This window comes from Filicampus tigris, chromosome 22 (genome assembly GCF_054856515.1).
Source record: "Filicampus tigris isolate MCC_2025a chromosome 22, RoL_Ftig_1.0, whole genome shotgun sequence".
NCBI classification, from domain to species: domain Eukaryota; kingdom Metazoa; phylum Chordata; class Actinopteri; order Syngnathiformes; family Syngnathidae; genus Filicampus; species Filicampus tigris.
Window position 1 is genome coordinate 1012183 of NC_141238.1, and position 275353 is coordinate 1287535.

The window sequence follows — 275353 nt, forward strand, 5'->3', positions numbered from 1 at the left end:
GCTAGAATTTGTTAATTTTGTCATGTGTACAGAGCAAACGTTGGGGTTTCAAGTCAGGATTGGGATTTCTAAATAGTTTTAAAAAATCGTGCAGGCCAGCATCAGGGTTTCAAAGTCGAGATAAGTTTTCAAAGGAAAGTTTTAAAACAGAATTACTGTCATGGCAATTAGACCGCAGGGTAAAGAGCAATTAAACTTTAACTTGGTACCTAAAATATATTCAATCCACATCATAAAGTAAAAAAAAAAACAAAAAAAACATGGTAATACACTTTGACCTGCAGCTCAGGATTATAAAAGGACATCGTCATTTTTGAATTGCTCATCATCAAATTTAGAAGCTTTTTACTGTTGCGTCAACGCACCGACATTCAGCACACAAATATGAATTACGTACATGGATGTAACGTGAACCTTTTCTCACCTCTTGCATGGTCGTTGCTGTTGAGAGGAGCTGATGAATTTGCACGTCTCGTCCCTCCCATGCCTGCACTGAAAAGATGAAGAGGAGAGCAGAGCAGGACGAAGGGATGAAGAGGAGTGTGCGCGCGCGCGCATGCACGCGTACACAATAAGTGACTATGACTTGTGTCAGAATAAACATTTTTATTTTATCGGAGATTTCCAAGATTTGGCGCCCACAAGTCCCGCGCTTCACCGCTTTGGGCTCCTCCAAGTGCATCTCGTGCCCGTTTGGTCCATCCAAACGTTTTCATTCTCTCAACAAGTCGTCAGGGAGCAAAGTGGATGGAGCCCCCGACATGAAATGGGGTAAGAAACGGAAATTGGGGCCATAATAGAAACAGGTCAATGGCGACACATCCGTACCGCTTTCGTCTTCTTTTTTACATTCAAGTCGCTTCCACGGCCTCAAAATGAATCGACGTACGCAAACAGGTCACAAACACATTCCAGAGCAAGTCACTAGCTTGTCTTCAAGGCACTCCATGGCGGCCACAACAAACATTCAGCTCAAAGAAATCAAGTCCGTGGAGCTGCAGAATAGGACGTGGGAAAAAAAATAAAAATTTGTGGCCACGAAATTTTACGTTTTTTTCGACGTGTCTGAGGCTCCATATAAGCCTGCAGCGACGAGCCCTAAAATACAATAAAATAAATGCATGTCAAGAGCTCCTAAACGTGTCTGAATATCAGAACCAAAGCTTCACATTTCAAAGTTTAAAAAAAAAAGAAAAAAAGCTAAAGTACCACAGAGCGGATGATTATAAAATGAGCAAATAGTGCACGTGAAAAAAAAGATCACGGTTCAGTCTTTAGTCAGCGGACATAAAAAGTTTGTTTGTGTGTTTTCCAGCCGACGGGACCTTTTTTTGACTTGAGGCGTTTTCTTTTGGCGGGTTAGTCAACTCCTTCCTGTGACGGTGCCTTGCACAGAAAGTCGCACGTGAGCAAAATTCAAATGGCCCAGCGCAGAGCTCTGATTGGTCCAAAATGCGTCAGTGGTTAAAAGAAAATGTGAAAAAAAAAAAAAAAAAGACTTCTTCATGATTTGTCCTTCGTGTTTGGTCCAATTCAAGTCGCGTTGCCGCCGTTGCCGCGCGCTTCACAGATCCGTGACTTTGTTCTCCAGGGCGGCGGCGATCTGCTGCAGCCTGAGCGTCAGCTGTCGGTTCTGCGCGGCCGGGTCTTGGTCCAGCGAGCGGATGATCTGCAAAAGGCGAGAGAAAACGGTCAACCGAGGAAAGGGACGGACGCCCCCCCCGGACATTTCCACACTCACCGCGTCGTAGTATTTGCTGGCGTACTGGTACAGTTGATGCAAGGCCAGCTGCGTGTTCAGCTCGTCCGCGTGTTGCTGCGCACATGAGCCACGTCAGGACAAAACGACATCGGCGCCCTCGCGCCTACTCTGGCACTTACCCTGGACACCTCGGCGAGGTACGTGTTCATGTCCTGGTCGCTGACCGACACCATCTGTTTGATTCCTTTGTAGTAACTGCGCGGGAGAAAGGCGTGCGCGTGAGCCGCGGCAGATTTTGTGCGCGCGGGGGCGGGGCACTCACTCGTCCACCATCTTCTTGTAGGTGGAGATCTCCTTGGCGTAGAGCAGCTTGTTGCTGGGCGACTCCTACGGGGACGCGGGGGACAAGGGTCGAACATTGATTGGCTCACGGGCTCCGAGCGGACACGCCTACCCGGCTGAGCTTGTGCTCGGTCTTGGTGCAGGCGTCCATGAAGGTCTGGGCGATGACGTGCAGCGAGGCGTCCACCACCTCGTTGACGTGCACGTCGAAGATGAAGTGGGGGTTGCGCAGGATGTTGACCCAAAAGCGCAGCGGCAAGCTGAGGGGCACGTCACGGTCAAAGGTTTCGCCCGTCGACGGGGGGCCGGCTCGGGCGCGCACCTGTTGGTCTTCCAGATGTGCAGCGTCTCCTCGTCCACGTTGTCGTGCCGCAGCGCCTGCTCGTCCAGGAAGTCGAAGAAGTACTTGACGGCGGGCGGGACGGCGGCGCCCGAGCACAGAACGCTGCGGAAGAAGTCGTCCACAAACTGCTGCAGCGTGCCCTGAAAAGACGCGGCGAGGTCACGGGAGCCCGCCAACGGCCCTTTTGCGCCGCGCGTTAGCGCTAGCGCTAGCGGAGGCGCGCACCTTCACGGAGAGCAGCCGCGTCAGGTAAATCTCCGTGATGGCTTTGGTCATAGACTTGTCCTTCACGCTGCCTCGCTTGGACTTGACCTCGTCCAGCTCGTCGGCCGCTCGCACCAGGTGGAAGGTGTTGTCGTCCTCCAGCAGGGCGTTGCCTGCCGCCGGGGGGGGGGGGGGGGGGGGGGACGCGCCGTTACTTACGATCCGGGCGGACGTCGCGCGGGCGGGTGAAAATCTTACGCTCTTCATAGTTGTCCGGGTGCTGGTGGAAGGACTGCGTGTGCAAAACTTTGGACAGGACCAGCGTGGCGTTGTCGCGCACCTGCGAGGGCCACAGAGAGACACGTGATCATGTGCCGCCGACGCCGAGTCACGCGCTCTTACGGCGTCGACGCCACTCGCATTGTAGTGAGCCAAAGTGTTGAGTCTCTTCCAGCGTCCTTCCTTCTGCGAAGTCAGGTCAAGGTCGGACAGAATCTGACCCGTGGAGCCGGGACGCCACTCTGGGGGAGAGGACAAAACGATGGATCGAGCAGCAGCGAGGAACCGTCGTCGATGGAGGCGAGCGCGCGTTTGCTACCTAGCGCCACGCTCTCCACTTTTGGCCTCTGCGAGTAGGGGAGATTCCGGTAGACCTGATCAACGATCTTCTCCTTCACCTGCACAGCCGAGCGATCCGAACGAGGCCGTCGATCGGACATCCGAAGGAACCCGAGTACATCGGATCGGAAAATCCCTCACCTGAGAAATGGTGTCGCAGTTGAGCACCTTAACGGGCGTCACGTCCGGGCCTTCCCCGTGCACCAACACCTGCAGGGTCTATTGCAAGAAAAGGGAAAAAAAAAAAGCAACAAAAAAATAAATAAATAAAAAAATCTTTCTACTGCGAGTCTGAAAACGTCTGGCAGTGAAGGAAAAATAACAGTTACAATTACGTGCCATCTACGCTAACGTAGCATTAAGCTAGCGGGCTTTCATGACGACACCGTTTGAACATTGTGCGTTTGAAGAACTGTCTTTTATGTTGCGTCAGCTTTTACGGCCAATGAAGGCGGGCGTTTTGGTGGACTGACCAGTACGGAATACTCCACGTCGTCTCCCAGCAGCCCCGTGTCGTTGAGCGTGTATTTGGCCTTCTTGACCTTGGCGTCCACCGGCCCTTTCTCCACCTGATGCTTCAGCGCCTTCAGCAGCTTGTACAGCGGCTCGCCCGCGCTGTCCTGCAACATGGGCCCAATTCGCATTTTTTTTTTTTTTTTTTTTTAAATCTTTGACTTTCAATTATTCGGGCTTCACCCTGAGGAACTGGTAGAGGCAGATGGACATCCAGTTGCACAGCATCCTCTCCACCACCGTCTCAGACCTGCAGGGGCACACGGCACCTTTTGGCATGGCACGGCGGGGAAAGGGCGGGAAAGCGCGCGGAGGCGGGGCCCACCTCCTGAGCATGAGCTTGGGGTTCTTGTTGTGCACGTGCTCGTCGATGAGCTCCAGCAGGAGCGTCCTGGTGACGTCGGTGTAGTAGACCAGCTTGCCGTGCAGCGCCACCGTCAGGAGGGAGGCGAAATCGCCGCGGGCGCGCGCGTTGAAGTCGGGCCGGCTCTCCAGCGTGTGGATGAACTGCAGGAAAAAAAAAAAAAAAAAAAAAAGAAAAAAGATTCGATTGGACTGAGCCGATGTTGGGGAGGCTTTCAGAAGAGGAAACTTGAAAGCCAAGCGTGACCGACGTTGATGAGGAAGGGCTTGCTGTTGAGCAGGTTGGAGAACTGGTTGAGGGCCTGCGTCACGATGGCCCTGCGGGACTCCGGCACGTGCACGCGGCCCGCCAGCACGGTGGCGGCGGCGGCGGCGTTGGTTCCGTCCTTGGAGGGCAGGAACAGGTTGCGGTCCGTGTACGTCTTGTAGTCCAGGAAGGGGATGCGCGCCTCGCTCGGCTCGCTCGTGTGGTCCTCCATCTCCATCATCAGGTCTGGAGCGCCAGAAAAAAAAAAAAAACCAAAAAAAAAAAAAAAAGTTCAAAACATTAGGAAGGAAGGAAAGAGGGCAGAAATGAAGGAAGACATCGTTGAGCTTGCCCACCCGTGAACTCCTTCTTGCATCGATCCCTCACGCTCTCCTCCAGATTCTCCAGCTGATGCTTGACCTTCTCGTACTCGCGCTCGGCCTGCCGACTCTTCCTCCTGCGGCCGCGCGCAAAAAGCGCAGGTGAGCGGCGGGCGAGGCGGGCGAGGCGGGGGGGGGGGCCTCACCTGTAGCAGTAGACGGACACGGCGATGAAGAGCAACATGGGCACCACCACGGCCGGGATGATGACGGCCAGGGGGATGTCGTCCTTCCACGTGTAGTACACGGAGCCCACCACCCACTCGCCGCGGCCGAACTTCACCTAGGCGAGGGCACGCGTCAAGCGGGACGCATGCGGACGGACGGGCCGGCGGGCGGGCTCGCTTACCACAAGCTCCAGAGGCTCGTTGGCGGCGTCCCTGCGCTGGCGTTTGGATCGAGCTCGGGGCTGCGACGACGGCGCGTCCAGGATCAACTTGTCGTCCTGAGCACATCCACAAGGGGGCGGACGTCACGCATCCTCATGGTGCCTCAAAAGCAGACTCGATCATAGATCATTCGGGTGCGACCTGAAGTATGCTAACGTTGCAGGACGCGTCCCCGACGAACGCCTGCGCCTCCACGGCCGTCATGGCCTTGGCGAAGCCTCGACCCTGCGCCCAGAAAGAGAAGAAGAAGAAGACGAAGCTTGTCATTCCTGCCCTGGTCAACAACTCTCGCGAGGGACGCGTCGGCGCTCACGGTGACGATGATGACGCTGGTCTCGGTGATGACCGTCTTGGAGAGGCGGTTGAAGGTGGGGTCCGGGTGGTACGTGAAGGCCTTCAGCTCCTCCTCGGCGTTGTCCAGCTGCAGGACGGCGCGCAGCGAGCGGCCGTCGCTCCAGATCACCGCCGGCGACAGGAACTCCACCACGCTGTCGTTCTTGCTCAGCGACTCCTGCGCAAACTGCCGGCAAAGGCGGGAGCTCCTCTCGCCTTTGGTGGGGGGGGGGGGGGGGGGGGGGGGGGGGGGGGAGGCGACGCGGGCGCAAAAGACGGACCGGCGCTTACCTCCACAGTGACGTTGTCCCGCGAGAAGTCGTCGGCGGTGGGCAGCACCTTCAAGCTGGCCCTCTGGATCAAATCGAAGCCGCTTCCCGTCACCACGATCCGCCGTCCGCCGCTGCGCAAGCAAGCAAAGTCAGCAAGAAAACAAACAACCCCACCCGAGGGAAATTTATTTTATTATTATTATTTTTTTTTTTGTCCGAGGCGCTGACCACACGAAGCTGGACTTGGGCCAGTAGTCGGCGATCTTGGGGTTGTCGGCGTACTGGAAGGCCGCCGCCACCTCCTTGCTGGTGTTGCGCCCGTAGTTCACCTTCACCGCCAGCAGGTCGGACGGAACCTTGGCGCCGCGGTACTTGCCCGTCTTGCACGTGATGAGCTCGCCGAAGGAAAGGCTGCGCACAAGACACACTCGGGGCTCGTTTCGGGATGGGCATTTTTCCGCGCAACGCACGACGGGCGGCTCACACTTGGCACGGGACTCCGCCCACCGAGACGCTGACGTCATCTTTGGTGGCCGTGTCCAGGTCTCGGCCGCCGATGGTGATGACGGTCCCGCCGGCCGCCGGACCTTTGCCGGGATGCACCGAGTCCGGTTTGGGGTCCTGCGCAAAATGGGCGCACACTTGCCGTGTCTTTCTTTTTCCCGTTCATCCAATTGGATTGGTGGTTATTACTAGGAACCTTTTTTTTTTTTTTTTTTCCATCAAACCCCCCCAAAAAAAATGATGAATTTGACTTTTTTTATGTACAACAATGCGATGAATTTGTAAAAATGAATCCAGAGTAGGACTCAATGTGAACGATAAGAACTAGTTCATTCATGCGACTAAAAATGTTTGATTATAAATAATGGTTTCACTCTAAAATAATAAAGTCAATTTCAAGAAAAAAGTGGAGCAGGATTGTTGCTCATGTAAATGCTAATTTCGCATAATAATCAAACAACGCGTACTTCCTTGCATTCTTCCCTTGCATTCTTTCGGCCCGAAATGTAAACGGCCCCATCGGCGTTCGGCCCCGCGGCGTTTTCAAAGCGGCATTTTCTCACCGCCACTTTGCACTTTGGCCATTTGCATTGCGCGACCCGCGTCTTGCATTCGACGAGGCCTTACCCGATAGGTGAAGAGCACCCGCGACCTCCCCGTGCGCCCGCCGTCCACTTCCACCTCCACCACGCCGCTGTTGCTGGGCTCCACCGGGAGGTCGGACGGCGGCGCGGGCTTGGCCGGCCCGATCTCGCACACCACGCTGGCGGCAAAGGCAAAAGGTGATCGAGGCCCGGCCCGGCCCGGATTCCGTTGCTGACGGGCGCCCGCTACCTGGTGGAGACGGAGTATTTGTCTCGCAGGTGCCGACACTCCACGCCGGCCACGCTGATGCGCTTGACGTCGTCCTTCTCGACGCCCATGTTGGAACCTTTGATGGTCACCGAGATGCGGCCGTTCAGCGGCCCGAAGCGAGGGACGATCTGCGCGCGGAAAGGCAAGCCACCGTCAAGGTCAAAACGCACGCGCCAAAGCAAAGCGGAGCGGAGCAAAGGCGCGGCCCGCTCACGTCGGTAATTTGCGGCGCGGGGCACGAGGCGGGCGGCGGCGCCGGGCACAGCCGCCGGTAGACGCAGGCCTGCGAGGCGGCGCACCACACGCACTGGTACTTGGCGTGGGCGTGCTTGCACAGGCTGCAGTCGTCTCGGGCCACCGAGCAGTTGTACAGAACCACTGGCACAAAGCACAAAGGCATCATTCGCATTTTTTGCTTTGGATTCAAAATCGCACATTTTTAGGAATGCTTTTAATCGGAAATCCGCCGCGCAAGATGACCTTTTTCTGCATCATCGTAATCGTTTTTTTTTTTTTGTTGTTGTTTTCCCCCCGGACACTCTTTGATGAGGTCGGCGCCGTATTTCCCCCTCACCTGTGAGCGTGCTGTCAATCTTGCGCTCGGTGTCCCGTTCGATGACATGGAAGGAAACGTTCACCTCCTGCTGCTCGGCGTACCAAAACTGCGCGCACACACGCCAGCGCAAATACAATCCATCGCTCAGCGCTTTCTCGGCACATCACACGCACACGCAAAGATGCCGTCGCGCTCAAAGTGAGTTCTGGCGTTTGAACTGCAGTCGTTGTCACGCCGCCGGTTGAAAAGTCAACACGGCAGGTTGCCGACTTTTGAAACGTCAACAAGAGCGACAACGGAAGTTGAAACGAAAGCCCGGGAAGGTCGAGAAAGGTTCTTACCTCGTAGCCTCGGAATTTGAACTTGGAGCCGCGCTCCTGCGTCACCTCCTCCTCGCTTTGCTTCATCAGCTCCGTTCCCATCACAAACCTGCGGCCCTGAACGCCGCGCAAACGCGCACAAGCGACGCAAAACGGTGCGTCAACACCTCGGCGGAAAACATAAGCGGGCGTACGTTCTTTATCCTCCGCGCTTGGCGCCGAGCGCACCGCGTCCTCACCGAGTAGATGTCGAGATTTCTTCCCTGGAAGCCGACTGGAACCTCGAAGCCGACGGGGATCAGCGGCGGCTCGGGGGACTCGAACTGAGGACAGCGCTCCGGCTTGGACGCACACAAAAGACAAGGCGCCGCCCGCGTCAAATTCACGAGCGCTTGCGTGGTCGGGAGCCCAAAAAGGAAGCGAGATTTGGAACCTGTCGAGGTTTGACCATGTGACTTCCGTCCGCCGCGCCGTCGGCGTCGCTGCATCGGTGCTCTCGCGCGTTCCACTGGCAGCCCCACGCGCTGGTCACGCACGAAATGCACCTGACACGCACAGGTTCAAAACGCACGCAACGTTTTGAAAACGCGACTCCGGGAAAACGTTTTGCGAGCCACGCACGCGCGTCTTACGGTGTGTTGGGATTCTTCCGGACCGTTGCGGCACAGTTGTAGAAGTGAAATTCTCCCGACGCCACCACGATCTTGTCGTTCACCACAACTTTGACCGGGACCGACACGTAGTCTGGACACACGGGCACACAGAAATAGTCGTAGACTATAAACTAGCTCATGTTAGCCGACTGTTGTATCTGACATTCATTGCTTGTACAGTGGTGTCCCTCAAGGTTCTTTCTTAGGGCCCCTTTCATTCTGATTGGAAATCATCGTTTTCATGCCAGCTGTCGGCTTTACCTTGTCGCATGGGCGTGGCCGGGATCTCGGCGGGGTCCGGCAGGGAGCAGGTGACGACGGCCGGGCTTCCCATCTGCACCGCGGCGTGGCTGGGGGACGTATCGAAGACGCAGCGCAGCTGGTCCGACTTCCTGAGCCGGGGTAGCGCCGGAATGCTGATGTCCACCTGGAAGAGGCAAAGCGGTGAATCGCGTGTCCCATTCCAGGCCGCCCCGTCAAAATATCGGCCGACCTGCCGCGTCTTGTGGCAGCTGAGGTTGGGCGGGTCGAAGGCCTGGATCTCCACACACCGCTGCTTGGGCGACCACAGCCACGTGTTCTCCTCCGTCCACCTGCTGCACTCCTGCTTCCTGGTGCACCTGCGACAGGCGCAACCAGTTTGAACCCTCAGGCCTGCCTGCGTCGGACGTCATTTCGCTACATTTGCAAGGCTAAAACGCCTCGCAAAAGGTGAGGCGGCGCCGCCTACCTTCCCTCTAAAACACACCAGCCGCAGTAGGGATCCTTGAGGGACATGCAGGACTGGCAGTCCGTCTTCAGGTGGCACGACTGCACGGGAACCTTGGTGATCTACACGAAAAGGAGCGTGAAAACGATTCGTCGTTTTGTTGGCCAAACTGGTCAATTCAAATCTGTATTCATGTTTAGTTTGTCAATTGTTGTAAATTGTAAAAAAAAAAAAAAAAACGTTTTATTTAGCGTATACGTATAAAATGATTCGGTTCATTAGGAACAATACATGAATGAGTATGAATCATCCATATTCAAGAAAAAAGGCGGACGGACGTTTGCTGTGGGCTTAGCAAACGATCAAGGTGACCGATTCGCAGGCGCCGTTGAGAAAACGAAAACGGCCGCACCTTTTTCTCGCTGCTGATGTACAAGTGCTGCAGTTGAGAATCCAGCAGCAGGTCCTTGTTGACTCTGTCGCCCGTCACGTCGCCCGACGCCCGCCCGTAAACCTCCGGCTGGGCCGACAGATGCAACTTCAGCACCTAGAAAACAAAAACGGAAAAATCCGCCATTCTCTTCATATCATATTCAATATTCAGCAAGTTGAAGAGCAACTGGACTGGAACGAAGAAGATGAAACTGGTGTTGACGCGCGTGTCTTTTTTGGACGGTATTTAGCGCACCTCTCCATTGGCGGTGCCCAGGAAGGCCACGGCGTGGCCCATCTCCACGGAAACGGCCACGGCCGTCATGACGCCCTTGCGGACCAGGGAGGGCTCGGCCACCAGAGCCACGTTGGCTTTGCTGGCCAACGGCGACGGCAGGAACTCGGCGCCGCACTTGTACTTCACCACCATGTTGTGCTGAGGTCCGGAAAAAAAAAAAAACGGAGTGTCACAAGGTGTCGCAAAATCACGGGAATTTGGGCATCCTTGCGGCGTAGGAGGATTTCCTTGAAGTCTCGCCTGATTGGGGCTGCTGCACACGCCGCCCGACTTGGTGGAATACGGCGAGTAGACGGCCGGCTTGTCGCCGATGAGGCCGCCGTCGCTGTAGCAGGCGCCGATGATCTGCAGCAGCCTGGTGTTTATGGCGCGCAGAGGGTACATACCTGGCAAACGGGAGGCGGACGGCGCTCGGGTTGACAATCACGCGACTTTGGAACGCGCCGTGCACGAAAGGACACCTACACATGGCCGAGGCGCTGGGGTCTTCGTCAGAGGTGAAGGTGACAAAGAGAACCTTGTCAGAAGCCAGGACGGGCCCGTACTCGCCCGACTCGGTCAGATTCTGAGCCAAAACCTCGCCTGGTGTTGTGACGTAGGCGGCCTGCAGGGGGGGAGGAAGTCGAAAGTAGAAAGTGGATCAACGTTTGGAGAAATAAAAGCTCGTTCGTGTCTGAACTCAGTGGCCACGTTTCAATGTGAAGAAAATAAGACTATTCTTCTGGAAAGTCTTCAATGTCATCGTCATGTCAAAGTCATGAATGGAAGTGGCTCCGGGAAAGAACCTTGCGGGACACCGCAAGTTAGCGAATAAAGGACATTTCAAGGATTTTTTTTTCCCCCGTTGTTGCCGTTACCTGAACTTTGTTGAACTTGTTTGCGGCGCTGCAGTTGAGCTGCAGCTCCGTGTACGAGTAGTAGCTCTGGTCGTCCTCGCACATCCGCGAGATGAAGGTGAAGTTCTTGGTGTCCTGCACGCCGAGGGTGCGCGAGAACAGAAAGTAGACAAAGGCGCCGTCCTTGAAGGCAAAGCGAAAGTCGTGCAGGTAGCGCAGCACGAAGGGGTTGGCCTGCACGGCGGAGGCATCGATGATGTTCTCGAAGATGTTCCACTCGCCGTAGTCCTGCAGGATGCGGGTGGAGATCAGCTTGGTGCTGTCATGGCTGCCGTAGCCTTTAGCGACCTAGCCGGGAGGAGGAGCCAGCAGATGGTGAGTTTCAGTACAAAAAAACAAACCGAACTAACTAGGCGGATACTTTCCGGATGCCGGAACGGATTTGCTCCTCACCAGGAAGACGGTGAAGTTGACCCTTTCCTTCGTGAAGTAGGACATGACGCCCACCACGGAGACGCTTTCCTCGGTGCTCACCACGTAGGACTTCTCGCCCTTGTTGTCGCTGAAGTAGATCACGTGCTCCACATTGCTGAGGTTCCTGAGCGAGCAGATGCCCCTGAAGATGCTGCCGCACACCACCAGCCGGTCCTTGGCGCCGTGCACCAGCAGAAGCTTGTTGTGGTTGTCCGTCTCGGCGGCGTCCTCGCAGGCGTCCGTGATGGGCGGCGTGCACTGCCGGTTGTCCCGCCGGGGCCCCGTCTCCACGCGGGCTTCGGCCACCAGGTCGGCCGACAGCTGGTAGAGGGCGTTGACCGCGCCCACGTACAGCCTGCCCGTGCGGGGGTCTTGCGCCACGTTGTTGATGAGCGTGTCGGAGGGGAACTCGGGGTTCTTGGCGCAGGAGGCGCAGAGGAGCGCGGTCGCCGAGGTGACCAGCAACGGCCACGCCCATCGGCGCTCCATCGCGGCGGCTGAGAGACAAGCCAGAAAACATTCAAGCTTGATTGCAGCGCGACACTCCGCAAATGCCAAGCGATGCGTCCCCTCGAGGGAGCCGCTGACGCTCCCCGGCGTCAGCTCGTCCTCCCGGCAAAATCGCGGGAAGACCAATCGAGTGAGGAAAGCGCCATCGCAAAAGGAGGCCGGGCGTGAAACGAAAAGCTCGCAGGCGACACAATGGTACCGCGGCGTAGCAACTGGGCACAAAGAGGCGGGACGGACGGCCGCCCAGACAAAGAGGCGACACAGGCGGCCCGGCCCGACACTGACCGCATTCACCCCCGCCGCCCCCGCACCCCCCAGTGCTGACATAGAAGCAAACAACGGACCCCAGTACAGACTTTCCCCAACTTGGAGGCAAAATTTGACATCTTTCAGCACAGCACCCAAAAACGTCTGTAAAAAGTGTCTTGCATTGCGCAACACCTCCACTCACAAAACGTCCTCATTTGGCGCGATTGCAAGTTTGCGGCAACCACCATGTCATCGGCCGCTAATTAGCACACAGGCTAATTAGCAGGCCTGCTACAAAGCTCACCGGAGATTTTGCCTCTGAGATAAAGTTAAAGGGACAACGGAAAGATGGTGGGACGTTGGGTCAAGATGAAAGGGAGGGAGGTGGAGAAGTGACTGGGAGGAATGTGAATAAAATATGAAGGGGGGGCGAGGGGCAGTGGGAAACACGCGCACACACACACACACACACACAGAGTGCAAAGTCAACCGTCTTTGTTGTCTTGGAAGATTTTTATCACGCACGCCACAGAGGAAATGACTTTTGCTCATGTCCAACTTCATCACATCCGATCAAACCAAATTGTGGTCAACCTGAACTTTTCGTACGTAAAGGAAAAAACGCGGCACAAAGTGCTCCGCGGAGATAAACACGGAGAAGAAAGCGAGCGGCAAATAAAGCAAAGCTGGGAACGGCCAAACGGGGCTTGCGCAATGGAATGCGCCCGGGACGGACGGCGGGGAGGAATGAGAGGAAGCCCACTTCCTGTGTGGATGGCCGTCAACAACTTCCTGAGGGAGCCTCCTCGGAGGGTCGTGACCTCGTCGAAGGGGGGCCGAGGGGGGGGGAGGAGCTTGCTGCAGTGAAGGACTTTCACACGCTTTCCCGAAAGCCTCCCGGTACATTTTTGGAGAGTCGAAGCAGTTTGACTCCCGAAAAACACAGATGACCTCCTTTTTGCAGGCGGTCCAGCTCGCGCTCGCGCTGGCGACATGCGGCTTCCTAATGACCAATTTACATAATTAACACGGTGAGGCATGGCAGGATGCCGGTGGCTGCGCGCAGACACGCACGCGCGCACACGCTAACACTCTGATAGCATTGTTGCGGGCGACACTAAGGCAGCCTGCTGTTCATCGGCGATAGGTTACAATAACACACACACACACACACACAAGGCCGGGGATGAATCACGAGATGAAAACGATCCAGCAGATTAAAGCGGAAAAAAAACAAAACACTTTTGATTACCGGACTCCAGCTGCAAGATGGCGTTTGATCCATAAATCAATATTACGATCAATACACAAGCGCAGTGGATGTACGTGCCTTTTTTTTTTTTTTTTTTTTTTTCGGACAAGATTGAATCCCGCACAGAAGCGGCGAATGAATCGGTTGTCAATCAAACACGACAGTCAAGGCACGGTGAATTTATTTCGCATTTTCTTTGGTTTCAGGATTTCCCTCCAAATTGGACACACAGCAGCCCATCATGACGAGTGATTTCTTGGCCATTTTTGAAAGTGCATTCTTATTACTATTGATCCAGTGTCTCAACTTCCCCCGAGTAACGTTAGCTAGCGAGCTAACGGCTTGCTCCTGCCAGCAACCTGACAGCAGCTGCTTTTAGCTTTTGTGCCTTCCGTGCCGTTTATGGAGTATTACGTAATAGGTTAGCAATAACCTAGCGGACATTTTGATATAATCTAATTTGGTTGAACGTTTCGATGCTAGTTTCCATTAGCCGGTCTATGATGTTTTGCTTTATATGTTAGCATTAAGCTAGTGGTCGAACATTTTGGTTTGAACTGAGAATTTTTTTTCATACATTTTATGCTTGTTTTTTTTTTTCCCCTCAAATACATTTACAATATGTTTACAAAATGTGGTACCACAAGTTGAAATGTTTTCCAAGTACGGATGTGTCATGTTCTCTCTTTGTTGTGTATTTTCATAATCAAAGTATGCCCCCGCGATAAAGGCGGTTGACTCCATTTCCTCAGAAATTGGAGCGCAACTTCAAATACGCTGGAGTTGCTTTATCCAAACATCGACAGATTGGCCGGCTCACTTTGCTTTCCTTGCTGGCGGCAAAGACCAAAAGTCTGTCAGATGTTCCGGCGCGCTCCAGTCGCAGCAGAGCGTGTCCGTCCGTTTGTCCGTCCGTCCTTGGCACTCGGCGAGAACTCAGTCATTTTCTACGCCCGGAGCGCGGCGATTCCCCTCGGGAGGGGATCAGAGTTCACGTCACTGTCCCAAATAAAAGTAGCTTGTCTGTATATATTAATTGCTCATCAATATTATCATATACGATGTATGAAATATTATAATGAACAAATATACTTTGGAAGGACTAGTCGTTGTACTTGAAAATAAGAATCGATTTTCATTATCGTCATTTTTAAAAAATGTTCATGTCCCATTGTGAACGGCGCTTGCTTGCCTTCTACCCGGCCGCTAGTCCATCTGTAAGTAACAACCCCCCCCCACCCCCCACCCCGAACTGACGGCAGCTGACAAGCGACGCGGAGGTCCGCAGGAGGAAGAATCTTGTGGGAACATTTTGGAAATAGCACACGCGTACAAATGCACATTAGGCGGCGCCGACACGCTTTAATGCCAGTTGACAGCCGGCGGCGGGACACACGCAGATCACAGCAATGAGTCGGTGGGATGAGACAGGCATTAAAAAAAAAAAAAACAACAACGCATTTGCACTTCTGCTGAGGCCGCACTTTCAACTTCTGAGCTGCTGAGCGACACACATTGGACTCATGAGATTTTTTGGAAATGGACTTTTTTGGTTAAAAAAAAAAAAAAATTTTCGGATATTTTCCAGCTTGTATGCGAGGGAGAACTCAATCCTTTATCTTTGCCGTCGACATTTGAACCATAACATGGCGGCAAAGCACTACTTTGTCGAAATTTTTAACATCGGTTTCAATCAAAATATTTTGGTTTTGACAATTTAGCATGAAAAGATTCAACATCTAAAACAAAAACAAAAATCCAGCTCTGTTAGCCTAGCGGTTAGCATGTCTCGCTGTGTGCATGCCTCACATGATTAGCTACACTTTGTTGTCCTTTCATGCTAATAATTCTTGTAAGGTCGCGTGACACTGACGTTTTGCTCGGAACGACAACGTTCTGAATTCAGACGGCGCGGAAACACTTCCACAGAATCTGAAATGCCCGAGATGAATTGACGTAATTAGCTGATATTTGAGGAGTTTCAGCGAGAACTCTTTCAGGAAAAAAAACAAACCAAAAACCGCCCCCCAGGCCTTCAATTAACCCTTTCACTCTCTCTACCCCACCACGCGCACGCGCTCACAAAGTGCTGAGGTTGCCAAAACAAACAGCCACTGACGTCCATGGGAACCTCGTGTGCGGGGAAAGTGAAAAGTGATCCGAGCAAGACGTGACAGGCAGGGGAAAAAAAAAACAGCAAAAAAAAAAAAGAGGTCTGGGAAAAGAAAAGCGGACCATGTATGGACGAGCTCTTGAAAATTAATCCCACTCACCTGCTCACTTTCGGGCCCGGATGAGCTCTGGTGACATGAAGCAACTCGCCCTCCTGACACAAACAAATATGAAAAACAAATGACATCCCAGTCTCATCGACAAGAGGAATGCTTACAAGCTGTCCACATTTACAAGACAAAAAATGTGCAAATGCTTCGAAAACAAATTCATACGTTAAAAAGCTGAAATGCAAATAAACGGTGAAGTGAAGTTTTGAAAACGACATTGTGAAGCCACTGTAACGGTATAGCTTAAACATTTCAGCAATTCTTTCGCATACCACTAGAGGGGGCCTGACCACACAAAGACGGTCAAGTTATATTGCTTTCATTCATGAATTTAGAATTGAAGTTGTAACCTTTACATGAGCAAAGGTGTGATTTGCCAGGATAAAGTCGGAATCTTAGGAAAATAACGATTTTAACGTCAACGTTTTACAAAGGAAGAAAGTTACATTTTTTGACACGGGAATTTCATTCCCGTCCTAATTCAGGATGGGTGAAAGGCCTCAACTCACGTCAACAGAATTCCTTGGCATCAAGCTGCCACAAGATGGCGCCCAAAAACAGTGAATACACTTTTACACCGAATCACGACAGAAATGTGGCCTGGTTCATGTACAACTACGTTTTGGATTATTTTCATAGCGCCGCGCTACTGCTCTCGAATAAAAAGGAGCATTTCATGTGAAAAGACGCCAACTCAAATCAGCACCCTGCCGTCGTTTGCCTTCACACGCACGGCAGTCAGCGGGCGCGCGCGGGAGTAAGCTTGGCAGCACTTCAAACAACCAACGTCTCGGTAGTATCTCAAAGCGCCATATGCTTGCTCGCAATTGTGCACGGGCGCAATCCGCGTCCATAAGGTACAACATCTGAGCACGTGCACGCGCACGGTTCAATTTAAGTGGCCAAAGTGCTTTGTTTTTTTTTTTCTTTCTTTCTGCCCCGAACGTCTCGAAGACATCTTGTTGGCGTTTTAATTTGCACTTGAACGCAACTTCAAGCGCGCGTTTGTGGAGTCATTTAAGCAATTAGGACAGCAAACAAAAAAGTGGTTTTCAGCAGGAATTACACACACACACGCGCGCAGTGTCATTGGAGTGAAAGGTGGAGGAGAGTGGCGGCCAACTCCAAATGTGTTCTGCATTAACTGACAAGTCAGGGTGGAATTCCAAAGGGACAGAGGGGGTTTCCCCGGCCCCCGACTCCCCCCGCCCCCACGAAAGCTGCCGGCAAGTTGGACATACATAAAGACTTGCGATTATGATTTCTTACAGATGCTTTGCCCGGCCGGCTTGGCCGTTTATCTCCGCTCGGTGCATCTGTACTCGCTTCAGCTTGACGTTTTGATTTTATTCGATTCATTTCTTTGGTGAAGGCGGCCAAAATAAATGGCCTCACAGTTTTGCTTTGTGGTTCGAAGTGCCACAAAAGAAAGAAGCCTTAGCCTCAGAGCATGAGGAAAAAAAAAAAAAAAAAGCACATTTTGTCCACTTTGGGGTCAGAAGCCAAGTTTTTAAATGAGGAACTCTGCGTAGAAAGACAGTCAAGTCACTTCCTTCCACTTTGGATTTTTTTTTTATGGGGGGGGGGTTCTAAATACAGAGTGCGCCTTCCTCAATCCCGACTTGTTATCAAGGTCAAGTGTGATTCACGCGTTCCATCCCACAATTCCACAGAGCTGCCATTCATCGCGGGCAGTGACCGGAATCCACCTTTAGCATACAAACAAACACGCGCAGACATAGCTATTTTTTTACGTGCTCTTTTTGGACGAGCCACTGCACCATTTTCGTTCAGAGATCAGTTTATATACCACAATAACGATGCTAATTTCGCTAGCCCCTCTATAACATTTGTGTTAGCATTAAGCTAGCGGACGTTTGTGGGGAAAAAAAAAAAAGTTACGTGGTTTCGATAATGAAATGCTCACGCATTTCTTGGTTTTACGTTTAGTTTTGCAGTAACTCAATGAAAATCATCCGAGTGACAGTCCTCAAGACAAAAAGTCATAAGTCAACGTACCGCCGCATTACGAAAGGAGAGGCGGGCTTTCGTTTCCATGACTAACTCAAGCGGCGCTCAGGAGTTACAACGAGGCGAGCAACTTGTGAAGAAGTGAAGACGGCAATGCGGAAAAAAAACAAAGCAATCGTTGTCAAGACAAGAAAAGTTTTCACTGATGGACGCAGCGCTTCATCAGATTTAGCGTAAACGCAACATTGACACGATGTCGGCGGCGGCGCTGTCGGAGGTTTGTCATTTCTCTTAGTTTGCGCGTTCCCACGCGGATGACGACGCCAGCCTGAGCCTGAAATAATCCCTCAATCCTGCCACAAGCCGTTCCTTGTTCAACAATGGCGCTTTTCTCAAAAGTCTGACACAAATGTTTGCTTTAATGAGCGCGGGCCTTCATGTTGTTGTCATGGTTTTTTTTTTTCCCGACAACTCGAGACTTGCGCAAAAGACAATCAGCCGGGGAAGGCTGCAAAAATTGCAATCTTTTCGTCGCTGACGGGGAACAGGTTTGCAATTCGCGTCAACTCGCTGTGGCGGCACGCGGGGGCGAGAGAGAGAGACAGCCAGGGGAATTCATTGACGAGGTTGCGCAATTACACGCGCACGATGTCTCACATCTACGCACAAATACACAAACTGTCTCAACCCGCAACCCCCACGCGTGTGCTTGTAGGTTTGTTATTTTTAGATCCACTTCCATCAACCGTCGAGCAAGATTGAAACTGGAATGAAACGGAAAGCAAATGTAAACGATGCGGAGGGAGAAGTTGCGCCGTTTCGCGTCGCCGCAGCAGTTTCTGTTCCTGACTAAAAAAAAAAGTCTACCATGTGACTGATGACATCATCACCAACTGCACCCTCAGTTACCTTTGACCCCTTTGTGTGTGTGTGTGCGTGGTTTAACCGGTAACAAACATACCAAGGATGAGAGGAAGGTGACAACAAACAGGACACTAAAAGTTGGGTGTCTCACGCACACGCAAACACACACCCACAACAGACACCACATGGGTACTCGCATACCACAAAAACCAAACACACTCACCTGTCCAGGAGACAGAAGTCTCCAAAGTGCCTCAAGTGTGTGTTTGTGTGACTATCTAGCACCTGACATAACACAATGGTTGACACCTTAAAGCACACGCACCATCACGGGGTTGAAGGTCGCAACCCAACTGCTAATGTTCTCACAAGCAAACACGACCTTCGAACGTGTGCACCAAAGCCAAATAGTGGCGACAACCCCCCCCCCCCCCCCCCCCGCTAATGTGCAAACACACAAACGAAGGCCACTCACACTTCCCTTTTTGTTTAGTAGCAACCGTGTCAAATCAAATCAAATTCAACTCATTAACATCTGGCGCTTGACCAGTAGCACGCCGATGTTAGCTCGTGCGCAGTTTGGCTTGACTAACACGCTCTTCTACTAGAAGACCAAAGTGGTCCAAATGCTGTTTCAGGAAAGTTAGACAGGCATGACTAGTCTGACATTGTGGAGTTACTCGCGCGCTCAATTGTCTGTCTTGTGAGGGCAAAGCGCACGCTAGCTAGCTAGCTAGCTAGCAGGCGCAGGACAGAAAGCTTGGCCTTGCAAGTCAAAGCGCTGCTGTGTGAAGGCAAAGCTGCTGGGTGAGCGCCCTCTGACCTTTGCCACTTTGTGGCCGGCTCACTTCCTGTGTTCCGTGGCGGCCGTGGGCGGGACTGACGCCAGCGCACAAAACGGAACCAGCAGGAACAACAACACGGACTTCTTATTCACTTTAATGTGGCCCATATACGGCATAATCCCTTGCAGTTTGACAAGCGCGAACGCATCGCCAGCGCCTGACTGACAGCTCATCAAACGTGACATTCCACCTGGACAGGTTAGCCACGCCCACCCCCGCCATGGTCCTTCGCCGCATTCCACGCGCGGCCACGCCACAGAGGGTTTTCAAACTCGCATGAGGGCCGTGTCATCGCAAAGCAACTCAAAACATTTGGCAATCTTGCATCATTTCCCTGATGTCACGTGATTTGAAAAAGGAAAAAAAAAAAAATAAGACGAATACAACTGCTGGTTGCTGGATTGTCATCGGGTGAGTCACCTCCAAAAAAAACAAAAAGTACACCGGGAGGGAGGACAGTGGTCTGCGCGACTGGCGTGCTTCCGATGAGACACCAATTGAGTTGAAACAAACAACATTGTGTCATTCTTTCAAGCTTTCGTTTCTAATTATTGACCGCAGTGAAATTGAACTCCACCGGAGCAAAACAGCTTCCAGGATGGTCCGACCTTGTGGACCAGAGAGCAAGTTCACGTCACGTTGTGACGCCCACCGCAGACTCAAGTTGCTAAAAAGCGAAACGTGTGGAGACTCTGTCACCGATTTACACGCAAGTATTCACAACAAAACTACGTTTGCAGATACAAAGTGACATCAAGCCTGCTGCCTCCAAGACATACGATACATCGTTGCGGTCCTGTGAAAAACACGCACGTCCAATTGTTATTAAAAAAATATATTTTTTTTCACATTTATGGGTTGTCCATATCATGGAAATCTCAATGGAAAAAAATAAATAAAACAGACATAGGCCTACGTGTTTTTCACAGGATGGCGACGATATACACATACGTATATGTTAGTGTTTCACCGAAAAATATACTAAACTATATTTATAATTTCATAAGTCCACATAGGTGAAAAAGTGGTAGAGAATATCAGCCACAAAAATGTATTTTGTTTCTCGCAGTTTTTCCATCGGAGGGGGTTTGTCGATATTTACTCCCCTCCCCCCACCCGCACGATTATACAGTTTCAGCTTTCATCTAGGTTGCTGTAGTTTCCGGAAGAGACGTTTAATGATTTACTGCACTTCGATGGCGCAAATAAATGACGTCATATAGATTTGAAGAAGTGGCAATGCCCTCTGCTGACCACAGGGAAGAATTACACTTTACTTCGAGAAGTGGAAGCGCCCTCTGCTGGCCGGAGAAAACCAGAAAACCTTTCAGCGCTTTCACTTCCAATACAGAAGTACATTTAATATCCTAAAATCACTTTTCATACTTAAGATTCCACAATGTCACTTTTATTTAGCCAATTGTTGTGTTTTTAATATCCCAGTATCGCTTTGAGGTACAGTACTTCAAACAAGACTTATCGTGGCCACGTGATGGATTTAAATGTGGTTCGCCGACCTTCCTTGGAGCTAACGGACAGTCGTTTATCTGGCCTAAATTCCCCTCTAATATCTTTTCAGATTACGTGACAACTTCCTGCTCATTTAAGGATTTTATTGCATTATAGACGGATGTCAAGCGATGCAATCAAGAGAGGTGTTTGCTTTCTCGAGGCTGTTTGCAGACTTGCTCAACAGGATCAGCCCACGGAGCTGTGCTGAGAGGCTCCAGATGTTCTGCGTGCTGATTGGTCCCAGATACATTCCAACTCGTCCCCTCGTGCCAAACTCGCTTGCAAAAAAACACTCACATCTAGGTCGCCTTGTTAAACAGCAGGCAAGGCGCCTGCACGTCCAGGTTGGCGTGCTGCACATAATCAGCACACCCCAAGTAAACCGATCGGCATTCGTGTCCAAGTTCAGAGCGGAGAAGATCCGCGGTAAACAGCAGCAAAACCAAAAGAAACGCAACAATTCGGCCACTCCTTCAGGTAAAAGTGGCAGCAACTGTCTTCAAAAGTGCTTCGAAAAGCTCCCCGTGCCGGCTCAGGCGATGCAGCGCAAGGGTCAAATGCGTGCCGATCATCCCAAATTTCTCACCAGTTGGTGCAACGCCGAAACTTTAGTTCGGCGAGTCGACCGTCGCTTGCTTGCGTCCAAATGGACACTAAATTGGAAGGTCCGTAATCGGAGTCCGGTGTGACGCTCGGCAAATACTGCCACAATGCTCCCAAGACGAAGGAAGAGACTATTTCCTGGACAAACCGGCCTTCAAAAGAGGAAAAAAAGGTGTTGACTTACCCTCGTACCGTCGTCCCGGGGTTTGGCTACTTCCAAAAAATGTCACAGCGGTGGAAAACCGGGGAAGTGTTTACATCCTGACGAGCGGGAACAAATTGAATACAATTCCCAGGAAAAAAAATAAAATAATTAAAAACGAGTGTCGAGAAGCTCCGCTCAACCTTCTCCACACCTCCGCGGCCGGCCGGCCGGAGTGTGTCCTGTGAGGAGCCCGGCGAGGAGCGCTCGTGTCGCGGTGTGCTCCGCCAGAAGCTGCCGCTCTTGTCAAGCTAAGTGAGCGAGGATGATGAGGGTGAGGATGATGAAGATGACGAAGAAAAGCGTCCTCCTGTTCCTCCTCCCCCCGCAGGAGCGCCCCGCGAGTCTGTCAAGTTGCCCTCAACGGTAGCGAGCCCCGGAAGTTTCATAAAGTTTGACTTTCACAATAAACGATCAAGATTTTTTTTTTTTTTTTTTTTTGCCGGTTTACATTTTTTTTTAAGACTCCTTTTTTGTGGACCATCAGATACAAGGACAAGTTGTTATGATCCGTATTACTATTATTATTAAATTACAGTTGTGATTATTTTACTCATAATCAATATGATGTTTTTCATCTTTTTCTTCTTGATTTTCTTTTCCATTTTACAATTTTTATTGTACTTTTTTAAAATTCCATTTTGCTTTGACTGTTTTCACGTTCATCTTTTATTATCCGGGCACAACTCTTTTTTTCTTAAAATTGTATTATTTTTTTGTTTTGTAATGACCATTATTTCATTGTTACTACGTTTGTCATGATTTATGATCTCGTCACAAATGGAGTCATACATTTGAAATTATAAGTAATTCTATACTTTTATTTCTATTATGTTTATTTATTCATTGATGTATTTATTCATTTTGATTTATTCATGATGTCATCCATTAATTTGTGGGTGCATGAATTCTTTTTTTTTCCCCGATTTTTTTTCATTGCCATCTTATATCATTTGCCCGCGAATGAGGTCGCATAAATGTACAATATTTATCATATGATATTCCATCTGTTGGCGCCAGTACTTTTGCTGTCTGTCATTTATTTTGAAGATCGAACCAGGAAACTACACTTTGACCGTGCCACTTGGCAGACATCTTTCGCTCACATTTTATTGTCATAAAAGGGCATTCAAAGAATATGTCAAACACGGGCAAACTTTCAGAGCGCCTGTGCAACTTGGACTTGAACTCAGTTCATTCTGATCAGGATATTCCCGACGCCTTTTCTCTCTGTGAGCGTTTCGGTGCAGTGGAGGCCTGGCCTGGCCGCTGCTGTCAAAGCCACTTAAGCGTGCAGCGGCCCCTGCTGCTAATTGGGGGCGTCCTTGGGGGGCACCCACACAATGCAGGCTTTGTTGTTGGGGATTTAGTTTGAGGAGAAATCTTGTTTCCCAACTCCTGAAAGTTGTGGGCAGGGCCAAAGAAGACTCCGTTTTGTTATCAACACACGGGCGTGTTTTGGGAACACGGAATGGAGTATTTCTTTTCTTCCTCCATGCACGTCTCAACAGACAGAGTTCAAAAGGTCAACGGGAGGACCCGAGTCGAGATATTGACCTGACCTTAATCTAAATCTAACCTGTTGAAAGTGTATGTGGTGTAAATGAGAGGCAAGGAAACTGCTGGCCTGGTTGGGGAAATGCATCACTCGCTGCTGCTTTTGTCTGAAAATGACTTCTCGGGCCTCATTAGAACACTGCCCCCAGCACAGGTGTGTGTGTGCTCGTGTGAGCAAGGCGTCACTCATGAATGATGCATGAGCATGTAAATGAGATGGACCGCTTCCTCCTCGCTAAACTCTCCATCGTTTGTCCTCTCACACATGTCGTCCTTCAGCTGGCCTGCCAAACAAAATGTGGGGAATGGTTGAATTTGAAGACTTCATGAGATGTGTGAAATGCAGCCGCAGTCCGTCCGTGTTTGAGGGGTTCTGGCTGGTTCCGGGGGGGGGGTCCTCAAGTCGCGGGCAGGCTGCTACCATGAAGACTCGGCCTCTGCATTAACATCCCAAAAGTCATCAAGTACATGTTTATCATTTGTGTTGAGAGGAATATTAACGACCATTCCGTTGTTTGACATTGGCTGGCGACCAATCCAGGGTGTAGCCTGCTACGGATAGACCCCAATGAGGATAAACACGACTAAAAATGGAGTGACGTCAACGTGTTCCTCTCAGCCGTGCACAGTTGGTGTGGTGGTTGCCATGGATACTGCAAATATGATATTCACATGACGGGACGACCAATGATGAATTTACCTTCTGACTTGATGCTGCAGATGCTCTTCCTCATCATCTTCATCATCGAAGTGACGCTGACGAGCATGTCGCACCGTCGACATCCATGACGTCATCATTAACTCCGCCGACGACTTAAACCAAATTAAATGCAGTCGAAGCTAAAATTGTTATTTTCGCTACATCGTTTGTTCGCCCACTACACTGTATAAAAATGGGTGAATTACTCAATTTTTATGCATTACAGTACAGTGGACTACTCGGGCGGGCGCATATTTACAACTTGACGGAATCCATCAGCTGGGGGAATTTCTGTAATAAATTCCGAATGAACAAATAACAGCGTAAAATCGAAACGCTCTTCACTAAATTAATACCAACAAAGAACTTTGTCGATTTATATTAACGATACTTTCACTTTGTTTCCGTCGACATTTTGTCCGTGCAGGCTCAGACTTGATTCCCTTGTCACTACTTCCGCCTTGTGGCGCAAACGCTTACTACAGGTCGACGCAGCATCTTTAAAAATACACCAAAATCATTTGGAAGTTTCAGAGATTTGCCTCAAAATTATTCACAGACAAATGCAGTCTTTCAATTCATCGAGCTTTGGGTCAGGTGAGATTGAGGGGAACAGTAAAAGACGTGTCTCACGTCGTGACTCAAGTGCAACTTTGACCTGAAGACTCAAAAGTGCCTTCAAAAAAACCTAACTGCTGCTAGGACCGCCCCTAGCTCCGCCCAAATTTCCGAATGCACCAATCACGGTGCGGCCTAAATTTGCATAACCAATCAGAATACAGCAATTTGCCTAGAGCCAGCCACCTTGCCAATCTGACCAATCAGAACGCTCTAAATTTGCATGGCCGCGCCCACCTTTTGACCAATCACAGCCTTTTATCCACATTGCTCCACCCACTTCCAGACCCACCAGCAAATCAGAAAACCTTATTCCAGCCTTGCCCCACCCGCTTTCCAGTATATTCCTCAGCTCCCCCCCCCCCAAAAAAAATTTGGTAAGTGGTCACTTACACCGCTAACATTCCACGTGGACTGACACTCAAACCTTACAAATAACCCCTCCACCCCACCGGTGTTTACTCCCGCTAAATTCATGATGTCATCCATCAGGAGAGAGTTTGCAAAGTCAACTTGGTTTGAAATTGAAGACGAACATGACAATTGCTTGAAAAAAGCACACGAGCGTCTTTTGTCTGTTTCAGTCACAAACAGCCGCAAATGTTTCGTTTCAAGATGCTTTGTCGGTAAAGGCAACTTTGCTGGGAGGTTGAGAAGCGTCTCGTCTCGTGGGTGGGGGTGGGGGTGGGGATGGGGGGGACTTCGGTGGGTCGCTACTGGTCCGACGTACAGGCCTGGAGCCTTCACCTGCATCACACAACGAAACATGATGAAATCAAATTTAATAATAACGATTAATTCTATTGGGGAGCAAAAATGGGAAGACCCCCCCCAAGAGGGGTCAACTTTTGTCTCTTGAAAATCTTTGTGATAACGTTCCAATTCTTAGGTGGCGATTTGTTTTTATTAGCTGAGAGCTATAACCATAAAAAAAAAAAAAAAAAGAGAGAAATAAAATGTTGACATATTTCACAGTTTGTAGTCAACCTACATAATATGACTTTTCCACAATAGTCAAATTTATAGCGGTTCAGCGAAACACTATCCAGGGAAAGAGCACACATTTAGTGACAATATTAGGATGTAAAAACCGGTAGTGCAATTGTAGCGTGGAGAGACGTTGGATGCGGAGTGACACCAACCTTATCTGGACTGTGACTCCCAATGTGTCTATAGTTGCATTGGAAAGTGATTTAAAGTCTTTTACCGATAGAAAGTACAGCATGAGGACCGCTCCGTTGGCCCCGAGTCATGTCCCTTAAAAGTTGACTTCCCGCATCTGCGAAGTGAGGTTACGTCACCGTGGGCCTACATCGTCTCCCTCGGGCCTTCCCAGAACCCGCAGCCTGGATTGACAAACTGATAGGGTAGCAAACAACTCATGTTTTTGTGTTTTTAGCTAACCCATTTAGAACAACAAGACGACTCGCTCTCATGGCGTGACTGATTTTGCCGAGCTCGGGTTTAAAATTCCTCTCTGCATTAATCCGCGTGTGAAATCAATGTACTTAATGTTGAACAATTAACTCGGATTTAGATAACGTGATTTTTATTTTTAACAAGTTAGAATTTTATTGGGGTTTTTTTTTTTCCCCGCCCCGCCCCCTTCCTTCCTGGAAAAGCTCCATCCATGAACAGAGGTTGCTTTTCAACAGGCTGCCCTGCTTGTTGTGCGGTCGGATTGCGAAACTGTTCGTGTCGATGAAGACGACAATGGCGACGAGTGTCACAATCGCAACTTTCCCATCAAACCCGACAGACACTTCTAATCATGTCAACTGCGTCCAAGTTTGTCAGTTTATTTGATGCTTCTTGGCAAAGACTGTGTGGAAAAATCCGTTTTTTTGTTTGGGGGGTGGGAGCGAGATTTGAGATTTGACTTGTGCGCTCAAAGGCCAGACGTCGGGTTTCATGAAGTTTCGTGTCGCACGTTAATGTGTTCGAAAGGATCACTTCAATCTTGAAGTTTGTATCAAAACGCCTCCCTTTTTCTCATGCCATTGCCACTTTTCTGCTTCACATGGTGCGGCAAAACGGAAGGGCGCATACACAAAGGTGGATGTTGACCCCTTTTCGCTCACCGTGCTATGTTTTGGGTGTGGAGCAAGAGTGTGAAAAGCAAGTCCCACGCCGGAGGCGCACCGTCCGGAACGACAAAGTGGAATCACGAAGAAGTGTCGAACAAACAAAGTCAGTGTTGCAGTCAATGGGGCAACTCTTTTGGCTTTTGCCCGTTGGGGTCAGAACAGGGATGGGCCTGCCAACCGCACTCACCACAACTTGCACTGCAATTAGAAGAGGAGGCGAGCATCCGACTCATAGTCGGGACTGGACGTGAAGATGCTCCTTCCACATGCGGAGCAAAACGAGAACAACAACATTGTCCGCTTCTCGCTGTTTGCGGCAATCCATCCTGGAAAAAACACATGGACAACTGTTTGTTATTGCCTTTTCGACGCAAAAAGTACACTCTAATGGAGGTGAGTAATAAAAAAAAGTAGCATGTGTGTATTTTATTTAGAGTGCCTAAAGTCTGAAAACAGAGGAACAATATTTTTTGACATTCACAGATTTGAAATAACACCAATAGAGTTATCATCCGTTCTTTGGATCACAAATGAAAGTGAATACGGAAATCATATTTAAGATGTTGCTAACACTGTATTCCAATCAGAATTTTTTTTTTTTTTTTAACTGCACACAGGCTGCTGAAGTGAGCGATCACGTTCACACGCATGACTAAATGTGCAGAAACTAAATGTTTTAAATGGAAATTAAAAAAAAAAGTCATGCAGGTACTGGTTGCCATTTGGAATGTGAAAAGCAGCATGCAGAGCCGGAGGGAAAGGTGCACAATTTCTGGTCATGATTGTGGAACGTGCGCAACGAACCAATCATCCACCGTGCAGTCCTCTTCCTACATGGCACAAACAAACCGGCAAACTGCAACAAAATTCAACTACATAAAACAGAGATATTTTTAAATGGTTTAAAGTGTTTTCAATCATAGTGAACGGGTAGATGTCATTTGTTTTAAGGGGAATTTCGGTTCTCTCTTTATTTTTATTATTATTTATTTCCGGTTCTGTCCCTTTAAAATTTTCTTTTATTTTAGTGTCGGCGGAAGTCCCGCCTCTTGTTTTCCGGTCAGGTGTTCCGCTTTTACAGTGTCCGCCTGACAGTTGGTTTTATGCGTGTCACGTTTGACATTAAGATCCCATTTTCGTTTGTTTTGGTTCGCTCACACGTTCGGAGCTCAAGTTTTTTGCTGCTTGATGTTGGGTGTCGAGGGCGAATAAATGTGACGATGGATTCTGTCAAGTGTGGTGAGTGAAGCACAAGCTCATTCAAGTCATCGTTTGTTTTGATGATACTTGTTTTCATATGTTAGATGGCAGTATTCTATTAATACGATTGATACAAAGTTCAAGTTTGGGGGGTGGCGGACCTAGAAAATGCGCGTTGAAATGGAGGTGCAATAAACAGAAAAATGTGCGTTTTCGAGGCGTTGCTTGTGTGAAGAAACTCTTCCAAGCGGACTTTTTTTTTTGTTCGAGTGCCGCCCTTTGAGTAAAATGTGGGCATGCCGGGCGGTTATAACGTTATTTATAACGTATCGTAAGGTTGCTACAACAGGGGAGCGGATCGGCCGGGCACAACCCACTCACGCAGAAATAAATGCGACTTGAAAGAAAAACAAGCCAAACGAGAGCAGATCCGACCAAATTAGAGCAAACCCGACCACTTAAGTGCAAGAAAAGAATCCGTCATGGTCGCTCAGAGGGGGCGTGGCTCTGACATGGACTCACAAAGCATCTCTGTGCTGTCAGAATTTGGATTGGAATTTCGAACACGGGGTTTGATTGTGTGTGATCTTACATTAAAAATCTAAAGTTAGGTGGCAAAAATACCACAAGATTGTATCTGTGTTATCTTTGTTTGATTTCGAATCGCTGACACCTTTTTGTGTACCATGAAAAAGTAGAGATGAAACTAGGTCAGGGAAAAGTCAACAAACCTTTTCACGCAAGATCTTTTTGGGGGATAAAAAGTCCCGTTAGCAAGTCAAATTTAAGCTCAATCTTGTGGTATTTTTGTGCCATCCGAGTTTGCATGTGAGTGGGAGATGTAGAACTGTGACGTCGAATTGAGGAGAAAAAAACCAACAAAAAAAACCCACCTCAGATGAGCCACTTCCAACCAAGCGCCCGTGATCAATATTTGACATCGTCGTTTTTTGTGCCTTCTGCGAATGTGGCGGCGCGCTCCCGCCCGCCTACAGCCTTTGACGCCGGAAGAGTTTTGTTTTGTTGCAGAGCACAGCGTACGAGATGAGCTTTGAGGCGGGCGGCGCTCCCATGAAGGACACCTTGAAGATGATGAGCGACATGATCCTGCTGTGCGCCGCTTTGGCGCTTTCCCTCTTCTTCTGGACGCTTTCCCTCACCCTCAGCGCATATTCCGGTCAGTCGCCAAGTTGACTGACAACGTCACGCCCAACTCACTGTCGTGCTTTCCTTTTGGTTTTTTTGCGCCCTGCGCTTTGAGAAGCGACTTTACGGATGGGTCATCGGGCCGAAAAACAATAGGCTACGATGCAAAGTTGTGCAACAGGCCTTAAAGCGATTGCTCATGCCTTGATTGGCCGGGGGCGGAGCACAAAAAGCCTTTAAGCAAATGCGAAAAGAAGGACATCGAATCAGTTGAGGCGCTTATTTTCCTGGAATACCGCTGCAGCCGTCACAGGGTCATGTGAACCTCAGAAGCGTGAGACAAACTTCAGGAAAAAAAAAAAAAAAAACACTCAAGTACACTGGGACCTTGTGCTACTTACGAGGTTTTCCACTTTGTGCTGCGAGCGAGCTGAAGATCAACCAAAAAAAAAGGGGGAATTAAGCTACTGTGATGCCCTTGCAAATGGGCAAGGAGAGCCACAGTCACCCGTTATTGAATGGGACAAACAATCCAACTCACAAATAAATCAAAACACTCACATGGAGCCACACTGAATTCATTGTAGCCCAAACGCGAAAACGGTGCGTGCAGAGTCCTCGGACAGTCAAAAATCATTTGGATTTTTGCACTTATTTGTACTTAAAAAAAAATCACTACTCACTGACCGAGTGTGCGTGTTCACGCAGGGTCTCTGCAGCCCGTGTCGCCATGGCGATGGCTCTTCTCCATCCTGGTCCCGGTGGTGCTGACCATCCGAGCCCTGAAAAGACGCAGCCTGGATACGTCGGGGGCGCTCGGGGGTAAGGCGGCGGCGGCGGCGTTGCGTCGCTCCCACTGGCCTTCTTTGCACTCTGCGACGTGACCACTTTGGATGTTGTCCCGTCAGCACTTTTTGTGGGCTTCGTGCTGACCATGGCCAACTTCAGCTTCTTCACGTCGCTGCTGGCCTTCTTTGTCACCTCGTCCAAACTGACGCGCTGGGGCGCGGCGCAGAAGAAGAAGATGGACGCCGACTACAAGGAAGGTGGGAAACGGCCGCCGTCGCGTGCGCCCGCTGGCCGCGTTCTTACGTGGCGGGCGTTTTGTCTCAGGGGGCCAGCGAAACTGGGTGCAGGTGTTCTGTAACGGCGGCGTCCCCACGCAGCTGGCGCTGCTCTACATGATCGAGGTGAGTGCCGGCCGAAAACGAGCACACAATCGCAAGTGTGCAATGGCCGTTCCTGGTGCGAGCGCGGGGGGCCAAAACCGTACAAATGGCCACTCTGACGCTCTACACCTGAGATGCCACTAGATGGCGCCAATGTATAGAAGCACATCTGCCTTTTGAGTTTGAATTCCAATTTAAAATTCGAGCGTGAGAATTGAAGCGTTGACCTTGTTGAGTGAGAGCGTGCGGCTCCTTTCGGGGTGGGCAGGTGGGCCCCGGCGAGATGCCCATCGACTTCGGCCGGCAGTACACGGCGTCGTGGATGTGCCTGTCGCTGCTGGGGGCGCTGGCGTGCAGCGCCGGCGACACCTGGGCCTCCGAGGTGGGGCCCGTCCTCAGCCCGTCGCGGCCCAGGCTCATCACCACCTGGCAGGAGGTCCCTGAAGGTGAGGCCGACGACACAACTAAAGTTCCACAGGGTCAACACGGCCAAATGAACCCGCGGGAACTTTGCTTGCGGCAGGAACCAACGGCGGCGTGACTCACGTGGGCCTGGTGTCCAGCTTCCTGGGAGGTCTGGCAGTGGGCGGGGCTTACTTGGCCTCGCAGGTGCTGTTCGTCAGCCATCTGCAGCAGTGCGCCCCCCAGTGGCCGGTGGTGCTGTACGGGGGCGCGGCCGGCCTGCTGGGCTCCCTCCTGGACTCCCTCCTGGGAGCAAGCGTGCAGTACTCGGGTACGGAAGCGCGCGTCTGAAGGAAAAAACGAAAGGCGTCACGTCACGGGTTGTGTTGCTGTGTGTGCGGGCAGGTTTCGACACCAGCGTCGGGAAGGTGGTGAGCTACGAGTCGCCCACCACGCACTGGATCAGCGGCAGACCCATCCTGGACAACAACGCCGTCAACCTCTTCTCGTCCGTCCTGGTGGCGCTGGTCCTGCCCGGCATGGCCTGGGGCGTGTGGCCGCACTAGGGAGACATTTTCTTGACCGCAACAAAAAAAACAAAAAAAAAAAAAACATCCTCCAGTCTAGGCGGAGACGGGGCAAAACAGACATCGTTACATTTTGTACTTCATTTGTGCTCTTTTGTGGAAATAAAGCAAGCGGCAAAGCGCAGATGGGCTTCGTGAATGACACCGGACGGCAAAACGTCTACAAAACAGCCATCTTGACATACATGTCCAGTTTGCTCCGTGAGCGTGCTCGCAACTCAAAAACGACGTCAACTTTGCCCACAGAAATGCCGTGTCTACAATATTGTACTTTGTGAAAACAATCAAAGAATTTAAACGTGTTGTGCATCACGATAACTTCATTCCACTTCCTTCTGGCGTACGCGACTTGGCCACCGGGGGGCGGCAGTCACGCAGAAACTGAGTAGACGGACCGGAGGCGCTATTGTTTGCTTTTTCATTTGTTTATTTCATCGTGAGAGAAAAGGCACTAAACCAAAGTGGGAGACGGGTGAGTGACGTTGACTTTGAATGACAGAGAAAGAGAGAGAGACAAAGTCACGTTCACTTGAGCAAATGGAAAGTTTACAGTCACACACACAGAAAAACAAGGTCAAGGGGGACGAAGAAAAAAAAAACACGTTGCAAACGTCCTTCAGAGTGTTTGGTGGCTTAGCGTTCGTTGTCCGTCGTTATAAATACATGAACAGATAAATGAACATTTTCCCCAAAATGACAAGGAGATGATCGCTGCACCAGCCCGAGTCAGTCTTTCAAATCAAGTTTTTTCAAAGTTGGAGTCGCAATTATGCAGCACAACCCGCGTTGCAAAATGACGGCAAGTTTCCAAGTTGGAAATTTTCAAGTGTGCAAAGTTGCTTCAAAAGCTTCAAAGCTCTTTCATTAAATTCACTGAAAGTAAATTGAATTTTTTTTCACAAAAGGTATTGAAATAGTTATTTTTATACATATTGTATCATTATAATAATGCTTATACATTATTAAAACTAATTGAAAATTTGAAGTTGACAGGAAAGGTCAAGATATTGTAGTTGTGGAAAAATTGTTGGACTAAAGCTAGCAAGCAGCTTCCCTAGCCATGCCCTCGCACGTGGGCAAGGAGCGCCATTGGTAATTGCTTCTATTTCTGCTTGATTATTGTGCCTTTGCATCAATTTAGCCTCAATTCCAATGGAAAGTTTCCAACCTGGAAAACTTTTTCCAAAATAACCGCACCCAACTCGCCAGGGAAAATGAGCGGAAATTCACGAGAAATGTTCCACTCTCTGCAACCCCGAACACAGGTGCAAGTGCTGCTGTCACTTTGAATTAAAAAAAAAAAAGATCGGAAATGCTGTCACTCGGTCATATAAACTCTTTTTTTTTTTTTTTTTTTTTTTTTAAGGGGGAGGACGAAATGAAATGTGAACGAAACGGTTGCGGAGTGTTTGGTGCGCTGACAAATATACGCCGAACACCGGACCGGGTTGATCCCGAACCACTTTGGAGGTCAGGCTGGGGTGGGGGGCGCCAATCAGTCACAGGTTGTCTTTAAAGTAGCCCAGCTTGGCCAAGGACATCTCGCGGCGCAGCTGCATCACCTCCCAGAACATCTGTTCCGCTACACACAAACACACGCACACACACACACAAGCTGGTGTGATGTCATCGCTCCTCTCGCGAGTGTCACGCAAACAGCAATCCATCAAGCCAGCATGTATCGTGTTCATATTGTCGTTATTTTGAAATAGTAGGGCCAGGCAATGATATGACGGAGATAAATTGTGCGTTGACTGCAATGATTGTCTGCATGCGCATCTACTGGATCACGTGCGCGACCCCAGTCGACCTTTTTCTGCTCCACTTTGCCTTGCGATTTTCCCGCCATTGTGTCGCTTCTTACCATCCTGCTGCTTGACGAGCCCCTGGTGGATGTAACGAATGTAGGTGAAGAAATTACACACCGCCGTGATCTGACACACAAACGAGCCAAACAGCCGGAGTCACTTTGCGTTTGGGAGGCAGGCCGAAGCGGCCTTCGCTTGGAGCGCCCGCGCGTCATCGTACTCACTCGGTATCGGCAGTACGGGGACACGAAGTAATAGTTGGACGAGTCCCCAAACTTGATTCTGTGCTTGCAGCTTTTGGTCTGGCCGCTCAGGGCGCACTTCCTGTGGCGCACAAACAAACGTCCAATTGGGCGCCAAAGTCGGACGACGAGGAAAGCCGGCTCGTGCGCGCGCGCGCGGTCTCACTTTGGTCCGCCGCACTCGACGGCCGAGGCTTTGACGACGGGCAGTGGCTGGAAGCCCACCGGCTCCACGCTGAGCGTGTTCCGCTCCACCGATTCCAAGATGGACGAACCCAGCTGGGGAGGGGAGGGGAGGGGAGGGACGAGAAGAAAGAAAAGAGAAAACCAAGTCAAGCGGGAAGAGTTGCGTTGGGCACGGCTGGATTGCCGCCATCGTTTTGTGGCCACCTCGCTCTTGCTGAAGGTGAGGCACGGGTAGATGTCCTCGCGGTAAACCCGTTCCAGGAAGCAGCAGCGACGGTCCAGCGTGGGCTCCTCCTTCCACGCCTTGAACTCGGTGAACAGCTGCGCGTCCGCCTGCGACCACAAGACGGCGTGAGGCGGAGCGGGCGAGGCGGAGCGAGCGAGGCCGGCGGCGGTGGCGCCGGCACCTCTCGGCACTCTCGCACGATGGGCTGCGTGGCCGACGGGTCGGCCTGCGTCCCCAAGATGGCCGAGGAGGTGCTCTTGTTCCTGCTGTGGCCCTTCCGGAAGGCCGCCTTCCCGCCCACGTTGGGGAGCTCGCCCACGGGCGACGTGGGCGACGACAGCACCAGCGTCTTCAGGGCCTGCACCTCCGCCTGCAGGACGTCAATCTGAGCCGCGAGAGGACAAGGTCAAAGCGGGGGGGGGGGCGGCAAGGTGGCGGCGCCATCTCGGGGGGGGGGTCCGCACCTTGCCCAGCGCTTCCTTCAGCTGCTTCTCGGCGTTGGCCTGCTTGACGTTGGCCTCCCTCACCATCTTGTGGGCCTCCTGAAACGTCACCAGCGACACACGCGTCACCACGAGCGCGGGCGTTCCGTGTGAAAGAACGCACACGGACAAAAAGGAAAAAAAAAAAAAAAAAAAAAAAAGGCGTCCGCCGAGTGCATGGCGTGAGAGCGAGAAGAAGAACACTCCAAGGGCAAAGACAAATTGCCCTCGTGTGCCAACTTGTTGTCAGAGGAGGAAGTGGGCGGGGGGAAGGCGGAGGGGGCGGGCACCGACCTGGAAGAGGCTGGCGGTCAGCTCCTCCAGCTCCTGGCCCAGCTGATCTCGCACTTTTGACAACCTCTCACACTCCTCATCCTTCAACAGCAGCTCCTTGCGCACGCGCACGCGCGAGACAACATGCGGCCCATCGGGAGCAAATCAAAACATGACAAAACATGACAACAAAGACATGAAGAAGAAACAAACCCCCCCCCCCAAAAAAAAAACTTAAATTGCAACCTCAATGACATCAAAATCAAATCAAGTATGGAAAATGGCTCGGGAGCTACGTCACGCGCATCAAACGTGACAAAGAAAATGATCAGTGACAAGCAAAAATCGGAATGTGCATCAACAAAATCAGATGGGATGTGGAAAATGGAAAATGACACACACACACACGCCTGCACACAATTCCGGCGGGCCAGCGTTCGAGCGATCTGGAGCGCGTGCGCGGTTACCCTCTGCGCTTTGGCCAGCTCGTCCTTGAGCCGCTCGTATCCTTTCTCTCGCACCTCCATGACCGACGGGCTGCGGAGTCGCGAAAAACTCTCGCTCAGGGCGCCGCACTCGTCGCCGTCGTCGCCCGACAGGAAGTTGCCCTCGGCAGCGTCCGCCTCCGGGCCCTGCGCGCTGGACGCGACAGATGGGCAATGTGACATTCTGCTCTCGTTTGAGCTCCACGCTTGTTCTTTTTTTTTTTTTTCAGCACAAGCAAAAGGCAAAAAGTGGAGAAAGCGGGCGCGGGCCGCGGGGCGCGGGGCGCGGGGCGCGGGGCACTCACCTGCCATTGCGGGCGTGCGCCGGCGTGGAGTAGACGGGCCGCGTGGGGAGCTGGTCGGCCCGCAGCGACGAGCGCAGGCCGGGGGGCGGCGCCCCCAGCGAGTGCGTGCGGTACAGCGACGTGGGCGGCGTGCCGCGGCAGGCGGGGGCGGGGCGCTGCTCCGCTTGGTTCTGCGGCCACAACAGCAGCGCGCACGCGTCAAGCCTCGGCTCCTTCTCCGACGCGTTTGCACACTTTGCAATGGTACATGTTCTACAACGCGTTAGGTTGTTTTCATCTTGGCTTTGCAGCCGTGCGCGCGCGTGTACATTCGTGCGCGGGAAAACGAGGAGGCCACAAAGGTCGGCCCGTGGCTACCTGCAGCAGGTCGGGCGTGGTGGGCGAGGCCAGGTTGACCTCGTGGAAGCCTTCCAGGGTTTCGGCGTTAGCGGGAGCGCTGCTGCGGGCCATGGCGGCTGCTGCCGCGGTTCATCCTTCACACTGAACGTTAGCACGGAAAACAAACAAGCTCAGCGGCAAATTGCAACGGCGTCCGATTAGCCAGGACACGGCGCAGGCTAGCACATGGCGCTCAAGACACACGTCGATACACGCTCAGCGGCCTTCCACGGGACATGATGCCTTTGATGGATTCTGGCTCGCTCCATCGCCATGGAGACGAGTCCTCCAGAACCCGCGGTAACCTGACACCGCAAAGGATGCTGGGTAGGGGTCCGGTTACTGGGTCACGTGACGTGGAGGGAGGCTTTCTAGCTGCCATCCAGAGGCAAAACAAAGTGCGACTGGCTACATTGATTCTACAGGCTGGGACGAAAGTAGCAACAAACGCCTTTCAAATGACTTTTTTTTTTTTTTCCCCCGAATCATTCAAGTAAAGGAGAAAGTAGATTCTCAAGCAGTATTGGACATGTACGCAAGGAAGGGACGAAAGCAGAAAATGTATTTGAAGCAAAAGAAGGAAGGAAGGTGCCCAGAAAAAGCTGTCTGACTGGAGGAAACGGCATGAAAGAAACAGAGGTTTAAGCAAAGGCGGGATGGATGTTAGGATGCAAAAATAAAAAGAAAGAAAATGCGCCAGGACGAAACTGTCAATGCAATGAAATTCGGTTTTCTTTGACAAAGTGCCTCTCGCCTCCCACTTGAGCAGCTAATCACCTGGCAAACAACACACACCCGCCAGCCACTTCACCAACACGATCGTGAGACCATTTTGCCATCTACTTGAAAGAAGGCATTGTCAAAAAATCGGTCTTTGCATCCAAATTCCCTGGCAGACAGTTAGCTGCGCGTCATATGACAGGCTGGTCGGAGTCACCTGAACGCACCAGATAAACAAGCCTTGAGCTAGATAATAGGCTACATGATTGATTTGGTATCATTGCGTTTTTATTGTTGTTTTGATCTTGCACAGTGTTCTTGAGCTCCTCCGAATGCGCATATAAAAAAAAAATGTATTCTTAGATCCGGCTTAGCTCGCGGCTAACAGTTAAGCTCCGAGCTAACATGCTAATAATTCCACACTATGACTGCTAACGTCAATTGGCGAATGTGCTCAACGCAAACAAATGAATGACGCATTCGCCTTTATTCGACGGGCGGTTTGAGGAGTTCTTATGTAGTCGGAATGAAGTGGGGGGAAAAGAAAACAACACCGACGAAAACGTCGCGCAAACACTTTAGCTATCAAACTGCAACAGACGGTTGCCTGTCCGATAATGGACGCATGCACCCCATTTAGCTCGTCAGCTAACTGTCGAAGCGGTGTCTTCTTGTCACCTCTCTTTCCTGTTGCGGTGGAAGTGGCAGTGCACTCACCGGACCCGTGCGTGGACAGAAGCCAGGCGTCGGGCCGCCTCCTCCCAGGAATTCCAAGCCGACAAACGACGCTCGCTGACGGCGGAGCGCTCGTTGACGCAGCCCGGTGCAAATAACTCCGGGAGTGGTGCGTTCAATGAGAGCTCGGACAGCAGCGACACGCCGTAAAGACGCGTTTTTTGGTCTGTTTTTTTGCTTTTCAGACGAAATATGGTGACTGATTTCGAGAAATCTAGTAATCAGGCCACTTACAGTTCCCCCATATTTATTAAATACTGTACTTATAAAATGTTATATGAGGTGTAGCCATGAAAAATATGCTGCACCTTATTTTCTTTTGCTTTGTTAATTTGTTTCTATATCATTAAAACGAGTGTTTAATGTGCGAATATTGCTTTCATGAAAAGTATCTCTGACTGCACCCTCAGTGAAGTCTCCATTTTCTCCACAGGATGGCGCTACATGCCAAGCGACCAACGATTTCAAATAGTTTTCGGGATGCTTTATGGCAGAATAAAGGAAGTCATAGGACGTATTACACACCTGAGAACAAAAAAGAAACATTTCCTCGATGTTTCCCCAAAACCACAAGTTGGCTCGACTTCCTCCACGCACGCGCACGTCGGTCACACGCATGCGCCCGGCTGCAAGGGGCGGGGCTTGTCGTATTGTTGGCCCGTCTTAAGTTGGCGCGTCATCCAGTCAAGGTGGAGTCAGCAGGCGACAACACAAGTGGGACCTTTTCGCAGAAAAAAAAATCTATTTCTGTCTGGCAAGACATTTACACGAGGATGGATCTTACACATTTGAAGGTAAATTCTCTTTCACCTCTGGACTCTGATTTGTATCCACCTTGCTTCCTTTTTCCCACAGCCATGTTGATGTAAATCAAACTTTCAAATGATTTTGTTTAAAATAGCCTGCTTTTGTCATTTCTAACTTCAGTTCTTTAAATACATCAGTTCAATAATACAGTATTTGCAACATTTTGGGTGTACCGTGTCACTTTTGACTCATTTGAATTCCTTCATATTCACTGTATTGAATCCTACAATTTGTGACTAAAATGTGTTTGATCCTAGACTCAATACTTTATTTTTTTTTTGTAATGTCTTGTAGATAACATGCATCATATTTTAGGACAAGTGAGAAATTTCATGTGGTATTCTTGACATTTGAGCGTGTTCACCTAAAAGAGTAGTAAAACTGAACAAAGCTTCAATCAAACCTATTTGGCCAGTAGTTTATCTAAAAAAAAAAAAAAAAAAAAAAAAAAAGTTTACTATTTGAAAACATTTCATTCCACTCACTCACTCCACTACCCAGCATCGATTTGCATGGAGAGATCTTAGGTAATGCCCATGACCGTTTTGTGTGTGTTGTCAACGCTAACCGAGCCATCAACATATTTACACAAGGTGAAGCGGGTCGCAGGAACATAAATGTATGCACGCCGCTGATAGATTGACTCTGACGAATGTGCCAGTCCCAGACAGCAACGTTGAAATGGAGCAGAAGCAGCACACAATGGTGATGATGACAATGAGAATAAGAATAACAGTAAGTCGCCTTTGATGACGTGATGAGTGAGCGATAAAGTCAAAGTGATGTTTTCCAGAGGAATGCGCAGCCGTGTAGTTTCGGGCTGAGGAGCCTTGTTGCGCTTCCAGATGAACAGGTCCGCCCGGCGCCGCCGCGTTGTTGCTTCACGAGTCATTCCAGCGCCACCTTGGCTTAGGAGTTTCCTTTGATCCGTGACCAAGCCCGTAACTCAATTTACTCCAATCTCATCCCTCGTATGCAACTTTGATTGGCGCGCTTGTGAAGGTGGTGACTGATCCCGCTCACAACATTCTTGCGTAATGTACAATAAAAGTGGCAAACGGGGTCACTGGTACTTCCGCGAGGACAGACCGGCAGAGATTCTTGATCCACCTCGTGAGGGAAATTGGATGATGCGAAACCACACAGTTCTCCGTCTCACTTTTGATCTTGATATCTCCTCTTCAGACCGAGGCCAAGCGATGACCCGCTGACTCGTCGGCGCAAGGAGCAGACATGATTCCTCTTCCGTCCTAGTGCCGCCCGCAGAGATGTCCAAGGCCCGGCCGAGCGCTTCCGCCCTCATCCTGGACATGGCCAGCAATCAGCGGCGCTCCCGAGTCAACGGCGCGTTGGATCGGAGCGCCAGGCTGCGGGTCAGTACGACTGACTGAAAAACTACCTTGCATCATTCCGCGACCCGAATTAAAAATAAAAAACAACAACATTCAATCAGTCGCGGTCATGGTTAAAGCTCCTCGGTCCATGTCACTGCTGTCCCTGTGTCTCCCCCCCCCCCCCTTGTAAATTCTCAATCAATCAAGTTAAGTACAGATACCTGAGAAATTGATCATGAACAAGTTTACCCGACATTTCTTCACTTGAAGATGAATTGCGAGTCTCTGGCTGGAGGAACAGGTTTGGACACAAGACTGCACTGACGCAATCATGGCAACAACAATTGTTGTTGTTCCTTCCTCTCCTGTCCGTAGCTTATCCAAACTGCAAACACGTTTACAGTAAAGCCGCACAGGGAACAGGGACCGAATGCAAGTAAACGCGAATGGGTGAATTTGTGGATCACAAACGGGGAAAGCGCACGGGTACCTCCGCTCAGGCTGTCACTCAGGTCCCTGTTCCAGAGGAGCCTTGTTCTGGTCTCCTATTGTCCAAACAATAATTGCGTCAGGCGATCTGCGGGTGATTCAGGCTGTTTACACAAAACATGCAGTTGTGCTAATCACACCTGCTCGACAACCCTCACACGCCTCAGGGACCACATCCATTAGCAACACACGAGGCCGCCCCAACCAGTTCCGCCTCACTCCTGTTCGGGTGCCGAGCCACATCTCGGTGACACCGTCGCAGACGACGGACGCGCGCGGTGCCTCGCGCGTTGATCTCCTGCCGGTTTCGGTCAAAGACGTCGCTGACGACGAGTCGCTTTTTGTTGACCTGCGCAGGATGAAGACACTCTGCGCTTTCTGAGCCCGGAGGAGAAGGAGTGCCTCCAGTTTTTTGAGGAGACCATCGGATCACTGGAGAACAGCCTCGAGGAGGACGAGCTCAGGGCCGGACTCGTCAAGTCTCCAGCAAGCGGAAGCCTTCTTGCCCACGAGATGGATGGACCGCCTGGCACGCCAGATCTCTACACCGTACACAGTTTAACAACCAGACGCCTCAGTGCTAAAGACCAGGATATTATAGACTTGGTGCGCCCGGACCCGGACATGATGCTTGCCAAATTGCCGGTCTTCAAGCCTGCCAGTCCAGGTACTGCATCATATAAATACTATGCGCAGTAAAATCAATTCAAATTGAGCCTTAGCATCTTGAATTTTGTTCTGTTCAGATTTCCAGAAAACGACAATCAACCCCGAGAGCCACTTTGAGATCAAACCGAGACTGGACCACTCTGTCGGCTATGAGCCCGCGGAAGATCAGCCCTACCACCCAGCGGGCTCCGTCCCCACCCCGGCCCTCATTGCCAAGAAGATAGCCGAGAACCAGGCAGCGGGCCCACCCAGCACTTCGGCTTTACTCCACCGCCGGCGCAGCCAGGAGGATGACAAGTCACCGGGCCTCGGCGGGGATCCCCCCACGAAGCAGGGCCCTCCGACCTTCGCCAAGCCCACCAGATACCCGGCCAACATCAGCATGATTCTTGGCAACAAAGACCTCCAGAATCAGCCAGTACCCAATGTGAACCTCCATGACAGGCGGGCGCTGATGCTCTCGAATCTAACAGGAGCACCGCAGGCTCTCTTGCAGGAGGATGTCAAGCCCAATTTGGTGCACAAGTTGCAAAATACCCCCGCCCGCAGTGTTTCCTTCAAGGACCCCACACCTGAGAAAACCAGGATGGAAGCACTGTCCAAGCTGGGCTTGGCCAGAAACCGAGCCGTGACCGGGGGGATGCTCGTCCACGATACTGTTGACAGCAGGGCAAGTCCTACCCCAAGTAGAGAGACCGGTGTCGCTAGTACTTTGGAGATCAAGGTTCGCCGAACAGAGGCCAGCGTCTATGCGCCGGACTCCAAGGTCCCACCATCGCCACAAAGCCACACGTCTGCCAAAGAGCCAGAGACTCTGCCTTTCGAGTCCCCCAGGAGCTTGGACCACGTAAGGCCTCCGGTGAGCCCAACTCAGCTGGAGAATACCTTGCCGGCTTCGCCTCAGTCAGACGTCATTTCGCCAGAACTGAACAGTTTTGGGGGTAAATCCATTGTGGTCGCTCCAGGTCCCTCGAAGAACGAACCTGTGACGCCTCCGACAAGCTCTGAAGCCAAAGTTCTTCCTCCCACGCTGGCGAACCCCAGTGAGTTCAACAGCTACGGAGGAAAGTCCAAAGTCCTGAACCCCGCAACCAGGGCCATGACCAGGAGCCACCTTCCCGACATCCTCAGCTCCCACATTGACGTGAATCAAAACTTGCCTGTCAAACCCCAGCCCCGACCTGCCAAGCTCAACAGTTACGGGGGTAAGAGCCGGACCATCAACCCCTCTATCGGGGTACAGCGCCCTGCGGACAGTCCAACCGGGGCTTTGAAAGGGACACCTCCGACGCCGGCACCGAGGAACCCTCAGACCTCGCATCACATTGCGGGCAGTGCGGGTGCGACAGATGTCAAGCAGAGAGGCCCCATGTTTCGCCCCCAAGGTATCACCGTGCAGTTTTCGGGTCGGAATGCGACCGAGGAATCTCGCAAGCAGGCACTGAAGAAACTTGGACTGCTTAAAGAGTCATGATGTACTTTGGCAACGTTCCTCCTGGCGGACCTTTCGTGGAAGGTTTTCATGCCTCTCCAAAAGGTTAAGGTGTGGCCGCAGAGTCCTAGTTACTCGGAGAAGACGGACCTGCACAGCCAGTTCTCCTTTCTTGGCAGTCGAAAAACTGCTGTCGGGACTGTTATGATGATACATTTGCTTATGTTTGCAAAGGGAACCTCTATTTTTACTGCTCTGTTTACCGACTCTTGTTCTTTTTCGCCAGCGGCTTTCGGGAAAGAGCAAAGGTCTGAGTGCTTTTTCTTTAGAGAACAGAAGAACTCGCGTTTTTGTCAAGTGATTGGGGAGCAAGTATATGTGGTTGTAGGGCTAAAAGGTTGTTTTGTTTTTTTTTAGATTATGTGACCGGAGGTTATTTTTACTCAGCGGACCAGCCTCCTACACTAACCACAAACTTTGGAATGTTTTTTTTGTTGTTGTTTTTTTTCACGCTGCAGAAGGAATATTTTCGACCGCAACTTTCTGCAGGGAGGACAAAGGCATTGTGCTGAGCAAAAGCACTTCGGGCACACAGTCTATAAATGTCTTTCCATTGCTCCGTATCCTGGCTGATTGGCAGTTCATTGCCGATTGTATGCCAATCCATATTTATGTACGCGGGTGTGTTTTTCAGACTCCGGCCCCTGTAGTTTAGCTACAGTAACTAATGAAGTATATTTTGAATGATATCACATGGTTCCACAGTCTTACTGCTGTGGGGGGAAAAAAAGAAAATCTTCATCTTGTGAATGTTGTTTACAGACTCCGGTTTTCTCTGTAGGGCACCTACAGTTCCTATGAAGTGTCTCCTCTACTGTACTGGATCAGCAAAGAGTTCAACCAACAACAAAAATCATGTCGAAACACAAGATGTTGTTGAATGTACGTGGCGATCAATAAAGCGAATCATGCCACTCCTTTGTGACTATTAGTTCTTTGGAGTGCCTGAGGAATGTAAAGAATGAGCTGGCGCTGTTCAATGATTGGCTGCGCCGGTGGAATATTTCACCAGCCCTGGATGTGAAAGATCCAGATTTCAAGGTACCCTTAAACGCTGCGTTTTGTGTTTGAGGAGCTTACACTTGGTTGTTTGCTTTGTGACTTGGCTTTTCATGAATTCAACTGCATTGAGTTGTGTGGGCTGCAAACACTTGAATCAGATCGAAGATAAGATCCACTATGTTTACGCTCACAAACTAAAGGTTGCCATGACTGCCGCAGGACAACTCCTGTGTCCTTTTGTTGTTTTTAATGATGTTACTTATTGGTCGGACTCCAAATTATTTGCAGTCACAAAGAATTCGACTTTCGGACCCTTGCGATGTCACTTGCAAAACACACAAGCAGCGGCGTCGTCGTGCGTTTGGAGGAGCACCGGGCAGGAAATGAGCAGATGCTTGTGTTAGCCGCCTTGTAATTAGACTTTGGACAAACAGGCGCACCCCGCCCTACCTCACCGACCGACCCGCTTTTTACTTGCCACGGCTAAATCAAGCCAATCAAATCAGAGGCAGACGCTTGAATGGGACACGTACAGTGTATTTAGGTTATCAATGAGAAGCTCAGGCGATTTATCTTAAAAAAAAACAAAAAAACAACAACAACAAGACATTATCCACTGCTGGACGTTATGCAAGAGGATGCAAGGATGATGTTACTGCAAGTGAAAACGCTCAGGCTCACTAGAGCGGGATGGCTACTTTGTCGATGAACTGTCTTCGCTTAATTGGCGCTCCCAAATGCGGCAATGACGTAACTGAATGTGTACGCTACTCGCAAGAAACTGGAGATATTGGATTTTGAGGTGACATTGAAGGACGAACCTAAAACGCACTAGGACAGGTGAAACGAGAATGAACAAGTCATTGAAACGTTTACACAAGGTCACCTGCAACGGTCCGAGTGCTTTTTCGACTCCTCCTGAAATTGAACCCAAACCCCAAATGGTCATCTTCTCGTAAGAGGCGTCAATTAGTCACACTACTTTTGCACATAGTGATGGCAGCACTTGGTCGTTGTCATGACCTCGCTGCCCCACCCATGTGCTCCCAAGTTCACTTCAACCAGTTCCCCCAGCAAAAAAAAAAAAAAAAAAAAAAAAAGCATCCCTTCATCTAAATTGTCTACTTGCACGTCTTCCTTTTTTCCCCCGCGTGTGATTTGGACAACTTTACGGTCCGTCTCACCGAGGTCAGCCAGCCACCGCGTCGAGTCATCTTTTAGTACTTTGTTTGTTTTTTGTTTGTCATCTCGGGCAACAGACAAAAAGAAAAACCTCTGATCCCCCACGGCCGCCGCTTTGGTCTGTCTGTCCTCCTCGGGCCCCCTCGGGTGAGGGGGGGGGGTGAGGTGTCGAGGTCAGGGCTTGGATCCGTCCCCGGCATCAGTGGGCGTCTTTGGAGGTCTGGTCGCCCCCTACCTGCCGGACGGGTTTCGCTCCGATCTTCTCCCTCCTCTCGCTCGTTCCTTCGCTCTGTTGCTGGCTCAGCTGAGGACTCGTCAGCGTCTCCTGGAGACGGACGGACGGACGGACGAGGATTCAATTCAAGAGTACCAACCCGTTTGGATTTTTTGGGACAGCAGCACAACGGAGCATCTCACCTTCCTCCGGTCTTGAAGATGAGGTCGGCGTTGGGGGCGCCTTTGGGGTGCTGGTAGCGGGGCCGCCGCTCGCGGTTGGTGTTGGCCTGCGCCGGGCGCTGGGCCAGGGACTGCAGCATCTCTGCAAGACACAAAGGCAAGCGTTGGAGCGGCGGGATCGAGCGGCGGGATCGAGCGGCGGGATCGAGCGCCGCGCCGCGCCGCGACGGGCGGGGGGCCGACGAGGGCTCCTCCTACCCTGGTAGTCCTCCTGCTCCTGGCGCTCGTTGATGTCCAGGGTGAGTTTCTTCATCCGCATGCGCTCCTCCTGCTCGGCCTGCTGCTGGTTGAAGTGGTTGGCGGCCAGGTGCGACGACAGCGGCACGTTCAGGATCTTGAACTGCCCCCCCCCACACACACACACACAGACTTCAAAATGTAATAACCAACAATCATTTTGAGAGTGGATGAATCATTTCGAGACCTTGTTCAAATTAAAATTGTCCAACTCGTCCGATTTCAGGCACCCGACAGTAGACATTCACTGAGTTCTGTCGTCCTCTATGAAAGCAGACTGATTGGCTCGCATTTTTTTTTTTTTTTTTTCAAAATAAGACTTTGCAAACATCTGCTTTTACTTTGGAAAATGTTTGCCAATTTTCATACATTACGGACCAAACCAGTAACCAAGTCGTAAGCGGTTTTGTTTGTGTAAGGTCCTGTTTTGGAATGAAGTGAACATAAATACAAATGTAAAAGTTTTCATTTATGATCATACTGTCAAATAATACATTAGTTGGGGGAAAAAAAAAAAAAAAGAATAAATGATGTCTATGTATTCTTGTCCTAATATTTTGAGAGTGGGATCCACACATATGAACTGTTTTTAATGCAACAAAACTGAACTCATATTCCAGTCAAATGTCGACATGTGTGCCGAAGGTGTGACCGGAGAAGCAGGCATACAGCAGCGTACACACACACACACACCGCATAAAGAATTGTGTGTGTTGTACATGAACAAGGATGTTCTGTGTACTTTTCCAGCAATTTTCTTGGTTTCACTTCCAAAAAGTGGACACACCCTGCACAGTATGAGAGGCAGCCTCCAACTCCAAACCACACACTCCCCCACTGGAGCTTGCCAGCACACAAACACGCACATGCAGTTTGAGAGTCAATATTATTGCTGTGTGTGCGTTTTTGACTGGGCCTCTGCTCAGGTGCGTTTATTCGCCTACTACTTAGTCTGTGGGCCATTTGGTACCAAAGGAATTGAACCAAAGATATTTTATTGATCAGAGTAGTAGCATGACAAGTGGAATTTTCTAAAAAAAAACAAAAAACCATGCAATGAGCACTTGAAATGCCTCTAACAAACCTCCCCAACAAATCCTGCCATCCATTTTCTACAGCTTATCTGGGGTCAGGTCGTGGGGCAGTTATAGAAACTTGAAAACTGCCTTTTCGAATTGGCACGTTCCTTCTTCATCATCATCATCAACGACAACAACAAACACTGATGGATTGGTTTAAGCGTGCTGACTACATTAAAGGTGACGTGAGCGTCCTTCAATTTTTCTGTAGGTGGCCCTTGGCAGAGCCCTGCGTCGAAGTGACTGGCTGCTATTTGGGGGCACTGCGGCGACGCTCACCTGCTGCTTGTTGCCCTTGCGCGTGAGCATGACGAACTGCATGGTGTCGGAGACGTCGGCGTCGGGCTCGCCCACGCACGGCCGGCCGGAGCCGCCCTTCCTCAGCTGGCTCTTCAGCTGCAGAGGGATGGCCACGTCCAGCTGGTGCACCTTCACCGTCTCGCCGCTCCGCTGCTGCGGGCGTCAAAGGGGCGGGCCGACATTTGCCGCGTCACGGGAAGCACGCGTGTGCACGAGCGGCGGTTGGAGCAGCGGGCGCACCTGCAGGTTCTCCAGCATCATCTTGTCCAACGCCTGGATGAAGTCCTCGTCCTCGGCGCAGGCCACGTGCTTCAGTCCGCCGCCACGGATGGTCACCTCCTGCAAAAGCACAGGTGACAGAGGTGCGAGGCTCAAGTCTTCACCTTCAGCTTTCAAGCCACTTCCGAGTTACTGTGGGAAAAAATTTAAAAAATCAAGGACGTCGAGTGAGAGCGCTCACGTTGTTCTCCTCATCCGTCTCGTTCTCTTTGTTGGAGTCTGTCAGGTAGTCGGTGTTCTCCTCCTCGTCTTCATCCCGCTCCTCCTCTTCATTGTCAGACGCCTCCTGTGGGGGACATGAAATAAAAGATGACGAGCATGCCGGAAAGACGGCTGAGCGGGGAGCGGAGGTGGCAGACTCACGTCCTCCTCGGGTTCGTTCATTTCGCTGTCATTGCCCGACTGCTCCTCCGTCTCGGCGCCGCCCTCCTCGTCTTCGTCGTCGTCGTCCTCGTCCAGGACTTCGCCTTCGCTCATGGTGCTGGAGCGGCCGTCCTTCTCCATGGCCAGACCTGTGGAAACGGGACACAAACACGCGCCAAAAAAGAATGTTTCCGAAACACCACGATACTTTCCTCACAAAAAAAGAAAATCTCAATACAGTAACCCGAAATTCCATGAACGTCCAGCTTGGACTATTCATTTCCAAACGAGCCCACCTTCACCCCAGTTATGAACACAGCATTTCTTTTTCTTCTCCTCCTCATCTCTCAGGCCGGCTGTGAGATTGTGATGCAAGAGAAGCAACAAGGCAGAGCAGACCGAGAGGTTCTGAACGGACCTGACGGACGAGGAATGTCTGATCACGCTTGCACAATAGCACCAGTGTTCGTTCGTCCATCACTCCACCTATGCACTTTTTTTTTTTTTTTTTGTGCAAATAGCATAAAAACACTTCCCGGACACACGGCAGCTTATGAACAAATTCCAGAGAAGAACTACACTACTCACAAAGGTTCTAGGGCCGAGACCAATGTCCCAAAGGGTTTGTGACGAGTGCCCTAGAATCATGCACCAGACGTCAGGTGTTTTTTTTTAGAATTGTGTCACGCTCTCACAGGGCGGAGAAGACCGTTGACATTTTTCTCAGTCGACACCTCGAAACCGGCAAACAAAGCCGGCGTTCTCCCGGGCTGCTGAGTGACGCGCGACTACCCAAACATCCTCAGGCATTTCCTCTTTTTGCCGCCGCAGCCTCGAGGTCCTCTGAGGGGGACCCAAAGGGGGCGGAGCCAGACCAGTGCAATGCGCTGATTGGTGGACACAGAATGCTCACTGCCAGAAGACTTTCATTCATTCTTGTATGTAATAATGAGCCACGTGTCGTCCATTGTCAGTACGCCCTATGACTTCATTCTTCATCTCAGTGGAAAATTAGGCCTAACTGCGCCCTCAAACGACATTTTAACGACTTCAGGAATGGCGCTAGGCCAAAAAGAAAAGAGCAGCTCAACCAGTGAGACAGGATGCTTTGAAAAACCGTTTGCCCTCTATGCGCTCTCACGTGTTATTTTGTGCATGTTTATGCCACACGTTTCAGATCATTGACTTGAAGATCTGAAACATTCGAGCGAGCGAAGGTAAGAACATCTGAAATCAGGACGCAGGGTCAGACTTTTCACGCCGCCTCACCCAGTTTGACGAGCACCTCTCGCTCCAGGTCCAGCACCTGCCTGCTGGCCTCCTCCAGGGAGGCGCTGATCCTCATTTTGGGCCGCAGCAGCTCCAGCGTGTCGCTGATCATGTAGTCGATGTCGATGGGGAAGGGGTGATCCTTGGTCCAGGCGTCCACGCTCTTCTTCCACCAGACGTAGCGCTGCACGCGCACAAAACAGGTCAGCCGCGAGTCCGGCCCCGAGGGCGCGAGCGCGACTTGCCTGGAAGTAGATGAGGAAACAGTCGAGCTTCTTCTTGCTGGAGCCCCGGTCGAAGTACTGGCCGCAGGTGTCGAGCAGCGTGCACACCAGACGGATGCGGAAGAGGTGCTCGGGCGGGTCCAGCGAGCTGGGGCCGCCGTCCTGGTTGACGCCGAAGGAGATGAAGGAGAAGAGCGTGCGGAAGATGACGGCCGACTCCACCATGCGGTAGTTGTACAGCTCGCCTAGGAACTTGGCGCTGCTGATGCGCCGCTGGTTGAACTTGGGCTGGTTAACCTGGTGGCCACAAATTGCACACGTTTCATACCGTCATTTTAAAACATAGTTGAAGAACTGTCGTTTCCATAGTCGAAAACTCGTTTTTTCGTTCTTTCCCCTGCTTTTACGCTTATGGATGGACAAACTGCGTGGTGGCCCTTCAATACGTTCAAAAATTCTAATTTTAAATTTGAAAAACACTCAAATGACTCTGAATGAACCAAAATACTCACTTTGGGATTGCTGCCACGTTTTCATCAGCAGGCAAAGGAAGCCACTAAGAGACGCATTTCAAGTGAAATCTGCTCAAAGTTGGATACGTTCTTCCCCTGATGTGAACAAATCCATCCTTTTGGATTTCCAATAAGTGGGTCAATTCTCCCCAATTAAACACTGCCTAGATTGTTCCACGCCAATCCTCAATAGTAGGCAGTTTTCTACAAATGGATTTTTTTTCTTTGACAATTTCTCGCGAAAATGCGTGTACCTCCATGCCCAGGCGTATGTCCTCCAGGACGCCGTCCACCACGTGTATGCCCACGTCCTCCTGGTAGGCCACCAGGCCGGCCAGCAGGTTGGCCACGCAGTGGATGCTGTTGTACTTGACGTTCCAGATGTTGACCATGCAGCAGATCAGGTAGCTCTTCACCTCGGGCTCCTGCCAGGGCAGCTTGCGCATCTGCCTGAGCACCTTCTCCGTGGTGACCTTGGACAGGTCCTTGTAGAGCAGCTTGCGGATGTACTCTTGCAGCGGCGGCCTCTTCTTCTTCACCGTCTTCTCCATGGGCGGCGGGTTGCAGTAGTAGTAGGCGTTCTCCACCATGGTCACGTAGCGCGCGTCCAGATGCTGAGCCTGCTTTTTGCGCATCATTTGCTCCTGCGAGGACCATATCATGGTCACACAGACAATCTCGCAGCAATAATATCCAACCAGAGTTCAAAGCAAGACAAAGAAAATCGTTCATATAATCGCAGCAAGAAGAATAAAAAGAGAAGGGCGGCTGACCAGCAGGACGCTAGTGCGCAGGTGAGAGTCGGGCGACCTGAAGAGGAAGCGGCCGCAGGTCTCCAGCAGGGTGCAGGCCATCTCCACGTGGTGATGCGTGAAGTCAGACAGCAGCATCTGGGGGGTGCGATTAGTCCGGACAACCGTTGACTACACGCTGCGTGGTGTCATTGTTCATTTGTCAATGGCGGCGACAGGCAGAAAATTAAGCAATTAACCTGTTGCCATTCAGACAACACAACAGCTTTGTGTCCCACTAAACAGGCTCACAGTTTAGCCCACGCGAGTAAACTGAGATCACGAGAAAACCAAACAAACAAAAAACACAATTGAACCCCCCCCACACACACATTTTGTTTCCCAATTGCCTATATAAGTAGTTTAAAGTGTTTATGCACCACAAACTCTGGTCCCATGACACTTCAATATAATTTCAACCTCATCTACATACACTAAAATATTCTTTACGTGGTCCTTCATTAAAAAAACAAAACCCCCAAAATTGTTATAATACTCAAGGTACTCATGATCTCAAGGCATTACTGTACCTCCCATTTAGACATGGCGCTGGCGCCATCTTGTGGCATCTTCAAGCATCAGAGAAAGGGCAACTAATAGAACAACCGCAGTTTCTACCTCGTGTGACGACCTCTTTGCTCGGAGGTGTGTCACTTTTTCCCTTTTTTCCAATTGTAAACTCAACACCCACGGATGGACTCAACAAAGATGTCGGGCACCTTGAGACAATGAAGCGTGTCCGTCTTGGAGAACATCTTGAACTTGGCCAGCTCCCCGATGAAGCGGACCGTTTTATTTTTGGTCTCGATGTTGATCTGGTCCTTCTTGCGAATCTGGAGCAGGACACCGACGGAACAATTTGTTCAAGGGGGCGACAGGCCTCTCTCCGCTGAATCAAGTGCAAGGCGTCTGGGTCCTTACGTGAAACCTGAAGTCTCCCTTCAGCATGGAGCAGAGGTCCTCGGCCACATCCGACATGCAGGGATGAAGAGTTGCCACCAGGCGGGAGTAAAAAGGCAGAAGATCCAACCTGCAAGCAAAGGGCGAAAGTCACTACGCCTGGTGACTGGTAGTCAATCTTAGAAGCATGCCTGTCACGTCTGTCAAAATTGATCTTGGAGGAAAACGCACTCGACTCACGTGGAAAGAAAGCCAATTTGAACACTTATTGCACATCCCATGTGCTAGTACGCTTTTTCCTCACTTGCAATACAATTCATCTAACTAGCCGGTGTCTTACGAGTGATTAAAAACATTTGTTGCAATACCAACTGTATGACATTTCTCGTACCGATAGAACGGGATTGCACTAGTAGAGCCTCTAAAATCACCAGCGGTGCTAGTAGCACGTAGTTGTCAATCCGTGGAGTTTGACCTCACTCGTCACGTAGGCAGTAGTTGTTCTACTAGTGCACAGAAAGGTCATACAGTAGTGGAAAAAGATCACCAGTAAGAGTCATTCTGCCTGTGCGCCCTTGTCTTTCTGTTAGGGTGCAGAAATGTCACACAGCAATGAAAAAAAATATATTGCGGGAAAGATACGGTTGTGCTAGTCATGCGCTGAAATGTCCCACTAGTGAGATGGTGTGAGCATCACGATCTAGCGCAAATGTTGAAATGGCTTTCCATCCGCGGGGTCTGGAGTGCGCGTCCGGGTGTCACCTCTGCCGGGGCACGGTGAAGAGCGCTCGCACCAGCTTCCTCCTGTTGGATTTGGTGTTCATGTTCATGCAGAAGTCCATGGCGGCCTGCAGGGGGCGACGCAGACCACAAGAGTTCAACGCCAAGCTGTCGTTTGCACGTGCGGTGAGCGCGTTTAAAAACGCTTGTGCAGACTCGTTTGTGCTGACCTTGTCTATGAGGTCTCGGTTAACGCAGTTTGGGAGCTGCTGGATGAAAGCGTCCACGATCAGCTTCAGGTGGGATCCCGTGTTGGCCTCCTCGTCCTCTTGCTCTACATGTCATTCAATGCAAGAAATGGATCAACCATGATAAATCCATGCATTCAAAGTAAAGGGCCGTGCTTTTCTCTCATTCACCCTGCTCATCGATGAGTTTTTTGCTCAGCTCTTCGCTCTCGGCCTCGTCGGCACCTTCCAGCTCCAGAGGCTCGTCGGTGATGTCCAGCGCCTCCAGCTCCAGCTCCAGCTCCTCCGTGGTGCCGGCGGCCTCCTTTGCCTCTCGGCCATCTGCCCAGCATATTATTATTATTATTTTTTATCTTTTTTAATTCCCAAGTCATACTTTAATTGCTTTGGCCAGGGCACAGAAGCAGTTAAGGGATGAGTTTATAACAAAGGAAACAAAACACAAGAGAGTGAAAAGGAAAACTGGTTTTACAGCATGTAATTATCGTACACACTGTCGTATTTGTGTTCAATGGGTGCGACTATACAAGTGATAGTCCATTTACCATTTTGTGTGTTTGACTGTTTGTCCTTTTCAATAAATGGCTGAAAGTGCCGTGGCGACCGTGGCTCTCCTTGGGGCATTGCAGTACCTTCGTTTCATCCTCTTTTCTTTATTTTTTTTTCAGTTCACTCGAGCATCAGCGTATCTGAAGCTTGCTTAACTCTGATTTTGGCTCCCAATACAAAGCAATAAATAATGAATAAATAAAAGACTAAGCAAAAAGTCATTGATCGGGGCACTTGGAAGAAGTTGTCGGAATTTACGGCCAATTTCTGAAAAGTTTCTTTGAAAATTCAAAAGAAAGTTAAGATTTTGGAAAGGTTCCAAGATTGGAAACTACAGGAATTATTGGAAATGTATGGGATTGTAAAATCCTGTTTTATTCCCGTTCGAAAATTCCTGGAGTGTTGCAAACAAACTTCACGGCAGGATTGTAGCTGGTGATTTCACACGGACCTTTGGCTTCATCCTTGTCTTTGCTTTGTCCGCCCTTGTCGTTGTCCTTGAAGAGGATGGCGGGGACGAACGCCTTCAGGTCCACCAGGTTCTCGTAGAAGTTGCGAGCGTCTTCGTCCTCCCACAGGCCGCCCTCCAGGTCGTACTCTCCGGGCTTGCCGGGGGTGAAAATGTCGATGCCGGGGCCGTGTTCTGCGGGACGAAGCGCGGCGGCTTTATTCGGCCGAGTTGAAGGCGAGTGAGATTGAGACGCGGGGAAAGGACGGCCCACCTTCCTGTACGGTCTTGTCCTGAGGCAACTCTGGCATGTTTTCATCCAGCAGGTCAGCCAGCGACTGCGTGTTGGCCAGCAGCTTCTGATAGGACGTGGCAAACTCCTCGTACTGCTTGTGGCGGTCCTCGCTCAGCTCCCCTTTGGAATGCAAGATGCGCCTGAAGAGCACACCGGGCGTTACAACATCAAATCAATACTTCCTAGTCAAATGAATTGAAGGGAATGAATAGATGTGTTTTTTTAGGTGCCATCTGGTGTAAAAAAAAAAGAAAGCTCGCAAAAGAAAACGTTCAAGACCACCGTGTCGATTTGATCCAAGAAAACCCCGCGCAATCTCACCTGTTCTGCCTTTCAATGTTCTGCAGCTCCCTGTGGTCCTTCTTCAGGTGCTTGGCGAGTGATGTGAAGTACTCGCGCAGCAGGTTCTGGAAAGGCTGCTGCTTCTCGGCGCTGATGATCTCGCTGGGCGGGAAGGCCAGGCCGTACTTGTCGGCGGCCATCTTGACCTTGCGGGGCAGCAGGCCGGCGATATCGTCGCCGCAGTGCTTGCAAAAGCTGATCACCACCGACACGTGGGTGTGCGTGTCGCGGTCGGCGCCGATGATGTTCTTGAGCTGCTCGTAGATGAGCGACAGGCCCTCTTTGTCGGTGAAGAAGCCCACGATGGTGAGCTCGGCCAGGAAGCGCAGGTCGGTGCGCAGCTTGCTGACGTTGGGCGCCTTGTCCTCCTTGCGCGCCTCAAAGTGCTTCTTCCAGGCCTGCATGAGCAGCGGGGCGAACTCGCCGTACCGCTGGTGGAAGAGCGAGCACAGGTGCACGGCGCAGCCCACGTCCGAGATCTTCAGCTTGGCCTCCACCACGGAACCGACCGCCTCGCCGATGTACTTGCTGAGGTTGAGCGAGGCAAAGTCGTTGGAGAGCGAGTCGCGCTGCTGCTCGGTGAGCGTGCGCAGCTTCTTGACGAAGGCCGTGTTCTTCTTCAGGCTGGAGTCCAGGCGGCTGAAGAAGGCTTCTTCCGGGCGGGCCTCGTGCGCGTTCTGGTTCCTGCCGCGCAGCTCCTTCCGGCAGTGGTGGCGCTCCCAGGCCTCCTGGTGCAGCTGGTGGCCCTCTTCCTGTTCCCTACGATAAATCATTGGGCTCAGACGGGCTCGAACAGAGGCGGAACATTAATACGACGTTCACGCGACATTTCCATGAGATGTCAAGCTGGGGAATTTTACAAGTAAGAACACAAATGTCTGATAAAACAAAAGTATTCCCAATAGGAAACTGGGAATAACTGGGAAGTGAGTGGGATTTAATTGACTTTTTTTTTTTTTTTTTTTACGTACTGTAGTGTAAAATATAAACCATGGCCAAATCGTAGGGGTTCAACAGCTTAGTCGACACGCAGTGACAGTTTTATGGTGAAGTCGATTAATCGTCGATTTTGAATTTTGGCTTTTTAAACACGGATGCCACGCTGAAAGCAACGTTTCGTGAATCTGCACAGAAATAGAAGCGGTGTCTCAAGAGTGTGGAAATATTTTTTTACGAAAAAGGACACTGGCAGCAGCACGGTCACGGGCAGAATGTGCAACTTATTCAAGGAAATGAACAAGAGGCATTCACTAGTGCCGGCTGATGAACGGCCTAAATATTGAGTTAACTTCAGAGTCCAAGAAGGTGCCTGAATGTGATCGGATGAGCAATCGGATACAAAATAATGACAACAAAAAGTCCACAAACTAGAGGTTGAGAAACATTACCTATACTGAATTTGGTTTTTAAGTGAAACATCAAGATGATCAAAAAGCCAAATAACATTGAAAAAAGATACAACAACGTCCCATTCACATACTTGAGGATAGCCGCTTCCTCCTCGCGTTGCCTTTTGGCCTCCTCCTCTTGAAGCTTCCTCTCCTGCTCCTCCTGCTGCCTCTTTACCTCCTCCTCCTTCTGCTTCTGCTCTTCCTCTGCCTTCTGTTTCTCTTCCTCTTTCTTCTTGCGCTCCTTCTCCTCTTTCTTCTTCTTCTCCTCCTCCTGGCGCTTCCTCTTCTCATCTTTGCCGCCATCCTTTTTGCCGCTCATCTTGCCCTCGTCTTTGGCTTTGTCCCGCAGCGCTGTTGCTGCCACTTTCTTCTCCGCATCTCTGTCCTTTTCTTTGTCCTTGCTGCTGGCGGAACAAACGTCTTTCTCTTCCATGTTTACTGAGCGCTTGCGTTCAGCAGGCATACTGACAAAAGAGGACAAGGAAGAGTTATTCGTCAGTTGTTATGGGAAATTATATGTGGATAGCCAGACAAATACGTTCTTCACCCTGTGACGGAAAACTAGATTGTCACAGCGGACTTATGAACACATATACTATTAATAAAACAGAAAAAAACACTCCAAACAAATACAAAGAGAAACTGAGCAGGAACGAAAATAAAAGTAAACCCAATCCAACCGAAAAAGCGAGAACAAAAACTGGAGATTACAATGTTGCATGTTGGTAACGCGGCAGGTAATAAATGACGTCTAATTACGATAGCTAAAGCAATACTTGTACAATTAGTACAAAGTGGTAAGTTATCAGGAGAGATATAATGTATCTCTTCGTTTCATATATAACAAAAATCAATGACTCATATGACCAAATATCTGCAGGTAACCCATAATCATATCTGTTGAACACATTAGCGTAGTAATTTCCTGTTCTGAACTCTAAAATGTTACATGTTGAAATCTAAGTAAATGTCCTAAAATAATCATGAAATAATGCCACGACAAATTAAAATGCGCCAGCAGTACAATTATGTGAAATAATAGGAAAATAATGACTAAACCGACCGCAAACCAAATAAATGTCAAAACACGATTCGCCGTTAGCCACTTAGCTTAGCTCCATGGTTGCCACTTTTTCCCCTCAAACGAGACAGTGTGGCCAACAAATTATTTGTCTTTGTTTTACATCTACGTGTTTAACAAAATAACAATAATTAAAAAAAGACTAACTGCCAATTTCTCAGTCGTTATGTCGTTTATCAAAAAAGTAAGCCCAGCGTTGCAAATACTTTTCGCTAGGCCACTATAATGGAGGCCGAGCAAAAGATGTAAACAAAGCATTTTGACGAGGTTAAAGTGCTCATTATTTAGTGAACTCACATATTTAAGCATGCCTAATTGCAATTAAGTGAAACTGTCAGCACGGGATATCTCAAATGTGAATATGTAATGTTGAAAATGAGAACTTTACCTATTAGCGGGAGGACAACAAACATCGGTCATCGACGTTTGATTTCCGTGTGACATGAAGGACCCCTCCGTGGCATAAAATACGCCTGACTAAAAACATTTATTCATTTATTTATTCTCTCTCCCTTTTTTTACCATATTCAACAAACAGGTGACACTTTGAATTTTTATACCACTGTTTATGTCGCGACTATTTTCATTGTATACATATGTGTGTGTGTGTGTATATATATATATATATACACACACACACACACACACACACACACACATTTACGACGTTTCACAGTTGGGATAACGTCACATAAAGGCCTAAAACACCGTTTGAAGGTGAATAGTAGCTACACCTTGGTGTTAATTTTCAATTTATGTACTGTGAAATTATTTACCAAACAGGAATGGACTCAACTGCTTCAGACATTACAGCTTGTCTATAGAGTTAATTCACGACAAAATGACACTGACGTCATACTTCATGATTTTTTAATTTTTATTAAAAGACTAGAAAGACAAACGTGACACTTTGAGCTGGCCTTTAAAATGTAAATCAGTGATTCCGAAGCAGTGAGCCTTGAAAGGTCATTGAAGTACCTTGTGTGTCCCCTAATTGGTTTCACAATGTAGATAATTACTATTTGATAATGTATCTTTGTTCAGCTATCCATGCCTGTGACATAGGGGAGAGTTGGTCATTTGTACCAAGTGGCAAGTAGTGCCACCCGTTATTTTGAAAACCATCGAAGTTGGTCATGTGACCACATATTTTTGAAGAGGCATTTATCCATTTCATTTCGCTCATCCTGCAAAGGGACACACATGGCTTAATGGGTAAGTACATTTAAGTTCAAAACACTTTTTTTTTGCCCTCCAAAGTACAATTATGTACATATTCTATTTGGAGGCATTCCTGTGATCCCCTTGCGTAAAAGGCACTTGAGGTCAAATTTGGCACTACTTACCCCACTCTCCGCTAATGACTGGCTGAACAATTACACGCGAGCCAAGGCGCATCACATTTATACCACTCAAAAGAAGGGAAAAAAAAAAAAAAAATCACAAAAAAGTTCACACAGTATAGTAACATAATGATCTGTTAACCTTCTCCCAAACCTATAACAGGTGCACTGGAAATACATGTTAATTGTATGTAATTGTTCTGCCTGTCACTATACGTCGCTGGCATGGATAAATGTACAAGGATACATTATTTGTGGCTATTAACTCGTCATTTTCAGCTCTTTTTCAATTTGACAATTTGTCTGCTCACACAGCCAATGTCGTATTGTGATTTCCTAATTTCATTCCTCTGGAGAAAAGCACCATGGGAGAAGTGCCACACATTTCATCCTGTCAGGATCCTAGTTCTTTCTTACAAAAATACTCATCATAACAAAGATCCCTATTAAAAAAAAAAACACATTTAAAAACGCCCCTCATGGTATTTCCCGCTTGCGATTGTTGACAGATGGGTGGGCCTGTGGCGTCTGGGTTAGGGTTATGCGACGCCTTTCCTCGTCTTGTTCGGCCAGCTTGAAGTGAGTGTACGACAAAATGCCCACCAAAGTGCAGAGGATCCCCAAAGCCTGAGAGCGACATGGAACCACGCAGACAGTCGGTTGCAAGCAAATACATTTGACAAGACCTTGAATTTCATGAGTTCCGTGGCTCAAATCTCTCGGATCCCAAATAAACTTTCCACATCGAAATCAATGGCGAGTCCGACTAAACTTTCACTAGCAGCCCCCCGCCCCCATTCGACCAAAACATTTGACAGCAGCGCAGGAATTCTCACCTGGTTAAGTGACAGCGGGTCCTTGAAGATTAAATATCCTCCTATCAGGGTGAAGCAGAATTTAAAATGGCCAAACATGTTGTAGCTGCAAAGTTTGGACTCAAGGCAAACAAATGTCAACATGATTCCCAATGACACTTAGAAAAAACACAAACAAAAAACAAATTGTCATCCTCACAATTTGCTGCGCAAGGAGAATCATATTTATTCATCGGCCTGTTATGAATGAAACGTTGTTACTACGTTTAGCTGTAAATCATTTCTGCGAATCTAGTATAAAACCAATGGACCAACTGTCTCTTCTCATCTCCTGCTTTACCACCCAGTGCAGAACGTACGCACAATGCCGCCATTTCAGCGGCAGGTTGAAAATATCCCCAGGCGGTGGTTTGGACAGCCCTGATGTAAGGATACGTAACAGCTGACGTGTTTCCAATGATCCAGTAGATGGAAAGATTGACCAGGAATGCCACCATTCCGGATAAAAGAACAGTCATCTGGAAAACAAGAGGACGTGTGCCACCTTCAATGAAAAGCTCCAAACTTTAGTGTGTGTGGGTGTGTGTGCGTGCGTGTGTTGAAGCCAACCAGAGCGGGCAGGGACCACGGTCCAAATATTCCTCCGTCTCCTGTGAGCGGCTCAAAGATCGGGACAATGGTCAGCAGGATGCCCGACGAGAGAGGAGCCTGGTAGTACAGAAGCTGCATGGAGTTGACTTGGAGCTCGTGTTGCTTTGAGCCGACCCACTAAAAGACACACAGCCACTCGCGGCTTCATTGGCAGACTTGGGAAAAACAATCATCGTGAAAAACGGCAGGCCGGAAGCGCTTTACAAAGACGGGGACGGACCCCGGGGATGCAGGACAATTATTTTATGAATAAGGACGGAGGGACGATGACGAAGGGTGCCCATGTCACGGACGGAGCGTCAAAATGCTCAGCCAAAGCGGTGATTTGTTTTTCCAATTGAATGCAATACATCTCCATAGAAATGTACTTAAGTACAAACGTAAAAACAAAATGAATCACCAACATAGCCGTTTGGCAACTTCACCCAATGAAAAACTTTTTGAGCGCTTGCGTGTTAGAAGCAACTGGTTTGTCGGCTTGCACAAGGCAACATAATTGAGCAGGCATCATCACGGCCTTGCAAGCACAATAACTTGCGAAGCTGAAAAAAGGTCACGAGCAGACTTGAACCAAACACGGAGTACTAAGTATCGTTTTGCAGTGGAGTGAGTACGAGTCAAAAGTTGGCGGGAAAATAAATACTTTACGGACATTTCCGAAAAGAACAAAAAGAAAAAAAGAAAACAGTCCCTCACCACTTGGTAGAGTGACGTCACCAGAACACCCAAGGTGGCAAAAATCGTCCCCAGCACATTGAAGCGCACGTCATAGTACGAGTTCAATATCACACCCATTGATATCGGGATCTGCAGAGGATAAAAAAAAACAAAAGGAGAAAGACAAATGATGTTGAGCATCATCATATAGCGCTGGCCTCGACATACGAGTGCCCCAATTGACACATTTTTCCAGCTATAAATATAACGAGAAAAATATAAATACATTTCCAGTGACATAATATCACTTGCTTGATTTTTTTTTTTTTTTTTTTTTTTGCTTGTTGCAATGAGCACTGCGAGAAGGGCAGAAAAAAAAGAGCTGACCAGCGTGAGCTTAATCTTGTTGGAGAAGCTCTTCTTGTAGTAGAAGGTCTGGATGAGGATGATGACTGGCGTGGTCATGGCCTTGGCCAGCTGGTACGTGCCCACCGAGTTGTTCTGCAGCGACAAGTTGGTGAAGACCACAAAGCCGCAGAAGCTCAGCGCCAGCAAGACGATCTTGCGCAGCGGCAGCCGCTTGGGGCAGAAGACGTCCAACATCTGGCAAATGAACAGCCCCAGCCAGGTGACCACAAAGTGCACCAGGGTGAGCGTCATGTTGGGGAAGCCGTAGCGCACGTAGATCCACTTGTTGGTGAACACGATGCTGATGGACGCTAGAAAGTTGGCCAGCATGCCGGCCATGATGCGCCAGTTGGCCGACGGGTCCGGAAGCTTCTCCACGGCCATGGCGCGCTTGAGGTTTTCCCACTGACACGTTCAAACTGCACGCAAACAACAATCGCAAGAGGAAATTCTTTGACATTTCACTTGTCTCTCTAGTCTGTGCTTTAACTTGATTTCCTTTTGTCACTCCAACTGATCGATTTAAAGATTTAACTTTCAACTACATGAACATGGTGGGAAGTGCGACAGAGAGCCTCACTTGAGATTGCGCAATCAAGCAGAAATAGCACAGTCCAACGGAACCACCTATTGGTCAAATGACCGTTTGTTTTAAGAAAAAAAAGTTGTCGTTTTTCAAGGGAAAAAAAGTCAGTAAAATGTGATATTAGCTATTGTTTTGAAAGAGAAATCTCATAACTGTTTTCGCATTTTTCTAGATTTTTTTTTCCAAGACTTATTTTCAAGAAAATACGTTGCGCTTTATTACACGTTGACAAAAGTCTTTCAGCATCATCCAATGAGCGCTTTGAAAGTCCAGTGTACAGAAAATCTGAGGCATTATCACGGTGATTTGCATATGCCTTCAACAGCAAATATGCCATTCTGTTTGGCTCATAAATATGTAAATCACACCAGCCGTGAACGTCACCGCACCGCACGGAAAGAAAATGCAAATACTGATCATTATACTTAAAACTAATAATGCTGGGCGGTGAGGTTGCCAGCAACGAAGTGGCCTCAAATCAAGTGTTTATCAGAGTGTCCTAGAATTAATCTCTCTTCTTGACAGGAGGACAAGGAAGAAAGGAATTCTGCCACGCAGCCAGTAGTTTTTTGGGTTTTTTTTTGCTTGTTTGTTTTTTTGCGGAAGAGGATTAGGGCCAGGGGGGGAAAAATGAAGTTGTTAAGATTCTCACTTTTATTTCAGAATTCTGACTTTATTCTCAGTATTGTGACTTTATTCTCAGAATTCTGACTTTGAAGTCGGAATTCCGATATAAAAGTGAGAATCTTGAGAACCTATTTTTTTACCCCACTGGCCCTAATCCTTTTCCGTAGTTTTTACTCTACCTGAGGTCGTCATCTTCAGGGGGCTGCCGTCCCACTGCTTATCCGTCCGTGGATCTGTTGGCGCGAACTTGACGAAAGTTGCTGGCCTTTTTTTCGTGACGCTCAAACCTGAAAGTCCTGATCCGGCTCCACACCACTCGGAATTTTTTGGGAACCTCTGAGGAGGCGTAGCTCGCCTCTCGAGTCAGCTGAAGTTGGCCCTCAGGGACCGTAGGTTGAATGACTGCTCTGTATTCCATTTCCGGCTTCTTCTTCTTCGCGCAGTGATTTAAGGCCGTTGGCTAATAACGTCTAGGTACATTGTCGCCATCTACCGCTTTCCTCACCACAATATCCATCGAACCCCAAGCGCAGTCCAAAGGGACGGCGCTCGATTGTCCTTCAGGGACAATCGTGCGGGCCCATAAAATCAAATATGAAAAAATGTAATTGAAATTATTTAACTGTATTTATATAATTATTTTTGTATTTATTCCCACATTTATTTTGCTTTTTTAAAAATCATTGTTAAAATGTTTGTGTTTATTTTTACTTTTATTTTGTACGATATATTTTTTGTTGTTCTCATTTCCATGTATTTTTGGGTTTTTGCTTTCATTTGTATTCATTTTTGGAACGTGACTCGTTGTCCCTCGTGTGGCACTTGGTGGAAAAAAAAAAATCGCCAATCTTGCAGTACCATGATACTCCACACGAGGTAGACAATGAGTAGCTGAGGTTCCATGTAAGTCTCTGGAGACATTTGGACACAAGGAAAACAAATCATAAACAGCATATATTGATCCGTATATTTATTTACATATGAAGATGAAGCAGGGGAAAATGACACCAATATGAACTGCAACAATAAATATTAAGTTGCATTTATGTGTGTACCGTGCATGAATGAATGAGGCCATATTGAGGTCACTTTGTTGCCTTGTAGCCCGCAGACATTCTTTCAATTCACCGACTCTTCTCCTCCACTCACCATCCCTTCATCATTAGTCACCATCATTGATGATTTTGAGTCCAATAATAGAAAATCTGTCAGTCAGAGTTTGGGGGTCTGTGTGTGAAAGATGATAGTCGACGCTTGTAACAAAGGTCAAAGGTCGTTGCATTGATCACAAAAGGCAGCTGGGATGAAACCTTTTGAAAGGATGGGAAATCCTCAGAGGTGAATCAAGACAAAGATGTTTGCCCTCTGTGTGTCAAAGTACACGCACACACACAAACGTGATTAGTGGTGTAGTCAACATTGCATTACTTAATCATGTTATTAGTAATAACAATGAGTTATTACCAATACGAATAAGCGTATACGAATAATGATCCATTTTATTTTTTTGGTGATTATATTTTTGCCAGGTCGGCATTGCAAATGACTATGATCTAATTTGTACTGCCTCACTTGATGAAACAAAGGATGACTATAGAAACGAAAATCAATAAGAACACATACGACCTAAATGGTAATACAGGGTTAATAAATGTACAATTATAAGTTATTGTTTTTTTTTTTTTTTTTAATAACCCATGTAGCTGTGGTCATGTAAAGTGTCAATAGGGTGACCACGCTGCATTGCGCACGCGCAAAAATATTGTCATTTTTTTTCCGCCCCTCCCGGCCTTCGTGACGCCATCACGTCACGTCAAGTCAGCCAACACCCCCCCTCACCCCGCGACCACCCTGAGCGCTAGACTCCATTTAGTAGGGGGTGGGGGTCGAGAGAGAGAGAGGGGGAGAGAGCGAGAGAGAGAGAGAGAGAGATAGAAAGAGAAAGAGATAGAGAGAGAGAGTTTGAGAGAGAGAGAGAGAGAGGCGGCGGGGGTCTCGCGTGCCGAAGAAGGGGCGAGGGAGAAGAGGAAGTGCACGCGGAGGTGGATCTCCTCCATGAAGCTAAAGCTAACTAGCTAACATGTTGTTGCCGCTGCTGGTGCTGTGTGTCTGCTAGCGGGCCGCCCTGGACTCCCTATCCGCCCTGAGGTGCATCATGCCCGGATGGAAGAAGAACATCCCGGCCTGTCTGCAAGCGGACCAGGAAGGAGGTAAGCAGCCAGCGGCGCCGCCGAACCGCCAACGTCTCCTCTCGCGCTCACTCGGTGCCTGCCTGCCAGCCTGCCAGCCTGCCAGCGTGCGTGTGCGTGCGTGCGTGTCTTCTAGTGCGCGTTCGCTTGGGTTTGCCGGCTTTTGGCGCCGCGCGCGTGGAAGTTGACGCGAAGCGTGCGTGTGCGTGTGCGCGTGCTCGTGTGGCGCACCGGCTGATCTTGACGTGACGTGATGTCCGTTGACGTGACGTCAGGTAAAGTGACGGCGCTTCACGTTACGTGACGTGACGTCGAGTCAGCAGGTGAAGCTAGCAGGGTACCTTAGCTAGCATAGCAGGCCCACCCACCTGCTGACCTGCCGGCCGTTGCCCTCCTGTTTGGCCGGGGCAGGAGCACTAAAAGCGGCCTGAAGGGGCCGGTTAGCCGCCCCCTCCCAGCACCCCCTTGCTCGTCCGAAATGTGTGGAAGCTGCGTTTCTTAGCACACGTCCACATCGCGAACCATCATAAATCAAACTGTTTATAAGTCAAAGTGACGTCTAATAAGTCATCGCAGTCACTAATGATTAAGTCGCTATTCATGAGAGTTATTAAATATTGATTGGTAATGTCCTCATAAATATATTGTCATGGACCTTATAGTTTCTACTCTCACCTTCCGCCAAGTCTGCTGTTTTCATCTTCACGTTTCCATGCGCATGACTGATGATTATGATTCATTTTTATCATCTTCTGTGTTTAAAAATAACACTCCGGTAAGAATGGATAAAAATAGACAATAGAGGGAATTACTAGAAAGGAAAAGTCTTGCATCCTCTCGTGTGCGCACTAAACTAGTAAATCTGAGCCGACTGCACACACTTCAGTACTACTACTGACCTCTGTGTACGTACTGACCGTACATGACTTATATGCAGCACATTGACGAACACATACTGCAGTACAGATACGAGTATTATTGTAGTTTGCACTTCATACTGCCACCGATGCTGACAACATCACTTGCACGACGTTTAAGTATGGACATGGATAGGATGATGTCAGTGATGTGAATGTTTGAAATGAGTTAAATTGACATCTTTTTTGGGGGGCAACAGACACTGCTACAGTGTGACATCACCCAACACTTTTGGCCCACGCGCTCACACGCGCACACAGTGTCCTTTAAGAGGTGCTGATGTCACAATTCTGCTCATCCTTGTCGTCCGGATTAGTCAAGCAAACCCGCGCGCGTGTGAGGCGCTGGAATCTTTTTCGTGTGCGACACACTTGACAAGAAAGCGTGCACGTCGTCACGGCTAACAATAAAATGCTGACGTGCGAGTGCGCGCGGTGTCACTTCATCATCACGTGTGATGACAGAAGGAGGATTGTGGAACATGAAAACATTTTTTGTCTTGTAGCGCAACTTTGGTCCTTAATTTGTTGCACTGGCACGCACGCGCGCGCACGCTCAGCCCTGGGCGGCATCCAGGTGGAGCGCCGAGCTGCTGGCATCAAACAAACATCATGTCATTTTCTGCTTGAATTCACCCAGCATGCGCGCACACACACACACACACACACGCACGCACGCACGCGATGAATCAGTAGGTGTGTGCGTGCACCTATTTGTCGCTTTGATGGAGAAGTCGCTGCACTTCCTCTTAGCGTGTCCATTATGAATCAAGGTCAGTTACTCCGGCATCCTGCTAATACGGGACGAGATTCCACTTGTACCAGAGCACATTTGGCATTTTTAAAATCACATCTTGGACTTTTTTTTTTCCCCACATCCTGCGTTATTTGCTAAAACCTATTGATTCAATTTGACAAAAACTGTATTCCACAGTAGATTTCTACTAGCCTACGTTGCGCAAGCCTGGATTTGTACTCGACTCGATTCCGGCGTGTTCTTTCTTGTCCGTTCGGAATGAAGGTCAGCCACTCAGACGTCCATTAAGCAAAGCACCTCAGGCTTGATCACGTGAACGCGTGGCGGGCCGGCGCCGCTCGCTCATCGGCCGACAGGCGTCTCGCGCCCGCCGGGCCGCGTGCTCGGCGAGGACAATACCGCCGCGCGTCCGGGCGGGGGAGCGGCAGGATAAGCCGGCGCGTGTGGCCAATGTGATTAAAGGCGCGCTCGCATGCGCTCAAGCCGGGCAGCCAATGGCGGCGCGGCGGCACAGAGGCCTGCAAGTGATATGCAAATGAGCGCTATGCAAATGAGGATGCCTTTGTCATTTTTAGCGGCCCGCCGGCCGGCCGGCAAGCTCGCTGCTTCTCCGCCAAACGTCCGTCAGTCCCCTGACGCTCGTCGCCTCTCATTTCAGCCGACGATGACGCGTCGCTGGTGCTTTTGTGGGCGTCGCTTGTCGCGGCAAAACGAAGCGACCTTTCGACTGCTTGCTAGCAACCGCGAGAGGGCGCAGTCGACTGGGTTGCTGCCCGGACAAGGTTGAACCGCAATCGAGTTTGTTTGCCTCGACGCTGCTCAACTGCGTACGTTCAACGAGGCCAGTTTCAAGTTTCAAGTAGACTCCATTCTACGGGACGACATGCTCGTCGCGCGTTCTAGGAAACGACGAATTTTATTCGACTTGACATGCAGTGACACCCCCCGCCCCCTTTTCACAGAGCCCCACCCGCCACAACTATCGCAAACCTGGCCGCCAGTAAAAAGGATGCCACATGCTGGTGTCAAAACACTACTTTTGTCTAAAACAAACTTCAACATAGTTCCTTTGCACCGAGAGACAGATTCGGAGACAACTTTCGCCGAGACTTGATTCAACTCCAACCGTCACGCGAGACTAGAATTTCGATGCCGTTTCCACTCAGACAAGAATCGAGGCACTGAACGAAAACTGCCCCGTTGCATTGTGGGAGTCGTAGTGCTTCTTCACCCCTCCGATATTACGCACTTGACTTCCTTCCTCCTGTCCTGTGTATTGGAACCTCTGTCATGGCTTGACTGAATGGAGCTCGCCCCTCCCCCTCGGCAAAAGCAACCCTGCGTGTGTGTGTGTGTGCGTGTGTGTGTCATAAAAAGAGGAATGAATGGTGCAAAGGATGGAGGGATAAATGAGTGGAGGATGGAAAGAAGAAAAGTCATGTCTGCTGACTCTTCAAGTGCACATTTACACGCACACACATTGTGAGGGTGTGTGTGTGTGTGCGCGCTGCGAGCGCTGTGATTGGCTAAGGCAGGACAGGAGGAAGCTGCAGAGGAGGCGAGGCTACAAAGAGTGCAAGCGGCATCCAGAGGTGCGTGTGTGCGTGCGCGCGCGCGTGGGAGAAGAAACCCGAGCCGACTTTCTTTGTGTGGAACGCCGCTTCCCGTTAGCGGCGCTCCCGCCGAGCCGTGTGCTAGCCGTGCGCGCGTGTGAGATCCCCCCCACCCCCCCCACCCACACCCGCCGAGGATGGAGCGCTTCCTGGCTCTCCTGCGCCTGCTCCAAAGGAGGCGCAGGAGGAGGTACCGCGCCGCCGACGACTACCAGGAAGGATACGACGACGTCTACTTCTACGCCAGCAAGTACCACGCGCGCCTGCTACGTGAGTGGCGCACCTGCAGCGCGTGTGGGCGCGCACACACATTCATCTCACACACGCACACACACACACACACACACGTCTCTGTCTCTCAGACACACACAGGGTCACACAGAAACACGCCCACATTCCCCTCACATCTGACTCACACATGCTCACAAACACACTATTTCAAAGACAAACACACACACGCACGCAGTTTACATGTGTAGACGATGCGTGTGCGTGCTTTGATGTATAATTTCAGAGCGTGCAGGTGAAGCTGAGCCAGCAGCTGTTTTGCGGGTGTTGAAACGCCGCAGGCATTTGGACTTCAAGCGTGACTTGGAGCTCCGAAAATCGGGCGCTCGCACGTTAGCGGGCAGCTAGCTCAGCCTGACGACAGAAGCGGTCCAACGTGACGGCAACTTTTGGGAACGCGAGCGCCGCTCGTCGGCTACCGATGAATACGAAGGGCTTCCGGTTCCGAAATTTGATGATGACGTCGACAACGCGGCGCTTGATGAAGCGTCACTTGACGTGATTGTGAAATAAGACAACGAGGCCCGAGGCCACGTGGCTGCAATCGGGTCGCATGCGTTTGCATATTAATGAGGCATAATGATATCGGGCCCGTGCCACTCGTTAGCGCCTTGCCCGATTAGCCTGTGACATGTCTTTGCCCGCGCGCGTGTCGCCAGTACTTTCAGCATTTGCGGCAGGCAGCCGCGCGCATGCAAGTCGGGTCGTGTTGTGTGCCAAGCAGCGCATCCACTTCCTGTTTGCTCCCCTGCTATTAAGGCAAACCACTCAGTGCGCGAGCGCGTGCGGCGGTCCAACATGTTGCCGCCGGTCCGCAGTCAACGCAACGTCCCGAGTGGACTTGGAACGCCACATTCCTGTTCCGCTTCGGCGTCACTTGAAAGACTTTAGCCAGGTCGTTTAGCTAACTAGCGTGCGCGCGCGCGCTAACGCTTCTAAAAATTGCTCTTTGTACTTGCAGGGTCGCTCGCTTGTTCCTTTCAATTATTCATCAGCTAGTTGCCATGGTAACGGCCGCAGCAGTGCGTCGTGGTCGTCTCATGACACGCGTGCGCTGTGACGTGGCTGTGAATTTATTTCACGCGGTGAATAAACGTCGGGATTTTTTTTTTGTTTTCGGGAACGATCACGCAAACGTGACCCCGTCCTGACCTTTGAGCGTTAGCAGGCATGTAGTCGTAACACTCACCAATGTTGTCGGATGTTGTTCTTAGTAGGGGAGAGGTGGTAATCTGCAAAACAAAATGACGCAAATGAATCATTTTTGGGGGGGTGACACAAATTAGCATGCGCGCACACACATGCACAGAGTGAAATTAATCCCGCATAATCTGCATCTGGAACACTGACCTACATGTGGCGGCCGACCACGCCCCTTTCCGCAGATGCAGCCAATCACGCGGCGGCGTCGCCGCGGCGGCGGCGCTTCCCCCCTTTGGTGATGACATCATCATCATCATCATCATCACCATCATCATGAAGCGTGTAAATGCCCCACGCGCTCCAGTCGGCTACTAAGTGGACGCAGGCCAAGTTTGATTTAAAGGGCCGGTCATCAAAACGAGCAAGTCTCGTTTTGGTCTTCAACTTGACTTGACTTTTGGCCATTTTGTTGACGATGTTGTTGCGATGGTAGCTGAGTGTACTCGAAGGCCTCGTTATTTTTGGACTTCATTTGAAGCTTCCGTTGTAAGCCTCGGCCGAGGTGCGTGAAGGTTGTTTAAAGGGCCGGCGCTCTTTTTCTGCCGGGAGACGGCGCGGTAAAGCCGAGCGTTCGAGCAGCTGCTTCGAGCACGTTGACGCCGGGAGGTCCCGGGTGTACTTGAAGGCCTCATTTGTGTTTTGCCTTCCCCGGTCCTCTGACGTTTGCTGCACTTCCTCCATCCTCCCGCTCCTCGTCGTCATCGCATCGGCCCGCCCCTCCCCCTCCCCTCCTCATTCCATGGCGACGCTCCACATCTGCAGCGCCCTCCCCCCGCTCCCCCTCCCCCCCCCCCCGTCGTCCTCATCTCGGTGATGGCGTCTGCGTGAGGAGGCGCTGGGCTCGCGGCGGCCGAACGACGGAGAAGCGGGAGGAGGATTAGGAGCCAGAGGAGGCCAGGCTTGCGGCGCTCGGGTGCGCATGGCGCTGCCGAGCCGGGGGGCTTCGTCATGATCGCCGTGTCGTTCAAATGCCGATGTCAGATCCTGCGCAGGGTGAATAAAGGTAGAGCGACATGGACGCGGGCAGAGAGAGAGAGAGAGAGAGAGAGAGAGGACAGGAATGCTGACTGCAAATTGATGACAATCGTGCGGGAGGAATGTCAAATTCACGACGTCATCTTTGTGTGTTGAGTGCAGGAGTTGTGGCGGCAGAAGCGACGATGCCTCAGCGTTTCTTTACCCCTGATCCATCGTCAACATTTGCCACGGTCTTCATCTTCCGTTTGTGCCTTGTGCTTGCAGATGAAGGTCCGTACACCAAACACGCGGCGGGCTCGCGCGCGTCAGACGGCGCGCTGGCCATCCGGAGGCAGAGCATACCAGGTCAGGCTAAGGCTAAGGCTAAGGCTAACGCTAACGCTAAGCGCCCGTCCGGAATGGCGCGGTGACGGCTTGCTCGCGACCCCCAGATGAGTTCCGGGGGTGCACGCTGGTGGAGCTGATGAAGAAGGAGGGCACCACGCTGGGGCTGACCGTGTCGGGCGGCATCGACAAGGACGGCAAGCCGCGCGTGTCCAACCTCAGGCAGGGAGGAATCGCCGCCAGGTAGGGTTGAAAACGGCAAAAAACGCCGACCGCCTCAACAGCTCGATCTGACGGCAACGTCGGTTTGCCAGGAGCGACCAGCTGAACGTGGGCGACTACATCCGCTCGGTCAACGGCATCAACTTGGCCAAGTTCCGCCACGACGAGATCATCAGCCTGCTGAAGAACGTCGGCGAGCGCGTCCTGCTGGAGGTCGAGTACGAGCTGCCGCCCGTCTGTAGGTCGCCGCCCGCCCGCTCGCCCGCGTCCTTCGCGTGACCTCCGCGCGCCCTTGACGTGCCGGCGACGTGTTGCCTTGCAGCCGTGCAGGGTTCGGGCGTCATGTTCAAGACGGTGGAGGTGACGCTGCACAAGGAGGGAAACGGCTTTGGATTCGTCATCAGAGGTGCGTGTGTGCGTGCGCGCGCGCGCCCGCCCGCCCGCGCGTGCCTGTCCTAATCGGTGACGCGACTTGGCTCACGTAGGCGGGGCCAGCGAAGATAGGAACAAGTGTCGACCCATCGTCATAGCGACCGTGCGCTCGGGAGGGCCAGCTGACAGGTGAGTGACGCTTTTCAGACCAGAAGTTGCGCGTCCACCGGGAACTTTGCGACGCGGATACTTTGGGCAGGGAGGGGAGCGTCAAGCCTGGCGACCGTCTGCTGAGTGTCGACGGCATCCGTCTCCATGGCAACACGCTGGCGGAGGCCATGAGCGTCCTGAAGCAGAGTGGACAGGAAGCAACCATGCTGCTGGAGTACGACGTCTCCGTCATGGGTCAGCGGGCGCGCGCGCTCACACACGCGCCTCAGCTAACTACGTGCCTAACCTTTGACCCTCCGCGTTCAGACTCGGTGTCTTCGGCTTCGGGTCCTCTGCTGGTGGAGGTTGCCAAGGCAACGGGCTCCAGCCTGGGCGTGGCTCTGTCCTCGTCCATGTTCTGCAGCAAGCAGGTCATCGTCATCGACAAAGTGAAACCGGCCAGCATCGCCGACAGGTGACCTCCGCGCCGCGCGCTCGCACTTGACACTCGCCTCACTGACGTGCGCACGCGCGCGCGCAGGTGCGGCGCCCTCCACGCCGGCGATCACATCCTGTCGGTGGACGGCAAATCGATGGAGTTCTGCTCTCTGGCCGAAGCCACGCAGCTGCTGTCCGCGTCCTGCCACAACGTGCGCATGGAGATCCTGCCGCAGCACCAGGCCCGACCGGCCCTGAACGCACCGCAGCAAGGTAACGCGCACGCGCGCGCGCGCACACACGCACGCGCTCACTCACTGGCCCCCGGCGCAGCGCGCGCACACATCAGTAACAAACAGCAAACTGACAAGGGTCGATTCCGGCCGGCCTCGAACGCACCGCGGCAACGCACGCAGAATGCCCGAGTGACCCTGAAGGCAACGCAGTCTTTGAGCCTCTTGTCCTAACCTCAACGCTGCCCTGCATGTGTGTGTGTGTGTGTGTGTGTGTGCGCAGTCAAGGTGCAGCGCTCCCCCCGCCCCCTCCCCTGGGAGACCGGAAACTCCGCCCCCATCCTCCCCCCTTACCACTACAACACGTACCATCCTGACCAATCAGGCGGCAAGTCGCACAACCGCCACACAAACAGCCCGTGTACGTCGTCCGCCCGCCCGCTCTCCCGCGCGCGCTGCTGCATGCGTGTGCGTGCGTGCCTGCCTGCCTGCCTGCCTGCCTGCCTGCGCGCGTGCGTGACTTGATGTGTGGCCGTGTTTCAGCGCTGGGCCACACCTTCTCGCCGGGCTCCATGTCGGCGTACAGCCTGTCGTCCCTCAACATGAGCATTCCCAGGAACGCCTATCCCACGAGTCCGCGGGGCACGCTCATCCGGAAGAAGCACAAGAAGAAGGACTTCAAGAGCTCCCGTGAGCAACGGCGGCCCGCTCGCTAACCGCTAACCGCTAACGCCACGCTAGCAACATAAGCCGCCGCTTTTGCGTTTTCCTCACGAGTGCCCTTGAAAGGCGTAACCGCAAGTTCCCGCGTCTTTGCGGCAGTGTCGCTGGCGTCCAGCACGGTGGGCCTGGCCGGCCAGGTGGTCCACACGGAGACCACCGAGGTGACGTTGCTCGGCGACGGCGTCATGGGCTTCGGCCTCCAGCTGCAAGGCGGCGTCTTCGCCACCGAGACGCTCTCCTCGCCGCCGCTCATCGCCTACATCGACCCCGACAGCCCCGCCGAGAGGTCGGAGCTCGCCGCGCCCGACCGGCCGCCGCGCGCGCGCGCCCGCGCCACATGTCAACGTGCGTTTGTACGCAGGTGCGGCATCCTGCAAATCGGCGACAGGATCTTGTCCATCAACGGAGTTCCCACCGAAGACTCCACTTTGGAAGAAACCAATCAGCTGCTCAGAGATTCCTCCATCACGGCGCAACTCACCCTGGAGATTGAGTTTGACGTGGCCGGTACGCGCGCGCGGCTGACGCACAACGTGCTGAATCTTTTTTTTGGACACGTGCGCTTTGTCTCCGCCAGAATCGGTCATCCCGTCCTCCGGAACCTTCCACGTGAAGCTCCCCAAGAAACCAGGAGTGGAACTGGGAATTACCATCAGCTGTGAGTTTATTCCACTTCCGGGGCAACTATTCTGGAATCCTGTTTGCGGAATATGAGCCGCGCAGCAAAATCCGCCCATTTTGAGGCTTCTGAGGGGGTGGCCATTTTGTTATTTTTGTCAACGACGTCACAGTTGCTCAGGTAATGACCGATCACGGCCGGCCTGTTCGCTGAAGCTTTTCAGTCGGCAGAAAGTGACAAAATGGCCGCCCCCTCGGATGGATCAAAACAGATGCATCGGCGTCGGGGCGAAACCTCACATTTGGGGGAATTTTTTTTCACAAATATCGGTCGCCCACGCGCATCTTTCACGATGCAAAGCAAACGGCTGAACAAACTCTCGGCCCGCCGATGCCGCGTTCAGGCGAGTGACGTCGTCAAGGATTCTTTGCGCTCAACTGCGTCTTTAAGCGGACAAACACACCTGTTGTTGCGTTGCCGCAGCTCCGTCCAACAGGAAAGCAGGAGACCCCCTCATCATTTCGGACATCAAGAAGGGCAGCGTTGCTCACAGGTGACACGCGCTCACAGGTGACACGCGCGCGCTGCGTCTGGATGGAGAAACGTAAGCCTAGCCGGGCGTTTGCTTCCTTTTTGGAGGACGGGCACGCTGGAGCTGGGAGACAAGCTGCTGGCCATCGACAACATCCGGGTGGAGACCTGCTCCATGGAGGAGGCGGTGCAGATCCTGCAGCAGTGCGAGGAGCTCGTCAAGCTCAAGATACGCAAAGACGAGGACAACTCCGGTAAGCCGCCGCCGCCGCCGTCCCAAGCGGCCCCGCCCACCCGTCACGTCGCGTCGCTGCCGATGCGTCCAGACGAGCAGGAGGTGTCGGGGAGCATCATCTACACGGTGGAGCTGCAGCGCTACGGAGGCCCCCTGGGCATCACCATCTCGGGCACCGAGGAGCCCTTCGACCCCATCGTCATCTCCTCGCTCACCAAGGGAGGCCTGGCGGAGAGGTCGGCAAAAAAAAAAAAAATAAAAAATATGTTTCAAAAGTCAATGTTCTTCACCCATTTCAAAGCAAAGCATTCGAAAAGTGGATTAGTCCCAAGTCATCCGGGCCGCTTGTGTGTAAACGCGCCACGAGGACCAGCTTGTGTGCTTGCAGGACGGGCGCCATCCACGTGGGCGACCGCATCCTGGCCATCAACAGCAGCAGCCTGAAGGGCAAACCCCTCAGCGAGGCCATCAGCCTGCTGCAGCAGGCGGGGGAGACGGTCACGCTCAAGATCAAGAAGCACGGCGAGCGTACGTCCTCGCCGCCCGCCCGGCCCGCGCTCGCTCGCTCGCTCGCTCGGGGCCTCAACGTGTGCTTGCGTCCGCGCAGTCTCCAGCCCCAAGTCCTGCGCGGCGGGCCCGGAGAACCACGACGGCGGGGGAGGAGACCGGCCGACGCCCGCGGCCTCGGCCCAGAGGCCGTTCGCCACGCTGCCGTCCGTCGACAGCGCCGTCGAGTCCTGGGACGGGTCCAACGTGGACGCCAGCTTCGCCGGCCCGGGTAGGCCTTCCCGCGCCGTCGCCGTCAAGCGCGGCGCCGCCTAGCGCTGACGCGGGCCGCCCGCTTTCAGCTCCTTCCTTCCAGTCGTCGCCGTTCACCTTCCACGAGTGGCGCGACGCCAAGACGGGCAACGGCCAATCGCCCGCCTCCGCTCGCCGGCGAGCCAATCCGCTGTCGGACCTGTCGGGCCTCAACGACGACTGGGAGCGCGTCGCGCTCGGCGGGTGAGCGACACCGCTACACAACGCGGCGTGCTAGCTTTCCTGGCGGGAAGCAATGACAGCTGTTAGCATGGCGCTAAGCGTAGTAAACAATGTAAACGATACAGTAGCAGTGGCAACTGTCGGTTTTCCTGCGTGTGTGTGTGCGCGCAACCTGACCTGCAGGTTCGCGGTGGGTCATGACGGGACAGAACCGGACCAGGAGGAGAACTTCTGGTCTCAGGCTCTGGAGGATCTGGAAACATGTGGACAGAGCGGAATCCTCAGAGAACTGGAGGTACACACATGCTTGAGTCGTACACCTCACGCCACGCATTCATACCACGCCAGTTGGGGCGGGACTTTTGACCAATCAAAAGCTTTTTGGAATGAAGCTAAAAAAAAAAAAAAAAAAAAAAGAACTGGTTGTTTTCCAGGAGGCGGAAACGGAGCCGGAGCTGGTCACTGGGGTATCGTCCCGCATTGGCCGTCGCTCGACCTCCGCTAATCACTCCTCTCCGTCTTGCTGTTTTTCTCGTGTGCGCTTAACATCTGACATCAAAGTGGCTTGCTGCGCTAATGTCGCTGCTTTTACTGACATGGAATTGAGTTTGCTCACACGGCATTGACCTTTTGGACATCGACGTGGATTTGAGTAACACTTAAGTGGCGTGGCAGTTATGCGCTGTGATTTTTGTTTCTCCGGCGTTTTGAGTGGCGTGGCGATCTGAAAATGAGATCTTGTTGCGAGTCTTTTTTCGTTCAATTGAAGTGACTTTGAGTGGCGCGTATGTGTCATTGGGTGACTTTGGAGTAATTGTCGGCGCCATTAGCCAGCTCGCGTTGTCAATGTGTGAGCGAGGCATGCTGGGACGTTTGCGCATGCATCCGACTGACTGCAAGAGCGAGACACCTTTTTGGGGGGTGGCGTTGACGTGTGGCGGGTGGCCTCCAGGCGACCATCATGTCGGGCTCCACCCTGAGCCTGAACCACGAGCCGGCCCCCCCCCGCACCTCGCTGGGGCGGCAGGCCAGCTTCCAGGAACGCAGCGGCAACCGGCCGCAGGTGAGCGCCCGCCCCCGACCCGGGCAGCCGGCTGCCGGGGTGGCGCTAACGCGCGGGTCGCTCTGTCGCCCCCCCCCCCCCACCCCCAGGTGACCCCGCGCTCCAACACCTTGCCCTCCGACCCCCAGCGCAGAGCCTTCGCCATGAAGAAGATGAGACAGGAAGTCAACGACATCCTCAACCAGACGCCGGTCGAACTTCACAAGGTTAGCGTGCTACACTTTTTTTTTTTCTTCTTCTTCTTTCCCCCCATTGTCGGCCTGGGCCATTATTCCATTTATGGGTAGATTCTGAATATTATTTATGGATTTTAGAATTGTCTCAAAAGTGAACAATTCAATGCCGCGCTTGCATTCCAGTAATCCGTTTTGAGTCATGTCATTGTTTGATTCTCCCGTAAGCAAAGAGGGCGAAACGATTGAGGATTTTTGTGGGACGAACGTATTTGATTTGATGTTTGGCGTGTTGACGTGCCGCAGCTGACTCTGGAAAAGTCTTCCGACTTGGAGGACTTTGGCTTCAGCGTGTCGGACGGCGTTCTGGATCGTGGCGTTTATGTCAACAACATCCGCGGCGGCGGCCCGGCGGAGAGCGGCGGCCTGCAAGCGTACGACCGCCTCCTGCAGGTAAACGTCGCCGCAAAATGATACTTTTTTTTTTTTTTTTCCGGTGGGGGGAGTCAATACTTTTACCAGAGTTTTTTTTCACATTTGTGTTCAGATCAACCACGTGCGCACTCGGGACTTCGACTGCTGCCTGGTGGTACCGCTCATTGCCGAGTCGTCAAACCGCTTGGATCTGGTCATCAGCCGAAACCCCGCCTCCTCAGCCAACCCGCTGACCAATCACACGGAAGGCACCGACAACAGCCGCGCCCCTCGGCCAATCACTAACCAGAAGGAAGGGCGCGAGGACGCGGACGGCGCGCCGATCAAGTGGAAGAAACCCGGCGACGGGCTGGGGGCCGGCCCCGGGGCGGGGCTAGTCACCAACACTTCCGTATAGGGACCGATCGGGCCACACCCCCTCGGTGCTACACACAACCTCTGAACTTTGACCTGCTAAGGCAGCCTGAAAGCACACGCACACTTCCTGGTCCTCATCCCGCTCCAGAGTCCGATCCCGCTCGTGTCCCACTGGAACCTCCGACCCCATTCCTGATTTGATCCCAATCGCAGTCCAGATTGCACTACCGAGCCTGACGACTGATCCAAATGCCAATCCCAATCTCAAAACAAATCCTGAATCAACTACTGATGCTGGTCTTCAGCCCAGTCCTTATCGCACTACTGATCCCGATCCCATTACGGATCCCACCTTGATCGCTCTACTGATCCTGAACCCACTTGAAATCCTCATCTCCGTCTCACCACCGATCCGGATTCCACTCCCGGTCCTGACCTCGGTGCCAATCCTGACCTCTCTACTGATCCTGTTCCCAAACCGGGTCTCATGATTGACACTGATCGCATTCCAAATTCTCATCTGACTACTGCTCTTAATCCCGGTCCAATCCAACTCCTGGACCCTGAAGCTCCTCTCCGGTCCTCTGGGGGCGTGGCCTACCGGGTGTGACAGGAAGCGGCATTCCAACAGAAGCACAGCAGCAGCAGCAGCAGCACAAAGACTGAGGACGGCTCGCCATTTCAGACCGATTGGCTGCACGCCGTCGCCACGGAGACGACCAAGTACCGATGGACGGATTTCTATTGATCCAAAGTGATCGGAGCATCCGTATCGGAATTGGACTTGTGTGCCATGAAAATGCTCCTGGAGGGAAGTGTTGAAAAAAAAAAAAAAAACACACAAAACATAATAATACAAACATAAGAAAAACTGTGATGATGACACTGACAGACACTGAGCAGTTTAAATATTTCTTTTTTTATGTTTACACACGTTGACTGGCCACACTGTGTGTGTGAGTGCGAGCGAGCGTGCGTGCGTTTGTGTGTGTGTTTTGTCGTCTTTGGCCAGCGAGGCTTTCTGCAAACCCTGTTAACCCCGCCCCTCACCGTCCCTCAGTCAATAGGCTGGCAGGCAGGATGACGCATTCAGCAGATTGGCTGGAACCAATCAATCAATAACGACGCCTGACTCTGATTGGTTCTCCTCCAACCACACACGCCAATGAGCATGACCCCGCCCCCTCCCTCCAGTAACTGTGAACAATTATGCTAATCAATTGTGTGTTTTGATTGACTGTTGTCACTTTTCTCTGTTTGTTTGTTTCCATGACGACTGGACCTCACAATGTCAAAAAAAAAAAGAAAAAGAAAACAAAAAAGGTTGAGTCCTCGTCGTCGACGTGGTTTCCATGACAACATTTTGACATTTTAGAACACATGTTGTGACACGTGCGTGATGTCAACATTTAGCTGCTAGCTCTCTTGCCTCATTAAGGAAGTCGACATTTTCATAAGCCTCCGAAAAAAGAAAAAAAAAAAAAAAAATGCTGCTCTGTTGCCCGGAGGGAAGAATTGTGATTGGCTGTCATTTGCTTGGGCGCGATTGTTCGGCCACCTTGACTTTAGTTAGCCGTGAAGCTGTTTGAAGCACAGCGCCCACTTGTGGCTAGCAGACAAAGCGCGCACAGCTAGCTTGTGGCTAACAAGATACTTAGCACAAGACGAACATAGGGCTAACTCATTAGCACGGCTGAGCTAACTTCAACGAACCGGAGTTAGCGTGGACAATTTCCACTAATAGAAATGAGCCTAGGGGCCTTGGGGGCGTGGCTTCAGGTATGCGCGCCATAAAGCCATACACACACACACTCACACACTGTGTTTGTACGCGTGTATCGCGCGTGGACAACGTTGCAGGATTTTGCGCGCGCACACACACACATTGCACTGCCATTGGAAAAGGAGATTTGACTTCCATGTAGCTTCACCAACCAAACACACAAACAAACAAGTCAACCAACGTCTTTTGTTTCAGGAACACTGACAATGTTGTAAAGTATTTTTGTACAAATTTCATACTTTGGTAGCATGATGTTCCTGCTGTGTGTCCTGCTGTCTCCACCTTTCTTTGTGTGGACGACTACTGAGCAACAATAAACACCCAACTACTCATGACGCCTTTACCACACACTTTTGAGACTTTCTTGTGTCAATGTTGAGAAGTCTTCACTATCCCAATTCTATTCTTCACCCAAAATCTCGTTTCGACGTTCCAGCCCTTCCACATTATACAAATTATTTATTTATTTTTTTTCAATCAAGGTCCTGACTTTTTACAGAAAAAAGAAAAAAATCACACGAATAAATATTTTACAGTTTGACCTCCTCCTTGCACATTTCCTCGTGAGGTAAGCGGGTAATGGATAATGGATGGATGGAGGACCAAAACTGCCAAAATCAAGAAAAATAAAAGTGAAAATAAAACCAAATATAAAAAATATAATCGAAATTGACTCTATTTATGTTTATTTTTGTATTTATTGCCACATTTATTTTGCTATTTATTTTTAAATCTTTTTTATTTTTACTTTGTATTATATTTTTTGTTTTTCTTATTTCCATATATATTTTTTTTAATTTATTTTTTCAATTAGATTTGAAATTTTCTCTTTTATTTATTTATTTTGGACTTTGGCAGTCTCGGTCGTGCAGTGCAGAATGAAATGTTATTCAAATGAGGGGGCGATCCTAAGTGTGTCTGTTGGATGCCGATCAACCAATAAGCGAATAGCTCGACCCAAGACACACTTTGGACCGCCCTCTCATTTGAATAACATTTCTTCACGTAGCATGAAAAGAAATGTTATTCAAACGAGGGGGCGGTCCCTTTTATTGATTTCAATTATATTTTTTATGTTTGGTTTTATTTTCACTTTTATTTTTTATTTTGACAATTTTGGTCCTCTGTAGTTTAGTAAATAATTGTAATAAAAAAATAAAATAAAGTTTTGAGCGTCCCGTTTGCTTGTGACGTTTCCGGATGTGACGTACGACGCACTCGTCTTTTATATAGTTTTATTACTACCACTCTTATTATCGTTGTTAGGGTTAGGGTTTATTGTAAATTTCGATGTATTATTTTTAAAAGTAATTCCAACGTTTCGCGTCTCGGGCGCGTGTGACGGAAGCGGATGTGACGTACTCACCGGTCCTTGCTGTTTCTGTTGCTTCGTTGCTCGCTCACTTCACTTTGTCTTGCTCCACTCCTTTTTTTTTTGGTGTTTGTTTTGCCTTTCTTTCTCGCAGAAAATCCAAAGGCTTTTCTTGAGCGGAGCGGCCGCTGGAAAAACGGCGCAGCAAGCAGCAGCATGTCCACGGCGCTGGAGAGCTACATTAACCGTACGCTACCACGAGCTAACTAGCTAGCATGCTCCTTTTCAATCAATGGTAGCATGTGGCACTTTTTGATGACTCCTTGCAATCATTTTAGGAAGTAAACACTCGAAATAGCGACAATTCATCTTTACCTATTCATGCACAGCATAGTAGTTTGCAGTTTTCTGCGCATGTGGTTGTGTTGCTGTCACACCTGCAGTCATCACCTAGCTTCGACGTCATCATCTTCCTCATGCGCGCGGGTAAATACATGACGTGTGTTTTGCCCCTCAGGTACGGTGGCCATCGTGACGTCAGACGGCAGGATGATCGTGGTGAGTTCATAGTTGGTGGCGCCATCCGCCCCAACAAACACCAAGAATTCATATTCTTATATTAATAATTTAAACCCAAGGTTTAACCCAAAAACACTTTCACGATAATTTCAAGCGTATTTTACATTACCACTAAAAATGTATGTAAAATAAAATCCAAAAGCATAAATATTCTACTGCAACAATTCTCACTTGGGAAGGCTAGCTAATGCCAAAGACTCGAGTAGACAATTTGGCAAAAGTTTGCACAATTAATAGGCAAGGACATAAGTCAACTAGGAGACAAGTTCACAAAGATAGCAGGACAAGTACATTAGGACGCATGTCCACTAGGGCACAAGTAGATGATAACAATTTGCATTAGTTGACGATTGTGAAAGTCTGATGCTCCGTACTTGACGTTTAGGGCACGCTGAAGGGCTTCGACCAGACCATCAACTTGATCCTGGATGAGAGTCACGAGCGCGTGTTCAGCTCGGGTCAGGGCGTGGAGCAAGTGGTTTTGGGACTCTACATCGTCCGGGGAGACAACGTGTACGTCAGCATTCACGCTGGGCGCGCGTGCCGCATCGTCACCATGTTCGTTTTGCGTTTGCGTTGGACAGGGCCGTGATCGGCGAGATCGACGAGGAGACCGACTCCACGCTGGACCTGGGGAACATCCGAGCCGAGCCGCTCAACTCTGTCGTCCACTGATCTTCCATGCCACCAACATGTTTTTTTTTTTTTTATTATTGTTTTATACGAATCATGTTCTGTTGTGACGTTTTATGCTTTTCAATGCTCTAATAAAGTTTGTGACTTATGGACAAGATGCTCACTGAGATTGTCATAAATGCTCTCGTATTTCTTGCCTTCATACGGCTGCCATTTTCCCTGGATCTAGATTGTTGTATCCTTTGTTTTTTTTTTTACCCTTAAGCTCATTAAATTAGCTCAAAAGTCTATTGCGGAGGATTTATTGTAAATAAATACCATATTATATTATGAATACATTATTATAATTATAATAGATATCTTAGATACACGTCAGCAACAAACATCTATTTTATGAAATAATTGCACTAATGTGCTTAAAAAAATCGTTAACATTTTTTGTTTCATTAGCAAGTTCATTTATTACTAAATACAAACGAGAACAACTTGCGGTAATTCTTATTGAATAATTGCTTAATTACAAATGAATCAAATGGAAAAACCTTACATTATTAAAAGAAACCATTTCAATTCAGCATTTTAGCCTTTTTTTTTTTTTTAAGCCGACCCATGAGTCCGTTTCAAAAATCCGTCCCTTGAACACCAAGGTTTGAAGGCCCACCCCTTGTTCTAAGTCATGTTGCCATGGTAACAGGTTGAGCCTTTGTGACGCAGGCTCCAAAATAATTCTGGTTCAACAACACGCATCAAACTGGAAGCATCACTTCTTGCACCAAACTTTGCTTTTGCCAATCGGCGTCCGATCCCAGGACGAGCGCGCTCTGCAGTCGCTCCATCTGGTCTGGACTGAGCGCCGGCTCCTCGTAGTGGACCCGCAGCCAGGCAGTGCCTGAAAGAAAAAACAAGAAGCATCAACGTAGCGCGTTCCTGACGCCGAGCGTTTCGCGCGTCAGCGAAGGCAACGGGAGGAAGCCCACCTTTGGTGATTTTCTGGCCTAGGGAGAGCAGTAGCTCCGCCCCCACACTGTGATTGACAGGCTGTCCGGCCTTACAGCGCCCCGCCCCCAATTTGTGAAGCACTTCGGCTAAAATCAGACCGTCCACGTCCATCAGCACGCCTACAACGCAATCAATAATTCGTCAATGATATCAATGCCCCCAAAATGAAATGCATCCATTTTGCAATCAGGCTGTAGCATCCAACGTGGAAAAAGCGAAGCACAGTTTCTACCGTCACGGCTGGCGGCCAAGTCGAGTTGATGCTTGGCTTTCCTCAGAATCTTGAAATAATCCGTGCGGGCGGAGCAAAGCGCCCCGGCCGTCTCCTTGGCGACGCCCTGAGCCTCCATCATGGCCTGGAATTTGAGAAGAGCGGCTCCACCCGTCACAGCCTGGGAAATCTGCCGTCTGCCTTCCCATTGGTCGGCCGCCACGCCCGTCATGGCCAGCAGGAGGCCGCCTGAGACCCAATGGGGACGCCGTCACACTCAGCCAGCGAGGGAAACAAGTCGTCCTACTAATTCGCTGAATTGTCCTCCTATCGAAGACGAAGCACACTCGGACACTTTTGGTCAGTCTAGGAAACCACTTTTTATTTTGCGAATGCCTTTGAAGGTTTTATTTTTATCTTTGCGGAGAGCAAGGGCACGTGCTAGTAGGCAAATATTCCGTGTTTACCGAGCGTGGCGACCAGCTCCATGAGGTCTGGCGGGCCGCCCCCCTTGAGCAGGTCGAGAGCCTCGATGACTTCCAGACTGTTGCCCACGCTGCGACCGATCACGGCGTCCATGCGGCTCAGCACGGCGCCCGTGCGCATGCCCAGCTCGTTACCCGCCTTCACCTGCAACACTCAAGATACGAGTACTGAGCAGAAAATGGAGTTGGACCAATCAGCTCACCAGGAGCCGCGCCAGCTCCTTGGCAGCGTGCAAGTCTTTGTAGAGAGCGGCCCGGCCGAACTTGACGTCCAGAACTAGCGCCGTCAGCGACTCGGCGCCTTTCTTGGAGATGATGGAGCCTGGTCGCAAGGCGAGCTCGGGTTATTGCGGACTTTTTGTGGCGGGCGGGCGGGCGGGCGGGCTGCGCGGGTCGCTACCCGTGATGAGCGGCGGGCTGTCCACCGTGCCGGTGATGTCGCGCGTGGCGTAGAGGATGCGGTCGGCGGGAACCAGCGTCTCCGTCTGGCCCACGATGCAACAGCCCACGCTGCTCAGGATGGCTCGTACCTGACACATTTTCAAGCGCAGACAACTCACAAAAGCTACAATTTGGGAAATATTGTCATCGTTTGGACATTTTCACATCGGGGTGTTCTCACTTTTGTTGCCATTCCCTGAAATACTGTATATTGGTGCCATCTGAAATAGAATTTCTAACACTGATTTGATTGTTTTTGTCTCTGATTTCTTTTCATTGTTTCAATGGATTCACAGATAAAATCAAAAGATGTCACTCATTTAAAAATGCAATTGCTTAAAAATAATTCAGTGTAAAAAAAAATGAAACAGTAATCGTTCCAAACGATTGTGTAAAATGGACGTTTGCAAAATATCCTGTTTTAAACCAAATGTAAAAGTACCTGAGTTTGAGTTGACATTTTCCAACGCAGGTTTTTTAGAATCAAAATCAAACTTTAAATTTGAAAGAAAAAAAAAGCTTAAAAAAAAAAACGCTAATTTGTAAAAGTATTTGATTTAGCTGAATTTGTAGCCACAATTGAAAAAAAAGTATGCGTCCTATTTAAGGGTTCAGATGTAAAAATATAATATAAAAAATACCTGCTCAGCCGACTGGTGGATGTTATAACCGGGAATGGACTCCAGTTTGTCCAGTGTTCCTCCGGTGTGGGCCAGGCCCCGCCCACTGATCATGGGAACCTGGCCAAACGTCATTCAAAAATATATTTCATTCATTTTGGAATAAGGCCGCAAAGAGGAAAAGCCAAGAGGCTTCGGTCTGGGTCGCCGGAGTCACCTTGCAGCCGCAGGCGGCGAGCGCCGGCGCCAACACCAGGCTGACCTTGTCACCCACGCCGCCTGTGGAGTGCTTGTCCACCAGAAGCCCCGCCCACTCCGGGGGCCACGACATCACTTCCCCCGACAGCATCATCTCTTTGGTCAGTGCGGCCGTCTCACGCTCGTCCATGCCTTGCTGCCAGATGGCCATCAGCATGGCGCCTACGGGAGCGCGACAAATTGCAACTCCGTTCCTTTGCCAAAGTTGTTCGACTCGTGAGGACAACAATTGCACATGTACGTGGAGGGGGCATGCGTGGCACCTGTCTGGCAGTCCTGGATGCTTCCAGTGGTCAGCGCCTCCACGAAGGCTTTAATGTCGCCATCACTCAGCTTCCGGCCGTCCCGCTTCTTCTTGATCAGGTCCGGGATGGACAACATGGCCGCCTGGCGCCGACACGCGATCAAACTCAATTGCATAGCAATCAATATAACATAACAATATAAAAAAAAAAAAAGACAGAAAAATAACTTCTAAAGTCTATGATTGCATTATAGCGTCAAATTAGCAACAACCTTCCAGTTTTTATCCCAGCAGAAATGATATGGAAAAACCTCATTTTGAGTAAATCTTCAATCAAAACAAAAACTAAATAAAAAGCATATAAAAGTGCTCACGTGAGGACGGAAACTTTTCCACTTGACAGTGACACCGGAGCAAAAAAGTTGATTTGTGAGCGGCGGACCCTGAACTTCATGTCGTCCTTCGGCCCGTCGGCCAATGGCGGCGGAGGGGGCGTGGTCAAGTGTCACTGACTCACTCTTCAGGTTCAATGACTTTGCCCTTCTCCAATTTTTTTTATTTTCAGCTCCTGCCCCCCATTTGGATTTCAGGTTTTTTTTTTAGGACCAGCCCTTTAAAGGCTCACAACGGTGTCACGTGGGAGCGTCGGCCATTAACGGGTCAGCGGATCCGAGGCGGCGGTGAGAGCTTGTGGAGCGCGGGTCTCCAATCCTGTTCCTCCAGGGCCTGCTGAATCAAAATGGCCGTATAATCAGCGAGGTCTGCAGAAGCTGGATCATGAGCCTGCTCGTTTGAATCAGGTGTGGACTGCAGCAGGGAGAGATGGAAAACAGGCAGGACACCACCGGCCCCTCGAGGAACAGGATTGGAGACCCACGTTGCAGAGACGCAGACTCACGCGCAGCCGGACTCTCTGACCGAGGAATAGCAATTCACATAACGGTCGCGGTAGCTGGTCTTGTTAGGTTGAAGACACGCAATAGAGCAACTGATTTATTTTAGCGACACGACAAGTGAATTTCTTTTTTTTTTTTTTTTTTTTTTTTTTTTACAAAATGTTGATTTTTCTCCCCATCAATCTGATGTTCAGCTTAATGTTTACAACAGTTTTTAATTTCACTTAATTCCTAATGAGTAGACTTTGTGATCAGAATCTTGTTCTGCTGTTTTTTTCTGTCTACATGCTAATTTACTGGGTTTGCCTTTTTTTTTTTTTTTTACATCCAGCACTTGTGTGTGTGTGTGTGTGTGTGTGTGTTATGAACAGGTCAGCGTATCCGAGGCGGCGGCTGGGGGCTTGTAGTAGTAAATGAGCCTTTATTAGAAACATGACAACATGTTTGGCGTGTGTGAAAAGAAAGAAAAGAGCACAAAGAAACATCAAAGCCATCCAATAATCGATCAATCAATCAATCAATGAATTAATGCGCTGACATGAGATCATTTGATGATACGTGAGGACTTCATCACCATCAGCAGTCTATTGCTTATTCGTGAATTAGGAATAACTATTCGGCTACATTTTCTATCTCAAGTCTGTTTAAATTAGCTTAGCGCCCATTAGCACGTGACAGTCAACAATCTGCGAGGATATCATGGAACCAGTGCGTCCGTGTGGAATTTTGTGTGCTAAGCTAAGCTAAGCTAGCTTGATTCATGTTGAAGGTGTGCCCTAAAAATAGCACTGTGTTCAAAATAATACGAAGGGTTGTTCAATACAGTACAGTGCATCTGGAAGGGATTCATATCGTCATTATGGGGTGTTGTGTGCATAACTATGAAGAAATGAAATGTATTTATATTTAAGGCTAGACACTCACTTTCACGCATACTAACCTAAACCAACCCCCCCCCCCCACACACAAAAACCTTTCAATATAACTTATATGTTTATGATTTACTTCACTTTTGTATTTTCTTGCGACTACGCATTGGACGCAATAGTGCATTCGAAACATATTCACAGGGTGGCATACCTTCAGCAAAAGAAAATATTCCAGAAATTTCCACGTATGGCGAGGTTCAAAAAAACAAAAAACCTCATGGCAGAGTGGAAACTCCCCGAATGACCTTGATGCCCGTATACTTGATTTTTTTTTTTTTTTTCTCCTCGATGTGATTGATTGGCTGCAATTGTTTTAAGGATGATGAAGTTACTTCCTGTACAGATGGCTTCCAACATGTAGCACCATGTCCAATCAACACGTATCGCACACGCGCGCGCACACACACACGCACACACACCGGCTGACAAGTCATCAAGAACTCCAGCACGTCGCCGTGGTGACGGGGGCATTCAACTCATTGTCAAATCAAAAGTGAAAGTAGAATAAAGTCAACACTATCACATCATTGCTCATAAAACCTAAATGAGAATAATAACCCTGATGCACGGCCAGGCGTTCTCCGATTTGTCGTTGAAAACCCTGTCAAGTGAATCACGGATTCTGTCTAAATACACGATAGGCGTTCGAGGGTCCGTGCTGGAAACGGACAAAAAATGAGGACGGTCGAGTGTCAAAAGTGTTTTTCATCATTTCAGCTTTCACATTTTTCGGGGCATCATCTTCATTTCGGATCGTTTGCTGGTGTGCCCTCTTTAGAGTGCCTCGTTGTTGCGGTGTGAAAAAGCCCCGTAACGCCCGGGGAGGCTACTTTTGAGCGAATGTATTTTCGCAGCTCAAACACGCAGTCATGTGTCAAGAGACAACGGCTTGACTTTTTTTTCAATCATTCGGCAGTTAACGCCACTCTCTTCTGTGGCGTGTCAAATTCGCCAGCCGCTCTGTTTTCACTTGACAGGGACTTTAACAAGCCACCTCACAGCCAACGGCAAAGCGCTGCGTGCATCGAGGCCATTATATTCAGAAATATTCAAAATCAAGACTAATATTTTTCAGGACTTATAATAATAATTGAAGGGAAAAAAAAGAGATCAAATCAGCCCTTTGATCGCCAACGCAGGCTCAGCTAAGCTAACTTGTGAGCTAACACGTGAGCATCGGGGAAAACAAAGATGGAGTTGATTTGTGACTTACTTGATGAACGTCTTCGAGTGAAGTAGATAAAGTAGAAACTAGTCGATGGATGACGGTGATGGACGGACATGAAGGGGTTCATCGATACGCATGACGGATGGATGAGATGGACCTGATGGATGATGGTGAGGGACGGACACGAGGGTTAGACATGACGGATGGACGTGATCAAAAAGGTTCAACACACAGGTTCAACCAGGATCAAGAGAATCGAGTGACCGTGTCTTTCGAGGGTTGCGGCGGAAAGGGTTTGACAGCCGGGCGGCGATCAAAGAGCTGAGTTGGCAGAAATAGCGAGTCGACCTATGGCGGTGGCAGTGGTCAAGTGGCGGCGTCCAACAGTTGCCTGAGGGCCCGCTCGATGTTGATGCGGTGGCCCAGCCGGGTGACGCCCAGCTCCACGTAGTCGTCCTTGGTGAGGGCGGGAAGGTGCGAGCCTTCGATCTCGTGCTCCTGGAAGCGCTGGCGATGCTCGGCCAGCCCCACGCTCTCCAGCCAGTCGCCCACGTCGTACTTGTTCCACAAGCTGAGCGGGCGCTGCCTCCAGGGCCTGAGCGCCAGCAGGGGGCCGCTGAGGACCGGCGACGGGCACGGGGAGGCGTGCGGGGAGGGCGAGGGCGAGCGGGAGCGGGTCCGAGCGCTGGCGCTGCGCATGACGAAGCGGACCTCCTTGGGTTCCGACGGCAGGCTGAGGCTGGACGACTTGAGGATGGTCAGACCGCGGCCCGAGCTCAGGTCCGGGCGCTCCGAGCAGGGCGAGGGAGAAGAGCCCAGGCCCGGCGGCCTATCGGAGGGCGAGGGCGACGGGGAGGGGGAAGGGCTGCGGCGGGTCACGGGGTAGCGACTTCCCGGTCGGACCGTGTAGGTGGCGCCGTATCCCCGCTGGGAAATGGTGTGCAGCTCGCCCAGACTGGAGAACAACCTGCGACATCACGTAACTGTTAGCATCTTAGTATCAAGCGGCTGTTAGCATCTCAGCGCGTTAGAAGGTCAGATGTTCCAGATGTTCCAGGCCCAACGACTTGAGCGTGCTTGGTGCTGGAACTGCTTAGGGCGTGTTAGCGTGCGGCGCTAATTGAGGAGACTCGGACCGTGCCTCTTAAACGGCTCAGTGCGAGAACTGATTGTTAGTTGGGGGGAGGGCCGGTTGGGACTTTTTCAGCAAAAGCAGGAAAGTCAAGTTCGACAACAACAACAACAACAACGAGAGGATCTTTAGATAAGGAGCTTTGTCATGCTGGTCGCCATCGGAAACGTTCTTACGTTTGCCGGTCAGTTAGCTTAGCGACGCTAATGTTAGCTGTCAACAAACCAGCTAGTGGTTAGCAGACGTTAGCGTCTTTGAGCGAAAACAAGGAATGTTTACCAGAGATAAAAACCTACGATTTGCTCTCTTCACTCTCCACACATCTGCAAAAACACAAACCACACTTGTGTTACGGCGCACGCACGCACGCGCGCGCACGCCTCAACCTGTACCTCTAGGCGCAATCATGCGTACACATCGCATACATACCAACACACACACACATTGGCAAGACTCACGCGCATGCAGGGAACATACCTGGCCCCGCCAACAGGGGACCTACGACCCGGGTCGAGGGGGCTGGGCTCCTCCCCCAGGGAGTGGCTATCTTTGTTGAGGAGGTGGAGTCTGTTGGCGAGGTCCAGGCCCGACTCCGCCCTGCCGCTCAGCTCCAGGGCCGAGGCGGACCCGTGGCCGCCCAGCGCCGCGGGCCGGCCCTCCTCCTCGCCGCCCCCCCACAGCTTGGAGCGGCGCTGGAAGAGGTAGCGCGGCTGGCGGGCGGCCGCCGGGGAGGCGGGCGAGGACGGGAGCAGCTCGCTGTCGGACGACTGCTTGAGCAGGGGGTCCCTGAGGGCCGAGCGGCCGCGGCCGACGGGCGAGCGGAGGCGGGGTTTGAGGGCCGAGGAGGCGTGGCCGGCCGGTGGCGAGGAGGGGGAGGGCGGAGCGGGGGGCGAGGCCAGGGTGATGGAGGGAGGAAGCGAGCCGTCTCGAGGCTCCTCGTCGTCCTCGCCCGCGTCGCCCTCGCCGCCCCGCCGCGGGGTCACGGCGAGGGGCGACGGAGGGGCGGCGAAACCGGGGGGCGGTGTCACCAGACCGATCCGCCGTAGCTCCTCCCTGGTCTCCTCGTCACTGGATGACAAGAGCGCGGGCGGGAGAGTCACCGTATAGGCCCCGCCCTCTTCCTCCGAGCTCCCAATGGTCAGGCTCCTGCGCCTGTCGATGACAGCCGAGTGGGTCTCATTGGCCAGGCTGGCCAGCGGGACGGGTCTCCAGCGTTCGGGGGACGGCCCCGCGGGCGAGGTCACTCCGCCCTCCGCCTCGGGACGCTCCGCCTGACCGTCAGGGAAGAGAGGCGGAGTCACGCGCTTGTGTCGCAGCTCGGGGCTGCTCTGCGGGGTGGTGCGCTTGGAGCGGGGTTCGGGGCTGCTCTGCGGGGTGGGGACGGGGGTGCGCTTATGCCGGCCCTCCGGGCTAGCGGCCGGGGTGGGGATCGGGGTGGTGGATGCCGAGGCGTGTTTGGGTCGCGGCTCGGGGCTGGGCGTGCGGGCGGTGAGCGCTCGTTCCCGCGCGGCCAGAGCCAGGGCGAGTGGAGACGAAGGATCTGCGGAGGGGACACGTTTTGGACTGTGCTGCACGTGACGATGACTTGATTCGATACGATATGATTGATTTGATCAGCACGATCCTTACCCAGAGGCTTGCCGGTGAGCGGGTGCAGGAAGGTGTGCGGGGTTGGCGAGGGAGAGAGGACGGGCGCGGGAGGCGGAAGCTCGCCCAGGTCGTCCATGGAGTGACTCTGCGTCAGGAGAGGAGGCGCCTGGTTGTCCGACACGGCGCCCTCTACGGACAGGAAGAGGGAGGAGCGGCGGCCGTGGACGCGAGCGCGCTCAGACAGAACCTGCTGCTGGTAGAGCTCCGCCCTGCTGGGGCTGCCCGGGGCACTGGCCTCCGACTTGGCGTCCTGGTCTTTGAGGCCTGCGCGCAAGACGGACGAGACTGTCGAGACAACAACCTTGATCTCGGGACAAGCGACTAACTTTTCTCTTTGGAGCCTTCCCTTGGGTGAAGGAGGAAGCGCTCTCTCGATGCGGAGGAGGACACACCTACCTTGCTCCTCCACAGGAAGTTGTTTGAGCAGAGGTGACTTCCTTCTCTGAGGTTTGGCCGGGGGCGCCTGCTGCCCCACGTTGGCGTAAGGATTTTCAATGGGTCGTCCCCGGCGGCGTGACAGCGGCGAGTGTCCGAGGGCGGCGGTGTGGAGGGACAGCGTGGAGGTGTGCGAGGACGACATGTGCATGGCGTGCATCTCCGGCTGCAGCTGAGGCGGCGTGTCCTGCAGGATGATCATGGAGCGCGCCTTCCTCTGGCGCTCGGCGTGGCTCCTGGACGGCGCGTCCGAGAGCTCCTGCAGCCTGGGCTCGGCTCCCGGTTTGAAGCTGGAGCGGGTCAGGCCCTCTCCTCTGGCGGGGGGAGGAGGGGGCAGGAAGGAGGGGGGGGGGCCCCGAGTCCAGGAGGAAGAGCGGGGACGGAGGCGGGGGCGGCGCCGTCTGCGGAGGCGGCGGGATGAAGCTGTCGGTCAGAGAGGAGCTGCGAGGGAAGCGACTTTCGTGGATCAGCGCAGAGATGCGGTCGTCCTCGGGGGTGCCTGGGTGGTAACCGTGGCAACATATCAGCATTCCGGACGCTAAAGGACCCACTCGCGGAAAATGGACTTTCGAACGGGACTCGAGCAACAGCCTTCCCGTGGGACTGGAGCCTGAAAAGCTTCCTGTGAAGACTCACCAAAGCTTTTGGTTCTGGACATTCCTCGGGGCAGCGCCATGGTGCTCTTCTCCGGACCGGACGGTGGGACCAGACCCTGGCGCTCAAACAACGACTACACACCACGCGCACACAAAAGATTCAACGAGCACGTGGCTGTGTGTTTTGTCACATTTGCACCGGGGGGGACGAAAGAATCTTACATTAATCTCGGCCTGAGTGATTCTCCGACTGGTGGGCCTCTGCTTCACCGTGGCCGCTCGGAAGTCATCGGAGGGCCGGGAGCGCAGAACCACTTCCTGCGTGTTCCCCGCCAACATGTCGTCCAGTTTCTCTGCAGGTCGGAGTTTGGTCAGGGCAATTGTTTTTTTTTTTTCATTCGATTTTTCCCTTTCTCATGTGACCTGCTTGCATTAGCCACACGGCACAGAGACAACCTCGGTTGCAAAAGCACAGCGAGCGACAATTTGTCCAAAAAGCGACATTAATAAGAAACAAACGACATGAACGGAATCATTTTTTTCTATCACACACGCACACAACAGAAGCACTTTGACCATCACTCAGCCCGAAGCACGCAATGTGACCTTGATGACCACATGACTCACCAAAGCGCCTCCTCCGGGCTGCACAAGGGGCAAAAAGTCAACAATTTCTCTCCCATATTGACGGTGTGCGCGCGAACGTGCGTGCGCGTGTGCGTTACCTATCTCCTCCAGGTCAGCGGTCATGGACTTGGATCGAAGAGTCAACGACGTACTGGGCGCTCGCTTGGGAGGGGGCGGGGCTAGGAGAGGAAAAACAATCGGATGCCGGCACTTCATTAGAAATGAGCAGGACAGTCAACCCTTGTGCACTTGTGTCCTTGTCTGCTTTTGGCCTAGCGTCCTTGTATCCTAGTCCGCCCTCGTCTTAGTATGCTTGTGTCCGAGTATAATTGCGCCTGAGTCTAATTAACTGTGTCTTTGTTGACCTGTGTCCCAATATTGTAGAATTCAGTGTACTTGCGTCCTACACTTGTGACCTTGCTCACTTGTGTGCTAGACTTCCTGGACTTTGCGAACGCAAACCTTTTTTCCTGATCAGGTTGGTGTCGGACTTGCGGGAAACGGATACGACCTTCATGAGCAGGCGGCTGCCGCCCTGTCGGATGAGCGCCACCACCTGCCGATGGCCGACCTTCACCACATCTGCCCCGTTCACCTGCACGCTCACCGAAAAAGGCGCGTTCACCACCTGCATTTTGCTCATTTGCACCTGTCCCCTGGCAAATCGAGCAAACAAACCTCAATGAGGAAGTCCCCAGTGCGCAGACCGGCTCTCCAGGCCACGCCGCCCTGGTCCACGGACTCCAGGTACTGCAGGGCGGGGAACGCCGGCGTGGGGGCAAACTCCTCGATGGGGGTCTCGGCTTGCAACGACATCAAATGTGAGGGGCATTCACTTGACCGAGAGTCCCCGATCCCAACGCGACTTTGCCCGGCCGCTCATCTACCTTTGGCTCCTCGCAGGACAAAGCCAAATCCTTCGCTCTCCCTCTTCTGCAGCACGGCCATCTTCTCCTCGATCACGTAGTCACTGACGACGACGACGCGATCGGGTCGTGAGCGACCATTCCACAGCGCGCATCAGCGAGTCTCGTGAGGCGCACGACTCACCTGTAAGAGGTGTAGTTGTCGTACGAGCCCACCGTGTAATGTCTGAAGAGTCGCTTGGTGCGGTCCTCCCTCGTCTCTGAAACACATTCTGGATTCATCCCAGTGTACTTTCTTTGAATGGCTCCCCCCGCTGACGTGCACTGCTTACACTAACAACACGGCCGCAAACTGCTTTGGATGCCATTCCATTTTTGTGAGAAATACAATCTGAGCTTTTACTGGATGTTGAAAATGTTTACCCAGTCTGGGGTCGTACTGTCTCATCTGAACTTCTTCAACGCAGTCGGCAGGGAACCAGCCTGTTCTTCCTTTCACGTTTCCTTCCCAGAATCCGCCTTCGCCGATCGACAGGACTGTAGATGCAAAATGAGGATTATGAGGGGGTCTTCAGGGGAGAAACGAAAAAAGTTTTGCTGGTCTAGTGACCTTTCACCCTCTCGCCGCGGTGCAGCTGGATCTCCCCGGACCCCTGGGGCACGTGGGAGCGCGTGGCGATGAAGGTGCGTCCGGGCACGGCGCTGTACAGCCTCTTCTTTCTCAATTGCGGGGTGAGGGGGGGCGATGACGGGGGGCTGCTCTCCACGTGACCTCCGCCCCCACTCGGACTGATGATAACATGTACAGTGTGTGCGTTATGTCACACATCCGATTTCTGTATATTATGCTCCAAAAAAAAAAAAAAAGTGACTGTGCAGTGGAGCATGTGAAAATTTTAGATATTGGAATATTTTCATTTATTTAATAAAATACTGATTAATTCTCATGTTTTAATACATTTAATTCGATGAAGGTATATTTGAAATTACCTGTTATTTTTCAATTGTTATTGTATTAATTCTAATTAATTGCATTATAACCAAGCGATTTTTTTTTTCATTTTGTCATTTGAAAAAAAAAAAAAAAAAAAAAAAATCAATCAAGATGTGTATGTAAAACATGTTTTCACATATTCAGTCATTCCTTTCATGGCCGCCATTTTGTGGTCCACAGGCCCGCTCACCTGAGGCGGCGCGTGTGTCGCCGTAGCGAGTGCGTGTGAGCGTCGAGGTGCGTCTCCAAGCTTTGCAGGGACGGACCGGGCGAGGAGGCGGGGCTTTCCAGGGCGTTGTCGCTGACCGAGCGAATCAGAGAGCGCGGCGACGACAGACCGTTTCCGGCCGGGGACCTGATGGTTCCCAGGCGGCGCCGCTTGGTGTACGACGGAGATTCTCGGAAGGGAACTACACACACACACACATATGGAGCCTCAGCACTATGTTGGGGTGCGTTTAACATCAATTTCCCTTGTGACTGGAGGAATAAAGTGCAGTACCTATCTAACTCTAAGGTATAATAATATAGTGACGCGTGCCACTCACCAACATCAGAACTTTTGTGGATCTTGATGATTTCCGCCAAATCAAAGTTCCCGGCGATGATGGCTACCTACGCACACAGAAATCCATCTTAGTCACACCAGCGTTCAGAAGTTTGGAGTCAATTCGAAAAGTCTTTAAAAAAAAAAAAAAAAAAAAAAATCACTAGTGCAGTGTTTCCCATCCGAAATCACTAATAGCATACTTGTATACAATGTAAATAAATCAAGCCGTTTTTGCTTCAATTTAATACGCATCGTGGTGCCCCTTCTGGCGTTTGTGCCTTGGCCACCAGTAGAACACTGATAGAAATACGGATACACATGCAGATGGCTACTACTTAGGAAGCCGCAGTAAAATGTGTCGCTCTTTGCAGAGGATAAGGATTATACTGTATGTCTGGGAGTATTTTGTGACATAGTCACAGTATCTCAAGGCACCACCGGGTTGTATCCTCAAAAGAAGTGAGGCGGTTGTAATGGTGACCTGAAAGGCAGTCTGGTTGTTGTAGTTCTTGATGTCCTTGTTGGCTCCTCGGAACAGCAACACTCTGGCACAGCTGTCCTGCGGGGGGGGCAGCAACAAATACCCGTGACTGAGACGTTTTAAACCAACACCTCCCTAAACTAAAAGCAGCACCACCGTGGCCAACATTTAAATCCAGTAGATTAGTAGGCCCAAGAATTCATCAAAAACGAGATGAAGGTTTTATTGCTGGATTAAAAGTAGAATTAAATGAAACAGCCAATCGTACTTAAATAATGATTCGATCAGAATTACCGGCTGTATCTTAATGTTTCAAAGTAAAACAGTTCTTCAAAATGAAACGTCTGACGGTGAGATGCGCTTAAAAAGGCGGCCACTAGAGGGCGCCCCGGCAGCAGACTTGCGACGCGTCGTCTTCCTACCTGGTTGTAGAGAGCGCAGAGGTGCAGCGCGGTGTTTCCCGATGCATTCTGGGAGCTCATGTCAGCCCCGTAGAACAGCAGGTGCTCCAAGTGCTGCACGTTTCCATGGCGACACGCCTAAACACATAAACGCGTGATTACCCGTACTAAATCTGTACATGTAATTGTGGCTGTGATTTAAGCAAGTGATTGAGCACGCGTGTGCGTGGGCGCGTCGAGTGTTTGTCACCTGGTGGATTTCCTGCCAACCGTTCTCGTCGGTCATGCCTGTAACCATGACGACCAGAAACCTTTGATCAGTCCAGTGTCTTTTCACAAGCAGTGAAACAATAAGCACATGCGTGCCATCCAATGACTGTTTACGGGGTCAACCCACACTCGCATTTGGGTACCAAGGAACTATGTTGAAGAAAGTTGGGGTGCTTTATGTAGACAAAAGTAGTGCTTTGCTATCATCTGCTGTGACCTGAAACTGTAACGACAAACACTAACCCTGGCTCAACACTATTTACACAAGTCTCGAGGAAAGGTTTGGGAATGCGAGAAAGTTGAAGCAGGACATTTTGAGTACCTAGTGTGGCGTGGTCCTGCAGTAGCAGCTCGCAGCAGTAGGGGGCGCCGCCCACCATGGCCGAGTGATAGAGGGGAGTCAGGCCCCTGCTGTCCTTGTAGTCCGGAGACGCTCCCAAGTCCAGCAGGGTCTGCAAAGTAGCAGAAGCGAGTCATCAGACGAGGTCGGCCGGGAGGCGGGGCCGGGGGGCGGGGCCGGGGGGCGGCGCTCGTGCCCAACGTCCTTACGGTGAGAGCGGCGCTGTTGCGGCACATGACGGCCCGATGCAGAGCGGTGATTCCATCCCTGGTGCGGAAGTCCAGGTGAGCGCCGCCGCTGCGAAGAACTTTGATGAGCTCGCAGCTCTCCTCCAACTGGACTGCCAGCGTCAGAGGACACTCTGAGGGGGGAAGCACATTGCGACGTTCTTTCAAATTAAAAGCGTGCTTTTAGTCCGCTTGACATTTTGCTAACAATAAACACAGTAAGGAAGGACCATTCATCTGATTTGACTTATTGCTCAGGATGATTTTTTTTTTAATGGATTTACAAAAAAAGTAATTTTTTGACAAATCAGTCATTGAAAACAGTTCATGGTAAATGTTTTAAATCATAAACATTCATAAAAAGAACATTTTATTGAAATTTTTTCAAATATTTCATTAACTATTAAAATCATTTAAAAACTATTTTTAAAACACGAAATCTGTTTTTAATCTAATTCCTTTTCACATTCACATTTTAAAGAAACATGTACCGGTAATCATTTTTTGTTTGAATTTTTTATTTAAAAAAAAAAAAAAGCAACTTTTTTTAAACTTACATCCTTAGAGATGTTTTTAAATATATTTTTAAATCATTTTTAATGACTTAAAACAATTTTAAATATTTAAAATCAATATGTTATCAAAATTAAAAATAAAACACAAATAATTTGGTGGCTACATTCAGCATCTTTTCCAACCACTTTTGTGACTGTTCCTAAAAGAGCGACTTTTTCATTTCCATTCCGGTTAGAAACGGACAACGAGCGGAATCATTTTCACATTGTTTGATAAGAAAATAGCAATGGCAAAAGGCAATCACAAGACATGGCGCCAATTTATCCACATAGTGGAAACTTTAGCAACAGCCAATTCTGTAACATTTTTGCCAGATTGAAAGAATGTCTACACACCGCCGCTGTCCGAGTCGTGGAAGTTTGGATCGAGGCCTTTTTCCAGCCATTTGGAAACCTTCTCCACGTTCTTCTGGTGGACATGTTCCATGAATCGCTTCAGGTTGGCCTGAGACGGACGAACAAGTGGGTCAGCGCAGCTTTTGGCTCATCCGTCGTCTTACTGTGACATTTTTGGCCTACTTTGGTGTGCAGCTTGGCCAGCTGCTTGTCGTCTACGTAACTCTGCGTGTAAATTCTGCGTTTGTAACGAAACTGGAAGACAACATTGGAACGTCAGTGCGCGGGAAAAAAAAAAATGTTAGTGCCGTGTTCGGAATCATTCCCCATCACTATTGAGGGATGTTGACCGCTCGTCAGTCAAATGAAAACGGTTTCACACATTCGTATTCGTCCAGGCAATTCTAACCGGTTTTAGGGAGCGGGGTCAATTACTCCCTATTCTCATGCAGGGCTCCGTCCCGAGCCCGCGTCGGGGAATCGTCGGGCGTCGCTAGGGAGTGATTCCGAACACAGGCCGGCTTGACCGAAATGGTGCGCGACAAGGCGCACCTCGAGGTATGGAATGGGCGTGATGGGTGGGAGAGGGTACTCTTTCAAAAGTCGCTCCTCGTCCAGAAACTTGCCAGCTCGGCCGTTGAACGCCGGCTGGAAGAGACCATAGTTCAAAACATCCGACAGAGACTGAGTCAAGGTGACCAGAACCCTCTGCTTACTGGTCCAAACGGGTAACTCTGGGTCCAGCCGCAAACACTTCTGAGAGAGCCACAGACGCATACACGGACATGTTTGATGGCACACTTGCTCACTTTGGCCTCGCCGGCACGTCCTCCTCGTCCTCCGGTCGGCCGGCGGACGGAAGCGCGCTAGCTAGCGTGTGTGTTACCGTCTGCTGCAGGTCCGGGATGCCGATGCGGACCACGATGCTGTTTCCAGGGTGCGCGTCCTCCGCGTCGTCGTCCCGGGCGACGGTAGAGCCTGACGGGTTGCCGTTAGTAACCGCCTGTTGGCGTGGGCGATCATGTTTGGTGTCAGCAGCCGGACTCAGAGGCATGTGGCTGCAAGGCAGGAAGTCACACAAAAGGTAAGGAACACATTCGCCGGCGCCCACGTCGCTCACCTGACCAGGCTACGCCTTTTGAAGCCACACACATTCCAAATCGCAGATTCTATTGCGAGGAATGTGAGGATGGCCCGGCCCATGACCGAAAACAACACCGACCTCACGTGCGTGGCATTGTTGTTGAATGAATGCAAAATCAATGTTTAAATTGATGGGACACTCGCAGAAGAATCAATTGTGAAGGCGTTAGATCGACTCAGCCCGGCTTCATTTCGACAAAAGTAGAGCTTTGACTCCATCTTGTGACAGCTATAGGAAATGACAGTAAAGCACAACCTGTTTGAGGGGGGCGTCCAACCAATTTTCATCACTGATTTCATAACTTCAATCCATTCCAACTGTCGCATATATACCGTAATACCACACGTTTTAATACCAGTTGCTGTGTTGCAAAATATAAACGCAATTTTTCACCCAGTTATTTCAGACTGGGCGTCTTATCCAAGCTCCTTATGAGTGTCCAAAACACTTCAAACTCATCTTAAAACATTGCCCCTCCAAAATGAATTGCTTACTTGCAGCTCAGTGACACATAGAAATTCTCATTTTTTGAAATTAATGCTCCAATCACAAAAGGTTCAAGATATCGGGCGTTTGTTGTAAAAAAAAATAAATACAATGAAATAAATGAACCTTTCCAGGTGAACTTAATTTGAGAAAGTCCAGCTGTTCAATGTTTCACTCATGTTGTTGACCATCATCTGACCGCCGCCGCCGCCTTCTGCATTGCTAATAATGGCTGTGGAATGTTACATCACTTCCTGTTTTTCGACTCAGAGAAAACTGCACACACTAATGAATTCCATGAAGGACCCACGGAGCGATCATTTGCGAGGAACAATTTCTCCCACGATGCATTTCATCTTCCAACGAGTTGGCCATGAGACGCTCACAAGTCGCCTTTCCGTGGCAGTCCATGTGGCGAGCAAATGAAAGCACAATACCGCCGCTTCTCCACTTCCTGTTTGCGCGACTCCACTTCCTGTTCATGAAGACCACCAGTCACTTAATGAAGCCCCAAATTGAACGGTCGCTCGCATCCCGGTGAGTCGGCGAGGGCACGAGTGGCGCGTTGTCATGGCAACTGGAATAGCAGGGAATCCTGTGCTAACCTCACTGTGTCACTCTCCGTGCGTTCGACATGCTCGCTGTTGCTATGGCAACGCGGCCGAACACATTTTCGCAGTTTGCCGTGCGGAAACTACATCCTACCTGCTGACTCTCGCTCTTTTTCCGTCCGGCTCTGACACATCTGGGACATCGTCAAATGGCGGCGAGATGTTTGCGGAGGGATTTGGGGGAGAAAAGCTTGCAGCTGCTCCACCAGACAACGTGGCGCTCACTTTTGAGATTTTTAAGCGGGGGGACCCTTGAAGGCAAAGTCAACCCGAACACATTTTTTTTCCAAGAAAATGTTCTATGCGGGCCCACGAGTTGAAACCAGACATTCTGATTAATATTGCGTTTGTGGAATTAGAGTTAATCGCCCGTTTTTAGCCATCTTCGGGGCGCGGCCGTTTTGTCACTTCTGTCGACTGAAAATGACATCGAAGTTGCTCGGGGCTCAGGTAACGACCCATCACGGCTCAGCTTCGGAGAACAGGTGAGCCGCGGTGGGTCGTTACGCAATATTAATCGGAATGTCTTGTTTCAACAGTTTGGGGCTCCGTACAATGCCGCATTATTAATTATTAGTTATGCCGTGCCATGTGAAGAAAAAATATACGACATACGTGTACCACCAATAACGATTTACAATAACAATTAATTTTTTTGCGAAGGGGAAAGGCGTATTTTTCGTGAATGTTACTTTGTTTTTTTAGAATAAAGTCGTTTTTTGAGACTACTATTACTAGACTACTATTATATTCATGATATGATTGCTTTTCAGGGGGACACATGGTCGCTCTTGTTTAATTGGAGTGGATATTATGAGGTGTCCTCGGAAAAATGTCTCCAGGTACAAGTGGTTTATTTTGGGCTGGTGACAACACTTGACTCAGACTGTTGAATAAGTGATGACGAGCCAGGCGGCCGACTTTCCCGCATTGTCTTGTACAAGGCTGACGCTCCTCAAATGAAGAACCACCAGCAAAAAGCGCTCGGCGACAAACGCCGGCACCTCGCTCGCTCGCTCGCTTCTGCTAATGCATGATGTCATCAGTCTGCCAGAGCAACAAGCCCACTAATGTGGGTACATGCCATCCCTGCACCAGCACGCCACAAATTCAACTCGGGGCCTTTTGGGACAGCAAGTCACCCTAAAGTCAACCTGTCCATTAATCAGGAAGTTGATCAGAGGGACAAGATCGAAAATAAAGCTCCTCCCCAACTTACTTCAACATAGTTTCTTGGAACCAAAAGGCCACAAGATGGCGCCAATCCATTTTTGGGGCTAACTGAAGCACCTCAACCAAGTTCAACCTCGGAACAAGGATGCTACCAGATGGCGGCAATGCACTACTTTTGTCTAAACGGGGCACTGAAACTCAAGTCAACATAGTTCCTTGGCAGCAAGATGCCACAAGATGGCGGCAAGGCAAAACTGAGGTCTAAATGATGCTCCTCAACTCACTTCAACGTAGTTCCTTGGAACCAAGATGGCGGCAAAGCAATACTTTGGTCGACACGAAGCTCCTCAACAACGTTCCTTGGCACCTGGATGCCTCGAGCCGGCGCCAAAGATATACTTTCACGTGAATAACGCTCCTCAAGTCAAGTCCGTCGAGTCCTACAACTGCCGGCGCTGCTATTGATCCCGCGTGTTGTTCTGTTGCGTTGGACGAAGCCTCCTACCTATTGGCAGCACTCCCATCCAACTTTTCCAAAGCGCAATCTGATCCCGAGCCTGACGGCGTTTTCGCTTCAGGCTTCCGATCTGCTTCCGATCCGGTTCGCTGGCGGGGGGTCGCTGGACGGTTCGGAGGTCCGGGATGCGGGCGGGACGCCTCAGGTGGACGGCGGCGGGCAGACCTTCAGACGCTATTGTGGGAGCTGGTCGGCCCATCCTGGGGAGGGGGAGGAAAAGCGAGAGGAAGATGGGGGGGCGGGCACCAGGATGTGGAAAAGGGGAGGGAGGTTGAGAGGAGAAAACAAAAGCAGCAGATTGGTGGAGGCCACATGAAGACAACAAGCCCGCAATCTCTTTTGGAAGACACAAACAGTCATTTTGTTTGCAGCGGGGAGTAGTTTTGATGCTAACTTGGTCGCTCAAAGCTAACTTGCCATGAGTGAGGGCAACCTGAATGTCATAAAGTGGAAGCGGCTAAAGTTTTTGCGTTCAGCAATTGTGCAAAAACATTTCAATACAATGGCGACACAGACCAACAAGAGGACATGTCAGGAGCAAAAAGAATCTCCACTCTCCGCAAAGATCACAACGACTTCCTGTGACTCACGCTTCCTGCTTCCTGTCTGTGTGGGCGAAGGAACGGACGTCAGGAAGGAAAAGGTGAGAAGCTGGACGACTCTGATAACACGCGCACGTAACCACACGCGCGCATTGGAGCCACATCATGTGTACGTTTGGTGAATTTGTAAGATGAGATCCAGATCTGATCTACTTCCACATCCCGGTGTGGTCACGTATCCTGCGTGTGTGCCTGCGTTCCAGCACACACGCATTTAAGCCGCCTGATATGTACATTTAGTGACATTTAAAAAGTTGGACTTCAAGGGAAACTTTTGGAAGACAAATCATGAGATCCAGATCCAGTTCTGATCCACTTTCACTTACAAATGTTGCTGTGCGGTCGCTGCGCAAACGCTTGACGTTGAGAATTTATGACCTAAACTTTAAAGACATGGAACCATGCAATCCAGATGCTGATCCAGATCTGATCGACTTGTGGTCACATATCCGTGTGTGTGCTCGAAATCTAGCTCCCCTTGCCCATTACCATGGCAACCAATGGCAGGAGCGGATAAGATCCACTGTTCTCCCTCTCTCTCTCTCACACACACACCCCCACACACGCACACGCACACACACACACGTTATCTTGTCAAGTTTCTCACTTCACAAGCAGCTGAAGCATGGAGGCTTGCTGTTGTTCTCGCAAAAACCCGCTGGACATAAGACATTAAATTGTCTCTGAAGACTCACGTGTTACCATGACAACCACGTGATGTGCCAAGGAGAGACGCTTCCTGCTTGAAGTGGTCTTTTTTCCCTCCTAGCATGAGCAGCAGATCAACTCTCAGATAGACCACGGCCTACACACTCACTGCCGCAATTACGTAACACACACACACACACACATGCACAAGATGATGAGGGGATGCTGGAGAAAAGAAAAAGTCGAAAAAAAAAAGTCAGGGCTAAGGAGACAGAAGGTGAACAGAATTAAAGCATACGAGAAAGGAGAGGACGCATGAGGAGGAGGTGAGGAAGGAGAGGAGGAGTCAAAGCAAATGAGGATGTGAGGAGGTTAGGAGTCAGGAGTGGAGTCAAGTAAAACAAGGAGGTGAGGAAGGAGGGTTAAAAGGAGGAAAATGGAGAGGTAAATAGGAGCTAGGAAGATAGCTATCTATAGATAGATGATCGATAGATAGAGGAGGTGTCACGTGAGCAAGTGGGCGAGGAAGGAGAGGAAGAATCAAGGAAATGAGGAGGTGAGCAAAAGAGGGAAGTTGAAGATGAGTCAAGGGAGTGAGACAGAGAAGAAACCAGGCCAGGAGTGTCGAAAACGAGGCTGCGAGGAAGGAGAGAAGGAGCCGGAGGAAACAAGGAGGTGACAAATAAAACGAGGAGGTGAAAAAGGAGGGGGAAATGAGGAAATTAGGGACGGAGAAGAGGAGTCAAGGACGCATGGTGAAAAATGAAAATGAGGTGAGTAAGTGTACCAAATTAGGTGGCCAAGGAGAGGAGTCGTCAAGGAAATGAGAAGGAGGAGAGGAGGTGAAGATAGGAGAGGAGCGTAGTCAAGTAAATCAGGAGGGGGAGGAGGAATGTAGGAAACGAGGCCGAAGGAAAGGACAGAATTCAAGGAAGCTCCAGGGCCAAAGCGGAGGCCTCCGAAGCAGCAGGGGGCAGCACGGAAAAGACGCAAAATCGCCTCACCAAAGTTGAACTGAAGAAACTTCAAACTGTTCCTTCAAGAAACTCCTCAGTTCACACTCATCTCACCTTGCATGATCTTATCGTAAACGCTCGCGCGTGTTCAACTATGGCGATGACAGGCCACGCCCACGAGAGCGCATGACGGAAGGAGACAAGTGAAGGAGACAAGGAAAAGACGCCCAAAAAAGTGCCCCAAAAAAGTTGCGCACGTCAACTACCAGCTGTTGTGATGCTGACATGATCATACACACAAACGCACACACGCGTACACACATGTGCAGGGACTCACCCAGCAGAGCAGCGACTTGTTCTCCATCCTGATGACTGATGGGAAAAAGAAGAGGGGGATGATGGAGGAAGAGGAGGAGGAAGAGGAGGAGGAGTATCTGGAGACGAGAAGATGAAGAGGAGAGAGGAAGAAGCAGGACGAGTGGAAGGCTGGTCGCTTCAGCCCACGCACGCACGCACATGTGCGCGCGCGCGCGCGCACACACACACACACACACACACACGTGAGCATGCGCACGCTATCTCCCACTCCAACGCGTGGGATGCAAAACACACCTCTCTCTCATTTTCTCCCTCTCTCGCTTCCACAGTGAGAGAATCGGGGTGATCGGCGTGGGTGTGGAGGAGCGGCCCCGTTGCCATGACGATGATGCACCGGAACGGCAAAGGGAGGGGGAAGCCCTCTCTGGCCTATCACAGCCCACCTGTTGCATGATGGGAAATTAATTCAATTAAAACCTGACTCCATTCAAAATCACTCCCTCGCCACTATTTCGCTTCTCAAAAACTAGCAAGTACAGAGGTGCCTTGAGATAAGAGTTTCATTTGTTTCGTGAAAACGCTCGCAACTCAAAACCAATGGAATCATCTTTCCACACTGAAATGAATGGAGCAGCTATTATTCTGGCATTTTTAAGAAGCAAAATAGCCCTCTATAATATTGTAGGTTATAAAAACATACAGTGATGACAACAAAATGAAATGGAATGTAAAGAATTCTACATTTTTAGGGGGACATGAATTGAATAGCCATTGTGCTGCTCCTTCTGCTGTGCAGACCTTAGCCACCAGGAGGCAGTATCATATAAACTCACAGATATACATGAAGACTGTCACTCCTCAGTAAACCGAAGTAATATTCGTCGCAGAGGATAGAGAATATATGCTGATGCTAGCCTGTCGATGGTGTTTTACATTGTTTGTTAGCAAAGCTAGGAGATTATTTTAGACACACGTGTAATTTTCTGTATGCTCTTATCTCAAACGTTTGCACCCAAGTCAAAGCAAAAAGATCATCCAGGCGAGGGTTTTATCTCGAAAAACACCTATGTGACATCACTTGTATCTCAAGGCCTTAAGCGTGCACATAATATGGTCCGCTATATCAAATGGCTTGACTTTTCTTGGTTGCTCAACTTGCCTGGAGCAAAATGGCCGCCAGGACATATAGTCACTTACATGACTGCTGAAGAAGAAAAAAATGGCACTTTATTGAAAACGACCACAAAAAAAAGACCACAGTGCAAGCTACTCACTGGCTACTCGTCTTTGCAGCTGAAGTGTGACAGCACCCTCAGCTGGAGGTTTTCGCCAGTCCTCTTCTGCGTTCAATGCTCAGGAAATCCGATTTTTTTTTTTTTACTTCACTCAAGTGTGATGTGCATGCGCCAGTTGCCATAACGACCGTGTCACTCGAAGGCGTCACAAAAAAATGGAGCGACTTGTTTCATTTGATTCTCACACACAACTTGACAAGCCAATCTTAATTGTACGCTATTGAAGTTGCTTCTCTTTGTTCCTATTTCTAACTTTGTTGCTTGTTTCTATGTTACTGATGTGAGTAGGAAGAAAGAATTATTGACACAAGATTTTTTTTTAATTCAAAGTGAGTGACATGGCACGGGGGCAAAATTTGTCATATCTGTAAAATTGTTTCTTTCATAATAATGTATTCTAATGTTAAACTTTAATAAATAAAATTAATGTAAAATAATGAACTCACAAAACAGTTAATTTTATTCTACCCTATTTTAAATGTTACAATTTACAATAAACTAAACAATCACTTAATGAGGAATGACTAAAAATAAATTAGGTAAATAAACAATGTTCATAAAAACAAATGATAATCATATATAATATATAGGTGAGCTCCGGAAGATGATCAGTTTTTCTGATTTTGCCCTTAATAGTTATATATTTGAGTGAAAATGAACATTTTGACAACATGAACCGCAAACTTAAACTATCAATTTCATTTTCAGCATTTATTTGCAGATAATCACAAATGGTCAAATGCCAAAAAAGCTCTAGAGTTCATGTCTCTTGTTTTTCTGGATATGTTTGTATTACAATTATTCAATGAAAAAAAAAACAAAAAAAACACTAATATTACGGAACACTAGATCATACAAATGCTCATCAATGTGCTGGATGATCGATTTTAAATTCAGCTTTCCATTGAGCACAGTTGATTTATGTTGTAACAAAAAAACAAAAAAAGGTTTGTTTCAGGCCGCTTTGCGTGTTTGATTTACGTGTCAGTGTGTCCCTCCAGAATCAAGTCCACATATGCGCCTGTCACCAGACTCTCTTTGGTCACGCCCAACTGCTCCATCAGACCCTCGGCCACCTGCCGCCACAAAAGGATGAGTCACGACAGCGGACACCCAACAAGCCGTTTCAGCATCTGGTCCATATCTGACAAGCGCCAACTAGTGAGGACAAAGAGCGGACGTGTCCCTGGGCAACTCAGCCCACGAGTACGATATGGAATAAATGCTCAAACTACCTTCCATCATCCATCTTGAACGGGTAAAAAAAAAAAAAAAAAGAATAAAAAAATACAAGCAGACCTGCTGGCCATCCTCCAGCGTCTGGTCTGGACGCATCACCACCTAGAGACACACGTTTACAAAAATGGAATCAACAGCACGAGTTGCCATGAGGACAAGATGACCAAGACGACACCTCGAGTTCCATGTAGTGTCCCAGGCCCTCCACTGCGTCCAGGTGCACCCGCGTTTGACCAATCAGGAAGAGACGCCGCTCCTTACGCACCTCGCCTTTCACACCCAGGGCGTCCGACAGCACAGCCTCAACACATGCGCATGGGAAGCATAAACGCACACAGACACACACGCCCACATGAAAAACGTTTGTACTTTGAGGCCGGTCGGGTCCGAGGTGGAGCTGATAGAATATCGGGACAGTTTGGGTCCGTCCGTGTCGGGACGCTCGTAGAAGATCAGCTGACCCGAGCCGTCCTAAACACAAACAAACAGAACAAATGCGCGTTGACGTTTCTCCGCCGTACGGACGGACGGGTGGTCGCACCATGAAGTCTCGCAGCTTGAGTCGCCCTTGGCGGCCGTGGAAGAAGGTGTCGTGCTGCCTGATGACGATGCCTTCCGATTGGCTGAGCTGGGACGCCATCTTGGCGAATTGCAGCGGCTGGCTGACTTTGGCCTTGATTTCTACGTTGGACGGCATGTCGCCACTGAACATGGGAACAACACGCATTGACGCCATCACAATTGTGTCACACATATGCAACCACTCAAAGATACATTATGGATTATTCGCCAGTCGATTGCAGGTCAAGAACGAACCAAAGAGGCCAGGAAGGAAACATACCCGGGAAAAAAAGTAAACATATGTATATTATAATAATCTAAAATGTAAACCTTCTTTTTTATAGTGCCTATTAAGACTATACACTACTAACCGCCCCTGAAGCATACTGTTGAGTTTAAAGGTCATCATTTACAACACATGTCACGTTAAGACATTATGACGTCAGACAGGTGAATAGTGGCGAGGTGGCTACCAAATTAGCCGGTGTCGCTCACGCTAAAGTTGCTAGTTCGCTAGCGGCGTCAAGCTAACTGCACTCCATCATGCTAACTTCCTGACCAGCAGCTTCTGGTTCTTTCTTATCTTACAAACACAACAAACAGTGACGTTACTCACAAGTCTGCTTTTGGGAATTATTTTTGACGCTTCCGGGTTGTTTGTCTGTGAATGAAGTCGACTGTACTCTTGAGTTTGCCGCGAAAAAAGCCGCAGTCTCAGATCAGTCCACGAACCATCTCGGAAGTGGACCAGCGCGAGAAAACTGACCCGAGATCAGCATTTGCATACAACAAACGATCGGGAAGTGTATCACTCGTTGCTCTTCCTGGCGCCGGAGAGACGACGTCTCACTCTGCTTAAAAAACAGAAAACCAAATCAAATGAATAATAAATAATGTCGTTACACATTATTTGTCGTTTATGAGAATTTAACCAGGTAATTCCTTTTACGGACAGCAGTCAACATAAAAAAACATCAATAATCCACTCACACACAAACCATATGCAAAGTATACAAGTGCTATGCCATACTATTTAAAAGGGCAATGGAAACTGGTATGAATGAGATCTTAAATCTGTTTGTCCTGCACCCGGGCATACGGTCTCTTTCGTTGAGTGGTTGTGTGTTGTGTTTTCACAAGAATGACAACATGCGATGTGTCTCCCACCCTACAGATTTTCTTTTTCATATATGCAACTGAAACCCTCACGCACACTACTGAGAAATGATTTATTCATGCGCACCAATGAAACGCTTTTACACAATTACACTTTCACACTCTACTGAAACGATCTCATGAAAACAAGTGAAATTCACTCACACAAAACGAGTGAAGCCTCCTCACTAAAAATCCTCTCAACACAACTGTAGCGCTCAGACGCAAAAAAGTGCAACGCTCTCAAGCAAATGAAACACTCCCACAAACCAGCGAAACCCTTTCAGACTAAAAAGTGAAAGGCTCCCATATGCAAGAACCTTCCACGAGTAAAGTGCAACTCTCTCATATGTACACACAACAGAATCACTGTCACAAGTAAACCCCTTTCTCACAAACAAGTGAAACTCACATTTGCGACTGAAAGGCTCTGAGAGCGCTTGAGTTTATTGCTGACAATCGGAGCTTTAAACATCACGTTAGCGCTTAGCAGGGTGGCGAGCGGGCGCCAGGCCCACGCGGTCGTTCCCCCTGTCGAAGACACTGTAGAACTCGGTGAGGAAGATGTCTCCCAGGATCCAGAGCGGGCCCTGAGGCGACAAGATGTCCACCGCCTGGAAGCCGCTCAGGCACAGCTCTTTGTCCCCCAGCATCTCCTGACGGAGGCAGAGAGCCACAAAGTGGACGGGGCCCGAGATGGCGGCTGGCGCTTAGTTGGCCAACGGGATATTCCTCACCTTCCTGACGTACTGATCGGCCGTCAGCGTGAACTCGTTGCCGCCCAGAACGAAGGTTATGCGCGGCAAACTCGACAACCTGGCGCAGTCGATGAAGAACTGACGCACGCACGCACGCAAACACACATGCAGTTGGGTGAGCTGAAATGATGATGTCACTAAAGTATGCCCGCTTCTGTGTGCCGCGCCGAACCTCGCCAATGCTGGTGGGCGTGGCTCCGATGAGCTGCTGCAGGCTGAGGATGTGATTGGTGGGCCCGGCGATGAGGGAGGTGCCCGTGTCCACGATGGCCTGGCAGCCGCGAGGACAGAACGAGTTGACGCCTTGGACAGACACACTGAAACACACACGTGGCACTGTATAGAGGCGGAGACATTCAAACCAACCACACTACACACAGACAGACACATATACCACAAGGACGCGGTTTGTTGAGGAGGCGGTTAGCGTGACACCTGTCCATGAGAATCTGCCAGTATCCTTTGGCAGTGACGGGCAGCCACGTGACGGGGCCGTCGTACAAAGCCTCGTCCGTGCCGCCCAGCAGCAGCTCGCCATCCACGTCTCGGTTGCTACCCGACTTCCTGCGCGACGCCAGTTAGCGTTGAGCTCAGTTGTCGGGCGGGCTTCGACAATAACCTGTTGTAGCGCTCGGAATAGGTTTCGACCTGCTGAGGTAGAAGGAGAAGACGGGCTGGTCGAGGGAGTTTTGCGCCATCACGCTGTCGAAGACGGGGTTCCCCAGGATCTCGGCCAACGGCGGGTACGCCATGCCCAGCACGCCGTCGAAGCGCGCCACCACGAAGGTGGAGCCCGGCTCGTACACCGCCTCCCCAAACTCCTGATTGGGCACGCTCACCTCGCCCATCTGCGCGGCAACACGCAAGCGACGTACGCCGTCACGTTAGCGAAACTCACGCGTGACAACCAAAAGGACGCGAGGGGATCGGCGTCAACCTTGAGCGTGTCTCTGGCCATGACCCCAAGCAGGTGACCCGATCCGTAATGGATGCCAAACGTCCGGCCATCGTGGTGGTAGGAGGAAGACTCGAACGCTCGGAAACGGTTGTGCACCGCTGCCAACGCATGCACACGCGCACGGGTTATCGGCCTCTTATCATCAGACACGGTCAAACCGCTCTGACTCTTCAGAGATACACGCGGAGGTCAAGCGCTTCGAGTGCGAGTCTATCGGCATGTGCGCACAGCATTTGTGCTGATTGTGCAGGCGCACATTCATACGACAGTATGTATGCGTGCTGTGTTTTGCTGTTACCACAGGCCTGGCTGACGCAGTATGACGACGGCACCCAGAGATCCGCTGATCCCGTGTCAAAAACCACAGAGAAGTTCTGTTCCGGAGTCCCGAGACTGATCTGACCAAAGTACTGTGCCTGAGCCAAAACAAACAAAAAAATATCCTTGATGTACAGTAGATGGAGAAATATTTGTTAGTTGAATTGTCTTACGACACTGTAAAAACCATCGGGCTATGAAACCCAAGAAGTTGGGTCGAATTGTCCAAGCGGCAGTTGGTTATTTATTTTTCGACCCAACACCTTTGACGAGCGCGGCAAGGACAACTAGCGAACTAGAGCTGAACGTGCATATGAAAGTTGCTCGCACATCCATGAAGTTGTAGAGCTTCTGGCTGGCGCGTCCCAGGCGCAGTGACGGCGTCCCGGCGGGAAAGCAGTGAGCGTAGCGCCGGCTGTAAGCGTCGGGCCGGTGCTCCCGCAGGAAGTCCTGCAGCACGCCGTCGGCGCGTAGCTGCGAGCGAATGGAGCGCCCCCGTCGCAGAGGAACCCTGTGTGGCACAATAGATGACTTGTCAGTTGTGCCAAAAGTGGAGGAAAAAAAAAGTTACTAGTGTGACACACTTGTTGACCGAGTGAGGACAAAGCATACTAGTATACCTTATGAGGGATATCAACTTTGGCATACTAGGACAACTATGTTACTAGTGAGGCAAAACTATGCAATAGTTGACACGGGTGTGCTACTAGTACAAAGCCATTTCAGCATTCAGCGGACTAGTAGAACGACTTGTCTTGATAGTAGTAACATTTTGAAATGTGTCTGATTTGTTACCTTAGCAGAGCCAGACAGGTGGAGGCGCTCAACAGAAAAAGTAGCAGAAGCTTGACGGCGTCCATCGTGTCCGCTGCATCCGCTCCACAATGATGAGCGGCAGACGCGCGCCGGCTTATCAGTAAGCGGTCACCAAACACTGGAGGGATTCGCAATCAATATACACGCACGACCACTCGTGTTGACTCACTGACATTTGGGATCGTTGCGACTTGTAAAGAACAACGTTACTGCGTAGGAAATTTGGGGCACAGAGACAAAAAAAAAAAAAAAAAAAAGTCAATGTCAAGCTGCGTGTAAATAAAACTGACTGGTCACCGGGCAACGAAAGGGCACATGAAGAAAAAAAAATATCAGCTGTTGATGGAACCTTAGTTTTTATTTGTCAACAAAACAAAGCAAAAACATCCAAAAAGACGGGTTGCTGCTCAGTGTCTAACGCTAGTAGCGGCAGCTAATGTTGGCCTGATACGTAGCTAGCGTTAGCCACTGAAGTGCTACCACAGAAGAGGAAGGAGGAGGAGGAGGAGCATTTCTTTTTGGAAGTAGACAGATAAATAAAGACGGTGGTCTCCCTCTAACAAGGATGGTGGTCGGGAACTCTCTTCCTGCACACAAAAAACATGGACGACACGTCAGTTTGGGAAATTCTCACTTCTGGCGCCCCGCCGACAACAATCATGCGCGCGTGCGCCTGACCTGGGCGCCGCTTTGATGATGTTGTCCACCCTCAGGATCATCTCGGCCGCCTCGGAGGCACTCAGCAGCACCTGACGCTTCACCTGGAACGACTCGGTCACACCCAGAGCCGACATGTCGCCCACCGTGCCCCCGGACATGTCTGTAAGAAAGCAAAAAGTAGTACCAAAATGCTCATTAGTAGTTTTGACTCACTAGTATCATGTAGTTGTCTTGCTAAGTATTCAGTTAGTGGTGCAGTACAGTAGTGATTCACTAGTAAGGTTTAATAATGCACTAGTAGGCCAAAAGTGGCACTAGAAGTGAAAAAAAACAAAAAACTAGTGAGACAACGGTTCTACTAGAGCTCTGAATACAATACAATGTTATTTATGGTCTTGAAGGCTCACTTACTCAAACCAAAGGTGGTCTTGTTCTCTTGGTGTGCCGCACGCAGTTGGGCCACCAGGTCGGCACTGTCGTAGCCGGCGTTGTCTGCGATGATGGTGGGCAGCTGAAAAGAAGAAGGAGGAAGTCACATGAGCGCCAGAAAAAAACAACAACTTCATTCATCCATTTTGTCCTCATTGTGGTGTTTTTTTTTCTTTTTTCTTTACCATCCTCAAAGCCTTGGCAAAGGACTCCATGGCCACTGCCTCCTTCCCTGGCGTCTTGTTGGCCAGATCGCTCACCACCTTGGCCATCAGCATCTCGGAGCAGCCTTGACACACAGCACCACAGCGTTATTCCGAAATTTAAAAAACCCTTTTGTTTTAAGTATCATGTTTACATACACAAAAGTGTTCAAAGGTTTGTGGGCCACTAGCAAAATTTTCCTTTAAAAAAAACCCCGTCAATGTTGAGAGCAGTGTTTCCCACTCTTTTAGGGGAAAAAAACAAAAAAACAAAACACCTCACGGCACTACGCCTAAACAAACAAAAAAGCCAGAGAATTCATTTATTTATTTTTTTCACCTCCCCCGTAGACGGTGCGCGGTTCCTTGACTGTCTGCGCCAGCACGCACAGGGCGTCGTGCAGCGAGCGTTCCGCCTCGTCCAGAATCTGCTGAGTGGCTCCTCGCAGCACGATGGTGCACGCTTCACCTGCAAAGTCACAACTTTGTTTTAGCTGCCATTCTTTTTCAAGTGCTCTAGATGTAACATGGAGATGAGAAATACATTTCATATCGCACTAGTGCAATTAATTATTATTACTCAAAACTAGCATGCCGCAAATAAACGTTCTAACGGCTTTCTGCGTGTGCGCGCGCGTACCCATGGCGACGCCCGAGAAGTGGATGAGCATGTCCTCGCCGATCATCACTTCCTCGATCAACTTGCAGTGGCCGAGCTGCACCAGCTCGGGATGCTCGAACGTGGATGTGATCTCGCCGCCTACGCCACACACACACACACACACACACACACACTTGTTTCAAGAAAGCGCGCACACGCATTCTGCCATGACATCGCAGCGACGTCACGAACCGGTGACGAGGGCCAGGCGCTCCACGCCGGCAAAGTCGGCGTGCTCGATGGCCATGACGCCGGCCTGAGCAAAGAGCTGCTCGGGGTAGTTGTAGATCAGCTGCCTGCCAAGTCAATGCGCACGCTTGAGTGATGACATCACTTTCACGATATCAATGTGTATCATCAACAACTTCTAGGTCCAAATTAGGTCAATGTCATATTTTCCAACAAATGGATGCCATTGCTCAGTCCCCAGGAGTCTGTGATCGTTCTAAGTCATGCACAATAGCAATATTGCCATTAACACTCATATTTCTACCACAACTCACTACCTCCAAAGCAAAATTGTTGAGTGTGCAATGTTGGTGAGCGACCCGACCTGTTGATGAAGCAGTTGATGCCGTGCTTGAGGATGCGCTCCACCTTCTCCTTCATCTTCTCCTTCTCGGCCAGCTCGATCTCAGCCACCTTGGCCGTGGAGTCCACGCGGACCCTCGAACCGAAGATCTGCGGACCAGAGTCACTAAGGTCGTCTTCGTCTTCTTAAGGCCCGCCGCCCGTCACCCACCTTGATCTTGTCCGTATCCATGCCCGTGTTGGCGATGAGGATGTTGGCGTTTTCCAGCCTCTTGGGTTGGTTCACGCCGATCTTCTTGTCCAGCAGGAAGCCTGAACAAACAAAGCAGGGACGCCTTCACACACAAGTTTTGTTCCACTACCCCAAAAACAACAACAAAAACATGCGAGTATCAGAGCGCAAGCGCTTGCGCCGCCTCCGGCACACTCGCTGACCTTCGTCCAGGTAGGAATCGGTGAGGCTGCCGCCGAGCTTCTTGATGACGTGGATGGCCTCCAGGTTGCCGGAGCCCTTCAGCCTCAAGACGGCGTCCACGGCCAGCTGGGCGAAGTGATCCTTGTGGTGGGTCAGCAGCTTGGAGGACAGCGTGGTGCGCGCAATGTTCAGGAGGTCCTCTTGGAAGCGGGACGGGTCGTTGCTATGGAAACATGCAGCCCGTGGGGCAAAAAAAAGAAAAACAAGCAACATTTTTAAGTCATATAGGCCAAATAGCAAGGCTTCGCTTTATACATTCAAGAGCCAATCAGAGCAGAGCACCTGTGGTCTACAGCCGCCTCCCTCAGCGCATCTCTGGCCACCTGCGTGGACTTCCTCCAGCCCGAGATGATGGTCTGGGGGTGGATCTTCTTGGCGATTAGAAGCTCTGCCTCCTGTCAGACAAAGAAGGTACAGGAAGTGGGTCTCGCTGGTGCAGGAAGTGTACATGCCTCATCTTGCTCTCCGCACATTTACATTGTCAAGTGTCTGTAATCTATTTCACATATGATTGGCCTGTCAAATCTGTTATTAAAGAAAATAATAAAATAAACACGGGCCTCGAGACTAAAACTTTCCAGCTTCTTACCCGCAGTAGCTCAGCCGCCAGAACGGTGACAGACGTGGTTCCATCGCCGACTTCATCGTCCTGAACCTTTGACATGTCTGCGCATGCGCACACAAACAAACGTACGTCATCTCCCTGTGGAGGCACACACTTCACCCCCGCCGAGCGTTTTCACTCACCAACCAGAACTTTGGCAGCAGGGTTGTCGACGCCGATGGCCTTGAGGATGGTGGCACCGTCGTTGGTCACAGTCACAGAGCCACTTTTGCCACCACCCAGCAGGATCTTGTCCTAAAAAAAACACAACATGCACATGAGCTCAACTTCTTTTGTACATTTTCTATGCTAAGTTCCATTATCCCATCAATGGTGTTTCACATTATATGTTAGCATCAAGCTGGAAGACAAACAAATCAACTCACCATGCCCTTGGGTCCCAGGGTGCTTTTCACCAGGTCTCCAATGGCGATGGCGCCCACAAAAGACGACTGCGGTGACAAGGTGACATCCTTGTGAGCTTGACAGCATATATATATTTTTAAATTTAGATAAAAAGTACAAACACACACACCAGACGAGCAGTTTCTGCTTTTTCTTCATCGGCTCCATGTTTGAAGATGTTAACCGGGGCCATCGAAAGGGACGCCTGTGGAAAACACATCATCATCATCTTGTTTTCAAACAGCAAGTGGTTACCAAATGTGCTACCAATCAGCTCCCCAAAAAAGAAAGCTGCAAGCAAATCAAAACAAAGACATCGACGGAACAATATAATCTACAAAGAAATAAACGAAAACAAAACCTCCAAAACGTCCTAAACGCTATAAATCCGAGCACCCCTGAACGCAGCACTATTCATCCTGGAAGCTTCGAGAAAATCTAACAAAATGAAAAAAGTTGCTACCAATGAGCACGCAAAAAATATTCCAAGCAGTACATGATCGAATCCAGTTGTTCATTATTTTCTTCACATTTAATCCACATCATACGTCATATTACTTGATGAAGCGCTGACAGCCACAAAGACAGAATGACAATCCGAGGATGCTAACGAGCTAAGCCCTAATAAAGCCACACAAAATGCACAACAAAACCATCATCTCATGCCACTTGTTATTACAAACAGATGCACATTAATAACGAAAGTTAACCGCCTTGAAGATGTAACGGTGGTTAGCATCAAATTAGCCACTAGCGCAGTAATAACGCCCATGTGCTCGCCGGTTAGCATTACCAGCTAACGGGGCGATATGAGGCAAAGAAGCTAATGCGATGTCATTTTCCAAAAGCGCGCATCAGCATGGTTGACTTTGACGTTTAACGGAAATTCAGCGTATTATTCAGTGGGTTTTTTTAAGATAGAGAAGCGAGTAAAACACATGAAAACTCACCATGATGTCTGCGTTTTAAGGTGGACACAGGAGAAAGGGTTGGGCTTCTTCGTCTTGTGTTTTCCAGAAGATTAGACAATTTGGTGCGCTTTGCTGCCCCCATTGGAGGCTTGAAGTGGAATATTTTTTTGCATTCATTCTTCATAAAATGGCTCATTAAACAATTGCCAAGTTGATAAATACAGTAATAAAAATAAATTTAAAAAAGAGAGAGAGAGAGAGAGAGAGAGAGCGAGAAGTAAAATAAATAAGTGGATATTTAACATTTCTGTATTCATTTTATTATATAGCTGGTTCAACAGAAAATTAAAAAAGGTTCTTTCATTTATTTCATATCGAGAAAATTATCCCGAAAAACAGAAAGATAACTTGAGATTTGAGTACTTTGAAATAAGAGCAGGGCCAGTGCAAAAACTCAAATCGTATCTCAAAGTGCCGCTGTGCTGTATTTGCATAATTTTAACCACTTTTTTGGTGACGTCCGACTAGTGACGAGGAGGAACTCGGGGTCACATTCCTTCCCCCCGACCTCCTCCGGGAACAGACATCCTGCCGAGGATTACGTCATCATCTCATGACTATTTCGAGAGCGCGTGCATGCGTGCGCCGAAGAGGGATAGGGCGAGTTACAAGTTCGCACTGGGCTCGCAGCACCTGTTCGTCACAAAGGACGACTGACTACACATTAGTCGGAACCGGCCCCGCACGGCCCAGCTCAGCATGCCGCCGCGCTGGTCCGACCCATTTGAGGTCCGAAGCGTCCGATGGCGAGACAGGACGCCGTGAGATGCGTGCGCCTTTTCCTCTACGCGCTCAACGTGCTCTTCTGGGTAAGTGCAACTGGACTGGACGACAACATGACGGTTCTGAGTCGACCCTGCACTCCGTGGCCTTCTGACACTCTTTCATATGATTTGACTGCTGACTATCTTGACATGCATCATGTCTTTCTTTTAAAATTTCACAAAGGCCCACTGTGGAAAACAACAACAAATATTCATTCATCTTTAAGTCCCTCTTGGAAAATGATGTATTAACTTGTGTGTGCGTGCGTGCGCGTGTCTCGTTTTGAGTGTGACGTGCGTGTTTTTGTTGTAATTGTTTGTGGTTGCTGCACGCCTGTGTATATATGGAGCGTGTGTTTTGTTGTGTGTTGTGTACGTGTGTTGTCTATCTGTGAGTGTGTGACACGTGGGTGTGTTTGCGTGTGTGTTTTTTGATTGTGGCGTGTGTATGTGTACTGTATATTACTGAGAAACAGAGAGTATGTATGTGTGTTATGTAGTGTGTGCGTGTGTGTGTGGCATGTTTCGCATTCTCAGATGTTATTTCTGGAACAGAAACTGATCTGTGTGTGCGCGTGTGTTCCAGCTGATGTCGGCGTGCATCCTGGGAGTGGCGGCGTGGATTCGAGATTCCCTGAACGCCGTCCTGACGCTGACCGCTCACACCAGGTCGGTGTGCATGCACCCACCACATCAACAACAACATCGTGCATATATATGTGTGCGTGTGTCCAAATGTGTGTGTGCGCGCACAGGCTGGAGGAGGCCGCGGCGCTGACGTTCGCCCCCGTAGTCCATCCCGTCCTGGTGGTTGTGTGCTGCTTTCTGCTGATGGTGGCCATGCTGGGCGTGTGCGGCACGCTGCGCTGTGACCTCATGATGCTGTCCTGGGTAAGGTGGTTTCACACACCAACAAATACAAACACACACACACACACACACACCCACACACACACACACTCTGGGTTTGTGTTGCAGTACTTTGGAAGTCTGCTCGTTATCTTGTGTGTGGAGTTGGCCAGTGCTCTGTGGACCTATGAGCAGGTGTCTCACCCTCACACACACACATTATTGTGCGGTGTTTGTGCATGTGTGTGCGTTTGTGTGTGGATGTTTTGTTATCAGCAGAGGGGTGACACACCTGGCTAACTGTGCGTGTGTGTGTGTGTGTGTCACCTGCTGTATTTAGCCTCCCGTACAGCGCTCTGACATGATCAGTCTAAAGTTTCGGATGTCAAATTTCGGCCTTCGCCAGCATCAGTGGCTCACGCACACCTGGAACACCTTTCAGACCGAGGTTAGTTGGCTCACGCACGCATGCGCGTGGACACGCATACATGGCAGGCGTGTGTGTGTGTGCAGTTTGAGTGCTGCGGGGTGATCTACTTTACGGACTGGCTGGAGATGACGGAGAGGGAGTGGCCTCCCGACTCCTGCTGCTCCAATCAGTATCCAGGTTGTGCTCGCCGCGCCCACCAGCACGACCTCAGCGATCTCCATCAAGAGGTGAGAAAGCGCTCCTGACGCCATGACGTCCTGACTTGAGAAGGATACAAAAATAACAAAAATGAGGCATTCCTGCTATGAGAATCACATCACGTCACGTGTCATGTTTCCCACCTCCAGGGCTGCGGTCCAAAGCTCTTGTCTTTCATCCGCTCCAGCACGCCGCTGCAGCTGCTGCGTTTCCTGGGCGTGGCCTTGGGCGTGGCCCAGATCCTGGCCATGGCCCTGACCCTCACGTTGCTCTGGACGCTTCACTACGGACGCAAGCGGCCCAAAGAACAACGAGGCTCTCCGGCGCCCCCCGCGGGAGGCGTGGCGGCGCTCGCTCACGGCCCGCCCGCTGAACACCGCTTACACGCGCCGTCCTAGCATTATTAGCCGATGACGTGAGAATACGTACAACAGCAACCATGTACAGTACATAACTTGAGACTGAGTGTGCATGCGGTGTGTGTATACAGTACAGGACATGTGTGTCGTGAATGTGTTGTATGATGGTGTATTTATGTGTACAGTATGCATATGTGGGGTGTAGGCATGTTTACGTTTCATTTGATTAAATCATTTAATGTAGACAATTTGAAACCATTTTATATTTATGTGTGGTTATGTGCATTCACGTGTCGAACATGTTTGTGTCCGCGTGCGTGTGTTGTGTGTGCATGTTTTTGTCGCAATAAATGTAATTCATTAACCATAGAATAAATGAAATATTTTTCTAAGTACTTTTAAAATTGTTTATTTTACAAAATAAAAAAGCATTCAGAAAATTAATTAAGATGGTATTTATGAAATAAAACATTTCATCAGTATGTAAAATTGTTTTTAAATTAAGTAATTGGTTTTATCTGGCATCATCATTATTATTTGACTTTCTCATGTTGTCATGGCGATGCTCCCTTTGTGTTTATTTCCTTTTGAGGAGGAATGTTTTCAGGGGTTAAAGTTCACAAAGGAAGCGAGCTGAGAGGAAACCGACTGGACGAGCTCGGCACGTTACCGGTAATAATAGTCGCGACCCACCTATTCTTCCTGAGACAAATGAGGGCATTTATTTCTATGACAACACTGCACACAATGTCCATCATCTCTCGACCCCCCCTGCACGCCACAAATCCACAAGAATAAATTATAATGTCACAATCATAAGCATCGTAATGAGCTTTGACAAAGCAACATGTTGAATCAGAAAAGTGATCCACGATGCAATGTAAACAGACATATAATAAACACCAATAATAATAGCTTAGATTCATATAGCGCCTTTCCAGAGACACAAGGAAGCTTAACATTGCATATTGACACAAAATCATCTGTATTCTTCTCACTTAAAACCACAATAGGTAATAAGAAAAATAAAGCAGCAAAGGCAGAGGTTCATGCATTGGAAAGTGTGTGGAAAGCTGGTCGAGCATTTATCCTTGACATCCTTTTTAAAAACTTGTAAATTCATTTGATGAACAATGACAAGAATGTGTCCTGGACTTGAGTTAGCAAAGCACTCTCAACGAACACTTCACAAGTGGGAATCAGTACGGACAGTGTTGCCAATGTGTTCGTTCCAAACAACGTTCGTAGGCCTTCTCGCAAATGCTTCTGTCCAACGGTGGACTCACAGTGGGGTTGTGTAACCGGGACCGTGTGGGTGTGTGTGTGTGTGTGCGCGCGCGTGAAAGCAAATACTTTCCTCTGGTGTTCCACAAAGTTCGATCTTAGGGACCATTCTTTTCTCTACATTTGCAACTTCCACTCTGAGATATCGCCAGTGTAAAATTGTACTTGAGGTTTTGTGTTTCACTTCTATCATGAGCACACAGACGTTAACTCGTGCATAGTTTTGTTCTACTTGTATGCCAGAGTTCTCCAGCTAGTGCGGGTAGAAAAAGGAGTAAAAGGCAGTCACAGAAAAAAGTAACTAGTAAGATACCGGTGGTCTCCTAGTGTGTACTACTAGTACAGGTGCTTTTGAGCTGGATGTGAAGGATATTGAATAAATGCTCAAATGGCTTCCCGCAGAGGTGTCAAACTTCATGCAAATAAAACGATAAAATGAAGTCAGGCATCTTTTAATGTGCCTCTGCTTTGAAACTTCAATCAACTTGTAATCAGACCTGAGAAGCTTCTGTCCTGAATGAGGCTAGCTTAGCATGTAAAAAAAAAGCACCTGAACTAAGAGTTGATTATTAGCTTGGTAGGTACCATAATACCATACAGGACGCGTTTGTCGGCTTTGTGCTACACTAATTAGCATGCACGCAAAAGCGACGAACTTGAGTTTTCTACTTTGTTGTTGCTGCATGGCTTACTGCACGACAGAGTTCAGAGCTCCGAAATGTGGACGTCCTTGGAGGTCTGGGAGAGGTCGCTTTGGGGCACGGTGATGGGCGGCGGCGCGCTACCCATGGCAGCCGCCACAACCCAAGGCCCTGCGTAGTTTAGGGGGACTGCTTCCTCCAATTTGGCATTCAGACTGGAGCGACTGTGGGGACAAGTTGGATGATGTCTCGATCATATGGAATAAATGCTCAAAGGGCTTTTCACACAGGTTTTACCTCTGTGGTTGTTGCGGAGCTTGAGTGGTGCCGGTGTTGGACTTGCGCAGGTCCAATCTGCTCTGTTTGGTGTGGACACAGCAGGAAGTTAAAGCAGGCGGCGAGGTAGACGAGAAAGAGGAAGACGGAGAAGGAGACTGGGTCTGCTTCAACAAGGCCTCCTCAGAGCGGCTCCACTCCATTGACATGTGGTCCACAAAGTGCAAGTTCTGATCCATTCATTCGTTTGATGTGATGACAAGAAAAGAAAGTAAAAGCAAATAGGTGTCAATTGAAAAAAAAAAACAATAGCATGAAAATAATCAAGTCTTACTACAACACCTGCCTAAACAGATGTTTACAGTCATGTTTTTTGGAAAAATATTCCAAAGAGACCTTTTTTAGAAGGGTTTTAAGAAGTTCTCTGTTACTTAAATGAAATTGAATACATGTATTCCAAACAGTCTTTTGTTTTCATTTCATAGCGTGTGTCTTGGCTCGACAGCTTCCAATCGTTTGTGGGTTAATTTAACAATTTTATTTTAGTTTTTTATTGTCCAATCAGATTTCATCTTCAACAGTATTGTTTTGCCATCTAAATTAACCCCCCACTACGCACACAACGCAGAAATCGCAGTTTTAAAAAAATTAGCCAATCAAATTTTAGAGCCATCAAAGGCTCAGAGTGATGCCGCATTTTACGTGTTGTGATTGGTTGATCAGAGCTACTCGAGTGGGATCGTAGTAATTTTACTTGTACTGTACAACCCGTCGACTGGACAGAAGAGAACAACTGTCGGACATGATTAAAATTTCTTTTCAACTTAAAGTGGACGTTGTGAGGATAAGTTGGACAACACTGTAGCAGACTTGCTGGCTTGTTTCCAACACGCTCCAGGATTTCTTCGCCACTTGTGAGCGGCAACAACTTGCTAGCTTCGACTGTAGCCAACTCAGCTAGCAAAAGACAATGGACTCTCGAGAAACAATTAGCCTCTCTGGTGAGTACGATGACTTTTATTCATTTATTGATTTTTTTCATGTTATGAGATAAATAATGACTGTAAACCACTGTATAGGCACTGTATATATCATGAATAAGGATTTTGTGTTATGTAGTAGTGTAATTTGTAATTATTATATTGTATATTGGTATTACTTGAAAGGACGTCGTCGAAAATGATGATGCTTCTCAGGGGGGGTTCAAGTTAATTAATTGAGTTGTATTTTTCAAGATAAGAAGTTTATTTTCTACCAAATGTAAATAAAGCAATGTCTTAAAAAAAGAAAATAGTTGTAAAATTACAAGATTGAACTCTCTCTCTCTCTCTCTCTCTCTCTCTCTCTCTCTCTCTCTCTCTCTCTCTCTCTCTCTCTCTCTCTCTCTCTCTCTCTCACACACACACCATCTCTCTCTGTCACACACAAGGAAAACACGATGTATATTTTTCAGAAAAGTGTTTGTATGGAAAAAAATCCCAGAATGTTTTATTTTGATAAAAATATTTTTTTTTTTCAGAAAATAAAGCCACACTTTAATGCAAAAGTGAAGTGATCTTATGTGAATAAATTCCAACATTTCAAGAATAAATTCATATCTTTATCAGAAAAGAAGTCTGGAACAATTCAGTGCACTTACTGTATCTCATCTGTCCTATCAGGGTCAAAAGGATAATCTTTATGCAAGTGAGATATATGAGAGAGATATGAGATACCTTCATCTTCACTGTTGGCATCTCTGAGTGGAAGTATGTAGTGCCCTAAAAGGATCTCATGAGGCCCTAAAGATTGAACCTTGTACATCACCGCAAGGAAGGTCTTTGCCAGTCAGCTCACCGTGGTTTTCTCAAGGCAGTGCAGCAAGTGGTGATGGTGCTCCGCCATGTTGGCATTGACATTAGCCTTGTACAACAGTGCCTGGCCTGCCTCCTTGGATGCCTTCACGACACGCACACACAAAGTCACAGTCACATGACCATATTGTGAGTCCGCCATTGCACGGGAGCACATGCGAGTAAGACAACTACATGTTACTCAACCAGACACAAGTTGACAACTGCAGTCTAGTACTAAAGACATGATAAAATTATACTATTAATGTCTAACACTTCACAAGTAGTACCAGCAGTGTACGGTTGTCAACTAGTGCACTGTTTACTTCAGTAGTAACATGTAGTTCTTCTGCTATGCTAAATTGTCCTCCAAGTTTGCAGAAATGTCACACAGTAGTAGAAGGCCCGAGTGGCAAAAGCTGTTTCTAGTAAGAGTTCTACTCGTGCACCCAAGATGTTTTACTAGTGGAAGGTTTTGAGAGTTTCCGTCGCGGGCCAGAGCCAAGTGACAGCAGAAAGTGTCGACGGAGAGGCAATCAGCATTCATCATGCATCACGCTAATAAAACATCGCGTACTAGTACCTCGGCGTCGACCAGCAGTTTGTAGCGCAAGTAAGCGCTGGCTCCTTCATTCTTTCCCGCTTGAATTCTAGCCACACGACTTTTCTGTTTGTGAACAAATGTGCACGTTCAGCCTGAAAGCGTCCGGAACATTTGACAAACTGACACGTGGGCCAGGTCACTCAGTAAAAAATGAAACGTTTAACGCGTTTGTAAAATTGTTTATTTTAATAATGAAGCAAGCAGGCCTGTTGTGTTCTAATAGGTTCTCACCTTCTGTGCCCTCCTCTTCTCAGCACGCTGGCTCTGGTGGTAAATACGGCTGAAGTTGGACACGATGACTGGCACGGGCAGGGCGATGACCAGCACGCCGCTCAGCGAACAGATGGAACCCACGATCTTGCCCATGATGGTTTTTGGAACCATGTCGCCGTACCTGAAGAACAGATCATAATTTATCAGGTCAATCAATCATTTTGTACTTCTTGACTATTTAATAAGGGAAAAAAAAACCAAAGTGATATGTTTGCAGTTCCTTCTGCGGCCACACGGAGGAGCCAAAGCTTTGCTGTAATCATGATATTCATAACAATAAGCGTCATCATAACAATCAGTATAGAAATTACAATATAAAAAATGAGCACTATTATCATAACCTGTATAATCATGATCTATTCTATATGATCATGACAATCAGTATAAAAGTAAAGTATAAACATAAGAATCAGTTCAATAAATTACAATATAAAGATCCAATATTATCACATCCTATTTATAGATCATATCATCTTTACCATCTTAGTTGATATAAACATAATCAATACAAGCATAACAATCTGTAGAATGATAAGAATCGGGATAAAAATATGAAAATAATCACATTCATAACAATCAACGTAATGAAAACCAAATATCAAAAACTGTCAATATGATCAAAATACTTATAAAAATAACATTAAATATCATAACATTATACTGTATAGATTCACAATGGTCTACAAAATCATAATCAATCTAAAAATAACTAATGTATCCATAACAATTTAAAATAATAACATAAGACAAAAAACAATGAATAATGAATATACAGGCATAACAATCTGCATAAAGAATCAGTACTAGCCATCAGTAGAGACTTACTGATATCAGACTTGACATCATAGGTACAGTAGATCTCATGCCTTTAATATGATAGAATTATTTGCCTTATGACTTGTTTAACCAGAGTAATAACTATGTATGCAATTTACTGTGACCTCTGGAAAAAGTTGCCTGAGGCCGAGTTGTGTGCACGCCGCACTGACAAAACCATTCTAGCGGAAACATGCATGACCCTGCTTTCTTATTCACCGTGGCACGCTAATGGCCATCTTTGACCATTACCCACTACGACAGTCATGTGACGCCACGTGTGCACTGTGATGTAAAATATTGCACCATGCGTGCGAGCTCACATGTTGCGGCCAGGTGACGGCGATCGGGTGCTATACCATACTGTCCGTAGGAAGGAGCACACCTGGACACACGTGACATCGGCACACCGCTCTCTACCCACGAGCCTTTGCGGTGCGAGCGTTACCTTGAGTAATGATGATGTTGCCATGGAAACATAGCTGATGATGCAACACTGCAGCCCACAAATCATTGTGCGGTTCTTCATTAAGCAACCAATTAAACAAGAGCCTCAGCTAAGGAACTAATTAGATTAGCAGCGTGAACAGCACATGAGGCTTCTTTGGCTTTTTTTCCCCGTGTGTGGATGTGCGTATGTGTGTGTGTGCGTGCGTGTGTGCGTGCGCGCACGTGCGTGCGTGCGTGTAGGGTGATCCTGTCGCAGCATGGGTCATGTGACTAAATAATACATGCGTGTGGACACCCATCTGCAGGTGTATCACTGAAACATGATCCACACACACTAAAACACACGCACGCGTATACACACAAGTCGCAGTGCAGCAAAAAGCATTGAGATGAGGTCGCTTCTTGTTGCCGTAACCATGACAACGTCCGCCCGTTGAAATCACGAACTGATTGGACTTCAGTGTCAACATGGACCACTTAACAACTTGCAGCACCTACCTGAGTGTCCAACCAAGTCATCGTCTACCTGATAACCTTACCAGAGAGTGTGCGTCCCTTCATCTACAACGATGTCCTACAACAAAGTTTGCATTTACCAACCTGGTCAAGTGTCTGAGCCCAACATGCGCCCAACAAAGTCAGTCTTACCAAGTGTCTCGGCATCACTTTCCCAAGTAAACTACCGCAAAGTCGGCATCACCTACATGAGTGTCCTACTACAACGTTACCCAGCCGAGTCTCTCAGCATCACCTACCTGAGTGTCCAAACACAAAATTGGCCTAATTTACCTGAGTTTCCTACGACAAAGTCCGCACCTACCTGTGTGACTCGGTATCGCCTATCCAACGTTTTAACGCATCACCTATCCGAAGGTCTTACCACTAGAGTAGCTAGGTAGTAGTCAAGTACCCAAGTGTGCCACTGCAAAGTCAGTGTCATTGTCTTAAGTATCACCTACCGGAGTGTTCTACCACAAAGTGTGCGTCAACTATTTGAGGATTCTATCACAAAGTCGACATCATTACCCGAGAGTCTCAGTATCACCAAGCAGAGTGTGCTACCACAAGTTTAGAAATGCATCACCTACCTAATGTCATACCAGAAAGTGTCCATCACCTACCCGAGTGTGGTCATGGTGACGATGGTGTACCAGAAGGCGGCGGGGATAGAAGTGAAGGCAGAGCCCTTGGAGCTCTTCTCTGCATAGAACATGACGGTGGCGAAGATGATGATGGCCATGGTGAGTGAGAAGAGCAGGAAGCCCAGCTCGGAGGCACAACTCTTTAGCGTGTAACCCAGGATACGAAGACCAGCCGAGTGGCGTGAGAACTTGAAAATCCGGAAGACACGGAAGACCCTGAGCGTGACAAAGGCGCCGCTCACATCTTCGTTCTCAGGCATGACCAGGCCGATGTAGTACGGCATAATGGCCACCACGTCGATGAGCGACATGACGCTCTTGATGAACTTGAAGCGGCTGGGCGCGGCCACCAGGCGGAGTACGTACTCGACCGTGAAGATCAGCACGCAGGCCGTGTCCATGCAGAAGAAGGCCAAGGCGTATCGCTCGCCGCATGACGTGGACTTTGCGTATTCGAACCTCGCCCCGCACGGGACCGTCTCAAGAACGTTGGCGAGGACGGATACAGCAATGAAGAACCCCGTGACATAATAGAACACCAGCGCCATGGTGGACGTGTGCGGGTTCTCAAAGGCTCGCCACAGGCACTCCCGGAAGTTCAAATCTGCCGTGATTGGCTCGTTGTTGGGGTCTGTCTCCTCGTCATCCTGGAGCCTCTCCTGGTTCTCTCTCCGCCGGTCCTTGTAGTCCTCGTAGCAGCAGTCTCCGATCACTTCTGGGATGATACCAAAGAAGGTGAGCTCCTCGTCAAAGGCAGCAATGCACTCATGCCGTGGGAAGTGCAGCTTCCCCGTCTGGTAGAAGTTCAGGATGTGGCGGAACAAGCTCGGGTCACGGTCAAAGAAGAACTCGTTGCTCTCCTGCTGGAAGAAGAAGTCCTTCTCGGAGCTTCCCAGAAGAGTGTCCGGATAGCGCTCTAGAGTATCCCGCCATGTCTGGAATCTACTTCCGCTCACGTTGAGGATGAGGACGTTGTCTTCCCCGCGCCGTCCTTCTGGCGGGACCGCCGGCATGGGCGCACTGGCCAAGGGCATCCACCCCACTGCCGCTGCACGGGCCAGCGGCAGCCACGCTGCCACCCCCGCGGCCATGCTGGCAGAAGTCCGTCGAGTGAAGTTGGACAGCTGAGGTTTCACACGGCCGAGGCGTACGCGCTCATCGGGAGGAAGGTTTGACACGCTCTCTCAGGAAAACTCCTCACAACATGCGCTCCTCTCTCTGCATCTTCTTTGCCGGATAAAGCTCTCATGAAGAGGTCGAGCAGCTGGCTTGTTATTACACCGGTGATGGATGCCCTGCTCCCCCTCTCAGGACCTCCCCCAAGGCATGTTATTCCGCCCCCAGACCGCCCTCCTCCTCCTCCTCCTCCTCCTCCTCTTTGTGCGTGTGCATGTGTGTGCAACATGTTTGTCGACTTTTGTGTGTGCACTCATCTGTTTGAAAACAGGTATCGTCAAACTGTAAAAATGAAGAACACACACAATTCAAATGTACAATGTAAACAATACACACAATCAACCGTATTGGCTACACACACACACATGCATAAAAACAGAGAAAAACAAACCAACATACACACATATCACATACACACATAATGCACACACACAAAGCAACACTACACAAATTTTTGATCTAACATTGAATAGTGTATCGATATAATATTTTGAAGGGTTTGAGCCCACATTGTTCAAATCAGTAAATTATTAACTTTGCGTTGTTTTTACTTATCAACATCACTCTCACTCCACACTCATGTTCCCTAACACCCCCCCCCCCCGTCCCCGCTGACAAGATGATATAAACCTCCCCCCTCCTCACTAGCATCCTCCTTTCATCCCCCTCACCCCCACTCTAAGAAGACGTTCATTGAATTCTGCATTTTCTATTTTTAGTCACATAATGGCCTCACAACGCAAAAGAAAAGACGACGAAGCACAAACAAACATTGAAAACACCATTATAGTATATAGGACGATGCTGTGTTCCTTTGGCTAAAAAGACTGCTTACTTCCTCATCATTCAAACATTCAAAGTCGGACGATGTTGTTTTAAGTGTTATTATGTTAGACGTGCTCCCCACAGCATAGCCGCCGATCTCATGTAGCAATGTCGGCACACAACTTTGGGACTTATACACGTACCTTTCCCCATCGGCGAGTTTAACAGGACAACCGCAATGTTCCCGAACAGGAGACTGCAGTGTAGGGGGGGGGGGGGACCTTCGAACTCTGGCTTGTTTGCGTATTCGTTTGCTCCTCTTTAGTGCCGCCGGCCTCCTCTCCCGCAGGCAACACTCAATAGCGCCCGTGCGTAATCTCGCGCTAATAAGTGGACCGAACCGAACATGCCATACCGAAACGTATTAATACGCCCACGTGTACCGTTACACCCCAAACACACACGCAAACAAAGAAATCCACATACACAGTGACACATGTACACTGACTACACTACACAAACAAACACGAAGACACACGTATGCACAATAACGCACGTTTCCCCATCAGGGGCAAAACAGTGAGGTAGGAAAGAGACGTCGCCATGGCAACAGCATCTTCCTAACGACACATAACGACAGACACAAGACTAAAGTTTCTTCATGAGAGAGAATCAGGAAAACAATGACAACTTAAAATCACTTTTGGGAATTTTTCTCTTTATGTGTGTATTTGTGTGTGCATGTGTGCATGAGTGGAGAACTAGTGAGATTTTCCTCCCAGTGGTGTGAGCCAATCTGCTACATAGTCAAATGAGCTCCATCGATGAGTGCACTTTCGGTAAAGCTGAGCTTTGGCCAAACACTCACCCTCACACTCACAGTTCTGACACTAGTTGCTTAATCTACACAGAACGTTATGGGGTGTTGTTGGGTCATTTCGGGGGCTTTCGTCGGCGAATAATTTGGGAAGAAGGGATAGACAATATTGTCAAATGAGGAAGTCTTTTCTTGCCGGAGGTTGCACGGGAGAATGATGACGAGAAGGAGGAGGAGGAGGAGGAAACGTCTCCAGTTTGAGAAATGTGCCGCGTTAAATGAGGAAGGTCTATTCTTAGAAATAGAGACATTCATTACTGTATATTGAATGCTAGTATGCTCGTCACCAGAGCTCGGCAACAAGCAAAATAAAGTGAACTCACAAGCTCCCAAATGAGATTAAGAAGAATAAAGAAAAATTCACAGCAAATAAAAACTGTAAATAGTCCCGCGTCACACTAGCCTAAATGCAGCTCTGTTGTTTTTTTCCACACTCAGGTCAAACCAGTTATTTACAAAATAAAAACACACGGAAAGCTGACATGACCCAAAAACTTGATGCAAGTTATGATAAACGACAAAGCGGTAGGGGGGCGGGCAAAAATTAAAAACAAATCTTGGTTTGAGAGTCGGGGGACGAGCAGACGAGAGTCCTGGAAGGAAAAAGGCGGAACGCACGTTTAACACATGCATGCGCACGCACGCACGCACACACAATGGCACTCATGCACTCACATTCCTCTGTAAACAGTACAACGTATTGACCATTGACGCACCAGTGTCAACTACTACTTTCCTTTTCCACATTCATGAGCAACATTTCCCCTTTCCACCATTGTAACTCCTTCTAAGTGCTAATATTAGGAAAAAGCTTTGACCTTGCACTTGACATTCCACATTTGTATACTTCGTAGTGATGGATAAATGTACGTCACCGGTCAAAACATTAGGTACAGCTGCACAATCAAATATTTAAAGACACGGTAAAGTGAATTCAAAATACGTACGTGAAAAGACTGCGAACAACGTAGCACTGAATTGTAGAGCTGGAGCGTGAAAACTCAAACATGTCGTCACAGATCGTCAAAGTGGAATTTGGTTGACAGATGAGCGCATTTGGCAGAGAGCGGAGAGAACGGCTTTAAAGCCACCATTTTGTCAGCCTCATTTCATAGATTTGGCAAAGACATTTGTTTTCACTTTACAGGGACTTTAAGAAATTGCAGCAGCTGTACTAAATGTCAGTTGTTGTTTTTTTTTGTTGACATTTTTATTTGGCGGTGCGTCGTGAGATTTTCTAATCTAAAATATGTGCCTTGACTAAATAAAGGTCGTGAAACTGATCTAATGAGAGCCAATTCATCCAAAAAATCTTTGTTATATTGTGCACAATGCTGTGGCTGGTGAGCGTTTCCCCCTCCCAATCCTCAAGTTTTTCATCCCTCCAAATATACAGCCTAGAACCGTTTCATACGCCAACTTTGGGCTGGCCCAACATTAACCAAACTCGGCACCTTTCCGTGACAACAAAAGCAGCATCACAACGGACTCCATGCAGTGAACGCCTGCGGGTGTGTTGGGATGCATTGAAATGTCAGCAAAGGATGGCGCACTCACACACACACACCCACACACACACACACACACACACACACACACACACACACACACACACACACACACACACACACACACACGCGCACACACACATAAAGCTCCTGATACATTCCTTTCTATATTGCTTCTCTCAAGAGTCGTTCCTTCGACACCTTCCGGGCGGCGGTGTCCGTCTTTGCCGAGTTTGCTCAGGAGGTGCGACAGTGTCGGGGGGGAAGTGGAAGGAGATGATGGGGCATCCTGGGTGACAGGTCGCCATGGTGATTAAGCACCGTGGTCAAAGTTAAAGCGTACGGGTTCAGACAAAGGAGTTCATGGCGTTGACGGGCGACGGCGCCTCGGAGCTCTCGTTGCCCTCGTGCGTGTCCTTCTCCTTCTTGCCGCTGTACTGGCCGATGAAGGAGCCGTCCTCGTTGAACTGGCCGTCCCCGCCCTCCCCGTAGTCCACCAGGCTGTCGTCGCTCTCGTCGCGCCGCACCGTGCCGTTGGACGGCGTCCGGCTGCCCTTCAGCGGTTTGTGGTCCTCCGTGTCACTGGCGGAAAAAAAACAACACGTTTTGAGGACATGTCATTTGGAAACGTCTTCAACCCTAAAACGTCACGCTAATCATCAAACGCCCTTTTCTTCTGTAAAATACTTCTTCAAATATTCACCATTGTGACAATTTTACATTTGACAACTTTACAAACTATTTGCACACTATGTAGTAATAGTCGTATTTAGTAGTGTGCGTGCGCGTGTGTATGCCCTGTTTGTACATTACATCAGTTCTACTACTTCTGAATTCAATTGATCTCCATCATCTTTTCTCTGTTTTGTGAAACTCTTCTAGTAGATTTAGTGTGTTTTTTGTAGTTTAGTAGGTCAGAACACTATAACATGTATCCACATTTAGAAATGTTTGTGTGGACAAAAACAACAAAACAGCAGGGCCTTTGCTGGAATCTTATTGGCTGACAGAAGTGGGGCATGGCAAAGTGTAGACTAAGTGCGTTAATAATTAAATCAGGAAGGACAACTGCTGCCATAAATAAAATGGATGATTTTTTTTCTACAACTAAAACTAAAAGAGTTAATAGCATTAAGTTTGTTAAAGTGGACAAATTTTGTTGATGAGATGCTTGTTAGGGTTAGTTGACATTTAGCCTTGCCTCTGTGGCGTGTTTGGTTTTGGGCTCCGGCGATGTCGCGGCAGCTTGGCATAATGTTCTACGTACAATAACCACATAAAGTGAGAAAGTACCAATGGCAATCCGTTAAAAAAAACAACCAAAAAACGTATCTGCCTTACCTGTATTCTCCAAATGTGCCATCGTCCTCTTTCATGGGCTGGATCTCTGGGTCTTGATGGGCTTCTTCTTTCTCTTTCACTATCGATTACACACAAATACAATAACATTTTATTCATATTCAGTTTGTCATTTTTATTTGAGTTCATTCACAAAAACGTTTTTTTTTCCAATTTGAGCCAGTGTTTGTTACCTAATAACCCTGCTGTGTCTGTGTGTGTGTGTGTGTATGGGATGAAGACTACCTGGATATTTGCCGCCCTTGTTCCTCTTGATGAAGCAGACGATGAGGAGCACCAGGATGAGCAGCGCGATGGCGCACATCAGCCCGATGAACCAACCCTGGGTGGCGATGTCCACATGCCGACTGGCCACGGCTACAAAACCCACAAAGAGTGAGTCATTTTTTTTGAAAAAGCGCGTTAACAGCCGATAAAACGCGATGCCAATTTGCAATGATGACCAGAAAGAAGGGAAACAAAAAAAGGGAAAGGAAATTGAGATGGGTTGCGGGTACGCAAAGTCCGAAAGTAGACTGCATGGGGGATGATGACGGCGACGAATGAGTCAAAAAGAAGTCCGCCGAGGCATGCCGCCTCACCTGGCACTGTAACCACCTCTTCGTTTGTGGTGTGGAGCGTCGGCCCGGCCGGGTCTCGAGCTACCACGCGCACCCTATACGACGTCCCCGGTTTTAAGCCTTTTAAAAGGTGCGAGTGAGAGCCGTTGACCGACTCCTTTTTCCAGTCCTCTTTACCTGAAATGCAGAGTTGCGGGTGCAGAGGACAAGACGTTGACTTCCCAGACGCTGAGTCAAGGTTGCGTTGCTGCAAACGCCAAGCGGGAGGGAGGGAGCCTTACTGTTTTCTACCGTGTATTCCACATAAATGTTCTTATGCTGTCCAAAGTACTCCCAAGTGATCAGCGCACACTCCTCCGAAACGGACGTGTTGACTATGCCAAAGACGGGGCCAACAGAGGGCGCTGCATACATAACGGAAGGGGGAGGAAATGCTTTTATTCCCAAATATTGGAATAACACACTACTCAGACAAAAAAAAAAGAGATTTTCAGCTGTTAGGCGAAGTTTCAGGATGACCTTCTCGAACTTTTAATACCAAGTAATCAGTTCAGGAACTACCGTAAGTTACTTCCAAGGGGAAGAAAAAATATGTTTGGGTTATCTGTAAGGGTTCTAGTGTACTTTAGGCTCATCATGAAAATTCCCCCCGAAACCCGATGTCACAAACTTTTTGTGTGTGGTTTAGTTTGATTATTGTATCGGGTTTAGTTGATGGCTTTCGACTTGAAAGCCAAATGCGGAATGATAGTGAAGAGCGGAACAGGCTGCATGTGTACCCTTGCGAAGCGGGGGGTGCGCAGACCGAGTGACGGGGGCGGTTGTGTGAGGAGGGGGCTCAGTGGGGCCTGAAAGAACACGGAAAAGAGTGAGACAACACAAAGAAAGTCAGCGTCCACGTGCCGAGCTTCAAGAGCATAACAAAGGTTAGACAGCATGCCAATTTGGTCATATTGTTAATTTTGGTCGATGCATTGCGTCATCCCAAAGCAGGGGGGCGGGGCAAACGTTTGAGTTGGTTCATTCGCATTTTGAACCCTTTATTTAACCGGTTGTGCAATGAGATAAGTACACAACAAAGAAAAAAAAGAAATCAGATATTGTAATTAACCAATTTGGGGGAGTGGGGGCGGGTTCAAAGGCTAAATGGATGCAACATGGACTGTTGGGCCTGGTTCAAACTTTGCCCACCTCTGCTCTAAAGCGCTGTTAGTGCAAGAGTGAAATAAGCACGTGCAGGATCCGCATGCATGTGACTTCATGTTCATTACGCAACGTAGCAAAACAACAAGAGCGCCTTGTTGTCCTTGTCAGAGAACAGGGGTCTTCAATCCTGTTCCTGGTGCTCCGTTGTCCGGGATCTCTCCCTGCCGCATGAGATTGGAATCAAACGATCGGATCATCAGCAAAGTCTGCAGTAGCTGGAGAACCATCCTGGTCACGTGAAGCAGCGGCGAGAGATCCAGAAAAACGGGCAGGACAAGCGGACCTCCAGGAACAGGATTGGAGACTCCTATCTTAGAAGTTTAGAAATGTAGTCAGAAAAAAAAAAATGGAAACACTACTCAGTTCATTATGAAACGAGAGTCTAGACGAAAAAAAAAAACGCAACACTTAACGACACGGTTTGCCACAGATCTAAAGCGGGAAGCAAATACTGAACATACTGCACGCTAGCCCCTGTTGACTTCCGATTTGAAACATGCAGGGCGACTAAAACCAACTACACGGGTTACCTTTGCCCGCCTCGGCAGTGGGACGAGTATGAGCTTGAGAGAGAAGGAAGAGAAAAGAGATAGTGGCCACAGAGGAGGTTGAATGTGGTACAACCTCACGCTAGTTTTGGCAGGAAGGATTCCCTGTGCTTTTGAGGCGAAGGTGTGATCTCACTCACTTGTTTCCGTGATGGTGGAGGCCTCTTTGGTGAAATTGGCGCCAGCGCCTTTGATGGTCTTGGCGCTCAGGTCGAATTTGTAGAGGACGCTGGAGTTGAGGTTGTCGAGCGTCACGGTGGTCTCGTTGACCAGGAAATCCACGACGGTCAGCGGCCCCACTTCCGTGCTATTCACGACTAAGAAAGACGCCAGCGTTTTAAAAAAACTTTTTTTTTGTTATTTTATCCGGCTTCACAAAGACGCAAAGTGGCTGCTGGTACCTGGCTGGTATTTCAGAGTGTATCCAATAAGGCGTCCATTTTTGTTCAGGGGTGGGCCCCATTCCAGAGTGAGCGAGTCCAAACTGGGACTCAAGACGTTTAGAAAAGAAGGTGGCCCTGGAACTAAATCAGAACACGTTCCAGTACTTTTGGAGGGGACTGCTCAGTACATTTTTTTTTTTAAAGGCCAAAAATGGTGTCCCCACCTCCCTCGGGTGTCTCAAATTGCCGGTCGTCACTCTGAGGACCTTCCCCTTTGCTGTTCAGGACCCTGATGAAGATGTTGTAGAGGCTGTAGGGTTGCAGGCCCGGCAGGCTCCCCTCGGTCTGGTTCCCGCTGAAGGTCACAACCTGGTCTTGCGACTCTCGATCCACTTCCTGCTCGGTCTCGTGCAACCCCCGCTGGCGACGGTAGTATACCTGCGTGAAATGTAGCGTGAGGCGACCACGAGCTGCAGTTTGGGGCTACTCGGGTCGAAAAACATTGGGAGTATTCAAGGATTTGGGAGTTGCATGAGTGCAATACTCAGGGAACCACTAAAGGTTCATCAGAGGTGATTTTGACCTTCCTTGAGGATAACATTCGAGGAAATATGAAAGGTTAATTCAAGGATACTTGACTATTACATTTGTGCGAAAACATTTGACACTCAAGTGTCTGGTTTGAGCATGACAGCTAGCGGTGAGCGATCCCTCACATGTGTACGCAACCTTCCTCTGCTCAAGGCCTCCCATTTTGTTTGTTTCCCGGCAAGGTCTGAAACGCACCTTGTAGCCCTTCAGCTTCCCACGGACCGAGCTGGAGGACACCGGCTCCCAGTGCACTCGTGCCACGGTGCCGTTGTGAACCGTGACCAGGACGCCATCAGGGGCGGACAAAGGCACTGAGGCGCAGCCAAAAAGGGGAACCGGTTAGCAAAGACTAATTCATTTTGTGAGCAATGAAAACAAGAAAAACATCACTCACAGGCTTCCCCGGAGTATCCCACGACGGCTTCGGCCTCGGGCCCGTTGCCGTAGTCGTTCAGCGCTTGAACTTTGATCTCGTAGGGAACATAGACGGGGACTCCGGACACGACAAAGTGTGAGGCGTTGGCCACCGTCTTGGAGGACCAATCTTGATCCACGTCCCTCTGTCGCCACAGCACCTTGTACTCCAGACCGGGCCCATTGGACTGGAATCCTGTTAGGGACTAATCAGACATTTTAGTTTGTCTCTCAATTGCTTCAAAATGTGTAGAATTAGCATAACTCAACAAGCAGACAGCCTTTTCTTTGGTTTATTGCAAACAAGAGATTGAAGTTTTGCTCATATAAGGCAGTAAATCCCAAGCACTTGATTGGTCCATAATGTATTATTTAGGACAAATGATATCTCTTAAGTCAGCGACGTATGGCAGCTGCATGTATCCACGTAATGCCATTTCTTAGCGATGGGAAAACGAAGCGTCAAATTTGCTTCATGAACCAGTTGCAGTATTTTTGGCCTCCCCTACATGGCACTCTCTGTTCACCATTGGGCTGAAAGCAAAGTGCCTTGCCATCTCGTAAAACCCGGTAACACAACTGGTTAATGAAGCAAATTTGAAGCTTCATTTTCCCATCACTACTATGCTAGGGAAACATTGTTTTGTGTTTGAATAAATAGGTGCCAATTTCACACCGTGTGAGTATATTTGCGTGTCATTTGAGACGAGATTTCAGCTGCACATAGGGTAAGGGATTTTTTTCTCCGGTCAAATACAGGAGATGCCTTGGCTCAACCAAGGCTGACGTGAAGGTATTGCGCCAGTGCTTCAGGCCTGCCTTGACTTCACATTGCCACCAGATGTCACTGTTTGTGCTCAGCTTTCGATTGGGATACTTTTTCCGCACAAATGTGGAGGCAGCGCCAAAGCGTCATGCCAGCTTCACCCGCCCCCCGCTCCCCATGCTTACTGTCCATGAGATGACCAGATTGCCAGGCTCTGTTCCTTCTCCCCGAACATTTGAAGGGTTTTCATCAGGGGCTGGAATGGCAAAGAACGCAGACAAGATGAATGGGCTACTTTGTAATATCTGCTGTAAATTAGTAGCAGTGTCCGGTACCTACCCGCCGGGTTGGTTCTGTACTGGCGCGACGGCAGGCTGGGTTGGCTGTAGCCCACCGGGTTCTTGGCCAGAACCCGGAAAGAGTAGTAGACGTACGGCGAGAGCTCCAGCTGCGCCGTGGTGCTCGTACCAGCCGCCTCTGTCATGTTGAGCCAGACGCCGGGCCGGTGCAGCAAATCCTCGTACTGGATCAAAAACTCTTGAGAGAGAAAAGGAGCGTTCACTTTCTGCGGTAAGAGTTTGATAAATCACCTTTTTAGACAAATGGCATACTTTGCGTGGGACTGTTGTGTTCATCTCCGGGGACCCAGGTGAGCTGAACACTCCGTTCGGTTTGGTCGGTGAGTTCCAGATCGGTGGGCGGGTCGGGTTTCTCTGCAAAGAGAAGATAGTCCTTAGAACTACTGCAAAAAAAAGGAGCATTTACATTTATTGCTTCATTTTATTGAGTAGTTCTTGGTGACTGCGAATGTCATTCGTAATGAGGGAATGAGAATAAATGATAAAGAAATATTGGTCTATTTTTAAAAAAACAGATCAATATTCTATTATTTTCAATATATATGCATTTTTTTGAATGCATATATATTGAAAATAATAGAATATTGATCAATAGAAGATGAACCGAATGTTAGATGAGGGTGAGGGTTCAGACAATGTCACATGACTACACTGTAGACATTATTTGTTTACCGTAGACAATAGCTGGAGTGGGAGTAGCCTCTGAGAGAGCAAGAATCAAGAGTAGAGTACACAAAGTTAGTATAAGTGACACACACGCTGGAGACAGCACAAGAAAAGCAGGGAGAAAAAAAGTGGTCCATTGTGAAAATAGAAGCTGCTGTTGGCATTACGTCTTCATTCTCAGAAATGTCTCAAAATGGACGCGGGGAAATAAAGAGCGGAAGTACCGACGACAGTAAGCGTGGCGCTGGCCGAGTCCCGGTCCAGGGTCGTGTTCATGATGCACGTGTAGGTGCCCTCGTCCTCGTCCGTCACATCTTTGATGACCAAACTGTCAGTGTCCACCTCAAACCTGACAAGTGCAAAGATGGCGCCTTGTTGGTAGGAGTGGTACCGGATTAAATGGAAGGCTGCCTTGAACGTACCTCTCGTCGTCGGGCAGCTCGCCGCTGTTTTTGAGCCAGGTCATGGTGGGGATGAGGGACGGGTCGTGCTTGACTTTACACTGGAAGACGGCGCTCATGCCTCGCTGGACCACTTTGTATTCCGGCTGCTTCAGGATGCGCGTGGGCTCTTTCACCTCCAGGAAAACGTGGTTCTCCTTGAGGCCCAGGTTGTTGGCGGCAATGCACGTGTACTTGCCGCTGTTCTTCGACTGGGCCACGTTGATCTCCAGAGTGCCGTTCTCGTGGATCACGTAGGGGTCTTCGCTCTTGATGCTGATCTGGCTGTCCTTGAACCTGCCGAGACCAGCGCCCAGTGAAGAGACGGACATTCTCGGGGGCAATTGCCAAGCAAACAGATTTTTTACCATGTGATGGTGGGTATCGGTGAGCCGAAGGTGGCACAGTGTAGGAGGGCGGGGCTGTTGGTGATGACCTGGTACACTTGGTTGGGGGGAGTCAGCACCCTCGGGGGCTCAGCTAGGCGATCAAAGTCAAAAGCGGCCGTCAGGCTTGTGAAACGCAGACGCCACGCGGGTGTTCCTCACTTACCGAGCACACTGACAAACGCGTTGGCGATCAGGTAGCCAAATTCATTGGACGCGTTGCACTGGTAAACTGCGCTGGAGCCGGACTGCACGCGGCTAAGAATCACCGTGTCGGCATCCACCTTGCGAGTGTGGTCCTCGGGAGCATCTGGCGCAGTCAACAGCAAACGGGGGTCATTTCAGGTGTGAGGCGGAAAAAAAAAGACATGTGTTCAAGCACCGTACTCACTTTCAATGGGGACTCCATTGACAAACCAACGAATATCCGGCTTGGGGTCTCCGCTGACTCGGCAAGTCAGGATGCCGGTCTCATTTGGGGCGAGGATCAGGTTCCTGGGAGCGCTGATCCAGAACGGAGCAGCTGTTGAATAGGAAGGAAAGAAGAAAGAGGAGGAAACCCGAGAGAGCCGCACAGGGGAGAAGGACGTTCGAGTCAGCAGGATTTCGAAGCTTTGATGCTTCTGTGCATCAATTGGCCAAAAGGCGTTCCCACCTTTCACAGTGACCTTGATGATGTGCTGCGCCGTGCCCAGGCGGTTGGCGGCCGCGCAGGCGTAGTCGCCGGCGTCGGCTTCGCTGACGTCCAAAATCTTCAGGGTTTTCTTGTAGTTGAGGAAGGAAACCCTGCTGGTTGGCAGCTCTCCTCCGTCTTTCTGCCAAGACATCTCCGGAGTGGGTCTGCCACGGTAACCGTTTGTCACCTCACTTTGTCGCCAACGCATTACGCCGCAATCGTACGGCTACTTACAAGCCCTCGGCGATGCATTCCAGCTCGAGCGTTTCCCCTCGCAGGACCATCTTGGTGCTGGTGACGCCCAACGGCGTCATGAAACCGGGACGGCGCTCCCCTGTCGGGTTGGCTAATGGCGAGAGGTGAGAGAGCGAATGAGATCAGAGTGAAGGCTTTTGGGGCCCGGGAAGTACTGGCAGGCCGGTGAGGGCATCAAAGTGGATCGGAGGGGCAGACAATGAGGGGAAAGGTCAACATCAGACATGAAGGAGCTATCTGTCGGCCAGTTGATAACAGAATTCAGCATTACCGCTTCTTTCCGCCCTTAACCTTCTTACAACTCTGCGGTAGTCGTCACAATTTGTGCGGGGTTGAGTTTGCGGGCACACGTCACATGGTCGGGCCAGGAGCGGATTGACACTAAAACGCCGGGCATGAGCTAGCAACACTCACCGCTAAAGTTAGTGATATTGTATAGAGCGGTCTCATTCATTGCCTCCACTGTAACAGAAACAAACCGTAAGCATGCAAAACGGACATTTTCGACCGTCTTGTCCTGCCAATAACAAAGAAAGAACATTGGGTTTCCGTCGGGGGGTGACTTCCAAGGAGTCGGCGCCGACTTACTCTCCAGCACTGTGACGGAGATGGGCTGCTTCTGCTGGATGGTTTGCGTATATGGGAAGCGGGCATAGCAGATGTAGTCGTTCCTGTTGTCCTCTGGCAGGACATTGGAAAAGTACAAGTCTCCGTTCAGGGCCTGGGACACTCGATCGTCCAGCGGCAGCTTCTGGAAAACTGATCACATTGGATTTATTTGGGGGGGGGGGCGTCCTCCGAGTAAGCTCACAAGATGGACTTACTGTTATCCATCCAAAAGATGACGGGAGGGGGCAGCCCGGCCGGGGGGCGGCACTGCAGCACCAGCGAGACCCCCGTCTGCACCGTGATGGCCTCGAGTCTTTCTTTCGACCACAAGGGGGAGCCTGGGAGTCACCGCGGTCAGATCGAGCACAGTCAACGGTCAGATCGAGCACAGTCAACCCAAAGCGCCCAAGAATGGATGCGAATTCTTACGGGACTGTCGGATGACAATGTTGTTGGAGACGGCCGTGCCGTGATCGTTGTGGGCCGTGCACTGGTACGTCCCCTCGTAGGCCTCGGCCTTTTCCCCACTGATGTCGATGACCAAAGTTCCCGAACCAGGCTTCATGACAACTTTGGAGTCTTGCTCCACATCAAAGTGGCTCCCATTCCTCGTCCAGGAAAAGCTAACAAAAAAAACAAACCAGCACAAACATTTCTATCGATTTTTAAAAAAATTTTAAATATATATTATGGCTGAGAAGGAACTGGCATGAATAATTAATTGATTTGCAGGAAGCTGTTTCCATGCTGGCTTATTCAGTCTGACAGGCGTGTGTGTGTTTCTTGGTCGATTGCTTTCCCTGGCAACCGTTGCTAAGGCATTTCTTTTTTTCAAAATCCCTGCTCAATCGAAAATCAGTGGTAAGAGATGCTGAAGTGCAGTTGTTTGCCGTTTCTCACTTGGGGTGAGGCTTCCCCTTGGCTTCGCAGTGGATGACGATGTTCTCCCGTGGGTCAAAAATGTAATCCTTCGGGGACTGTAGCGTAATAGTGGGGGGCTGGGGCACTGCAGGAGGAAGACTAGTTATTAATACACAGGCAATGACGTTTGATACACAAGAACGTCGTGCGAGGGCACATCACGGCAAGCGACACATGAAGGACAAAAGTTCGGGGACACCACTCACGTGTCCCCGAACATTTGTCATACGGTGTGAGTCCAACAACTTAGAACTAGTACAAAAAATTGTAACGGCATGCAAGATTGCAAATAAAAGAAGAAGAACAACAACAAAAAGCCCACACTAGAGGTCACAATTGGTGCAAACTTACATCCTTCCAGGACCTTAGCTTTTTGTCCAGCAGGGCAGCGCAGACACACAGCGACACAATATTAGGGAGAGGTGTTAGTTTTTGCAGTCAGCCAAGACTCGCAGCTTCAAGAGAAATCGAGCTTTTTATTGAGATGCCCGGCCGCCGGCTGCTTAAATGTACAGGAGGGGCACTCAAAAACCGCAACCCCCGATTGCAATGAAGTCGGGAGGTTGTGTCAAATGTGAACGAAAGCAGAATACAAGGATTTGCCTTTCCTTTTCATCCCATATTCAATTGAATACACTACAAAGACAATAGATTGACGAGGACTCGCATTCTGTTTTACACAACTTCATTGGAATCGGGGTTTTGCACATTAGGCACCGCTGCCAAATGAGATGGAATACAAGTGCTACGTCAAAGGTCTGCCTCCTGTATTGTCTGTATTAGACCTCATTTTGCAGGCGGGCCCGTCATGAAATTTCCTATTGACGAGAAACACCCTTACGATCGAGGGGCACCTCCAGCGCTGACGTCATGTGACTCAAGAGGACCATGAGAAAAAAGGCGCCTGAGCCCAAGGACTTCATCGTATTCCCGCCCACGTTCAGGTGGACCACGGTCAAGTCCATGTTGTCAGGCTCAACCCTGCAGTGGTGACAAAGGATTGAAAATGAGCTCCAACACGATACCAATTTTTCAATAAAGGCTCTTTTGGCCTTCCCTGCTCCAAAAGCATACAACACAATAGGACTGCAATTTTTGAGTCACTCACATGAGAGCGCTCCTGCAAAACGCAGAATGAATGTTCGGATATTATCCAGATTTTATACCTGCGTTGACTGAAGGCACAAAACGGCATCAGTCCAAACTGTCATATTAACTGACCGAAACTAGATCGTAAATGCAAGCGGCCAAAACGAGTTTCCTTTCCAGTGTGTCTTGGCTCGCTGCTTCTCCGCATCGAGTGGAACCACATGAGGTTAGCTACAATCAAATGAAAGCTACAATCCCGATGAACAACACCGGCAGGGGATGCGTTTGGCTCGGGGGCGTCTCATCGCTCATCCTCTGACTCATGGTCGAGAGCCAAAGGTCAAAAGAAGCACCCTGCGGCACTGCCACTCCATCCTTGCAACTTGTAGTTCCTGCCGTCACCGCACGACTCAACACGCAATCATGATAAATTGGAGGACGAAAACATAAAAGCGCTCTTGACACGGAATCCCAAGGGCCGGCGGCCTGACGAGGCGGAAGAGGAGGACGCGTGCAAATGGCCATCCGCTGTCACATCAGTAAAAATTCACGGGCATTTCCAAATCAGACCAATCCTCTGCCGAAAGGGCCGAAGAAAGCGGCTCGCCCACGCATTCTATAAATCGTGTCCAAAGCAGGTTTGTCTCAAACCCATCGACAAGTTGTAAGGTGAGAAAATAGCTCCACTTCTTGAGGGAAAAGCCCACACAAAATATTTAGAGATATGGGACCCTGACTCAAGGTGAGATGCTCTGTTGCAAGCTCCAGTCCGACCGCAGACATGTTGCGCTTTTCCCACACTCTCTGGGAAAAGCTTGCAAATTGTTATGCAAATACTCGGAATCTCACGGGGGCTGTCTGGATGTTTCCAGGAGGGAGGTTTTGTTGAACCTCTTCAAGGATGGGACTCGAAAAGCCGCTAGGATCTGCTGACTCCGTCAGGCGGCAAATTGGGAGTTGCCCGGGATCGCACGCAATGCCAACAAACGAGCTCACCGCCGGACCCTACCCCCCTCCCCCCCTTTGGCCATTCTGGCATCATCCGCACAATCCCCCGCCGGCTTTGTGAAGTGCTGATGGTCAGCGGGATGCGGCCCGCGTCGCTCTCACATCCGCAAGCGCCCCGACCTTTTGTCCTCTCGTGTTGTTTACCGCCGGCATAGCGCTGAAGCGGCAGGGCTACTCCGGGGCATCCAGTGACACCTCGCACAAGATATCATCACGGGAGCTACTCATCGGATGTTGATTAGACGCAATGCAAACAAAAACTCGACCCGGTTTGCAAGACTGGTTCTGGTCTTGAGCAACCCCGATCTGTTTCAAGGCCATACCGAGGAGATTAATAGCTGCCGTGTGTTTATCGATAAAAGTAACAACAGGCGGTTTATTCGTAGCTGTTGGCGATACGCTTTATTAGACAGATGGTATCAAACCATTAGAGCAAGTCTGGGTGGGGGGGGGGGCTCATCGGGATTACTCGCGGCCCAAGGCAGAGTCATCTCAATCTTTCGGGGGCATTCAAAATCCCCCACGATGACTCACGACGCAAGGTCAGCGCGACGCGATGCAGGCACGCCTCGGATATTATCAAATGTTACTTGTACAATAAGAAGTGGGCGAGAAGTCTTCCTTACCTGTGAAGGTGTGACAACGCGTAGCGCTTGCCTTCCAGGAAATGGCCCGGATCTGCAATAAAGTGATCACACGTCATGAGTTTCATGTTAATCATAAACAGAAAAAGGCTTTGGTGGCAGCCAAAGCGATTGCATGCTATCAACACCAGACAATGAACTCAGTCAAGGCTGCGGTACCCCGAAAATAATATAGCTAAGGATAACAAACTGAAGTTTGAATCATTTCTGATCTATTTCTGAGTGAAAAATGCAGCAATCTTTTTGGCTCTTATGAAGGCGATCAAATGGAGTTCCTGTGGGCCTCTCGGGAAAGGCTGAACGTCGGCCCTTTAATCAATAACCTCAATGTCCGCGGCCGTTTTTTTTTTTTTTTTATTGCTTTCCCCGACATAAGGGGCAAGGGACGGACGGACACAAAGCCAAAGGCTTCCCTCCGTGACCGCGAATATATTATCGCAATCTCCAGAGAGACTCTGCATTCGTCTCACATTAGCGACACAAACGTGACAAAAGAAACGCGGTGCCGTTCGGACACCCAGCCATTAAAAGCGCCTTCGGCTCGGCCCGAGCAACAAGGCAAATGACGCGAGAGGCCGTTAACGGGCCGGGGGCGCATTGGCTCATGCGGGAGAGGGGGGGGGGGGTTTCATTGAACCGCCCCTGCGTGACACACGGCCGAGGTACTGCCGGCGCAGAGCGACAGATTGGAAGGAGAGAGGCAAGCTGTGACGCGTTGCCATGGAAACAGAACCGTGGAGGAAGCGAGATTAAAGATGGCACCCGTTTGTTTTAGCGGCGAGGACTGTCAAAAGCACGAGGCGACAATCAAGACAATTGGAAGTCCATTGAATCACCTCGAGTGAAGTGAAACGTCGTCGATGAGGGAGAGGAACGAGGACGATGGTCCTCTGCCTGCGCGCGAACACTTGAAAACGTAAAGACAACCATGCATTATTAACAGACAAATCTAAAAGCTTTTCATCTACAGAAGAATTGAGGGGGTGACGAGAGCCATGTTGCCGTGGCAACGCAAACCTATAAATGACATGGGGTTTTTTTTGTCTGTGTGTTTGGTCAAACGCAGCAAGTAACTTGCTTATTCCTGTTACGGTGGGCAAGTAGTAGGCTTTACATGATCAGGAATTTGGACGCCATCACCGATCAGTGAGTTTGAATAAAACGATTACCGATTACAATCCGATTTTGCCGATAGGTCAATGACGTCATTGGTATTTTGGCAAATTATGACACTATATATTTTTTTTTTAAACAATTGTTCATTTTTAAAGTAAAATTGTAATTTTTTTTTCTAATGTAATGGAGCAGGACATCTAACGATCATCATGATCGTTTGTCGAATGAGAGCCGCCGCGTGGAACAAAAGCCTGGCGCGCTTGTATTGGACTGCCTGTGAATGAATCGGCTGCCTCAGTGACTTTTGATGGACCCGCCGAGACTCCACATGCGCCATGCGACGGAATATTTTAGCACTGAGCGTGTGACACGGGGCTCAGCACTTTGTGGGCGGGACTTCTCCTTCAGCTGCGTGATTAGTCCAATAACAAGACGATGGGAAACATCCAAGTGGCACAATCGTGAAAAGTGTGGCACCTGCAGCCCATCACACACACCATCTGTGTGTGTGATTTCGGGGGGGGGGGGAGCCTCGGGCCAATCAGAGAACATCTGCCTCAATGTTTCCGCTGTCCCAAAAACATGACAAATGACCTAATTAAGCTCATGTGTGTCATATTGCTAAAAAAAAAAAAAATACAATGGCCCACTTTCCCTCTAATTTTCGTATCCCTTTGAAGGCATACGCAGGAGGTGTCGCTCGGCTTCGACGGAGGTCTGCGCCCCTTCTCGTGTGCACGCGCGCCGTCAAGACACAACCAAAGCACGGGCGGCGGTAACCATGACTCTACAAGTGCTCTTTTCATTTGAGCAGTCTGAGAATGTCCTTCGGATGGCAAGCAACGCACACAGAGCGTGCACTCGGCAATAAAAGTGCAGGGAGAGCAGAGTTTAATCACAGAGATTTACTACCCCTTGGAAGACCCCCCCCCCCCCACACCATCCCTCTCACCCTAAAGAGGTTAAAAGGACAAATCTCCTCTTTCTGTAATTCACAGCCTTGACACCCATCAAAAAAGACAAAGTGATTTTGCTGCGATTGTCTACGAATGTCCGAAAGGGAGCTCTCGGAGGCTTGGAGCACATTGAAGGGGCCTCGACAAGCAAAGGCGGGCCATCATTGACGAGACGTGTCAAAGACACGTCGGCAAAGCGTCCCTTGCGTCCCTTGGAAACCGTCTTGGCAAGACAAAAGCAAACGAGAGCGAGCGTGGACGAGGGCGGGTCAACACCGGATGGCCTGGGAGACGACTAATATTGACGCACTATAGGCAAAGCCAAGCGGGGGAGACGAGGGGGGGGGGCAAGGAAAACACAACCAACCTAATATTTGTGTTGTCACTTTGACACTTGAGTAGGAAATTGTCGACAAAGTTTAGCAGTGCAACAGTTCCAAAAGCTGGTAACATATTGCGCAAAAAGTCTTTCTGCCCTGATTATGCGGGAGATTAATCGATGGGACATCCGTCCATTAGCCGTATCAGATAATCAATTGCAGTTCTGTTTATTTCTCTTGTTTTATGTGCCAGTTTTACAGCTACTTTCAACTGAGAGTGAAAAAAAAAAAAACAGTTTGAAGCAACCCTGAGCAAAATGAAAGGTGGCGCACTTTTCATCAATCTCATGTTTCTAATCTGAGAATTTACCTTCGAAGCTCACCTTGCCTCTTATTTGGAGAATTGATGCGAGTGAGAGGGGCTTCTTCTTTTCCTTTCCTTCGAGGGATGTTATGGAGGGTCTTTGCTTTATTGACCAGAGTCCAAATAGGCACTGAGTAATACTTTCAAGCATCCGCTTTAAAGCCTGCGGGAGGCGTTAAGTGGTCGGCCACACGTGTGGGGACGCAAATTCCGCTGTTGCAGCCAACAAACAAAATGAGCCGAAATCGGTCCATTTTCTCCACACTTGGCCACTTGGAAAACACGCCGGCCTCGCACCCCATCTGTGAAAACAGGCCCCGTTTTCCGCGCCGCTCTTTAAAAATGCATGCGGCCCTTTAAGGGCTATTAACACCGTGGCCTTCTGTCACGTGGACAAAGTCACGTGGACAAATTCTTCTCATTTGACCACCGGATGACTTCAAAATGGTTGCAAACACAAAGTGCAGCATCATGAACAAATGCCCCGAGGGGGATTGTGGGTAATTAAGTCACCGAGTAGCCCTCCGGAAGTGGATTTGACCCGCGTTAATGAGCCTACAAAGGATCAGCCTGTTTGCAATTAAAAGGGCCCCGATTCTGGATCAATAGCCCTCGTTGTCAATGCAAGCTCACACGTTGACATACGTGAGGGAAGACCGTCGAGGAACAAACATGCGATTCCGATTCAATGATCAACTGGCCCCCATGAAGTAATAACGGAAATAACTTTGGTGACTGCAGTCCTGGAACATTTCTGACGCACCTCAAAGCCTTTCAGGTTGCTCCCTGTTTGTTTTGATTTCTTTGCATGTAGCCAAATGTGTGGGCTGGACAAAAAGGCTTTCCACAAAAGGACAGGGGCGAACCAAGTGTGTCAGCATCACCGAAGCATCCCTGGCTGCCGTCCAAGTCATTAAAAAAAAAAAAAAAAAAAAGTTAATGATGGTCTTGTTAGATCCATGTTAAGAAGCAGCTGCTGACTTGTAATGACAAGAAAAATGTGCCGGGGTTGATGAGGAGAGCAACATTCCGAGCGGAGGTGACCACATTGGATTTTGCGATTTCTCCAATGCAACCACAAAGTGAGTGCTGTGGTTTTACGATCCAAGGCGCTTCTATTTTCAGCCGCATGATCACACAAACGGAAGAAGCCACGGGAGACTTTTTAGCATCTGTGAAGACATACGTTGGAAAGCAAAAAAAAAAAAAAAAAAAAAAAACTTAAAAGGTACCAGGACGCATCAGAGGAAAATGACATGCAAATTTTCAACAAGCATCGCCACAATTTGAGTTTGTTTTTTTTGGGTCAACATTTGTGACATGAAAAGCCTTGCCTCCGAATTGTGATTTACAGGTCAACTTTGCTTCCCAGATCTCCCTCCAGGCAAATTCCTGCATACGTGCGACGACGCCTGTTTGCTTTACCAGACGATTTATGCGTTATACAAAGTCATGGCGTGGCCTATTTTCATACACACTATTTGGACGTTTCCATAAGCCGGTGACAGCCGTCAACACACTTCTGCCGCCAAGTCCGACTTCCTGCTTGAGGCCAACCTCCAGAAAACCGAGCTGGACCACGCTGGGTATTGTCCCTCCGATTATACTTGGGGTACACCTACTGTGCAAAGCATTTGAATCAATGGCACATAATAGTCTCCCAAAATTCAACTGAAGAAAAATGGAAACAAAAATTGCGCTCTTGGCAGCATTCCTGAGAACCCCTCCAACCTGGCTGTATGATTTTTTTTTTTTTTTTTTTCCACGTCATCAATCCTTATACTGAACAGCCAGCCAAACACGGCCCAGCTGTTGAGTCAGGTGCAGGTTACATATCGAGGGTCAAGGGCACATCGGCAGGATATGAGGTTTTGCACCTCCCAATGTACACTGCCGTACTTTTTCACCATGCAAATAATTTAGCAGCAAAAGGCCCGCGTGGCTCACATCTGCAGCGTCTGCGCGCGAAATGACACGTCGAGAATCGGAGCCGACGGCTCCAGCTGGCGGCGGATGTGCACCTTGGGCCGGCTGCAACAATGAAGCGGTCGCACGGCTGCTGCCATAGCGCCACAAAAGCATCCCCTCTTCACGGAGAGTCACGCAATGCCTTGGAGGGGGCTCACGAGAATCTTACATCAATAATATATAACAATAACGCACATTTACCCCCCCCCCACCCCCACCCCTCCCTCCATATTGCAGGACTTGCTCATCGTCACGGGGGAGCACTGCACCATTATGCCCCAGCAAAACGCAAGGCGTACATCTCCTCACAAATACAAGAATGGCGTTCCAACTCACGGTGCTGCAAATCCGGTGCGGCGGCGGCGGCGGCGGCGGCGGCGTCGTCGTCGTCGTCCTCCCCCCTCGCCTTGGCCCAGATCCGCGCGCGATGCCGGTGCTGATGATGGGGGAGCGCGTCGGGCCAACCTCGGGTGTCCGTGCCTCTCGGCCACTGCAGCGGCGGCAGCAGCAGGCTGTGGTCCTCACCTCCGCCGATCCTCCGCTCCCCCTGCGCCCCGTCGTCCCCCCTCCTCCAAAAACGTGAAGAATGCTCCCTCTACAGAGGAAAACAAGGACTTGCTACTATCTCGGAGCTACCGCACCGCGCTTTAAAAATGATGCGTGCCTTACTAATCTGCTGCAAAAAGCAAACAAGCACATTGTGAGTTGTTGGGATCGTGTACTACTTTTGACGTCGCATCTCTGTTCGTTCTAACATTAGTGACGAAGCCGTTTTGGCGACTGTCGGTATTTGTAAAGCGGGCAATAGCGACCCCGTTGAAATGTGCGGCAGGAGTGGGTATTGCAGCAAGACGTTTCAACCTCCGTTTTTGAAACAAGATTTCCATTTCTCGCCCCCCCCCCTCAATATAATACATATACATAACATACAGCCCTGAAATGATTTTCTTTCCCTCACTGATTAATGGTGTCGTGTCGTGGAGAAAACATGATAACATATTGCTCACCACCTAAGTGTGAACAAGCGCCGTAAACAGCCGAGGGCCGCAGTCGTTTAAGCGTCTAATCCGGCCAACCCTGAGGAGAGGCTGATTTAAAAAAATTTTTTTTAGACATGGAGCTGTTTTTTTTTCCCAAGCGATGTACTGTGCATGCAGCGGCCGGCTGGTGAGACATAAGCAACACCTCGATGCAGTTTTGCACTGGGATGGCTGCAGACAGTGTTGACATTGATGCAAGGCCAGTGGGCAAAGAGGCGTGTTTTGATAGACTGAAGCAGTCTGTGTGTAGTACACTGGAAGGCAACTTTGACAGTGACCAGACACCTGCTCTTGAATTGTTAGTGTTAAGTTGACACTACAGGCTTCCCTTGTGAACTCCTAACAACAGCCTATGACATGCAAGATCGAAATATCAATCTTAAAAATTCCGTAGGAATAAATGCTGTTTTGAGTAAGCAGTTTTTTTTTTTAAGCTAAATAAGCAGCTTGCGCTGAAAACTGAGGAATGGAGCAGTTGCGGGGGAACGCCGTGAGACAATTCTGCCCAGATTTTAAACCGGAAGTGTCATTATTGAGGATAAATATTGAGGAAGTTGCAGTTCCTATTTTCAAACGAGGGCAAAACAAGATGCGCGGCGACTCACTTGAATCTGGTGCGCGTTTTTAAATGTTTCACTGTATGCGCACCCCTGGTGGTAAGAGCTTGGAGCAGATAACTAAAAAGATGGTCAAACGTTTGGTGAAAGTAAAAACTGTCAACAGTTTAATTAAACTCTCACACTGTGAAATGACTCCTATGATGACAAAATGTGAAATTGACTAAAAGTTCACGTTTGATTGAAATAAACATCACATGAAATATTATTTACATGTCGTGAGGTTAGGAATGAACACTTCCAAAGTCAAGGTTTTTTTTTTTTTCCACCTCGTTTGGTGTTAGAAACAGCCAACGGCATGCACTCGTGCAAAAAGCTTAATGTATTCAAGTCACTATTCAACCAATATTTACAGCTTTTTTTTTTTTTGTCACGCCAATGAGAATTGAGCCTGCGCCATGCAGGGACACAAGCCTAGGTCAACGCATGCTAGCGGCTACGTTAAAATCAAGTTATGAAAGACTGTAAACGATGAATTGCATTGCGGCCGTCTCGCCCGACCAGACGAGTCAGAGTTTGGAGGCGAAAGGAGGGCCCTCGTACATGTCCGCCTTGAGCTTGGCCCACTCGGCCAGTCTCTGGACGGCGCTTTTCTGCCGAGTCAGCGCGCCGGCCGCCGCGCGCAGCTTGGCCTCGTTGCGCCGCAGGTAGCCCTCGCCCTCGCCCATGAGGAAATTCAGCTTGTCCGCGCGGCTCTCGTTGAGCGGCACGTCCTCGCTCATGTAAGGGTTGAAGCGGAAGTAGGTGTCGGGCGGCAGGAGGGCGTCCAGCATGGTGTGCACTTCTGAGCAACGCATGACAAGGCACACTTGACTGAGCTAGGAACGAATGACTCGTCTTTGCGCTTCTTATTCCACGAAATAGGCTACCTTCGGTGTCGGTGGCACTGCTGATGACGTTGGTGAGCTTGTCTCTGAGGCTGGTGTAGGTGGCGGCGTTCTTCCCCGCCACCTCGTGTCGCCCGGTGCCCAGGGAGAGCACGCACTGCAGCGGCGTGTCGGGCCACAGGCACTTGCACTCGTGGATGGCCAACGCCGTGGGGTTGTTGATCAGCAGGCCGCCATCCTAGAAGAAGAGGGCGAGACACGTGAGAGAGCCGAAGCGATTGTCCGAGCCGCTTGTCATACCTGGTGCAGATCTTTGCCAAGGACGTATTCCTGGAAGTAGCCCGGTGCTGCAGACGACGCCCGGATGGCTTGCCACATTTTGTATTTGCAGTCTCCGAGGTAGTGCGACCTCACTCCTGGCATCAGCCGGTAGTTCCTGAACACAAAGGCCTTCAGAGGCAGGCCCCTGTTCACCAGGGTGCTTACCGCTGACACCTGGTGGACAAATAGGATATTGAGAGAAAAAAAAAAAGAAATTAAGGAAAATAACACTCTGGCGCCATCTTGTGTCATCTTGGTGCAGTGTATTGGCTACGCAATCAATGTTCATCCATCTTAAGGCACCACCGGTATTCAGTTGTTTTGTGAGGACTTACTTTGGGACAATTTGGATCTCTGGCACTTTCAATCATGCAGCCCTCACCCATGCGCTCCCTAAAAAAAAAAAAAAAAAAAAAAAAAAGACATTTATTTCGGACAAGATGGCGCTGGATGTGAGTCAAATTAAAAAAGTACAAAGCACTAACTTGAGGATGTTTTCCCAGATTTCACTGTCGTAGAAAGCGTGGCTCCAGCCCATCTTGACGGCCCCGACGATGACGTTCTGCTTGAAGACGTCCGAGCCCAACTTCCTGTACATCTGCTCGCACTCTTCCAGGGGGATCTGAAAAATCCCCAGCATGAAAGCCAGGATGGCACCTAAAAAGCAAACAAACAGAAGCCTACTGAGCCAAGAGGATATTTGACTTTATCCGTCGGGATGGTGACGGACACACGCAATTCACCTGTGCTGACTCCGCAGATGTAATCAAAGAGCTGGTGGACTCGTTTTCCGGTCAGGTTCTGCAGTTTGAGGAGGGTCTGCAGGGCCAACAGTCCTCTGTGGCCAAAAAGCAACACATGAACAAAAAAAAAAAAAAACAATCGGGGAGACATTTTACCTTGTCCCCCCTCCATCTATGGCCAGGACCCGGATCCCTCTGCCTTTCACCGGCTCGTTGTAGCCCACCAGAGCCAGCGACTCCCTCACGGCAGCCTGGAAGCGGAGGTCTGTGGCCTGACGCAAACGCAGCAAGCATGGTATAGCTTTCTCCTGTAAAATCGATACAAAAAAAAATATTATTTGAACTCTCTTTTGTATGTCTAATTTTTAGTCCGAAAATCAACAGGGGCTTTGCTGAAAACACTTTCAAAATGATTCCTGCTCACCTTGATGGCCACGCCGCGCGTCTCGGGGAACTCCAGCAGGTGACAGCCGAGCTCCTCCACACGACTGGTGAGGAGCTGCACGTCGTTAACCCTCTGTAGGCCCTTCACGAGCGCTCTGGTCCGGTTGTCAACGCTCACCCTGGCTGTTATCTGCAAAGCGATACGCACAAGCACCAGCGTGAGAATCGGCCACTAAAATCCCTTCAAAGAACTGCATGATCTTGATGACCTTCTCCCTTTGAGCCAAAAGTTGCCGCTGCTTGGCCTCGTCTGCCTTCTCGTCTTGACTCTCCACGGAAGCCTCCGCCACACTTGCGGCCGGGGGCTTGTCTTTCTCCGCGCTTTTGGCGTCCCCTCGGAACTTGGGCACCAGCGGAGCGATGTAGCTCCCCACAAAAGCTTGCACGCTTGGACGAGGGTAGGACAGATAGTGGGTGAAGCCTTTTTTGGGGGGGCTGGGCAGACCCGGAAGGGACGGAGCTGTGCTTTCTGTTGCAGGGGAGTCAGACGGGGGTTTGGCTTCCGGGTGACTGAGGTCTTGTGATGGAGGCGAGGCAGCGGGTGCATCGATGCTCTTGGACGCTGCCGCCAAAGACAAAACGGGCTCATGGTCGGCACTTTTGCGAGCACTGCGCGGCTGGCGCTTGCTTTCTCCTTCCTCCTCGTGCGTGCCCATGCCAAAATAACTGTTGATGTGCTGGGCTAAAGTCTCGTATGTCTCGTCTATGTTGGTCGGGTGGAAGAGCTGTGCTGTGTGCTTTAAGGGCGAGACGGATCCAGACGCCTCTGAAGCGGAACTGGAACTCTTGGCTGGGACAAATGGCTTTTCCGCAGCTCGCGCTTCTTTCTTGTCATCCTGCTCTACACATTTCTCACCATCTGCATCACCTACGGAGGCTTCGGGAGACAATGACACGCCCAGGTCCTCGGACGCGACCTTCTCGGCTTTGACCAGAACCTTTTCAGCATGGGCGCCGTCCACCACGGGGTTGCCGGGCTTGAGACGGGAGAACTTGGAGATGAGGTCGGTGCTTCCTACTGCCTTGGTGACGCTGTCAAGTGTGGTCCTGATCCGCGACATGCGTCTGCCGGCTCACTGAGAGCAACAGGAGGGAGGAAAACGGTTAATCATTCCCATCCCGGCAGAATACTGTCCGAAAGTTGCAAATGTGCATTACTCATTTAATAATAGAAGTTGTTGTAATACAAGAGAGGCCTATAGGGGGCTCTGTCACATTTCTAATGCTCTTGGTAGTCATGGAAACAGCACAAGCAAATGAATGCCGTCGCTTCCTTTGACTCCGGACTAAAACCTCTGATAATATGGATGATCATCGTCCTCCATCTCGTCTTAATTTACCCGCCGAGTCGAGTATACTTGTCAAAATCCTGCGCGAGAGGGAGCGTGACCCACCCGAAGAGCACATCAAGTGGGTGGCAGCCCAAGACTTCACCGTGGAAGTCGGCAAAGAGCAGATCGCAGAGTATATTCGGACGTGGGAGCTGAAACCTCCCTGGATTTACAGTCTGGACTGCCTCTGCTCGACAGAAGATGAACATCAAACCTACTACCACTACCGGGCTCGCTTCAGCAGTCCGTCGTCGCAGAGGCCCATTCAGGGGACGGCGAGCGTCTACTTCGCCGTTCAAGTAACCAAAGTTGGGCCACAAACTGAGCCTGTCGATGTCCACTTTGTGGTGGAGTCTCACAGGTTGGTACACACGCCGGGGAGGACCCGCTTCACTGACAAGTGGCTGGTGGCCATTATTGAGAGGAAGGCTGCGCTAAGAGAGGCGATTAAATTTTGACGACACGGAATCTCGGAACAGGACGAACCACTAGAGAGAGACAGAGAGAGAGACACTCATCGTGTCACGGAACGCTGAATGGAAACCCACAACTAAGCCGTCAAAAGACCGCATTGGCAAACGGTTCTCAAATTACACACAGACAAGATAGCGAAGCCCACAACAAAGTCGGAAATTACCTGATGAAACAACAACACACGACAATCATTCATTTACTCGGTGTTGTGCTGCTAGCAACGTTAGCGCTATCACGAAAACAGGAAAAAAGACAGGAAATACGTAAAAGACGGCGCTTCCGTTGTTACAAAAATAACCATTATTTTAAAAATAATGCGCGTATGATGCGTACGGCATGAATTTAAATTGAATCCACAAAAGGAAAAAAAACAACATTTCGATGTTGCACGTTGGCATTTGGTATGCGCTACAGACAGTAATATTTGCACAATACGTTTATCTGGTTTAACCAACATATCCATCTCAACATGTTGTGCCTCTTTGATTCAAATTGTTTAGATGGCATACTTCTGTGTAATCTACGAAATGCGCTTCGCTAAATTTATGGAAGAAGCCGTAAGAACAGACACGTAACAACAGGTTGATTTACCGTAATGATAGCAACAGGCTAATGTTCAGACCGACACGTCACGTGCTGACCCTTTAAAACAAAAACCAAATCATTATGTCATCGACAACGACGAGCATATGAAAACTTTTAATACCTTGACACAATGCAAATGAGTCCGTCACCGTTGTTGTTGTGTGACTTAAAAGAAAAAAAAGGGGGGGAAAAAACATGCTTTGGGTAGCTGCCAAAGACTTTACAGTGGAAGTGGGCAAAGAGCAGATTGCAGAGTTTATCCAAACATGGCAGCTGAATGCAAGATGGATATACAGCCTGGACTTTCTTTACTGGACCGAAGAGGAGGACCTGACGTCTTACCATTACTTGGCGAACTTTAGCACCCCGTCGCCGCAGATCCCCATTCCCACTGCGGCCGGCGTCTACTTCGTGATGGACGTCTCCAAAGTCGGACCGCAAACGGAGCCTATCGATGTGCACTTCGTCGTAGAGTCCAACAGGCTGATGCACACACCCGGGAGGACTGAATTCACCGAAAAGTGGCTGTTGGACATTATAGAAAGCAAGATCGCGGCGAGTCAAGCAATGCGCAACTTATGCTGATGGATCCGCTTGTCGAGAGCAATCGAATTGGACACAAAGTTAACCTCTGAAAACCAATGTTGGGAAAGTGCATGAATTGCATTTGTGCAAAGGTGCCTTATCGAGTGTCTGCGTAGTGTACAAATTATCTCAACTGTGTTGAATGTACGTATGTATATATTTCACTGAAAATATGGCTGTCAAACGAAGTTCTTGGCTTCTTCACTGTACTCACTTTCTTATTTTCGTCAGTTTCCCATAAAAAAAGGTCAAGCATCGAAACACATTCATTGTCAAAAACAAATACAACACGACCAGCAGGCTACATTGTAAAACTAGAGAAAGGTTCTATAGAGAATAAGGACGTTCTCTTGGTACCAGCCTGTGCATATCAACATGGGTAAAGTTGACCAATACTGTTAATATGGTCATGAACATGGAAGTTCACTCCATTTCCACACCCCCTAATATTTTGAACACCGACGATATATGTAATCTTCCACAATTCCATCCAAATAGGTAGGCAGATGTAATCTTCCACAATTCCATCCAAATAGGTAGGCAGGTGAGGATGTTTTGCGTTGACAGGTTATTCAATGAAACACGCACTTTTTTATACTAACGTTACACTATGCAAAAAAAACGCCAGGGGGAGACAAACTTTCCTTGACCTTGATTTGAACGTCATCGCTTTCCGTAAACATCCGGTTCAGCAAACAGCTTTTCCGGTATGTATCCATACTATCACTAGGCGAAATTTGAACTGATTTTACTGTACAGTTTTTTCAAAAATCTGAGGCAAATTCTGCGAAAAATACAGTACACAGTACAGATATATACAGTATATGTATATCTATATTTATAGCTATCTATATCTATATATGTCCATACATCATATTTATATCCATCTGTATGTAATGCCGACCAGCTGGAGGACGACACGCCTTTTCTGTAAGACGAACCAGGAAGTATTTGGAAATATACCTCTTGAGCCATTTATGTTACGTGAAGCTACGTGGACAACCTCGACCAATCAGAGGGCTAAGAGTCACGGCGTTCTCGGAACGGACCAATAGCGTTGCGAGTCGTGGTGCTCGGGCTCAGCATCGTATTTTGGTCAACAAACGGTAGCTTGCGGTTTCGTATCAGCTGGAGCTGTCAGCACTCGGCAGTGGCCCCGGCTTCTTCGGTGACCTAGGTAAGCCGCACTGAATCATTTAGATCGTAATTACTTAACAACTGTTTAAGAGCTTTATGTGGAATTTAGGATAGCCAACCGTCCTCATTTTTTCTCCAAAATGGCGAGTGAGTTGTCATTTTTTTGCAGCCTGTAAACGTCTCGATTCGGAAGGGCGTTTTAAGACTACACATAATCAGTTGGCTAGAACTCTTCTTGAATCGTATTCTTATTATGCACGTCTTTTGAATTCTTTCTAAATGTATTCGAAGTGCAAGACGCTATTAACAATGTTGTAACGTCTCCTAAAGGTGCCCAACAAAAGAAGCCCCGAAGCAGTCATGGCCACGGCGCAGTGCGTGTTGCTGCTCGCCTTTCACATCTTGCTCATCTCCGAGTTCATTTTGGCCAAGAGGGACTACTACGACATCCTGGGGGTGCCCAGAGACGCCTCGGAGCGCCAGATCAAGAAAGCCTTCCATAAGCTGGCTCTCAAGTACCACCCGGACCGAAACAAGGGCCCGAACGCCGAGGCCAGGTTCAGAGAAATAGCTGAGGGTAAGGAACTCTTTGCATTCCAATGTGGAGCAGGAATGTTGTAGTCAGTCTGAAAATTAGCCTGTTTTTTTTTTCTTTCTCGGGTGACGTCACAATTCGGCAAAATTCACAACGGGCTTGCATACAACTAGGCAAACGGCAAAAGATTTGATTTGGTTCAATTTCAATGAGACGCAACAACTTGCATACAAGCAAACAGTCAATGTCTCCTTTGTCTTACCTCAGCGTACGAGACGTTATCAGACGACAAGAGGCGGCGAGAGTACGACCAGTTCGGCCACGGCCCGTCGGCTCACGGCGGCCCAAGCGCCAACTACAACTTCCGGCAGCACCACCGCTCGTTCAACGTCGACGACATCTTCAAGGACTTTGACTTTTTCGGTCAGCAGCGACACTTCCACTCCCAGCATCAAGCACACCAGAAGAGGTTCTTCCGCGAGGCCTCGGGGAACCAACAGAGGCGGCCCTTCGGAGGAGGAGGAGGAGGAGGGGGGGGACTGTTTGATGACATGTTTGAGGACTTGGAGAAGATGTTCTCCTTTAACGCGCACACGAGCAGGAGCGACGGCAGATTCCAGCACTCAGCCAAGCAGCACTGCAGGACAGTGACGCAGAGGAGGGGCAACATGGTGACCACCTTCACCGATTGCTCCTGAGGGTATTCACACAGACTGACGGACACTTCTGGGTTTGGTTTGGAATTTGAATGCTAATTTATCACGTGGCTTTTGGTGACTCTCAGTATGAGATTTGTATTCAAGGAACAAAGTGGGCTTTCAGTCACCCCCCTATTAGGTCAGCTTGTTGACTTGCTCAGGAATCGACATCAATCTCGTGCTTTCTTTGCTTCAACTGGGGGGGTTATTCTTTGTGAACAAGCCGGGACTGAATAAGACACACGTTTGAATATCAAACAAAAAAAAAAAAAAACAAAACAAGCACTTTTTGCTGGAGATGTTTTTCAACATTTTCATGTCAAAAACAAAAACCTCAAGCTGATCATGTGCAATACTCGGCACTTTTTTGCTCTTCATGTTGCCTATTATGCATAGACAGTGCTGTTTCAATAATCATTGTCTACATGTCTGCACTTTGCGCGCGTGTGTGTGTGTGTGTGTGAGCGTTGATGATTGATTGGACGATGCTTGGAAATGGAATAAAAAAAAAAAAAAGTTGCCATAGGACATGGCTCATTACTCTTAATCCGTGTCTGATTGTTTCTACAGTAAACTTGCAAGTGGCATTACTACACAAATGTTCCGAATAATAATAAAATGATTATAATAAAGTAGTATACATTTGTAGTTCGGGGAGAAATCTTGGCCAGCTCTGATTTGCTCGCTAAGTTAAAAAAAAAAAAAACTATGGCCAGCAGATGGCAGCATTGGGTCTCTTTTGGAGGAGCTCACCTGTTTCAATAGAACGTGAAAACCCGGACACCATGAACATGGTGGATCTTTGAGAATTTGATCATTGCAAGCAGCCATGTTTAATCGATAGTCACAAAAGTGAAATGATGACGGAGATTCTTTTCAATTTAGAAGTAGAATACACATACACGCAAGGCACGCATGTACACACACTACTACAGACTACTACTACTACTAAAAAGCATGCAAATAGTTCCAAGTTTGGCGACTCATTGTAAATGCGTTATTTTGCCATCAAAAGCACATCTTCATTGTTGCGGTTGGCATTTTATAGAAGAACAGGACCTTTCAGATGTTCAGTCAGTGTTGTGCGCAAAATGTATCCTTTCGCAAAAAGCTTATTTTCTGCGTTTTGGCGGTAGAAACAAACTTTTTTGTGTGATGAAAGAAGTCAATCTAACCTTTCCTATTTGACGTAGTCATAAAACACAACATTGTGTGAGCCTTGAAAGATGCTCTTAACTGGCTGGCACTCAATCGGTTCTCTTATTTTATTTATTTGTTAAAAACGTCCAGCAGTGAAAGACGACAAAACCCAATACGTGCTACGATAATTACTTGATTGTAACATCCTCCTTCGCGGCGCTACTGACGCTCCCGACGGTGGCGTTCAGGGACCGATCCCGAGCGCGCGGCTTTGGCACGCACGGGAGAAGTGAAAACAAATGAGGCAACGCCATCACAAGTAGCACGCGTGACTCAGCGATGCCGGCAGTCACATGTGCCACATATGACTGGGAAATAAAGGGAAGTGCTATAAATGCAATCACGGGGAAAATGTATAGCGCTACATATTGATACACCGCAAACTCGCTTAGCCCCTTGCCAACGTTTACGATAAATCGAGCGGTACATATTTGACGGTCAAGAAAGCTGCCCGTCTTTTCGCAGCATCCAGCGTGCCAATTTTCCACATCAGAACTCAGCGTGGAAAGGGTAGTCCTTGTGCTTCCCGCTCCTGAAAGCCAAAGTCAAACCACTCGTGAAAAAAAAATACAAAATAAACGCCGCACAACAACGAAAGGCTTGACTTGATTTCCAGGCACTCACCAATGCATCCCGCAGACTCTCCAGTTCTGATTGAATCCCAAAATGGTCTTCATGTCCTCGTCGCTGAGTTGGAAGTCAAACACCTGCAAAGGTTTCCATCAGAGCGAGGGGCGAGGCAACGAGGGGACTGTTTGCAAATATCGGAACGGTTCCTCGCACCTGGAAATTCTCCTGGATGCGCTGAGGCGTGACCGATTTGGGAATCGCAATCACGTTCCTCTGGATGTGGAAGCGGATCAGGACCTGATTGGAGAGCCCGAGTTGAGAACAAATCGTCGAGAACGGACGCGGCTTTCACTGCGGCTGTACCTGAGCGGACGTTTTGTTGTGCTTCTTGGCTATGGCCGTGATATTGGGATGGTCCAAAAGCGAAGGGTCGTCCGGTTTTGCCCTGCAACGCACGGCCGGCGGTGTTGGTCAGGCGTGTTAGTTTTGACGAGAAGCGAACCATACCAGGGTCGGTCGGGGGAGCCGAGGGGACTGTAGGCGGTCACGGCGATGCCCTTCGAGTGGCAGTAGCTGATCAGCTTCTCCTGGCACAAGAACGGGTGGCACTCCACCTTCAGGCACAAAATGTACAAGCCAAGTCACCATGCGGGGAGGGATCGGATTCGGCGCTACTTCTTTTGGGGGCCCTCGTAAATGTCCCTCGGTTGAGTTGTGACTGCAAGACGTTTCTCAAATCTTGTTTTTTTTTTTTTGGGGAGAATAAACAGAACACAAAATGGTCGCCATTTTGGCAATTTTTGGACAAGGGCTGCAGGGCGGAGGGGAAAATGGCAGCTAAATCTAATACACGGCCAGATCAATCCAAGACGGACAGGGTAAACATCGGCCTAAGCTAATTAGCCGAGCCTTCGGGGTGAACTGCATCAAATTCAGGGGAATGAGAAAATCTTTTATTCTTCCTCCTCCGGCTGGGTAAAAGCATGACAGACTACTACCCTTTCAGAACAGCACCATTTTGATAAGGAAGACTCTGCCATTTTTATAGAAAAGAAACATTATTACGGTTTCACATTGTGTGTGTTGGTGTACCTGGTTATTGGCAGGCTTGTACTTGAGGCCCGGCTTATTGAGGAGACGCTCAATCTGAGCCCGGTTGAAATTGGACACGCCGATGGCTTTGACCAGACCGGCATCGACCAGCTCCTCCATCCCCTAAAAAACAAAACATTTACTTTTCTAGTTTTTTTTCACCCCCAAAATAATCTTCCATTTGTGTGCTCTGAGGCGCTCCACAGGGCTCTGTTCCGGATGCTTTTTTTTTTTGGGCAAACTTAACTCACCTCCCATGTTTGCAGGTAGTCTGAATCATCAGCAATGGTTTCGTCGTTGCTGTCCAAAGGAAATGGGTCGTCCCCAGCCTACATAATTACAAAGAGATGATTTTACAAACCTATATCGAGAACAATAACACTTGCGTCATCTACCTTGAATCCCATCGGCCAGTGCACCAGATAAAGGTCGAGGTAGGCAAGTTTGAGATCGCGCAGGGTCTTCTCACAAGCTTTCCGAACCATGGACTTTTCATGGAAAGTGCACCACAGCTAAGGGACAAAAAATATGTGGTGTCGGAACATGAAGCGGCATCCCAAACGGCACCGTTTGCCGGACTTGAACTTCCGTTTGGCGGCTTCGTTGCTGACCGGGACCGGGAATTAGGACTGCGATTCGACAAAGCAACTTACCTTGCTGACAACGAAAAGGTCCTCTCGCTTGACGACTCCGTCCTTGATCATGGCCTGGATTCCTTCGCCCACCTCCACCTCGTTCCGGTAGATGAAAGCGCCGTCGATGTGCCGGTAGCCCGCTGAGATGGCTGCTTTCACCGCCTCAGTCACTTTGCCAGCTTCAGACTAGAAAACAAATGATTGCTTCTTGCGTCTTTTCTGTACCTCGTGAGGCGAAAACCTTCAAACATGTTAACTTTTTGCCTCGAGGCTCCATGAAACAAAAGTCATTCACACGACGAGCACCCGGCACGGCAGCGTGTGGCGGGCTTGAAGCGCCGCCGCGCTGTCTTCCCTCTTCTCCCATTGGCCAGCTTTTGCGGTGAGAAAATAAGAATGCCCCCCGTAATATTGTATTTTACAAAAATATACAGTCATGACATCATGAAAAAGAAATGATTTTTTTTTTTTTCCTAACACAGCATAAAGAATATATCACTGAGTCGTTTTATTGACTGTCCAAATGCGATGCTGCATTGTTTCGGTTGAAATATCAGTTGCTTTATAGGTTTTGTTTGCATTTCCCATAATGCATTCGGATTGACCTAGAAAGCCGAGGGATGAGCTACATGATAGTTTCAACAATTCTAGTTTGACATTTGCTTTGACTGGGTGTGGCATTAAACAGCGTGAAGGCTCTTTTAATTGTGTGCCAAAGTCTTGCTCATAGTCAAGTCGAGTTCACGGTAACATTTTTACTTTAAGTTCGCCCTCTCAAACGAAGACCCAAATAATTAATCGAAAAAAAAAACAAAGAGCAGGAATTGCTTGGTTGCATTGAAAAAACTGCACACATACACATTCCAAACTCAATTGTGCCGCAAACATGAAAATAAAACATGTAGTTATTTATTTAACCTCAACGCCAAAATATGAACGTTTTCTGTATCGCTAGCTAGCTCAATACGCGCATCAAACCATGCGTTCAAAACAGAAAGTCAAGAATACGCGATTACATGGCGATGCGATGCTGATCGTTTTGTGAATTATATGCGCCCATGTCTGCATGTTAGCGCTGTAAGGTGTCCAAAAAAAAAAAAAAAAAAAAAAAAATCACATGACATGGCGAATCCCGAACGAATCCGCTCGCATCTTTCAACTGTTATCTCCGAACGAGACGTATTGGATTAGCATCAGACACGGTTAGCTTTAAGAATCACAACGATTTATCCACACGCACTATTATAATGTCACGCAGCCAGTTGATTTCGGACGCGTTACGCAACTCCCTAAATTTAACTTTGGACGGCACGCCTGTCTTTTATCGTGCATTTCCACCCTTCAGTTGCAGCCACAGATGTAAACGACTCACTTTCCACGTCCCCAGCCCGACGATGGGCATGAGAGCACCGGAGTAGAGCTTCAGGGATGTTGCCATTGCTTCCGAAGGACGAACAAAGCTTTCAGCTTGGCTGGAGTGTGCAACAAGTGGACTGGTTTTGTGTGTGTGCGTGAGTGCGTGCGTGTTTGTTCGTGAGTCGCAGAGGGCAGGCATCGTCGATCGATTGGTGATGCCTTGCAGACTGCTCCAGGCGTGAAATCAAACAGTGCCGTGATTCTGCGATTTCACACACACAGAGAACAAGTTACACACACACACACACATATTTCACACACATGGACTATTATGTTTTAAATGATATTATCATTAATAATAATACACCCGAATGATATGAAATACAGTACTGCTAGATGACGCTGGTGATTTATCACGCCTGAAACATCCTTTCTGACGTTCATGCTTTCGCCACAAGAGGGAGACATTGCACCAGCCTTGCTTTTGGGTCCTTTTATGGCAATAGATTGTGACTTAACACGGAATATAATCATAAATATCACTCCCTTTGACATTTGGACGTGTCTACTTTGTTGCGTGATCAAAGGAGAAGTTTTTTTTGGGTGCAGAAAATGCTCATAAAGGAGAAATATAACAAAGGAGAATGAAATGTTGACAGATGCAAAAACTAAACAAAAACAAACAAAAAAACATCTCAGCATCCTGCAGTTTAACATGGCATGTGGGGAAATTCAGTAAAGGAGAATTATTCATAATTATGATGACACCACTACCTCTACAACTACTACTTCATCTAGTAGTTTTTCAAAACAGATGTCTGGGAAATATATAGATGCCCAAAAATGTGCAATCAATATAAAAAGTTCTAAAACAATCTTCTACGACTGTCAGTCCGTTTTTTGTGGACAGCAAGTAGCAATACAAGGCAAAATGGACGCCCTCGAGATGGATAAAAACGGTGGATTTTTCTGCTTAATTCACATTCCACAAACACAATATTATGCCATGTTTAGACTAGTGGAGACACATTTTTCACTTCCTCTTTAAGTACTGTCACTATTTTCTGATTTTAGATTAATTTGTTTGAAAACAAAACAAAACAATATAACAACAATCAGGTCCAATCGTGTACGTGTAATAATACAATGAGGTGATTATACAGTCAAGATTTTTTCTTAGCAGCATAACAGCCTACTGGAAGAAACCAGAACAAATTGTAGTGATGAAAACGAGTTCGACAACTTAATTGTGCTTCTTTGTTGGTATGCACACATCAAACAAGTCATTTCTTGTACTACTTGAACTCCTCCTGGCATGCGGCTGAATCAGAAGAATACAACTGGCACAGGTAAAACGGGTTTGTTTTAGCGCGGGAGTGATGAAAATGAGAAATGCGAACCAACTTTCTCCCCTGGCACGCACACACACATACACACTCAGCCAGGAAAGGGTGGGTTCAAATCTGATAAAACCTTTTGTTACCGTTTGTTAACTGAGCCAGGGGAGTGCTATACGTATATTTTTTGGGGAGTGAAAAAAAAAAAAAAAAAAAAAACATACAAAGGGAAAAGTTGCAGGAGCCGGCCGGCGGTAGTGCCGCGTACCTCACAATGTCTCCTCTGATCTTCTCGCCCGGCTGGACGTCTGCTTCTCCGGGCCCTCTTGCGCCTCTGATCTGACTTCAGACAGCCTCCAAACTGTCAAAGTGGCTCCGGAATCAAACGCGGTCACACGGTGGCTTCATCAAAAGACCAAGACGCCACTGACACTGTTTTGTGCAGGGCAAGCATCTATTAGAAGAAAAGGAAAGGAGGGGGGGGGGGGGGGTGACCATCTATTTGAACATGTGAAGTGGCTCTCCAGAAGAGTTTGAACACAAGTCAGCTCACCTTTCCAACAGGAGCCTTAATGACACAAAGTGCCATTCGACAGACGCCAGGGGTCGACAAAACACAAGGCAGGCCCTTTGTTGGGTTGTGCAACTTTCTGTCGACTGTTTTTTTTTGACAGGGCACCGGAGACGGGAATTCACACAAAGGTTATTCCCACTAAATATCAGTCGAATTTGACTGACTGGGTATGTAGCCAAAACGCATTTGTTTAATATTCAATTCAACCGCCATGACTATTTTCGTCGCAGTTAATTTGAATGTACTTTTTTGCTCTGCGGGATGTCCGTATTTCAAATTTAGCACAGGAAATCCCATTGAGCATGTTTGCGTGCGTGCCTTTTGTCATCTCGATTTGAAATTCCCTTGATGCTATCAAATGTCCTGTCACCCATCATAAAAACCCAACTGAAAAGGGAGGCGTCCTTTGTCAGGCCCTTCACATCAGTTTGGGTCTTGATTGAGCACTTGGCTCTCAGGCGTCGCCCGGAGGGAAACAACTCATTGAGAGCTTTTGAATTTGCATGCCGACACACGCATGCCTGTTGCTTTGGCCAGAGCGGCGGGTGCCAAGTGTCCATCCGGCCTCCTCCATTTTGTACCTCATCAACCTTTAACTGGTGTGAACAAACACCGCTGCGGTCATTATGCAGATTGCGGCGCCCCTTTTGCGCAAATCGGCCAAAAACACAAAGTTGAACAGGCCTAATCAGCTATGCGACGAATTCGAAAGCCAAGCCTTTATTTTTAGCTTCAAGCGGCAATAATAATGCCGGGGAGGTGCTAAATGATCACAAAAATGAGATGAAATGATTCCAAAACTTTTTTTTTTTTCACCACAGTGGTAAATTGATGAAAAGATGAGAAGAAACCAGGTCAGGGAGGCCCATAGCAACATTAAAAGCTGCTGCGGGAATTTCCGGCTGCTTAGTACACGGGAGAGGGAAAATGGGCCCACGTTTTCACGCAGTGGTCTTCTCACTTTTGTTGCACACCGTGTATGACTCTTAATCCGTCAATTGGCAGCGAGCGATCAATGCGCATCGTCGCGCTCGTCCTCGTCTGCATCGGGGCCGTGGCGCGCCCATCGCGACTCGCCGGAATGAAAGCGATTCGGTCTGGAATATGGGTCAGTTGACGCAATCGCTCGCCTTTGCAGCCAGCTCCAAAATGATGCCCGGCAAAAAAGAGGAAACTGGCCTCGCTTTAAATCCCCGGGCCCTTTCACTTGCCCATACTTCGAGGAATCGCCAAACGTAAACAGTAGCTCATCGAGACGCGCAACAGAGAATCCTGCCCAACCACAGGTAGCTAACTTTTCTTTTCCCCAAACTGAAATAACGCTTCTCTTACATCAACTGCCTTTGTTATGTGTATCACACCTTGAAAATGCCGCGCAGTAGCTTTACCACGGAGCCGCCTGTAATATTGCACCTATGAAAAGCAACCTAATTTCCTGTTTGCTCAATCAGCCCAATTAAAAAAGGTGCGCCGTAGAAAAAAAACATGCAGGCCGGTACGTGAAACATAAAGGGAATTTCTGCACATTAATTAAAAAAAAAAAAAAAATCTTAAAACTGGAGATGGATGTCTACGATTATGACTTGCATTTGAACGTCACATTTGTTTGGTGAATGGATGTCCCGATGAAAGCCTCCAACTTAAAAACGACAAATTCCATCTCGGCCTTCGCGCGCCCGCTCGTTTGTGTTTGCTTGTCGCGGAAGGTCAGAATGACACAGCAGGAAAACTTCCTCTTGTGCCACTTCTGCATATTGAGTCAGCTGATTTGATTGACAATATGGCCCGTGAACTTCTCCATTGGGGACATGTGCAACGTATAGGCAGATTGGAGGCGGGGGGGGGGGGGGGGGGGGGGATGATTCAGCACAATCAATTTTCAAATACACTTGACAGTAAGTGTGCACCGCAATTGATTTCCGTCACTGGAAAGGTGAAGCGCAAGCGAAATGGCCGTACAAGAGGAGCGGCGTATCATTTGTGCTCATTGTGGCGTGCGTGTGACTTTGCGTGCCATCGCATTTGCACGGGGCACACACACACACACACACACACACACGTTTTGCAATCCGGGCTGATCATTCGTGTCTGAGTCACGGCTTATTTGCCAAGTCACACAGGGAAGCGTTTCATGTCACGCCCTCCAGCGGCAAGAGGGAAGGAAACGTCGGCGCAAACAAACGGCTTGCGGTTGTTGTCAAATATGTGATGTGGGATGTTGCAGCATCTAGTGGCCAATCGGGGGATTGCATCCAGCGCTGCCTTGACATGTGAAGGGGTTTCCATTTTGTACTGTTAAAAAAAAACCACACAAATAAAATAACATTTAAATAACAGCTTTTTAAATCTAAATGAAATACATTTTGTCCACTTGTATTTATAAAAATGGCATCCAAAGGAAGGCTTGGCTGGCTTGACAGCGGTAGACACAGGAGTGTATTGACGCGGGGGGCGCGGGGGCGTTGAGGAGCAAAGCGATGTGCGGAAGAATGTCAACATTGTGTGCTCGGAGGCACCACTTCAAAGCGGCGGTGCGCTAACCTCCTCTCAGCGGCGGCGCGCACCTTTGACCGACGAAAAGTGAAAGTGAATGCTCATCCACGGTCTGCAGCCTCTTCCCGGGACGGCTCTTTGAAGTCCCAGAATGGAGCCGATTGACTGGCCGAACGTCGACGCGAAAACAAGATTTTTGTTGGGGGACCCCAAGAAAAACGAAACCGCAAAAATATTCCCTCGAAGCAACAGAAAACCCGTTTTCACCTTTGATGCGATTGGCCCGCTGTCGCTAGGCAGGCTTCAAACGCGCTGCCGACTGCCTCACCGGCCAAGAAAAAACACCGACACGGCCATGAAACCATCACCTAATCTCTCCTCTGTAATAAATTCAACCCTAAATCTCCACTGAAGTTTTTCCTGATGATTTTTCGGAACCCGTGGCTCATTATGTGCCGAAGCGAATCGGGGGACATAAACCAAACTGAACATCGTGTATGTGCTTGAGTGGAGTGGAGGTGATGATGAGTGGAGAGCTGTGTTTAAAAAAAAAAAAAAAAAAAAAAAAAAAAAGCACATCAAGGTTGAAGGCTTCTAATGAGGCGGTGTGTGTGTGTGTGTGTGTGTGTGTGTTGTTATGATCCTCCAACCTTCCTGCCTCCACATGGGTGGCTGAGAATTTGGAAGATTGAGCTGAAGAAATCAAGTGAATGCAAAGTGCAAAGCGCCGGTCAGTCCTGTACCACGGCCAGTTTCGACCTAAAGTGCCGCCTTCAGGCTTTCTGTACCTTTCTACCTAATCTGCACCCCAGGAGACCTTCAGTTTCACAGCTGGATAAAAAAACAGGGTCACAAGAGAATGACGGCGTCATCATTGCGCTCGTGTCGTAAAAGCATTCGGCCGCCGGTCGGGAATAGGTTACGCTAGCTAATGAACCAAAATGGAGGGAGGAACACCTCAGGCTTCCCGCTCTGCTATACAACCGCAGATGTGCATTTAGTTTTTCCTCAAGGCTTGGATGTGACCGGGTGCAAATTTGCGGCCCAAATTCAGCCGACCTGCGGGGGGGAAAAACTCTTCAAGTGGCTGGAACGGTGCCTTGCTCAGGGGCGAACAGAGAGGCTCACAAAAAGGCCAGACAAAGACGGCGCCTCAACCCCCGCACAAGCGCGGCCGTTGTCCCGACGTCAACGCCGCCGCGGGAATGCGGCGAGGTCGGCAGTTTGCAGAAAAAGGTCCGCTTTATCCCGGACGGACACGTTTTCACACGCGCGTGCCCGCCGCTGGCATCCCGGCAATGTCGGCGCCAGATGAAAGGTTGGCAACTTTGCCGATTAACCTCGAAGGGGGAGGGGGGGAATTAATCGAGACTCCCTTCCACAATGACGTGTAATCAGGTACTTTTAGAAATGGTGCCCGTTGCTCTCACTGGGGACAAAAGACGGCCTCCATCCAACTATGCAGAGGATAGTGCACCATTTCAAAAATAAACGACAATTTCGGGAGGAAAAAAAAAAAAAAAAAAAAAACAGACAAGCATCCATTTGTACTATTTGAATGGCACAATTGAGCACAATCTCGACTCGGAATAATTGTTTCCGGCGTGGACCTAAATTTGTCATTTTGAATCACTGACAAATGAATATTTGCAAAAATAGAATCTCCGGCTCGACTTTCCCCGGAACACAACTTTCCCCTTCAACCGATGAACGGATGCGGATGGACGATACGGCCTCGGCCGAGTTGATTTAAGGTGACGCCAAAACCGCTTTGTATTTGCAGACAAATTAGCCATATTAGCCGCTCATGAGTCCCGGCAACCTGTTGTTTCGTGTCCATTCAAAGACAATAAAGGGCTTCTGTCACGTTTCGTTTCATGTCCGTTTTCAGAGATGTTCCCATCAGGCCCGGACGACCAGTGGACGATCAGCCGGCAAGACGCCCGACACACTTGGTGGAACGCCGGAGCGCAGCCACGGAGCTTGCTGCAGCTCTGCACCGCATGGCCCGGCGGCAGCGGCCACGGCTTCCGGGCTCGCTGTCCCTACAATGGCGCCTACAGCGCCGTACAATCGTCTGCTTTGTACCACTCCCAAAACGCATGGAAGGTAGGCCAAAAAAACGAAAAAAAAATAACAAGGGTCATTTCATGTTTTCCATGAAAAAACGGGTGGAAAATCCTGGAAACCCCCCCCCAGTAAAAAATTGTAAAAAAAAACTGAGCCTGTGCAGGGCTGAACTGTGTTTGTTTTAAGTTGTAATATCATCAATCACCACTGGATGGCAGACATGTCTTAGTTGCGCTCACACTGGGTCTTATATTGCCTTATAATACAACGGGATTAGGCCTAATATATATATATACATATATACATACAAACATCTGGTTAGGAAGTGTGTGCCCCCCCCCCCCCTGCACCCAGTAGCACTGTGGCCCCCTCCAGCATCGAAGTTGCCCATCCCTGATCTGGCTGGCAAGGCTGCAATTTTATGCACGCATTCAGCCCGGATTTAGGCAAATGTGCCGGTGGGAATGCAAAGCAAGAAATGGGCTCCACTTTCCTGCTTTGATGCAAAAGTGAGCCAGACTCGTGCAAGAGCGGGACAGGGGAGCGCCGGCGGTAAAGCGCCAAATGACTCCCCGACTGACCACGGCGAGGAGGGAATAGAAGATGAAGATCCAGACGGCCGATATGAATCAGACTTGTAAAGGAGGAGGAAGAGAAAACATCCCGACGTGAGACGGCTGACTGATGGACTTCAAAGCATTGTTACGTGAGGCGTTTCGCTTCTGTGGGAGGTCTTTCATGTGCTAAAGTCGCGGCGGCGGCGCGCGTGTTTGTATGAGCCTGGAGGAACAGGCCGGCCCCCCTTTCAAGAGGAGGAGACGATGGGCGGGACTCGTGAGAAGATGCTCAGGTGCAAACGTCCTGCTGGAGCGTGGAAATCAAGCCCGGAGGATGCCTTGAAGAATTCATTTGACATTTTCTCGTCTCGGGAAAAGGCGGCTCGGGTGCGATGGGGAGAAATGCTGCCACTCAGCAAATTGCCAAGCAAACAAACAGAATGCCCCCCCCACCCCCACCCATCTATGCGCGAGTAAAGTTTCTGTCTTTGAGCAGAATAAAAACGACTTTTGAGTCTTCACCCAACCCTCCAAAAATCACGAAATGAATTCAACTCGTGACAATGTCGTTTAAATGCTAGAATTAGCGCAAGCGCAATTTTATGACGCGGCAACATGTAACGTAGTCGGCGTGCCGCTTTTTAAATAGTAAGTAATCCAGCACTGACTTGGGCCCTTTTGGACCCGGTGCCGGCTTAACCATTTCACCCAATTTGCGTTACTTTCGACCCAGCAGTTTTAAGAGTGTAAAAATATTTCTACGCTTGTAAACTACTCATGAGAACCATCCCTGTCATATTCTCGCAAGAAACAGCTCTAAAAAAAACACGGCCCCGCAGTCTAAACTTTTCCAGCCAGGCATGCTGGGCTGTCACTTTGAGGTATACAAATCACAGGTAAACTTGTCCGCTACGCCTGGGACAAGTAGCAGTTTGTTGCGTTAAGATGTGTGGTCGAGCGCGTCAGTCACAGTGGGAAGCCGGCGTGTCATCGGGCGCCGTGGGACAAACCGAGGTTTCTGCACAAATTCAACCGTGTCCGCGCCGCGAGAGGTGCGGTGAGCGAGCGATCCGGCGCAAAGAGGTGCATGTATGCGCTGGCGAGGAAGAAAAGTCATTTGGAAAGCACATCGAGTGTGCTGGAGGCCACCATGCGGGAAACAATGCGGATGAGCTCAGTGTGAGGACGTTTGAGCACTTTTAGGCCCAAGCGTCGTCGGGCTGCGGCGTCCAGTTCGGACCACCCATCTGGACCGGCTGAACCGGAACGGATGAGTGCAAGGGGCTGGAGGCGCACGGGACTCCTGCACACTGACTCACATACATGGAGGAATGCGGAGGAAACATTTTGCCACTTGGAAAAAAACAAAAAAAAAAAAATAGAGAAAGAGAACATTTTGTTCCATACGGTGAGCTCGTTTGGAACAACCGACTGCAGCGGCAACAACAACAACAACAACGTTGAGCCATGGCAACCATACAGTCGACTGAAACGGCACAAAAAAGGCCCTACAGTCGGATTGTTGTCGAAAATCAAATCAAACTGGTCTCAGAACAAATCCTTCCCGTCATTTCTGAAGCTCAAATATCTGGCAAGCACCGCAGACTGCCAATTGAATTAGCTAACGAAATCAAGCTTCCATCTGAAATTGTCTTGTGCGCTGCTGACCTGAGTTAGTGCGGGCACAAACGGCCATTCTGCGCTTGAAGCGCACCTCTATAAAAAGAAACGTCTAAATAAAGCAACGCGGCTACAATCACAAACCGATGAGAGCCTGTGAAACAAATGCTTGACTCTCCCCGAACGCAATCGGCGACCGCAAGGTCCGATTCATTCTTGAGATCCGTCTTTTCCCAAAGCGCCGGGAAAATCCGAAGGCTGGCCAAAAACACTAATTGGACGGGTTCGAATGCTGTTCTTTTTGCTAGCCTGCGTCTCACGCACGCATCACAGCCCCCCGGTTCACCCTTCACCCTCGCTAAAGCGCCGGCTTCTTGCACACTGGCGCAGAAGAGGAAGGGGAAAACGAAACGTATCATAATCCCTCGTCGTGGCTGCGGCGCTAGCGCTCGGAAGGGGGCGCCGGCTACATGTGGGGGCGACCCAAGGCCACCAAGATAGCTATTCACGGTGTCCAGACCTCCGGGGAGGGAAACGGTTGTGAGGTGTTGGTATGAGACTCCGCAAGACGATTGGCGATTAGCAACGGGTTGGACGGACGAAGACGAAGCGTGCCCTCTGCCACCACCATCGCAAATGTTATCAGATTGAACGCGAGCCCCGCGGAAGTGTTGTTGCCCACAGTCCTCGGCCGCTTTTACACGCCTTTCAGTAAAAAAAAAAAAAAAAAAACATGGCTGGAGATTGGCATTCCACTCTTTTGGCCCAGGCCTCGCAAATCATATCATATTAGAAAAAAAAAAAAAGTCAATAAACTAACATGCATCTTCAGTGAAATTAAGTTACACAATCGCAGCTGTTTTTGTCGGAGCGGTTATTAAGGCTGGAATGTAAGATTTGAAACGGACGGAGATTATATCAGATGGGGGGGGGAAACACACTCGTGAAATAACAATCATCACGATCCGACCTTAGAGCCGATGCAGCAGATCGCCGAAAGTAAAGGGACGCCATCAGGTCAAGGATTTCCAAACAATCTGTTGAGCCAAGTCCAGGGTGGGTGTGGCCAAGACCTTTGCATCCTCCATAGCTTTGGGGAGATTACCGCCACGGACGGAGCAGGTGTCTGCAGAGAAATTCCACCGCCATTTGAAAACTCCCGGCCCATACCGGCATCCTTTAATCCTATTAGGCCTAATTGAGTGAAGTCGACAGTCTTTTTTCAGTCAAACTATGTTCACAGACTAATAGGATTCAAAAGGAGTGGGGAGGGAGGGACGCAAAGGTACAATGCATGGAGGGTAATAAATGGCGGCGGCGGCGAAGCGGACCATGCGCGTCCGGGACCAGCTCGAGGCTCCGAGCTGGTTTGGGGGTTGTGTGTCACATAATTGGTATCCGGGAACCCCCGGTGTGTTTGTGTGCGTTTATGCGCGATACGCAGTGATGTGCCATAAAATGGGGCAACGTCTCCACTGAAAACGATAGAGATGAAGTGCATGATTAAGTTGGCGTACTTTTGCACGGATACGGTCACGCAACTGGAGCCATAGCTCACTTACGTGTGACAGCCACAAAAGAAGAAAAAAAAAAAAAAAAAACAGGAAATGGAAACAATGATGTGGGTTCAACGCACCAGGAAGTGGAACAATGTTTTAGCTGTTAAATGTTTTAGTGGGTCACGGATGAAAGATGCGCAACGCAAAACAAATTGTTGCCGTTTTGTGGTCAGCAACCATCCAAGATCAGAAGAACAACAAGCCTGGAATTGCTCTGCTCCTCAATGGATCTAGGCTCGGACCCCCATGGACGCTCCACACCACAGGCTTGGGATGCCATTCCACCTTTGGGGTGGAGACGAGTGGCAGCCATTAAAGGGGGGCCGGAACGCTGCCGGTTCTTGCCCGGTAGCGTCCGGGGATGCAAACCTCACCTTGCGCGGTTGCCCGTGGCCAGAGGTTTTGAAGAAAACCCTTCCAAAAGGTTTGGAGGGTCATAGGGGGGAGGCTAGCAAGGGCTTGCGACCTTATTTGGCCTTCCTAGGTCACGTGATAGCAGCAAATGACGGTCAGCCAGGCCGGCACAGATGGCGCTACACTCCAATTTTTTGTCCGAGTGACTGATGCCTTCCTGTTGGTAATTTGTAAGGCCAATCTCATTTTCTGGTTTTAATCAGAAGGCAGGCAGGCCACATTCCAATTAATCACCACAAAATACATAAATAAATAAATAAATCGAGAGCATGAAGGAAGTCCTCCGATTGGACAGTCCTAATTCCTACAAACCCAGACCGTGCATAAATAAAAGACCACAACTGTCTGCCATCCGTGGACGAGATGAAGGGACTCAAAGAGGCTAATTAAACCGTGATACGCTGTCTATCTTATGATCGCGTTAAAGGGGAATTGACATCACAGACAACATCTTTTCCTAACGCGATTACTCTGTTATCGCTTGTCCAAATTGAATTTCCTTTTGTTTCCTGCTCGTCCTGTTTGAATGTCAGACTTTATGAACTACACCATCGCCGTTAAAAAGGTCACCGTCGCTGTCCTCTTCCTGCGTGAGACAATGTGACTCACAGTCACCCACGTTTACCCTAAACTCAGCAATGCGTTGCCAATGGCCCGTTCAAACCGGCTCAGACTGTGAAAAATCCGCAGGCACAAACTCGCCTCTGTAGTTCTGGGAACCTGAGGAGCTTGATGTGGACGGACGTGCGAAACCGGCGACCAAACAAGCCGCTACCAGTCAGAAAATCAGCCCCAAATTCACCCAAAGGTTCTTTTGGGTTGTCTGGGAAAACGGCCCTCCTCCTTTGTCATATGAAGTCATCGGAAGACGAAAACGAAAGCTGGACTCCCATATTTATCTTTTGATCTGAAACCCAGATGTCTTCAGTGTACAACAAAACCAACGGGATTGACCTTGTACAGTCTTGTCGTCATTTTGGAGTTAAATGTGCAATGGTGTCGTTACATGATAAGGCCTCATTGAAACGTACGGTACGTGCGCGCAATTGATCCGAGGTCGGCAAAGATCTTACTTAACCCGGCGAGGCCTTCGCTGTCCCCAAACGTTTGCGCGGTTAAACGTGACGTCGGTACGACATCTAGGTGGCTTTTTTCCCCATTCGTGGCGGCACGATTCAAGGAGGAGGCTCCCGTTCTCGCCGAAGAGAGACGGAGACGCCTCGCGCAATTAGTCACGTGAAGCCCCCCAACCACCACCCACCGCCACCACCACCCCCGACCCTGCTCGGAATAATTAATGAATAACAGAGGGGATCAAGACAAAAGGCGCAAAGTGGTCTGCCTGAGCGGCGGGCTGGGCGTAATACATCCAAGAATGCCGTTAATTGGCCCTGCGGCTTTCATTCCTTGCCCTATTTCTTTCAATTCATTGACTCAAAATAATGGGTTCAGGTTCATTATCAACAGGTCAGAAGCTCTGGGAGTGCCCAAACTCCACGGCCGAGGCTTGCCAATCAGAGCTGGCCGGCGCATGTGGACATGTGTGAGCCCGCCAAGCTCTCGCCCCACAACAATTGGCCCGCTTGACCGCGTTGACTGCCGTGGCCGTTTGCAGCGCTAGCAAGCGGCGGTGCACGTTTGCGGCCGGAGCGCCGTCCCGACAGCCGCCATGCTGGAATATAACTGGTACGGGCAGGTACGTGGCCAGCGCGCACCTACGCACCTCATGACTGAGCCGTGCTGAAAGCTGTCAGCACGCCGCACAAACGCAGAACAGAGAAGCGGTCACGCGGGCGATGTTTTAGCCCATCGTTTCCATCTTAATGTCAAACTTTATGTCGGGGCCAGATAAAGAGCAGCTTTGTGTCGTATACTACCACATTTTGCTTTGAATGGAAATTCTAATCCATTCAATCCATCCGTCTGATTGCATACCTGTCAACTTATACGTTTTCCCCGTATTTGATAGGTTTTTTGATCATTTCAAATTGCGTACGCCGTGTAACAATTTTTGTACGGGGAAAAAAAAAAATGTGAAAAATTCGTTTTTTGTTTGATCTCGTCAGCTCTAATCCGGAGCGTCCGTTAGCGATTGCGACTGCAAACTTCGGCCGACTTTCACGAAATTGACCGATTTGTGGATTGACCCCAAATTGTGTTCCTTTTAACCCAACTGAGTGTGGGCAATATCGAAATTGTCACATTTGATATTTTGGTTGATTTGGCGTTCACGCTCCGAAAAAAAATCAGACGTTACTCACCAGTTATTCAGGACTTCAAACATGTTTTTTTCAACTTCATCCTTTCACTCCGGTCATCATTTGGAGGATTAGGTCCGACAAGTATTCCGACTCGAGTCTTTGGCTACTCTTGCCGCCCTTGTTAACTTGGCACAACTTTGTGTGCCGGCGACACGTGATTGGTTCCGACGTCAAAGTATTTCAGTCTGTTTAATTGCCGCACATGCGAGCTTTCCCATACCTGGGTGAGCCATGTCAAGCAATTAATGCGGCGAAACAGGCCTTTTAAGTGAGCCTTTCGGTCTCTCGGGCTCCCCATTGCGATGAAAAAGCTCGACGTCGTCTCGCGTTAGCCCGGCGCAGGTGTAAGCGCAGATGAAGAGATAGGACGGCGGCAAAGCCCATCAAGAGGCGCGGAGACAAACATCAAGGCAGAGCACATGAGAAGGAGACGGAGTGAAGTGCGCCAAATCATGTTTGGAAGACAGGACTGATGAGCGGGAGAAGTTGGAGGTTACCCCAGGTTGTTTTCGCAAGCTTCATGGGCGCGCAGGCCCGCGCGTTGACTTCACTTACAGGGGGACTCAATGTGCTGCATAAAACGGAATAGACCTTTGCAATCAATCAATAATAAAATGATTTCAAGTTCAAGAATGGCTGACGGCGTTGGAGTATGCATGCCAGGCCACCGGATGGCGGTGTCCCCGTTATCATTTCACGATTAGTGTATTTTAGTTTTTGTTCAGTGTGACTATCATTTTAAACTTGTTGGCCGTTCCCTCCAACGTGGATTTTCACGTTGGTTTTTCATCCCCCCCCCCCAAAAAAAATCTGCTCACAAGATCACAATCACTTTTGATTTCAGCAAGGACGAGAATATAAATAGTTCAAACGCGAAGTGCTGAACACATTCATTAGACCGGCTGTCAGATCCGCCACACAGTCAATCCAGCATCAAGAAGTGCTTTGATGCCGACTCTCTCAAGTACACTTCACGTTGGAGCGTTTGAAACAGCAATGAGGGATTTCATTGTGTTTTTTTTTTAATTTGACTTACAAGTAGAAAACAAATAATTAGCTAAACATCTAGCCTAATACTGGATGGTGGTTTGCGCGTTATTTTTGGTTTTGACTTGCTAATGGACACGACCGAGTGTACTGATTGGCTGTGAGAGAGAGTGATGCCTCGCCAACGCGTTCCTATTAAATTCTTCATCACCAAACTCATTAAGCAGTGAGTGAAATGTGTGAAAAGAGAGAATTGTCCACAACGTATTGCTTTACTTGTTTTCAATCAACCTTTGCTCCCTGAAACATTTCGTTTGGCTGCATATTGTCGTGATCATATTATGTACCGGGCACTCAACCGGGTCAGGCGGGAGGGTGCTACAATTTTTGCAACTTTTGTCAACGACAATTTCAATGGTGACGGCGCTCGGGATTCTGAGGGCGTTGGGCAGATTACGAGATTTACGTGGCAACACACAGGGGCTGAAATCTGATTGGACCGCAGTGCCTATTTCTTGTGGAGTGCCCCAAGGGTCGATTCTTCGCCCATGACTTTTTTTCATTGTATCTTTGACCGCTTTGGTTCATCCTACGTAAATATGTCAGGTCCTTTTCAGCGGGCGCAGCGACATTATGCAAGTGTGCAGTTCAACAGTTCTATCCAATGACGGTTCAGGTGGCTCTGAAGTCTTTTGGAGCTCTGCGGCTCATTGTGCCTCCAAGGAGCACCAAGAGAGCCGAGCAGTGCAAAACACAAGCCGCTCTTTGTATCCACAGAACAAACCGTACAATTTTAGTTCGGGTAAGGTCAAAGCTTGATCCAATTTTCGGCTTAGTTCTCATTAAAAAGCGATTGCATTATTTCATTTCCCACAATCGAGTTAAAAGCGGAGTGAGGGGGGAGGTGTAATCAACATATGCCCAGCAAAAAGCTTTTGAACAGTGCTTCACAAATGCGGTTAGGGTGAGTCGGATGCCCTTTTTGATGCCACATTAAGCTTCAAAGTTCAAACGTTGGAAAATTCAGTGACGGGAATTTTCACTCTTTTTGGGTGTTTCCAATTATTCAAAGATGGCCCAGCCTAGAAATGAAAGAGCATTGATGCCCTCCAACTGCAGTTTTGGCAATTTCCCCCCCAACGTCTTCCTTTGCTCTCGCTGCTTTTTGGCACATTTGACGACAGGCGTCAGTGGGCACTTCCGGGTGGTAACACAGGTCCCCTGCTCGCTCGCTTATCTAATCCGTGGTCTCCTTTCAACTTTCTCACACGGGCTGCTTGCAAATGGGACTGTTGCCCTCCTCAAACCTTTCCAGACAGAAGTCGTTGGCAAACTCCATCGTTCCCGCCTCCATTGATCAACATTGTCGCGTCACCAGTCACGTGCGCGCTTTTATGACGACGGGGACGACTTGACTTGCTTGACTGTCGGCCAAAGAAAAGAGACTCCGCTTTCATTCATTATTTCTGAAACTGCAATCATGTCGCGAACAATCGGGCAGGTTACTCACAGCATCACAGCTTTGGCCTTCAATTTTAGGTCCGGTTCTTCTGAGGCCGCCCTACCTCGGATGCAGTCGATTATACATGAAGAAACCAAAAACCAATGCAACTTTCCACATACGCTTTAGAAAAAAAAAAAAAAAGTGCTGCCATCATTACATAGAATTAAAAAATACGATGCTCATCATTGACTCTGTTAGCATTAGCTTGAAGCTAGTGGACTTAAGATATGCGGTTGCTTTAAATACACACGTATACACATGGAATTCTCTTTACTTTGAGTCAACCTAAACTGAGAGCGGCAATAAGCAGCTAGAAGCTTCTTTGTTTTGAAGAACATTCTTCCCCAAAATATTTTCAAGAATATTTTCTGCCACTGCCACCATACAGCGCTTGAACACCGAACAAGCACCTGCTTTCGGTGATTACTACACTGCAAAAAAAAGTCTTGGACTAGATGCACTACACTATAATCATCTTTCACAGTTAGTGGTTGTCGGGATAAATTGGCAATAAACATAAAAATAAAACAGTGCTAGCTTGATGACAAAAAACCTCACTGGAATGCGAACCACGACCTACGTAAGGCAACTCTAAGCATACCAGAAACGGATCTCGTTTGTAAAACGAATTCATCGGTGCAGCTGACTGACTGGAGACTGCAGGTGTGGTCCACTTCATGTGCACGTGCACGCAGCGCAGCGCAGCGGAGGCACGTGCGCGCCCTCCGCAATTGCAACACAGACCTCTTGTGAGAATGGCCGCCTAATCCATTTAGCTGCAAAAATTCTATTATTCCATTTGACTAATCACATCTACTTGGTGCTAACAGGGGACTGGCCGCACGCATCTTCAAGAAACCCCCCCCCCCCTCCCCCTCCTTGTTTATTTTTGGTTGCTTGAGTTGTTCAATTGGAGGTGCAAGTCGTTTCTTTCTCGGCTCGCTCACTCGCGCTTCCCATCGGCAAAATCATTCAAATTGAGGTCCTGGCTGCAAACCCCGAAAAAAAACCCAACTCGGTTCTTGCAACCTTGACACAACATCGCCCCTGTCACATCCTTCGTTATGGTCCGATTTGCGATGAGGAAATGACATTAACCGGCAGACAAAGACATTTTTGTACCCTCGTCGAGCAGTCTGGCTTTGAGTTTATTTCAAACATCAATGGCCTGTCTTCAATCCCACCCAGCGGGCTCCAATGTATAATGAGAAAGAGCGTTTACGTAGATTGATGGCAAAACTTGGAATAACGGCGTTATTTGGTTGTCACAGGACATCACCCGTAATGAAGAATGAATGCAATCAAAATGTGACTATTATACACCACGTACGGTTTTACGTAATTCGCTAGACAATGGATTAGTTAAGGCATCTCTTTTTTTATTGCTGAAAAATGCCATCTAAATCCCCATTATTATTGTTATTACACACTCACGCACATGTTTGTGTATATATAGATATGCATTAGGGCTGCGACTGATTATTTTAATGGAGTCATCAAGTGGTTATTTTGTGCATTAATCGATTCCGCCACTGCTTTGGTTTGTAGCATGTCAGAAAATGGGCAAAAATGTCGATGTTCCTCAAAGTCAAAGCAAACGTTTGCTTTGGATTCAACACAAAGATAAATCAGTCCGCGTTCAAATTCCGAGCATTTGGAAACATTTAAATGAAATTAATCAGCAGTTATCAAAAATAATTCTCGATACGTTGATTGGTTAGCTGTCGATTCATCGTTGCACCTCTAATATAGAGTGTGTATATATAAACACACACACGCGCACAATAATAAAAGTAGTAGTGATTTCTATAAAACACATTCCTTTAGGTGTCCTGGTGCATATTTTCTGTCCAAACTGGTATAAGACGATAAAATTACGCGGGAAACAGTGAGGCCGAACTTGAAACCTTGACGAAAAAGCTGTCTGCGTTCTCTTGATTGGGATATTAACAATAAGCAAACAGTTTTGCCACGCAATCCGCTTAAAAGGGCCGCGATATTTAATTCATATGAGGATCATTAAAAGTGCAGCGCTGCCGCGTGTCCATTATGCATTCCTTTTCTAGCAGGATAAAACAGTCCTCAGATGTGCGAGCCGCACTTTGATGCGCGGCCTCAGAAGCCGGGCCCGGCTGTTACAACAAGTCGCTGATGTTTAAAACATGCCGCGTGCGCCGGGCCACTAACAAAGGTGAGCACTTGTGGCTCCCCGCCAAACGCCAAAAGTGGAATTTTCATTCGACGCGATGCGACTTGTGATGCAACGGCAGACCTCAAAATGCGCAGCGTGGGGAGAAGAAAATAAATAAATAAAAACCAACGATCATTTACCGGTTGATTTGAAACCGACCTCTTTCAAAATCATTGAACTAATAATATTAGTGAAAAGAAACTTCCTGTGAAACTTCTGTTTCAATTCCAATGGCAGTTGTAGCGGTGAAATGTACACAAAGTGTACTCACAACAGGCCTCCACCACCTTAAATGCTAACATGCAATGGGAAACTCCATTGACACGCGGGCTAACAGTTAGCAACCACGCGAGTGTTGTTTCCCTCTAATCGACAAATATTTGAACACAGTGAAACGACACATGTAGACGGAGAAATAGAAAAACACGCACAGGCTGTCGACAGCATAGCGTGTGCTACAAATATTTTTTGGGACGTACGTACAGTGATATCTAATGTCCGTTTTCATTCCGGCGGTAGCCGTCGGCATGATCTACTAATGACCAAAATTCGCACGTGCCTCCTGTTGAAGTGGCGACCAATAAAACTAAATACATAAAAATCACCCTTCTACAAGTAATCGTGCAAGCGACAGAACGACCGGCCAAACGTGATTTGGAGTCAGGAGGCGAGCGGCGGTCACGTGGACGGACGCGCGAGTCCAACATGAGCCTCGGACGGCGGCGAAACATTCCTTTGGTCGCGGCGGCTAAAATAATGGCCAGATGGATGCGCGTGGAGCCTTTAATGAGCTCCTCCGTCAGCGGAACGCGCGGAATGCAAATGCGACCGTACCGGATCCGCTCCGTGCGTCGCAAGAGCTTTCAAAAGCATCAACTGTCCGCATTGGACTTCACCGCATTAGTCAGATTTCATTCGCTTGATCCGAATTGCTGTACTCAGTATCGAGAAATGAGGAAAAGAGTCATAGCCTGTGTGCGGACGAGTTTTGGTCAATGAGAGAACATTTTTGATGGGGGCGAGCGTGTAGCATTTCCAATGGCTGTTGTTTGGGCCGGCAAGGGAAGCGGCTGTCATGGAGATAACCTGGCAGAATGTGCTGAATTTTCTCTAGGAAGGAAAAGTCTGGCCATGCGCGTGCAGAAGCAACTTATTAGCATGGCGCACGCACACGCGGGCTCAAGCGCCGTCGGCGTTTCTGCTTCCGTCAGGTTTTTCCTCGAACATACACAAACGTGCGCACACGCACAGAGGAAGCGGCGAGTGTCGCTCCCCAAATAAGCTGATGTGTCATGGCTTCCTGAGCTTGTGCAGAAATCTCAGCGAGGAGGCCGCGGGACCTCGCCGCCGTCTTCCTCTTCTCTCGTCTCCTACGGCGAGACGGCAAGCCCCCGAGAGATCGGCTGGCAAACTTGCCATGGGAGAGGCCGCGGGCGCCAGGAGCCGACGTTGCGTGGTCAAAGTGGTCACTCTGACGGAGATACAGCTGCTGCAGGTAGGGGGGAGGGCGCGGGGGAGGGACGGAGGAAAAGTGCCGCTCGCCGGTGCGGGAGCTTGCGCGCAACTCGCACCTTTCAGCAGGAACTAGAGCAGGGTGTCCACTTTCCAGGTAAAGACAACGGCGCTTCGCTAGCTAGCTTGTCAAAAAAGTCTTTGTACGTAAATGACTCCCAACCGCCTGCAGCTCGGGTGTCAAACTCAAGGCTCAGGGGCCCAATCCGGCCCTTCGCATCGCATCATGTGGCCTGTGAAAGTTTGCAGTTTTGTTTTGCATTTTGTTCCCTTTCCGGACCAACTGCGAAGCGTCATTTTTTTGCATACCGCTACATGTACACGACAGAGACACGTTGGCCCCTCTGTCCTAACGGGTTTATCGGCGGCGCGTTGACATCGGCCGGTCTTTCATAAGCGGCTGGGATTTTTCTGAAGTGAAAGGAGAACTTGAGCAAGAGTGAAACTTTGTTGCGCAAGAACCTTTCTCGTTTAAGGAGACGACGATGAGCGCTGGCCTTTAAGAGCAGCGGTTACTCGGATTCATTGACTTCTTTTTATGAGAGCAACAAGTCAAAAGGCAGAAGGCACCACATTCGAGAAGAATGCGTCACAAGTGGACCTTGAGACGGACGCAGGGACAAACAGGAAAAAACAGAAACTTCATTGATCCGCAATGCACGGTGCGACCTCGCTTAGGATGCGACAGTCTGGATATTTTTTGTGCGCTACATTTACTGTCGATTAAATTAGTACGATTAGCTGATCCAAATTAAATGTCTCCTGCTTTTTTGCACTATGCCAAATTGATCTGACGTTCATACTGTACGGAAGTGTTGAGCTACTAATGTGGAGTACACATTTTTGACTGACGTTCAGACGTGATTAAATGCGTTCCAATGTACTTGCAAGTACGTTCAAATGTATTTTTTTCTCCACACGGGCCACTCCACGCTTCCGTAATACTAAATTAAAAATTTTTTAAAAATCGCATTGCTTGGCCGGACCAACACTTTGGTCGCATTTCCTGATGCCGAAACGAAAACAAGAAAAAAAATCCAATGCACTCTGCTGACGTCATTGTTTTTGTTCCTGAGGCGCGACTTCAAGTCGGCATGTCAGGCAAAGTGAGCAAATGCGTGCAAGTGAGCCAGTGAACTCAAACACTGGCTGGATTGTTGCAGCAGGTGCCAGCACAGCACGCAGCTCAGCATCCCCAAAGAGAAACACTCAAGTGTCTCAAACCAAACAATTGGGAGGGGGAAAAAAAAAAAAAAAAAAAATTCCCAAACTTGGGCCCGGATTGATTGGATTCTTCTCCCATTGCCGTGCCTGTGAGTGTGCGTGCATGCGTGCTAGTGTGTGTAAGGCCGTTGATAATCCTCTGGCATGTCCTCTTCACACTTGCACAGACGCACCATTGTGGGGTTGAGCTTCGCTGACTGAAGCACCGTAACCTCTGCAATCTAATCAGATTCCTTTAAGTGGATAACAAGCGCGTCTCCGTCATTTACAGTAGCCAAAATGGCAAAGTCAAACCAGAACAGGGAGCTCACACACACATGTATACAAGACGGCGTGAGTGCGTGCGTGTGTGTGTGCAGCAGCTTTGGCTTTTGGCTTGCCCATCGGAAAAAGAAAATAGATTGACTAACAACCGGCATCTTGTTGCGAGAGATAAGAGTTCTCAGTGGCGGCTGACAAGATGAGTATTGTGGCGAGGACGCTCTCAGGCCTCAAGGAGGGGCGCTGACTTTGCCGCGTCCCCAAACGTTGCGCTCTTTTGCGCTGTCGTGGAAGTTGTTGGTCTATCGCTACGTTTTTTTTTTTTTTTTTTTACGTGTTCAAAACAAAAATCAATCAAGCGCTTTCATTTTCACAGTTCTGGAAACTGAAACTTCTCGTCTGTGTAACAATTTCAGGAACTCAGCTGGCGGCCCACTGAGGAACTAAATGGAATGAAGAGATCCAAAGCGTTTCATATTACACTTTGTGTTCTGACGATTTGAAGTTCTGCAAAGCTGCATTAGCCTCATCCGGAGTAAAAGCAATCATGAGTCTTTTCTCAAGAGAGTCAAAAGGTGCAGAGCGGGGCTAGCTAAAACTGTTAAAACTGAGGTAATCCGCCCCCCCCAAAAAAGACCCGCAGAGGTATATATTTGTGGCTGATTTTGAGCAGCGTGTCGTAGGCTAACGCTACGTAGCTATGTATTAGCTCTCTGTGGCGTCGCACGGGCTTGGAACAAAAGGCGCCTTCATTATTCCCGAGAGCGGACATCCTGAATGTGGCGTCATCGACGTGGCGGATAGCAAACATTTCATTCTTCTGAAATATCATATTGGTGCTTGACCAGTCAAAAGTTCAAGCCAACACTGAATGATTCCTGTAATTGATTAGCTGGGTTCCGTCATGGAAAATGATCCGGGCTGAGACAAAGAAGTTCAAGCAAGTCCACGTCATGTGATAACCCCCCGCCCACCCCTCGCCGCCTTTTACCTTTGATCGGACGACCGTAGACATTCGTGCCATCTTTTCAAACCCTCGCTTACAATTCACACGCTATTTGATGGTCTCAAAGAAAAATGACTTCTGGAAACGGTCGTCAACACATTACAGCTTAAGGCCTCAAAAATGCTTTTATCGACGCCATTGTTGGCGGAACTGATGGTCCTTTGCGCTCCGCATTGACGGCGGCCAGCGAATGAGACGGACGGGCCGGTTAAAAACGGCATTAGGCGAGTTATTTAAAACCCCGGTTGGAGAACAAGGGTCATCTGTGCTGCCGCAACCCCTGGAGCAGGCAGAAGAGGACCTCGGGAGGCCGGCGCCCATTGGCCGCTCAGCCAGAAAAGGGCGGTCCCAGTGAATTAGTGATAGACGGTAAAGGCAGACGTCCTGCAGTGATCAAACCCCGGGTGATCTGACAGCCGGCCGTTTGAAGTCATTGTCATGCTATGCGACATGAAGGCTTACCCACAGCTTTGGGCCTAATTAGTTCACTTAGGGCCCTTTTTAAAGACACCGCTGGGCCAGCGCAAGGGACACCAAGTCAACAAGGAGCCAGAAGATCAACGGCAGCGGCAGCGGCAGACTTGGATCCCTAAACCCGTCCTGCTGCTCCGAGCAAACAAATCCAAGCTGAAGATTTTTGAGAATGCCACACTTATCCGACTGCGGCTACTACACGATGCGGGATGCAACAAGAGCTTCAAACGTAAGACCGTCGAAACTCAGGCCGGCGACCGCTGTCGCTATCCCGTTTGTTCAATCCGCGTACATGCCGACAGGCAGCTCGGAAACAAAGAGAGCGGTCCGTATCGATCGTCCACTTCACTTCTGTCGGGGGCGAAGGCTTTTCGTTTTCTCCCGAGAGGACGCAATGCGTGGAAAACGTCGAGTCATTTTTCCAGAAAGCGCAGCCCAGCTGTTAGGATGCGAAAGCAAATTAAAAAAAAAAAAAATGACAAAGCCGTGACTCACGACTAGTTCCGCATCCCGAGTGAGATCATCTTCTCGCAACAGCCGCGACACCTGCGCGACGCGTTACTTAGTCAGAACGCGTCCGCACTCCCAACTTGTGCTTTGCTTGTCCCCGTTTGCAGGTTCAGAGCCAACTGGAGAACACCAAGTTCCACCTCCATCAGAGCCAGAGCCAGCAGGTCAAGCAGTACCTGACGCTGGGCTCCAAGTTGGCCTCGTCGGCGGCGGCGCAGGGCCACGCCGCGCCCCACCCCCACGCCCCCGGCCAGCCGCTGGCCACCATCATGAGGAACGGACACATGGCCCCCGTCAACGACGGCGGCGACCCCGGCAGCCCCGTCGCCCTGATGACCATGGGCAACCACGACAGCGAGGTGAGAGCCTTTGGCAGAAACGAAAGCTCGTCTCGGCTTTGCTTCGCTGTGCTGGCTGGAAGGAAGTGAAATTGCCGCGCTGGGGAAAAAGGCTGAAGCCAGCAAGTGTCCGGGGGACGGGCTGGGTGACACGTTTTCCCGTCACCGCCATTGAAAGCGGTTCTGATCCGCGGTTGTTTCCGTTATTGCTGTGAGCCATCGCTCTCGGTCCTCCCACATTCTTTCATGCAGATAACGCTTCTTTTAGACCGCAATCAGGGAAATACTGCCCAGGAAGTGCTTCTCAACATTTCTCCTCTCTGGTGTGCTCATCAATAACTTTAGACTTTGTCATCTCTGACGGGAGAGTCTCCCGCAGGAGCAAGTTTGATAAGAGACGATGTTTTTCCCACAACAAACGCCGCATGCTAACAAAGGCTTTTCTGTTATTGGATTAGTCGGCGGGAAGTCCCTCCCCCAGAGGTGGACAGCGGCGACTTTCGGGCCTCGGCATCGCCAGTCTGTCCTCGATCCACTCAAATGACTTTCTTTCTTTCAGTTCCCGATGGATGAAGTGATCGATGACCTTATCAATCTCGAATCGGGCTTCAAAGATGGAGGCCTGGATTGCATGGAGTCCAACATCCTGATGCAAAACAACGTAAGTATGTCTTCTCTTTCACTTCCGTTTGGCCCATTTCCATTACCGGCTTCTTTTTTACATTTTTTTTAAAGGTGAACAGGGACGTCATAAATCCAAGGTGGCGGCTTGGGAAAAAGTAGTGTGGGTGAGAAAGGTGGTCTTGGAAGGGGGGGGGGGGGCGCTATCTTTGAGGTCAGCTTAAGTCGGGAGATGAGTCAAAGTTCATCAGGGCTTAGCAGCAGTTCTCACATCAGTCAAGAAGATCACCGGAGCTGGTCAAGTAAAGCTTCCAAAGTTGATTCCAACGAGACGGGATCACAACGGCTTTCCGCCAAGATGGCGGCCGGTTGTACCGATGCGACGGCGCTCCGGCCGAACTCAATAAATCCCAGACGGGAGTCACCGCAGCCGGCAAAAGAATCATAGCGATTGATAAAGTGACATGGAGCTTAACCCAAAAGATACCGCCGCAGCGGAATGGGAATGAGAGGCGGGGCTGGCGGAGATAAGGCCGAGTTAGTCGGCTTCAAATGAAGACCTTTTTTTTCTTTTGGGTTCTTGGCGCGCTAATGCGATTGTTCAGGAACGACACCGCGCCTAAACACATTAGTCGGACCCGTTTAAGCAGAGATGTCTCTCTTTGTCAACACATTGGGGAATGCGTACGCGAGTCACCCGACTGAATCGTTGGAATCTTTTTGATAAGCTCCCCCCCCGCCCCCCACCTCCTCCCCTGCTTCCATCTCGGACGAGATAATGAGGGGGAACACGCACTCCTGTTTTGTTTCTTCCTGAGCCAAACGCTCCCGTCAAGCAGTCCCCACTCATACGTAGGACGCTGCGGATCAAATCGGCTTGGAATCCTCAGGGCGGGACTTGGGCCGTACGCAAATGCGAATTAGACACACATGTGCTCCATCTCGACGTCCGGCCCCATCCATGAAAAGGCGCCGTTATCGCAGGGCGGGCGTACGCTTTCTCCGACAAAAACGACAGCCGTAGAAAAACAGTTTTGCCTCTGTTTCGTGCGGCTGACCCAGCTCGGCCTTTTCATCTAACGCGATTCTATTTTCAACACAGAGCCCGTCTCTGTGCGGGGTCCAAGGGTTTTGAAAATGGGGGCATTAGCCGAGGTCAGAGGGAGCTGGAGCCTGAATAGGGGTCACGGTTACAAACTTCGTCTGAGTTCCCTAAACTTGGTGTTAAGTTGTTCGGACTTGCAATGAGCAGCGGCTGGCTGCCACATTTTTCCTGAAAACGTCCCGTCACTCCGCTCGTTTTCATCCACTATGTTTATATATTGGGGCTCTCATCAACAAATCGTTTGAGAATCGATTAGCCTACCGATTGTCCCATCGAGTACTTGGTTGCGGGAAAATAGCTTCCACGGCGAGAATTGTTTGCGCAGAAACACAAAGGTGGACGCAAATCTGGTTTTGAAATGATTCCGGGCAGCGACTTTCGATTGTTTTGTCCACCAATTTTTGTCAGTCATTTTTGTATTTTTTTTGCATCGATTTCCTCCAAGCGACCCATTCGTCTCCCTTTGTCGCCGACAGGTGTCCCTCAGTAGCAGCATGCTGGACGTGTATGGGGGTGAACAAGGTATGAACCCCCCTAATAGTGGACTGAGTCCCACATCGAACCCCCCAAAGCTCACAGTAAAAAGGGAATACACGGGTATGAACCCATACCATAGCCTTATCGGGTCATTTCAGTCGCAATTTGACAGAGATGATAAAGCCAATCATGTCCCGGCACCAATACAAGACCGCCACAAGAAAACAAAAAGATTTTGTATCTCAAGTGTACCTAATGATGTGGCCATTACCCCTCAGAATTTCTCCTCTTTGTAGCATCCTTTTTGGGTGGATGTGAACTGATTCGAAACAAACAAAGCGCCACTGCGGCCCCGCGAGAGGCGTTTGATGAATGCGCCGCATCGAGCAAAGAGGCCTAAACGATTCAGGAAATCCAACGTCGAATCGCCTCCCGTCCTCAGTGGCGTGCGGGCGCGGGGAGGACAATGCGCACCTACACACACTCCAAATTGTCTTGATTGAATCAACAGAGGCAAATTGGCAAATCCAATTTCGGCTGCCTAACGACATAATTTGCAAGAATGCGAATACAAATATAAATGCGGTGGCATTTTCTTGCCCCTCTCCAAGGCCGCTTTGCAAATTTGCCTAATGACGGACTACGGCCTTCTAAAAAAGTGCTCACTTTTTGCCCGCAATGATTCTGCAGACACTGGGCTCTCATTCATTCTGTGTGTGTGTGTGTGTGAGAGAGGTCAAGCTTGCGGCGGCACATTGAGCACCCTCAGTGTCTCCCTTGACTGAAGCTTTTTGTCTGGACTGCGTCGCCAATCCATTTGTAAAATCATTTTGCTTTGTCCCGACAGAACACGACACGCGGGTCATGGCCAAGGAGAGGCAGAAAAAAGACAACCACAATTTGAGTGAGCGTCCACACAAACCCGTCTCGATTTTGGGTTTCTGGCAACGTGCGGCGTAACTTACTGTGAACTTTTTTTTTTTTTTTTTTTTCAGTTGAAAGACGACGACGATACAACATCAACTACAGGATTAAAGAGCTGGGCACGCTTATACCAAAGTCAAACGACCCGTAAGTTTCATAATAATCATGACCCGGAGATATTTTCATTTCTTGGTCTAGAAATACGGATTTTCCCATGCGTTGTAATTTTTAGCTATGAAAGGAATTCATTCGGATGACATATTCTGTTGTTTTTATGAAAGCCTGATGTGCTCGAGAAAAAAAGAAAACAGGGCCGATTCAGAATCAGCACGAAAAGTTGTCTCAAAAAGTTGACTTGCATCTCAAATCAAACAAGGTCTCAAAACGATAAATCATCCAAATCATTCGTGATGACTTTGATAAGTGATTACACGTCGATTACTCGATTAATTGTTGCATCCGTACATCTGTATGCATTATGTAGAGAGGAATGGGTTAGCGAATCTCCGGGTGTGCCTAATATTGTGGCTTGCATGCATTCCCCCCAGAAAATGTAAAAATGATGTAAAAAGCACAAAACCATGGATGACGGGTGTGGGGGTCATAAGCGGGGGGCCGCTTGGAATCAGTCGGAAGGACGGGCCTCGCATTTGAATCCGGCGGCCATCTCAAGCAATTGAACTCTCGGCCTTGTCACGGCGGCGCCATTAGCGCAGGATAAAAGAGATTACGAGTTTTGATCCAAGTGGGCTACCGCACCTGCGGAAAAGGGACAATTGCACTACCTCGCCTTTAAAAAAGGTGGTCATCTCGCACCTTTTGAGTTCCCAATTCAGCTCATTTCCCCTCACCCCCCCCTAGGATTAATTTTAGACACGAGGAAGTACCGGAATGGACTTTCCACATAGCGACTTAATTATTCTATTAAAATCTCCTTTCAGAATCCCAGGTAAGGTCCGAGGATGAATAATTGCCACGTGTAAATCATCATTTCTCATAAAAGGATGGCGGTGGGTGGGGGGCGGGGTGAGGTGGGACGGGCATGTTAAAAACAGCTCTGATCGAGGATATTCTGGCGGCGCAATAAAAAAAAAAAAAAAAAAAAAAAAGGTTATGTTGAAGACTTTCCTTCATGTGTGCAGCGACATGCGCTGGAACAAAGGCACCATCCTGAAGGCCTCGGTGGAGTACATCAGGTGGCTGCAGAAGGAGCAGCAGCACGCTCGCGAGCTGGAGAGTCGCCAGAAGAAGCTGGAGCAGGCCAACAGGAGGCTCATACTCAGGATTCAGGTTTGGATGATTTTTACAAAAATTTATCCGCACTCAAAAATCATTCTTTGCTTTTTTTTTCGTTTCAAATCTGGAAGTGACTTTGCTCACATTCCTGCCTGCGTTGAGGCACAACAGCGCCCCCTGTTGCTTTGACACCCTCATTCAAACATTTCGCCTTCGCCTGGAGTTTGAGGAACAACACCGTGCAGCTTTTCATTCAGGCAACACTGAATTCATGTCAAGACCGCGCTTGAGCGCTCATCTGCGACTCCAAAAGCTCTTCACGGCCCTCAAATAAATGCAAGCTCATTTCCCGCGCAAACGTGTTAGGACCCTTAAAGCAATCCGGCGGACATTACGTCGCCATCTCTGATCTCGCCGACAACATTGTGGCGTTCCCCTCCGTGTCGGGAAGGCGAGATGATGCGTTCCAACTCGAATGATGAGCAAACAATGGCGGCAATATTTTGCGAGCGTCATGCGGCGACGCCCTAACTCCCATGGTGACACTCGCATCGGCCAATCCTCACTGCGTTGACAAAAACGCTTCACGAATAAAAACTATTCTGGGAGCCCTGTTGCAAGCAGGGGAAAAAAATGCGAATGATTCACCCACCCCAAAATGTTAGAATTGCCTATAATGCGCCTTTCTCGGGTTCCCCGTACGGCAGTGATACGAGTCAGTCTTTGCGGATGATAAAGAATACATGCCTGAACATATTATCTGGTCTGTCTGCACGTGTATTGCTCGTTAAAATGAGATGTATTTGGTTATCACAGGATAGAGGGTTATGGTGTAGAATTCTGTGTACTAAATGATGAGACGATTACTTTGTCCGGTGTTTTACGGGCCATAATCGGCCGATTAATCGGTCGGGCCCTAGTCTCCCTGTTGTGGATTTTCACCAACCCTGTGTACCGCCTGGCTCAAGTTCGGTGGCTAAGGTTTTTGTTTTTCCGCAGGAACTTGAGATCCAGGCCCGGGCGCACGGTCTCCCCAACATGGCGACCTCTTTGGGCACAACGGAGCTCAACTCGCACCTCCTGAAACAACAGCAGTCGCCCCCTCAGCCCCAGCAGCCCCCTCTCTACCAGGAAGACCCCGACGCCGATTACCTTCAGCGGATCGGCGCGGTGGCCGGCGCGGCGTCCGTGCCGGTGCCGTGCGGGCCGCAGGAGCACGTGTCGGGCGCCGACGGCTGCAGCACCTTCTCCGACCCGCTGTCCCACTTCACCGAGATTTTCAGCGCCACGCTCAAGGGCGAGCACCGGCTGGACGAGATCCTGATGGACGAGGGGCTGTCCCCGTTCGGCGCCGACCCGCTGCTGTCGTCCGGCTCGCCCCGAGCCGCGTCCAAGGGCAGCAGCAGCCGCCGCAGCAGCTTCAGCTCAGGGGAGGGCGACGACCTATAATGGAAAAACGGCGCCGGTTTAGGAAAAGGGCAAATCGGACAGACTTTTCACGATCCCTGTATATAACGCATCTCTGCCTCCCGCAAAGAGCACAAACTCGGACGAAAAAAAGGGAGGAACTGAATTTTTTGGTCGAATTCTATTCCAAAGAACTGCTGAGATCCGCTCGAGACTGATTTTTTTTTTACATTTTTTTTTTTTTTTTTTGGGGGGGGGGACGGTGATTCCAACGTGCCTTAATCGGTCCAAGCCAGGGATGGGCAACTTAAATGCTGGATGGGGCCACAATTTTTCATCAGTGCTCCTGTGATTCGCCACCCACAGATTCACGTATTCTCCAAATCCCCCCCCCCCAGCCAAATCCCCCCCGAAAAATATTGAATATTCATCAGTGTTTTTTGTGGTCCCGAGGGGCTCCGGTTTCCCATCCCAGGTGTAAGCTACGTCTTCACTGTCGTGCCGAACGCTGTGCCTTTACAGTTTTTGTTTTTTATATTTATACATGCTTAATCTGTGTAATCATAAACTATTTACAATACACTGTATATTCGCTAACATGTTACTTTTTTATTCACAGTAGGGGTGGGGAAGACTATAATAAACCCCTTTTTTTTTTGATACAATCGGCTTCTTGTTCTTACCCGAAGATCGCCATGACAGTAACGAAACAGCAATCTGCGCTCTTCCCTGGAATCTTAATTTAGAGTACAAAAATATATATATTTAAAAAAAAAATTGAAAAAGCTTGGCGCACAAATCAGTGTGCAAAATTGGACGGGAAGTTTGACGGTGAAAGCGAAGGTGGATGATTGGGAATGCGAGAGGGGGAAGTGGACAATAAAGACAAGTAGTACTACAGCTGACGAGTACTGCGAGCTGATGAGCCCTTGAGGGCGCATAATGACGGCAAAAATGAAGAGCGACGACCACCGGGAAGTTTACTGTGAGGTGAGACGCGAATGAAGTTGGCGGAAGTACCTTTGAGAGAAAAGGCAAAATGCTGTCCGGCCGATGTTTGTACAGCAGAAAAAAAAAAAATGAGGAAAACTGATTTCATTTCAAATGTTTTTACCGCAATCAAAACTTGTTGAAAATTCTCAATCTATTTGAAATCTCACAAATTAATTAGTATTATATGAATAAAAAAACAGACACAGACACAAACAAACACACAAATGCTGCTGTTTGCCACAGCTCACACTCACACGCAAGCTCCTGATGTCACTCATTAGGCCTCTTAAAGGCACACAAATACTACAGTGTGTACATCAATTACGCTCTATAAAGCCAGTTTTCAGTTCTTGACATTTTCTTTCTTTTATCTTGAACCGCTTAGCGCATTCGCCTCCCGGTTTTGAGGTTTTCAAACGAAGGCTTCGGCCCCCCCAGCGTGGACTTTGTATCCGATAACACGTCGACGCCAGGGACCTTCGCTCACGCCTGAGCCTTTTTTCAAACACTTTTGGGGGACTTCCTCCTCTCTTCTTTACGAGAAAGCCATTCGACTGTCAGGTTTGGGAAGGAGCAGCAAAAAAAAAAACGCTTTTAATAACATCTGCCAAGTCACTTTCAGGCAAGCCAAGGTTAACTAGTGTCAATAAAATCCTACATTTGTGCACAGCTTAACAGCTGCTACATCAAGTCCGACAGGAGGTGGCAGCAATGCACTGTGGAAAAGAGAGCAGCAGTGTGCACCGTTTCGATTCTTTTTCTCCCATGATGCTTTTTTTTTTTTTTTTTTTTTTTAACATACAAAAGTTAAGGAGCATATTAACCATATTAATTCTCTTGTGAGAATTTAGTCGGATATAAAAAGCAAGATGCAAACTTAAATGTGCATCAACACCCAATAGTGGAAGATTATCTCGGGGAATTCCGATTAATTAGCGAAGAGCTTGCTTATTCTGCCAGAAAATGCAGAAAATGTACTTCCTTCATTATAATAAAATATCAATGGAAAAATTCAATTCATTTTTTCGTGGGTTTAGTTTGATTTCATATTAAAGACACCAAAATAAATGCCCGTGGTGTATTATTTTGCTTTCTTAATCGTCACTAGAGTGGGTAGGATATTCAACATTCAAAATAAATAATCTTTTACATGCCAACTACTTTTCTTTTTCCTCATCCCGCCCTCAAGCGCGTTATTTTCCACTCACAATCGCCTCCTAAATTCCATCCGGCACCGTGACACGCGCGCTGCCGCGTAAGGGCTGACAAATCGAAAGCGGGGAAGGGATGTCGCCAACCTCCCTCCCCCCCCCCGGCCGAGGGGCGCCCTGTCACCAAAACCACGTTGTCGGAGCGTCCCCGCGACGCTCTCACCTGTCGAGCCTGCCATCGCTTACGCTTAATCACCTCCCGCATATGCACGTCAACACACGAAAGCAACCTTCAAGGCCCTCGTCCCGATTTGGAATGACACATCTTATGCGCAAATTAGGCGCGGCGCCGCTGGAAATAATGACATCCAGAGCCACTCCGCATCATGTGTCCTATCTATTTCCGGCCGTGAGTCACACGTGTGACAAACAACAATATCCTGCCTTTCGGCCGGACCATTAACTGGGGAAATGTGCAAAACTATGACACAAAGGTTAAGGTCGTTAAGTCATCCCATGATCCCATGATGCTAAAAAAAAAAAATAATAATAATAATGTGGCTAGCATGGCCCCCTGTGCATTCACAGAGCTACAGTAAAAAACAAAAAAAACAAAGGGGTGACTGGGCCTTTCCGAAATGCTATAAAATGAATACGATTTCCAGAGGTTTTTTTTTTTTTTTTTTTTTTTTCTTTTTTAATGAATGGCGCCAGATGCCAAATACATAACTTCAAACAAATTGACTTGCAATTATTGGTTGTGGTGCACCACTTCCAGATGTGCAACAGATGGGGCCGGGGCGACCCAAGGTGTCTCGGCCCGCGCTTTGTCTTATTGTGCCGTAAAACAGCTGCACGTGTGTGCGTTTTAAATCGCAGTGTGGGCTGGGGGTGAAGCGAAGGACAGCGGACACAGAAACGGGAAAAAAAAAAAAAAAAATCTGAAATCTCCATCATGACGTAAATCGACACAACCGAGTCAATGTAAGAATGGAAGCAGGACTACAGGCAGAAATTATGTAAAGATGAGAAATGGAAATGTGATCGATTTACAGTGTTGGGATTAAATTGGGGGCGTAATTATGGTGCTTTTTTTTGGGGGGGGGTGCCTGTTAAAATCTTACAATATCCCTGCATGCATAAAGCACATTAGATGAGATTTGAAGAAGAGTTTTGTAAACCAGAATTAGCACTCTCAATTGCTGTGATGAATTGTTACACTTTTTCTTTTAATGGGCAAATGGGATTCCATAAAAAAAAAACAAACATTTCAGACAAAATTATTGCAGTGGACCAATGGCTGCTTTCGTGACAATTTAGTAAGATTTGGTACAAAACGCATTACAGGGCTTTGTGCACTGCACAATTTTGAAGCATTTTACACAACAACAACAAAAAAGACATTTTGGTGGTCACTTTTGAGAACAAGATCCTCCCTGACCCCGCCGGCGACACGCACGCACGCACACACGCACGCGAGTGAGTGAGTATCTTTGACTTGCATGTAGTATCTGCATGCTAATCCACTGGTGCCAAGCGTGCCCCCGGCTGGTGTCACACACACACACACACACACACACGTCCACCTTGCGTTATCGGCTTGACCTTGGACTTGCAGCTAAGCAGCTAAGGAGACGACCCTGATGGAATGATGTCGCCGTGTTTTGTTTTATCCCTCCATATTGGACGGCGGGCGCATGATGAGGTTCATTAGCAGAGGATAGCGATAGCGATAGCGATCCCCCCCCCCCTCCGTCCCCCCCGCTCGTTCCACGCCACCTTGCTGCTGCATTTAGGTTTTCTGACGGCCGTCTCGTCTGCATTATTCATTCGCCCCCCGCCAACCCTCCCCGCTGCCGTGTTTGAGTCCCGCGACCCGGCCCAGACGCTGGGCCTTTGGAGCTGCCGTTCATCTATTATAGATGGCTAATTGTTTATGAAATGCAGGCCTGACCCTATTACGCCTATTAGCCTAGCGCAACGTACTCCTACACAGAAAAAAAAAAAAAAAAAAATCAAATAAAATACGATGGAGGCCAAGACAAAAAAGATTTGCCTCTCATTAGCCTTGCTCGTAATCGACCTCTGCCCTTTGCGGGGCCGATCTTCGCTCCAGGTTAAACCTCCCCAACTCTGGAAGCGGATTTCCTGCCTTACTAAGCAGTCAAAGGGGACTTTTCGAAACTCGGCTGACACTAGAGGTCAGTGTCGTAACAGAGTTGTGACTCGGGCTGCTCTTACATGTCAGCTGCAGGCTACAAAAGGAAAGGAACTCAGCTTTAAAAAAAAAAAAAAAAAAAAAAAAGGGGAAATGAATTGAAATGGAATGATTAAGTTGACTTAATTAGACGCTGGCTTAGGCAAATCAGCTTACCTTGTATCAAAACGATTCTTCCAGACAGCGACGCTGATTGTGTGGGATGACAGTTGGCCAACACAAGGAGTGCAGCTAAAGCAGAGCATGGGGGGGCAAAAAAAAAAAAAAAAAAAAATCAACCCTAGCACTCATTTCTTTATGTCATTGACTCACTTTATGGACCCAATACACAAACTTCCTGTCAATACATTAAATGGCAACAAGCCAAAATAACCACAAGATGTTTTTTTTTTTTTTTTTTTTTTTTAAGGCTGTGGTAAGAGTGAGAAACGCGCAGTGCATGCTGGGATAGGACGTCTGTGGTGATCTGCATGATGGCCTGTCATCGGTTATTGGCTGGGTGGCGAGTGATTAACATAGGGTGTTAATTAGTTCATTACTGCGTGTGTGCGTGTGTGTGTGTGTGTGTGCGCGCGAGGGCGAGTGGGTGGCACAGCATTACACACACATTTCCTTTTATTTGAAAAGGACAATTAGCGCACAGGAAAAATTGCGAGTTAAAAAAACTGTCTTGAATTAAGGTCAATATATATAAAATACAATAACATAAATACTGTATATACATATACACACGTATATATATACCTATACACACACACACACACACACACATATATATATATATATACATACATATACATAGGGCTGTGCAATTAATTGAAATAAATTTGTCATAATCATAAAAAAAAAACGATGATTAATATGCATTTATAGCCAACGCACCATGTTTGTTTACACAAGGAAATCATACATGAATTTATACACTCGCACCTTTTTTTTTTAAATGTTATAACTAATTTTAGCAATTTTGTTTGGTCCAAAAAAGAACTTACATAATTCTAGTGTTTCAAAGACATTTCTCTCTCTCTTTTTTTAGGTTTAAATAGTTTCTTGTTTCGTACCCAAAAATAAATGATCGTTTGAATAATCGTGATTCCAATTATTACCGACATAATCCTAATGACTTTTCCCCATAATCGAGTACATATATACATATCGTCGCTTTCCTGTGAAAAACACTTGTGTCCATTTTTTCCAATTTTCTTATTTTTACGTGAATGGGCGTTTCCACGTTACAGGCATTGCATTAACGTGAAAATGTTTTTTTTTTTTGCCTTCATTTATTCCCCAAGCACTCTGATTAGGCTCACGCACGTTCTCCTAATGCCTGGCGACGATGCAGATTCGACAGGTTTACGAGTAAATATCAGCCGGGCCTTGCGAGCATCATCCACGCTACTAATGCTAAGCGGAGATGAGCCCATTAGCTCTCGTTAGCGAGCTTAATTACAAATGAAGGAGAGCACGGGCGAGGTGTGGTTCAGGCGTGTCGACAAACACGCAAAGCAAACGCAAACATCTCCTGGGCGGTGGCCTCCGAGAGCCAAATACCGTCTTTTTCCTGCACATTATGGAATTTGTCATGTTCAGTCGGAGCTGTCATTGCTAGAACAGTGTGCGCTAATGTGTGTAATCTGCTTTGCAACACATCAATTATGATGGATATTGCTCCAGCGCCACGCTTCCAAGCTTTTTTTTTCTTTTTTTTTTTTTTCCCTGTGCCAGCCTGCAGGGGAATCAGTCTTCTCTTGTTAGGCAACCTGTTTAGTAAATAATGATCCACTTTGAGCCTGGCTGACGCCGTATAATGGGATGTGTGTGTGTGTGTGTGGTGGTGGTGGTGGTGGCGCTCTGGTGCGCAAGGATCAAGCCGACTCCATCGAAAAAAAAAAAAAAAAAAGGGGGGGAAAAAAAAAAAAAAAAAAAACACTTAATGCGAAAGCTGGAATTCAATCACGCCACACCGCTGCGAACGCGGCGACACCTTCAGTGACGCGGCCATATGTAAAAAAGTATAAATATTATCAGTAACTTGTTCAAGTATTTCCAGAGCTGTCTGAGCTAACAGAGACATTGCAAGTTAAATATTTAGATCTTGCACTCTGTCAAGCAAAATTGATTTTTGTTCGCCGTCCCCTTGCCTGCCAAACTTAAGACTTCACAGGATGTACGCGAGCGTCTTTTTAGTGTTGCTCACGTCACGTGATCTTTAGTTCTGCTCTATGTCGGGCAAATTTAATTTCGCTCAACGTTAAAGACGACGTTTTGGAGCTGCTCCCAACCACGCCGGGACCAGTTTGACGATGAGGGTTGATCGAGGCCTTGTTGCACGGGCTTGGCGCAGAAGAACTCTGGACGAATGGGCAGTTCCCGTTCCGACACATTCCAACATAATCGAGACAGTCTTCCTGGATGTATGGAAACCGTTATAGCTGCTAAAGACGGACCGACCCACTCCATAGTTTCACTTCCTAAGGGTTGACAAACCACAGGCTTGAAAAAGTCCAGGGTACCTTTTTTGGTCACTCGTATTCTACTTTAAGCTCTCTCTTCCTTTCATGAAATTCCATTGAGAATCCTTCGTCAAACTCGACTCATTTCTCTCCGAAATGACGGACGCAAAACAACGGAGACAAAACGGCATGTAAAGATGCTTAAAGCTTCATTTCTTCTCTTCCTAAAGACCTTTTGGACAATTCCAGGCTAGAGATACACGCCCAGGAGAGTAGAAGCCGTAAAAGTGGAAGCACCTCCATCCTTGCTATAGGTGTCCCGATACTTTTTTTTTAAAAAAAACATAGATTTTTTTTAAACCATACCACAGGTTTGAAGAAGCCCAGGCCTCTCAAACAATCCCAACATTTAGTTTGGCTGCGATTCCTCCACGGTTTGCGCACATGCCCAGAATAAAAGACAGGCGTTCAATTAACATATCCATAGCGACCGCCGATAAAGCCAACGTACACACTGCAGCAGGCCCTAAAGTTTGACAAAACACGCAAGTTCTTTGGCGTATTCTCTCCAGAAAACAAGCCTTCCTCGGCCTCACAGCTCCACCAAGTAAGCCGGGGGGAGGCTTTGGCGGCGGGCCCCTCCGGGAGCCCATCGCACGGAGATCCCTGTCAGATCTCCACCGCGCTGCGCTTCAGTCACCAAGTCCGTCGCTAAGTCGCTCCATCAGCACAGCAGCCGGGCAGGTAACACACGCAGGCGAGAGCGAGGGAGGCAGGGAGGGAGGCGGCTTTAGTCCAAACATTTTGGAGTGTCAGCATAAAACCCCCCGAGCTGCATTGAGACCGGCACTCTTCCAAACGCGAGCGCGCGTGTGTGTGTGTGTGTTTCTTGTTTGCCTGTCAGACACACGGAAACGGAGATTTTGCCGGCTTTATGTCAGATTGGGACAGACAGCGATGGGTATTCTATTTACTCCTCGCGAGCCGCTCCCCAATGTCCCATAAAGCCCCCTTGCCTCGCGACTAAGCCAGGCAGGGTTAAAGCTCCCCAGCAGACGGCAAGACCGAGTACCTACAACCTGCGTGTGTGCGTGCGCGTCTGTGTACTGCCCCCCCCCCCGGCCCCGCCTCCCCCCGGTGTAATGGCTTTATTTATGAAGCGGCGGTAGCGCTAACAGGCAGGCTGTAAACACTCAAGTTCCCCCTCCTTGCGTTGGCCGACCCGTTGGCTTCATGCTAACGTAACGTGAAGCGCCATTGACAGGCTAAAGGAAACTAGCATGTTACATAATTGCAAACCCTCAACCAACTTCGACTTCAACCCACGGGGAGAAGAAACAGAAAACAATGTGCAATAAAAGAAAAACTCAATATCTCGGCTCCACTTGGGGTTGCAGAGAAGGTGAACACTCCCCCCCGAGTATAAATAGTGTCTGGTTTTTTTTGGCCTCCGCAAGATCCCATATTTCAGTCTGACCCTGATCCCCAACGGCCTGAATTTACAGCTAAAACAACAGAACCATTCCGACGCATCATCGGCGCAAAGTGGCCATTTGTCAGCCGGCTTGTTACAATCACCATCACGATGACGCTCCCGTCATGTTTTGCCAGGTGGACAGGCGGGCCCCGATCGGGCCGCTCCGGCCGACGGCTCTGATCCGAAGCAGCTGCCGTATTAGTCCGAGAAATCGGCCTTGGCAAACAAACAGCCTTGCCTGCCCGGCATCCCTGCGCATCTGCCGGCCATTAGAACCTCGTATCTGTCTTGAATCAATCTCAAATAAGCCGGATCGTGATCCCGGGCCAGCCAATAAACAAAACAGGCTCAGGGCATCGTTATTCATTATGACATAAAAAAAAAAAGGAGGTTGTTTGTCAAGCACATCCCGCGGGTCACGCTAAGGTGACGCTTCAACTTACGAGGACGTTCATATGTCATCGGCACATATTTCCGGTCCGTTTCTCAACCCGGCCCGAAACCCGAACGGAAAACAGCGCGGCGCAAAAAACTCAGGAGTGACTTGACGCCTCGAGTGGTGGACCAACTCCAGGGGACATTTTGAGAGCGGCGGGAAGGAAACGGCAAAAAGTTGAAGAACACCGCGCTCACTTTGCCGCGCCACACCAGAGCCTCGGGATGGGCTTTCGTCAAGCTTCCGTTATCGCCCAACCTCGAGCATCTCTGGACCGCGAGACCACCGCCGATAGCTACGCTACCATCGGCAGCGCTGATGCAAAACTACCAATGAAGAGCCACGGTTCCGTATCCGTTACGGTATTGCTTTTATCACCGCCGCCTGATGGATGACGCCAAAATGACGAGGGATATTTGTCATTTCGACGAAAATCGGGATCAGCCTTTTGTTCAAAATGTATTTAAAACTGTGTCAACCTCAAGGAACTATTTATGTGCATTTTCGGCTAACTTTATAAGAGGGTTAGGCTACATGACAACGCCTTTAGTACTCCTCCATGTTCAAGCGTGTAGAAGCGCGCTGGGGAGACGTTATCACGAGCCACTTTGCACGAGTGCTGCCTTCCATCAGCTCCCAAATTAATCTTCATCCCTCCGACACGCGCGCACGCACGCGCGCGCGGGCACGACACGACTGATGATAAATAATGATGTGGGCGCAAGCAGTAAATAATGTATTTACAGGCCGGCGTGGATGCGTGTCCACCGCACCTTTCTGTCCCGGTGGCTTTACAGTTCAAAGCATCATTCAAGGCTTAATTGTACCCAATCACCACTGAAGGTCACTCTGCAAAACACCCCCTATACTTTATCTACCCTGACCAGTGATAGATGCCCCCCCCCCCCCCTTTAACACTCCTCCGTGCTCATCACCGGTGATTAATAACAAAAAAAAAAAAAAAAAAAAAGCGAATAAGTGAACAGAGCGCTTGTTATTCTAAGGGGAGCTGCCGCCTCCCGCATAAGAGAGACGGACGGAGGGAAAGAGATACCGGGGGGTGGGGGGACGGGGGGGGGGTGACCCCAGAAATCAGAAGTGATAATCCAGAGCGCGCGCGTGAGCCAGTGTTCAAGACGGCTGAAGGTCAGGGAGACATTGAGGCAATCACGCTAATGAAAACAAACGAGGGATCGAGTCCGAGGGAAGGAGGCGAGGAAGCGACACAGGAAGAGGGAAGAGAGACGAGGCACTCTGCCCTGCCTCAAAAATAATCAAACGCAACAATGCTGTAAAAGACGGCAGAGAAAGTACAGACGCATAAGCAAATCCCCGACATCCTGCTTGAACTGCTTTTTTATTTACACGGCCTCCTAACCTGATGTCTGGCTGTGGTAGGCGCGCGCACACACACACACACACACACACACGGGCACGCGGACCTTGTACACAAGCAAACACGCTTGGCAGTGGCAATATGTGAAGGTTATTCCTGCAGAGGGATGACAGTGTTTATTCAGAGCGAGCAGGCACACTCTGTGACATTCAGCACGGGGCGCATGATTAATGCCGCCATATACATACTGTAGAAGAAGAAGAAGAAGAGGAAGAAGAAGCTCGCCAGGTTACGTTTTTGTGCCTCCAAGAACAGTGCTCTGATAGCTGAAGAAAAAAAACAAAACAAAAGATACACAGCTAGGCACTTAAGACCAGATAGAATTGACTCGATACAGCGGGTCAGTTTCGATTTTTTTTTTTTTTTCCAAATCGGATCCTCTTTGGACGTGAATGAGAAATGTATCTGAAAGGGCAGAAAGCAGTCGGTGACAAAAAGAAGATGACGGGAAATGACAGCGCCGGGATTCAAAGGCTGTTGTGAAAAGTCGGCCCTGCCAACAGAGCAGACACGTTGATGATTTATTTTAGCCTGCTCTAAATCTGCTTATCAATGACTTATGATGTCTTTTAACGTGCCATAGTCAGACATTTTGTTTTTTTTCCCCTCCCGATTTCCTCCGACTACAAAAATAAATTTCCCCGACCCGCTGTATCTGGAACCGAGTGCGGGCAAAGTACAGAAGGTTCCTCACGTTTGCATTTCTTGGAGCGCATCCTTTCGGCGGTTCTGTTCGAATGACCTTTCACGCAACTTCAAAAATCAACAGCCAAAAACAAGGCTAACGAGGCACATTTTACAAACAGCTTTCCACGCGGCTCCTCAAACGGATCCCTCGAAATCATCGAACGCGAGACTCGACGCGGCCGATGAGCCAAGGCAAGCAAACAAACCGGGCGGGCGGCAAAAAGAAAGCGAGTCGGCGCCTCGCTCCGACGGCATCCTGGCTGAGCCGAGGCGCTTCAGAGGGAAGCCCCCCCCGAGTTGATTTTTTTCATATGGAGGGGATTTGGCGGCTATCAAGTGGTGGCAGGCCAGTATCAAACACGCGTCTGGCTTGTAAACAGGCTGCTGGCGCCTCTCCAAGCTCCCCGCGGCGGCTCCAGCCAAGTTGTGACACTGATCCCGCCCCGAGAGTAAGGGGGCTAATGGAGCCTTTAAACATCGAAATTGTATTTAAGACGTGCCATGTCGTGTTTGTGTTGGCGTGCCTGAGCGTCCCTTGCTTGTTGTTGACATGGAGCCTTTCAGCCCCGAACAGGAGGCGGCGGGCGGGGGGGGGAGCTAAGCCGCGACGCACACGTACGCAACCGCGCCAGTCAAAAAGCATTATTCAGCAGGTCAACAGCCACTTTCACTGCTTCTACGCGCGTGTGTGTGCGCGTGTGTGCGCGCGGATGCGCGGTGAGCGCTTCAGGCTACGGTACTCCCGGAGAAATGATGTTCTCAGACTCGCTCCGTGTTGCCCTCTTTATCCTGACAGGCCGCAAATAAATAAGAGGCTCCCTCTTTCCCACCCCCCCCCGCCCCCCCGGACGTGACCGCCATGCCGTACGAGAAGCGGGAAGAAAACACAATTGCATTTTATTGTGGCGGTGGAGGCAGCGCAGGCGCCAGGCCGATAAGCACGGTGTGTTTGTTATATTTGTGCCACCGTGGGAAACGGAGAAAGGGCACGTGAGGACACAACAGGCATTCTTTAAATACAAGAAATGTGTATAAAGGCATGTACATATAACCAGTATATGAATATATATACATGTACACATAGATACATATACATACATAGAGTGGCTGAGACCTATATATCATTTTTGTTACAATTCTGTAAATATTGCACAACAAAGCAATTTGTTTATGATCTCAAGGTCCTTTAATTTAACAGATTATAGGCACAAAAAAAAGAAATAATGTGTGAGACAGGCTAGCCCCTCAAAAGTGTCAACTTCCCAGGATGAACTGTCATTTTTGATCCTTGGATATCTTAACCGGACTAAACTGAAGCGAAAATGCGATGACATCTTATTTTCCACGTCTTGCGTCCCTAACAGGTTGGTCCGCCGCACCGAGGGGATTTCCGTTATTAATAGAAGTTAATAACGCCCCCGGACCGTTACCAAGGGTTGGGATGGGCAATGTGTGTGTGGGGGGGGGGGGGCTGGGCGCATGCCCGCTTTCACTTTTATCGTGCTCAAATCAAATGACAAACATCCGAGGCCAACGTTGGCTGGAGGAAATTTCCACAAGATTAATTAGGCCAAAGACAGACGGAGTGGGCCTGGCAAATAATAAATAGTGGAGGAGGCGGTGACGGTGACAGCGATGGCGGGAAGGGCGGGGGGGGTGGGGGTCGAGTCATCAGAGGAGGAGGGCGGTGGTGGCGGGGGGTCTTGGGATGAAACATGAAGTCAATTGGACAATGGGTAATTAGCGCAAGCAGCAGCAGCAGCATTCTCAAAGGCACGGGGAGGACAGCAGCAGCCAGGCGAGGGGCTCTCACTTGGCCCCGCTGATGCCGAGGCCCGGACGCTGGGGCCCGCATTTAATTAGCACCACTTTGATACCCGCAGGAGTGCCAGCGGCCCCGAGGGGCAACTGAAAGGGTGACTGACAAGCGCACACCTCCGGACAGCTCCCTCCTCTCCAATTAGAGATGCGCCAAGCTGAGAGGATGCTGGCTGAAATCAAAATCCATCTTTCAAATGAAACATCTTACAGATGCATGAATGTGTGCGCCGGTGGCTGCCAAACAAGGCGCCGACTGGCAGCAGCTTCTTCCTATTTGTGCGCTACAAATTGCCATTTGGATTAAATGGTGCTCGAGATGCCCCGAAGGCGGCCAGCGACGGCAATTTCTCACCTGGGCAGCAAAAATGAGCAGGGAGGATGACAGAAAAAAAAAAAATAATAATAATCATGGCATAGTTTGTTCAAGCGTTTGCAATTTGCTTGAAAATCATACGTTCTTATAATTTATTTATTTATTTGGGTTCTTGAAAGTGCTTGTTTAGGGAAAGTCATTCAAACGGGATCAAGTGCATCAACAGTACTTTGGAGTCACTCATATTAATTACATACATTTGCTCGGGTATTTTAAACATCCGATTTACTAACGCTGAACGCATCGGTCATTGTTTACTTCAAAAAAACAACTCATTCTTAACTGTTTGAACGGTGAAAATGCAGCACGTCAAGTTTATTGGCCTGTTTATGACAGATCAAGAAATCCAAACGGGTGAACATTTTATACGCAGTTGAAATACACAAAATCTTTTGGTATAAGACACAAAAGGAACACGTTAAAAGTCCCCCCCCCCCAAAAATACACCCAGAAAGTCACGCTAGAACACAATGTGCAATATTGATGACTTTGTTGCAGCCTCGCACCAGTTTTATTTTGAATGTATTTTGATGTAACGCCCGCACCGACACGTTTTTACGGCACTTGACTTGCGCGAGCAAACAAACGCAAGCGGCCCATGAATTATGCAAGCGCTGCGTTTTCATCCGGGCCCAAACACATATTTAGTAAACAAACTGCTTACTCTACAGCCGACACCCCGTTTGTGTAAATAATAGATATTCGGAACGTGTTGGGCTTGGCACGCGGGAGGCACGTGGTGTCATTTGTTGTATTATTTAGCACGTTGTCTTTGCCGCTCGCTTCTCTGATGCCTTGCGAACAAACAAATGAAAACGTCAACAACCGCCTCGTCGCTCTCCGCGCTCAACAATCTTTTGTTTCCGGCGCCATAAATGAATTAGCGCGCCGTGAAATATTAATCCGTACGACACGCAGCCGTCACAAAGGAGCGCGCCCGTTGTCTCAGCTTGGATGGTTCGAATCAAACGGAATCAACGGGGATAAATATCAGCCGAAACAATATGGCAACTAATCATATGACTTTGTTTGTGCTGTCAGGGGATAATCCCCGTCCCCCTCCTTGACAATCCGGGGACGATCGGGCGCGCGCGCGGTTGCGTTGTTTGCATCGTTAACGTCTGTTTGACCGCGGCTCGCCGCGCGATCGATAGCGGAGGCGATGAGACGAGCGCAGACTGCTAATGGCTGCTAATCTGCGACAAGGAGCTCAAACAGCAAAACGCTTGATCCACTGCGGTTGAGAGACACGCACCGATATGTCTGGCGCAAGACACAAAAGTGAATTCCCTCAAGCAGTATTAAAAATGAGCATCCGGCATCGAGGGCGACGTGGCGGGGAAAGACGGCAATCCTTGTCACTGCAGGGCCACCCAACTCGACCACAAGCGCGTTAGCTTACTCGTCGCGCATTGCGCAGCCCCGCAGGTGGAGGAGAAACCTCATGACCCCGACGCTGCGCGGCCGGAGGTGGCCCCCCCCGCACGACCACGCCGACCACTTCGCGCTAGGCCCCGAGAACGGAAAGCGGCGCCAGATGGGCCCACCGACTCTCCGGCTCTTTTTTTTCCCCCCCATCGCAACGGTGCGTTTATTCGCCTTCCCTCCCGCCGCCTTGCACGTATACATATCGACGCGCACAAACTTTTTGCCCCCGAAAACGCGCATGCGCTCCCCGACAGCTGTCAGACATTAAATCCAATCAGTTCGGCGACGTGCCCGGACCGCTGAGCGTCGATGGCCTTTATTGGAGATGACAAATTGGAGCCTCTCAAAATACTCGGCCATTTGCGGCGTAATGCAATTTGTCAGAGCCGCGCTCGCATTCCGCCGAGCGGATCACCTTTCCTCGAGCGCATTGGAGAGCTGTCAAAGTTCGCCTTTTTACCCCAAATCACGTCAGCGGACTCCTTTCAAACACCGCTCCCATCCTAACTCGCGTCCCCGTCGAGAACAATACGTCACCTCCAGAGCGACGGGGCTCTCGCTTTGATGAGCCACGTTTGACGGAGAGCGACTCGCGACTTTGACCAGGGACCCGTGTCGATATGCGCACGTTGAACCGGGTATTAGTCAAACTCGAGAGTCGTCTTGGTCCCGCGTTGGGAATTATCCCCGGAAACTGAAGGTCGGTGAGAATCTTTAATGATCACGGCACACAAGTGCAACTGCAACGCAATGAAGGCGAATGCTCCGCTTTGGGAATGAAGAGTTCAAAATTGGACCGGGGCCATCGAATCGCCCGCTAACAGACACCTTATTTATCCCGCAGCTGCGAGACATTATCATTCGCTACAGATTCTGTATATCAACCAGGAAAACATGACATAAAAGCTTCCATATGCTTTTCCGAAATTCCACTGCGAGTGTTGGACACTAAACGCTTTGGAGTCATTTAGCGTGAGGCGTTTTTGGAGAGCCCTTCCCGCAAACCCCCCGCCGAGCGCACACCGCCGTCAGTCCCAACAAAAGCCAGAGGAGCATGTGCTGCTGAGACGGGCCAGCGGGATAACGTTTACTCTGCAAATCACAACCACATTGGCCTGCCTTGAAGCAGGTACGCTCCCGCCCGTGCAGACGGTCCGCCGACAAATTCGAGCCCAATAACGCACACGTGCCGGAGTGCAACTGATAAATAGTTAGCAGGGGCAAGCTGTTGCGCTCTTGCGATGCGACGTTAAAGCTTTAACGGCTTTCTGCTCGTCACTTAGCGGCTGTAAACACCGTGTTGGGGAACTGTGAGCTGCCTGCAGCATTGTGTTGGTGAATTAACGAGGACGAGGAGAGGGAAGTGGTTGCCCGCCCTCCTACCCACCCAGCGTTGGCTCTCGGCCAGGCTCGCAGCTTGCCGACCGCAAAGTGGAATTTCAGAGGACTTTGTCCACAAATGAGGCCGTAGAAACGCTATTCGTGGATTTTCCGGGTTGCGGTGTTCATCCGGTACGTCAGGATTCGCTTTCAAGTTGTAATAACAGTGTTCACCACTAGATGGCTGCCGTCCCTCCGGAGCGCCAAACAAGACTGTACAAGAAGCGAGAGCTGTGCTTTAAAATCAGATAAGAAGCAGATCACATGCTCACTGAATTTGAACACACGCGCCTATCCGTCATCATCCGCAAACGACTTCGGCCTTCGTCGCCACTACAACGCCAAAGTCAAAAGTAAACAAACCACGGCAATTCGGTCTTCCACAAGAACCGGTGACAGTTCGTTTGAGGAGATGTGTGTGTGTTACAAACACGTACGGTGGATTGAGCGAGCCAGCGTCATAATTTGGGGATTTTGAATGACGAATGGTGAACCCCTCCAATGATGCCCGTCCCCGATTTCACTATTTTTTCCCATCGCTATTAGCTCCTCAACCGAAATTTAGGGTAAGCAGCCAACCTGCTGCACTGCTGCCTCAACGCGGATGCACGAGGGCGCTAAAGACGGCACTTTGACGACGACGACGACGTCGGCGCTCGCTTCCTCAATCGTCTGTGTGAACAACCCCTGGCCCCTCTCCAAAGTAACTTTATTAGGGTGCCAGAGTGGAGCCCACTTAACCCCTAATGACGCCTTTTATTCGATCGCTTCAATATGAAGAGGAGGGAGGTGGAAGGATGACAGCACCGGCTGCGTCAAGCACCCCCCCCCCCCCCCCCCCCGTCCTCCTCTCCCTGGATGAGGTACAGCTGTTTCCTCTCCATCGTTTCTCTTTTGTCCCCGCCATGCTCTCTTCTTCTCCTCCGGTCTGTTCAATGGAAAAAAAATAGGCCAAGGTAACCGCCCCCTCCCCTTTCAACCACCTCCATCCCTCCGCCTCCTCCTCCCCAGGGTCTTGCGTGATATTTAACTACGGCTACAGTGGCATTTACTAATTTTATATGTGCAGAATTTATGTCAGATTCTTATTCGGGGAGAAGAGGGGAGAGGAGCAAAGGTGGCTGCCTGCGTGTCCGCTGTGTATACACTGGTATTATGTGAACTATTCAGCGCACGTCGGCTGACACGGGCGCCGCTGTTTTGTCTGGCGTCGCAAGCCCCGCGCCACAATTAAAGCCTAACCTCAGCATTTGGAGAGGCCGACAGGATGGGGCCAATTTGTTGTCCGCAGCGCAAGTAAGAGCGGGCGGGTAAAGGTGGCCGTCTTCATCCGACGGAGCTGCTTAGGCTGGTTGGCAGGAGTGCGAGGTCGCGCCGGAGGTTCGGGAGGAAGACGCACGCGGCCATGCAAGGTGACGTCGAGTCATTATCAGCCATGATGGAATATTTGCAATCGTTTGCAGCTTCGCATGAAGTAATTCATATTCAATTCACATTTTTTTATTTGATCCAATTCATCAATTAAATCGATTATTAAAAGAATTGTTAGTTGCAGCCCTAGTGTGCACACTGCCGCCGTTTTTCTTTACATCCCCTCTCAAAAAGATGCATTCTTTTTTCTCAGTTGAGACATATAGGTCGTAGGTCATTTCTGGTGCAAAACATTTAGAAATGATTCATCTTGGTCTCATTTTTTACAGTGCAAAAACCTGGCATTTGAACAGGGGGGTGCAGGGGGTTTTTTGTTTTGAAGTTTGATTGAAAACAGATTGCGTAATACTATGCACTGTAATTTATAGCTATCATGACGTATCGGAAAAAAATGTCACCTGTTGCCGAACCCAAGTCTTAATTCATAAATATCACTAAATGGTGTTGATTGAAACTATGTTACAATTTATATTGTTATGATATCATGAAAACCTGATGTGCCAGAGAAAACAACGCCAAAGTTAGAAATCTAAAACTAGAAAAGTTTACTTTCATCACTGATTTACAAAAATAAATACATAAATATTTTTTTTTTAAAAAGACTTGACCAGTGTAAGAAAGCTAAAGCTTCCAAAGAGGAAGTATTTCAAATTAAAAAAAATGTGCATGAATCTAGTCATAGTAGGTGTCAAGTGAAAAGGAAAAAGACAGAGAGAGAAAAAAAAAGCAGTGAGTTGAAGGTTGAAGGAGAAGTGGGGAGGGGGGGGGGGTGATAATAGGAAGAGCCTAAATAAGGCGTTGGAACAGATTGACCTGTGGGGGCTTAAAAACCAAGAAAAAAAAAAATCAAATTTCAACAGCATTGTATTCCCTCCCATTTCCAGTATTAAGCTGCTTATTGATAGATGGGAGATGAGACCACCCATACCTGGGGCTCATCTTGCCGTAGCCCAGTGGGACGGGCAGCGGGGGTGGGGGGGGCGGCGCACATCACACACGCGTCGGGGGACCCTTTTACTATTTTGCAGCCAAAGCCAAATCCCCGCGGGTGGGATCCCGCCTCGTCGCCCTGCTCAATAAAATAATTAGCTTCTGCTTGGCCCGGCCGTTAATCAAGTTGCTCAACATATGCAAAGGCGAAAGAAAGAGGCGGGGCGACTTGAGAGGATATATTCCTTTTTTTTTTTTTTTTTATCCGCCTTTCCACACGCAGAGCTGTGCCACTTTTATCTGCAAAAGTCGCTGATGCCAGTTCTTTTTTTTTTTCTCTCTTTTCTTTGCCAGATTACTATAAAACATACGGCACAGCCCTTTTTAATTTTATGTTTAGTCTACAGGAAGCCAGATTAGACGGGGGGAGGGAGCACAAACGGTTTAAATAAATCTGCGAGGTGACGGAGAAAGCACTCATCACATTGAGATTACTTTAAATAAACTTTCACGGCATGTAGTTGGGAGGTCAAGCAGCTGTTGTGTGCAGTCATGGACAAAAAAAAAAAAAAAAAAAAAAAAAAACAACTTTCCCAGAGTATATTGAGTCGAAATGCACGAGAGGAGTAGCAAAGGTGAGATGCCGCTTGAGAGGCCTCGCCTTGGCAAAGCAGCGGTGGTGGAAATAGCACTAAAATATGGAGCGCTAATTTAAGGGCTGACAAACATTCGGTGTGTCATTTTCATATCGCTACGTGTCACGGTGTTTTGTTGTCGCCCCTTTTGGGGGTTAATCAGTATGTTCGCACCTGGCGTGTACAGAGGGCAAACGGGGATGAGATGGTAGATAGATAATAGGCAAAATAAATGTCAAAGATGAGTCAAAATACGAGCTAGCCGAGCACAAGTCAAACTACGGTCGAGTGAGCTGTTGTTTGGTTCAGGCCACGTTGGACAAAGGAACCCACTTGAGCTTGTGCGTGGGACGTTGAGACAATAAGATGGAGCGCAGTGGCCGTTGTGGCCAACGTCTTACAGCTCATCATGTCTCACAATTACCCTGAACAGAAATTAGGACTAAAGGAGGGGTGGGCGGGGGTGATGGAATTTCCATCATGCTTGTTTTTCTTTTGGACCGCGCACACCTAATCACCTCCAAACGGAACACGCCTGTCAATCATCCGGCAACTCCTGTCGCGGATCCATAATTCCGGCGCTCCCCGGACGCGCGCGGACAACAAGCACACAACCGCCATGCACAATTAAAGCCGCAGCGGGCGGCAGGTTGAGGCAAGCGGCTGAACGCCAGCAAATGAAGTCAAGAAATGGATAAATAAAAGAAATAAGGCGCTCTCATCCATTTTAGATGAAAGGGCTCCATTGATTGGGGTGTGTTTGAAACTAAACAAGCTATATCCACGGCCCACAGCGCTGAACATGAGCTTGCTAATAATTATTTATGATCGATTTGGAGAGGCGCTGTTTTGGCATAACAAGATACCTTCGGACTCCCGAAGACCGAAAAAAAAAAAAAAAAATCCTTGAACTTTTCTTGATGATGAATTTGCGAGCTCCTCGTAGGAATCCTAAGCAGAAAATCCTCGGCTGCCGTGGACCAATCAATTGAAAATAAACCCAAGCGCTGTTGACGTGGAAGACAATCAGCCTATTTAGCCGGGCGCCGTATCGCCCGCCGACGTCGTGTTCAAACGCTAACGGCCATCATCACTTCACCAAGGACGCTCACAAAAGTGGGGCCAAGAAGCCGACAGGTGACGCGCGTCGCATTTAACAAGCTAACACCTCAGTGTGTCCGTACATACAAACAGGCCCTAAGTAGCTTGGAAATCAATGGCCAGGTACACACACCCCCCCCCCCCCCCCCGTGCACCCACCACCTCCTTTAAAACCAAAACAGAGGTGCCACTAATCTATGTTTCATATCATGGGAGGGCCACTGTCAGATTTCCAATCAGAATCAAATGAAAAATTGAAGAGTAATGTAAGACTAATCAGGAGCCGTTGTTTACATGGCCCCGAACTATGACCCCCACCCCGAAGAGTGGGGAGGATGTTTTCCCAAGAGGCAAGAGCAAGAGCGTACAGGCGTGTACCATAAATGTGTGACTCGATGACACTCACGCTTCCATGATGCAATTGCTCAATTCAAATGAATGAAACGTACTTTACTCTGGGTTTGGAACGGCTTAGGAATAGTTTTAAGTTAAAAAAAAAAAAAATCATAAAGGAGGTGGGAATGGTTTATAATAATGGATCGTAGCAAACCAGCTCGAGTTACGGGGATTGTCGCAGCAGTTTTACAAGATCCGACTGTCATCGCGACCCTGAAGGTACCTGTGCGTCACGGGGTGCGGCCAAGCAGGAAAATGCCGCATGGATATTCTCTTTCGTACGTGAAGTGTATATTTCTACAACAAAGGGGTTATTCAGGCTTATCTCAAGTTCCATGTGTAAGCTGACGCTATTTTAGAGTCCCTGATTTTTAGCGACATTTCACAACTCACCACCAAACAAAAAGAGAGGAGAAGAGGCACTAAAACAGGCCAAAAATCCAGATCTGAGGCAGGGAAAAAGACTCATTGCATATCATTTGTGCTTTAATCCGTTCTAATTTCTGTGGTGAGCCTGAATAGAGAACGCTCTAGTCTAGAACCAAGCGTCATTCTTGGGCTCATCTGTGCAGATTCATCGGGTTAAGGTATCAAATTCAACGTCGGGCACCTCAACAGAAAGGTTATGGAGTTGACACCGGAACCAGGGAGAGAGTGAAGTCGCAGCCGGGTGTTATCTGCACTCCACTCCAGCGACAACACAAGCGCTGTCTCTAATGCGGCTTTGAGACGTTTTTACTAGGCCATCAATATTAGGCAGACAAAAGGCACAAAGGCCCGACCAAGACAAATGAAAGCGCTACAACAAACGTGCCCTTTTCGGCGCCACCGGCAAGACGGTTGTGACAGTCGACAGGAAGGAAGGACGACCGGGGGGGAGGCGGCGGTGCGAGCAGATGCACTAGGAAAACTCAACCCTGGGATCTTATACTTCATTCTATCTTCGGCAACGCAATCAATAACCAGAGACGCCGGCCCCGCCTCGTCCTTCGGAATCATCCGCTACGACTCTCCGGGAATAAATGAATAATGCAAACACGTCACAGAGTAATTTTGGGAGCAGATCGTAAACCTGCGAGGGCCATTCGAGTGCAGGTACTACTTCCTGTTGGCCTTTGTCACCCTCGCCGGCATCCTTGAGTGAGGAGCGTCCGACGGCAGCCGTAATTGCTCCTCGGCGTCTGCCTCATCTTTACCAAAGAGGGGAGGTGGGGAAGACGCCTTTGCCCCTTGCCGCGCCGGCAACCTATGACTCACGAAACGTCCGAGCGTCGCCATGGCCGAGTGGTCATTTAGCTCTCCTTAACACGCAATGCGGATGCTGTCGGGGTTGCGGCAAAAGGTCACGCGCGGCGCAACCTGCGGAGGCCGCCTGCGGCCAACTCATTGCGTATTTAAAACCGAAGAGGCAGGAAATAATCGCTTCATTGCAAGGCCTCACCTCCCTCTCCTCCCAGCGTGCGGGGAGAATATTCGCTGAGACTGGCGGCGACCTTGGCTACATCTCAACCCGGCGCTGTTAAAATACAAGCACAGCTCCTACTTTGCCGATGCCTTTGTATTATTAATACGGGGAGAAATGAGAGGCAAGAGGTGATACCGGAGCGCCCGGCAGTGGAAGGTCCGGCCATAGGAGAGGGACCCGGCGGAATTGTGGAATAATTTGGGAGCCACATAAATATGAGTGAATAGCGACTAGTGCAGGGACACTCAAGAGCAACTGGGCCACAAGGCAACGTTATCATCGGCGCAGGTTCCTTTCTAATATGTTTTATTGCTCCTTTGGACGGGAGATGAGAACGCAGCATTCTTTGAAGACTTTGACCGTGGACCTTTATTCGGAAGTGTCCTGTGCTCCCAGATTCGGCACTAGCTTGTTAGCGTTAAAACGCACCCGGGGTGGTCAGAAGGAAATCGCGTACACGGTTCATCGAGAAAAACTGCATCCAAACGCGTTTCTGGTTCCGCGGGTTGCGCTGAACAGCCCGCGGGAGCTATTTGTCGAGACATCGCGACAGCTAATGCTAATACAGCAAACGAATTCGACGCGGCATTTTCTTCTCAAATTCGTCAGGCTCGGGAGTCATTCTGGCAACTGTCCGTGAAGAATGCTTGAAAATGTCAGCTTGTCTTCATTTTGTGTGTTGATGTTGCAAGCTGCGGTATTTTGCACCGGAAGCAATGACGCGGGCCAAAATGCTCATCACGGGTGGATCTGGAACATCCCCCACGACGAATGGGGCTTCGCTGTACTCTACATATTGAGCGAGGCAAAGACAATTGATTTTTGCAGATTATGACCTCTCCCTCCCTTCGAAGCCTTGAAAAAAGGCTATTTATAGACGGGCTTTGGAGATTTCCTTTGCAAATGCAAATAACATACTCGAGTAATGAAGGAGCCTTGCCACAATGAACCAGTAGGACATGTTCACCGTGATCTGGTGGAACAATGGCTTTGGTTCATGGACAATTAAAACAAAGACCAATGAGGGGCCTTCGGGGGTTCAGCGGCGTAAATGTCCTTTATGGCGCGTGCAAATTGTCCCGCTTTTACTGCGCTCGGGCACCCTCGACCTTAAGGATGACAGACGCCCCTCCATTGTGCTCATTAGCGACGTACGTCCACGTGCATTACACGTGGTGCTTTTACCCGCTTTGCCGTGACAATCGCGCTTGACAGCGGGGTTGAAAATCACCCAAACACGAACACTCTGGCCTCTAATTACGTTGAATTCAATCGGAATAGCGACATTGGGGATATCACCTCTGCCGACCGAAGTAACTCATTTACCATAGGAAGAGAACCCAGTTGATTCTCGGCTAATCCTGATTTGGTGCGTTATACACAAAGCCACGGTTTACCGTAATTTCCAGAGTATAGAGTGTGACACCCGACGCATGTTTGTGCCCGCCTTCCTACGCACATCTTCGCATTGAGAAGCAAGAGGGGGAGACAAATGCATTTACTGTAAGTAGGGTGACGCTCCTTTTTCAAACCTCTGCGCGCACTTTCCGTCATTTTCATCCGAAAGCTTGTGACCTGAGAAGGCCCCCTCGCAGTCACTCATCCCTCTTGAAAGCCGCTTAATTAAGGACGGCGCCGTTTAAGGCCCCGCCAAAGAGCCTCGGTGCTGGAAATCAAACCGGGGGAATCTGACAGGCCGCGATACAAGCGACTAAGCAGAAGCCGTTAGCGGAGGAGAAATAATTGCGTCGGGGTCACATGAAGAGGAACACTTTTCAGATCCGCTCACGCGCTCGCCGCTACGTGACTTGGTAGGACGTACGTAGAAAAATCACAAAGACCGGTAGGGTGGCAAAAAAAAAGCCATTGTCGCACACCTCACAGTGCCGCCCGGTGGAATTGCGGCTTTGGGCTTCGCAAACGTAAAAAGAGTCTTCAAAAATCCGTTTCGCCCCGCATTTAAAGCACCCCCGCGCAGCAGAATAAAGAACAGGAACGGCCCAAATCGACATATAAATAAATAAATATATAATACCGCAATTTCGCTAAGTAATTACAACGTTTTACCGTGAACTCCCACCCAAGCGCCCGCGCCTCTCTCACCAGAGAAAGAAAATAATTCAGGCTCTCCGTGGCAGTAATTGTCAGCGCCGTGCGCCAAAAGGTCATACCAGTCACCCCGAGAGAAAGGAAGAGTGAAAAAAAAATAAAAAAATAAAAATAGACCATCATGACACAATGGCACGAGAGCAATTTAACATGAGAGCTAACGGGGGGAGAGTGTCGCGAGATGCTAACATGCTACAAGTCGGGAAAAAAAACATTTTTCATAGAATGCTCAAGGGAAAAATGTCCCTGCCCTCCAAGTCGAACAAATTTGAGATTTTCAAACAGTGTTTTCCACAACCTTTAAGCAACAAAAACGGGAATTATTCCTTTGGAGTAATTAACAATAACATTTTGCGATATTTTGGATGTGTGAAACAATCCATTTGGTTTCATCGCAGTCACTCCGGAATCCTTGGCATCAACCGTTTGGTATTGCGAATCGACCCGTAGATACGGTCAAAAGTTGAGGGCGGGGACGATGCAGAAGACAAGTGCAGCGGGAGCCAACGAGAGGGCAGCCTTGCCTTTGAGCTAATTGACTAATACAGTAGCGGGTATTAAAGTCATTGAGTGCCAACAGGGAGCAGGCAGACGCTTGACCCTGAGCCACTTTGGACTAATCTAGCATTCAATCCAGCGTGTAATGACTGCCAGAGCTGTCAATCCTCCAGGCGCTCTCTCGCTCACACGCCAGCACACGCGCACAGCCAGCAAGACGAGTCTCCTCCAACGACACAAGGGAGTGACCCGACGGATCGAGTGGAGGATCACGCACCATCCAGGCCATCTCAAAGAATCGTTCTCTTATTTTGCGGCGCCGCCCACGATCAAAAGTCCGACCACTCCGCGGCAGCAAAGAGAAAACGCGGGAGGGCAATCGTCTGCGTCACCTTCGCACCAGTCGTGGCGTGTCCGGAAAAGTGTGCGGCGGCGTAATTCTAGCATTATAGTGGTCATGTTTTATATATATATATATATTCATATATATGTATAAAATCAATCAAATGATTTCAATCATTTTATTCAAACCAAATAATTTTATAGGGCAACAACAAAAATAAATAAATAAATATTTGGATTTATTTTGTAAGGACCTCACATGCAAGCTGTCAGGGGGACCGATACGACCAAAACCGATCGATTGGTAGCTCGCTAACATCCCGCAAACCAAACGACCTCATTGTTGGAACCGGCACAGTGCCTACAGCTGACTTGACGCGTCAGCGATAAGCGCTACGGGACGCGTCCGTCCCCACACGTGCGGCGGCACTTGGCAACGCTGTCATTGCCATTCATAATACACATTGGTGTATAAAGAGGGGCCATTAGGGGCCCCAACCTGGGAGCCATTAAACGCTTTTCAAGCAATGTAACATCCCATTAGCGTCAGTGCCGGCACCACATACCAGCGCGTATTAGAGAGATAACCACTCGGCTCGTCCTGCTTCCTATTCCTCACCTCTGTTCGCGGCGAGCGCGGGGGTCACCCGTGTCTACGTAAGGGGACACGGGTGCAGTATCGGGGGTTGGCCCCCCGCGCTAACTGCTGCTGCTTTGAATCAGGAGGAGGCTGCCGAATAAGGAGATGCGCAGAGATAGCGGGCCGATGAATTAGGCATGATGCAGGTGGCCTGTAATAGGCCCATTATGCTGCCGTTAGCGGTGTCAAAAGGAGACATGGGAATTCAACTTTGGTCTGCTGTGTCTGCGGGGAGCAAATCAGCATCCCTTTTTGCTGCGTGTGTACTATATATCCGCGCTCTAATACGGCGAGTTCATGCGGGGAAACGGCAGCCCAGGTACGGACGAGAGGCACTCATAAATAAATGCAGGTGCACACTGAAGTTAACTTCCAAACAAACCAAATGGGGGGCACATCTTTTCGGGGGGAAAAAAAGTCAGACACCCACGGCCTCATAACACTGGGTGACTCAAATTGAAAAGAAATACATTTGAATATCACGATGATAAATGCCGAACGCTGGTAACGCCGACATGTAAAAGTAAATATGAATTTAACAGTTCATGCAAAATCGCCCTGCATAATTCAATGACATTTAGTCGATCTACAAAGCCATCGATTCTTTGGGATGTCCGCCGTGTGGATATTTTCATTTGAAAATCGATTTTGGAGCGCACAGATCAGACATGGGAGGAATCGATATTCCAGTATCGGTTCGTGCGCCACGACGATGTGACACAAAGCAGCTGCGGCGGAGTCGCGCGACTGTTGGAAAATGAGCGACAACAACTACGCATTCAATACTCCCCCCCCCCCCCCCCCCAAAAAAAAATTGCTTGTGTAACGCTCTCTGGGGAGTCATGGTAACAATAGAAACTTGGAAAATGCGTCAGACTATCCTGAGCCTTTGCGTGAAATATGCATCTGTTCATTTCTTAGCTATTTTTCTCCCCCGGATGATGAATAGCTTATTCTGCGGACCCTCTGTGTGCCCTCACGGTTCTTAAAGGAACAAAGCCATGATGAATGGATCAATGCCAGCGGTCCGGGAAAACGGCTCTTCCGGCCGATAAAAAGGATTTGCCAATGACAATTGGGGGACAGCGCTGACCCGGAGAGTGGCTCTTTGGGGTACGGCCCCCCCCCCAAGAGGGCCCCCGGTGACGGAGCTGGGATCGCCATTAGAGGCAAGATTAAGTGGCCTCGGCTTCCTCGCTCACTTAATTATACATGCAAGTCCTTTGCGTTGGCCCGCTGCAGCACCTCGCATCGAGGCAAAGGCCTCCTTTGTCTCAGCCGCCGGCCGCACCTTTGATTGCTTATTGGCCGTCTCTCCTGACGACCGCCGGGCACACGCGCGCAACTCCCGTTGGCCAAGGTGTCAGGGAAGTAGAAAAGGATGGCTTGAAAAAAAAAAAAAAAAAAAAAAAAAGGAGTATAAAGGGACGGAGAAGAGAAGGCAAGATATTTAGTTTTGAATAACAGAGCGCATGGGGGGAGGCAGCTAGGGACGGGGGGGAAAAAAAATGTCCTTGTCAGGAGGGGAGTCTCGGGAGGTGCACTCGTGCCATCCGCTGACACTCGGCTGACAAATATGAGCCCTCAAAATAGAGCGGCTCACGCTTGAAAACAATGGCTTATGAATAAACAACAGGCTGGGAATGGTGCTAATAAACAAAGTGAGACCGCTTGGGACCCAAAAGGGGGGGGGTGGGGGGGGGCGGGGGAGAACAGCCTTTGTGAGATGCGAACAACCTGCACCGCACGGTGCCTAAGCGAGGGCTTCACTCACTTTTTGGGTCCGGGGACCCCTTAGAGGAGAGAAATCTGAGTCCCACATTTTCATTTGCACAAAGCTCAGGTAGAGAGGGGTCATTTGTTCATTATGTTCATTTCATTGGGTCCCCATATGCATTTCATTTGCGATCCCCATGCCTCCGATTGCTCGAACATGTTGACAAGAAAAAGATGCCCTCAAAAGTAATAGCACCTTTTTTTTTCCCCCCCTTTCTATTAAAGAAGACTTTTAAGATCGGGTTGCGCAAAGGACAGTGTCAATAATTTATCCGGCAGGCAACTTCGGCTTCAGTGTACTCATCATGTTTTCAGAACATAAGCGGAGATGTTGTTAATATGTAATGGCGCTGCCGAGATGCCCCCCCAACCCCCCCCACTTACACCCCCCCCACCCCCACAGCCGCGCGCAAATCAACATTTATGTCCTCAGGCAACCTCAAATCAAACGTCGGGCGGCGCTGTCCAAGGTGCCAAGCGGATCATTTAGCGGGTTAAACATAAATCAATAGGTGAAGTCTCCATTGCCCAAGCCACCGAATGATAACCCGAACGGGAGACCACCAAGGGCAGTTAGAAACCTGAAATTGAGCTACTCGATGGGTGTTCCGTTGAAATAAATTAGAGTGAAGAAATGGACTACTTTTGAGAAATAGCAATCATAATAACAGCTTAGATTTATAGAGCACCTAACAGGGACGGAGGACGGACAAGGATGCTGATCGGTAATGTGTGGGGGTAACGAGCAAGTGTAAAATTTGGTTTGTCATTGTCACCCTCAAGGGTACACCTATTGCACCCCTTAAAAAGGGGACATATTGGCAATGGAAGAGCTGCCATAAAGTACAAAAGTACACAAACAATTGCAATTTGTTTACTTCACAAGAACCGTTGTCAGTTCGTTGAAAGCGCATCAAGTGCATTACAACTGCTACTGTTGATTACTTTACACTGCGTACAACAGCGAATTTGGCAATCTTGAAATATTTTTCAACCCTGCATGTTAACATGGGTGGCACGACACCCCACATTTTTTAGACGTCGAGTGCTCGTCACCTCGTGATAAGATCTGACAGGAGCACGGGCCTTTTGGGCGATGGCGTGCGGCGCCAAGCTTGCGCGTTCATTCAGCCACACTTCGATCCTCCTCACCGCGTCGCTTTTAAGCAGTTGAATCAATCATCAAAGCAACTGTTTGCCATTTTGGGACCGAGGCAATGTTTGGTTTCAGGCTAAAAGGAAAGTTTTGGGGGAAAGTTCCAAGCTCACTTATTAAGATTTTGCATGGAAGCTCTCTGAATATTGAGAGGTTAACTACGCCATGTCACTTTCAGGATGTAAAATTCCATGCAGTTCTACATTAACATTTATGGCCACAAGCTATCTATTATTAACTATAATTTGGGAAATGATGAGCTGAAAGTGACATTAATGGCAGACACTAGATTGATACATTTGGACTCCAACACACGCAAGCGCATCACACATGCATACACATGGGCAGCAATAACCGGCTGCTCTTTATTCACGTGTGCGCTTCTCTAATGCCGCATTTGCTACACCTACCAAAATTAAAATCTATATTTAAAAGCAGGTAAATATTAACTAATGTAGCGGCTTGCGATTGATGGTCAGAATGGTTTCAATCATTCATAAGCTGATTATCAAATGACCCTGTATAATTGACGCCGCTTTCATCAGGCGGCGCTCTCGGGCCTGAGGTGACTTTAATATTTATTGTAATTAAATAAGGGGGAAAAAAAATAAAATCAAAGTCAGCAACGCCCGCCTGGAAATGCTGCGAGGACTAATCAGCGTCCGACTCCCGTCATCAAACACAAACATTATTCTCGCCTTAAACCAGAAGCGGCGGAGAGGCCGACACAATCAATAGGAGAAAATCAATTAGAATAGTGTTTGCATGTATGGATTGACATCTTGAATCATCACATGTATTGATCCTCGCCACTGTGATCTTCATACAACCCGTTTTTTTCCCCATCTAGTTTGCACATGCGGCCGATACGTTGTTCTTCTCGCCCCCCCGCCCCCCTCTCAGTTTTGCATTATAAACATGAGCGCAGGTGCCTAAAAGAAGACATTACCATACTCTCCTTATAAAGTGAAAACAAACATGCGAGGCCAAACGAATCACAGCCCACTGCCGAGCTTCTGGCCCTAAAACTAAAACAAACGCCGCCGTCGACACGCCTGTGACTGAACTGATTGCAATTAATTATGAATCATGCAGTCATTGTGGGCCCACAAAAGACGACATCTCCCACTCTGCAGTCAGATGTAATTACCAAAGTCAGGCGCGCTCCACTGTCTGTGATCCAGCCCCGACAGCCAACGCCGACTGATGACCTTTGTAGATAAAGTCGCTAAGCACGGGACACGCCCCCTTGGCCCATCACAGCTATCAGTGCGGTGGAAAGAAGTGCTTACCCCTACCCTGAGCGGGCCGCTCCACAGACGGGCCACGTCCTGACCTCGGGAATAACTAAGGAGCCAGAGAGCCGGTCGACCTCAGGCTTCAGGCAAACGTTCATATGGGAAAAGCTTTGAAAGATAAGAAGGACCGGAAAGCCCGCAAGAGGGAGCACATACAAATTAAATGGGGCCTAAAATTGATCCCTGCGGCACACCCCTCGTTATGACATGCATTTCTGAGGAGCATGTATTTAAGGTAAACTCATTTGCATTGCAGATCGCATCCAAGGTGAGTAATCCAAGAAACGTCGAGGCACGAAATAACGCAAACACAACTCCACATGTGAGCTAAGTTACGCCTGCGGGCGCAATCCTCCGGGCCAACGCAGACAACAAGTAAAACGCCGTTGAAGCAAACTGAAATCTCCATCTTTGGGGTTAGTTGCCACTTCCCGCAGGTGTGACTGGCCGTGACAAGAGCCCGCCCCCTACAGGTTGACAGCGTGACACGAGAAGCTCGCAAATGGCTCTTCTAAATATCACCCGCGCGACCCCTGGCTCGCCGGTGACAATTTGAATCATCGCGTCGCCACGGCCAGTTGTGCCTATCAGTAACCATAAAGGCTTTATAACTCCAGCATCGCTTGCTGGGGCAAAGAAATATGACTCCCCCGTCAGCGGATAGCGGGTGGGGGGTGTTCGGGGGAGTGTTCTGGGAACAAGGAGGAAAAGGAGTAGGGGGTGTGAGAGGGCTAATTTGACACAGCTCGCTTGGCTTGCCCTTAATTGCTCCGTCACTGTCAGTCCTTGAAAGGCCTTCTCGCTGCACAATTTGGACACAATTACCGTCCGTTTACCGGCGGCCGTTAAGCCCATCGCATGCCTCCACCTATACAACAGGCCCCCGCCCTCTCCCCTGCAGCCCTTAAAAAACTCCCGCCTGCTTGCCCGCTGGCGAGGATGTGCCATGGCTCATCAAACGCGGATGCGGCCCATTAATGAACACTGTTAGCATTTCTCTTAAACTTCTCCTGCCTCTAATAAACATGCAGTGTTCCATGAAGGAGCATTGCCATCCTCGTGACATGATATTTATTGCCGGCGCAGGCAGGGGGGATGGTGGCGAGACGTATCGGCGATGAGTGGAGAGAGGAGGACCGAGGGGAGAAGCGACATCTCTTTTTGCAAAAAGCGCAGCTAACGGCTAGCGCTCCATTCACGTATGCATTCACCTTGCGGCTGCCGACACGAGAATCGGGAGGGGGCTGCGGTGTCAGCAAAGTGTTAATGATGCACGCATTAGCATTCTGGGGGGGGGGGGAAATACATGCCTGTGAGCGTTGCCATACGGTCTGTCTACATGTGTTGCAGCAACTGTTTTGGGTTGGGATGTTGGTTGCTTAAAGGGTAACAACAGTACACATATTTGCAAGAAAAAGCACTCCGTCGCAAAATAGCAGCAGTAAAGGCAAAGGAAAAAAAAAAAAAAAAAAAAAACGCCAAATCAAGGATGATCAAGCATGCAGACAGTCGACTGTGTTGGGTCTCCGGGGACACGTACGGCGGCATCCCCCCACCCCCCCCCCCCCGCCTCACCTCTCAGACCTGTAGGAATTAATGAAGCCCAGTGCAACCACAGTCAAAGGGACAAAATGGCTGCTCATTAAATAGTCTGCTGTCAGAAGGGCCCATTGTGACGCTGCAGGGTATTAACGCAGAATTAAACCGTGCAGCAATTATTCTTGTAACCAGATGCAACCGATTGTAAACAGCCCGCCTCGTCGCCTTTGTGGCGGCGACACCAACTCCATTTGCGTTGCTCCAAATCAGCATGAAAACAGCACGATGCCTTTCTGACGCAAAGAATGCCCACACAAAAGCGCAAGCGCAACCCCGCCGACAAAACGCACCACTTTTCATGTCTCGGAGGAGATAGGCGCCGGCGTCGTACAAAGCGTTTGGTTGCTCGCCCAACAAACTCATTAATTGGCGTAATTATGAAACTCCCTATCAATTCTCCCCTCCATGGGAATTGTTTAGCGAGGTCATGTAACAACAGAACACATTTGGAAGCTGTGTTTTCCCTATCACATAATAGACAAACAGGAAATACACCAGGGCCTGATTAAAGGCCTTTACACAACAGAGCAAGAGAGAAGACAGTGTTTGTTTCCAGACTCACAGATGAAATGCTTGCTGCTGCTTTTTGACAGCTACAGCTACGGACTGGCTATTAAAAAGAGGGGGTGGGGGGTGGGCTGTAATAATTAAAGCACAACACTAACTGGAATAAATTAATGCCTCTCTCCGCCAACGTGAGACCGACTTTGTTCTTCCGGATTCCGTTTGCGTGTTCATACGCGGACGTTCAGGCGCCATCAAAGTTGAAGCGTGCGGTGAGCCGGGATGTCGGCTCACGTGGCTTATCTCGTGAAAACAAATCGAGTATTTTGCAGCAGGAAATGTTTAGGACAGTCGCCGGCCGGTATTTAGTTGGATTTCGCACACATACATACAGTACATATTGTATATATATATATAAATACACACACACCGAGTATTCAGGAGATCTGATGGATTTGTTCTTCATGTGTATGGATTCATTAATTTGTTCTTCATGAATGAGACGCCGCATCCATCTTTCAAACAAACAAACAAACAAGCGGGTAGATGCATGTTCTTCCCTTCCAAAATGGCCGCCATCAATCCTCCCCCAGCCGGCCATTACTCTCGAGTCCATTTGCCGCCATCTCATCCTTTCCTGCCCACAAATGGCGGCGAAGCACCGCACTCGACAACAGCAGCCAAACTAGCCGAGGCCAATTCGCATATATGCATACGATGCGCCCAAAACACACACACGCACACACACTATTACACTCGCAGGAGCACAACCACACCGGGTAATTATTTATTATATGTATGAGACGCCCACGTGGAAGCGCACTCGTCCGACAGGCTAAATCCCATTATTTGGCCCTCATCCCAGACAGTGAATTGAGAGTCAAGTAGGATGCATGTGGTAACCGCAATGAAATTACAGCGGCGGCGAGCGCGGGCGCCGCTAATGCACCCCCATTGTGTGCTCGAGTGCATCTAAATAAGCAGGGGGTAAAAAGGCATCCCTCGCGCGCGCGTGCGGCGAAAAGGAAAATGGAGGCCGCGCCGTGATGGAGGGCTGAATTTAGCGCCGACGATGACGATGCGCCGTCTGCGTCGACGTGGCCATGCATTTGTGCTGGTCGGAAAGCATGGAGGAGGAACGGATGGTTGGACATGCCACAAACGCGTTCTAATGACGAGTCCAAACGCCGGCGAGGCTTTGTTGCGGCGCCGCAAAACACTTTGGCGGGACTCATTTGGCCCGGCGATCAAAGGCGGCCTGCGACGAGAGCGACAGCGAGCCAGATAGGTGTGCGTCTCCTGCTAATGGCGGCGAGTTAAGCCGCTTATTTCTGACATCAATAATGCATCCGGGCAGATGCGCTCGACTTTGGCGGAATCGCCGGCGTGATTGACGCGGGGGTTTGCCGAGCGCCGACCGCATTCCGCCGCCTCACCTTTGCAACAAGGCCTGTCGCATTTAATATCGCTTATGCTGGCATAATTATGACAACCCGCACTGATTCATGCCTGCCTCTGTGTAATATCCGTGACAAAATTAGGCTACTACTTTTCGAGATGGGCGGGGGCGCAGGATGTTTTTTTTTTTTTTTTTTTTTTTTAAGTGTATCAAAGGCAACTTAGCGTGTCGGCCTGTTCAACAGCTAAAGCAAATAAGACATAAGCGGATATGACTTTAATTCGGGATACCTTGACAAGACTGCTACCCCCGAACCCCGCCCCCCCCCCCCTTGGCTCCCCTTTTCATCGATTCCAATCAATCAACCCTAATTAGACAGGCTCCTGTCCACATATATGTCATATGTTAATCAGGTAATGATATGGGCATTTAGTTGCTTCTTTAATCTCGCGACTTGCAGCTAATGACACTCCCTGCCCGGGAATATTTACAAGCAGGCGGTGGCGGGGCGCTGAGAGCGTGTGCGCAAATTGCCACTTCACACCGCATGGCTGCGTTCAAGCTTATTTACAAGTTAACAGCCGCAAACGTCGCCGACGCGCCGGCGAAAGCGCATCGGGTTCAAATGGGCCGACGGCGTGTAATCCAATGCGATAAAACTCAAATTTGTGTCAATCGCACGGGCTAAGACGAAGCACGCGTGGCTCATCCGCAAACAGATGAACATCTCTCAAGGTGCAAGATGCCCCGCCCCCCCCCCGGCAACTTCCCCTTTTCCTCCACCTTGCAATTCACACCTCCGTGAAGCAAGGATGAAATGTTTCTCATTTCATTTTTAATCCGACCCAAAGGTGCACGGAGGGGGAAATATATTCCAGACGTCCTGGCCAACATGGCGGCATTAACTCCACGATTAATCGGCGCCATGCTGCCGAATCATTTCACTATTTGTCCTTTACGAGTCCAATGCTAAGACATAAATGTCACTTGAGATTCATTAAGCATTCCGTCATCTTGCCTGAGCTAAAGTTGCTACCCGAAGAATTGGCGTCCTGTAAGGTTCTCCAAAGAGACAAAAAAACAAAGTTCTGGATTGAGATTCGAGCCGCCCGTTCTCCCCCGGTGAGCGGGCAGGCCCCGCCGTTGTATTATTGATTCGATTTTGGATTCCATGACAACGTTGTGGAGCGGTTCCGGAGGGAAAAGTGCGGGGCCGGATGTGTTCCGGCAGGAAGCACTCGACTGACTTGGCTGAGTTGTTATGACGGACCGCGGCCGTGTCCGTGCCACAAGGTTTTGATGGACAAGATTTAGATCCACATGCGTGCTGTGTTCTAAATTAGGAAACTCGGAATTCCCGCCTCACAGAAATAACAACGATGCGATGCGTGTTCTAAAATATTTTAAAATCAGACACTAATGACATCATTAACCTGAAGACAGAAGGACTAGCAACATCTCTGCTCCATTCAGCTCACTGCAGAGGATAGAGAATATATGCGTGTAAAGCTTGCAATCAAACATTTGCGAAGATGTGTTAGCATCAAGCTAGAATTTTAAAAAAAAGTAGTAGTAGGGCTCTGAGTTCTGCAAACTCAATTCGTGGAGCCCAACGTCCTCAAACCATCAGCTCGTAATTGTCTTTAAATGCTGTCCACGTTCTTTTCATGATTTCTTCGAAGCTACTTTTGTGTACTTTGCCTTTGGATGTCTTCTCTGCTGGCGAATCCTTTTTCGAAAACGTGCTGCCCAAATAAAGTTGCCTCGCCCGAAAGTGACCAATCAAAGCAGAGCCACGTCAAAGTTTTCCAACTCAGCGTCCTTGCAAGCCTCTTTGTTGCCAACAACTTGCCCCCCCCCCCCCCGAAAGAAGCCGAGGTAAACTCCTGCGCTGTTTGTAAGCCTCGCTCGCTCGCTCTCTCTCTCTTTTGCGACTCCCAAGCGATAATTATTTGATCTTGTTTGCTTCATTATTCATCTGGAGGGAGCCGTGCTTGTGACTTGTGGATAAATGCCATATGAAAGGCATTGTGCATCCTGGCTTTTATCCCAGCTCCCACAACAGATCAATTAGTCCGACTAAACAGTAAATTATTAATCACGTTGCTTTGTGTCCCCGTTCCATCACCGGAAGCAAACAGTTCATTAGAGAGGGGGAGAGCGTCGCAGGTGGGGATGAAGGGATGAGGGGGGGGGGGGGGCGGCGTGATTGAGAGGGGCTTTAAAGCGAGATGATGCTATGTGAACATTTGGAAAAAGGAAAGGGGGGGGGGGGGGGGAAGAATTATCAAGTGTGTCCATCATTCCAGGTAACTTGCAATCCCCGCCTGCCCCGCCCCTCGAGGTCCTCTTTCAAAATGACATAAAATGAGGTCAAGCAGAGGAGGAGTTCAATGTCAGCGTTGCCCGTCGGGATAGCCGCGCATGCGTGCGATTAAAATAACATTTCATGTCAGGGCGAGAAATCAGACTATATTTGCAAAAAAAAAAAAAAAAAAAAAAAAAAGGAGTTGACTACGTGTTCAGATTGCCCCGCTGTTCCGAGTTGGACAATTTGAATAAATTAGCAAAGATATGGAATATGAAAAAAAAAAAAAAAGGTCAGTGAGAAATTATGTATTTTTTCTTTTCTTTTTTTTTCGCAGGTAAGGTTAATTTTGAAGGGAGCCGGGATGGCTGGGATGTGCGGGAAGGGAGACATCCACGGAGGCGATGGAGGGACGGCGTGGCAGTTATTAAAAGCGATTGCATTGCCTGCCGGATGTCTCGGGAGAGCCGAATCAGTGGAGATGTTAAACCTTGCTTGACACCCCAGTTGGATAATTGTGGGTGTGGGAGCTAATCAGCGGAAGATGTCTCCTCAATTTATATCTTGTCAGTTAGCCAAGATTAGGCCCCCAAAACCCCCCCCACCCCTGCGTCCGGGCCACCGTTAGCTTTGTTGCATGTCAATGCGCCGGTGAGTGTGTCCGCCTGGTCTGACTGCACTGCTAAAAAAAAATATTATAATAATTAAAAAAAAACAAAAAAAAAAACAGGAAGCCGCGGGGGTAGCATGATGGAAACCAGCACATTTATTCCAGCCCCAGCCGGTTTGTTATTTTCATGAAAAGCCAGCAGAGAGGTGGAGGAGGAGAGGTGAGCCTTTTGGAAAATGCATTTGTTACTCGTGACCTAACAGGGCGACTCTGTGGAATAAGAAATGCAGTGCTGGGATTTGTTCCACATTTTGTAGGATTTAAAAAAAAAAAAAAAAAAAAAAAAAAAAGATTCATTTTACAAAACAAACAAACACTCATTTCAGAGGAATTATTCTGTCATATTAGGTCACGGACGAAATTGCTTCCACTCATCTGGGAAGCCCCCCCAGAGATGTGATCTGTGAAATAAAATCTGCCGTCTCTGGCCCCATCTTGTGCAGGCAAGAACAACCCCCAAAAAAACTAAAAAAAAAACAAACTTCCAAACAATATTTTGGGCTCTCTTTTCATGACCAGTGTAAATGTTCCGCAGGATGCGGAACTGCGCCGCTGTGGGAGTGGTCAAAGCTGACCTCTAGCAGAACACTACCACCATATGACAAAAAGTGAAAAAAAAAAAAAAAGTATTTTACTTTAAATAGCAAAATGAATGCCTGATTCCCGTGTTCACAAGTCCAACACGTGTTTTTTGTTTACGCAAAACGAACTACTCATGAACAAAAAGACAAGTTGAAAAAGGAGTCGGGCCGCTTGTGAAGCGGTTGACATTCCGTCCCCCTGGTGGCAACTATTCCCAACTTCCCCCCTTGCAGGACAATGGCCCCTTTCAGCCAGCACGCAGGGCGTGTCCAAGCTCATACGGCGAGCGCGAGGTCAGGCCAAGTAAACAAGGCCTCGGTGCCAATGTGAGCGCTGCTCGCCGAGACCCCGGCGAAGCGGGCCTCCCTCCCGCTACCCCCCGTTTCTGAGTGCTGACAGATGTTTCAAGACCCCCCCCCCCAAACCCCACATCCCCCCGGCAGTAAAACGGCTCTTACCTCAAGTCGGACGGCAGGGCCCCACGCAGCCTCCCGCACACCTTCAGAACCTGCAACCAAAATCAGGAAAGGAAAGGAAATCACCGGGATTGTTCATGTGTGTCACCTGCGATCCAGGCTATTAAAATAATAATAATAATAATAATAACAATATAAGAAAACAAAAATTCAGGTGAGGAAATGTGGGAAAAAAAGGACATGATCAATCTATTGAGAGTGATTGACAAGTTTAAAAAAAAAAAAAAAAAATCATGTTGACGTTCCTCATGAATTTGGTGACTTGGATTTCCGGTTAGACGTTGCGAAAATCGTATTAAATGTGCTCAAATACACTGCCAAACTTGAATTCAGGGTGCAGAGCCCAGTTGAACGCATCAAAGAGGGAAGGCGAGAAACTGGCAGTCCATCTCATCTATGGCGGGGGGGACATTAATTATTGATAAGGCTGGCAATTGATTGGTTAATAAGATAATGTAATTGAGAAATGAAAATTGTCAGAGAGTGTATGGGGGGGGGGCATGTCTTATGGGATTGCCCCTACATAGGCTTCCGTCGTTACTGCCACACTATGAAAGCAGAGTGGTGATTAAAAGGACGTGATTGATTTGACTCTCATTGGGATAAGTTGTCCTCATTCCGTCACTGGGCTCCGCCAGCGCATAATAAACAGCGCGTGTGTTTGTGCGCTGCGCGCGCGCGTGATCTACCATACAATCACCGGCCATAACATTAGGGACACATGCAAAATGGAATGACACTTTTCTTGCACGGTATTTAAAGGCAAATATTGCTGGATTATTTAAAAAAAAAAAAAAAAAAAAAAAAAAAAAAATCTTGGATACATTTTCTCTCAACATAACATATTTATAGATATTATACATATACACACACATATGAGTCCTGTCAATATAAGAAGGTGTGCGTGTGGATCAGCTCGATTAAGAGAAGAGTGTGTGAGATTGTGTGTCCATGTCGTCAAGAGGTGGCCCCACTCCCTCAGTTTTCGCTCGCCTTTTGTCTGCACTGCACTCGGCTGTGCAGACGCACTCCCGCGCGGGGGCACACACACACACACACACGCACACGCACACGCACAGACTGCTGGAACCCACCCAGAGAGACGTCCCGCCCGCCTCTGCTGCCCGAACACAAAAGCTATTGATTTTCCTATCAGCCGCAACGAATGATCTTCCTCAGCCAATTTCGGAATTTAGAAATGAGTTCAATACTAATAATGATATTGGGGTTGCTTTAAACTGTTGGCGTTTGGGGGAGGAGGAGGTGGAGGGTGTGGGAGGGATGAGGGGGGGGGGGGAACGAAGGAGGGGAAAGGAAGTGAAGATTTAGCATGTTTGGCTTTGGGGTACAAAAAAAAAAAAAAAAAAAGAGAAATTCACACCATGGGTGAGCTGAAAAAAAGAGGACACCAATGGTTTTGAAAGTCTAAATGATCCCGTAATCGCCCCTCCCCCTCTCGGATTTTTATTTTTATTTATTTATTTTTTTTTTTTTTAGAACTCCCCACTTTTTTTTTATGCAAGCTATTTTCCCTCCGCCACTCCGGTGTTTTTTTTTTTTTACGAGGCCGTTTTGGGCCCGCTTGCTCCGTTCATTTATGACATGCGCCATAAATGCACAAGGGCTCCTCTTTCTGTTGTGCGCCACAAAACCACAACCGAGGCTCAAGACGGGCATGTAAATATTGAACGATTCCATCGAGAAAATCGGACGTCCAAGGCTAAAATGTCTTCTTAAAATGTTTCTGAGACGAAGGTGTGCGAGTGGAAAGAAAACAAAAAGCGAGTACAATATTTTATGAGGGTGTGTGGGGAGTGTTTTCTTTGTTCGTCAGAGCGCACCCCCACCCCTCCATGCTCCCCGCCGAGGTGTTAATTCAAAGCCTTGTTACTGGGAGGTGAAGATGAACAGATAAGGAAGGTCTGAGCGAGGGTCAGAGCCGCCCGTGTCGGCCTGGCTTGTCAGACACCTGCCTGAGATTAAGACAGCACTGGGTGCGCCCCCCCACCCCCCCCCCCTCACCTCTCCCCGCTTTCTCTCTTGTGCGCAGGTGAGAGGTCAAGCACTTAGCCGGTTCATCGGGAGCAACGCGGTTCTGCATAAAACTTTTGTTCATAGGATTGTTAGAGCTTTCTCTTGATTTGAGACCGCCTAAAAAAAAAATCTATAAATATAAATGATGAATTAACAGCATTTTCTCCTTTTTTTATGTGGCTTTCAAAGAGTCATTTTTTTGAATGGCCGTTCAAAAATAAACTCGAAAACAAATCCATGAAATAAATCTTCCTTTCATTCCTCTGTTGAGGCGTTCCAAAAGGGTCCCTGAATGCCTCATGGTGGAGCAGCAGAAGCACGTGACTTGGGCTAGCCAATCACCGATGGAAAATAAAGATACGCGCAGACACCACTAGCTTTGTTTGACGTGTGTGTGTGTGTGTGTGGGTGTTTTATACACGCACACACACCTCTATACACACATGTATATATATATATACATACATATATTATAAATGCCGTATGTATATTATAACTAATAGCAATGATGTTGATAAAATACAATTAAAATAATGGAAAATGATTCAAACAAGTATATAACAAGAATAATCTTTCAATTTAAATCCAATGGTATTATGATGTCAGAATTATAATTTGCAAGATTGTGTAAAAAATAAAATTGCCTGTTTACATTTTTTATTGTATTTGTTGGAGGGGTTTGAATGTTCTTTTTTTCCCCAGCAATTTCCCAGAAGGGAAAAAGGCGGGAAAAAAACGGTTCGGGGGACGGAAGGAGCAAGGGGGGGGGGGGGGGGGGAAAGAAAGGCATGGAAGATGAAACTCTGCAAATTTGACTTCCAACAAGCAAAATGACACCCTGCTGTCATTGAAATGATGGCCGCCCTCTATAAAGGTGTCTTTTAGCTGCATTAATTGAATTTGCCACGATTTCCCCAATAATCGTCTCCAAAGTTCAGCCGTCCATCCTTCACGAGCTCCCCGCCGCGCGGCCCGCCGGTGTCTATTTCACCGGCTTCATTTATTTTCATGATTCGCCCCATAATGACGGCCATGCAGGCTGTACATCAGAATTAACCTTCATTCCGCCGAGGTATATTACGATGACAGTCGCCGACACATTTCACCTACACAAAGGGCATTCGCTCTCCTGCTTCCTCCCCCACTGCCGTAGCATCAGCCCAGACAGTGCCGGATTGCTTGATAGCCGATTAATTTTCATAGCAAATCAAGTGGCCACCCCGTTCGCCTCTTTTTCTTTTAACTCCACGCCAGCGCTCCCTCGACAACAATGCAGATAGCCCCCCCCGCACACACACACCCACCGTCAATTAGGTGTTTTATTTAATCTCATCTTTTTTTAATAAATTGCACCTCCTCATCCCCCTTTCCCCCTGTTTCTGATATCTCCACTGTGGTTAATTTATTTTCGGGTGACGCCAATGTAACAAAAGTGCTGTAAATTAATCAGGGGACATCAAGCGAAAGAGAAGAGAAAGGGGGCTGGGGTGAAAGGGGGGGGGGGGCTGTTTGACGGCCTCCTTGTGTGTCATTTCTATGCAAGCCATTAAGTGTCAGATATAGATTCCACCATTTGCTATGGTCGCACTCAAAAGATTTCATTAGGGACCTGACGTCACGTTTATGAAGGCACTGCCGGATCATTTCTGTCCTATTTTCCCCCTCATGAGCTCTTTTGTTCTTCCCGCGCCCCCTCGGCACGATCCCGCCACAAAAAGGCGCCCCCCCCCACCCCCCCCTTCCAAATGGTAATAATAGATTTCACCGAGCGTCACCGCCAAACCATGATAGCCTATTTAGTATGGGGGGGGGGGGCGAAGAAACATTCAATTTGTGTCCACAACTAGGCTAGCGAAAAAGTAATTAAGAAATTACAGAATTGGTCCTCCCTTCTTGGAGTTTGCCCCCCCCCTGCCCCAGCCCACTCCCGCCCGTTGCTCTCTCTCTCTCTCGTGGACATGGCATCCATAATGAGGAGGGCCGGTAATTAGAATATTCTGGAGAGGTGAGCCCTGCTGGAGCTGGCAGCTAAAAGAATGATCGTTCTCCGTCCCTTTCTACTCTCCAACTCTTATTTCTTGCCTTTGTCATAAGCGCCTGGACAGCTGTCTACTTGACTCGAGGTGTGTGTGTGTGTGCGTGTGGGTGTGTGTGCTCGCAGACCCTCCGCCAGCAAATAAATATAATCAATCTCCCATTTACATACAAATAGGCTTCTCCCCTTCATCCTAATAATCGAGCCGGCATCCTCCGAGAGGGGAAATAATATTCACTCCACACACCGATTTCATATTTATCATTAGATGCCTTTATTGATTGTTGTTTTTTTTCCCCCACCCTCTTCGTTCTTCTTGAGATCATTATTTCCCCTCCCTACTTCATTTTACGAGAGGATATTGAAGGCTTGTCGGGCTGACGCGTGGCGCACGCTTCATTATTTCCTGTGCCGAGGGACGATTACCGTCGCGGCGGCTCGTCATCCGTCGCGATAGGAAGGAGGCGATCCGGTGTCCGGTGTATACGGTGTTGCCGTCAATCCTACTTTAGGCAAATAAGGCGTTGTGTCGGCGCAACTTTGAATACCGACGGTTACCCGTGACCAGAAAGAAAATCATATGGCGAGTTGATGCATTGAAAAGTGTATTGCGCAACACCAGGATGTTATAACGTGATCATTTTCATATTTTTACATTGACGGCGTAGTGGCTCACACATTGAAAATAAATCCCTCTATTCGCACCTTGATCAGGATCCTCGCAAATAATTCAGGGGCGCGTGGTAATCTCTCGCACGCCGAGTGTTTTTGCGTCAACTCGCTAACTAACGAAGCAAGCGCCCACGTCTCGACTTCACACTTGCCTCACGCCAGCTCTTTCAAAAACGTTTGCGCCGCTGCGACCCGCAAGTTACGGTTTGAAATTGAAGCCAAATTTGGTGGCGGACGCTGACATTTCACAATTCACCGCGTCACCGTCATCCCTCGCTCGTCGATCCCTGCAGACATTGTAAAAAAAGAAAAAAGAAAGTTTCTTTAAAAAAAAAACAAAAAACAAAAAAACACGCATTGACCCCTATTTCGCGCTTTTACTCAAGTTTGCTTTTCTTGAGGGCTAAAATATTCACCCTGGAAAGTCTAGTGCGGCTTTGGCGCATTCCTGGCTGTGCATGCGCGAATTAGCATTTCCTTTGAAAACTTTGCATGATTAATCACCTTTTTTTTTTTTTTTTTTCTCGCGCGGCACATTGCTCGTTAAGCAGCAAACAACAGGTAGCAGGTATGAAATATTCAACAGGAGACAAAGCGTTTCATGTGCTCCTCTCGGACTCGGCTATTAGCCGGGCCGCGCGCGCAACATCCGCTCGGAGCAGCGCGGCCTTTGATCGCCATTAAGATCATTTGCTTCAACTTCTCAAATATGCTTTTCGTGTGTTTGATTAAGATCTTGGGGAATTATTTAGCGAAAGAGAGATTAGCCGAGACTTTTGGACGGCTAATGACGGAATTGCGATGGGCCAAACGCATCGCTCGGGAGCCACTGAGAATCGGGAGGGTAATATTTCATTTGATGTGGAATATTACTGTTGCGCATATTGGACAGTTCATGAAACTCCGTGTATTAACTTGCCCCGCGCATTCAAATATGCACTTATAAGCCCTGGGTATTAATATTCACATTGGGTAGATTTTAGCGTACGTTTCAGAGCGCCGCGTGCTCGACATTGTAATTTCCGAGCTTATCTAATCAATTCCGCAAGCTCCACGGGCCTCATGAAAGAAATCAGCTCGGTAGCACCTTCCGAACACTTATAAATAATGAAAAACAGCGTTTAAAAAAAAAAGAAAGAAGCGCTTGAGGAGAAAAAAACCTTGATTAGAAAAGTGCCTTTTATCCGGGGCCTTCGAATCTTTCACATTCCAAAGATGCAGAAGACTTCGGGCAAAGTGTGGCGTCGAGAAGTAGCCCTATCTGACCAGGGAAATATGGTGGTGGTGGTGGGGGGGGGGGGGGGGGGGAAAGTAGTCATTTTTTTCGATAAAAAGTGCTGACAGCACAGAATGATCCAGGTTGCTTTTTGGTTATGAGCGGAGAGATGAGAGCTGAGGAGATCACTTTCATCTTGTGCGTGGAGTTGTCCTTGAAAACTTCTCAGCCGCGTTTGGCACCGCGTCCTTTTCGGGGCAGGGCGTGAACCTCATTTAACAGGGGGACCCGTTGGAAAATGTGGGCATATTGCAGCCACTTTCTGCACAAAACCGACATGTCATTGGAGTTTTTGTTCAGCTCTGACTCCGCCCTTGCATCCAGCGAACGCGTAAGTTGCGAACAAAACAACGTGTTGCAATTTCTCCACAACGCAGGCCTTTTCGGTCTTTCCTTCCGAGCCGTGGCCATGCCGACAACCTCGCACGGTTAACGGCTTGTGTCTTATTTGGCGGCGCTGCTGCGGCGCAGGCAAGAGGAGGGGAGAAAATAAAGCTATTTTTATGCCCGTCTATAAATTAGGGGCGCCGGGTTGATGAGCAGTGAAGGAGAGTCGTGTCTTCGCCCAGAGACAAAGGAGCAGTGCTACATTTCACACACCTTCCAGGCGGGATGCATCAAGGCAGCGATGAGAGTCCAGGCACACGCGCGCGCACGCACTGGAATGCTGAGGATTTGCATTCTGCTCCCCAGGAATGACCCGAGCCTCTGTCGGGGGCTTAAAAATCAAACCTCGGAGGCACGAGAGGTGAGCTGCGATGTTTACGGAGAGCGGGAGGGGGTCGGCTGGACTTTTCCTCCCCAAGGGCCGGCGTCCCGGCGCCGGCCCGCCTCGGGCCGTCAGCCCCGAGGCGACCGCTCGCCAATCGGCCCCGATCAAAGACTCCAACTGGGGGGGGGGGGGGGGGGAAGAAGTGGCCCAAAGTGCTGCTTAGCGCTTTGAATAATTCACCCCAAAGAGAGGAGAGCAACCTGACCACGCTGCTTGCAGGAACATTTATCTTTTGGCCAAAAAAAAAAAAAAAAAAAAAAAAAAGTAATCCGCTGACTTGCAAAGATGAGCAAATACAGATCTGCGAGCAAGCGAGCGGCGAGTGCCATGATCAAAGTTGGGTCTAATTTCGGTATTTTTACACGATTAATGATTGAGGGATGTTCCGCCGCCCTATTAGGAGGCTGGGGAGAAATGTCGAAACCGGCGGTAATTTGTCTGAAAGTATCCCGCACTTCATGTGCAACTTCCTCTCAAAGGCGCGAGAGGAGATGTGCTCGGGGCTTGGAAGGAGAAATTGGATGAGGCTTCGATTAAATTGATAATCAGCACTTACAAACACGCCAGTTAACAGTTTGAAATGCGTCCGTTTTTGATTCGGCCTTAATTTAAGGTATCGAGTAACGGTGAAGGCTGCCAAAACCGGCCCCCGATAGTTCAGGCCAAAAACCTCGGTCCTCCTCGGCAATAGTTGGCGCCGCCCCCAAGCCCCCCTTGTGTTTGCTGCCACGCCGCCCTCCGCGGCTCCTCTTAATGAGGTCGGACGCGTGGCCGCCTCAGCACCTGCCGTGGGTGGCCACGGGGTTAATCCCACCCGGCTCGACTTTTTTTGGGATGATCTTTTCAAATTTCCATCCCAAATGACTAGAGCACTCTGGTTAACGGTTTTGCAGTGGTGTCCGATTAAACCGTCAGGCAACGATTGTAAAATGATTGAAAAGTCTTACCGTTGACATGCTCGTGAGACCGCTCATGCATTCGGTCCACCGGCAAAACATCGACACGCAACCGCGTGCGCTAATGAACTTGTTAAATGCCAATCAGAACCTTGTCGCACACTTGCGTTCGTGTGGCGCCTTCCTCCGAGGGGGCCCGGCCTTGCGAGTTGCTTACTCGACAGACCTTGTTACGGCGCGGCCACTTTACTGCCGCCGAGGAAAAAGGTCAGCTCTGTCGCAGCCGATATCCTTCCGACGGCAGGTGCGGAGGGGCGGGGTTCTGCTCTTTATGTGGCGGGCCATTTTCATAAGCCCATTCGCAAAGTGGCGCAGTAAAGGATGATGGGATGGGGCCACAAGGTGCAAGAAGGTAGCGGGGCCGGGGGAGGGGGGGCTCTTCGGCGGGCCGGGTTGAGCGTCTGTGTCGGACATCTCCCGTCGGCGGGAGCCGGTCATGGAGCGCGCCGCCAAATTGGCAGCGAGAGCTCCCTCCTTAAAGGAGCGTTTCTTACATGCGTAGATACACTAGAACGACTTGAGGGGCTGTCAGAGCGAGCGTTGAAGGAGAGGCCGGGAAAAGTCAAATCAATCTGACTGATAGCCTCTCCCGTCGGCGGGCTAAAATGCCAGATGAAGTGTAAATCACGAGGCTGCGGCAGTCCATCCCGTCCCGGCTGACGTTAGCCCGGCAGCCCGTCTCAGCCGGGCTATTCGGCAAGTCATCCGGTCGGCGGGCGCGGCCACAGATTGATGTTTATTCAGAAGCGGCGGACATATTTCAGCCGTACAACGAGGCCCTCAAACATTAGTCGGGCCCTCTGAACTCGGGCCGGACTAATTGAATGCGCCGGCGGGTGTCAATGGATCCATTCCGTTGCGGAGAAAAAGTGGAGAGCAAGTTCAAGCTCGCTGAAGCCTTGACATAACTTCATATTCCACTTCGATATTCATTTTGTTTGATTAGCGCACCGCTGCTCGGACCCCTTCGGCAGCTATGAAACTTTGAACCGAAGTCAATAAAGCAGACATTTCCGCCTCAAGAAAAACACACCATACGTAAGGAAAATGGTGGACCAAAACATGGCCATGGCTGTCATAAACACGGTTATTACATTTAGAAAAACAGCACGCAAAAGCTCACAACGAAAAAGTCAAACCTTAATACAAGAGCAGCACTGCATCACACTCAGGGGTGTTCCTAACATTGCGGTTATCACATTTAGCAACGGAATATAAATGCCACCTATACACACACACACACACACATGTATATTAGATGTACGTAATGTTTCAGCCGTTGCGTATCGAAATCAACTTGGCAAAGGCAGCTCCTCCCCGTAGAAATAAGCGGCCGGTTTAAATAATAGGGAGCGAGCTGCTCGGCCAATAAATTCCCGCGCAGAGGTTAATTTAGTGAGGGGAAACCTCAGCGCAATTACCTTGTTCGATGCCGAGCCTCCGCCTGCCCTCGGGGCCCCGTCGCAAATGTCACCCAGGAGGAGGCGCGCGGCGCTGAAGCTTTGGCAGGATGGAGAGCCACCACGAAAAACAAGCTCATCAGGATAGGCTAAGCGCTAACAACAATGGAGGCCTATTAGTGTCCATCACGGCGGCGGGTCATCATCAACCTCGCCCTTGTAATTTCCATCAGATATTCCCGATAAATTAAGCCAAAACCGAGACAAGCGGGCGAGGGATGCAAATAAGACAAGGCAGCCGTAAAATTCTTCTCTTTTTTTTTTTTTTATTGCTTTTAAAGCGAAGGCTGCAATCATAACGTGATTAAGTACGGCCGGTGGTATATTTTTGCGGGCATGGCAGGGGAAGTCACACACTGGGTGACTCACCTCGGCTCCCGTTTCACGCGATCGTGCGCGTCGGTGTCAAAGCGGCTCGCCGCCGCCGCCTTCATCATCGGCCGCGCGCGCCGGCGCCTCCCAAAACGCCCGCCCAACCGGACGCTCGCTCTATCTGCGGCGGCGATCGGGGATGTCTGTAATTACCGCGCCGTCCTCATCTACTCAAATCATCCCGATCCAAATCTTTTATTTCCCCCGAGGCCCCCCGGCCCGGCTCCTAGCCGTAGCTCTTACCTCCCAGGAAGAGGCGGCCCCACTGTTTGGGCTTTTTCTTTTTTAATCAGGCTTTGACTCAAGCTGTTCCAGCAGAGCGGGAGAAAAAGACGGGTCAAGCTGTGCTGGCGCCTTTTAGAAGGTGGAAGCTTCCAAGCAAAGTTGCGGCCAAACACAAACATTGGCGGGCTTTTAATTCAAACGTGGCACAGTGTGCCGGTCAGCTGGACAGCGGGGAGGGAAAGAGCTAATTTGAATTAGCTCCTGACCGCCAGTTGCCAAACTCCGTCACTTTGTAGCCAGTCTGCCAGTCATTAGCGCGCTAGCCACCTCACATCCTATCGTGCGGTACATAGGAAGGAATTACACCGGCGCGCAAGTGAATTCAGCGCGCGCCGGCTAATATCAACTGAAATAAACATCTCAACCAACATCGTCTTAAAGCAAGAGAGGAAGCAGCTCATTTGCACATCAGAGCTTCGCATTTAATAATCTCTGCGGGCTTTTTGCTTATTTGCCCACATGCTTCCCCCGCGCGCCCCCGCCGCCCTCTTTGGCATGAAATGCTAACAAACCCAAAACTGCAGGAGTCCAAAGGCGGCCGCATTAGACTCTAGGAACCGTTTAAAAAGGCACCCAAGCGTTTACACAAACACCATCAATATTGCACATTTGCTAACATTCGCCCCCTTCGCGTACATTTAAACGCCGGTCGGAAAGTAAACGCTGCTTTCAAATGAGCGGCCCGGCTAATTGATTGCGGCTGTTTGTGAAGTGCAGCGACGCCCCCTCCTCATCCTCCGAGAGAGAGGGAAAACATTACCGCTGCGCCTTCTCGCAACGGCGGCGCCTATCTCCGAACAAAAAGCGGCGCATTTCATCAGACTCGGCAGCCGGATGCCAAACGGTTTGAAAGCCGCGAAAAGATTGCGCAAGCCCACGCGTGGACAGCAGAGTACGAGCATGCGTCTTTTCGACAGAGACAAATAAAGGCCTGGCCTGATTCAAAGGACATCATGAGCAGAAAGAGGCCATCGGGATATTCATATATATATATATATATATGTATGATTATGAACAATCGTATAAAAACCTACAGAGAGTGGCGGTTTGTGTGCGCATCCGTGCCTGGGTGTGTCAGAAGGGGGCATGTAAAGATGCGTACCTCCCGCTTTGTGAACATATTTTTCTTTTCGCTTCCCCGCGTGTCCGCCTTGTGATTGCGTTGCCCATCAAAGCCGAAAACGCTTGAGCCGAGAAATAAAGCCTTCTCATCTCTCAACACAGGTGGCGGCGTTAAAGTAAAAAAAATAAATAAATAAATAAATCTCGATGCATGAAATGCTTCCTTCTGCTCCTCGGGCCGCCGCTTCTTTCAGGTGCAACGCTCATTAAAAGGCGGCTGTACAGCAGGTGTTTGGTCGCATGGCGCTGGAGGAGAGGCTGCTTCAAGGAGCCGGAATCAAAAAAAAAAGCGGCCCGGCGTGCCGCTGTTGCACATGAATAGCGGAAGACACAATCAGACACGCACAATTGAGCTTGCGTATAATAAAGGCTCGGTTAGGACCGCGCCAGCCAAAGTTGACGACTTGTTGGCAGACATTACAAAAGAGCGATGCGACTCCTGGTTGGGGCGTCCCTCCAACTGGTTGCAATCGATTCAATGCCCTGAGAAAGAATGAGCTCCATCCACACGCTCGATGTTTTGAGCATTCTGAGGACGGCGGCGACAGCGGGAAATATTGTGTTTAAAACTTCGAGAGAGACCAGCGCCAACGGTTGCGGCGCGCCCCAAAGGACCCAGATGCGAGTTATCGGGTCATTCGGAAGCTCTAAAATGGCATCGCTGAATAAACGGACGGGCCGTGATATTTGCGGTTTCTGGCATTTCATCAACGTTCACACCAAGTCAGCCGGCACAGGCTGCATTTGACCCGCGACCCCCCCCCCGCCCCCGGAAGGCATATAAAGCAAAGATGAACAAAGCGCACAAGACGCGAGGCAAGAGAGGCCAAAGGAAACACAAGCAGGTGAAGCAATGGCTCGCCTTCGTGCTCCCTCATCCCATTACCATAATGCAATAAAGCCATGAGAAAGTCACAATAGTTGTCATTTCCTCTCCCCTGCTCCAACTTCATGCCAATCCATGGAGGGGGTGGCAGCCGCCTGCGCTCATAATAGCAAAAGCATTTGCAGGGGATTCTATTTTTACCCAGGGATGCCACGTCCCCTATCCTTGGGCACATTCAATTTCTCTTCAACTAAGATTTCTCTTTTTGGGCTTCTCGCGACTTCTTCACCTGATTATTCCCTCGCCCGCCGTCCCCGGCGTTCCGCCCGAGCCCACCCGATTCGATTCATATTCGGCAAGAGGACAAAATCAATTTGTCAGGCCGCAGAACACGGCCGGCCGCTCTTTTGGCCGCGGCGCGAGGTGCTCGGGTCATTCGCCTCGGCCTCGTCGCCCGGATGTCGTCGGGCTCCCGCGGGGGGCGTCGCCGCCGCCGCCGCCGCCGCCGCTGCCGCCGCCGCTGCCGCCGCTCCCGTGTGCCACGCCGGTGTTTGTGTGCAGGGAGCGCTTGTTATTCCCCAGGTTCAAGCTCACCGAGGCCCGCATCGTTGCGTGTTTACAGCTCTTGGGGCTCGTTGCCTTCCGACTACAAGGAACGGTGATGAATAAATAACATCTCCGCGGCATCTCCCTTTTCACTCCCTGGAAGGGCCTTGAAGTTTGTGTGTGCAAATGCCGCTGGAGTTACCGTGTTGTTTGTGTGCCTGGTGTTTGTGTCTCCGGCATCCCTCAGCGGAGCGGGACTCGCCTTCATCTGGCGGATTCCCAGCCCCCTGTTGGCAGGGAGCCGTCAGAGAGCCTTGCGAGGACCAACGCGCCGACGGAGGGGAAGCATCCTCTTGTCCTCTTGATCATCCACATCAGTGGGAATGCGCTGGGGGACGCCCGTGCGGACGCGTGTCGCAAACTCCACAAACAAACGGGAAACCGAGAGCAGGGAGTACCGAAAAAGAAGCGGGATGCGTTTAGTGCCATTTTCCCACGGGGGGGGGATCTTCATTAACCCCGCGCCCGCCGCGCCCGCTAATTAAAAGAGCCCAAAGTAGCCCTAATGGGCACTTGGCGAGGTTGCGACAAGCAGGAGATCCAATTCTTCCCGCGTTAGCAACAAACGACTCTCCGGTTGGCAGTATAGCGAGAGATTCATTGGTCTCCGGCGGCTGCTTGGAAGGCGGGCTAAAAGGGTGGGGGGGCGGTTTTATTTACATGGCATTATGCTCCATCAAGTGGTTGTGCTCAATTAAGGAAGCTGCCACCGTGGTTTTAAGCCCGCTGAAAGGGACCATGACTTGCTAATGGGGTGTAATTCCTTTTGTATCTGTAGCCATGTGCAGCGGCGGGGAGGGAGGGGGCAAATCCGTATCATCAGTAAAAACAATGCATCAATTAAGCAATTAGCCAGGAACAAACTGGGCAGCGTTCCAAGCCTGCCGACGAGGCACCGTGCCAAGGGGGCTTGTCGCGTTCATTAGAGCCACATCACAGACGAGAGAGGGGAGCCGCGCCTTTCATTTGTGAAGTGCACGCATTTGACTGCCAGCATGGAGACGTTTTGTTGGGCCAGATGTGCTTTTTAGTGAGGCCACATGTTCGGTCAGGGAGGCGGCGGAGGAGGTGTGCACGAGTGCCAGCTGCCGCCGGCGGCAAGGGGGGGGGGGGGGGGGTTGCAGGGGGCACCGAACGGCCTCTTCGCCGCCATCTGATTAATTAAGACTTGAAAGGGGCCCAGTGGCAGCAGGGTTTTAATTGCGGTAATTGGGGTTAATAAGGTGCCATTACACGCACCGATCACAAGTATTGTTTCATCCAGACGGGCAAATTGAGCGAGGTTAAACATCGAGGATGGGAGGAAAAACGGGGCGTGGGGGGGGGGGGGGGCTGCTTTGGGAGGGGGCCGCTTGGCAATCGTACGTGCCACTTGTTTCTGCGTGTTAACGCCACGTCGGCCCTGTTGGGAACCGCACGTGATGAATAGCAGAAGGGCGTCACAATATAGCGGGCTTGCCATATCGCGGATTCCTTAACGTAGCTTGAATTCAACTGCCGTCGCTGTATCGAGAAACAAAGCGCCATCTGTCATTCGGGGAGTGCCTGAGTGATTTGAGCGGACCCGGCAAAGCTCTGTGGAGTGTGTCTTCTTCACCTGCTGACAGTCAGCAGGGAAAGAGACACCGTGAGCGAAAAAAGGAAGCCAAAAAAAAAAGAAAGAAGGGCTCGTTCCTCGTGATGTCCTACGGTCGAGCTTCCTGTCAAGTCACCCGATGGTGAGACGGAGGGACGCCAGGACCAATTAATCAAAGTCAGATGTGGACGGATGCCTGGAGTCTCTCATGACACACTCACACAAAGTACAAAGGCTGCATCACACACACACACACACACATACATATTCCACTATCCCTTTTGGGGAACTTTATTTGCCCACTGCAACTGACGATAAAGTCAAGCGTTAACCCTCAAATTGCCTCCGCAAGATGTGCATTTTCTCTCCTCACGAGGGAAAGCCATTTCCGTTCTTGACTGCAAAAGTGGCCCGGAAATGCACAGATCATCTCCCTCGCCTCTCCTTAAATCTGTCCAAGTGGCACTTTTGCTTCAAAGGAGAACTGAAAGGTTCCCCGGGCATCTTGATGTATTGCCAGACCGAGTTGCTAACCTGCACACTTTTTGCCCATTTGACTTTCTTTGACCGAACGTTCCCTCATTGGATGAATCCTGCGGAACGTCAACTTTGTGGCAATTGGCGGTGTCGTTGTTACCCTCGAAGGAACAACTATCGGAACCCGCACGGTGTAACCGATACTAAAACAACACTATTAGGCACATCCTCTGTGAAGGACAACCAATATTACCGCCGCACCGACAAGTCAAGAGAGGAGCTTTGTCTCCGTCACAGTATGTTGCGCAAGTCTCGTCGTACGTTGGCTCAAGGTCCGCACGCCAGAATGAGCATTTTGGGAGAAAGTGTGACAAAAACTTTGTCTTCAAGAAAATAAGCAACCCCGCCGTATGCTTCGGTTGGCAAATCGGTCGATATGGCGCATGAGAAGAACGCTGCTGATGCAAAAAATTCCGACGCGCAGAATGCATGTCACTGGCTCAAGAAGAACTGCCGAGTAAAGTGAGGCATAACAACCTTTAAAAGGTCAAAAAGACATTTAGTGCTTTGAAAGAGTGCCATGAATATTTGGCCATCAATCCTTCCTTTTGCCTACTTTTTTTTTTTTTTTTTTGCTCTCTGCCACCCCCACCTCCCCGAGGAAGATCGAAAGGAGTGCACATGGGGAGGTGGCATTTAGCACATCCGAGGCCAGACAGGCATTTGGGTCCCAACGAGGGCCTCCCCAATACGCGCTCTTAACATCCCTCTGTCCACATCCGTGGACCCCCCCCCCCCAACTTTACATCCCATCCCACTCCCACCAGGCTCTGATGTGTGCCAGTGTTCGACAAGCCCCCGTCTTTTGTCAAAGCCCTTGCGAGACATCCCACGGCAACTTTTGCCCAGCTGACTGGTGGATACCCCCCCCCCCCCCCATGTTTACGTCGCCGCCTGTTGCATAACGGCTGGTAAAAAAACACCCCGCTATTCTCCCCCCCCCCCCCGTGTTCCTCTTCCTCCCCTTGTGCTCAAGCGGCGGAACAACAGCGAGCGATTCCGACCGCGACCTACTCCAGATAGAGTGGGGTCGTGCGAAACAGACAATGACCTTTCCAAAGACAATATGCTAATAAATAGCGGCGGAGAGGGCCCAGGCACTCCACACAAAGGGACCTTGGCAAACCGGCGGGCTTTTAATCAGGCGCGGCTCTTTTTCAAAAGAGCCCGTGGCCACATAATTGATCCCAAAAGGTAGGTCCGCCCGCAGAACCTTGGGACGGCGGTCCGTTACGATAAAGAACTAATGGTGTTCTTTGTTTTGCTCTCGAGGAGGATGGAAAAGGCGGGGGCGGCTGGGGCGAGGGGAGGGGATTTAAATCTACTATAGGTTCCCATTCTCCAAAGGCCGCAAATGGTGAGCATTTTAATGATGGAAATGTTTTGATGTCTGACACCTACTGAATATGGAGGGGGGGGAAAAAAAAAAAAAAAAAAAAAAAAAGAAAAAGATGAGTGTGTGTTTAGCCCCTCCAGTGACGATACAGAGGCAAACAGCCCGGACAAGATAAAAAGACAGAATGGGAGAGGAAAAAAAAAAAAAAAAAAAAAAAAAAAGTCATTGAATCAGTATTAATACTGACACGGCTGGAAACAATTGCGTGTTAATGTGTGTGTGCATGCGCCGTCTTTGGGTAAATCTGCCTGGAGAAAAAGCCCATGTGTTCAAATGATATTATACTCAGCCAATTATTACACTGGTTGTGGGGCCACTTGTTGGATTTGGGGAGGGGGAGGGGCTGGGGGGGGGGGGGGGGGGGGGGGGAGTGACCCCAGCAGGGAAACCAAACGGAAAGAAACTGTTTGGATTCGAGCTCACAGATGCCAATCCGCCATTCCAGGAACAACGTAACCTTGAGCAAGACTCGCCAAAACTGCTCTGCTGCGGGCTCCAGATTCAGAATTTTTAACTCCGAACTCTGATCGGATGAAAGAAATTTCACCCAAAGTATCCAGTGGATCCGAGATAGGGCTGAGATAAGCCAGCACGGAGCTGGCCAGCGGTCCCGAAGCCTGCCAAGGCGCCGCTTCGGACGGCAGTTGTCAAAGCGACCGCAACGTATATGCGCCTAAGGCGGAAAACACCGGTTTGACTAAAATGCGGTCCGCGCTGATTACAGGACTGCAGATGCTGCCGAAGAAAAATAACATGACAAGTAGGCGGGATCGTCTGACTCGCAGCTGTCAGGTGAAACCGCAAAAGGCTGCTCCTGACGCACTGGCCTCTGGCTTCTTTTGGATCGGCCGAGCAGCGGAGTCCGTCTGCTTCGCAGTACTTGGCATCAAAGTCCAAACAAAAGCGCTTCTCGAGTTCCCGACTCTGATACAAGCGTCTGCCGCGACTGACTTTGGTCAACTCGAAGGGGGGAAAAAAACAATTACGTGCCGCGGTTTTGAATGTCTCCGAGCCGGGGAGTGGAAAAGAAATCAAGTCATTGCGTGACACTTCCGGCGCCGGGCGCTCCCGAAGCGAGCACGGCATCGACACAAACAAAGCGAGACTGACGACACTCGAGACTGATGAGGAGGATTCGGCCGACTTCATGATACACGGCGCCGGCTTACAGTACCGGACCGGTGTACGATGCGGTGGAAAAGTGTTTCGCTCGGAATGACGACAACTCGATGTGAAGGAACTCCAGATGAATAAACGGCGCACACCTCGGTAAACATGCGCGCTTTATTACGCGGCTTTTGTAGACGCCATCAAATCGAAGACCTAGCTTGTTGTTGCCCAATGTGGGCTAATTGTACGGTTCTCCGAGCAGGAATCGGTAAACGTGACGCAAATCACTACTTCGCACTGGTGAGAGCGAAGGCATCAAAATAATGGCGAGCCCCCGTAAGCAAATGTATTCTTGGGAATAAATACTTGGTAGATTCAAATCGAGTCAGAAACGAGAAGACAACCTTCAAACGTTTCGCGTCGTCACCTTCAAAACGGCTCAAATAACGCAAACGATTCAGATGCAAAGGTGTTTGTAATTATCGTGACGTTAACGGACAACATTTGCGTCTCTTTCCCAACGTTGGCTTTGATTGTTCGATTGAAAATCCAGGGGCGGAGCCGGCTTCCGCCGGGCGAAGCTTGCCTTCAAAGCATCCCGTCACGACGCTTAATTGTTCAATATGAAGCCAAAGCATCGGAGGTCATTCAAATGTCTTCCTGCGATGGATGTGTGCAATTGTTCTCCTTCCCTATTCGAATTTAATGCCATGCGGCGAAGGTGATTGGCTGTGTGTTGCCACCGCCGCCGAGCGGGGTCAGCCGCGCCGTCGAGCGCCGTAATTGAGTAGTTAGCAGCAATTTTCTCCCTTCATTTCCATCCGCGGGATCCGGGGCCGGCATGGCAAATGGCGCATTACCCCGCCGCCGTTGTGCCAAAGTGTAATAACGTTGTTTCCACACTTTGAAAACTTCCTCTGAACAAATGAGAATCGCCCCCCCACCCCCCCCCCACAAAAAAAAAAAAAAAAACAGCTCCCACCTGTGAGCGCGGCAGACTCGGCGACGCGCCATGAACTTATACTTATAATTAGCTGCTGCGATGGCGCCCCCGCCCTCCGACACCCTAATCCCCCTTACGAACGTGATCACAAACACCAGGTGGCCGCCATCTCGTTTGGCTTATTCGCCGTGACGCGCCGGCTTCTACGGGAGGAAGATGAAGGAGGCCCGGGATTTACGAGGGCGTCATCGGCGAGCGCCGTCGCTCGTTGTGTACGTTCTGGGAGAGGAGGCCCGGGTGGAGCAGTAAACTAATGGGGCGGGCGGGCGGGCGGGCGGGCGCCGCGCTTTCTCCGACTGGGAGAATTATGACCATCTTAAAGCTGTTTCAGGGACAAAGATGAATATAAAATTAGGATTCGCACCACTAATGGCTGCTTTATTGCGCTAGCGGAGCTCATACGTCAAGGCAACTCTTACAAAATTAAAAAAAAAAAAAAAAAAAAAAAGAAAGAATGCTTTTATGAAAATAAGGTGGCTTTCCTGTAACATCAACGTAATTGCATAACCGTAGGAGAACATCTCGTCCCCCCCCTCTGCCTTATTTTATTTTTTAATTACTTGGAGGCAGTACATCAAAAACGGAAGTAATAATAGGTGTAATTGAATCACTTTTTCCCGCCTCTGCCAGCTTAATGTGTGTTTCATTCATTATTGATCACACGCCGATGACGTGCTCATGACAAGCGGCAGCGGCCGGCTGGTGATTCAAGGCTCTCATTTCTGAGCGGCCAAACAAAAGGTAATTAACATGAGGGGGGGGGGGGGGGGCGCGATACGTTCACACGCGCCTGACGTCACTCGCATCCACTCAGGGTCGGGCGCACCCCGCCTACGCGCCCGTGTTGCTCGCCGCCGGCCCAACAACATAATTACGCAGGAGCAGAAAACCAGGAGGAGGAGGGATTTAATTGATCCGCCTAGATCTCATTTCTCTTCTTTCAAGCTATCGTCTCATATCAGGCTTCATGTAGTCTGTCTGGAGATGATCGGGCACACGCGGGCGCACACGCACCCTCCGGGTCGAAGGTTCTTCGAAATGAAAGGGAAAACATGACAAAATGATTTCATTGCTCGCTCCGATCAAGTAGATCTGACGAGGGCCTAAACATCTGCGACCGCCCCGGCCGAACGCGAATGAGATTTATGACGTGCTCCTCATACAAGTTTGCATCCAAAAACAAGACACGTTTAGGATCACTACCGCGCAGCGACCGAAACGAGAGCGCGGCTCGCCGGTGTGGCGCAACGTCGCGCCCAAGCAACTCGGCCACGTGGTCGGCAACGAGTCGCAGGCGCGTGCGTCCATGTCCACCCGCCGCCGCCGCCGCCGTCGTCGTCTCCTTGCAAGTGTTTTTATGAAGGAGTGGGGACAGCATTCATTTTTTAAAACCTCCTCAATAAAATATCATACGGTCGCTCCACATTCCTCAGAATTATAATGACATGAATATTTCAATTGAAATGCATTCCGAGCACGCCGGTTTTCTCTTCTTCATGACGCCATCAGATCTCATTTTCGACTTAAGCTCCTCCATCATGTTTATGCATATCCACATGCATGATACATATCTCACTTTTTTTTTTTTTTTTTCTAAAGCTTTTTTTTTTTAATGCGGAGCAGATAATTTTGCTTGACTTTAATGGGCAATGACTCCTCATCGGCACGCTTTTCTCTTTACGACCAAAATAAAAAATATATGATCAAATGACCCTTTCATCTGGAGCCGAGGCTGTTTTTGAAACTTTGCGCTGGCGCGCCGCCTTGCTTGCGAGTAAATAGATCAAAAAAAAAAAAAAAAAAAAAAGGAGACGCAACTTTATATATGCCACTTTTGAAGCGTCCCGTAATTGGACACATTTAATCGATAGCCCTCAAAACAATCATTAGAACGCGGGGGGTTACGACTTCTCTGATGCAAACGCCATTTTACTTTTGAAACGGTTGATGAAACGCGCGCCAAATGAAGACTTCCCGGTACATTTGGACTCAAGCGTGGATTGATAATTCCAGCGCGTGTCATCGCGTTGGATCACTCATCAGCCATTTGTGAGAATGGAACCGACCACTCGCGAGCTCGCTGCTACTCTGTGACGCTGACGAGGCGTTCTCTCCTCCCGTCGCTTCCTCCCCTCGCCGAGCGGCGTTGCCGCGCGTCACGGCCGCCGCATCTTTTCCTTTCCTCCCCGCCCGCGCCAGACGTCGCTCACTTGGACTTCCAGGAAGAAGCTAATCGAGGCGGACGCCAAAAACTCACGGCTGTCAGTCCAAATCTGTGGTTTGTGAAGATTGGATTGTTGGGTTTTTTTTTTTTTTGGTCAGATCTCATGATGGGCACTGGTGATGCACATGGAAAACGAATGTGAGTATTTGTAGACGGACTTAATTTTAGATGCAGTGACATGATAAAATGAAGACTCGTGTCAGAGTAGATTGTCATCAGTTGCTACGCTTCGGTCTAACATCCTCGACTGTAAATTACAGGCCAGGCTGATGTGTTAACAAATCTCATTGAATGGAATACTTCCATAATCCTGACTAGCAACCTGTTGAGCGACATTACCAGGGCCCGGCTCACCCGTTGGGCCGCACAGGCAGGCGGTCAGGGACTCCAGGGGGCGCCAAAACGGGAATAAAGGCGGAATGAAATTCCCTTGAACGTTCATGACATTCGTTTCTATGAACTGTGGAAAATGGATTCAAAACAGGCTAACGTTTTTTTCCTGCTATCCATCATCTAACGGTGGTTCGCTTTTCGCTTCATATGTCAGGTTTTTCATCCTTGTTGGATGTGCTAGTTCAAATCGTATCGTCTATTTCGTGACAAAACACGGATGCATTATTATTATTACTGTTGTTTTTAGCATTAGCAGTATATTCCAAATGTTAGTATTATTGCCAAACGCCATTTTAAACTAGAGTAAATTGCTAATCAACAGTTTCAAGTAGACGCTTAATATATCTAGGTCCAGATGATTTTATTTCAGGGTTTTTTTGAGATTTGGGGGTTAATTTTAAATGTACTTTCTGAACCCCGCTAAAGTGAAACTGTTAGTTGTTTGCACTTCAGAAGGGAAATCCCCAGCACTCTTCTCTCAGCTGGCCTTGCAGGTGCCACGATTAGCAGGCTTCTATACGGGTTGCTGAACACGACAACAAGAGGCTAAAGAGGGCCGAGCGGCACGCCGCAAGTGGCCGGATCAATTCCCATCTCCTTGGTCCCGTGACCCCCGGAGCCCTGAGAGTCTCCCGGGGAGTTCCTGCAGAGTGCGCGTCGCTTTCAAGTTGGGTCAGGGGAAGTTGCTCCCTCACCATTTGATCAGTACAAAATCACGCACAAAATATTTTCCTTTGGGACATCACGCTCATTTATTTTTTTTTTTTTGATGATGATGTCAAAACACGCATTCAGATCCACATCAAATCCGTCACCAAATCCCAAACTAAGAACCTCACGGAAATAAATGAAGGCCACCGAACTGATTCCAAATGATATCCAAATACAGGTGGTTAGAATTTAAAGGCCTCCCCTTTGGAGGAAGGTGCCTGATGATTTTTAAAAAAATGTGAAGGGGGGGAAGAGAAAAGTTGGGAAGCATGAAAGGGAAAAATGCATAATGGGCGACACCTTCCATTTTCATTGCCTTCGCCACCTTTTGCGACGCCATCAAAGGACCAATTAAGGTGCCACTGAAGCCGGCCGTCAAGGTTGCATTGGAGGTCCTGTCAGCGTGTACGCCTGCCCTATCGCCTTCACATTGCTGACTCCAGTGACAACGACCTCTTGCCGCCTTTCTGTCACTGCAACACACACACACACATTTCTCGCTCGTGTTACCGGCTAGCCTTATTGATATAGTGCAGCGGGGCCTTGGGATTTTAAATTCTCCGATGACAATGCTCAAATCAAATTTTTCAAATCAAATTCCATAACCCCTTTAAAAGAAAAAACATACAGTAATGACAAATTGAATCAAACGAATCACATTTTTGAATGGCCGTTGTCACATCTCAGCTCCTCTCATCTCCTCAGTTCGGCACAAATAGTCCGTCAACATGCTGCTGCACCGTTTGCGTGCACTCCTTTGCGTATTTAGCATTAGCATTAAGCTCGAGGACCGAAAGGCTGCTTCAGAGATGTTATTGTCTTTTCTGGGTTTTTAATCCAAGTTTCTTAACCCATTGCACAAATGAATTAAATTGAACCATTTTCGACCCATGGCCATTCTTTAATATTCCAAACGAAAAAGTTTCCCGCAGGTTTTTTTTTTTTTACTTGAAGTGACCTTTCGCATCAACGAAACACAAAGAAAGCAACAGTCCTCCTTGTCGTTGGACAACTTCTCGGTTGCGCCGCTCCACCTAGCATGCCACCGCCCCCACCAACTCCTCGTGTATCTTTGGAATTATTGAAATGTTAACGCGCCTTTGATATTCAAGAAAAGGGTACAGATGTGCGGGTGTGCTGCACGCGCACACACGCCGCGGTCCAACAAAAAAGGCGCTTTAATCTTATTCTTTGTCAAGCTCCAAAGGGCCCCACCTCTCTGTGTATTCTTTTTATTTTTTGGATCATCCGTTTGCTTCGCCGGCCTACGTGCCCTTTACCTCCTACATTTACAGTGCAACGGCTGATTTCCTTGCATTACTGTTGACATGTTTTGATAACATATCGAGAGCATTTTTTGCGACTTAAGGACACCATTTGAGGAGCAACTTTCGAATTTTGTGGAACCATTTTTTGGACGGTTAATCCCACGGATCTGGAGCGAGCGATTTAGTCAACAAAAACATGTCAATGTAACTGATAATTGGTTTTCTTGTTTGTATAATGCACACCTCGTATTTCTTTAATTCACATTGTGTCAAGCAGCAAACTGAAAAAAAGCCAACTAACATAAATGTACTAATATACTTTTGACTGAATAGGCCACTCCTCCTTGTTGACGATGCGCATAGCGTACAATAATTTTCATTTGCCAGCTATTTTGCCGCGCAAAGTCGGATACGCTCCACTACATCGCCGTTCCAGCCAGACGTCTGTGAAAAGTGTACCCTGAATCACCCGAGCACTTAATACCGGCGTTAGCCTCGTCAATCTTAGGTTAGCGCAGCAATTAGCATGGCTTCTAGCTTAATCGCCGTTTCAGACTGGCCCAGCGCCGAGAGAGGAGGAGGGGCTTCAAATTTGAACATCGCGAGTCAATGACTTTGTCCGCCAAATGCTATCTTGCTTGACAGTTCGACAGCTGTAAACAAGTCAAGACACTCACCGGGTACGTCAAATTCCTCGCTCACCGTCCTCCACAACTGCTCATTTTTAGGCGGGTGCTCACATACCGCAATGATATTGTCCACCATTTTTTTTTTTTATTTCACCACGCTGAAACCCCTTATTCTGGTCTTGTGTATTGAATAAGGTGCAGAAATTCACTGAAGGAAAGAAAGGGGCCCATGCACTGACGGTAGGCAGGGAAACTCATTACGGCACGGCAAACAAATGGGATTTGACGCAAGTGACGCCGCTATGTATCAGTGGCACGCGCCTGGCACACTTGCACCCAGAGGACAACAATGATAGCATGGCACAAAGACAGCCAGGCTACACTTTCTCCCCCCCACACCACCTCTCGTCCTATCTTCCCACCCCCCGCCCCCAACCAACTCCCTCCCCGCCTGGTATCTTTCTAGTGCAGTGGCCTCCGTTTACCACCCTAACCCAAATTAGCAGGGCAGGCGTTATCCTCGCCATCGTGCCGCGCTTTTAGAGGAAGGGGGAGGTTGAGGTGGCGGTGGGGGGGCGCAAAAGTGGCAGAATTTCCTTTCTGCCTCTGTGACAGCGCTATCTGACAGCATTTTACATCTCCCCTGCTCTCGCTCACTCCACTCCGCTGTCAGACAAAGAAATTAATACCCCCAGTGACTGTGTTTTAATTAAGCAATTTCATGCAAATTACACATTTTAGATTGTCAAATAATATACTGCGCAAAATTGTAGGCAGGCTGATCTGATATGCATGGAGTGTTATTCTTCCAGGCACTGTGCATACATGGAAAATGAACAAAAATGCTAATTTCTAATCTATTATGCAAACAGTGGAGATACTTACATAGATTTGCCTTTACGCCTTTCTCGGGTAAATGCAGCTCTTAAATTCTACGCAGGTAATGACTCCATGTCTCAAACAGTTTTTTTTTTTAAATTTTTTTGATCGAGTTTATAACGTTTTGATCGGCCTTCGTTGGAATTATATTCTTCTCCTTTCCAAGCATGTTCTCATTGTCAGAAAAAAAAAAAAAAAAAACGTAACAAAGATATGGAGCGCATCTGCCAGGTGTAGCTATAACACTTCAAGATCTTATTGTCAATGTATAATTAGGAGCAAAGAACTTGACACCCAAAAGGGGAAAAAAAAAAAAAAAATCTGTTTAAATATTCTCTGTTCTAATACAGTCTAATGAAGCACAGAAGCCCTAACTAATATTAGTCATCCACACATCTTTTCCCATTAGCACAATGAACTTATTTGGAACTCATTATATTCCACAAGCCTTTTAGCGTACTCCAATCGGTAATGATGACAAAATGAATATAACATTATACTTTATTATAGCTGACTTGATTTAATCTCGGGTTGCCAGAGTAGGAGTGTTCAGAAATGCCCCACTTGGAAACGGCGGGTGTCAAAAGTCAGCATGCATGCGTATTGATTCCAAAAAGAAAACCTTATTAACTGAAATCTCCAAGAGGGGGGTCTGGCCCTTTCTTTGTGATTCAAATCCATTTAATCAAAGGTTTGTTGCCCTGTGCCGCCACTTAATCGTGTATATTACAGCATACAATTGTAAGCCATCCAGAAGGAGTTCCACTTTTCTCCTTGAGGAGGAACAAAAAGGGGGGGAAAAAAATGGCAGCATAAGAGGAGGAGAAGGCGGAACTAATAGTAGGGTACGGGGGGTTGTTGACGTGCCTGCTGCGCACTCAGAATCTTTTGCCTTCCTTTCACTGGCATACATACAATAACCAAACTATTCCTTTGCCCTTTTGTACGGTGCAATTGAAATCGAATGCGTTGCAGGGGGCTTACGCCTAAAACACACCAAAGTTACTCAGTGTTTGAACTTTTTATCGCCATCATTTTATCACAAATTCAAAAGGATATATACACACGCCCACACATATACATGTACACGCATACAGTACACACACACACATACACATATATATATTTTTATATATATATATATATATATATATATATATATATACACACAATATATATTTATTCCTATGACCACCATGCCAAAAGAGGAAGCACAATGTAAATGTATGTTCCTCATAGCTACCAGCCGATTCCTACGCTTTCATTTTTACTGCAAGGAATTTCACAGCAAGCTCTTCTCAGCCACCACACTGAGGCACTATTGCCTCCAAGTAACCTGGCAGGCGGGACCTCTCAGCCCCTCTCCGTGACATCCGAGACAATCTGCACAACCATCAGATGTCAGAGGACGCCAGGTCCGCGCCAGGAGGAGGCCCGGACAAGTCACAAGACGACCGGCCGCACGGCGAGCAACTTACGCTGATCTGAGGTAGGCTCGGGTTCATGTTTCGAGTGTGACGTGCGCCTCCAAGTACAAACAGTGAGAACCAGTCTGCAATATAACCAGGAGGAAACGGAGATGACGTAATACGATGGATTGAGCGTTTCAACGGTTTTATATGCCAAAAGACGAGACAGGTTGGAATTATTCTGCGCCGCGTGCCAAAACAGCAGAATGGCCCGATGAACATCCCAAAGAGGCAATTAGCATTCCCGTTCCCTGCCATTAGCAGGTAGAAAACAAAATCCTAGCGACAACAAGCAGGCTTCTCTGTCGCGCGCTCTCATTAAGTATGGCCGGAAGGTAAGCCAATTGATCTGCAATTCATCCTCAGCAGCGTTCAATCCGTGGCGGGCGACATGAAAAGCCCCGGGTTTTTTTCACGACTTCAGTCAAAGATTCATGAAACGCTTTGTAACGGCGCATAATGGTCATCTGCCTTGTTTGCGACTCGGGGCCGAGCAATCGATGGCGGAGAGTAAATAAATAGACGTGCCACGCAGCCCGAGAGGAAGTTCATTTAAATAAAGACAATGGGGTGTTTCTTTTATGCCGTCTATACCTGTTTGGTTCAAGTCGCCTCTTTCTTCTCGGCCGCTTTTATGGGCCACGCCGAGCCGCTCGCAATTCTAAAGCAATCCACTCCAAGATAAATGACGGCGCTCATAAACCTCATCCACTTAAATGCTGCACACTAACACGCTAATTATAGCGATTCCTTACCGGTGCCCCCGTCACACACCGCAAACAAAGCGAGGCTAGCGCCGCCAAGACGGCGTGTCACACCTAAGCGATCCATTTCGGCTCGTATTGATTGACAAAGCAGCGACGTAAAGTAATTATAATTGATTCCAGATGAGGCTTACGGCATGCCATACACAGATCCTCCCTCGTCCGCCCCCTCCCTCCACCTCGCTTACCGCATGCTATCCGAACAGGGAGCTCGGGTAATTAGGTCGCGCTGTTAAATTTTTAATGATCTCTGAAATCATATTCATGCTCACAGTGTGTCAGGTACACATACAGCCCGCCCGGAGTGATACATCACCATTCGTATGACACCAACAGAAGGCCTGAGCCATTTAATTGTCTGACCTTTTCAACCAAGAGCCCGACCAAGAGGGTGGGCTATTTAGCGGGAGGATGAGCGATCGGGCATCGGCGAGGCGTACCAGCGCATCATAATAAAACAGACATTCGTCAGCGTTGGCGCGCCGCCGCGCTACCGCGGCCGCCATCGAGTCCGAGGCTTGACAGGTGGAAAAGGTCAGACGCCGAGACAAACGCAGGGAATGAGCGACTCCATAATTTGCCGTGACAGGTGATCATCTTCGGTGTGATGGAAGAAAGTACGCCGCATACATAAGTAGACGGGAGGAAAAACCGAATGTTACTAATGAACGGCAAATCCCGCGCTAACAGTCGGAAACGGGCCCTGAAGCGGAACGAAGTCTCAACATAATCTGCATGAATGCGGTGGCAAATTGTCCACCCATAATTAAATGGAAAATATGTCATTTCGTAAAACACAAAAACTTGTACTTGTCGCCTGAAAGAGCCTCACGCCCATGTCTGGACTTCCTGAACGGAGCTCGTCACCGGTGAGTGCGAGCGTACTCGTGTCGACGTATGCTTCAAACTACAGTTGAACAGCCGAGCGTGCGCCCTCGCTTGTGGGAAGTGGGAATGGTGTGGTGTCCTCTTTCTAGATTCAAGAAGGAATGAGCGCAGAAATGTAAGGAAGTCTACATGTACGTACATACATACACTCAATATACGGTACGTAAAATGTATTATACGTACATCCCATTCAAACAGGTTTTGTTGCATCCTTGACGTGTACGCATACACACACGTGCACACATACGCTCAGTTTTGTTTTTGGGATAAGGCCAACCTGTGTTTTTATTACATGCAAAGTCTTGGCGCTAAATCGACGTGCTACATAAGAGCAATCGGCACGGCGGGGTAGAATTGAGAGGGAGCGCCTTGCTCACCTCACACATGTAAAAATCCTTCATTACTGAGCGATTGTCTCATCCCACGCCAGCATCCGACAGCAACGTGGGCTTTATCCCCCCCCCCCCCCCCCGCCATAATTAGCCTTGTTCTGGGAATGATCGCATCTGGAGTTTGCAAACTGACAAGTCTATTTGGACACAAGTAATCGGCTTTCCGCGGCTGCGGCTGATACCTGAGCGTAATCTGCCCAGTCGAGCGGCAAAGGAACGCCGGCGCAGCGATGCCAGCGGAGCCTCTTCTTAGTTGCACTCGTGTAATTAAGCACATCCCAAGAGTCTGTTTTTTGGCATTTCTTCTTTCATCACAAGGGCTGACGTAGCGTCGCTGCCGGTTTGTCGAAATACCTCAGCAGTGCGCACTCTGATCTGCAGATTAGCCCGCTCAGACTAATTCACGAAAGAGCGCTTACTGGATTAGAGACTTTCTCAAACACTGTCAGAAATAAGGGTACACCGGGAGTCCATTTCGATCTTGCATGCTGTACTGTAGTAGTCACGGGCCGACTGTTTGGACCGTACCGAGGTCAGGTTGTGACAATCAAGTGTCAAGGGTACGGACGTAAAAACCAAGGGTGTCACCAAAAGAAACTGTAGCCCTCGGTACGCTCAACTGTCACGTTATCCCACAATTTCCCCAACCTCAATCCAAATGTTTGTATGATAAACAAGCAGGTTGCAACATCTGACGCATGTTTTGCAAAGTGCTTCGCTAGGCAGTGAATGTAAATTGCAATTGAAAGGAATGACGGAGCAGGGGCAAGAGAAAGAAAAAAAAAAAAATGAACGGCACCTTAAAAGAGACTTAAGAAGCCGGCGCCTTCCACGGATGAGGACAGGCGCGAGATTTACGAGGAGGAAAGTGCGGCAGGGTGAAGTGAGGTAAAAATAAATAAATAAATAAACAAGGAAGCCGGGGCGGAAGATAAATAATGCGCGCCTCTCATTATACGAGTTTACGGGCCCATTAGCCGCACGGCAGGCGACATGACAAGGCAACGATGGCGGGTAAACACAGCGTAGCCATTGAAATCTCTTTCAGCCGACTGCTGCCGGAGCGGGAGATGAAGCGCCCGAGCCATAAACAATTTGCGTTCTCGTTTGCAGTGGGAAAATAACATTTCACGCACGTCTCTCGCAGCGGCACTTGGCAGCGAGAGCATTTTATTTCCATCGGCGGGGATTGCCGGAAATCAACAAGGGACCGACGCCATCGGCTTTGCGCCGCCTGTTTATGTATTTATGTATTTATCTATCGACGCCGCCGAGGGAGTCGCGGCCGTCGTGTTTGCGGGATCTCCATTCGCTAATAAGGCTAAGCCGTTTCGTAACAGCCCGGAGCTTAGCGCTCGCACTCGGCGGCGTCAAAAGGAAATCAATTGGCTAATAAGAGCGAGAGTGTCACACTGTCAATATCTGCTTTTTTATTGGATTAAGACGGGATACAGAGGCGAGTGGATGCACTCGACAGGTCCGTCGAGCTTTGAGATGCGCACTTATTCAGGAGGAGACGCGTTCCCGAGCTCCTTTGACTCGACCCTCAGTGGGAATGTGTCCCCTGAATTTCTGGTGCAAAGGCCAAGACCGACTCTAGATGTTTTTTTTTTTTGTTTTTTTTAAATATGCAGCTAGTGAGACACACACACACGCACGCACACACAGTCTCACATGAAATGTAACTTTAAGATCTAATGTCTCAGGGCACCCAAGGTCACTAATAAGAATGTGTTTATGCACAGAGTATGCGAGGATCTTCCATGTGTCCCTCTCCCCCCCCCTTTTTTTTCACTTTTTAATTATTTACATTATTTGAGGGTGGGCGGAAGGCAGAAATAAGTAGTCAAGCTTTTGGACATTCTTGATGCTGTGCTGCACTTTCCCCGTCTGAAAGATCATGCATATTTAAACTTAATAAAGCATATTCCTTACCTTTTATCTGAGGCTTTTTAATGCAGCGCATAAAGTATACCGGGGCGCGCGCCTGCCTGCGTGTGCAATCTACTCCGCTACTGGACCGACGTTTCTCATCAAGCACGAGATTTAAAGACCCGACACCTTTATGCTCTCAGACTTGTAATCACCTAAGCCTGAATGATCGTGTACCTCGTATCTACTCAACGGGAAATACAACAACAAATGAAGAACTGGAGAGTCCCGAGCGGTTGGATGGTGAATTCAATGAACACACCGCCGCCGCCAGAAAATCGAACATGATTTATACTCTCACGGTATGTTCTTGGGTGCCGGACTGGCTGCCAGTCCGGAAAATGGTCGATCGACTATTGACTATAGACTAAAAATGTGCATAAAATGACAATTAGATGGTGGTGACCAGACAAGAACGGTCAGATTGTTGGAGATCATTAAAAAAGTATCTCTCATGACAAAAATTGTGAATGCAAAGAAAGACGATCGACGAGAGCAGCTAATGACCACGCTGGATTCCGCAAGTAATATGTAAGAACAGGAAATGAAGGCTAGATTAAGCGCACGACTACACCAAAAGCGGACGATAGCTTCGAAAACCAGCACCTGATCTGATGAGACTCCATTTCTGCTTCGACATTCACAATCAAGCGGAATCAGGAAGCATTTTTCAATCTTTTCGAATGGGAGCGTCTCTCTGAATGTCCTGAACTCCTGCTTCTACGCTTGTGTCACAGCGTGCCACCGCGGACTTCTTCGCGGATGTAGTTCAACACTCTTTCGACCGCACTCCATTTTGGATAAACGGCTTCAAGATACGATCAACAAATTCCAAAAACACATTGCCAAGTGCAATGTGGTGCCAAATGAGTCTACCTGAGTACATCAAATTGTTTCTAATATCAGCCACACAGGCATAACCCGGAGCCAATTTAGTCAAAGTAAGACATTCCCGATTTTTATCGTATCTGGTGGAATACGCCGCGGGTTCGAGAGGTCAGGTCAAACTGAGGCAGGATGCGGGTGGTGGGCTTCTCCGCAGGCTGGAGGATTTGGAAACAAGTCTTAAGCGGGGGATCCTCGTGAATCACAGACCAAGCGGCTGGATCCTGACAAGTCTTCTGTAGCTTTATCTGCCTCCACTGTTCGCTCATCTCCTGTTTATGCATATCCACTGGATATCCTCCACCGCTTCATCTCAAGCTCTATTTCGAATATCCTTCAGCCTTTTCGCCGGCTCACTAACTTTATCAGGACCTCCCCAAGTAACGGCGCAACCATGCCACCGCTTTTCCGCACTCCTGCTGACTGAGCTCCAGTGGATATTCCCAAACCAGAGGGTCAGTACTTTCCTCCTTTGCACACTTAATTGATTCTACTGGGGCGAAGAGAAGAGGAGGTATATCCCTCATGACTTATTTACGCTGCCCTTTGATACGTGCGATTTTTAAGAAGGGTTAATATCTACAGGGTTAATCCTGGAGGAGTGAGCCGGCTGAAATTTTCATGAAGTACTGACCAAAGAGGCCGGGGGAAAAAAAAAAAACCGTGTTTGCATGCTAAACACTTAAATTGGGTAGCGCAAATTTCGCGCAATGGCAACATTTTACGGATTACCGGAAGAGAATCAAACCGGCCAAGCGGCGGGAGTAAGGCATTATTTTTATCCCAACCCGGCGCAGGTGTACCATCTATATGTATGTAAACGCCCACGCAACACATATGTACAGTCTTGGATGCTGACAGAGGGGAGGGGAGGCGGCGCTCGGAGGACGGCGCGCGGAGGCTTGCGGGCCTCCGGTCCCAGCATATTCATAAATCAGGCCTTTCAGGGAGCTGTCAGAGGCTCCATAATGAGGGTCATTACTCAGGCAGGGTGTCAAAGCAACTATCACAGGGACGCGTCCCTGGAAATCACACTCACTCTGCTCCTTGTTAAATAAACAGCGCCGTATACAAAATGGCAAACAAGCTGAGGGTCAATCTGATGCGGCGCGGGGCCAGGCAGGCCTCCAGAGTAATTTACCCCGGGGGAATACCTCTCAGACGGCCAGATGGATTATACAGAGGCCTCCGACTAAAAAGATGAATGGAAATAAAATCAGAGCGGCGAAGTAAGCCGGACTGACAGTCGCCGAGTGACACTTCCCCTATTTATCTGCCGCGCGCATTTCGAAACGTGACCGCCGTTCAAGTTTGAACGTACCGCATCCCGTAATTGTCACGAGCGCTTTCGCGGCCGCGGGGAAGTGGCGTCCGTCTCCGGTCTGAGTTCGCACTGCTGATGCAACGGCCTCGTAAGAACCCGGTGTTATCAAATATTCATCCGTTGATTGCCTTGCTAACATACAAGGCATCGTTTTATTAATTTTAGAGGGGCTGGGGGTGGCCCGGTGATCAACGACAGATTCAAAAGTCAGCGGATTCCCCTTTTGGAATAGCAAAGGCTCCCCATTATCGTTAATCCCTCATCTTGGTGTCATCCTGCCGCCCGGAATGAGCATTCGAACACACTTACGAGGAGTTGGTGATCACACTTTTATCCGGATTGCACTACAAGTCCCCGCACGCGCATCAGTATGCAGGGAAAACTTCCAAGCGTGGAATATTTACTGATTAATATTCCGGTGACTTCCTTGCTCGGCACTACAAGAACACTTCCTATCGGAGCGAGGATGTGCCCTTTTCTCTCTGTTCTCCCCACTACTAACCAAACAGCTCAGGGGGTGCTGGTGCTTTTTTTCTTCTTCTTTTTTTTTTTTTTTTTTAACACCCACTGATTTCCAGCTCACCTACCTGAAGGCAAAAAGATTAATCTTTTACATGTGTGAGTTTTAGACGGGCACTCACGCTGTGCGAGACAATGCTCCAAAGCGGACAGCCTTTACGCAATACCAATTCATGATTTTGTCATTAGAGCGAAGGAGGGGTAAAAACAACGTACCATTTGGGGCCATCTGTTTCAGGCAAAAGAAAGATGTGCGATGATGCTTTTTGTGCGCGTGTGTGTGTGTGTGGAGGGTTGGAGGGATGTAGGGGGGGGGGAACATATGTTGTTTTAGAGCCCCAGGGCTGACATTGAAGATGAGGAAGGACAGAACTTGAAGGCAAACGCTCCCTCCTGACATAAGGCTTCCAACACCGATACCGCGGTGATGATTATTGACAAGCCTCCAGTGGGCGGGAGGGCAGACGAAATGCGCCGGCAACTTGACTGGAAAGAGAAAGGAATACGTGTCCTGGAACGGGGGTGGTAAAGGGGGAGGATCATTTAATCAGATTAGCCTGGAGGAGATACATAATCGCACATGTTACTCCACATGCACCTGCGGCTGTGCTGGTAGCACAAGCTGCACTCTGCCTTGCTACCGCCGCGCACAGTTTACGAGGTCGCAGAATGCTCGAGTCGACATTTCCCTGCAAGTAAAGACGACTTTGTTGGGTGAAACGGAAGCACTTTGGCGGCAATTAGCCATGATGGTCCGCAGCATTGTGAAATTCTTACCACTCTGTGCCTTCGGGATTAAGCTCATTTGATTGTCTGCAGTCGTCATTACTGTCCACTTCCGCTTGAATCGAACATGCACGGCATTAATGGCATCATCCCCGGTGAGTCTAATGAATCGTGTGACGCAAAAAAGCCCCACTGTGCGTTGGTTCTAAGTGCAAGACAAGTAAAAGCTTCGGGAAAGTTCGGCTCCCCCTTTTAAAAGCACTCCTGCAACATTAGTTCAAGCGGCAGTGTGAGCGTGTATCTTTTTCCTCGCCGAGTTGGACCTCAAGCCCTTCTCCACTCACACGCAGGGCCCGCACCTTGATGGCTGGCTGAGAGCGACATCATAATTGCTCCGGCTTAATATCGCTGAGGTGTTTGCGCGAGAACACGAGCGAGGTCCTAATGAAGTCACCTCGCTCATCTTCTCGGGCCTAAGTGTCTCGCTCGCCTTATCTGGCTCTTAGCTGTGTTGGAGCCCACGACGAATGGCGCTCGAGATGGACCGCTGCCGAGGGAGGGCGCCTGACGGGCCCGGGCGAAGCCTCGGATGATGAATAATGACTTGCTAGCCGCGTTCCCCGCAGGAAGCCCTCAGACGGCTTCGACTCGGGGAAACGCGGTTGACAAGCGCTCCTTAACCAGAGAACCTTATCACAGCCAGGTGTGGCCGGGGACCGGAGACAGCACCTGCTTAAGCAATTTGTTCTCATGATTTGCTCATATATCTAGCTGGGAATCAGGCGAAAACCCGGACACAGCTTTTTGTGCCATTCGTTCTCTGTGAAAAGGTAAACTGGGTGCATTAAAGGTCATGAAAACAGTATTGCATTGTGCATTAGTTTGAGACGTAACGAGCTTGGAATGTTTATTTTGCATCAATGAGAGCTATTGGCAGTTGGTGAGGGCTAAGTTAGCTACACGGGCTAAACCTGTTCACACAACCACTCAGAGCGCGGAGCATAGTGAGAGGCGTGCTCCTCAGAGAAAGGCAACAAAAGCAAGCCAGTCAGCTGCGGCTCCCTCGAGGCCATCACAATGAGCGCCGGGGCCCCACAAGGGTGTACGCCCAGCCCACTGCTCTTTGGATGCTAACCCACAACTGCCTTGCAATCTCCAGCACATTATAGAGTTTGGGAACATCTCATCCCCAACGTGGGAGAAAAAAACGAGACTTTGCTGCTCGCTAATGTAGCTACGGCTAAACCCAAACGCACTAATTTGTTCTCAACTATGGATCGTGAATTAATTTTACACGCAACATCCGATAAATTCTTTCGGGAACAAGCTCTCTTAAAACCGGATTCACGCAGCAATGCCGTGTACAATAACTTTCAGGGTGAGCAAATTAAGAGTGAGGCGGAAGGGAGTCTACAAGATCAGGAAAAAAAAAAAAGAAAAAGCACGTGCTTAAATTAACTGACTGCTCAACAAGGAGCGCGTGCTTTTGACAGAGGAGGGCGATGATCTGATTTAGAGACACCAGAGGCACGTGGAAGCCAGAGCAAGCAGAGAGGCAAAACAAATTCAATCATCTTATTCCATCATGAAGAAAAACCTTCGCCTTCCCTGCACAAAAAAAGCCCCCCCCCCATCTTAAATCAATTGCAAACAAATAAAATCGGATTCCGCAAGGAGACACAGGGGGAATAAACAGTAGCTTTCAATTTAATTCAGCCCAGCGCCGCGGGAGCAGCAAACTTTCATCCATCACTTTCATGTGCCTCGCAAGACGTTCATGACTCTCTTTGCGGCGCGAGCGGTGACAGTCGGCAAGGGTAAATACGTCTCAGCGAGCACCTCTGCCGAAACTGTCAACTTGTTGGCGCGATAGGCGGCGGCGCGAAAACGCATTATGGCTCATCGTCACGCCGGTATGTGCTACTGCCAAGAAAATGATCCTGATTTTGATTGCGCCGCTTGTTCCGCTTTGATGAAAACCGCAAATTTGGATCGTGAGAGTTTGGGTGACTTGAAGGCCTCGACGCACAAACTCTCAAACTATTCCTGACGAAGCCCTCAGCCGGAGAAGCCTCTCTGCGGCCGTCTATGCGGAAAGTTGCCTTCAAGAGCCGGCGGTCTGTTAGCTGAGCGCTAATCTGTGCTGACTGATGGCGCGCATTAGCATACAGCACATGGCCGCGAAAAAGTGCCATTTTGACGTGTTTGCACAGGTCGGTGCGTATGCATGCACAATGCATGAGTGCAACTTTTACGCCCCCACCTCCTTCATCACTCACTTCCCGTCATTAGGACACACCGAGTCTTCCGCTTCTTCGTTTTTTTGTCAATCCAGTAATAATTGAATCGAGCAGGACCGGTCAGGTTGAGACCGCCATTAGTTTGGAGGAGCCGATTTAAGATTGATGACTTGTGTCCCCTGGGAGTGGAACGCTCGTCTTAGGCGGAGTTTGGATCCGCAGCGCGGCTGCGGATGTGTGTGTGCGCGGTCCCCGCGACGTCCGGGGCTCTCGGGCTGCGCAAGTCGTCGGGCGAATTAGGGTTCTGAATGGATTTCCTCCAAATTTGAGCTGACTAATGTGACAAGTGGCAGCTGCGAGCGCCCCCGACGCCACGCGGCCTCAGCTGTCTCCTCCGGGCTCCTCACTGTGACACCGTGTCGAGGTGGAGGTGGCGGTGGGGGCGGGGGGCGGCGCGGCTCGTGCTCACAGGTGCGCGCACACACCGCGAGGTTTATACGGGCGCATCGTGGAGACAAAGTCGTGTAGCGTGCGCGTGTGTGGGCGCGCGCTGCCACTCCACCCCGTGACACAATGTTGCACGAAACTGCTCACCCATCAAACTCAAGCCCGTGACACAAATTACAGCCGAAGACTGGATGAGGGGAGCGTTGCTTGGCCTTGACACACACACGCGCGCAGCAAGCACGCACGCACGCACACACACCGCCACAGTGCTGACAAGTAACAGGTCAACATGATGACACTTGTGAATAATTCAAGAGAAAACAGAGTGAAAGAGAGCCCGTAGTGAGCTGTAAGAAACGGGAGACAGCTGATATATGATATGTGTGTCTCTATGTCTATAAAATAACGTGTGGAGGGAACGTGTATACTGTACATGATGTGTTCTTTATAAATCATACATCCTGTCACAGACCTGCGGTCTGTCGGATGACTCTTCCTACACAAGAACCCGTTTATCCAGGACTTATACGCGTACGGGCAAGTTGTGTAGATAGAGACTGATAGCTCTCCGTGTCAAAGTGACCACAAGCAAAAATTGCCTTTTAATTCCTAACCCCCCCCCCCCAAAAAAAAAAGAAAAAAGTGTGCCGCCTTTGACGAGTCGGAATTGGTTTCACGCACGAACGAAGCCTTTAAGACAAAAGCACCTCCGCGGATAATTACAGTGTCAAGCGTATCCTCCTGCCGAGTGGCTGACGATTGGCCAATATTTAGCTTTAATTAAATCAAAGCAAAAACGCAATTTATCCACGGCAAACGCGACCGTGGATTCCCAGAGAAACACACAACATATCCAACTAATGTGTCATAATGTCACCAAAGCCTCGTTTCCAATAACACAGCGTTAAATAAGCCTTGCCACGCGCTAACACAAACACAAATGCACGCGTCCGAGGTAAATGTGTCATTCCGGGCAAATATCTTCCATTAGTTTTGGGTTGACACTTTTCCTGGGCTTCATCCGCCCTGATCAGGCTGAGCTGGACCCGCTCGCCCGGGCAGAACTCGACAGCCTCTCACCGACCTGCCTCAATTTCCAAGCGTCAATCCAAAAGACGAGCGAGGCCCTTATCTCGTGGCTCTCTTTGTACATGCGCACATCTTCTTATTCAAAAGCCAGTCATGATTGTTCCTCTCTGCCGGCCGGCAGGAAAAGCCCCGCTCGGGCTGCAGAGTTAATTGAGCGCATCTCTTCGGGGCCCGCACGGCGACCGCCCCCGCCGTCGGGCTTTCTCGGCGAGCCGCTTTCCGCTCGACGTGTTTGGCCAGATTGCCGACGTAAGGAGCTCGCCGCCGACGTCTCGCCGACCGGACTTCGCGTGCGCCTTTCGTGTCCGCGGAAGCATTCGCTCATTACGCCGGGAAAAGTGTCAGCCGTCTCGGTCAAGGCTCCTCTCATGTAATCTGGACATTGAACCTTTCCTCTTTAATGACCGGATAGCCTGCCTTCATTGGAAACGGCCGAGCGGTGTGAAATCAGAAGACCGGGGATGGGCCCAGAGTTGCGGTACGGCAGACGTTTGGCCCGGCTGCTCGTCTATGCGAGTCCTTTGTACTTCAAGCAAAGGTCGACATACTCGGCGCAACGAATGATCTTCAAACAATTAAAACACACGCCGCACGGACCGAAACACCTCCGGAAGATTTGAAGCCTAATCGGAGAGGTTTCCTCCTCCTTGGGGGGGAACGAAAGGTGAAGTCAGTTATCTGCCATTATTTGGTTTAAAACATTCCCAGCAGTATCCAACATCTCTGCCTATTTGATTCACTTTGAGCATGTCTCTCTCCTGGATGCATTCATCCTCCCTAAACTCCTGAGTTGGAGTGCTTCGCCTCAGGCAGAGGAAGCAATAATGTGAACCCTGGAGAGCTATTCAGAGTGAAGAGGAGTGAGGAGAGGAGCCTCCTCCACTGTTCTCCTCCAGCGGGCCGTTTGGGAGGCTAAATGGAGCCGATATCCCTTATTAAACCATCTGGCTGATGCTAATTAGATTATCAGAGATAAAGAGAAGGAGTTTTCTTTGTACATTTTAATGAGATAATGTGGCAGGCAATTGCACGGAGCAGCATGAGTGTAAAGACTCTTCAGGTGAAAGAGTGATCAGATGGGGGGGGGGGGCGATAAAGGCTTATCCGGCAGCATCTTGCCTATGCCAGGAAATAAAAAGATGAGAAAAGTTCATAGTAATTGAGTATGAAAAAACTTGCGAGAAAGTTGTCGTCGAAACTTGTCGCCAAATTGGACCTCCGAAGCTGTCCATCCTTTACAGGCGGATGCACATGCGAGCTCTCAGCCCTAATGAGGGCATGGAGGGCGGTGGGGTGGCTATTGATTAGCCTCGTCACCAGAGAAGAACATAAAAGTACACATTCAATAAGGGACTTCATATCCCGTTCGGCTAGTGTAAAGGTTAAGTGCTGGAGAATATCACTGGGATCAATAAACGTCTGCAACTTCTTTTGTGGTCCAGCGCGGCTGCCTTCAAACCTGGAACCAAACGCAAAGCCTTTTCAAAATTGGATGATGATTTCCACCAAATTCTTCGGAAATGATTTCTGGGCTTTCGGAGCATCTACGCGAGACCCAGCCTTCTTGCCGTAAGTGAAGGAGAACTTAGTAGCGAGCCCTCAACACATTGTTAAGAGTCCAAATTGGAGACCATTAAAATTTGATGGCCTAAGTACATAACTGCTGCTGCGTATGAAGCTATTACGATAAATAAACCGAATTTCCCAGTGGTAATGGACAGAGAGAGACGGAGAGAGAAAGCGAGGGAAAGGCTCCTTAAGCGAGACAAAATGGAGGGTTTGCGGCACTAAGTAACAACATTAACTGGCTAATTAAACAACAATGGAGGATGCAGCTGCCCCCTGCCATAATTACACATTGTGGTTTAATGAAAAAGGCTAACTGCGCAGAAAAGAGTGAGCTATACTAGCTGAGGACTGCTCATTCAGTAGCAACTGTACTGACATTTCTTCTTGAGCACCGGAAGCCATCTTAGTACTGCTGACAGGAAGACGTAACAACAACCAGCTGACGGCTACTCAATGCGGTCTCAAATATTTCACCTTGGTTGTGCGCAATGGTTCAGTGGTTTGCACTGCTGCCTCATCGTATCCTACCTCTCAGTCAGAACTTTTTGCGTTAGCCTCGGTTGCTCGGTGTCCCGCTCTGTCCCACTGTCGGATGGTGTTCCACAGGGTTCAACTTTAGGGCCTCTGCCGTTTTCACTTCATTTGCAGCCCCTGGGAAAGCAAGTATTTCATTTGCTCAGCAGATGACGGTCAGATCTATGTCCCACTAAGCGAACAAGATGCTTTCATCTTAAAACCTCTTTTGCCCTGCCTGGAGAAAATCCAAGACTGGATGGCACTGAAATTCTTGAATTTCAAAGAGAGTTTTTATTCGATGGCTTTTGAGTCAGCATGAGACTCGTCATTGTTTTAGTGTTTTATTGCGTTTATGTAATTCATCCTTGGTTGCGTATGTCTGATTTTATTCCATGCACAGGTTTGCATGGAGCGACATGACAATGGCTATCCTCTCTTGCAGTCCGCATCAGCTGGGAGCAGGGGGAAATTGATCATGACTTTCAAAAATAATGAAAATAAAAACGTTCGGGGAATATTTTAGATCATACAAAGACTGTTTTTTTCCATTCTGGGCCGGCATGCCCGTTAGATATGCTTTGGGAATCCGTTTTTACGCGGATAGAGGTCACAACTGGAAAACACAGATAGTTTCGATTCAGTTTCCACAAGCCCAAAATCATGAAAAGAAACACAAACGCTCATTTGGCTAACGTCCCTGGTATGCTTCGAGTGCAGTAGCGAGCTGTGAAATCCTTGCGGCACTGCATGACAATATGATTCATTCACCACATGCTGTAGGATAGGCAGCGTTTAAAAACAACTGTTCTGATCAATAATATAATTTGCAGACGGAACATGTCGCGCACGTGTTAATTATTCACCAAACAAAGTGACAAAAATCCATTAGCAGCTCAGAGCATGAGGCCAATCACGAGAACGATGTTTCACTGGTGCGTTGCTTTAATAAATGCATGGAACAAAATATTTATCTTTATCTCGTGTGCAAAAGCCCCGGGATGCAAATCTCCGATGATGAGCCCTAAATGGATGGCGTGGTTTAAAAAATGTAGACAGCGCACAAAGCCTTCTCCCAGCATGCGGGCTTGAAAGGCTTTTTTCATGAATTTGTGATGAAATGTTGGTTGACAAATAGGAAAACATGAATATTGAACACATGTACGGCATTTCACTTCATGAGTTGACACATCTAATATGCTGACTAAAAGCCCGCCGTTTGAAATGACAGCGCGCGACTGTGCAGTGTTGTTTGTCTCAGGCAGATGAAAGCTCACTTAGGAAACACTTGCAACTATGGGCTCATTGCATTCATGAAAACTTGAGTCTTATCCGATCGCGTGTGACTTGAGCTTGCCTGGGAACGCTCAACGCAGCGAGGCCGACGCTGTATGAACAAGCCCCTATTTTTTTGGGCTATAAGGCGCACCTAAAATCCTGAAATGTTCCCAAAAACCCACAGTGTGCCTTACAATCCGGTTCACCTTTATTCATTCTGGATGTGCTTACTGGCCTCGAACCCAAATCAAATTAAAAAAAAAAAAAACATAACTATTTAAAATACAAAGCTTCACAAAGGTAATGCGCCATATAAGATGGTGCGCCTTATGTATGAAAATAGACCCGTTCATTGACACATAATAGTCCGAAAAATATGGTGATAAAAAAAGGCAGTCAAAAGTCGTCAGCTATGTCACTGATGTTTTTTTTTTTTTTTTTTTTTTTTTTAATACAATCAACATGCTGGAAGTGGGGCCTTGTCAAATTTGTGTTCGGGGCAGAACTAAGGATGAGTCACGCACGACATCCCAGGGAACAAAAAAAGTATTTTTCCAAAAGAAATCTCCAGTAATTTGGAACGTTCACCACTTTTTAATGGGTAACACACCCCACTACAGGGAATCCCGCTTCTTACTTTTTGACTCTTTTTAATATTCCGTGTTTGACATGAACCCAAAATAAAAAATTTTTTAAAAAAAAGCAGCGCACCGCTTTGCTCCAAAAGAAAACTGATAGATTGTCAGAGAAGAAAACGATAAATAGCACTACAACTAGCGTGATTGAACCTTGTTGTGTGAAGATCACAGTCCCAAAATCGCACCTGACAATTCAAACACCAAAAGTTATACACACACACGCACGTGCGCGTGCGCGCTTCATGTCTCCCCTGTCTGTCTCTCAGGGGTCCTGCTTTATTAATGAGTTCGACACATAAAACGCATCCGGGGGACGGGAAGTGTCACTCATCAAAAAAGGCTGTTTTTGAACAGCCTTGGCGCATGTTAAAGAATTATTCTCTTTCATGAGGACAAGAGACAATCACTGATTGCCATTTTTTTCCCTTTTCTTTTTTTAACTGATGACCAGATCGTGAATCCTCATTCTCAGGCAAGGCATGAATATTGCATGGGAATTGTGCAAAGTTGGCCTGGCAGGTGCGAGAGAGCCGGAAAGCGAGAGCGCGATGGGGTGCTGCTCATCGTGACTATTTGTAAGGTGCGTTTGATTAAGTCGCATCGACTGAATGCAATGTTTTGGGTAAATACAGATAGGTGCGAGCCACAGATGAATTGGACAAATCAATGACATTGATTTTCCCGTTCTTTTTCCGGTGAATTAACATCCCGCCCGGCTCAATATATGCGCTCTGATGCTGCCTAGGTCGACAATAAGCCACCACAGCGGAAGCGCATAAACAATGCAGAAACGCGGTCTAGCCTTTAGTAAGCTAACTTGATGCTAACACTTAAAGGGGAAAAATAACCCTTTAAAGAATTGTTATTTGAACACAACACAGTGATGGGCGAGTACCGATATCAGGTTTTGGGCCTTATTTCTGCCACTGATACTTGGGGGGGGGGGATCTGACATCAAGTCTTGCTCACCAGCGGTTGGCGGGTTGCTGCGACGGTTTGACACACCGGCGATTCATCATGTGCCTCACACATATCTGTCATTGTGTTAATTGAAATTTCATGTGTCAGTACTTGGTATCGGTGAGTACTTGTACTGGTATTAGTTGGGGGGAAAAAAAAATTGGTATTGAACAGTCCCGATTATTTATCCTCTGCGAGGAGCTGCACCGATATTTTTGAAAACATTTCAGCCTCATGTACGGTAGCTTGTTCTTTTGAGGTTGGCAGACTTTTAGCGGGATATCCTACAAAATGCTTATGAGAACAGCTTACAAATATAGACACCCATAGGAGTATTCTAAGTTCACCTGGAATTTTATTGGGACAGTCCACACAGACATCCAAATGCCAGGCAGCGACACACATCCACACAAGCGCTACGCTTGTGTGATCCCGCCAGCGTCTGGAACAAATAATGGGGGCAAAGTCGACCGTGGGGTTTTGAAGCACTCGCTGCCAGTGACACTGTGTCAGCCTGCTATCTCTCTCTTCCAAAAACACACACACACACCTTTGCTCCCCCTCACTGAAACAGCATAGGAAACAAGGCCTTTGAATAATAAATACGCCCAAAGTTTCCACATCGCGCCCGGGCCAGAGATGCCCGTCCGGCAAACAATGTTGATGTTGAAGCAGGAGTGGAGCCATGGTGGCAAGCCCGGGTGAATACAGGATACATGATCACACGCAACACAGGACCTGAGCAGGTGAGGGGGGAGCGGTGGTGGTGGTGGTGGTGGAGGGGGGGGGGCGGGATTTTTTTGGAAGTGAGTGCTACCTACCTCAAACTCGCAACATCTCTGTGTACACAAAGACATCTAACATCCCTTTGGAGGGCGGGAGCAACTGCAGAGTAAGCAAAAAAAAAAAAAAAAAGGTGAGAAAAATCCCAACAGAAAAAAAAAAAAGAAGAAAAAAACAGACTGAGGGCCAACTTCTCCCCTCATCTAAGCGCCTTCAAATGTGTCCTGCCATGAAGATGGCCAAGATCCTTCATGGGGGGGGGGGGCGTGCGCGTTGGCTGATGAACGGCGGCCGTTGTGTATAGTGGATGTGTTCTATCGTCAGCTGGTATTTAATCCCGGGTTCCGCGGCGCCAACCCCAACATGACAGGAAATCATTAGCTACCGTAGGGCCGTTAACTATCACATGAGCGATTGAATGGGCAGCGAGCCGTGGACGTTTGGATGGCAGTTTAACGGCGCCCCCCCCCCCCCGAGGTCTTGTGAATGCGGCTGGCCGCCCTGCCGGGGTCAAACGTGAGGCAGATACGGCGGGCGGAAAGTCTTGCGTGGCGTGCGGCTAAACGTGGAAGAAATGAACAATTGGACGGTCAAACGTGCAATACCACCACACCTTTTTGATCAAGATGGATCGTTTTTAAACATGTATGTAGCTTGTTTAACACCATACCCCAAAACCTCAAGCCCCACCCAAAAGATGGCAAAATTCCATTAATGAAAGAGGTGGAAAATTCTAAATTAAGCCTTTGCCAAGTTTGATATAATATGGTTTCGTTTTTGAATGGGGTTAATTCCACGAAGGTTCATGTCAATCCAATAAAACCCAAGAACCCGTCACGTTTTGCCGTCTAAATTCCACCAAATATTTGAAGACGCAATTGTGAATAAACACGTGAGGATTCAGCGGGGGTCGCGCGGGGCCTCGGAATGACATTCTCGCAGATCCTCGACACATTTCCCGACCAATAATTGGGGTGGCCAATTTATTTCACGGAGCGGGCCGGATCTCGCCCCGTTGTCGGTCGCACGGAGGAGCGGGCGGCAAGGGGAGGGACAAACGCGGTTGGCGGGTTGCGGCGATCGCTCATCGGCGCCGCGGACGCTTGACGCGGAGCCCCCGGGGGGCGCGATTACAAGGCCCCCGGTGATCCTTCAGCACTCTGGCTGACACTCGCCGCCTGGCCTCTTCCATCGCTCCACGTCTCCTTCAATCTCCTCGCCATGAGTTCCTCTCCTTTTATTTGCCACGTTGTAAATGCAATAAATAAAAGCTGTTTATCTCTTTATGGTTCCCGGGCCGTGCTGTTTATCAGGCCTCAGGCGTGCGACTCCCCCGCCGTACGTCGCAACAAGGCCGTTAGATTTTTATGCGCAGAGGAGTAGCCGATAAAGCAAACGCTTCTTTACTTTTAATAGGAAACATGACAATGTTTAAAAACACCCTACTTTTACGAATACAATCAATCCAGACAAGACAGAAAGTGATTGTTACTGAAATGAAAGGTCCAAGATCGACGCTCACCTTGACTCTGTCATTGAAAGCGACAAATCAAGCCCGAAATCTTGCTGTAATTATTGACTCAGACCTGAATTTTAACAACCACTTCAAAGTCGCCTGAAAAACGGAGCTCAAATCACGGCTTTTCTACCCCAATAAGACAGATTGATCCTTTTATTTTCAGTAGGCTTGATTACTATAACGGTGCCTTTACTGGTCTTCATTTTTTTTTTTTTCTCCGATCAATCAGGCAGCTGGTCTCTAAACACCAGCAAGAGGTATTAGTACCCCGAGAAGCTTGCTTTCGTCTCCATTTAATTGAATTATTTCCCATGATTTTATTCCGATGTTTTGCAATGTGAAGCAATTTGAAGCGTCTTGTACATAAAGTGCGCGATACATATTAACGTGCCTTCTTGGAGAAAAAAAGCTTTGCGGCTGCCAAAAAGTGCTCCAATTTGAGCTCATAGTCTGCAGAGGGTTTATCTCCCCTTGTTAGAAGGACACTAGGGAATATTTTTCAGGGGGCTAAAGCGCCGCCATGATGGGCTCGCAGTCACCTTTCATGCTCCATCCAACAGCTCATATAAGAAAGCACCTTATTAACCAAAAAAAAAAAAAAATGGAGGAAGCCAACGGCTGTAGGCACCCGAACACTTCAACCGCACTTGAATGTTCCCAAACGCTCGTCTTTACCATAACAGACGCGTTGCCGGCTGTGATGTAGCTCAAGCAGCAGGTAGGGTCTCGCTCGCGAGACGGCGGCGGCGGCGGGGATCTGTGTTGTTCCCACATCAAAAACCAGGCAGACATTCAACGGCATCACCTGCCGAGCTCTCCAAAGGGATGAAGCCAAACGGCTTCAAATCGCTTGTCCGAGACATTTCCCCCTATTAAGGCGGCTTCGGCGCCGGCTTGAAGGCGAGGCCTGTTAAATAAGCTAAGCGGGCTAACCGGCGGTTGCGGATGGGAGATCACACAAACTGCCTTTCCGTGAAAGAACTACGGCACAATGGCATGCAATTTATAAAAAAAAAAAAAAAAAAAAAAAAAAAAAAGTTCCGTGAACAGAATCACATACTTTGCACAAATTGATCCTGCGCAAATCATTACAGGTAATAGCGGCAGATTATTCACACACACATGCGGGCACATTGCGAGCACCTGCACCATCTCATGAGAACAGAAAGTTCAGCCTTTTTTTTTTTTTCTTTTTCTTGGCTACTCATTATTAGTTTTAAATGCAGTCCATCGACAAGTTCGCATTCGCCAGCTTGTTTTTCTGTGTATGCGCTTTCTTGTGAACCCGACCAGCGCTACTGTGTTGCGCGCGTGTGCGTGTGTGTGTGTGTGTGTTGTAATCTCAGCAGCAGATCATGTTTTCCAGGCCTCAGATGAGGCAAAGCAGCTTTGGCAGCGGGCCGTTTCATCTCAGGCACTGGGGCCCAAAACAAAGAGAAAATGATTGATTGGATGATGAATTATTTAGAGGTGGAGGGCCGAGGACGAAGCCGCCACACTGGAAAGAGGAGCAGGAGAGAGAGAGCGAGCGAGAGAGAGAGCATGGAGGCAAGTGGAGAGAGAGCAGGTTCACCATCCCTTTACTCGCTTTCCCTTTAAACGATAGGAAAAACTTGCCCTAATTGCAACGCAGCATCCAAGATGGCGCGGGCCGAACTCTCCAGCTCCCGCCCCCCCCCAAAAAAATAAAAATGAAGAAAAAAACACCCCATCAATGCCCAACACTTTAAAGGCAACGGCGACAACAACACTTGTTCATTAAGTCTGCAACGGGGAACGTGTACAAAGCTTTAGACAGCGCAATGCCCGACTGGACCACAGGGGGCACTGATGTGATATGCAGCATGGAACCGACGAAGGGCGGGGGGGGGGGGGGGGTAAAAGGGAGGAGGGCTGGGAGAGGGAGGAAGATGGATGCAATGAGGCAAGGCTACAAGGGATGAACGGCGAGCATCTCTCTCCTTTCTATTTTTTTCAATCTCCCCTCCTCATGAAATTTCATTTGGATTGTAAATGTTCAGTAATTTACCATCATAAATGTGTAATGGGCCCCTGAATCCAATGACATTGTGCTGGCTAATCAACTCATTTGAAAATGAATATAGATCTATTAAGGGCAACGCCACATTTCCCATTCGTTAAGACTGGCATGCTGTCAAACATGCGAGCGCTTCCTCCCTAAAAGTTTTTTTTTTTTGGGGGGGGGGGGACAGAGAATCCTCTGATAATAATCGACTCGTGGCGTGTTTTGATGTTAAACGGAGATGATGAATGAGATTAAGTGCCGGCGCTGCTTTCTGATTTGTTTTGTCATTGGAAAAAAAAAAAAAAAAAAAAAAAATCTGACAACGCAATCGACTTAAGGGAAAAGGAGCTCATTTTAAAAGCTAATTCGGGGAATAAAAGAAGGGGACGTCGAGTTAATGACACTTCATTTTCTGCGAGGGGAAAATAACGGCAAAAATTAAATTCTTGCATTTTAAACCGTTTCTCGGCCCCGCGGCATGCGCGCGCAACAATTTTACGGGAAGAACACAACGCATGCACGCACACACACACGCGCGTGCGCGCGCACACACAGCAGGATTACTGCTTATCTATGAGAGACAGGGCCTAAGGCACTACCTACAAACACTTAATCAAAAACCAAGTTCAACTTGTAGCAGTCAGTGACTCTTCCAAGCAGGGAGAGATGTGGAATGCAAATTGCAAAAGGTCTGTCGAAATAACGACAGAATGTGTTCCCGCTGATTAGTTGGGGCTTTGATTCGTGCACTTTTTTAAAAAAAGTTTAAAGCACATTCCACGGAGCCCAAATCTGGATTATACTTGCTAGGCATGTAAAAGTAACTGATAATTTAACCTATATTGGCCAACACTGTGCTTGTGTAAAATTTGTATTGATGCGATACTGGGGGGAAAAAAAACGAAAAAAATCCGGTGGTTCTCAAACATTTTAACCAAATGAATCCCCAGTAAAAAAAAAAAAAAAAAGTATACTGCACTACAGCCTGTATGCATAGGTAGAAGATTTGTTCGAGTCATTGATTACTCTAAATTGATATTTTTTCAATTCAATTTAATTCACCGTCGGGAGCAAGCAGCAGCAACAATTGTTCATGCGATCCAAAATGGAAGCATGGGAAATATTGCTTTCTCTAAAACTAGAGCCGATTCCAAGAAGCTCGTGCCATGAAATTATCTAGGACATTCAAAAAAGAAAAAAAAAAAAAAATATTGGCCAATGTAATAAAGGATGCCTGCAAATGAGGGAATCGTATTATAAATGAGTACAGAGGAAAAAAAAAAGATTTTTTTTTAAAGGTGATTTTAGGGGGTGTATTATACATGGGTGCGTCTTGGTGACGGGATTTCACGGTACTTATACCATATATCTTGGCATAACATTTTCAGTAAACTGAAACATACAGTATTTTCCAAGAAAATGCGGCGGAAGTCAATTAAAGTGGAAGTCGTCTTCGACACTGAAGTCATTTGGGCCATGTGACGACGCCCGCAGAGTTACCGCATTTCAACACGGTGTACTAGCTCCGTCTTGGTCAGGAAGTGTGTGGCCTGACGGCAGCAGAGGATGTATTACGCTCCGGCAGGGGGTACGCGCTTAGCCCGGCCGCGTGGCTTTAGGCTATCGCCCTGTTGTAAGGTCGTCGTAATTAAGTCTCGGCTCACAGCGGCAGGCCGTGCCTTTGAGCTTCGAAATGTCTTTCCGCCTCATCCTCGTCGCATTCACTTCCGTCACCATTTGCTTAGGAGGTCTCGCGCTCAAAAGGGGGAGGAAAAAAAAGTCACTAATGTTAAGATCATTCGGTGAATATTGATTTGTCCGGGCAGTCGGATGACTTGGAATGAGTTTGATTCGCTAAACTTTCCTGGGTGATTGCTTTGTGGAAATATTAGACTTTCTGTGATTGCTGTGGATGGGGGAACTTGATTAAACACTCGGGATTGAGGATGCTAAACTTGCTGTGACCTTAAAGGAAGGATCCTGGAGTGAGACTTAGGACTACTTTGGCCTTTCTTCAGTTTCGCTGGGTGATGCGGTCCATGATCTCCCGAGATAGGTGAATTTCGGCGGGGGTTGACTACTTCTCGACGGGGGGTTTACGCCTCTTAGGAACCCCCACGCACGAATTCCACCCTTCCAAACTCATTGGCTCATTAGGATCTCAAATGCTACAGGTGTCCTCGTAATTGGCGCTTTCAGAGCACTCTCCGTTGGCAGTCCCCATTTGAATATGACTGTCAAATAACGCATTGATCAGTTTTCTTATCGCTATTGATTAAGTGTCTCATCCTAGATATGTGGGCCCTCATTTACAGACAGGATGCGGCTGGTGTGAGCAAATGAGCAATCGCCATCAACCTATCGATACCTGCATGCTCAGAGGGGGCTCGGTAATGTGACCGTGTGACGATAACCACAACGCCTCCGATGACTTGAGAACAAATTAAGCACGAGACAGGGGATTTCTAGAGCGACAAATCACAAATCGCAGCATAATACCACAGGTCATCTTGAAGGGTTAGTGCGTTGTGAGGGCAGACAAACACGTACAGTACACGTGTCATTTATTGACGTTTCCATATATGCAGCCTAGTCCTGTTAAGTGAATTCATAAATTCGTGTATGAAGATAAGTGTTGAAAATTAGCGACAAGTGTGTGGTATTCAATTGTGGCGATACAAGCTTAAACCTGTTTTTCACCATTTCACTTTTTCCTAACTTTGGGGTTGGTTTCAACCACGACAGCATGCGGTGAGCTAGCAAGCTATGCCCGCACATTGAAAAAACGCATGTGGACGCCGATACAGAACGGCTCAGTGAAGCCACAGGACGAATAATAAGTTTAACAAACTTTCCCTGAAGTGTCTCTGTTCTGGCGGCGACGCATTAGACGGGCCCGCCCGCGGTCGGCGCAAGCTAGCCACTGGCTAGCGCCTCTCGTCGCGGCGTGGAAAAGCCCTGCAACGACTCCTTTTTTGCCGTTTTTGAACTTGCCTTTTGTTCGGTACACCTATCAAAGAGAAGCTTTAGCCTCATCAGTGTAAGGTTTCATCTTTGTGACGAGATGAACACAGGCATCCAGCAATCTCCCACTTACATAACATTGGAGGATTATAGCCGTGTGGGTTTTTTTTTTTTTTTTTTTTTTTTCACCCCTTCCCTTTCCGCCTTCAAAATGCTCCTCACACGTCTGACAGCGAGCCGCGCTCGCATTTCAACTAGCGGTGTACTGTGGCGTATCTTTGAACAAGCAAACAAGTCAAGTGAAGTGCCTGCAGTACTCTAAGCACTTTATCCTCAGAGCTTCATTGGGCAACAGACAGGCAAGAGAAAAAGAAACGAGTCAAAAAAATGCAAATCGACTCACTCTCCCCCCCCCCCCAAAAAAAAAATTCAATGTAGGATGCCAGACTCCCCCAACAATATGAGGGGCGGGGGGAGAGCGTGGGATGGAGTGGCGGGGGCGTGTGTTCTGTACTGCAGCTCCTTGACATCGCGTTGGGGATTCCATGCGTCTCATCATGTTGTTTAGAGTGCATTAGCAGCCAATGACACAGCCTCTCGTACTCTTCATCGCTCCAGTTTTCCTGTTGTCGGGGAG

The 275353-nt window shown here is 49.1% G+C and overlaps 20 protein-coding genes and 3 long non-coding RNA genes across 67 annotated transcripts; 9 read left to right on the forward strand and 14 right to left on the reverse strand.

Annotated features, from left to right (window-relative positions):
- Positions 1 to 586: 586 nt before the first annotated feature.
- LOC147126347 (plexin-B2-like) lies at positions 587 to 21920 on the reverse strand. Of its 3 annotated transcripts, none has more exons than XM_086022583.1 (42): positions 21616 to 21920; positions 15628 to 15680; positions 11323 to 11840; positions 10891 to 11217; positions 10499 to 10637; positions 10274 to 10419; positions 9992 to 10171; positions 9716 to 9850; positions 9325 to 9425; positions 9088 to 9214; positions 8856 to 9021; positions 8574 to 8685; positions 8375 to 8486; positions 8181 to 8282; positions 7963 to 8058; positions 7640 to 7727; positions 7280 to 7443; positions 7045 to 7193; positions 6838 to 6973; positions 6191 to 6327; positions 5935 to 6117; positions 5726 to 5837; positions 5415 to 5621; positions 5243 to 5326; positions 5062 to 5157; positions 4859 to 4995; positions 4689 to 4789; positions 4337 to 4578; positions 4048 to 4229; positions 3906 to 3972; positions 3683 to 3829; positions 3351 to 3428; positions 3190 to 3268; positions 3012 to 3112; positions 2850 to 2931; positions 2613 to 2764; positions 2367 to 2527; positions 2157 to 2304; positions 2025 to 2089; positions 1882 to 1957; positions 1742 to 1816; positions 587 to 1669 (listed from the first exon to the last, which is right to left on the reverse strand). In XM_086022583.1, the coding sequence occupies exons 3-42, from the start codon at positions 11830 to 11832 to the stop codon at positions 1565 to 1567; spliced, it is 5607 nt and encodes a 1868-aa protein (XP_085878709.1). In that variant the 5' UTR covers positions 11833 to 11840; positions 15628 to 15680; positions 21616 to 21920; the 3' UTR covers positions 587 to 1564. The 3 variants fall into 3 exon arrangements, with proteins under 3 accessions (XP_085878709.1, XP_085878710.1, XP_085878711.1); XM_086022584.1 differs by lacking the exon at positions 21616 to 21920 and adding an exon at positions 18695 to 18843; XM_086022585.1 differs by lacking the exon at positions 15628 to 15680.
- A 5717-nt stretch (positions 21921 to 27637) lies between these two features.
- tmem19 (transmembrane protein 19) lies at positions 27638 to 31223 on the forward strand. The gene is made up of 8 exons (XM_086022609.1): positions 27638 to 27834; positions 28825 to 28972; positions 29650 to 29763; positions 29850 to 29987; positions 30055 to 30131; positions 30379 to 30556; positions 30634 to 30843; positions 30918 to 31223. Exons 2-8 carry the CDS (start codon positions 28840 to 28842, stop codon positions 31076 to 31078), a joined length of 1011 nt encoding a protein of 336 aa, XP_085878735.1. The 5' UTR covers positions 27638 to 27834; positions 28825 to 28839; the 3' UTR covers positions 31079 to 31223.
- Positions 31224 to 31505: 282 nt separating this feature from the next.
- rab3ip (RAB3A interacting protein (rabin3)) lies at positions 31506 to 37548 on the reverse strand. Of its 5 annotated transcripts, none has more exons than XM_086022605.1 (12): positions 37465 to 37548; positions 35464 to 35586; positions 35107 to 35276; positions 34784 to 34955; positions 34338 to 34433; positions 34026 to 34103; positions 33743 to 33946; positions 33540 to 33668; positions 33316 to 33428; positions 33132 to 33231; positions 32964 to 33033; positions 31506 to 32681 (listed from the first exon to the last, which is right to left on the reverse strand). In XM_086022605.1, the coding sequence occupies exons 2-12, from the start codon at positions 35554 to 35556 to the stop codon at positions 32599 to 32601; spliced, it is 1308 nt and encodes a 435-aa protein (XP_085878731.1). In that variant the 5' UTR covers positions 35557 to 35586; positions 37465 to 37548; the 3' UTR covers positions 31506 to 32598. The 5 variants fall into 5 exon arrangements, with proteins under 5 accessions (XP_085878731.1, XP_085878728.1, XP_085878729.1 ...); XM_086022602.1 differs by lacking the exon at positions 37465 to 37548 and adding an exon at positions 36922 to 37082; XM_086022603.1 differs by lacking the exon at positions 37465 to 37548 and adding an exon at positions 36883 to 37066.
- A 41-nt stretch (positions 37549 to 37589) lies between these two features.
- proser2 (proline and serine rich 2) lies at positions 37590 to 42644 on the forward strand. The gene is made up of 4 exons (XM_086022598.1): positions 37590 to 37733; positions 38932 to 39119; positions 39927 to 40236; positions 40316 to 42644. The coding sequence occupies exons 2-4, from the start codon at positions 39015 to 39017 to the stop codon at positions 41710 to 41712; spliced, it is 1812 nt and encodes a 603-aa protein (XP_085878724.1). The 5' UTR covers positions 37590 to 37733; positions 38932 to 39014; the 3' UTR covers positions 41713 to 42644.
- Positions 42645 to 43248: 604 nt separating this feature from the next.
- upf2 (UPF2 regulator of nonsense mediated mRNA decay) lies at positions 43249 to 55851 on the reverse strand. Its single transcript, XM_086022588.1, has 21 exons — positions 55787 to 55851; positions 54407 to 54781; positions 52906 to 53685; positions 52564 to 52724; positions 52293 to 52484; positions 51464 to 51613; positions 51275 to 51378; positions 51087 to 51172; positions 50346 to 50454; positions 50144 to 50257; positions 49407 to 49523; positions 48888 to 49277; positions 48143 to 48418; positions 47898 to 48081; positions 46629 to 46777; positions 46447 to 46551; positions 46227 to 46325; positions 45966 to 46139; positions 44569 to 44710; positions 44332 to 44452; positions 43249 to 44239 (listed from the first exon to the last, which is right to left on the reverse strand). The coding sequence occupies exons 1-21, from the start codon at positions 55840 to 55842 to the stop codon at positions 44230 to 44232; spliced, it is 3894 nt and encodes a 1297-aa protein (XP_085878714.1). The 5' UTR covers positions 55843 to 55851; the 3' UTR covers positions 43249 to 44229.
- Positions 55852 to 56257: 406 nt separating this feature from the next.
- On the reverse strand, positions 56258 to 60914 carry slc35e3 (solute carrier family 35 member E3). Its single transcript, XM_086022903.1, has 7 exons — positions 60665 to 60914; positions 59252 to 59691; positions 58904 to 59014; positions 58166 to 58324; positions 57992 to 58074; positions 57578 to 57662; positions 56258 to 57368 (listed from the first exon to the last, which is right to left on the reverse strand). The coding sequence occupies exons 2-7, from the start codon at positions 59654 to 59656 to the stop codon at positions 57219 to 57221; spliced, it is 993 nt and encodes a 330-aa protein (XP_085879029.1). The 5' UTR covers positions 59657 to 59691; positions 60665 to 60914; the 3' UTR covers positions 56258 to 57218.
- Positions 60915 to 61440: 526 nt separating this feature from the next.
- Positions 61441 to 68200, reverse strand: LOC147126353 (uncharacterized). The gene is made up of 3 exons (XR_015084782.1): positions 67600 to 68200; positions 67439 to 67481; positions 61441 to 61850 (listed from the first exon to the last, which is right to left on the reverse strand). It is a non-coding gene; the product is annotated as an uncharacterized LOC147126353 (long non-coding RNA).
- grip1 (glutamate receptor interacting protein 1) lies at positions 62320 to 77417 on the forward strand. 8 transcript variants are annotated; one of them, XM_086022596.1, is made up of 27 exons: positions 62320 to 62695; positions 66020 to 66231; positions 68695 to 68775; positions 68862 to 68997; positions 69069 to 69214; positions 69299 to 69382; positions 69462 to 69537; positions 69608 to 69753; positions 69826 to 69973; positions 70040 to 70209; positions 70453 to 70590; positions 70713 to 70859; positions 70992 to 71178; positions 71254 to 71399; positions 71470 to 71550; positions 71995 to 72064; positions 72151 to 72296; positions 72369 to 72513; positions 72666 to 72805; positions 72885 to 73055; positions 73126 to 73279; positions 73442 to 73553; positions 73693 to 73725; positions 74211 to 74321; positions 74411 to 74527; positions 74801 to 74947; positions 75042 to 77417. In XM_086022596.1, exons 2-27 carry the CDS (start codon positions 66099 to 66101, stop codon positions 75324 to 75326), a joined length of 3450 nt encoding a protein of 1149 aa, XP_085878722.1. In that variant the 5' UTR covers positions 62320 to 62695; positions 66020 to 66098; the 3' UTR covers positions 75327 to 77417. The 8 variants fall into 8 exon arrangements, with proteins under 8 accessions (XP_085878722.1, XP_085878717.1, XP_085878716.1 ...); XM_086022590.1 differs by lacking the exons at positions 62320 to 62695; positions 73693 to 73725 and adding an exon at positions 62709 to 65940; XM_086022591.1 differs by lacking the exons at positions 66020 to 66231; positions 73693 to 73725 and having other exon boundaries at positions 62322 to 62695.
- A 909-nt stretch (positions 77418 to 78326) lies between these two features.
- Positions 78327 to 79753, forward strand: lsm8 (LSM8 homolog, U6 small nuclear RNA associated). Its single transcript, XM_086022615.1, has 4 exons — positions 78327 to 78628; positions 78899 to 78939; positions 79346 to 79473; positions 79545 to 79753. The coding sequence occupies exons 1-4, from the start codon at positions 78598 to 78600 to the stop codon at positions 79633 to 79635; spliced, it is 291 nt and encodes a 96-aa protein (XP_085878741.1). The 5' UTR covers positions 78327 to 78597; the 3' UTR covers positions 79636 to 79753.
- A 338-nt stretch (positions 79754 to 80091) lies between these two features.
- On the reverse strand, positions 80092 to 83833 carry tymp (thymidine phosphorylase). Of its 2 annotated transcripts, XM_086022601.1 has the most exons (10): positions 83229 to 83833; positions 82874 to 82997; positions 82570 to 82772; positions 82374 to 82472; positions 81692 to 81821; positions 81495 to 81613; positions 81274 to 81436; positions 80828 to 81055; positions 80574 to 80714; positions 80092 to 80485 (listed from the first exon to the last, which is right to left on the reverse strand). In XM_086022601.1, exons 2-10 carry the CDS (start codon positions 82989 to 82991, stop codon positions 80343 to 80345), a joined length of 1344 nt encoding a protein of 447 aa, XP_085878727.1. In that variant the 5' UTR covers positions 82992 to 82997; positions 83229 to 83833; the 3' UTR covers positions 80092 to 80342. The 2 variants fall into 2 exon arrangements, with proteins under 2 accessions (XP_085878727.1, XP_085878726.1); XM_086022600.1 differs by lacking the exon at positions 83229 to 83833 and having other exon boundaries at positions 82874 to 83211.
- A 318-nt stretch (positions 83834 to 84151) lies between these two features.
- shank3b (SH3 and multiple ankyrin repeat domains 3b) lies at positions 84152 to 99388 on the reverse strand. Its single transcript, XM_086022586.1, is given in 28 exon segments — positions 84152 to 86814; positions 87276 to 87302; positions 87457 to 88519; positions 88609 to 88893; positions 89026 to 89419; positions 89421 to 89563; positions 89701 to 89794; positions 89883 to 90013; positions 90288 to 90305; positions 90386 to 90466; positions 90750 to 90882; positions 90966 to 91090; positions 91175 to 91257; positions 91338 to 91413; positions 91577 to 91690; positions 91764 to 91942; positions 92338 to 92557; positions 92696 to 92762; positions 93179 to 93256; positions 93601 to 93717; positions 93830 to 93867; positions 94172 to 94301; positions 94399 to 94550; positions 95328 to 95436; positions 95511 to 95582; positions 95880 to 96083; positions 96214 to 96385; positions 99247 to 99388. Coding segments are annotated over 27 exon segments (4902 nt in total). The 5' UTR covers positions 96382 to 96385; positions 99247 to 99388; the 3' UTR covers positions 84152 to 86213.
- Positions 99337 to 105446, reverse strand: LOC147126358 (uncharacterized). Of its 2 annotated transcripts, XM_086022612.1 has the most exons (8): positions 105249 to 105446; positions 104858 to 105020; positions 104686 to 104787; positions 104492 to 104617; positions 104377 to 104418; positions 104059 to 104153; positions 102077 to 102225; positions 99337 to 99458 (listed from the first exon to the last, which is right to left on the reverse strand). In XM_086022612.1, exons 1-7 carry the CDS (start codon positions 105284 to 105286, stop codon positions 102084 to 102086), a joined length of 708 nt encoding a protein of 235 aa, XP_085878738.1. In that variant the 5' UTR covers positions 105287 to 105446; the 3' UTR covers positions 99337 to 99458; positions 102077 to 102083. The 2 variants fall into 2 exon arrangements, with proteins under 2 accessions (XP_085878738.1, XP_085878739.1); XM_086022613.1 differs by lacking the exons at positions 99337 to 99458; positions 102077 to 102225 and having other exon boundaries at positions 103770 to 104153; positions 105249 to 105442.
- Positions 105447 to 106445: 999 nt separating this feature from the next.
- Positions 106446 to 109065, reverse strand: nots (nothepsin). Its single transcript, XM_086022608.1, has 9 exons — positions 108862 to 109065; positions 108397 to 108577; positions 108047 to 108164; positions 107728 to 107846; positions 107439 to 107638; positions 107226 to 107354; positions 106963 to 107107; positions 106770 to 106868; positions 106446 to 106688 (listed from the first exon to the last, which is right to left on the reverse strand). The coding sequence occupies exons 1-9, from the start codon at positions 108924 to 108926 to the stop codon at positions 106512 to 106514; spliced, it is 1233 nt and encodes a 410-aa protein (XP_085878734.1). The 5' UTR covers positions 108927 to 109065; the 3' UTR covers positions 106446 to 106511.
- Positions 109066 to 109221: 156 nt separating this feature from the next.
- Positions 109222 to 113916, reverse strand: cct2 (chaperonin containing TCP1, subunit 2 (beta)). The gene is made up of 16 exons (XM_086022599.1): positions 113801 to 113916; positions 112981 to 113055; positions 112832 to 112897; positions 112589 to 112700; positions 112431 to 112507; positions 112124 to 112236; positions 111802 to 112004; positions 111578 to 111678; positions 111389 to 111516; positions 111028 to 111131; positions 110815 to 110934; positions 110515 to 110643; positions 110157 to 110260; positions 109954 to 110053; positions 109561 to 109702; positions 109222 to 109469 (listed from the first exon to the last, which is right to left on the reverse strand). The coding sequence occupies exons 1-16, from the start codon at positions 113801 to 113803 to the stop codon at positions 109439 to 109441; spliced, it is 1608 nt and encodes a 535-aa protein (XP_085878725.1). The 5' UTR covers positions 113804 to 113916; the 3' UTR covers positions 109222 to 109438.
- Positions 113917 to 114405: 489 nt separating this feature from the next.
- On the forward strand, positions 114406 to 116813 carry tspan12 (tetraspanin 12). 2 transcript variants are annotated; one of them, XM_086022610.1, is made up of 7 exons: positions 114406 to 114630; positions 115172 to 115254; positions 115341 to 115476; positions 115564 to 115629; positions 115775 to 115882; positions 115948 to 116091; positions 116212 to 116813. In XM_086022610.1, exons 1-7 carry the CDS (start codon positions 114565 to 114567, stop codon positions 116458 to 116460), a joined length of 852 nt encoding a protein of 283 aa, XP_085878736.1. In that variant the 5' UTR covers positions 114406 to 114564; the 3' UTR covers positions 116461 to 116813. The 2 variants fall into 2 exon arrangements, with proteins under 2 accessions (XP_085878736.1, XP_085878737.1); XM_086022611.1 differs by lacking the exon at positions 115564 to 115629.
- A 653-nt stretch (positions 116814 to 117466) lies between these two features.
- LOC147126362 (A-type voltage-gated potassium channel KCND2-like) lies at positions 117467 to 125012 on the reverse strand. Its single transcript, XM_086023109.1, has 6 exons — positions 123719 to 125012; positions 121290 to 121452; positions 121038 to 121121; positions 120459 to 120560; positions 118644 to 118852; positions 117467 to 118570 (listed from the first exon to the last, which is right to left on the reverse strand). The coding sequence occupies exons 1-6, from the start codon at positions 124828 to 124830 to the stop codon at positions 118411 to 118413; spliced, it is 1830 nt and encodes a 609-aa protein (XP_085879235.1). The 5' UTR covers positions 124831 to 125012; the 3' UTR covers positions 117467 to 118410.
- LOC147126363 (uncharacterized) lies at positions 119349 to 139264 on the forward strand. 3 transcript variants are annotated; one of them, XR_015084875.1, is made up of 4 exons: positions 119349 to 119623; positions 121313 to 121478; positions 129645 to 129799; positions 138988 to 139264. It is a non-coding gene; the product is annotated as an uncharacterized LOC147126363 (long non-coding RNA). The 3 variants fall into 3 exon arrangements; XR_015084876.1 differs by having other exon boundaries at positions 139002 to 139263; XR_015084874.1 differs by lacking the exon at positions 138988 to 139264 and adding an exon at positions 132895 to 133769.
- Positions 126378 to 146385, reverse strand: LOC147126364 (neuronal cell adhesion molecule-like). 17 transcript variants are annotated; one of them, XM_086023091.1, is made up of 33 exons: positions 146339 to 146372; positions 146006 to 146264; positions 140928 to 140979; positions 139046 to 139185; positions 138556 to 138573; positions 138184 to 138289; positions 137713 to 137906; positions 137499 to 137621; positions 137263 to 137433; positions 137089 to 137136; positions 136654 to 136765; positions 136399 to 136583; positions 136135 to 136266; positions 135910 to 136053; positions 135726 to 135837; positions 135340 to 135654; positions 135142 to 135266; positions 134924 to 134953; positions 134504 to 134605; positions 134232 to 134429; positions 134078 to 134148; positions 133107 to 133332; positions 132908 to 133023; positions 132346 to 132559; positions 132140 to 132262; positions 131879 to 132055; positions 131721 to 131753; positions 130764 to 130832; positions 130266 to 130388; positions 130006 to 130161; positions 129650 to 129781; positions 129407 to 129485; positions 126378 to 128647 (listed from the first exon to the last, which is right to left on the reverse strand). In XM_086023091.1, the coding sequence occupies exons 1-33, from the start codon at positions 146366 to 146368 to the stop codon at positions 128413 to 128415; spliced, it is 4350 nt and encodes a 1449-aa protein (XP_085879217.1). In that variant the 5' UTR covers positions 146369 to 146372; the 3' UTR covers positions 126378 to 128412. The 17 variants fall into 17 exon arrangements, with proteins under 17 accessions (XP_085879217.1, XP_085879209.1, XP_085879210.1 ...); XM_086023083.1 differs by having other exon boundaries at positions 136135 to 136583; positions 146339 to 146378; XM_086023084.1 differs by having other exon boundaries at positions 137089 to 137433; positions 146339 to 146375.
- Positions 146386 to 147420: 1035 nt separating this feature from the next.
- LOC147126365 (calcium-independent phospholipase A2-gamma-like) lies at positions 147421 to 153006 on the reverse strand. Of its 7 annotated transcripts, none has more exons than XM_086023102.1 (11): positions 152851 to 153006; positions 152394 to 152576; positions 149871 to 150737; positions 149642 to 149791; positions 149374 to 149525; positions 149218 to 149312; positions 148960 to 149131; positions 148810 to 148867; positions 148454 to 148648; positions 148196 to 148391; positions 147421 to 148110 (listed from the first exon to the last, which is right to left on the reverse strand). In XM_086023102.1, the coding sequence occupies exons 3-11, from the start codon at positions 150720 to 150722 to the stop codon at positions 147836 to 147838; spliced, it is 2145 nt and encodes a 714-aa protein (XP_085879228.1). In that variant the 5' UTR covers positions 150723 to 150737; positions 152394 to 152576; positions 152851 to 153006; the 3' UTR covers positions 147421 to 147835. The 7 variants fall into 7 exon arrangements, with proteins under 7 accessions (XP_085879228.1, XP_085879233.1, XP_085879232.1 ...); XM_086023107.1 differs by having other exon boundaries at positions 152173 to 152576; XM_086023106.1 differs by lacking the exons at positions 152394 to 152576; positions 152851 to 153006 and adding exons at positions 151056 to 151480; positions 151630 to 151861.
- Positions 148979 to 152891, forward strand: LOC147126366 (uncharacterized). Of its 2 annotated transcripts, none has more exons than XR_015084877.1 (3): positions 148979 to 149512; positions 149587 to 150059; positions 150140 to 152891. It is a non-coding gene; the product is annotated as an uncharacterized LOC147126366 (long non-coding RNA). The 2 variants fall into 2 exon arrangements; XR_015084878.1 differs by having other exon boundaries at positions 149602 to 150059.
- Positions 153007 to 153666: 660 nt separating the features above from the next.
- On the forward strand, positions 153667 to 155553 carry LOC147126367 (dnaJ homolog subfamily B member 9-like). Its single transcript, XM_086021996.1, has 3 exons — positions 153667 to 153813; positions 154104 to 154350; positions 154576 to 155553. Exons 2-3 carry the CDS (start codon positions 154134 to 154136, stop codon positions 155004 to 155006), a joined length of 648 nt encoding a protein of 215 aa, XP_085878122.1. The 5' UTR covers positions 153667 to 153813; positions 154104 to 154133; the 3' UTR covers positions 155007 to 155553.
- A 704-nt stretch (positions 155554 to 156257) lies between these two features.
- Positions 156258 to 161613, reverse strand: akr1b1.2 (aldo-keto reductase family 1, member B1 (aldose reductase), tandem duplicate 2). The gene is made up of 11 exons (XM_086021994.1): positions 161465 to 161613; positions 159876 to 160121; positions 158522 to 158689; positions 158264 to 158380; positions 158120 to 158197; positions 157869 to 157991; positions 157284 to 157390; positions 157140 to 157221; positions 156990 to 157073; positions 156831 to 156913; positions 156258 to 156738 (listed from the first exon to the last, which is right to left on the reverse strand). The coding sequence occupies exons 2-11, from the start codon at positions 160056 to 160058 to the stop codon at positions 156696 to 156698; spliced, it is 1068 nt and encodes a 355-aa protein (XP_085878120.1). The 5' UTR covers positions 160059 to 160121; positions 161465 to 161613; the 3' UTR covers positions 156258 to 156695.
- Positions 161614 to 171941: 10328 nt separating this feature from the next.
- tfec (transcription factor EC) lies at positions 171942 to 189153 on the forward strand. 4 transcript variants are annotated; one of them, XM_086021993.1, is made up of 8 exons: positions 171942 to 172179; positions 182521 to 182772; positions 183311 to 183412; positions 184954 to 184999; positions 185802 to 185858; positions 185950 to 186025; positions 187021 to 187168; positions 188114 to 189153. In XM_086021993.1, exons 1-8 carry the CDS (start codon positions 172153 to 172155, stop codon positions 188561 to 188563), a joined length of 1158 nt encoding a protein of 385 aa, XP_085878119.1. In that variant the 5' UTR covers positions 171942 to 172152; the 3' UTR covers positions 188564 to 189153. The 4 variants fall into 4 exon arrangements, with proteins under 4 accessions (XP_085878119.1, XP_085878116.1, XP_085878117.1 ...); XM_086021990.1 differs by lacking the exon at positions 171942 to 172179 and adding an exon at positions 178748 to 178921; XM_086021991.1 differs by lacking the exon at positions 171942 to 172179 and adding an exon at positions 178997 to 179600.
- The last annotated feature ends 86200 nt before the right edge of the window (positions 189154 to 275353 follow it).

Excerpts from the sequence above, each read along its gene's own strand:
- LOC147126358 (XM_086022612.1), bottom strand. The coding sequence starts at position 105,286 with ATGATGACCTTTAAACTCAACAGTATGCTTCAGGGGCG. Across the intron at positions 105,021-105,248 it reads AACAGTATGCTTCAGGGGCG|TGGCGACATGCCGTCCAACG; the intron begins GTTAGTAGTGTA and ends TCCCATGTTCAG. Across the intron at positions 104,154-104,376 it reads CGCTGGAGGATGGCCAGCAG|GTGGCCGAGGGTCTGATGGA; the intron begins GTCTGCTTGTAT and ends TTGTGGCGGCAG.
- upf2 (XM_086022588.1), bottom strand. The coding sequence starts at position 55,842 with ATGTCACACGGAAATCAAACGTCGATGACCGATGTTTGTTGTCCTCCC. Across the intron at positions 51,379-51,463 it reads AAAACTCATCGATGAGCAGG|AGCAAGAGGACGAGGAGGCC; the intron begins GTGAATGAGAGA and ends AATGACATGTAG. Across the intron at positions 46,778-47,897 it reads AGAGGTGCTCGTCAAACTGG|GTCTGGCCATGGAGAAGGAC; the intron begins GTGAGGCGGCGT and ends CCGTTTCCACAG.
- LOC147126362 (XM_086023109.1), bottom strand. The coding sequence starts at position 124,830 with ATGGCCGCGGGGGTGGCAGCGTGGCTGCCGCTGGCCCGTGCAGCGGCA. Across the intron at positions 121,122-121,289 it reads AGAAGAGGAGGGCACAGAAG|AAAAGTCGTGTGGCTAGAAT; the intron begins GTGAGAACCTAT and ends GTTCACAAACAG. Across the intron at positions 118,571-118,643 it reads GCTCCGCAACAACCACAGAG|TCGCTCCAGTCTGAATGCCA; the intron begins GTAAAACCTGTG and ends TTGTCCCCACAG.
- proser2 (XM_086022598.1), top strand. The coding sequence starts at position 39,015 with ATGTCCAAGGCCCGGCCGAGCGCTTCCGCCCTCATCCTGGACATGGCC. Across the intron at positions 39,120-39,926 it reads ATCGGAGCGCCAGGCTGCGG|GATGAAGACACTCTGCGCTT; the intron begins GTCAGTACGACT and ends TGACCTGCGCAG. Across the intron at positions 40,237-40,315 it reads CTTCAAGCCTGCCAGTCCAG|ATTTCCAGAAAACGACAATC; the intron begins GTACTGCATCAT and ends TGTTCTGTTCAG.
- tymp (XM_086022600.1), bottom strand. The coding sequence starts at position 83,030 with ATGCAATTGAGTTTGATCGCGTGTCGGCGCCAGGCGGCCATGTTGTCC. Across the intron at positions 81,822-82,373 it reads TCCACCAGTCGGCTGAGCAG|GTACGAGCCATCCTGAGCAG; the intron begins GTATTTTTTATA and ends AAAATGTGTCAG. Across the intron at positions 80,715-80,827 it reads CTTGGCCGCCAGCCGTGACG|GCGTGCTGATGGACGTGGAC; the intron begins GTAGAAACTGTG and ends ATTGCGTTGTAG.
- LOC147126364 (XM_086023083.1), bottom strand. The coding sequence starts at position 146,368 with ATGTGCTTGTTTGCTTTTTGCAGCAGATTA. Across the intron at positions 136,584-136,653 it reads GAATGCATCGCCGAGGGCTT|ACCCACTCCGGAGATGTCTT; the intron begins GTAAGTAGCCGT and ends TTACCGTGGCAG. Across the intron at positions 135,838-135,909 it reads CGCGTTTGTCAGTGTGCTCG|CTGAGCCCCCGAGGGTGCTG; the intron begins GTAAGTGAGGAA and ends TTGATCGCCTAG.
- LOC147126347 (XM_086022585.1), bottom strand. The coding sequence starts at position 11,832 with ATGGAGCGCCGATGGGCGTGGCCGTTGCTGGTCACCTCGGCGACCGCG. Across the intron at positions 4,579-4,688 it reads ATGCAAGAAGGAGTTCACGG|ACCTGATGATGGAGATGGAG; the intron begins GTGGGCAAGCTC and ends CTGGCGCTCCAG. Across the intron at positions 1,817-1,881 it reads ACCTCGCCGAGGTGTCCAGG|CAACACGCGGACGAGCTGAA; the intron begins GTAAGTGCCAGA and ends TCATGTGCGCAG.
- lsm8 (XM_086022615.1), top strand. The coding sequence starts at position 78,598 with ATGTCCACGGCGCTGGAGAGCTACATTAACC. Across the intron at positions 78,629-78,898 it reads GCTGGAGAGCTACATTAACC|GTACGGTGGCCATCGTGACG; the intron begins GTACGCTACCAC and ends TTTGCCCCTCAG. Across the intron at positions 78,940-79,345 it reads CAGACGGCAGGATGATCGTG|GGCACGCTGAAGGGCTTCGA; the intron begins GTGAGTTCATAG and ends CTTGACGTTTAG.
- LOC147126367 (XM_086021996.1), top strand. The coding sequence starts at position 154,134 with ATGGCCACGGCGCAGTGCGTGTTGCTGCTCGCCTTTCACATCTTGCTC. Across the intron at positions 154,351-154,575 it reads GTTCAGAGAAATAGCTGAGG|CGTACGAGACGTTATCAGAC; the intron begins GTAAGGAACTCT and ends GTCTTACCTCAG.
- nots (XM_086022608.1), bottom strand. The coding sequence starts at position 108,926 with ATGGACGCCGTCAAGCTTCTGCTACTTTTTCTGTTGAGCGCCTCCACC. Across the intron at positions 108,578-108,861 it reads ACCTGTCTGGCTCTGCTAAG|GGTTCCTCTGCGACGGGGGC; the intron begins GTAACAAATCAG and ends TGTGCCACACAG. Across the intron at positions 106,689-106,769 it reads CCGATCAGTACGTCAGGAAG|GAGATGCTGGGGGACAAAGA; the intron begins GTGAGGAATATC and ends TGCCTCCGTCAG.
- tspan12 (XM_086022610.1), top strand. The coding sequence starts at position 114,565 with ATGGCGAGACAGGACGCCGTGAGATGCGTGCGCCTTTTCCTCTACGCG. Across the intron at positions 115,255-115,340 it reads ACGCTGACCGCTCACACCAG|GCTGGAGGAGGCCGCGGCGC; the intron begins GTCGGTGTGCAT and ends GTGCGCGCACAG. Across the intron at positions 115,883-115,947 it reads GGAACACCTTTCAGACCGAG|TTTGAGTGCTGCGGGGTGAT; the intron begins GTTAGTTGGCTC and ends GTGTGTGTGCAG.
- tfec (XM_086021990.1), top strand. The coding sequence starts at position 178,844 with ATGGGAGAGGCCGCGGGCGCCAGGAGCCGACGTTGCGTGGTCAAAGTG. Across the intron at positions 182,773-183,310 it reads TGGGCAACCACGACAGCGAG|TTCCCGATGGATGAAGTGAT; the intron begins GTGAGAGCCTTT and ends TCTTTCTTTCAG. Across the intron at positions 186,026-187,020 it reads ATACCAAAGTCAAACGACCC|CGACATGCGCTGGAACAAAG; the intron begins GTAAGTTTCATA and ends TCATGTGTGCAG.
- akr1b1.2 (XM_086021994.1), bottom strand. The coding sequence starts at position 160,058 with ATGCCTGCCCTCTGCGACTCACGAACAAACACGCACGCACTCACGCAC. Across the intron at positions 158,198-158,263 it reads ACTGGCCGATGGGATTCAAG|GCTGGGGACGACCCATTTCC; the intron begins GTAGATGACGCA and ends GTAATTATGTAG. Across the intron at positions 157,074-157,139 it reads ACAACAAAACGTCCGCTCAG|GTCCTGATCCGCTTCCACAT; the intron begins GTACAGCCGCAG and ends CTCTCCAATCAG.
- cct2 (XM_086022599.1), bottom strand. Across the intron at positions 112,898-112,980 it reads AAGCAGAAACTGCTCGTCTG|TCGTCTTTTGTGGGCGCCAT; the intron begins GTGTGTGTGTTT and ends TTGTCACCGCAG. Across the intron at positions 110,935-111,027 it reads GCGCCTGGCCCTCGTCACCG|GCGGCGAGATCACATCCACG; the intron begins GTTCGTGACGTC and ends TGTGTGGCGTAG.
- LOC147126365 (XM_086023102.1), bottom strand. The coding sequence starts at position 150,722 with ATGTCGCGGATCAGGACCACACTTGACAGCGTCACCAAGGCAGTAGGA. Across the intron at positions 149,792-149,870 it reads TTTTGGCTCAAAGGGAGAAG|ATAACAGCCAGGGTGAGCGT; the intron begins GTCATCAAGATC and ends ATCGCTTTGCAG. Across the intron at positions 148,868-148,959 it reads ATCTGGGAAAACATCCTCAA|GGAGCGCATGGGTGAGGGCT; the intron begins GTTAGTGCTTTG and ends TTTTTTTTTTAG.
- slc35e3 (XM_086022903.1), bottom strand. The coding sequence starts at position 59,656 with ATGGCCGTGGAGAAGCTTCCGGACCCGTCGGCCAACTGGCGCATCATG. Across the intron at positions 58,325-58,903 it reads TGACGTCACTCTACCAAGTG|TGGGTCGGCTCAAAGCAACA; the intron begins GTGAGGGACTGT and ends TGTGTCTTTTAG. Across the intron at positions 58,075-58,165 it reads CGTGGTCCCTGCCCGCTCTG|ATGACTGTTCTTTTATCCGG; the intron begins GTTGGCTTCAAC and ends CTTGTTTTCCAG.
- grip1 (XM_086022596.1), top strand. The coding sequence starts at position 66,099 with ATGGAGCGCTTCCTGGCTCTCCTGCGCCTGCTCCAAAGGAGGCGCAGG. Across the intron at positions 70,860-70,991 it reads GAAGGACTTCAAGAGCTCCC|TGTCGCTGGCGTCCAGCACG; the intron begins GTGAGCAACGGC and ends TCTTTGCGGCAG. Across the intron at positions 73,280-73,441 it reads GAGCGCGTCGCGCTCGGCGG|GTTCGCGGTGGGTCATGACG; the intron begins GTGAGCGACACC and ends CCTGACCTGCAG.
- rab3ip (XM_086022605.1), bottom strand. The coding sequence starts at position 35,556 with ATGGCCCGCAGCAGCGCTCCCGCTAACGCCGAAACCCTGGAAGGCTTC. Across the intron at positions 34,434-34,783 it reads AGCTGGCCAAAGCGCAGAGG|GAGCTGCTGTTGAAGGATGA; the intron begins GTAACCGCGCAC and ends CGCGTGCGCAAG. Across the intron at positions 34,104-34,337 it reads TGACCGCCAGCCTCTTCCAG|GAGGCCCACAAGATGGTGAG; the intron begins GTCGGTGCCCGC and ends GTGACGTTTCAG.
- tmem19 (XM_086022609.1), top strand. The coding sequence starts at position 28,840 with ATGAGCTTTGAGGCGGGCGGCGCTCCCATGAAGGACACCTTGAAGATG. Across the intron at positions 29,764-29,849 it reads TACGTCGGGGGCGCTCGGGG|CACTTTTTGTGGGCTTCGTG; the intron begins GTAAGGCGGCGG and ends TTGTCCCGTCAG. Across the intron at positions 30,844-30,917 it reads AGCAAGCGTGCAGTACTCGG|GTTTCGACACCAGCGTCGGG; the intron begins GTACGGAAGCGC and ends GTGTGCGGGCAG.